Genomic DNA, 273,874 nt, shown 5'->3' on the forward strand with positions numbered 1-273,874 from the left:
GCAGTGTGTGTGTGTGTGTGTGTGTGTGTGTGTGTGTGTGTGTGTGTGTGTGTCGAGTGCACGTTGTCGACACCCTGGCATGTTTGTCTCCCTCCCTTTAGGCCAGTGCAGCCTGTGACGAAACAAGGAACCCAGGATCCTGTTTCAGGCTGGATGAGGCTATAAGAGACCAGAGAGCACACTTCACAGACAGAAAGAAAGACAGAGAGACAGACAGGAAGAAGACAGAACAAACAGACAGAAAACACTTGGGGGAAGTTAAAGCAGAGTTCAGAGAGCTGAGAGCTTCAGAAGATGGTCAGAAAGTTGAGACGGAGCGCTGACTGAACTCTGACTGTCAAAACAAGCTTTTCTTAGACAGGCATCACTCTCTGAAGCTGGACAGATCGGTCTCCTGGAAAGAGGGGGACAAGGAATTGGAAACACTTGGAAACTTTTAAACTCTTCACCTTGTTCCCTGAACTCTGCCCTTGAGGGGAGGGGGCACCCTCTGGGGCCATGCTCGCCGCCCGGAGCAGCGGAGGGGGCGTCGGCGGGGGACACCAGCCGCCGCACGTGCACCGCAAGCAGTCGGTGGCCTCTCTGAGCGGCACAAGAGCCAACCGCAACAGCTCCCAGGATGCCAAGCGCACTTCCTCTTCCGGGAAGCAAGGGGCGCAGCAGCGGCAGAAGGCCATACTGATCAGGGAGATGGAGACCACCTGGTACCTGAAAATGTTTGGACTGGGCAAAGAGGAGACGGTGGCACATAAGACTGGCATGCCCTACAGGTCAGTCAAGTCCTGTGTGTGTGTGTGTGTGTGTGTGTGTGTGTGTGTGTGTGTGTGTGTGTGTGTGTGTGTGTGTGTGTGTGTGTGTGTGTGTGTGTGTGTGTGTGAGTGAGTGAGTGAGTGAGTGAGTGAGTGAGAACCTAAACAACCACATGGCGATGTACTTGACACATGCACACACATGCACACACACCCACACACATACACTCTGTAGCTGTGAGGACACTCATTAACATTATCCATTCCCTAACCCTGAAACCAAGTCTTAACCCTCAAACAGCCCTTTGAAGTTTCTGAGGACCAGCCAAAATGTCCTCACAATGATGGTATTGAACTTCCTAACTATAGAAAAACGTGCACACACACACACACACACACACACACACACACACACACACACACACACACACACACACACACACACACACACACACACAAACCCAGAAGTATCAAGGTGATCAAGGGCTTTTTGCTTCTCGACACATCATTAACACTGTGATCAGTAAATGTGTGTGTGTGTGTGTGTGTTTGTGTGTGTGTGTGTGTCTGTCTGTGTGTGTGTGTTTGTGTGCGCAGCGTACAGTAAATACACATGGTCCCTGCATGTTTGCTGACAGATTACTCAAGTATTTTTGGGCTTGACCATAAGTGCTATCAGATGACAGGTGTGCCCCCCCTCACACACATACACACACACACACACACACACACACACACACACACACACACACACACACACACACACACACACACACACACACATAAACACTCCTGTCCTATCATTTGTTAGCATTGTGGGTCACAGAAGTCACACTGGTCACGATGACCTCCGGCCCGGAGTTGTGTCACCTGATCTGGACATAATGTTAATAGCCAGCATCTGTCTTGCCGCATTAGCTTGTGTTGACATCCTCTAACGCCATGGTGACAAAACATATGGAGAGCTGGAGGGCAGGGGTTTGAATCCTTGTCTTTATGATTGACAGGCAGGAAGCACCAATGGCGTTGCTTCTGAGGATGCGACAGGCATCGGCGTTTCCACTTTTGGAAGTTGGAAATATAAGTGCAGCAAGTGTCGTTTTCTCTCCCATCTCTCCCTCTCTTCTTCTTGTTTCTCACACATGGATATTTTTGGCATTGGGTTATCCCCCCCACCTCCCCTCTCCTCACCATGTATTCCCCCTCCTCGCTCTACTCTCCTTTCTTGTCACTAAATGCCTAATCCGTCTGTGTCTCATTCCAATCATCCAAGCCTACATTCATTGGTCTGCAGCCGTCTGGCCTTTCTCTTTCCCTCCTATCACCTCTCTTCCTCCTATCATCTCCTCTTCTTCCCTCTCTCTTTTTATTCTCCAGTCTCCCTGTTGGTTTTGGCTCGCTTCACTCTCCAATTTAGTCAAAACAAAGCAGAGCGGTGATAAGAGAAAGAAATGCTGAGCCCTTCCAAGTATTTATGCATCCATTTATGTCGTGGAGCAACTCAGCGCGGCGTGGCATAATTCAAAAGGATTTCCATAATCCAAATGTGTTTGTTCCCTAATCAGAGAAAATGAATTGGCAGAAGGTGACTGGATCATCACCGTGTGAACTGACAGCGAGATAAGCGACGAGATCATTTTGCTCCCAACTTCAAACTGTCTCCTGTAAACGGGCTCCATGAGAGTTTACCCTCCCTTCACCTCAACAAAGATTTTCTGGCAGCCGATGTCAGTTTATTGGCACAAGTCACAAGTAACACAATACATGCACATATTTGAATATCTATGTGTGTGTCACCTGAAGCAACTGTTGTTTGTGTAGTGTGGGATTAATCAGCAGGATCAAGATCCGTGTGTTCACATTAGAAGTGATTAGATGCTGAAATTTCAACGATGTAATCTTTCATTGATATGAATAGTAACTCATCAGAAGACAGACAGGGGATTCACATCAGTGGTTTACAGTGTGTTCATAGTTACCACATTTTCCGTTTCACTTGTTTGTGACGACCACGTCTATAACGACCATATCTGTCTCCAATGACTCACATTTACATGCAACTGTCCTGCAGAAGGACAACAAGGTTCTGTCGGGCTCCTTCCGTGTGGAGTTTGTATGTTCCCCCTGTGCTCCCACAGTCCAAAGACATGCAGGTTGAGGTTAGGTTATGTGGAGCCTCTAAATTGACAGTAGGTGTGAATGTGAGCACTAGGTGGGATTGGCCCCAGCTTCTCCATGACCCTAAAGGATCGGCAATATAGATAATGGATGGATGGATGTTCTGCTGCAGTGATGATCCCCTGATACAGGTTTTGTAAGCCTTGGCGTTAGAGAGGATCGACCACCAACCAGAAAATTAGTGGTTCAATCCCCAGCTGCTCCGTTTGGTGTGTCAAACAGTCCTTGGGCAAGATGCTGAAACCTTGACCTGTGTGCTGCAGGGAGAAAAGTGTCACATATATGCACTGTATGAATGTCACAACTGTACTGTAAATCGTTTTGAGTGGTGACCAAGACTAGGAAAGCGCAATATAAACATGCTCACCGTTAAATAACTGAATCTTTGTAGCAGCTTTTGCAGATATTTTTGATCCATTACAAAATCATGTATTATGGCTCATAGGTCAGACCACACCTTTCTTCAATCTCAGCGTTCACTCACCTGTTAAAACACTCGGAAAGATTTAGAGAGTGCATCTTGCACAGTAAAAGGACTGCAAACACTGTGTTTAGTTATTTCAGATGTGGTTTGGAGATGTTATTTAAACTTGGCATGGTGACATGTTGGTGGCTGCACACTTCACATGCTCTTTATTTACGGGCTCATAAAGATACGATGAAAGCTGCTCACGAGCTGACAGACAGACTGACAAGGGCAAGTGGAGCGACAATAAAAAAGACTACACCGTGTGAATCACTTAGCACGACCTTCACACATACTTCACATACACACACATGCATACACACACACACACACACACACACACACACACACACACACACACACACACACACACACACACACACACACTGAGCAGTTGTTCAATTAATTCCCTCTTGAGAATCAATGTCAATCGTTTTATCACTGTGACCTCATCAGTATAATGTGGATTCACATTTCTTGTTGAAAGAACGATAACGATTGACCCCACCCCCAGAAAAGATGTGAGCATGAGATGAACCCTTCCAAAACTCCCCTCGCCAACTCTTGCATCTCACACACACACACACACACACACACACACACACACACACACACACACACACACACACACACACACACACACACACACACACACACACACACACACACAGTCTGCCAGCTCTCCTCTCTGGATGCCAACCAGCAAGCGACGGCTGGACGTCCTCCCTCTCGTTTGAATCTAAACAACTGCTGCAATTTTTATCCAAATGAAAACCTGGATCCAGTGAATTTAGATATGGTTTCATATGGTGACGGCTGTTCCTCGACAGAGTCATTTAGCTTTTTGTTTTTTCCATTTTTTTTCAAGAAGCTGTCAATATCAACGGCTATTAACTAACACCTTCATGGTCGAGTGGTCCTCAAAACTACAACCAAGGTTCCCTCTTAAACTGTAGTTTTGTTTCCACTGATAACAAATCTTGCAGATTATTATCTTAACCACTTCATATAACACCCTGTTATTCATAGCCTTTTTCGTACACTAGTCGGCCAACAGCTCCAGTCTCTTGCAGTAAAAGTTGACTGGTTGAAGTGATAGTGGCAGCCATCGGTATTGCTGGCCCTTCTCTGTCTGAGGTGTTCTATTTCCTTATAACACCGCAGACAAAGGTGTGGCAACATGATACAGCTGCATGGAGAACAAAAACACATGTACTATTAGACCTTGATGGATGAAACATTGGGACCGTGCCCAGATTGGCAGTTTGCAGCCACCGTTTTGCTCTTGCACAGGAGCGTGCTAAAAGTATCCATCTCCCAATAGATAAAATATTAAGCACGATTTTACCCAGCACACGCTATGGTGTCCATGTATTTATACAGTCCGTGAAATATAACATCATCAGCCTCACTTTGCTCTCAGCATTAAGCTAGATTTTTAATGATAATAACAATGGGATTTAGTGGAGAATGTAGGGCAACACTCTGGTGTTAAACAGGAGCAGGACAGTCCCTGAGGGCTGGAGACTGATCACTGGGATAATTATTGCTGCCATAGAGACGGAGGGCATAGACAGAGCTTCCACATTGGAACAAACAACAGAGAAATAATGTTTTTACGCTGCACACAGAAAGTGGAAATGGAAAGACTTGAAAATGTAACCGTGAGCTCGAGTCATTTTAAAAAACACAAACAAGGTGTGCTGTGTTGCGCCATAAATGTCAGGCTGCTCTACCAGATCTGTTTCTATCGAGCTGTGCACACTGGATAATTATCAGACATATGCAATCATTGTACGGGGATTCACTCACTGGAGGGCGTGCATGTGTGGGTGGCGGGGGCAAAATGAAAGAGACAGAAAAAGAAGGCTAATTAGTCTCAGGGAACGTGAAGCTGACGGGGGAAAAGGGACAAAATAGGAAAAGTATACTGACATTTACAGGAAGAGAAAGTGAGACAAGTGATAAACAGACATAAATACAACAACAAGGGGGACTGGGAGAAAAGGGGATTCACGTGCATGTTAAGGGCAGAGGATGTCACACCTTCTGAAGCCCTATGAGACACATTGTGATTTGTGAATATGGGCTAAACAAATGAAATTTGATTGAATTTGATTGATTGCCATGCATACCACCACCCACAAATGGGCCGCGCCATTGATCAAGCATGTATAGGCTTTGCGTGTATGGTTGTGCATGTGTCTAGTATCTATAAATACACTGTAAACACACACTGGTGTTACATAAGCTCAGTTGACTTTCCTGCTGCCAGACAGGATCAGTTTTTCCACCCATCCTGTTGGACAATGGACACAGCTGCCCCTCTGCCAACCTCCCTGCCTGATTCTACTTGTTTGAGTGTGTGTGCATGTACACAATGTACACTGATAGAGAAAAACTGAGTGTAGCATATATGTATTTTCATTCTGGCGCAGGAAAGCGGTCAACCGTTCATGGTGTTTAAGGTGTCAGCTCTGGAAAATGACTTGACTGTTGGAAGACAATCATTTGTGTAATTGCTTTTGTCTAATGGCTATTGCATTTTAAAGAATCTAATCCAAGCAGATGTTACCTGAGAAAGAAACTTAATCCTGACAAACAAAGAGTTAGACTGAGACTATACTCTAAAGTGGAGGATGGATTGATGTATATTACAATGAAAAGCATCAGCAGCAGATTCACACTAGTTACAGACATAAGTGCGTTAATGATTCCCGTAATGTGTGTAAAATAGATTCCTACGATTGTGGGTCATTTGTATTTCATATTAATTTAGGCTCTGTTTTTGTGCCCATGTGTATGTTGGACCCAAGCAGCAATTGCCAAAATTATTGTGCATGTGTGTGTGTGTGGGTGTTCATAACTAAAATTTCCTGATATGGGAGAACGGCATTCCTCATCATTCCCGCAATCCAATAGAGTACCAGACGTCATTGAATTATGCTTAGTGTGTATGTGTGCGTGTGTGTGTATGCGTGTGTGTGTGTGTGTGTGTGTGTGTGTGTGTGTGTGTGTGTGTGTGTGTGTGTGTGTGTGTGTGTGTGAGTGCGTGCGTGCGTGCGTGCGTGCGTGCGTGCGTGCGTGCGTGCGTGTGTGTGTGTGTGTGTGTATGTGTGTGTGAGACAGTGTGTGTTTACTTTAGATGTGTGTCATGGCCCAAACTCCAGCGTACACTTTGTTTAGAGAGAGGCAGAGGAGAAAGAGAGTGGTAAGACAAGAAAGACAAAAGAGATGCGGTAGAATAAAAGGAAACATTGTTTAGGGGGTTGGGGATGAAAAAGTGAGAAAAGTCCATGTGAACGTATGCAGGGAATTATGTGTGTGCGTCTGTGCCGGATGAAAGAAAATGAAGAAAAAGGAAAAGTGGGAGATGTAAACGCTGGAAGAGCGACAAGAGAGGAAATAAGTGAAAGGGCTTTTGACAGAGGGAATACTGAGAGACAAAGGAGGGATGATGGGGAAAAGTCAGAGTGAGGATAAGAGAGGGCTGGAGAAATGGAAGGAGAGAGAGAAACAGACAGACAGACAGAGAGAGAGCGAGAGAGAGAGAGAGAGAGAGAGAGAGAGAGAGAGAGAGAGAGAGAGAGAGAGAGAGAGTGAGGGCGGGAAAAAATGTCCCAGATTCCCATGCCATTTAATAGGGAGCAAAACCAAACTGAGCTTATAATGTAGACTGGTGTAGACTGTGTGTGTGTGTGTTGTGTGAGACAGAGAGCAGACGAGAGAGAGAGAGAGACAAGTGAGTTATCTGTGTGTGTATGTCTCTCTCTCTATCTGTATGTGTGTGTGTGAATAGTGAACACATGGTGAAGTACATGTAAGGAAAAAGAAAAATCCTGTTTTTCCTGTGCGGACGTGCAGCCTGGACCTTACCTCGACTCTCTGATGCTGCATTTCTTTTTTCAAATGAAGCTTTCCCAAGTTGGATTTTCTTCCCTTTCTGTTTTTTCCTTTAAAAAATAAGAGGGTTATACTTTATTTGGAGCTTCATCGAGAGGAATACTTCCCTTTTCTGTTTCCTTTGAGCTTCGACACACATACACAGTCCTCTGCTCCATGTAGCACTGTGTGGGCGAGGGGCCTACCTGGATTAGTGTGAGTGTACATGTTTGTGGGACAGACTCACAGAAGAAGGGAGAGACTGAAAGAGAGAATAAAGTGAAGAGGGGAGCAGGAGGATGTATCTGTACAAAGCAACGTGCCCGGATATTCCTAACCCCAAGCAGAAGGGGTCCCGGAGTCAGGTCGGCGTCCAGGCTCAAGGCCCGGGCCAGGGGAGGTTCGTCAACCACACGCCCGCGGGGACGGGACCTCGACCCTACGCTCCTCTGATGTTGTGGACCGCAAACAAACCCAACAGCATGGCGGAGCTCAAACAGCTGGAGGAGTTTCTCAACTTCCACTCCCTGTCTCTGCAGGACAGTCAGTCAGGCATGGTCTACAGGTGCGTGTGCGTGTGCGTGTGCGTGTGTGTTTGTGTTTGTGTTTGTGTTTGTGTTTGTGTTTGTGTGCTTGTGAGGGGTTCCTGAATTTTATAAGGGCTTCTTAATGCTCCAAGGTGGTCATGGCAACCCTAGCAGCATGACTGCTGATGAGTGGGACGGTTCTTGTCACTTTGTCACTTTCGACTGCTGACTTGTGACTGACTGAGCTGTTTGGATTTTTCTGTTTAGATTCGGTTAGATTGATGATTCTTGTTGATACACTCATTATTCTTTATTATTTACTGACTTCTGAGCCAGAGAGGGTTTTTCTACATTTTATAGTTGAGAGATTTGTCGTTGGCCGTTAGTGTGATATGTAGTTTTTTGTGTTTATCAGTTTTGTGTTTTTTGACTTTACTGATTATGTTCAGGATTTCCTGGAGATCTGATGTGAGGAATACAGTTTCCAACTCAAGAACCATCACATCCATCGACTGCCTCAAACACTGTGTCTTTAAATTTGAAATCTCCAACTATTTTAAGGTCACTCTGTTATATTATGCAATGTCAGATGCATCAGAGCCACTATTGATGTCCATGTGAAAACCCACTCACTGATTGATCACCCTCCAGGGGCACATATTTATGTCACTGTAGTGATCTGATCGGATTCATTAACTCTTTATTTACAAAGTCAAAGAACAGAGGAATATTAGATTTTCTGCACACACACACACACACACAAGAGGCAGGGCTCTCTACCGAGGCCACTTGAGGATAGCGCCCCAGTGGAGCTTAATTTTACTCTGCCACACTGCTACACACACACACACACACACACACACACACACACACACACACACACACACACACACACACACACACACACACACACACACACACACACACTTTCAAACCCAGTCGTGTCTCCATGACATCAGAGTGCATAATATTGACATACATTGATTTCCTGGATACCTTAACTGTAGTTACAATTGTCTAACACTTACCCTTACCTAACCCTAACACTAACCCTAACCCTAACCTAAACCTAGACCTGAACCTAAACATAACCTTATCATAACCAAACACTAGCTACTGTTGACATAGCAGTCGCGCGAGCCGCACACATGGATACTGGAATGCTTGGAACTGTAAAACATCAACAGGACACTAAGAGCCTTTCTGAAGAACTCAATGGGGCTGTGGATAACTAGAGGCCAACTCAAAGCCCATTGAACAAGTTACCATCAAGTGCTGTATGTACCAAGGAGATGCTCTGTCCCCACTGCTGTTCTGCATAGGCCTGAAGCCCCTGAACAATAGACGTTGACTCACTGATCCACACCATCAGCATCTACAGCAACGACATCTGAATGTCATTCAGACTGGACAAGTGCAGTCGGATCAAAAAGAGTCAAGCTGATCAGAACTGAAGGGATTAACCTACCAGAAGGCAACATAACAGATGTCCAGGACAGTTACAAACACCTTGGAATCCCACTGGCAAATGGAAACCATGAGGAGGCCGCAAGGAAATCAGCCACAGCCAAATACCTACACAGAGAAAGGCAGTCAGCTGAATGGAAAGAACAAGGTCAGTGCCATCAATACATATGCCCTGCCAGTCATCAGATACCCAGCTGGTGTAATAACATGGCCAGAGGAGGAGAAGGTCCTCCCAGCACCCTGAGGCTGCACACTGAGCGAATAGGAGGGAGGCCGAGGACTAGTGAGCGTCAAAGCCACTTTCCAGGATGAGGCAGAGAAAACCCAGAACCACATCAGGAAGATGGCCCCCAGTGGTGAGCTGCTAAGTGAATACCTCAGACAGCAGCAACCCAATGATGATGATGATGATGAGGAGGAGGAGGACAGAAACCCATTACCATCATGTGTTTGTTGCTTGTCTTTGGGTTTGTAATCTGTGACTTAACATCATTGAGCCAGTGTGATTGGAACATTGTGGATCGCTGCTCTGCCCTCCGGCTACAGAGAAGCATGTAGCTGCTTCCCCTTCCTTGTGTTGTTGCTCCAGTGGAGAAGAAAGGAGGAGAGCAAACTCGAATGGAGCATTTCATTCTCTGCTGTTGGTTGTAGCTAGTTAGTATACCAGGAAAGATGCATTTTACGTGAACAACCACTTGCTTCACATTCACACAGTAACACACTCATTGGTTAATATCTCATAATTACGCTTATTTGCATATAAGCTAAAAAGGGGGGAAAAAACACACCAATCCAAACTTCACATGAGCTAAACATAAGCAAGTTCCTTTTCCAGTTTACCATATGCAACAGGATGCATCCAAATGAAGCTGGGCACTGTTGTGCAGAAATGTGGGTCCATGTCTGACTTATATTTGGCGAGGCTGCTGGCTTAGCGTTTCCATGAATTGTATTTTGGTCGTTCGAACATCAAGTCCATCCCCACCCAGGCCTTTCTCGTACTGTTGGCACAGAAGAAACAACAGCATAAGAGAGTCACTTCTCCATCACCTCCCTGTGTCCTCCAAAGAGACAGAGACAGAAAGAGAGAGCGAGCGAGAGAGAGAGAGAGAGAAAGGGGGAGTGTACGGAGGAGAGGAGTATGATGGCAGTCTGTGTCCCTGTAGGGTCAACCTGGCTGTGGGAGCTCATATGGCCATGTGCTTTGAGCATTTCGCTTTGGGACCTTGGCGTATATGTATATATAGGTCTAGGTGTGACTATGTGTGAGTGCTGTGTGCATGTGCCTTAAAGTGAAAGTCTTTGGTGATTGCCATGGTAACCTTATAAAACAGCTGGTTTCCCATGTCCTTTTCCAGGTCAGTTAGTGTCAGTGGTGGTAAAAGCAAGCATTTAAAAAGACAGACACACAGACACACACACACACACACACACACACACACACACACACACACACACACATTTTCTAATCTTAATAATCACCTTACAATGACAAGGTCCTGACCACCAGGCTGGAAACCACTGTCATGACATTATTACACCCTAAATCAATTTTAACTCTGGTGTATAGCATAAAGATACATCACAAACATTATTTACCGATGTCAAAAATATAAAATTATTTATAACTCTTTTAATGGACATTGACAAAAGTCTGACAAACTCTCCATGTGGGAAAACATGGGACATTAGGCGAAGGGGTTACAGGTCCAACTCATTCTTAAGATATTTTGCCACTACAATCTTGTTATATTCCATGTTTTGGATTGTATTACATGAATTGTCTGTTTTATTGTAACGCACTTTGTAATTTCATTTTGAAAGTTGCTATATAAAGTTATTTTTTAAGTCCTTGCATAGACAGAAACACAAACGTACACACAAAACTCATGTATAATTTCCACTTTTTGGAAACCAAAAAAACACAAAGACCACAGATGGGAAGAAAAGAATAACAAGAGGATAGTGGAGCCGCAGCTCCTCATGCCCTACAGATTATTATTCATGAGTATGTACTGTATGTGTGTGTGTGGGGCGTGGGTGTGTATTTTCACTTGTGACGGACTAGCTTTGTGTGTGTGTTTGTGAGACAGCTACCACTGCTTCTTATGTGTGCTTGCTCATCGTATCGTTAATGTGCATGTTGTAGGCCGGGGCGACAATTTACTGCTGTTCAATGCAGAACATATGAACTCAACGTTTCCTCTGCGGGCTAATGTGTCGATAATTATCTAGTCAGCTGCGGATATTGTCGCTTTGTGACAACGTAACTCAACCATGTTAGAAAAGCAGAGATCTTTGTTCCAGAAAGAGTTGATGGATCAAAAATAAAAATCCTCAGAAAGTGGTTTTGACATGCAGCCAGTAAACATGTTGTTCCTGAACGCGTCACCACTGAATGGTCACCCGGCACAGATTCATGCTGGTGTTTCCACCCCGGCTCTGTCGTTCTTCTCCTTTGCTTTCGTTTGCTTTCTCACTCCGGTCTTCTTGCATTGTATTAAAGAGGGTGCAGCTGTAACAGTTATGAAACGCTTCCGCCATCTGCCATTATTGAATAATTTCAATGTGAGAAAGTCTTTTTCCTGCTTCCTGTGGCAGAAGTCAACTCTGCTGAAAATTACTCAGAATAAGTTGCATAGTTTTATTTCAATGGTCTCACTTATATCAAGTTTTTTTGTATTTTGAAAATGCTGCATTATGCCTGTTAAGTAATGAGTTCATGAGTTACATAGCCTACTTTCTGAGATGCCAGTACTCTGGTGAAGTAATACTTGGTGCTTCAGGACAAAAAATATTTTCCTGTTAAAAAAATGAAAACCTGGTACATCCCCTTTTAACCTAAATGCCGGAGTAGTTACAGACGCAGATGCACTCGGCTGATGTTTGATCACTCTGAATTAAAGCGGACGCCAGTTCCATCAGCCAAGTGGGGAAATAGATTAATCGAAAGCCCATGATATTATTGGATACAGAGCAGGGGATGCTGGGTAAGGGAGCGAGAGTGAAGGGGCATGTGTGTGTGTGTGTGTGTGTGTGTGTGTGTGTGTGTGTGTGTGTGTGTGTGTGTGTGTGTGTGTGTGTGTGTGTGTGTGTGTGTGTGTGTGTGTGTGTGTCTGTGCGGACAGTCTGGATGTTTGTCAGTCCATCTGATTAAATGAGCTCTGGCTGCTGATAGACATCACGTGGTGTGAAGGTGACAGAGTTAGAGTTTCCCCACAGTTGCTCCTCTTCTCCTCTGTCACTCACTTTTTTTCTTCTCCCCTGTCGTTTTCACTCTCCTAGTCTTTACATCGTTCATTGATTTCATCCTTTAATTATTTTTTAAAATAGTGCAGGGTTTAAAACATTTGAAAATTAGATGCAAACAGTCAATAGTTCAAAAACTAAGGGAAATTGTATCATAAATCCACACCTTTACTTTACAGTTTCACAGTTTTTAATCAGTATTCAGGTAACTAATGAGGGAGGTTGATCTGCAGCTTTATATCAGCAACTACTTTTGCATATTTATGTTCTATTACAAGATATTTCAGCTGTATTCTGGCCCAAAGGTGAAATGTGTTTTTGTAGAAGGAAACATAACATATACCATCCGTTCCAACCATTATCTATACCGCTCATCCTGTGAGGGTCCCAATCCCAGCTGACAGGGCCAACATTCAGACCATTCAGACTTAAATTTAATTTAATTTAATTTAATTTAATTTAACTTTTCAAAGAGACAATGTACAGTTTAAAGATCAATGTTATCATATCATTTAATGCACTGTACCAGATTATAGCTTCAAGCTCATTTAAATCTAGGTCCGTTTCCAGGTCAGATCAGGACAATGACAGCAAATAGCACAATGACACAAAAATACTCTTTATATACATATAAAATACGTTTTAAGCTTTTTCTTAGAAAGTGCTGCAGCTCCTCGCATCGTCGGGTCGGTTGTTCCACTGATTTGTGGCCAATACAGAGAAGACGGATTGCTCAAATGCAGTTCGTGGAAATGGTCTGGTACAATCCAGCATGGAAGCTATTGAAGCTTGTGAACACATTTTGGCCGACGGATTGTGATTTTGAAATCCATCCATTTACATGTTTCTTGGAGACTGTCTCTTGGCCACACAAACACAACATTGCTGTGTCTGAACCCCTGATGAGAGAGAGCAGCCAGTCAAGCGTCTGTCCTACCTGGACCCGAGCCTCGTGTTCACTCACAGTGTTTAGCCTCTGGTATCTGCCTATGTAAGGAGAAGCTGTGCAGGCATGCAGGGTTATTTATCATGGTGGATGACAGACAGAAACAGCACGGGTGAGAAGTCGGTGGAGAGAGAGAGGAGATATAGAGAGGTGAAGAAAAGTCAAATACAAATAAAACAGGGATTTTTAATGGAAAGAAACAAATTCTAATAATGATAAATGTAAATAAGGCAAAAAGTTGTTCAATCTCAGTTACAGGACAGTTGTGTGTAAGCCAGTTTTCTCTGTGTGTGTATATGTGTGAGTGTGTGTCAGTCTGTGTTGTTAATCAGAGCCTAGTGAAGCTGTGCTTTGTAACCAATCGATACTCGAGAAACACTGTGCACTCAACCAGAGATTCAGAGAGCATGCACTAAACTCGCACACACACAGTCGGACATAGAGTCAAACACACACTCACACTGGCATCCAGATAAATGCGTCAATCGCTCATCCTTTATTCATCTTGGAAAGCAAGTGAATATTTAATATAGGAGCTGGTATCCTCGCTAAATACTTAATTGGTGCAGCGGTCACAGAAACGTATGTGTGAGTGTGTGTTTGTGTGTGTGTGTGTGTGTGTGTGTGTGTGTGTTAGGCTTGTGCAACTTGCTGTTTTTTCATGATGTCAGTGGGTGATTCATTACTCTGTGGTTTCTGTTGGCAAGTCAACAGTCTATTTTATTGCATACTTAATAAAATCTACTTTTCTCTAATTCATACTGAAAGGGCTGGCGTCACTATGACTAAACACTCAAAACTAGAAAGTAAAGCTGTGCTCACATACGACAGAATAAGTTCCTGCAGGTTTAAAGACCTTTCCATAATGAATGCTTCAAAGCCTGGAGGGCGTGTTAAACTGTGATGGGCTTTACACACAAGGTACCCACCAAGATGCTGTGACACCTTTGGCTGAGAACCAATCATGTGATAAATTACTTTGGACGAAGAGGAAGAGAGGACTTTGTACCTACAAGGGAAAAACAATGGGTTTAATGGTACAATGTGTTTGGTTAAGCTATGCAGTATTTAAGCCAGTGAAGGCATGTAACTACATACGTATTTAGCATTTAAGTATGTATATATTAGGTATTTGAGTATTTTCCTCTCAGGCCACTTTTTACTTTATTACATTTCAAAGTGAAAAACTGTTTTTGTTTTTACAATTATTCAACAGCTTTGGTTGCTTGTTATGTTGCATAAAGAGATTGAATAGAAAAGTCAAAGATTGTATTTTGATTATTGTTAAATTGTTGGCTCTAACTTTTCAAATGGGACAACTTCCTTATTTTTTTTTAATTAACAAATTTATTACTGGATAAAAGAGTCCTTGTAAAGGTGTCACTTTGTAGATTTTCTGTGTTTTTATAAACAACGCAAATTATTGATTAATCACGAAACTAATCAGGACACAAATCTATCCTGAAAATAATAATTACTTGTTTTTATAAACGTTAGAAAATGCTCCACATCAAGTTATACATGAATACACGAGCAACAATAATCAAATGATAATATGCACTTTTATAGTAAAACAGTCACAGGGGGCACTTTTTGTACTCAGTGCTTTTACTTCTGATACTTTTTTGAATACTTTTTCATCATTATACTTATATACTTCTACCAGAGTAACATTTTAACAGCCGGATTTTTACTTTTCTAATATAATAATTTACAGTATTTTACTGTAGTTAAATAAAGTATCTATTTATTTATTTAGTCTCTTTTTTCTTTTATCATTTCTATTTCAGACAGTGGGTGTATTCAAATCGAGGTTGTATGTTTTCACCCACCCAACACAAAAAACCCAACTTATTTTTAACTAAAAAGACAGCGTGTTAATGTCCATCTTGTTGAAGCAGCGCCCCCTCTGGTCGGAGGTGTCCACGTGTGAAACCCTCAGGTGAGGTGCACGTGCTCAGGTGTTGGTTGTCTTCACTGCAACAACAACAACAACAACAACAACATGGATGAAAAACCTTCTAAACTAAACACACACAGTTAACAGCGTAATTCAAACTAAACAACGGGCAGAGGAACACAGTTAGCTTGTTAGCTTGTTAGCTGCTACCAGCAGTGACTGTGACGCAGTTTGTCAGTCAGTGGTTAAAGATGTGGTGTGGACAGACCACAGAGGAGAAGATAATGGCCTCTGCAAACTGCGTGAGTACCACTGTCTCCATCTTTGTCTCTTTGACTGTGTATAATGTGAGTGTCTCTCTTTATCTACTGCTGGTTAAATGTCTGTCCGTGATTTATATGGAAACTGAAGCTGTTTTCATTGAGATTTTGTTGTGCATAATTTGTTTCTTCTATGAATGGCTGTGTAATAAGATGCAAATAGTAAATCTGTGAATTCATATATTAATATTAATACTTAGATCTGTTTTCCATTCTCTTCTAACATTTTAGTTTATAATTATAAGCTTTGCAATACATTAGTTGTTAATCTGTGGCCTAAACTGTCTATGTGTATGGATGGAAATGACAATTTAGTACCCTTGAATCTTGTGGAAGACATAATAGTTGCTGTCAGATATGCACTGAACTCCGGATAATCTCCTGAAGACCAAATGTCTGAAAGAGCGGCTCTGGACATTCTCCTCAGTTTTTCCGGCCAGCCCAGTCCGCTAGTAAAAACTCCAGATGTTGTCCGAATGAGCTTCTCTACATTCACCACAGGCGAGTGGATTGATGATGTGTTTAGCGCACAACAGACTCAAAACTGAAAAATGAAACATCAACTACTGATCCACCATTAAAAGTAATTTTTAAGTACCAGCTTCCTAAATGTAAACATTTTCAGTTTTCTTAGTATGAAGGTAAATTAATTGTGTTTTGGACTGTTGAGCTGCTGTCAGACATGCACTGAACAGATCCTCTGGACAGTCTCCGGAGGGGCTGTATATGTGTGAAGACAAATGAGAGCCTCTGGAGTTTCTGCGGACTTTCTCCGGCCTGTTCCCTGGTATAAATTCCGCAGAAAGTCCGGCATGTGAGAACACGGCAGGAGATTCACCAGGATCACTTTGAGTAAGTGGGTCTCTTGATGACTTTTCTAACACATGACAGACGTTAATATGTAAAAAAACAAGAGGGAAAAAAAGTCTCCATGTCAAGAGAGCTTTTGGTGATAAGAGCAATGGCCGGTGTTGTTGTGCTGTAAACACACACATACGTGATCTCTTAAGCAGAATTATATGTGATGTCTAAAAACACCATGTAACTAACTGTTAATACATTTCATGGCAAATTACGTATAAATCTGACTTTAACACCTGTTACAGAATGATTTGAGGTCAGTTCGATCATTTAGAGGTTTAGAGATTTACATCATCTACTAGGTAAGACTCAGAGAGGTCTGCTTAAAGTTAATTACTGCTTTATCAATCTTTCTGATTGGTCTGTGCGCGGCCTACTCTCTCTTAATTACACACTTATGCTTTACTTTAACTGGGGTGTTTCATTGACTTATTAATTCCCTTGAGTGCTATTCTAACCTCCTATCCAATATGTCTATTGCTTTAAACAAACCACTAGAAACGATTTAATTGTACACGCTGAACATCTTTGCCGTCAAAACTAATGAGGGACACTGGTTTTGTCCCTGATTAGTCAATGCTGTTTCTATACTGGTCTAAAAAAAAGTCCAAAACTGGTCCCCACATGTGACATAGGGCAGCACCCCGACACACATCACCACTTTATTAGTCAGCTAGTGTCTAATGTCTGAACAATCAGCTCGGTTCTACACACGTTGCAGGTCCGTCTTCCTGTCTTCTGCTGTGTGTGCGTGCGTAGCCCTCTGGCGTTTCACTTGCCTCAGCAGGAACTGGCTCTGTGAATCAATATTGAAGTGCTCATTTAGGTGGGTGCCAGACAGGCGTTTGCTGCTGTTGGGACGGGCCAAGCGGTCACTGTGGATCACCGGGCTCGCTTCCAGCTTTATTAAATCTGCTAGCATCCTGTCTTTTAGGGTGCTAGTATATGTTTATTTGCACCTCTGAGAAATGCAATTTCGCTCCAATGTGTATGTGTATTGATGGAAATGACAATTTAGTACCCTTGAATCTGGAGGAAGACATAATAGTTTCTTTCCGAAATGCACCGACCTAAGTGGTTGTTTAAGAGGCAGGGCTCTCTACCGAGGCCACTTGAGGATAGCGCCCCAGTGGAGCTTCATTTTACTCTGCTACACACACACACACACACACACACACACACACACACACACACACACACACACACACACACACACACACACACACACACACACACACACACACACACACACACACACACACACACACACACACACACACACACACACACACACACACACCCATATACTTTAAATTTACAAAGTGATGTTCAAGGTGCCTTTGACAAATCGCAGCTGAGGTACCTGCACTCATATTGTCTGTATGAACTGAACATATTCACGCAGCTCAATTAGAATTCCTCACAGGGATTCACTAATAGGTGTGTTTGCAGCGAGCATGAGACTGAACCATTTTCTGCTCCCTCACTGTCGGCCTTTCATGATCGGCCCTGCAGCGAAATACCTCAGTTGTAATGATGCTTTTGCACATGTGGGGTAACAGCGTGGGCGTGTGACGATCCCCCTACAGGGCAAATGGAGATGCATAAGAGTTGTGTGCTTCATGTGGGTGGGTTGGGTTTGTACAGTGATGAGATGATGCCAGGAGACATAGAGGGAGATTAAAAGAAGAGGGCAAGAAGTGTCCTGTGGTCTGTTTTACAGTGCTAGTTGCCGGTGTCACCACTAGGGGGAGCCGTGAACTTGCCGTTTCTTAGATAATGGAGAGGAAAGCATGGGGTTTTGTGTGTATGAGTGTGTGAGACAGGAGGAGCACTCTTTAACAGTAGATTAATAGTCACTTCCACTTTCTGTGCAAAATTATTGTGGCTCATGGGGGAGAGGGGGTTGTCCTCTAAACGGAGGGTTGGCGGTTTGATCCCAGTTGAAGTGTCCTTGAAGATACTGAATGATTCTCATAGAATCCTATAGATGCACTGTATGAATGTGTGTGTGAATGGCAAACAAATACGGTACTGTAAAGCGCTTTGAATGTCATCAAGATTAAAAAACACTAAATAAATACTATGTGCATCATTCTGAAACAGTTAAGTTACACACCTGCCTGAATTCAAGCTGTAGCATCATTGATGCAGATGTTTTATTTATTCGTGCACAGTTTAATATTTGTTTAAGCAGTACGGCACTATTTCCTCTTCACATTTACTGATAACAACACCCCCTGCACCCTCTGATGCAGCTAAAAGTCAGTGGTCCACGAGTCCCCCAGAGATTTCGTGTGTTTGCCAAGAAGAAGAGGAAATGTTGGATCAAAGAAAGATATATCTTTTAAGAGCTGCTGCAGTGCTCATGCAGCGTCACCTACCGTGGAGTGCAGAGAGACCTTTCAAACCACGTCTCATGAGGGGGCAACATGATACCCAACCAAGCACCTTCAGCACATTAACAGTTACTCCACCTCTCCTTTTCCTCCCCATCTCTCTTGCTGTCGCCTTCCCCATCTTCCACAAATCAATATTCTGTGTGCTACTTTTTATTTGGGGGCTGTTTTTAAACTTCTGCTGTCACTTTGCCCATGTGTATTCTTTTATTTTATTTCTTTCTTCCCCTCCCTCTCCCCGTCCTCTCGTCTGCACTGCCTCCGCTCTGTCATTAGTCGTTTCCCTCCATCTAGGTTTTTGTGCAGTCATGCCTCGAGCGGACACTCGGTTTTAGTGTTGCCATATATCTTCTCTATACAGCAGCGAGCCGATACACTGACTCAGGCAAAGTTTAGACTTTCTTGGATCAGCACTTTTTCTTGTCTTTTCTCTCTCTCTCTCTCTGTGTGTGTGTGTGTGTGTGTGTGTGTGTGTGTGTGTGTGTGTGTGTGTGTGTGTGTGTGTGTGTGTGTGTGTGTGTGTGTGTGTGTGTGTGTGTGTGTGTGTGTGTGTGTGTGTGTGTGTGTGTCTTAACAGATTATAATATAAAGGAGTGGAGCCTGAGTCATTGCCAGGTTGTGTGAGTGTGTGTGCATGCAATTGTGGATGTGTTGCTATGTCCAGTCTTTTCTTTTGTAAGAGAAGTTAATACACCGTGTTCTCCCTCAAGGCTGCATTTTGAGAGAGGAGTGTACAGAGTGGAATTTGAAAGATTGTCATTGTAACTAAGCACTGTGTACAGCACACACACACACTCACTCACTCACTCACTCACTCACTCACTCTGTTGACTTTACTGCAGTATTGGTCAATGTTAAAACACTGCAATGAGCGCAGGCAGACACTGTGCCAACAGATGCGCATACTCTTAAGAATTATAAACACACTATAAAAGTCATTGAATTGCACATGCCTAAACATAAATTAACAGTTAAGCATTTTAGTGGCTTCAGTGCAGCAATGCAGCAGAGATGCAGGTGCAGTGGCTGCAGTCTGCCATTGTAACGTATCATTTTAAGCTTACTAGTTGGCTCACACCACCATTTTTTTACTGTTACTTTTGTTTTGCATAAAGAAAAGTTTTCTAATGAAAAGTAGACCTTTAAAAACATGCTTTTTTAACCTGTAAAATATAATCCAGGAGACTGTGGGCAGCTCATTGAAAACACTGCAACCTGAGTTTAATCAAGGATTCAGAGAAAGCACACTAGACCTGACTTCATATTCCTAAAGGTGACTGGGTTTTTACACTATGATAAGCTGTATGTTTATCCAGACCTCTCAGGTATGGGTGCGGTTTTTGGATCTTCTCCACTGGTGCTGGTTGCCCTCATGCTAACGATCTATACTAGATTTGTCACACTGCACACATCTGTAATAATTGAAAAACAAGCAATTATCCTGCGTGTCAGGGAAAAAAACACTAAAAAGGTTCAGGTCGGGCCCGGTTAGTGGTCTCTCGCTACTCTCTACTGCATAATACTGTAGTTTGCTCTGTGTGGGATAAATTAAAACCGAGACAACTGTTCTGTCTCCTGCGGGCACCTCTGTGTCCCTTTCTGGTTCTGACACTCCGCTCATCTCTTTAAAGGGATAGTTCACTGAAAAATGAAAATTCACCCATTATCTACTCACCACTATGCCGATGGAGGGGTGGGTGAAGTGTTTGAGTCCACAAAACACTTCTGGAGTCTCTGAAGTAAACTTTGTTGCAGCGGAATCCGATTCAATTGAAGTCAATGTTGATGTAATAAAACAGCAGAAAAAACACAACATGCCTCCATACTGCTCGTGTGGTGTCATAGAAGTGTCCGCAAACCCCGACATTCATATTTGACTCGACAAGGTCAATAACATTGTGTTTTAATCCTAAATGTCTGCTGATATCTTCCTATGAGGTGCATTCACGGACCGTCAGACGTGCTAACGTCGGCTAGCTTAGCCACTTCCGGTGGACTTTTAGGCTTAAAACAAAGTGTGAATGACCTTGTTTCGAGTCGAATATGAATGTCTAAGGGTAAACTAACAAAGTTCACCCACCCCTCCATTAGCATTTTGGTAAGAAGATAATGAGTGAATTTTCTGTTTTAAGTGAACTATCTCTTTAAGCTTAGATGCTACATTGGATGCTTTAATTGATCAGTTGGGCTGTTCACTTTTTACCACGCATCTTGAATGAAGGCAGTGGCTGATATAGCGATTACTTAACATAATTAGGCTTTTTATTTTTATTGCACAATCCATGTCATCCCCTACTCTAAGGTCACTGTCCTGGTATTCCCTTGGTATGTGGGTCAGTTTAAATCTGGCAAATCTGGTCTTTTAGCTTATATAGTTCTAGTCACTGGAGAAGACTTCCAGAGGAATAGATGCGTTCCCACTCTTTTTGAAACCGCTTCAAAAAGTTTATTTGCCCTTTTCCTTGTCGCTTGTTATGACGGTTAATGGCTTTCTGTTTTTCTTTCATTCTTTGTCGAATTAGCTTACTTCCTGTAGAGTCTCCTCCTTTGTATTGCATGGACTGATTTAATCTCCCCTGCAGCAACACATCACATGCTGATGGAAACAATCTCACCTGTTGGTGTGAATCTCAGTTGATGACAGACAGATGACAAATGGCAGGAGATGTGGTGCAGAAATTCCCTGTCAGCGCACACGAGTGAAGGGGAATTTCGTCTGCCTGCTTCATTGCTCTCTCTCTCTCTCTCTCTCTCTCTCTCTCTCTCTCTCTCTCTCTCTCTCTCTCTCTCTCTCACAAACACACACAGATCAACACACACACATATATACACATGTGTATGTGATAAATGGCGTGAGGAGTACAGAACCTTCCTGTTGGCCAGCAGACATTAGTGATGGGGAATCCCTTGTGCGTAGATCATTGTGCTCTCTCACACACACACTATATGTACACATCTACAGTACAGGATAGATTTTGGTGTGTGTCTTTCACTTGTATCAATAAGATGGATTACGTCACAACTCAGGACGATGCTTCTCCCCAGTTCAAAAAGGTTGTTTGTTGTAGTATTGTCATGAAGATGGTTTGGGGAATGGGCTGGAGCGACTGAAGAGTGGGACAGGCAGCTGAGGCTACGTGCATCTGACCACTCGCGTACAGTGGGCATGCGCGTGCTGGTGTACACAGGGAGAATATGGTTGATAAATGCAGATTGCAGCTCGTCTCCTATGCATGTAAACAGTTGTATGATTTTAAAATGCAGAGTTAAACTGCACAACAGCTGATAGGAAACTCAACAAGGTCAGCAGTGTTCGTAATTGATTATCCATGTTGCGATCTACACTGGTAGCCGAGGCTAATGCTGGTTGTTTTCCTCTGGAAGGGGAAATGCAATATGAGCCTGAAGAATCAACGGAGGCTACGTGGTGACCGAAAAGACTCAATCAGCAACCATGTGAGTGTCTATGACATTGTGTCCAAACATCTCAGTTTCTGCCCGTCCAGACTAAAAGGCTGCTCTGAAGATTTAAAACGAAACGGGTCAGCAGCATTTCCAAACGTCTGTTTCAATGGCTCAGAAACTCTGGAGCACTATGCCAGGCGTATCTGTAGCAAAGCTGATGCATTTCAAATTAAAACATAGTAGCCTGAGTTGGAAAATGAGCCAGGGTTGTGAACAGTGGCTGGGCTGATGTTCTCGAGCTGGAGCTTGTACATCTGACAGTGAGCTGGGCAGCTGTGTCGATTTAAATACGGAAGTTTGGTGTTGAGTTGCATGATCTGATGCAAACATACACACAGACAGAGACAAACCAAGGACATACATGTGAGATGTGTTCATGTTGGAGAGGATGATGTAAAAGCAAAGCAACAGTATGAAAGTAATTTTTACAGATGCAGCCTGCAATCAACAGTTAATCAGAGCATGGCATTGAAGCAGGTGGAGACGCACTTGAGACGAGACACTGGTGTTTAGTTTAATCCTAACAAAATGAAGCTGGTAGATGAAGCACATTAAATCTCTCTCTCTCTCTCTCACTCTGTTTGTCTCTTGAGCACCTTGTGTCTCTCTATGCACTAAAACGCTGATGTAAGATTGCATGTACATCATTGCACATGCAAATGCTTCATGCCGGCACAAACGCATGCAGACACACCATCTGTCTAATTCTCTAAAGTTTTTTAAATCCAGACCTCAGAGTAATACTGAACATTGAGTAAGTAGCATGAGAAAGGATTTTCATAGAAAAAGAATTGTCCCCTTTTCTCTTTCACTCAAGCTTTGGTTTTATAGATCCAAGCACTTCTTTTTTGTTGAACTCTATCCTGCAATTTACTGTGAATGTAGCTGCCCAGCCAACCAAGACCAGTCTTTTTCCAGGGGGTTATAGAGTGCACCAGCTTTAATTTACTGACTGAAAGAGCAAGGTGACTCTGAGCAGCCCCGTCTCCACAGGAGTTATGTCCTATTAGATAATAGTATATAAAAGAAAATATGCCCAAATCCCACAGTGAATGTCAATTACTGGTTTTCATGGTTTTTTGTTGTTGTTGGTAACAAAGACTTAATCCGGTCAGTGCGGTCCTAATTATTTTCAACCTAATAGAGTCTGGATGGGGCTTTGTTCATTTGGTGCAGCTCTCTGAGCTGTGGCTCAGTTTGTCTTAAGGGGAATCTTTGTGAAATACAGATGATAATCCATGAAACATATCTGTGAAGATTCTCATTCATCCAGGTCACGTCTCTTCAGGAGTTGTACATGTGTACATAGTCAACTGGACTTTCTTATATTTCTTGGAGACGTTTCACCTCTGATCCAAGAGACTTCTTCAGTTCTGACTGACTAGTGGTTGTCTTTTCCTATATTGAGTCGTTATGTTAACTAAGGGGACTCTGTAGTTTGTGGTGGGGTTCAATGATCTGTGTGTTAACATAATGACACTCAAGATCCACAGAGGTAAAGTAACTGAAACCTGGAGCCCTTCAGGTTTTATCCAACAACAAATTAGTCTCTGGTGGAAATGGCCAGTTAGACTAGTTTCTTTTATTACACAAATTGAATATTTCAATTTGTGTATATTCTTTGTAGTTGATATATGTCCAGTTGACAATTCAGCTAATCTCTATTAACAATATGAATACAGATAAATCCAAAAAGCTGAAAGCTAATCCATTTCAATCAGTGTGTTCCACCTGTTTGGCTCTCCATGCGGACTGTTTACCTAAACCCAAACATGATTGGTCAAAGTAGAAAGCCATCATCTTGTCCTCCGGTCTAGATTCTGGTGATCAGCTTTAGAGTAGGTCCAATAATTAAGACTACGTGGCAACCTGTAGTGCTAATGCAGGAATCTTCTTGCTGATTAATTCTTAACTATATTTCAGAGGGAGATCTTTTTTTCTTTTAATCTTCTACATTTATCTGGCTACCTTTCAAATCTGAGTACAAAATCTACCCACCAGTGTACATGGTCAGTAAAATTAGTTCAGCTGTAACATTAAATTGATGTACACACAGTTGCCATATACAGATATTGTTTGACTAATTGAGCAGCTTACATGGGTTTCCAGAGCCTCACTTATACGATACATATAGAAATATAATGTACTGTAATTTTATGTCCTGAGGGAAAAGGTTATTAAGGATTTGGAGTCCATTGAAGGCCTCCACCTTTTCTCTTAAAACCACAGCTACAGTTTAATACAAAAAACGGTGCTCTGACCTTTGTATTGATTGTGTTAGTGTGTGCTGAAATGTTACAATCATAATGCAGCTCAGCTCAAATGAAAAAGAAAACATGAGAACTTGTTAAGTGCAGCAGAGTTTAGGGCTTTTATTGAATTGATTTTCCATTTGAGGGTTCAAATGTCTGTGTTTTTCTTGGTGATGCATTTTCTAAAATACACACACTGACACCTTTACACACATGCAGTACTGCACACCATACACAATGTCTTTGAACAAAGGAGTGTGAGACTGAAGGAAGGATACTGTAAGTAGCATGAACTTCACAAACACAGTATTAAGGTAAAATTAAAAGAAAGTTGTTTTTTGCTTTTTAATGCAGTGAAGGCTGCACTCCCGCTGCTGTATGTTGTTGTAAGTTTAGTTTTCTGGGTGTTGATAAAATCTTACCGTGTATTCCCCCTTAAAGCAAAGTGGGAAATGCTAGTAAAGACATCAAACAAAACTTATGAAGCTTTGTTTTGCTCCACATTGGTGTACCTTTCTATAAAACTCTCTGTTGGAGATGAATTGTAGTCATAGCTCAGCACATTTAAGTATCTTTAACATCCTATTTTATTACACTACTTACTGTATACACCATCTTCTCCAAGGTAACCAGTATACATGTACCCCTCAGTTTCTCCAGATGCTGCCTGGTTGCCATCTGGCATCTTTATTCTTGCCTGGTGTTATTTTATTGCTGCTTTTTCCCACACATAACGCCTCCATACTGTTTCCATAGCAATGCTATTACTGAGATGACGGTTTTCTCTCGATGTTACCACTCTTGACTATCAAGTGTCCATTTCTGGAGAGTCTCTAGCAGTCAGGAACGCTGCTCTCTGCAACAAATAGCTAATTGTGGTGCAGGTAGTGTAGGAGGATGTGCTTATTACACTGTGCAAGTTGAAGAACACCCTCATTATGTCATGCATTTGGTTACAATAGACAAAAGTTTGTGGAGAAGTTTTGCTCTCAGAGGTTTTCCTGTAAATGAAACTGTAAATGTAGAGATTCAGGCACGGTGAGTTTAGGATGTATTCATTGATATTATTTCAAAGGCTTAAGGTATTACACAACTAATACTGGTAGATTAAACATGCTTCTATGCTGAGATTTACTTCATAGAGCAAACTGTGAGAAAATGAAAGATTTTATTTCCTTTCTTTTCACTCTTTGAACACATTTGTATTTACATCAGTGACCCAGGATGAATTTTCTGTCATACATGTTATGTTGATGTGATTTGTTGTAGCTCTGTTCTCATCCACCGATAAAGCCCCCGAGGAATTGAACATGAACTGACGGGTTGCTAGGATATTTTGTAATAGTATCTATGATAGAATTTTATCATGGCTCTTGGCTTTAAAATGGAGAGCGGATGGATTATTTGCTTAGAAGGTTTTCAGCATTTTGTTCTGTACTTGCCCTAAATTCGGCACTGCCCACTTCAACCTTTTAATGTGTGCTTGGTGAAAAATTGTTGTAGTTGTGAAAAAAACTGTGTGGTACATGTGTGTATGTTTCTCGTGGTGCCATCGGTGTGTAGTTTCATGACATTACTGGAACAGCATGTTATTTTTAATTGGAAAGTTTCCATTGCATGGACATGCAGTTTCACTGCAGGACATTCAGTCATTCTAAACTGTGCCTACCTCCACTGCACTCCTGCTAATTAATTGTATTCTGGATCTGCGCCTGCTGAGGTGTTTAATTAAAATAAATTAATTATAGCCTGAAAGTTATTGATGTTTGGAGACAAACCAGTCGTAAGGCATCTGACTCCTCAAGTTACAACACGTACTATTACTTGATCTGTATCGTACCGCTGTTTGGTTTGTTACCATTTGACTTGAAGAGTCATGCCCTCAGCACACAGACAGGAGGTGACTGTTTCAGTTAGTGACAGATAGAAGCCCATAACTCTTTGACACTGCTTATCTCCACCAGCTGTGTCAAGTCTAAATAACCAGCTTGTAATCTAATGCTCCTCTGAGAACAATGACAGCCACTTAATGGATACTCTCAGGATTATGACCTAGTGGTGACCTGCCCGTGTGTGTGTGTGTGTGTGTGTGTGTGTGTGTGTGTGTGTGTGTGTGTGTGTGTGTGTGTGTGTGTGTGTGTGTGTGTGTGTGTGTGTGTGTGGCTGTGTGGCTGTGAGTGGGTGATAACAGAGAGGAAAGAGTGATGCTTAAGCCATTGAGCTGTGTGTTGAAATGCTCATATGTGTTTACGGCTGTTCGTCAAAGTGAACTTAAATGTTGTATCCCAAATAGAACTAAATACACTCAATACACAAATATCACATGTACTGCAGATCCTGCTCTGTTAGTATCTGTATCATTAGATACTTAATGAGAGGTTTATCTAAAGCCCCTTTTCCATTGGTCTAAACCCCCACTAACACCCACTAAGGAAATGGATACAATCACCATCAATCCAGGGTCAAATGACTCTGCAGTAGACTGTTTTTTATTGACTCTGGCTTCGATCAGCAGTGATGGAAACATTACACATGTTAATTTCTTCTTTTTTTGGCAGTCTAGCTGCTGACGCTGATCTTTTTCTGCAAGATGTTTTGCCGTTTATGGAACTTTCAGGGTATAAACGGCCATTAACGTTTGTCTATATACAGAAAACAGAAAGGCAAACCCCTCTACTGGCAAAGGGAAAGGAGTTATTCACCTTTTTTGGCAGGTTTAGCCATTTTTATATATTTAATAGTGTCCATACCCAATAATATGTAATGTACCCTTTGTTGTTTCGACATCATTATGCATTTGACACAAGTATCTAGAAGGCCTTTTTTAACTATAGATCAAAGTAGTTTTTTTTTACAAGAATTAAATTATTCTACTAATTAGCTTGACTAAAGATAAAATCTTAATTTGTAGTCATGAACTTTACTTATTAATCAGCTCTCAGTTGGGAGACGTGGTTTTATTTTCAGGGGTAATGTTGTTGTTGCTGTGAGTGGAGGTGGCAGCTGCAGAGGGTCTGGCATCTTTCCGCTGTGCCACCCCTCAGTGCTCAGCCGCCGGATGGAAACTCTGGCTTTCATGCTAAGCTGAGTGGGGGAATAAAAATTCTCCTGCTCAGTGTGAAGAGTAAATTTACCCATCTGACCCACCTTCACATTTGGAAAATAGAGTTTACACAGCTTTATGTGATGCAGGATGGAAAAGCCCTGATAATTTGCTTTTATTTTTCTTATGGTGGACAGGGAAGTCTTGTACAGGTCTCATATTGACCCATACCACAATAACACTAATAAAATGTAATTATAAAGCTAAGTGCCAATGTGTATTTATGGTACGGTCCATGATTGATATGACCTTAAAGCCAACACTCATTCCTGTAATATGTTTATGGCTGTAGTATCCTTGACCCATGATCTGCACCAGGGTGTAAATCACTGTAATGACTCAAATAATCCAGGGATACATCCCCAGGAGTAAAGTATGACTTTCAGTGTAGCATTGGTGATCATTTCCTGCTTATTACCCAATATGCTTTGCTAACAGTTAATATATGCAGAGGAAATAAAATCCTTCTCCATTTCTGGCGACACATATGAAATCTCACCAGGATTATGTGACACCACATTGTAACTGGAATACAGCAACATGCTGATGTATACATTTATATACATTTTTTGTCATTTCCACAATTGTATTAACTGAATAGCAGAATAATGAACTTATAATAATATCTGCACAAGAGATGGAGGCATATGAAATAACATATTGAACCTGTATGTCTGAAAGTGGTTCTCCTGAACTACTGAATGCCTGCTCTTGAAAATACATTGCATTATTATTGTATGAAATATAAAACATAAAAAGTAAAGTAGGCTAATTCTAAGCGTAAGCTGCATGTTGTCGTTGGCTTGATTCAGCCTTGAGCGCAATGCTGTTAGTGATGGGCGTGTAACAGATTCATGGTTCACTGTTTGTGCTGAGAGTGAGATCAGTGAGTTGACAGGGGTGAAATTGAATTGCTGCTGTTATGGATTTTAATGGACATTTAACTAATGAAGTATTCATGCTCCCTCTTTGTTTGTCCACCTGCCCTGTGGCCTCAGTCTTGGCTGGAAGCATAGAAAATAGATTACAGTGTGTATGTGATGTTGAATGACAGACTATTGTCCGTTTGTTCTGCTCAATGTTTACATATGAGATTTAGTCTGTAGACACATCTTAAGGCATTTGAATTACATGTGGGTGTTTTTAAAATGGTCATATTCAGTAATCACTATTCTAATCATTATGCATTCATTAATAATATATTTGAAAGGCACAGAAATTATGCTAAATTGACACCAACAGTCATGTGAAATTCTTCTGCTCGTTTTTCTTGCGGGCAAAATTAATTAATTAAATTTTAATTTGAAGGACTTGTTGCCTCAACCACTATTTAGAATTTTTGCTCCCTCTGTTTTGGGTTTTATTGTTTCTTAAATCCCATAAGCCATGCAGACATTTGAGCTTTTAATCATATCGTCTCTTTGAGATGGAAGTTTACGGTTGAGAAAAAAGTGTCAGTCATGTTTGAATTTTTTTTCCATAGTTGCACGTGAAGTGTCGTCCACTCTTCTTTCGCTTACCATGCAGTTCTGGTACAAGTATCAGCTCATCAAAAGTCAGATTTACTTTACAACAGTGTCATATCTCACGGATGACAACCCCCACCCCCATACAGCTGCCACAGATGGTTGAGTCCGGGGCAGTGGGGACAGCTCAGTCCTTTGGGCAGGAGATGAGGAGCTTGTAGTCACGAGGAGGCCTGACATCCCTGATGTTGTCCTGTCAACTTGCGTCACCTCGAGCAGAGCTGCAGACAAGGGCACAATACACAGTTTGTACAGTGCTGAGTTTTTAAGAGGACACTGGTTTGGTAACAGTTAATATGAACTTTTAAATGTCCTGTTTTATGATGTTGTAAAACTAAACTTATCTCTGAATGATTAAATTCATATTTAATAGATTTAAAGAAACGGCACCCGTAAACTGTACGAGGTAGTTAAGTCATATTAAATGTGTTTTGGAATATGGTTTAAAGACCCTTTATCAATCTGGTGGTGCACAAACTAGCAGGGGAAGCAATGTAAGATGAAATGCACTATGTCACTTCACTATTTTCTACACAAATCAGAAATATATGATAATGATGCAACTCAATGCCGGGATGCTTTTAAGAACTGCTTTTTTATGATGAGTATAGACATCAAACGAGTCTAATCAGATGTTAGTTCCTCATTCACTATAATTGGCTAAATCTATTTTTAAGCTCATACACATATATTCAACAATTGACTGCAATCGCAGATGATGTAAATAACCACTGTCCAACCAGCAAATGCATTTAGATCAGCGATGTATGAATGTACGATATTTGAATCTCGTCTTTTTGACCTTGTATGCAGGATTGCTCTTTATTTTGCATTTGCATGCTAAAATTGAACCCTTAGTCGTATATATGAATATTGCATTTCTCTGTTTAGTTATATATTCAAGGTAAGCATATCTCAAAATACTTATCCCAATGAGAGCGACCTAATGTTTTAAACTCCACCCAAACAACCACGTCTGCAGAGAATGTAGGCGAATGCAATCAAGACATCCTAGACGTCTGCAGCAAATGTAGAAATGTCAGCAGACTGCATATATGCAAACCTGTCCTGATATTAATGCACGTTTATTTTCTACATACACAAGAGATGCTTAGACGTATTAAAGTGGCAACAGAATCTTTGGCTGAACTGCCTTTAAAACACGTTCTGCTACCTTAGTTGAGAAAACAAACCACAACCACCCGCACTGACTGAGATTAAGATCATCGCTGATCTGGTGAAGCAGTACAGTGAGTACAAAATACATTTATGCTGTTGAACAAAGCTGGTTACCTGAATAGATTATTTTTAAATGACTGGTTTATGTTGAAATAATATCTCTATGTCTCTAATCATGTCTCTCATTGTATTGGTTTGACCTCAGATGGACATGATGAAACACAGATATTCAAATGGTTTGAACTTGTTTTCTTTGTTATTTTTTTTCCAATTTTAACTGCACAATCATGCACACACACACACACACACACACAGTATATATATATATATATAGTGTGGGGCATGTCATGGGGAATTCTATATGTAGGCTTTTGCTGACGTAGCTCATGAAGTAGAGCATGTGCACACACACACACACACACACACACACACACACACACACACACACACACACACACACACACACACACACACACACACACACACATACAGGTGCAAAAGTAGGACAGTCAGTGCCTTACGCTCAGAGTTACGAGTATGTCGTCACTTATTGCTTACGGGGCAGCTGCTGGGAAAACAAAAACAAAGCAGAGATAATACTCAGGAAAATAGTGAAAAGGCCAATATGTGCAACCTGATGAATAGATTGTAGAAATGGGGCGTGTGAAACCCACAAAATTTTCATTATGGGACACAGCTGCAAAAACCCTGAGAGGCTTACTGAGTGCTGCATTAGTTGAGTTTAATTCAGATGGAAGAGCAGAGTCCAAGATCCCAGGCCAGAGACGCACACACATGCACACACACGCACGCACACGCACGCACAGAATAATTATGAAACTTTGAATCAGACTGTTGATGTCGTTATCTCTTGATGCCAATGCCGTCGTACAGATATCAGGGAACAGAGCAGCAGTAAGTGACCTTGAAATGTTGACTGATGATCTATGACTTCATTTTCTTTTATTGCTAGATGTGCATGGCTCATTTCCATTTCCACCCTTTTAACATGTTTCTCGACATGCTGGTGAACTTCTTAACTTGAAGAATGTTGGTGTATCCTGCATAAGTTGGACACTTGTTTGCAGCTAAAACTTTATTGCCAGTCAGAAATGTTCATTGACCGCAAATACTCCAAAAGAGACTAGAAATATTCAGTTGCTTGACATATAACTTCATGTGAAAAGACACTGCGGTGACAGTGTTTTAGTTGCAGTAGAGCTAGAACACTGCACACACTGTACATTGCAGAATACAAGTGAGCAAGAAGACCCACAGTTCACAAGGCATTACAATATTTTCTCAGCAGCTCACCTGTGCATAACATCTCTGAGCTGCAGAGTAGCTGTAAAACTTCTAATAAAACATGAATGCTTGTATTGATTGCTGCTGAATTGTAGCCTCCTGTAATGGGCAACAAAGCAACATTCAATAGACTGTATATAAAGATGGACGACAGGTCTCTACTTCCTCCCTCTAACCAGAAGTGAAACCAAATGATATTTGTGTGGAGCCGTGGTATTGAGGTGCAGCCGATACACCCACTCAACCAATGGCAAGTCTGGGCTGTCATACTGCAGCCAGCCACCAGGGGGCGATTGAGATGCTTTGGCTTTTCTTTTGGGGATTTTGCTCACGTGGGATACAACTGTACAATACCTCCCTTACAAACTCACTTAAGGCTCATTTATCCTCAACGTTAAATCCATATATGGAAACGGACAGAGCCTTCTGCTTATGGATAAGGACTAAATGGAGGAAACAGAGCAGTGCTGGCAGAATTTGCAAGGGGGCAGTGTTGCCTACACTACAAGCAAAACAACCATAGGACACAAGGAAGAAATTTCAACTTTTTGACACACGCACACACACACACACACACACACACACACACACACACACACACACACACACACACACACACACACACACACTCTCACATAATTCTTTTACCTCTTTGTGTGTATACTGTGTGGACAGGATAGTAACACACCTTGCGACCACAGTGCTTTATCCCTCCGCACTTTTCCACTTCACTAGAGGAAAGAGTATTTAAGCCGGCTCCAGTTCCATATGTGGAATCGCATGGGAATGCCCCAAGGAGCAGGACGTGATCGATCTGGAATGAGTTGCTGAGAAACGTCTTTTCCATTAGGTGTGAGATTGATCCAAGGCTGCGTCCATCTTCTCAGGAAGGTGAAGCAGATGGGACAGGAGGGGTGGAGGTAATATGAAGAGCTCAATTTTAATGGGATTGGAAAAATAATCGCTTGCCATCTGACCCTCTCCTCTGTGCAGGAGTAGTGTACACAAACAACACACGATAGGTACACTACATAAAATCATATATATATAACAATAATCTTGTTATTTGACTTTTTTTATGTATTCTGATAAAAGATGCAGTGGTTTGAAGATTGGGGTCAGAGATGAGCCGATTAAAAGGCTGATTGCAGGATTCGCTTGTGTTGTTGAAATCGATGAAATACAGCAATTTAAAACATGGACTGTATCCAGATCGCAGTCAGATATAACCGGTTGCCTCAACAAGCTGCGGTGACCCTGGTTTCTATAAGTCACTTTAGAAAAAACAAAACTCTCTCCCTGGGAGATTCCACCGTCCAATGTGGACAAGGTCAGTGTAGCAGGAGAATCTCCATGGGTTAGTAAAAACAACAAGTTTGTTTATTCACATAAAAGTACATGTATATCCTTTTCTTTTAACCTGCAACAAATATTGATATTGTATTGATGGTACCCTTTTAAAGCTATAGACCTGGTTATATGGAGATCTGAAATATTCATAAACTCTGTTACTCTGGATATATATATATTGGGACAGTTGTTGTAAAATCTTAATTCTTTTTTGATACTGTACTCAGTATATATCAGTAACACTGTAAAACCATCAAAGTCAGACTACTGAAAGCTTTGAGTATCTGGTGGTCAATCTTGTTCTCTACTTTTAATTGTGAGATACTATCTGATCTAAATTTTAATATTGGCAGTTATATACTGTACTTTAACATATTTACACTTACATTTATTTTTGCTTCCTTTTCTGCCCTTTAGTGATGATGTGTGGTGAACCTTTTATTTATAAGTTATTTAAGTTCATCCTGAGGGGGACATGGATGTGCATACCAAATTTAATGGCAGTTCATGTAAACCACAAATTGTATATTCAAGCCCAAGGCTGCCACAGAAGCTAAAAGACTCTGATCAGTACCATGGTATAAATTGAAAATCTTATCATTACAACAAGATGGTTGTCATGTTGTAATGGCCATGCCAACATATCACTTTTAACAAGAACCCTTTCTTGCTATAATCATAACTTATCTAATTATAATGTGAAACATTATAAAATAAAGTATTTATTTATTTGTGTATAAAACACTAAATTCAGGCACTGTACATTTTTAGAGCTAAGTTTACCATACAGTACTTCCTATATTCATCTACACATACTCAGGTTAAAGCTGAGTCTTTGTTATCTGTGTTTCTTAATGCAGTATCTTTTGTTTTATTTATAAAAAAGTGCTTAAGCCCAGAGTCTGAAGAACAAATACTTCTGACCTTGAGTGACAAACATTACTACATAAATGTAGTAATGTTTGCATTTGTCTCTTTTTTGTTGAGTCCAGATCATGATATCTTTATTCTGTGCAAACGTGGAACACACACACACACACACACACACACACACACACACACACACACACACACACACACACACACACACACACACACACACACACATACACACACACACACACACACACACACACACACACACACACACACACACAGACACACAGACGGTTCAGGGACCCTGCAGCAAAAGGCTCTGTTTACCTCAGCTTGATACCCCTAATAGACTTACTGGAGAACAAACAACATAAACACCTTGCTTTGCAAACACACGCACGTGCACAGTCATTCTCATTCAGGCAGACACTTGGATGTGCTGTAATCAAACACACACACAGGAGCAATAATTCCCTCTCTTCAGCTGTTATACCTCAGCCTGATGTTTTTAGTCATTTTCTTTTCTCATGATTCCGATCAGTGCACACCTCCCCCATCCTGTTCATTCATCCTTGTCTCTTTGATTTGTACCCGCCTATTAGGGGCTGCATGTACAGTGTGTCTGAAGGGATTTTGTGGGGAAAAGGATGACTGTATGTTAGCAAACAGGTTTCTGACTGTAGCTTTTCCATGACTTGTGTATGGGCACATTCAGAAAATATCCTGGTCACAAAATATTTTCTTCCTGTGGGGAAAGCAAAGAGCTTGAAGGAAAGCTGCAAGGTGGCATAGTTAAAGCAGGGACATTTATTCTGCTATGACTGAGGGACACAGAGATAACCTAATATTTGTGACTTGTGTAGATAAACTACTGGTCCAGAAAATAGACAGAAACTATCACACTGTGGTTGTATGCCTTTGCCAACCAGTGCGGTTTCAATCCGGGATATATATTTTTTCCAGATTCATATGAGGTCAATGTGACCTTTAACTTTGACCACTGAAATCTTATCATTTCAAGTAACAACACATCAAAATTTGTCAAAATTCACTCAAGCTGATCTTAAGATATCATGTTTAAGAAAAACATAAAAAAAAATTGGGAAGCCACAGTGACCTTGACCTTTGGCTACCAAAATCAAATCAATTAATCTTTGATTCCAAATGAATGTTTGTGCCAAATGTGAAAGGATTCCCTAAAGGCGTTCTGAAGATACCACTTTCATAAGGCAAAAAATTATATTCATGAGGTCACAGTGACCTTGACCTTTGACCATTAAAATCTAATCAGTTCATCTGTGTGTCCATATGATTGTTTTAACCAAATGTGAAAAAATTCCCTCGAGACGTTCTTGAGATATTGCGTTCACAAGAATGGACGGATGTACAGACGGACGAACAGATAACCAGAAAACAAAATGCCTCCAGCCACTGGCTGCTGCCTTTGTGGAAGCATAAAAAAGTAGAAAAAGGGAATATGATCAATAGAATATTGTACATAGAGCAGACGAATTAAAGGGCAAAAGCCTTGCTGCTGGATGGAAATGTTGGTACAGGAAGAGATGAAGGGAATTTCAAAGATGGGTGACAGGTGAGAAAACAGAGTGCAGAGAGGGTGAGTGAGACAGGTAGAGTGGGAGCTAAAGAGACAGAAACAGAGTGGGAGTGAGAGAGCAAGAGCGAGAGAGAAAGAGAAAGAGAGAAAGAAGGCTGTGTTGCACCGCTTTCCTCTCAGTTCCCTGAAGCTGCGCTGTCGGTGAAGGAGCTGCCCTGCTGAGAAAAAACAGAAACAACAGGAAGAAGGATAAAAACAGTAGAGAATCCAAATATTGGATATAGAGCGAGGAAGACGGAGGGAGAGAGGGGAGAAAGAAGAAGAGGGGAGGAAACTGGGGCACAAGCATATTTGTGACTCGCGTTACGCGGAAAAGAAGTAGTGACAAGATGAGAAAGTGCTGATTGTGGACGACTGATGGTGCACCCTGCAGAGACCTGAGACTCCCCCCTTACTTCCTTCGTTACCTCCTGCCTTCTGTCTCCTTATCTGTTCTCTGACCCTGTCTCCTCCTCCTTCACCCTCCTCTCCCCTCTCTCTCTCTCTCTCTCTCCCGCTCTCTCTCTCACACACACACACACACTACTGCTCTCTCTCTCTCCTCTCACAGTCAGACCAGGGAGAGCGAAGCGCCTGGGTCGCATCTCCCCGTCGTCTCTCTGTTTCATTCCTCTGCACTCTCTCCATCCACCTCCTCTGATTGTCATAGAAGACTCTCCGAGCTCGTCACCAGAGGCAGGACACAGGAGCAGGGGTGTAGACCGGTGGGGGGAATAAATTCTTTGCGATCCCTCAAAAGAACTGAGGAGTCTTTGTTCTTCTCTGGCTTTTGATGGTTGACCGGTTGTGCTGCTTTTCTTCTACACGGAAAGACTTGAAATGGAAGAGGTGATGTGAGAGCAACAACACAGAGGAAAAGCCTTTGCCGTTAGATTTGTCTTCACACATCGAAGTGATGCACTGAAGTAAGGAACTGAAGACTTAATTCATCTCCCAGCAAGAACTTCTAAAGGAAGCAACGTTGAATCAATAGATTTCAAAAACCACTCACTCTGAGACTCCAGGCTGTTTCCGCTCTCCTTCGGTTCCCCGACTCTACTTTTCCAAAGCTCCTGCACCGTCGCCTTGAAGCTCAGCCATGCAGGTTTCTATCGCTTGCACAGACCACAACCTGAAACGGGGCAATGGGGACCACAGCAAGCAGAGCGCCACCAGCCCCAACGTGGTGAACCAAGCCCGGGCCAAGTTCCGCACCGTGGCCATCATCGCCCGCAGCTTCGGCTCCTTTACACCGCGCCACATCTCGCTCAAGGAGTCTACAGGGAAACACACGGGCATGAAATACAGGTGTGTGTGTGTGCATGCTGGGTTTAGGGACTAAAGGGAGAACATTCTTGAAAAACAAGCTGATGTTTGGATGTTTGATCTGTCTTGTATGTCTTTTCTTTCTTTCTTTCACTCTTTTAATCTTTCTTTTGCTCTTTTGCTCTTTTGCTCTTTTGCTCTTTTACTCTTGCTTTCCTTGTTCTTTCGTTCTTTCTTTTGCTCTTTTGCTCTTTTGCTCTTTTGCTCTTTCACTCTTTCGCTCTTTTGCTCTTTTGCTCTTTCACTCTTTTGCTCTTTGCTCTTTGCTCTGTCACTCTTTTGCTCTTTATTTCTTTTTTTCCGCTCTTTCTTTCTTTCACTATTTCGCTCTGTCTTTTGCTGTTTGTTTAGCTCTTTCTTTCTTTCTTTCTTTTGCTCCCCTTGTTCTGCAAACACTTTGTAGGATTAAAAGTTAGATAATAACAAATGCAAAATTCATTGATCGGTGATCAATCAATCCAAATTGAGTTTATCAAATCCAATTGGGATTGTATTATTAGGAGTTCTGTCTAATGTAGGTTCATTCCTTTATTGAATTATTTTACATACAGGTTTGATCTCATTATCTCAACACTGACCAACCTTTACTAAGATAATTTGTTACCCAGTGTTTAAAAAAATCTTGAATATGATAACGGCTTTAAATTTTGTTGACAACCAATCCCCTCACTGAGAGCCAGAACACTTCTCCTTGCTTTCTTTAAAATCCCCTCTAATGCCTGTTGTTGCTTGCATATTGTGTAATTTCATAAAGCCGTTCTTGCCAGCACCAGCTGAAGCACCTTCTGCCAAGCCGGCAATGTGTTTGCAACCCGCTATCACTACACATTTTACTTTTGATCCTCAGAATTATACAGAAGCTGCTCGTTCAAACAGGATGTGACAAAGCAAACCTGTCAGGATTTAAGGATAAATGCTGCGGTTACCTGCTGAGAGTTTACTGACGCTTTCGTGCTCATCTCTTCCGTCTCCTCTCTCTGTATTTTTTGCTCTTTCTCCTCAGTTTTCAGATTCTGTTCTTTTCAAATGCAATGAATGGAAAAGGACTCGTCTTTACTTCTGCTTCTCTCCCACACACCTAAACACTTTTTTATCCCCCTCTCTCTTCTCTCTGCCTCTCTGAGGTTTGGTGAGACAGCTCTGCAGTGTGGGCAGATTGTCTGAGTCGGATTTGACCTCAGCAGTGCTGCTGCTCAGCTGACTTGTGTGTTTGACTCTTTATAGCCTCGAGCTGTGAATCTTATGTAAAATACGGTGGCATTATGTTTTTTTTCCAGGCTGTGCAAATCCCTGTGAAATCCGGCTGAGGTCTGTGTTCAGTGTGTATGAAGACAAAGTTTTTCATGTGCATAGAACAGAGAGAGGTAGCGCTAACTATTCAGCAGGATCTTAATATTCTATTAAATAAAACCACTTCAAAAACTCTGCTCAGTGTAAAAGCAGACATGAAATCAGACCTCAATCTGGCAGCGGTTTTGCTGCTGCAGCTAAATTTTGGCTTGTTCTTGAACTCTTCCTTTTGGCATCAGCCGCTGTACTGCACATGAACATTTTGCACACCTCTTAGATTAAATGAGGGTACTCTTCATAGTCTGTGCATCGATAAAATAGGTTAATGATGCAAAATTGCAGGGATGATTTTCACAGATTTTAGATTTTTAAATTGGATGAAAAGCCTAGTCTCTAAAGCAACAATTTATACAAGTGGCTTTGTGTGAAACTGAAAGAGTTAACTCTGCTGCTGCATGTGCTGTGTGTGCTGTGCTATAAATGAAAATATGTGTTCTTGATGACTAACTGTTGGACAGTAAGAGAAGCTAAATATCAACACAGTGTAGATGTCTCCTACAAAGGATCTGCAATCTTTGGCATGGACTAATATTTCATTGCCCAATATTAGTAAAAAACTGTTAACCGCTCCTTAAGTTACATATTGTCTAGACTCTGCGGCGGTCTAGACAATATGTAACGTAAGTGGGCTGTGATGTGTATTGACCAGTAATGAGAGCTGTGAGCAGCTTGTGGCATGGTGCCACATTGGAAAAACTGATGGGCGCAAGTGCAGTTGCTATTTAAACAACATGGAAATTGGAAAAGATAATGTGAAGCTACTTACCTTTGTATTGAGCTAGAGCATCCATGAAGGTATAGTTTCCGAAACTTAAGTGTTGTGTTTGTGATAAAGGAACACACATCTGAAAGGACTAAATTAACTGGACATTGTTGGATTCATGTCTCTACTAGTGCAATGCCTGTCTGTGTTAATGCTCCTGAGCTACTTCAGAATTATTCCTTGTCATTAGTGAGTCCTCTTCAAACAGTTCTACAATATACCGTCATTGTTTATTGTTTATGTGCTGGACGTGCAGGGCTTTTAGAACCCTTGGTGTTCATCCTACCTGGTGTATCTGCAATGAAGATTTTAAAGACAACGTTTTTCATAAAATACAATTGAATTGCTACGTCTGTGTTCACGTGTGTGGCGTATACATTTCAATGATTGGCTGAACTGCCGTTTTTTCATGCATGTCTTGTATTGCATGTCGGATATTTCAGAGGTCTGTTTAACAACTGACAAAAAGTTCTAACCCAAGCTCAGACCCTAGATCACAACTTTTCAAAATAAAAGCTCTGTAATTCAGTTCTATTTAGCATTGCAGCAACAAAATGAATGTTGTGCACCTAATTTGACACTGCACTTCCCTATCAATGCACATGTCAAGGTCTCCACCTTCTATGTAAAGTGCCTTGAGATAAAGTATATTATAATTTGGCGCTATACAAATAAAATTTAATTTAATTGAAGACAATTGGTTCATGAGATGTGCGTTCCACATACACACAGACAGACTTTTGTGAAGTTAGTAGGTGGATACATTGATGAGCTTCTGCCAGTAGCGCTAAAATGTATTGATGTGTCAGCATTGATGGGAGGAAATGATCAGGACATTGGCATCATGACAGTTTGTGTAGATCAGCGCGTCACGATTATGACAGATGACAGACGTGTGTCTGTAACTGAGAAACCTCCTGACACCTCCTGACGGGGTGCGATGGTTCAGAGTTCTGATTGACTGACAGTGGTTCTGACAATACTATGATGCTAGTGACCCGTTGCTTTAAGCACACCTCAGACGATTGAGTGGAAGTTGTAGAAAGCAACATGAAAATTGTGAAGACGAAGGTGGAGAGTATTTCCCCTGGTTCTCATGTTAACACGTTTTAGTTTGTGAATTTGAAAAAGCTCTTGAGGAGGGGAAGTAACATGGCAGCAGCTTGATAAAAAAAGTCATGTCATGTCAAAGCTGAGTGTAATAACATTGCTGAGATGTATGTGTGGTAACTCAGGCTTGTGGGAATGTTTTGCTGCTACGAGCTTTGTCAGGCCAAAGACTCCTCAGCGTCACAGCAACAAATCAAGAGTGGAAATCTAACTCAGGGATACAAATCATTTAGACTAAACCAGTAAGAGAGAATAAAACATATTTCACTGTTAGGTCAATTATCATATTTACAGATGATGTGACAAGTTGTAGAGGTCTGAGTGAACAAGGTTTACTTCACCGTTAATGCCATTATATACTGCGGCATGCAGAGATGTACAGTCGCTTACAGTGATGCCATGAGGTTGCTATTGATTTGACAGTCTTTTTTTGTCAGCACAAATGTTCCCACACATTAGGCAGTGATAAGGAATAAGTATTCAGTGCAGGACAGTGTTGTGTAAATACAGACTGACGAGCATATAGAGAACAGCATGATTGATAGGTGGGTTAATCCTACAAGAAGCTGCAGACTTAAGTTGTGGTGATTAGTGTTAGTTGTGTTTGTAGATTATTGATTGTAATACATTTCATGAAATTGTTTATCTGTTTTCCATGGTTTTATTCTGTGGATCTATTTTGTGATTGATTGACTAATTAAATCCCTTTTTTGGAAAATGCATCAAAGAGGGTGAGCAGTATTGTATCTGTAAGAATGAAAACTTGTACACGCACGCACACACACACACATTCCCACCTATACACATGCATGTTCTCCTATGGAATGGCAGACCGACCATATGCCAGTGCAGTCTTTCTGTCAGTTTGTCATTAAAAGTTCAGTAGGCAGACACAGGCTGGTGAAAATTACTTCTGACAATAGACGAGGACGAGCTAGAGTTTCTGCTCACTGTTCCTCAGGAACAATGGGAGGAAGGACGGAGAGAAGAGAGATGGAAACGTAAAGACAGACAAATGACGAGAGATGATACGTGTGTGCGATGTGCGTGTCTGTGTGTGTGTGTGTGTGTGTGTGTGTGTTAATCCATCAGTGCTGCATTGTCTTCTGCTGACAGTAGTTCTTTGGGATGGACTGTGAGGGACAGGATTCACTTTCTCTATCCCCCATCTCCTCTCTCTCTCTCTCTCTCTCTCTCTCTCTCTCTCTCTCTCTCTCTCTCTCTCTCCCTCTCTCTCTCTTATCTCTCTCTCCCTCTCTCCCCCCTCTCTGTTTCTTTGTTTTCAGGAAGTGAACCCTGGGTTGTACACACCATCTGCTCTGGCACAGCAGTGTAGGTGAAAGCATGACAAGTGAAGACGTTTACTTCTCAATGTGTATCCGTCTGTGCGTTTCCTTTCAATTACTTGTGACTGCAGCTTCTGTCAGGTAACAAACGCATACACACACAGGTCACATTAGAGGTCTGGGTTTTTATGTAATAAGGACATCTCCTTAATTTAAGGGGGTATTTTTTTACCCTAAAGCACATCCACGGCTCAGACTGACCCAAACATTTCATTGCCAGCGACTGCTAAATGTAATTGGTGTGCACATGACAATAAACTCTTATTTAATCTTGAATCTAAGGGAATTTGGTTGTTACCGACGTTCAGCCCAGATTATCTGGTAGTGTGTGGGGTTACAGAGTCATTCTTAAACCTCCCGAACTGCTTACTGAATCATCAACTGAAAGTTAAAAGCTCTCATGAAGAATAGATAACCCGTGTGACCATGTCTCACTGACTTCTTTCTCATCCAGACTCTTTTAGCCTTCTGTTTATGTATATCAACATTAGATCAAGATTTTGCTCCACTCTCCATTTTGCTCCTATGTGCTTCCACATTAGATCTTAGAGCAATAATCTTAATAATATCCTGTATGTGATGCTCCATTATTTTCTAATCTTGTTGTGTGGGTGTGTTTAAGATTATAAAGAAAAACATCTGAGAAGGTTCTCATTATCTTTGTGATGCAACGTGATTTTTGGTTTTAAAAGTCCAGCTTGTATTTGCCTGTATTTATGGAAACAATCCTCATGCTGGTGCTTAATGGCTGATAGTTTGATTATGGTACTTAAGGCGCTCTAAGGTTATTCATCTGAAACTTTGATGCCCTGCTCTTCAAGTTAAAGCAAAATTATATAACTGAGTCAGCAGTTTTATACTTGGCTTATTAATTGATGGACTGGTGTAATATGTTGTTTACTGGTGCCCTGTGTCGACGTGAGTATACATTATTCAAACTTTAATACATTCTGACGGCAGCAGAGCACTAGGGTGGAGAGCTGGAGTTTATGCATGTGTAGATGCATCGCAGCTCATTTTAATACAGTTATAAAATATTGGATTATGGTGGATTTACGGACACATAGGTGGAGCAGAAACGAGTAAATACCCCGTAAATAACATTTGCATCAGTCAATCAATCAGTCACATGGGGAGGGGTTGGTTTAGATGGCTCTTCTGAAAGGATTCAAACCCCTCGCTGTGGTGCGACACTGCTGTGTGCAGTTGTATAGATTGAGCCACCAGGGTTTCTGCTTGCTCCCTGCATCCCCTTCCCTGCATCAGTGTGTATTGTGATAAGGAGCTTTGAATCGGCCCGAGTCCGTAGCTTGGCAGCACTTGGAATAAAGGAACAGCAGTGGTTTGTTGTTGTTTTTTTCAATGGGTTTAGATGTTTTTTAAGCGTGCCTTCTTTATTGAGTGAGAGTGAGAGTGTGAGAGAGAGAGAGAGAGAGAGGGAGAGAGACTAAAAGAGGAGATGATGAGCAGGAGGTCGGTATAATTGATAGAGGGAGGCATCAGGAGGTATGAGCTTGACTTAATATCGGAGCTATTAATAAGTCAGTGAGTGTGTGTTTGGGTATAACCCCCCACAGAAGTGTGTGTGAAGCATTAAAATGCTGTATAGTATGATGGGCTTCACTATCAGTCACCCTCACTGAGGCTCTGACTTCCATCTCTGGGACACAACACACAGCAGAATTGATGTTTCGTCCTTGTGAGCCTCTGTTCCTCCAGCTTCTGTATCTCAGTGGAATCTTTATTCAGCATTTCTTTCTTTCATCTGACTTTCTGTAAAACATTAAGGGTGTTCTGATGGTTTACTTTCCATATTCTAAGAAGAATCAGCGTCAGTACAGCTCTCGCTATTAGAAATGGAAACCTTTGTGAGTGTGAGGATGTTAACAGTGTTGGATACATTTTCCCTCTAAAACATTTGCAAGTTGTTTGAATATTTTAAATCCTTTGTTTATAAGCTTGCAGTCTCCTTCTTCCCCGTCTTTGTTGGTGTATTGCAGTGTTTCTTGGTGATGGCCATCACCTTTGAAAGGAATGTAGAAGGACTGTATTTACTGTATGTAGCACCTTTCTAGTCTTATCAACCCCTCAAAACACTTTACAGTACAAGTTGCATTCATCTTTTCACACACACATTCATACAGCACCTCTATACACAACAATTTTTTATAACAGCCATCAGGGATCTTGCCCAAATTAACGAGAGGGAGGAGTCAGATCTTTCTGTATCATCATGCTTTCTTTGATTTTAAGTGGAGACTAGTGGTAATAAAATATCCTATGCATAGGAAATCACAAGTTGTTGAAACTGTTTTATTAGAATTAAATATTAATATTACAAAGCTGGCTGAACTTAAATGAGTCATCGGCTGTTTATGGACCTTATGAAAGCTCTGCCACCTGATTGGATTATGTGTGCACTGATGTGACTTAGTGTGTGACAGAGGTTTGAAAGGGTTAAACCTGTAATAGCAGAGCCTGTTAGGATAGAGAGCTGGAGTTATTCCATGCAAACACCACGACTCATCTGAACCAATGTTGACAGAACATGCGGTGACAAATGTAAATGTGTGTTTTCATATCAATGTGAAAACACATAAATAGCACAAGTGCCCACATGATTAAATGCAGGCTTATCTTCACATTACTGATGCATGAGTACACATGCGGCAAATGTGCATTTTCACACATGTACTCACACAAATGCTCGTATTTCCCCTTCTTTTAATTATAGTTCTCACTATCTCACTACCTACTCTCATAGGCAGGAGAGTCAAAAGCTGTCATATTTAATACACTTCATAAAATGTGGTTAACATATCAGTAAAAATACTTAATTCCGTTAACGTTTCATCTACATGTATTATAATTCTGGACAGATATGAATGTAAACTGCGACCTGGTTGGTGGAGGTATAAACCTGTATGACGGCTAACTACAGAGAGAGAGAGAGACAGGCAGCAGATGTGGGAGGTGTTTAATGTCTTACAGCTGCAGTCAAGGCTGGGAACTATTGACTCTGAAACACATCAACCGATGAAAATACAATACAAGCCAAATACAGACTTTCTGACTCACTGTCGTTACCAACAGCTTTACAAATACCTTACTTTTTATGTCCAATTTTCTCTTTTTAATACTCAGAACAATCTTCCAATTTAAAACCTGTGACGTACTTCCTGGTGACATTTGAACATCCGTGGCTATAAAAGAAACAACAAAGGGTTTGTGAAGAAGCTGTCGCATGAGCCAACTCACACACGTTTAATTTGGCAGGAGAGGGTTGGTGTAAGCTCAGCTGCTGTCTACAACCTGCTGAGAGTTTACACTGCACAGTGGTGTGAAAGGCCAGATTAGGAACCACTGTAAAAAGTGTTGGTGCCATTTTAGAGAGGAGGTGCAAGTGTATCCAGTGTTTTAGAATGTGAAAGATCTAAATGTTAAATTGACTTTTATCATCAAGTGTTTTGGAATAATTTGAAAATACTGAAACCACAAGTCCTTATTTCATAGCGGGATGGTATTTCTCAACAAGACCACCGCACTACATATTCTAAACGGCCCTATTACCAACGCATCATCTCTGCTTGTTGCTATGGTAATCATGTCCTTGGTGGTTTTTCTTTTACAATATAGATACAGACACACAAAAAGTTACTTACTGATGTATTTAGTTACTTTTGGTAACAATAGTAAGTTTATGTTAGGTGCACATACAGAATTGCTTGGAAAATAAATACTTCTGATTCTGATTCTGAAAAGATCGTCGTGTGTTATAAGGTTAGTTCCTCGCGATTAGAGGAATGGAATCGTCATGGTTACAGTGTTAAACTTGGTTCATTGTGGATGAAACAAACATCATTGTCTGATTGTTTCACATTGGAAACCACTCCTAGTGATGGAGGGATGATTAAAGGAGCATAAGAAAGAACAAGGGAGAGAAAGAAGAGCGTATGTCGAATCTCAGAATGATTATACTGGTAAATCCCTACAGGGGCCTATTGTATTAAACTGTGGGGCAAATAACAAACAGCGATTGTCACTGATCATCTGTCAGTTTGTCAGTGAAATGTTGCTGTGCCCTTGGGTATCCTGAAAGACACTGATAGCATTATTAATTATGGTGGCAGGTCTGTAGCTCTGAGTTCAGACCTTTTCATCTTGAATGTGACAGCATGTGCATAACTGAATAAAATATCTGACTCAGTCTGTGGCAGCCGACTCTGAAATTACAGTCGGCTTGTTTGCTATATTTATGACAGTAAGACTGCAGATGTCTCAGTACCACTGTCTCTTGTTTGCTCCAATTGTTGTAGTGGTTCCTCTCATTTGATCCCAATAACACTGTTGAGTTTTCTCTGAAGACAGAGTTTAGGATAATGTGTGTTCATCTCCTCTTTTATTTTAATTATAGGAGGTGCCAAGATGACTTGTCAGATCTTTTTTTACCAGTGGATGGAGGCATTATGTTTTCAGGTTGTCTATTCTTGTGAACATACCTCAAGTATGCCTTTAGGGAATTTCTTAAAATTTCATACACACGTTTAATTTGGACATAAGAATAAACTAATCAGATTTGGGTGGTCAAAGGTCAAGGTCCCTGTGACCACACAAAACACATTTGTTGCCTTGTGAACACGTTATCTCAGGAAAACTCACAGGGAATCCTTTCAAATTTGGTACGCATGTTCATTTGGACTCCTAGATGAGATAATTAGATTTAGATTATGTTTTTGGTCTCTAGAAGATGATATATCAAGTCTACCTTAAAGAAAAAATAGATTTCATTGGTCATGGTTCAGTGGTTTCAATGGTTTATGAGTACTGAACATTTTTTATTTAGACTCAAACTGCACTGGTTGGTGGAGGCATACAACCACCGGGCGTCAGTCTTAGTTGTGGCTCAGTCTCTGTTTTGCTGTTCTGCTTTTCATTTGCTCTGTCTGTGATTTACCGTAACCATTTTATTAGTGCTGGTGTTTAGCTGCGTGTTGCTCCTTTTAAAGGTCCTTCCCCCTAATAAAAGAAAGGAACATTAGTTCCTCTCTGAGTTTTTCTCAAGTTGGTAATTAATCCCTCGTCAAAGAAACAGCACTGTTGTTGTGTGACACTGCAGCCCAGTGGAGCTGCTGTATGCTGATAATAAAGAGGCCCTGTCATTCTATACCTCACACTACTTTTAACTCTTACAGTTGTATTTTTTTCTACTCACATGTTTCAGATTCTTTGCTTTGAATGTATTAAAAAAGACATGCAGATTGGAGTTAGGTTAACTGGAGACTTTAAATTGTCCGTAGGTCTGAATGTGAGAGTGAATGTTTGTTTGTCTCTGTATGTTGGTCCTGTGATATGCTGGCGACCTGTCCAGGGTGGACTCCGCCTCTCGTCCCATGTCATCTGGGATTGGCTCCATTCCCCCCAGTGACCCTCAAAGGAAAAGTGGTAGTAGATGATGGATCATTTTCTTAATAACTAGAGGCACGTCATCTTTAAACCATCTTGATCCTGTTTTATCATGAGATGCATAAGAATATTTTAAGATATTAAATTCAGTGTCATATTAACATAGAAATGGAAATGTTTGAGATGTGGATGTCAGAATATTAGTATTTAGCCACATTACAGATGTAAGAAGAACTGTAGTGATGGTAAACATTCATAAGTTATAACATTAATAACTTACTATCAAAGATAAGATATCAACAGAAGGAACAAGAAGGGAGCACTCATGTTTCTACCGCTGCTGCTTGTAAACCTAATACAGCCGGGTGCTTTTTTTATGTTGCAGTCTTTTGTGTGTGTTTTAATGAAAGAATTTACACCTTCATTTCTACCAAAGAGAACTGGGCCTAGCGTCTGTAGCTGTCTTTCTTCACTGCCCCCTCTTTTTCCTTCTCTCTTTGAACTCCATGAATCATGAATGGTAAGGACTGTGAGATATCAAAGATCGTAACAACCTCTGAAGACGTGACTGCGTTGTAATTTTACTCGACACAACCAAGCTTTCATCTCTGGCATAGTAACACAAATATTAAAACGCAGTGTGATGTTACCGTCTACTACTACTGATGTGTTTCTCTTCTCTTCTGCTCCACATCATTATTTAACCGGGTTGACGCTTTGCTGACATGATAATAGTGGAATAACATTGAATTATAGTCAGAATGTGTTGTAGACAGGAAGGTAGCGTGACGTGAAGAGGATGAGAGAAGTTGTCAGGGATTATTAATTGGTTTGTATTTCTACTGAAATTGAGTAAATCCTCAGCTTCATCAACAGGATACATATTGCTGTCTGTGCATACGTCTGCCTGTGAATGTGTCTGTTCATGTGCAATGTGCAATTTGTGCATATGAAAAAGGGTGTAATCAGTCAGATCGTCCTGTCTTCAGCTTGTGAAAGTGCCAATTTGTAATATGATGGACCTGTTTTTGAAAATGATCAAAGTGCCCTGAGGGTGAGACACACACACACACAGACACACAGACACACACACTCACACTCACACACATTCACACACACATAATTACATATTCAGCTGAATAATGACTGAACAGGTATGGCTCTAGTATTTTAAATTTATCCCAGATTTACAGCACTGTCTGTAAAGGATTTGAATGGGGACATTTTTTCTATTATTTCATTAATCAACAGTTCTCTCTCCTTTATATAGTATGTGTAATAGTGGTGTGGGGGACGAGGGGCTCTGGATGACTGTATCCATATGAAGGACATGCAATTGACTGTCTCCATGGAGATGTGAACGAGAGCAAATGCTGCAATCAAGAGGCTCTGTTGTGTGGGTTTGTCTAATGTGTGTGTGTGTGTTTGACTCGGCGTTGGTGCCGTGAATTTTTTTATTTTTTTTGGTGCAAACTATGATTCTACAGTGTGGAAATAAAATAATGTTCAAGTATGGGGATGATTTAGAGTTTTATGTTTTACACTCCTACACAAATACACGTACGCTCATACACACACATCAGAAACCCACAGTTGCATGGTGTATAGCACAAAAGCTCACATAAACACACACCCTTTCCCGTTGAACATCCAGGGACATTTCTGCGTTTTACACTCCACAGCAGTCTGAAAAGTAGAACTGTTAGTCACGAAGATACTTGTGCACATGTTCATTTTTTTTCATGACATACTTCTCTTTCTGCATCTGTCCATCCCTCCATCATCACCATCAACGTCTCCCACTCTGCATGTTATAGCGTGCATCTATGTGTTTAACGTTGCCCTTTGAGAAAACATGCAATCTACATCTGCATACATCTGCATGAGCACACTGTAGTGAATAACCCCCTTCCTCTCTCTTGCTCTTCCTGCGTAATTAGCCCCATTGCATCATTTCCATTCTTCTTTCCCCTCCTGATGTCCATGGCTGTCAGCACGGGTTAATCTGTGCGAGTGTGTTCTAACGTGTGGAGTAGGTTTATGAGCATCATGCACCATTGCATTACTTTTGTTGGAGCCCTGGTATATTTTTTTCCCCCATGGATGAGATAGAGGAGGGTATTTAGGAAACAAAGCAAGATGTCAACAGAGATCAACATTTTAATGATGTGATTTTGCTTGTGAAAAAAAGACTTTTGGGCTCATTAGTTGTTTTCCAGCCAGCGCAGTACTCATCAGTTTATTAAGCTTATTCTGCACTTTTTAACTGAAGCATAATTCATCACATTTACTCCAAGAGACTCTAATAATGGTATTACATAAACACCTGGCGGACACAAACACGCATAGATCTGTACACGTTATCCTTATATTATGTACATTAATGCCCACATCTCTGATAGGACCATGTTCATGTTATTATACCCTCACAGCCTCTGGGAAGCAGCAGGTGCGGTCATAATGGAAAAAGTTGAAATAATGAACTTCAGCCGTTAGATAGTGAATAATTTTGGTGCAGTAAGCAATAAAAAAATGAATAAATTTGTGTTAAAGGAGCTGATGCATTTTGATATCCCCACATTATGATGATGATGTGCCACATAGTGATATTAATCCCTTTTATTTATGATGTTCAAGTAAAATGATGACAGCGGCTTATTACAGAGAGTGAAACTAAGACAAAGGTAATAAATAACTCCTTCTTCTAACAAGGTCAACACAAGTGTGAAAGTAAAAGCATTTTTTCTTGTGTGAGGCTGAACAATAAAGATCCCGCGCCCCTTCCACGGTCACTACTCGGTATTTACATTTCTCTACCAGACTCATAGAACCACCCATGCTCATTTTATTGGTATAAGAGAGCAATAAAGCTGTAGATAAACACTTCCAGCCTCTATAGAAGTAAATTTACTTTTGCAGCAGTGACACAGAAGCAGGAATATTAAAATATAGAAATAAGTGGCCAAATATAGGAGGAAGCTGTGTTGCCTCTTTTTTTCTTCTCCAAGACATGGAGAGGATTAGATGACAGCAGCTCTATGTGGAAACCTGTCTCCATTTCTAAAAATTTACAACTCAAACTTATAAATTGACCACAGAAGTTGAAATCTCAGCAGTTTAATGTAGATAATGTTTTGGGTTGATGACGAAGCTGATTGGTCCAGGCCAAGAGGCAACCCACCGTGATGTCACCCATTGGTTTGTGAGCTGCCGTTTTGAAGCCTCAAGTTTATTTTGGCCAGCGCCATCTTGGCCGTTTTCAGACACAAGTTTTCCTTTCACATATGAAGAATAAAGCAGTAGATTTGGGTTCAGGCACGTTCCCAATAGGAAAATGTCCAAAACATTTAGTCGAGGGGCGGCGCCTGGGTAGAGCATACAGGAGGCAGGAAATGACGTATAGATTGTTCTGCGGAAATCACGTGGGTGACGTAGACTCGCTGTGAAGGACACTGAGGACACTGCACGCCCACCTACACCTGTGAACTATACCCGTTTGAAAAGTACTAGCTGTCAATCACACGGCATCCACGCCCAAAGAACACCGTGCTTTATTGTGTTGGAACCATAATTCATAAACATCATGATGTTTCGAAAAAGACTTAAAACTATAGCGGTTGAGGCCATAAACTCTGTATAAAAATGTTTACTGACGTTTTAAATCAAGTGAGAAGTAAGCTCATTTTCCCATAGACTTCTATAGAAGTTTTCATTTTGCCACCAGTGAAGTTTCCCTCTGCTGGTCTTATCAGAGAATACAGGTTTCAAGGACTTCTGCATTTGTTTCACTCCCCGGACATTGAGTCTATATCCATTTTTATGTACAGACTATGGTCCAGAGATGTTGGGACATATTTAAAAAAAAATATAGAGCTAAAGAGTAAAACAAAGATGATAAGAACCAGATAGCATTATTATGTGATGAAAAAAACCTGAAAATATTTTTAAAAGAGAGAAAACATACAGCGACGAAAGAAAGATTCTGACAGCATGCACAGTATCATATAGATCCGGGCTGGTGCAGTGTGGTGCATGGCTGAGTGAGTGGTGATGCTGTGTTGTGAATAATGCAACATGAAGTGATCAAACAAGGTTTTTCTGTGTGGTCAGAGTCTGCATGAACTAGTTTACAGCCCACATGGTAGACTGGCAAAAGATACAGCACATGGAGATACCGACTGTTTCTCCAAGTGATGTTCAGACGCATTAATGCAGATTTGAGATACGTATTCAATAGTTGCTCAGAAAGGTGGATGTTTACTGCCTCAAGCAACTGTTTTGATTTCGTGCTACTGTATGCTGCCCCCTGAATTTGTAATGACCCACTATACCACTATTACACATGCAGAAAGCATGCTGACGTACTGTCCTGATTGCACGCCATTTTCCAATGAGCCCAGACTTATCTGTCAGTGCAGGGTCTGCATGTTCCTCGTGCATGCAATGGAAAAGCTTTGTTTGGATAGCTTAACCAGCAAATGTATTCTAAATCCACTTGTTGTACAACAAAAGGTCATGTTATCACAACTCATTTAAGATTTGCTTGGTTCTATTAACCTTTATTTAGGTTGGAATTGAATCAAAGTGGCAAAGTCACTTGTTGATCCCTGAAGGGATTTAGTTGTCACACAGCGAGGGCTGGATTTAGCCTGCTTTTATTGCAGCAACAGTCTAAATGTCAGACAGTCACTATCTTCTATGCACTCTGAAATAGTAATAAAACAATCTAACACGCGTAATACATTCAAAACATCTCCTATGTTTTCTCTGAGTTTAGGGTAAACACAATAAGGAAACATCCACCCATCCATTATCTATACTGCTCGTCCTCTTAGGGTCACAGGGGGAGCTGGAGCCAATCCCAGCTGACATGGGGCAAGAGGCTAGGTACATTCTGGACTGCAATTAACTGGTCTCTGGCCATTTGCAGGGCTGACATACTGTATATTTTCAGATATAAGCTCTGGAAAATCCCTGGAGAAACTGACTCAGACATTTGCATTTCCCACATATAGCTCCTTGGGATAACTTCAGGAGAACATCCAGATTTGGTGTGAAAGCAGCATCAGAGACCAAAAGCCATCAAATTCACACCTTAGGACAATTTAAATAATCCAATTAACCTAACCACCATTCTACATGTCTTTGGACTGTGTGAGGAAGCCAGAGTACCTGGAGAACAGGGAGAACATGAAAACTCCACAGAGAAAGACCTGGACCACACTAGGATTTGAACTGAGAACCTTCTTTCTATGAGCTAACCTTAACAATAAATATGAGAGAATCAATATCTGTTTTTTTCAAAAGAAAAACTTAAATAATATTTCCATTGTATGTATAAAGCAACCATGCACGGTGCACGAAAGTCTGCATCTGATTTTACCTTCATAAAAAAAACAGAGACTAGCTTTTTGTCTTTAACATCTCAGTAATCACCTCTGATTTGTGGAGCCTTAGCTTGCCCCTGACAGGAACATTTCCACAATCCCTTAATATGATTATTTAAAAAACTATCTTCAAAAGAAAGGTAGCTTGTTCTATTTTCCTTTATTTAGTATCATATAAAACAGTGCAGTGGTAACGACCATAAAACGGCAATAAGTAATATTAATAGTAACATGCTGGAGACAGAGCAGGCCTATTTTTTACTTTAAGTGTGTGTATTGTATATATATGTGTCGAACTGTTGCCTGTGTCTGCAGATTTACCTTCTGTATGTCTCTGTGTAAGTTTATCTCTAACTTTATCCGTGTGTGTGTGTGTGTGTGTGTGTGTGTGTGTGTGTGTGTGTGTGTGTGTGTGTGTGTGTGTGTGTGTGTGTGTGTGTGTGTGTGGTCAAATCTATGAAGCAGCAATTTAGTGCGAAAACCATTGTGTGTTTCTGTTCTGTTGTTCTTTAGAATTTATTGATTGTGTCACACACACACTCCAGCTCCCCAACATCACACTTCAACGACCTGAAAATGTTCTGGCTCCGACCTTTTCTCTCATGAGTAAATTTAATTCAGTCGCTTCACTCACTTGTGAATGTGTTTTTGTCACTTGTTTGCAGTGTTGGAGGAGGGTGTGTATACTTTGAGAAAGAGGTGTTTGTCCCACTAAATCTGTGAATGTTTGTGTTTATGTACGTCCATTCAAATAATAGTGCTTGTATTTCCGATTTGTACTAAATTCCTGATGCACACTGGAGGATTTTAAACTCTTGACTGAGAGACCACATACATAGTGAAGGATTTAAATTATTTTTAATATTATAATCCCAGCCCACTGGCCTGGTTAAGGTGTGTCTACACATCCTGTGCTGGACCCAGAGGATCCCAACAACTACTGGCTGATCTCCAACCTTCCTTTCCTCAGTAAAATCCTGGAAAGTGCAGACACCGCCAAAATCCACCAGCACATGTCCAACCATGAGCTCTATGAACCCCTTCAATCTGGATTCAGACCCCACCACAACACGGAGACTGCCCTCATCAAAATATCCAAGACATTCTCATTGCTGCTGACTCAGACCACATTAGTATCCTCATCCTCCTAGACCTCTCTGCTGCCTTCGACCCAGTCTCAATCTAACTGACCTCCACCACCCCTATACTCCACTCAGAAGGCTGCTGTCCTCAAACACAGGTTTATCTCCATCCCCAACACCAAACTGCGAACCTTTGGAGAAAAAGCCTCCTGTGTCGCTGCCCTCACTTCTGGAACTCTCTCCCGAAATCCTCAATGCTGCATCTCTGGACAGTTTAAAAAAACTCTTCAAACACAACCTGTTCATTAAGGCCTTTGGCCTCAGTTAACGCTCCACCCTGCCATTAGTGCTGTTTACGCCGTCCTGTTTTGTGCTAATTACTTTCTTTTCTTTTCTCTTTCTTTCCCCACTGTCGCATGTATAGCGTCCTTGGGTCTCTTAAAAGGCGCTTTATAAATTCAACCTATTATTATTATTAATCGTCAGAACACACACACTAGAGGATTTGGCCAGAACGTAACAGACTTGGAATCTCACATGACTTGAAAAGAAAAAACGGGAACACCGCCACGATAATCGCAAGGGGCGGATGTGGTCTAATATCGGTTTATCCTTTGGTGTGTGTGCACCTATGAATATAAGTGTTTACTCACTCGTGTGTGTATTTGATGTGTTCCGGTGTTTGTCCAACTTGTTCCAGTTTAGTCGATGTAAGGCCCCTAAGTGATATCATAGTTTACAAGACTGAATATATTTTCCTTTAACACTCTGGGAGTCTTTAATGAGATTATTATTTATTGAAAAAGGCACACTTTATTTATATTCCTTTTTGGGGGGGGGGGGGGTTTGGGAGTCACACAGCGAAATTTGATTATAAGAAAGCCATGCTTGCCCCAAGATGCAGCAATTTGTTTGCTCAGGTATAAAAAGAACCACTTATGCTGTAAGGCCACAATAGCTATTCTCTCCTCTTAGTTTATTGCAGGTTTGAGTGAGAGCAGACTTGCGTGACAACCTGCACCTGCTGTAAAATGAGTACCTCGGTCCTTTTCCCATGCAACCAACTGCTATTTGATTTAACGTGATTGTGCCAACAGCAGCAAAAGACCATGAAGCGTATGGTTTATTGAGCACGTTGTTCGCTGCCATTTGTTCCTGCAGCTAGAAGGAGATGGAAGTCGACAGTGTTTATTCAGCAGAACATCAGCAGATGAAATGAAGGTGAATGAACACCAGAGAATGTAAATTATGGCAGTAAGTGCAGTCAAGTCGACAATGCTCAGCCTCATGTTCAGTACAAATGAGTACAGTGCAATGAGAGAATGTAACTTCCAGCAGAGTGCAGCTGAATCAGGGGCTTTTAGGACAAAAAAACAACCATACAGCAGAAAAGACTGGAACAAAGTCATTTTAGGGTGGGGAGGTCATGCTTTTATGGTTTTAGGTCCTTAACATCAGAAGCGCAATAAGTGCCTCCGTTTACAAAGTGGTTACAAACTCACATTTGAGTGGCATTTTGACAGTTTCTATAGTTTTTTTATATTTCAATTTTTCTGTGATTTACTATCTTTGCAGGTGACACACCTTGTAACTTTTAAAATACGCCATAGAAATAAAGTTCATTATTATCATCATTACTGAACCTTCAATAGTCTTTAAACTCAACATTTCAATTCTGTGTTAACAAACTCAAATGGAAATACATGACATCAACATAGAAAAGATGTTTACTTGTATTTTACTAGCCTATCTTATCGTTAAAACGTAGTATGGTCATATGAAGCACTGAGACTCAGTATGAGTGAAGCAACAGCAAAGTCCCAGATTAGCTTGGATCCTTATTATGGCTAAAGCATTTTCACAGTCAATGTAAATACAGGGAATAGATAATCCTCGGATATTGTTAGCTTTGGAAAACTATAGTTTTAGATTCTTGCATCAAAAAGTTGTCACACACTCACAGATTATTTTACTTTGTTTACTTCATTCTCTTGTTCAAACATTGAAACACCCTCATCAGACTATTATTTCAGAAAAGTGGGAGGAAGTGGAGATGTGTCGTACACCTTTACACACAGTCTGGTACAAACTAAATGTTTGGTAGAAATATTCAAAAGCTAATTCTATTCACATTTGCACAATATACATTTCTTTATGCATTGTATATGTCCTCATTGCAAATATTGCCAGTCTTATCATTATTCCACCTCTGTATTTGTTTAATTCTTAAAGCAGCACAGTATCATTATCATACAGTAGTTTTCTTTCGTATTCTGTCTCTGGACAGTTACGGCATGTTTTCAATTATTGAATGTTAATCGCTCAATGCTATATTCCTCGCGGACTCTCTTCTATTCTTGTAATGACATCTGAGTCTGAATAATAATATATTGACCGTGACCCAGTAGATGAAAGAAATGCTTATGCGTAAATAATTAATCATAAGCTTTGTCTTATTGTCAGATAGTCACTGGATCAGCATTGTTTCCCTGCTATTGGCTGCAAGTATTAGGCCACTTGGTCTATGGGGGTTATGTCAGGCTACAATTGTTCTCAGGCCCAGAATATAATTGATATGGATCCACATAGAAAGTGGCGAACAGGCTACATCACTATAATGCATTTCTAACAGCTTTGTGATATTTCATGTATAATTTGCATTTAAATGTGACCACAGCTCTCAGTCTGATGACATTTGTGAACGTATTTACTTTAATTGAAAGAAACTGTAACTGTTATGTTTAATTTTTCATTTCTATTCATGCTCCCATGCTAATAAAACTTACTCATTGTACAGTAAGATACTTGAACTAATTATAACTACAGCAAATCAAAGCAAGCACACATTTTAAAATGTTTACTTTGCAAAGCATTTACAGTGTGTTACACATACGGTATTGTGGTGTTAAATTATGATAAAAAACTTTTGCAATTTGTATCCTCCACTTTGATTTAGTGTAAACCCAGTTTTCCTTCATCAAAATCAAACTGTGGGAACGTGAACATTAAAAGACCATAACAAGGGTTAACATTGGTGTGCCTGCATGGAGTTTATTTAGTCTCAAAATTCAAATTCCATGAGTATGGTTTTGCGCTGGTGAACTTTGAGACTCAATAAAAGCCAATTGCTTATTTATGGGTGAACGTGTGTGTGTGTGTGTGTGTGTGTGTGTGTGTGTGTGTGTGTGATTTCTTCACCTCAGCAGATGTCTTGTACCATCCCACAAAGCCGTTCTCTTGGCAGAAGTGCTCCATCCTTATTCTGTTATCAGTGAGCACGGACACGGACTCATTAATAATTTCACACTCGTGTTTCATATCTATTGATCTCCTTTATTGATTGAAGTCTCTGTTAATGACCCATCAGGATTAGTTGAAGGTGCTGCTGATGGACAGAAACATGAATAGCATCACAAGAGTCTTTCTCTCTCTGTAGCCTGTGTATTATAGCTTGAGACACTCTGCCTTGCTCGAAAGAATCTTGGTCATTGAAGGAAGTGAGATTGAAGTGGGACTCCTTCCATCTCTGGTCTTTCTGTGACAAGAACCACTTAGACTCTCGGTTGGCTGCTGTCTCCATTTGTCCACCTCCTTCTGCCCGTGGCCAGATCTGTGCAGCAGTAAGTCTCAGCACCAGGAAACAGACCTCGAGTTTCCCTCTACAACAACTGAGAAGCTGCTCAGGTGGCAGCAGTAGGTAGGCAGATATCAGACAGAAAAATCAGCTGAGATTTATTTCACAGCCATTTGTCTGGCACGCTTTCCCTTCTCTCTTGTCCTAATTTGTAAATATCAATAATGCACAATGCAGAGTGGCTGAACTCCAATCTGTTTGTATTTATCTAATATCCCTGCCAGGAGTTTTTGAAACTGAACACTTAAAGGAGAGGTAATACAGTCATATTCAAGTTCATAATTTTAAATTGGGTTATTACTTGAAAAGGTTTACATGCTCTAATTTTCAGAAAACGCATCACTTTCCTCACACTGTCCATCGCTGCAGCTCCTTTTCTCAGCCTTTCTGAAACACTTGATTTAAGGGATCTCACTAGCTGATAGGTGTGCATTATGCAAATGTGTGGCATCGTGATGTTACTGTATGTGGCATCATGAGTATCTCCATCCCCAACACCAAACTGCGAACCTTTGGAGAAAAAGCCTCCTGTGTCGCTGCCCTCACTTCTGGAACTCTCTCCCCACCGAAATCCTCAATGCTGCATCTCTGGACAGTTTAAAAAAACTGGAGAGGAGAGGAGCTCCCGTGGGCTTTTAACTTTGCAGACCTTTTTTTTTTTTACAAACACACACAAAAAAAAAACATATAACATGAGAGAAATATCTCTCCATTAATTAAATTTAATAAATCTTGTGGGAGTGCATGTGTTTGAGTGGGAGAATCTACAGAATCATATTTGAAAAGACCCTTGTGTTTCATCGTTTACATATTTTATCACAGTATGAGAGTTTGTTAGTATGTTAATTCCTCATTTGGTTGCAGAGAAGTGCTGGGAGGAAGACGCACTAATCCCTATTAACTAGAGATTTTTGCTGGGGCTGGTAATAGAAGATGTTGCGAGTGGCATCCTTAATTTTAATTCAGAGTGAATCTGCTGCGCCTGTACTTTTTAAAAGCCTATAACAACCTACTTTTGCTCAGCCAACAAATAACAGCTAAACACAGTCTAATTTGGCCCGACATGTGAAGTAATACCACATTATGTTTGTTATCATCCAGCAGGTTGTCTGACCAGCTGCTCGTGGAAGTGCAAGTGCAGATCAGCACATTTTTCCAGAGAGCTTTATCCCTTCTAAGAGATTCTCTGGAGTTATACACATGGAAAAATTACATTACAGAACCTTCCCCTGTAAAATGAGTCGAGGCGGAATGGGGATATAAATCCTCACTGCAAATTGCAAGCTCATGAAATCAATAGTGCTGGAGTCCACACAGATATGTGAGTAATGTGCAGTGTGCACACATCCATTTGTAGTGCAATTTATAAAGTAAAAACTCAGGGCATCCCTCTACAGACAAACACATTGTGTGTCTGTGTATTTGTTCCTGCTGAGATAGCGTCTCTTTATATAAAATCCCATTCCAGGTCTTTTTATATTTATGCCACATGTTCCAGGTAGTGATGGGTAAAAGCCAGAATCACTGTCATCGCAAGGATAATAAGCTCCTTACGAACGATACAAGCTGAAAACTCAAGTCTGATGCCTCCAGGCTTCAATTTGCCCTGAACATTGAACTGTGGAAATTTTATTTTCAACCATCTGCGCTGTCGACAACCATTATAGTTTTGAATTGTCTGTCCCATTCTTGTGAGCACGATATCTCAAGAACACCTTGAGGGAATTTCTTCAAATTTGGTACAAATGTTCACTTAGACTCGAGGATGAACTGGTTAGATTTTGGTGGCCAAAGTCAAGATCTCTGTGACCTCACAAAAACTTGTTTTGCTCATGAACACATTATCTTAAGAACTCCTTGAGAGAACCCTTTTGAATTTTGCAGAAATTTTAACTTGGATTTAAAGATGAACTGATTTGATCTGAAAGGGTCAAAGGTCAAGTCACAGTCGCCTTGCAAACATGTTTCTGGCCTCTTGAACACGAGATCTCAAGTCTAAGGAATTTCTTCACATTTTGACCAGTTGTCATTTGTAAATGAACTGATTAGATTTCAGGGGTCAACGTTTAAAGGTCACTGTGAGTGTGAGCTCATGAGTCTGGGGAAACTGCACTGGTTGACGAAGGCAGACGACTTCAGGGTCGCAGTTCTAGTTTTTTCAATTTTTTCCTTCTACTTGAATGTTGTAGACACACATACTCAGTGTGTTTTGGAATGATGTACAATCGTAATAAAATGTGTAGGTGAAATGTGTAATATTTTTTTATTAATACAGAGTGTTGTTGTTATAGTGATTTATCAATAGCGGCACATAAAGTGTAGATAGACATGAGGCTCACTGATATTTATCACCATTTTTCTAGTAATATTTTGCGTTCTTTTCTCTACATGCAACATGGTCAGTTAGTTGGTTTGCTTTCCTTCCTTTCCTTCCTTTCCTTCCTTTCTACCCTTTAATGGAGTGGGGCCAATTCAACAGCAGTATTGTTCATCTGCGTGCGTGTGTGCATGCGTGCGTGAGTCTCGGCGGTGTAGTCTTTGCTGAAACACAATCTCGGATCTTCTAAGAATCTTGTTTGTTTTCTTTTGCCTCCAGACTCTGAGTCATCGAGGTGCACAATCGTGGATGTAACTGCTCTTCTTCACTATAAAGAACTCCGTTTTTTCTCTGTTTGTTTTCTCTTGAATAGAGACCACCAGACAATGTTGTCTGTCTGAAACAGCATTTTGTTCGGAAAATTGATCCATGCGCTTCCAGCTGGTGTCTGATAATATTAGAAGTTAAGAAGAAAATTGATGAATCTTTCCTTCCACTATCCTCAAGTGTCTTTTCTAAACCTCCTAACTTTGATATCTGTTGTTGCGGGGGGGGGAAGCACTGTTTGCATTATCAAGAAAAGTTGTAGTTTACAACAAAACTGGCAGGAAAACAATTTCTTCCACCACTTCTCACTACTCCTATGTCAGCATTTATAGTTTGTCCTTAGTTTGCACTTGAAGTTGCTGCAGATTCCCACAACAACATCATCTTTTTGCAAAATGCTCCTGTGTTTGGCAGTTGTTTGAGAAGCCTTGGATTCTCATCAGCACCACTGGAGATTGATTTGTGTGTGTGTACAGTATGTGTGACAGGCAGGAGTGGCACTGTTTTCACATGATTGATACTCGGTTTCTACAATAGCTGCAGCAAAGAGGAAAAGGAAAAGTAGCAGGAGTGCCGGTGACAGAACAGCCTGATTGTCTGTCAAAAGAGATTCTGTGGTATTATGGAACTTGGTATGTGGAATTGCTTGTCCTTACTCAGATCATAGACCCCCGTCAGACGTGGTTTTAACATCCACCCTGAGTGATCAAGTGGTCAGCCTCAAGTACAGGTCTCAGAACACGTTAGGAGGTGGTCTGGGACGCATGTGGCCACATTCTCTTCACTGTGTCCTGTGCCACACATGAAGGACCACCTACTCAGCTGATGTCCTCTGACCCACTACAGTTTCACAGTGAACCAATCGTATTTTTCACACTTCTCAGTACCCATACGTTGATTCGTCCATGGCCTCCTCCTCAACATAAACACTGATCATCAAATAACGATTGATACATTTCTTAAATTGGTGAAATCTTTCTTCACAACCCAGATGCACGGGATTCATTCAGTCAGTCTCTGCCTCCTCTATGTCTCTCCCTCGCTTGCTTGTGCTGACACACACACACACACAGAGTGACATTGGACACACCTGCAAACTCAGACTGGGTAAAAACAACATCATTCCTTGCAAACAGTGATGACGTACGTGATTATTTCCATATGAAGTCCGATCACAGTGATCACAGGAGACAGATGTGAACAGATGAACACTGTCTATTTGTAATTGGATCTCTCAGGATGGATGTTTACGCCAGGTCCATAGTTCCACAGTTTTGGAAACCTTGTTTGACTCTGTAGCTGAACAGCAAGACCACTTGACAACTTATAGATCAGAGGGTTTCTGCAGAATGAGTCATTTCTAAAAAAGTGAGGATCTTGAGCCCACACAGCCACTCTTAAGTCACTGCAGGCGCACACAGGGTTCTGCCTGGTCGTGTCCTTCTCTCGCTGTTCACACAATTACTGGTGCCTGCTGATGTACACACACACACACACACACACACACACACACACACACACACACACACACACACACACACACACACACACACACACACACACACACACACACACACACACACACACACACACACACACACACACACACACACAGTAGTGCGTTTGAACTGTCACAAACATGTTGAAATCCATTCCGCCTCTCATCAGTGCATTCTCCTTCATGACTGAATGTACTACAGGAAACGAAATGTACGTTAGCCAACACATGCACAGCTTGTCTCTGTGAGCGTGAAAACTAGTTACGGTTCATTTAGATTTTCTCTATATCAATAGACATTTGCCTCAGGAGAAAAATCAAGAAGTACTTTATGTGTATGTTTTTAATAACAAGTGGGGACCATCAGGGCAGCATTGCTGTGCTAACTGAGCTGAAAGGATGGAAATGGCTTCATAATGATCCATTATGGCTCCCGCTGGTATGTTTATACTGTGGGGGTTGAGTTACAGCACACTGCAGGTGCTTTGTTATTTCCCTATATGGAGGGATGAATTCATTCCTCATGTCAGGTTAGGTTTTGTTCCATTATAGCCCTTGGCTGTCAATCCATTTTCCCCGAGAGAAATTCCATCAGTCTGAAAAGCTGAATCACACAGGCTCTCCTCTTGTAAAAACAACCCCATGCAGCAACCATACTTTTGGTTTATTGTTAGAGAAGCTCAGGCAGCCATAGTAATTATGACAAAGGTATGTGTTGGTCGTCGTAGTTTATAGCGTGACAAAATCCACACTATATGAGAAAGGTTGTCTGGGATGGATGGGTGAACAAAACGCAAGACCTGCACACAAAAGTGATCGCTCTCCTGCTACTTTAATCGACTCTAGCTGTGGCTCAGGAGGTAAAGCGGTCGTCCCTCTGCTCCTCCAGTCTGCATGCTGAACCCTTAATTGGACCTGACGGCTGTGCTGACAGTGTGTGAAAGAAAAACATATAGAGGTGCGGTTTGAATGAGTTACAGTACAAGTCACATTCACCAGTTCACACAATCGCTTGATATAAATTAATTAATTAACCACCAAAATACTTGGTGGAAGGATGCTGTATGGGTCAGGAAAGAATTTTTGTGTTAATCTGGATCAGGGGGCCAATTTAACTTTCTTTGACATTGTGAGATAGGGCGTTTTTTTGTGTGTGTTTATTTTAGTTTCCCAGGGAATAATTCATGGAACTTGATTGAAAAAATCAGGCATGTTTTAGGGACTAATATCTATTAGTCTGTGAAATTTTAGTGCAGCTTGATTGAATTAAAAGGGGCTGTGGGGCCTTGGTGGAAGTAGAATCAATAAAGTCTTCAGCTTTTTAAGAAACTGATCAAACACAATCACTAAAACAATATGTGGAGCAGAGGTTATAGCTTAAAAGCAAGGGAGCATTTTTACCCTCTACACTAAGTGTAGTATCACAATCAAATACACACAAATGAATCTACTCTTTTGCAACCGGAGATGTTACAGCTGGCTATTTAAAGGCTTCAGGTTTAAGATAGGTGATCTGCACGTATTTACACGGGGACAGTACATTTAAATGCAATGCATTCTATACCTGTGTGGGTGGGTAAAGCATTAGTGGGAGGGTAAGATGAAGGAGTTTGAGCACGAGCGTCACACTGTGTTCTCTGTCTTTCTATTTCTGTCACGATGTTTATTGTTTCAGGCTGATAGCAGGAGGTGTTGAGCTCTTCTATTTTCCTACACAAATGTTTTTATGATTGTTTTTAAATACGCCTGTGACTTAACACATGCACACTGAACACTACAGCCATTCACTAGCTGTACATTATGGATACAAAAACACACACACATACAAATCATACACATGCTCAGAGGCAGCACCACAAATCATCATCCTCACAATTACTGCTCTGGTCACAGTATATATAAATAACAGCTGTAACTGGGAAGGTCTCAAAATACTGATTGGCTGAAAGTGTGCTTCTTACTGGTACTATTGGTGGTGTTATCTCGCCTCGCTTGCTATGTGACAGCTTTTATATTACTCCCATGCAGGCTGCTGCATTACTCTGCCTGGATGTAGGCTGTGAGAGCTGCCCCCTCCCTCCTTCACACACACCCCCACACTCCTACTCAGCGCTCAGGCTTTGATAAGCATGAAATAGCCCCACTGCTGAGATTGCTTCCTAGTTCATAGAAACAGCTTTGCCCATAAGGATGCACAGGTATACAACCGCACACAGGGCACAGTGTGCAAGAAGCTGCAAATGCATGTACAGCTCAGCCTGTGCTCCTACTAAATACACAAATGTATTCATGTGTTTATGTATGCATGCATGCATAGGCACATTCACTCCCACACACATACACACACACGTTTGCTTCCTTTTCAAAAAGTACTTTTCAAGAATGCTGGTTGTTAGTATTATTTTGTTGTAAAGGTATAATTTCTTTGGCGTAATTGGTAAAAGATGACATGAGGGATGGTGCTCTGCAGCCTTCAGGATATTACAGCACACAAGATACATTTTCCATGTTGGCCGTGTAGGTTGGTCGTCATATTGTTGAGAAGATGATTGAAAAACTTGTCCCTATGCTGACTTTGACTCCAAGCTCACTGTCTTTTTCTGATAATCTTTGAAATGAGCAAGTTAATTGTTTCCTTTTTAGGGTTCATTGTTAAGGTTTCTCAATTCTCTGGCTCAATTACTGCAGGTCACTTTAACAGAAAACTGCATCCGGCATCACCCCAGGCCAAACCACCAGTCAGTTCCAAACAAGCAGGTTTAGAACAGACACTGCACTCGTAACATGAATAACGCAATCAAAGATCATTCAAGACAATAACATCAACCATTGCTCCCTTGTTTCTTCTCTTAAAGTGTCAGGAAGAGTGGAAATTTAATGAAATCTTTGTTTTATTTAGGGGAACATTATTCCATTCACAGTTCCCTATCAATTTATCACTGGTTTCACTCAGTGTTTGTCTGAGTGTTACAAATGTCCTTCCTACTGTGATATTTGCATTAAAGCTTCCACATCTTTGATAACTTGACAGTTGTGACATTTCCTTGGAGAGTTGTGTTTTCTGCTAACAGTAGAGAAGAAGAAGGCAAGAAGAGGATGTTAATAATATGTGTGAATAGTGTCTCATATCTCAGCAGATCTGTTTTGGTTTTTATCATCTATCTTTGCAACTCTCTCTCTCTCTCTCTCTCTCTCTCTCTCTCTTGCTGTAATTACTGCAGTTGAATATGGAGAGATAATTAGTCCCCACAATATGATAATCATCTACCATTGGCTCACTTCTCTCAACCGATGTCATTAGCATTGCAGTCTTTTTACCACCAGAGGATTATATGCAAATACATTTTTTAACAAGTTGCTTTTACAAATTATGAAAGTGTGTGTGAAATTATCTCTCTCAATTAACTCTGTAAAAACATCACTTCACAGTAAAGTAAAGTAACAAATCAAAAAGAAGTTAAATAATTCAATCAATTGTTACAAATAAAGGTGGATGTTTCTCTGTCTCTCCAGCCGACCGGCTCGGACACATTTCATGACACGTCAAGATTCTCCACTCAGAGTTGAAATAATAACCTTGTTTACAGGCCTCTTCTCACATTATAAGATAAAACATTCAGAATAAAGGAGGGACTGTTAGTGCTCGGGTCAGATAGTGTAGCCAATTACTTCTGATGTGGAGTCAATGTACTGCAGGAAATTATTGGACATCCAGTTCTTAATTCCAATAAAGCAGGATATAATAGATGCCACATCAGTGGTACCAGGCTTTATCAGTATATAGAAACAAAAGGGGGGACCAAGAATAAACCATAAGGACAAGAGAGAAGGACCTGTTAGATATGAAATGAACCAATCCAGAGCCACGTCACTGATGCTGACACTGTGTCAAAGGCTGAGCTCAGGTCAGGAAGAAATAAAATTGAGTTCAGGTGTCACACAGCATTATGTCATTGGTGACCTTTACCAGTTCAGACGCAGCTGTGAAGACAGCGAACGCCAGAATAACATTTGCCTAAAACCATATTATTATTCAAATGAGCTTTGTTGACATTTTTTTATCAAATCTTGGATAAAAATGTCAGTTTATGAATGTTTTTAAAATCACCATAAACAAAAGAATTGGCTTCTTTAAGTGTTGGGTTTTCGAAGCTGGGAGTGACCGATGATGCTGGACACCTGAGGCACATATTCCTTGATAATTAAATTTACTTACATTTTTTCTATTTTTACTTCCTCTGAGCCAGATCGTGACAAATTAAAGGTAGGACACCAAGAGCAGGAGACAGATTTGATTTTAATATAACGTTATAAGGAAATTCAACAGGGGGATGTATTAGTTGACAGGGTGACTAATGTCAGAGTTCCCAAATGAGAATCTCCAGAGTCCTGGTTTTGACAGAGAGGGAAAGAAAGAGAAGCAGGTTTTCAGCTGTGGAGGCCAGAGACTAAAGCTTGTTTTGTAATTAATGGATTTCCTGGACATGACTTAATTCTCGCCAACATGGACTATTACAGTGTGGATAGAGGGGTCAATGTCAAGGAGAGATGGAATTAGTTGAAAGACGATGGCGTGGGAAGGAAATAAGAGAAGGAGGGGATGTGAAGGAGAGAGATGCACCCATCGTTCATAGTTAAGTTTTAGAATGGTTCACAAAGCTGCATGTTTTCAATTCTTATAGCTCGAAGTCAAGTGTTGGGGGATTTAGTACACTGGAAAAACCCTTTCAAATAGCAGTAATACATATTTGATTTTTAAACTGAAAACAATAGACACAACAGTATTATATTTCACTTTCATTAGACACACATTAAGTTTACATGGAATGAAATGTGCTGTAATCAATCCGCCTTGCTTTACCTGTACACAGACATGTTACAAATGGAGACTGATATGAAGACAAAGACGTAAAGCAAGATGCACAAAGCAAAGGTTGATCAATTTCAAGCACAAGATGATTTCTGTGTCACAGGGTTGATTAATATGTGCAGGTAGAACTGAGCACCACAGTTTAGTTGGGATACTTGTCAAACAGCGAGTAGGAGAGAAATGAACAGAAACAAAAGAAACACTTAACAGAGGCAGAGACGACTGAAAGACAGTGACACACAGGAGAGATGTAAATGGTGGAAAAAGAGAGAAACAGTGAGGTAACCTCTAATGTTCCTGAAATGATGGTGCCACAGATAAACAGTGTGTGTTGCCAGAATTTGGGTGGCGACTGTAACCTACTTTATCTGGGGCTCAGGTGGCATCAGGCCTGCAGCCCTGCCTCCCCCATGCCCTGTCTCTGACACAAACAAACACACACACACACACACACACACACACACACACACACACACCTAGTTTTACACTTGTTGTAGTGTGTGTGAGAAAGTCTCTCGTGGCTCATGAGTATATTTTTTCATATCGTAAACAGCAATTCAATTTTCATTTTCAAATCCTCCAGGAGACTGAAACCAGTCCCATAGGAAGAGGTCCACAACATCATCAAGGCAACAACACACCCAGAGATACAGTATAGACTATCACCATCATCTACTCACAAGGGCAGCCAAGTTGTCACACATTACTTGTTTTATTAGCTCCTGTCTGAATAAGTGTCTAGGGCCTAATTGTTGTAGGAATCAAACAAAGGACAAACACACATGACCAAGGCCACTGTCTCACTTATAAAATATGTGCAGATCATTAAACTTATGCTGAAGTACAGCTGTAGTAATCAAAAGCTGAGTAGCTGCAATCTAGAAAGTAACATGGATTTTAAAACTATTTCTCAACAATTAATATTTAACCCTTTTACCATATTTTGAGCAGCGACTCCGTGCTTCTTGCCCAATTACACCCAACCATCTAGTAAAAACTAATGTCATTAAAAATGCACTCTCGAAGCATAACCCATATTTGTTCTAAGTACTGAGCAGCTGCCTCCTCTGCTGTTGTGGAGGAGGTATTGGGTGAATCAGTGACAGATCTGTGGTGATAACTGTTGATACGCAGGAGAGCGCGAGACTGGGCGAGTGTGTGTGTGTGTGTGTTCTGGCAGATGACGAGAGAGGATAATGCTGCCATAGTGGCGGGGGAATAAGAGAAAGTCATTACTGTCCGTCATCAGCCAATTGAAGACGTTTTTAAGTGGAGATGAAGAGCCTCATTGATGGTGATGGCTTGTTATGGTAGATCTGTTCGGAAAAGCCGATCCCGGGGTGGGGTTCATATTTCAATAAATATTTGATGGGCGAGGACTTAGTATTAGTGTGTGTGTGTGTTTGTGTTTAGCGGTGGGGGCTTGATTATTCACGTGTGGCTCTCAGCGTCTGCATATCTATGAGGAGCCCTTTGAATGAGGTAGAAGATCACTTTCTCATTCCATCTCCCAAGTGGGGAAATCTTATTTTCTTCTTCTCTGCATCATTCTCTCCATCTCTTCTATTATCCTGTTCACTGCCATCCATCATGCAATCTATCACAGTAGAGGCTTAAAGGGGACATAGCATGCAAATTCCACTTTGTTAGTGCTTCTACAGGTTAATGTGGGTATCTGGCATGTCTACCAACCCAAAAACTCTGGGGAAAAAACACTCGCGCGTTTTGTTATAGTTCCTCTAAGTCAGAAACGTCATGCTTGAGCGACTCGATTGCGCTTCCTGGGTATTGTGTCGTAACAAGGAACTGGAAGTCTCCCTACATGGTCTTGGCCCACCCCACCCACCCACCCCCGCTTGTTGTTGTACCCGTTGAATGTCGGGGTTCGGGGGTAAATGATGGTCTTCATAGCCCCCCCCCCCCCTCTCTCTTTCTCTCTCTGTCTGTCTGCTTGTGTGCTTGTAGTGGATGGGCAGAGGGGGACATTTAATTATGTGATTGGGAAAATTAAAACTCCAGGACAACAAGGGGAATACAAAGTATGGGATGCATATTTGATAATTTATATCATATAAAATATGTAATTTATATCGTTTAAAATCATGGGGGGAGAGGGGGGAGGGGGGAGCTGGCTCATTAGCATTTAAAGGAACAGGCACTCAAAACAGGTCACTCTGTGGAGGGCTGTTTTATACAGGGTAAAAAGGGTGCTGTTTTATATGATCCTTGTGGTATTTTGACCAAAGTATGTTACAGACATTTCATTAAGACCCCAAGGAACCATATCAACTTGTGGTAAAATGGGCATGCTATGTCCCCTTTAAAGAGGGGGATGCATTGTGTGGGCTCTGCAGTAGCCAGGCCGGCTGAGCTTATCTGAGAACAACTATTTGTTCCTTTATTACTTCAGTCAACATAGGAGAGGGTGAGCAAAATAAATTATACAGAGCTATAATTGCCCATCAGCTCTAACCCCATACTTAAGCTTTTGTCACAGAATTGCATACAGATGTGGGCCTCTTCAAGTTGCCCACTTGTAAAATAGCATATGTGGCCCAAATATCCCAAAACAAATGTGGGGCTTCTTCTGGCAAACATGCAGTGCTCTTGGCAAGGTGCATGCTGGATGGGTAACTAAAGTAGCCCATGGTGAATGTGGCCCAAATAGCACAAAACTAATTCAGGTCACCTTTGGCACCTTTGGTTGACAGGCCATATTGCTATAGCTTACTTGTGGCCCAGATCTAGATCCAGAACAGGAGCGGACCGCCCAAGTGCCATCATTCCACATGTTATCTGGGGAGGATGTGATATGATGTAGATGATAACACTACAGTATTTGGCAAAGTGCCAAAACCATAGCAATGAAAACTGATCATAAACATCTCTTCATCACCTCTTCACTTGCAGTAGAAGTGCTCTGTCCAAATGGGTGGTCAGTTGCCGTATCGCTCATCACAATATGCATTTTTTTTGCTCAGTATGGTGCCCTGTCTGTGTTTTACTCACACTACAGCGAGCTATTCACTTGAGTCCTGAAATGGAGTTCATCTGTAACATCATCATTCATGACCGTGGCTGGGAAACAGCGACTTCATCATTAATCTGCAGCGGGGGCATCCACTGCCTGACTCAGCACCTCGAGTCTCCAGGATCTGAACTCATAAGACCGCCCTGTTGTCACACGGGCCGTAACTTTTGGACATTTAAATATGTCTTCATCTTTTCCTGAGCAAGAGAATATACTTAACATAACTTTTATTAATAGCATCTCATTCCTGTTCAGGGACGTTGGGAGTAGTGGAGATATATAGAAATATACATTGGTATAAATCATTCATAAACATTCATAAACTGACCTCAACCTACACCTTTAATGTGTAAGAAACTGGAAGTTCATTTTCACACCTGACAGTCCTGAAGGTCTTTCCATTTGAATGGAGTAAAAGGCAGAATTGGTGCAAAGTCGTTGCCATTGTAATTTCATTATTCAAAATGAATTACCTTGTAGTTCAAACATCATATCGTTGGAGGTGAAGACTCCAATCAATCCTGCTTCTTTTCCTTCTTTAATTTGGTTTAATTCTGTCTCAACTTCCTGCAATTGGTCCGAAAGCCAGAACCATCCCAAAACAAATTGCAAACAAACCAAAGCATGGTTCAGTTTGATCCGGACCGAGACCACCTCTTTTGGTGGAACTGTTGTCTACGGAGAAACCTTTCACACCTGTTATTTTGGTTTGGACCAAATTGAAAACCTCAAAGGTCTGGACCAAATAAGGTAGGTGTGAATGCGCCCTAAATCTATGCACCTTGAAAAAAATCATGGTGGTGAAAATAATGCTGAAACCACATTCTTACATAATAATCTCATAGTTGCAGTGATTGCAGAGCAAAAGTAACTCATGTTACTTGTTGCCCAAGAGCACCTTGTCCTAAATATTTGGCGCCCTCTGTGTATATTTTATAGGTTACAGAGGATCTAATGCATCATCCAAAATGGCTTTTCTGAGTGTGGCATGATTTTTATGCCTAATTAATCATTCTGATATTGAAGGATGCAGAGGTCACATGTCAGCGGTGACTGACTTAAGTGGTTTTGACAGGGGAGTCCAAATGAAAGATTAATGACAGCTGTGATGATGTACTCTAATATCACTAAACAAGGCTGAGTCTGTGAATCTCATGCTTGTAATGACAAAAACGCACAAGAACATTAGTTGCATCTTCAAATTCTTTATATTATTATTGTGTTGGCAAAGGTTTAAAGCTAAATTAGTGCACCAGAACATGCACTGTGCCCTATGAGACTAAAGAACAAACCATCTTTAGTTTCAAGTTGCACTTTATATGTGCTGATGAGGTGTAGTTTTCAAGTTGTACTGACCTCAATTATGACACAAGTAAATCTATATTCCCCTGCTTTGATACAACGTGTACTCGGTGTGAAGCTCTGTGTTGTACTCACCTCTCTCTTCTTGAGTTGTAAAGATAGCAAGTTTAGAAATAAAAACGATGACGTAGATTTTTATTTGAGATCGGCTCTTGACAACACTCTCTAAATAAGGTTCCCGAGTAAGTATATAAGTGCTGAGTTAACAAATGAGAAACTTCTCCCCCAGGAAAACTGTACCACCTACCTCCTACAAGCTGATGAATTGGAGCAGAGGTTTTAGCTTTGCACCTGCTTGAAAATTGTGTGTGTGTGTGTGTGTGTGTGTGTGTGTGTGTGTGTGTGTGTGTGTGTGTGTGTGTGTGTGTGTGTGTGTGTGTGTGTGTGTGTGTGTGTGTGTGTGTGTGTGTGTGTGTGTGTTTAGTCATCCCTCACACGGACCCTGTCTCACGAAGCTGACATGACAGGACAATAACAGTTCCTCAGGTTTGATTGGACATGACAGGGACCTGCCAATCTATCTGCTGTGCTGAAACTGGAAGGACAACCTGTAATCTGAGTGTCAAGTCGAGTAAATGTATTTTTTCAGAAGACTCTAACAAACAATACATGTTGAACAAAGTGTTATACAGAGAAATGAATGGTGCAGCGTGTTAAAGGTGCACGAATCAATGTGTAAATCAACAATAAAGCTGCTGCGGTTGAACGAATTTGACATGACAAGCAATTTGTTCAAATGTATTAGAAATACCCCTCTCCCTCATCTGTGGTGTCTCCTCCGCTGCTTCACTAGGTGAGAAAGCTAACAGGTTAGCATGCAGATTTGTTGTCGATGAAGCATCACTAGCTTACGGTTGTTCGTTACTACGATGTAAATCCCAAAATACACTCTTTTCTACACTCTGCTTCTCGGATCCTTTGGTGTCATGATTGTCAGCTCGGGGCGGCTTTGCTCGCTAGGGTCCTCCATTTGCGAAGCAAAACAACGTAATATTACTGCCTTACTTTACTAATAGGTCATGAGGAAATGCAATTGTTCAAGTTGATAGTGAGCGCCCTCTGCTGAATCAACTACTTCAGACAGTCCGATGACCTTCTACACTGGATATTTTGAAGTTGAACAGGTCATTATGACATTACTAATGAATTTTGAATAAAAATTCACACTCTATTAAGCTCTTCAGCTTTTTTCAGCTCAGTCTTTTGGTCTTTAAACATGGCCTTTATATAAAGATTGATCCCCAATTCCTCCTGTTGTACAATAACTAAGCTAAAATATCTTGGATGCTAGTGTCACCATGTTTTACTTTTTGGGACATTTGTAGCCAGAGTCTGCAGTAGTGATCAGACGGTTTGCGTTCACTTTAGGACGGAGTCATGTTGGCTATCTTTATATACAGTCTATAGTATGTATTGTACAGCTCACCGTTTTACTGTTTTAGTTATTCTGACCACTCTCATGAGCATCGTTTTCAGGCTGTTTCAGCAGAAAACACACAATAACCAATTGCACGTGCTAAACAAAGTTAGCGATTGGCTGTCGAACACAGTGGAGCGTTTAGCAGCGAAGACAGATATTTTCCTGAGAACAGGACAATGACTATTGGATTCAAATTTGTCAAGTGGACACAAAAACTGCTCCATACGATAGATATCGTGTGTCTGCTGGATGTGTATACAGGCAACAATTTGGCAACACTGTGGCTACATTAACTTTATAAGGTGATATTAATCATTCGTAAGTGGGTCTTAAGCTAATCTGCGTAAAGGATCGATGATTTGAGCCGCTATAGACTTTATAGTCCGCATGTCCTTGATTTAGTGGGTTAATAAGGATGCAAAGACAGCATGTGGGTGTACAGTGTGGAAGGGAAGGCTGATTACTGTATGCATACAGAGAGACTGTGTAGTGTTAATGACACAGCTAATGAGGCCATTAGCAAGCAAATGAGATGTGTTTAATATCTATAGTGCACACCAACTAACACCCACATATGCTTCATCTCCATCCTGCAAAATACAAGATCTGATTCTATTTCCTTGGCATACAATCTTCACTATTTTATGCGACGTACTTGTTCACATTGGTTTATCACGTTGGTGTTTTCCATTTCGTTCAATCAGTGAGTTGATTTCTTTTTTCCTTTACATCCTGTTTCTCCCTGCATCACACTCTTAGTGACAAACCTGGTGTGTTTCTCCTCCCCGCTCACGGGAAAGTTCCATTACCATTTTGTTCCACTCCGAGGCTTCCTCTCACACACACACACACATACACACATACACACACACACACCTGCTTCAACATAATAGGACCTTGACTGTGTTGCAGCACCTGTCTATAGGTTCAGGAAAGTGAAATTCACTTTCCTTTCAAGGAGCAATCGGGCAGACAGAAGCGCTGTCAAGCTGTCATGTGATTACATCAGAAGTAAAGCCACATCCATCCTCTTAAGGCCTGCTTGTTAAAAACACTACACTGTCCTCTTGACCCCATGCTGCATTGGAAGTTTGAAGATTGATGTGCTTCAAAATCAGTCTTTTAATGGGATTAAGTCTGAGTCACACTTAATCCAGTGTTTAACAGAATCATCAATTCTGACCTTCTTTTTTGAGAGGTGGCTATTCAATTTTTTCATTGGATCCTTTACCTTATCTGGTTACGTATATGTGTGTAAGGTTAATGTGTGTGATCTGATTCCTCTTTTCTTTTTTTTTACAGGAATCTGGGAAAGTCAGGACTCAGAGTATCGTGTTTAGGACTGGGTGAGTAGACTCTGTACTCTCCTTCATGACCCACATTGCAATTGTCCATTACACAGATCACGCAAATAATACACATTGTTGATTGTTGCATTATGTCAATAATACACTCAATTAAAGAATCTAAAGTAGGAAAATGTACTGATAAGTTCAGCCTGTTGTGTGATTAAACCATTGGTTCTCAAACTGGGGGGTGGGAACTCTTGGGGAGGCACATGGTCACTTTATTGGAGGCGTTGATGAGCAGTGACAATACCTTGTTTTTACAAAAAAATCTGCTTAGATACTTTATCATTTTTAATGATTGATAGAAAATTATGATTGAGCGTTTAGGCGAGGGTTGGTGCCACAGGCAGAGACAGGAAGTAACATATTCATTCTGCTAGGGAGATCACATGTTTTTGTTTAGCGCACAACCTCACGGACGGCGGCCCCTTATCACCAAAAACTCTCTTCATATGTGTCTTTTACATGTTTGGCACCACTTTTTTATTCTGAGATATTCGTTTTCTTTTCCTGATGTTGGTATGGTTTCATTTGACTTTTTATATGTGATCTTTGTATGTTAGGATACTAAAAACCTTTTAATTAAAAGTGACTGAAATAGTGAATAAAGCGGAGCATGAATTTGAACTAAAATGGTGTCAGAGGCAGATTTGTGGTGCCATGCAGAACTTTTGTGTTTCAGGGTGTAATATCTGACTCTGAGGCCACCTCTGAGCGCTGCAGCCCCAGGTGGTTCATGGTACACTGAGAGGTTGGAGTCAGACTGGCTGAGCCGCACAGAGCAGAAAAGGTCAACATAATGCCAGCTGCCTGCCACATGTTGAGCCCAGGGCGGACATGGAGCTGGCAGGGGAGGAGAGGAAGAGAGAGGGCAAAGCTCAATGGTGTTTCACTGATTAAGTTCAAGGACCAGTGCCCCACACAGGAGGATAATTGTGTATGTGCATGCACGTGTGCATGTGAAGCATCTATTCTACATTAGAAAAGTCCATTGTTAAAAACCGACACAGTCACAGACTCATATGCCTGACTTACAGTGCAGCAGACTGAAAATGCATGAAATGCTAATTAAGTCGAGTTAAATTGTGAATGTGACATTTGTCTCTGTTTGTCGTCTGTTGTGTGAACCACAGCCTGGAGGAGATGTAACTGTCTCACTCTTTAAAGAGCCAATCTGCAACTGCATGATGATGCCCCAAGAGAAACACTGTTTCAACCAGAAAATTTGCTTAATTTACATAATGGTGTAATCAACCTCTTTTTCACGGAAATGCACTTTTTTTGTTTTTATGCTTTTCAGAATTCCCACAGTTTGTTTTAGACAAAGCAACATGCATAAACTAATCCGGAGATTTAGGCCAGTTTTCGAGCTGTAACTGTGTTAGTTTTACATCAAAGTACAAACTTTTGTAGCCGCTGTTTATAAAAGAAACTTTCTAGTGACACTACTGCATGTCTGCTCGCTGTATTACAGCTGCAATGTGAATGAGGTTGGCAGCCCAGGCTGCTTTTAAAACTTTCAAATTGGTAAACTTTACATTTTTTACTTGATATCCAAAGCAACTTTCAAGTGAGAGACAACACTAAAGCTTCAGTACAGTGCAAGACCTTGAAGTAAGTACCTGCATTTAGTAAGTGCAGAATGTGTACGCTTTATTTTGAAAAGGCACGTGCATGCCTATTGTAAGTGAGTGGCCACATTATGTGTTTTTAGGTGTGTTAGTATGGACGGGGATTAAAACTAATGCATAGCCAAAAAGCTTGTGTGGATAAAGATCAAAAATAATATGTAAACTAATAAGTAATATGGATGTGACCTTAGAGATGGGAGATGATAGAGTTGCTCTGAGAAGAGGAGACTTTTCAGAAGATTGTTGACAGACAAGCCAGAGAGGGACACCCCTGCTCTGATGGCATTTGATAACGTCTTTGAGAAACCGCAAACAAGGACAGTCTGGACTGTGATTACCTTTTTGTGCAGGGATGGAAATGTCAGAGACGTATAAGGAACACGGAGGGAGAAGGAGCATAACCCCAAATGATTGAGTTAAAGTAGATGCAGACCCAAAAGTCGTTCTGTAGACATAAGTGATTCAGGCGGCCATCGGCAGCTAGCGGAGGTCGATGAGCAGCAGAGTGACAGGTGCCCTGTCAGGCTGATTGAAAACGCAACGTGCCTAAACACTGTGGAGGGTTTCAGTGTGTGTGAAGTGAGACCTGCTGGAAGGGCACTGCAGTAGTTGAAGCAACTTGGCAAACTTGGTTGGCTCAAAACCAAGTTGAGTTCTTGATGAAAGTTACACAACATTAAAGTATCAAGTTGACCTTGACATGGATTGGCTGGCGAACAAAACACTTCACGGGGAAATTGATAAATCATTTGCTTTGGCACTGAAGATTCAGAGCAGCACAGCTGAAGTGAACTTGAGCAAAGCAGGAAAGTCACAAAAGAAGATAAATAATTTTTAAACTGAAGATCTAAGAACCTCAATTCAACTTTAAATAATTTCAGTTTTCTTCTGTTCTATAGTGGAGAGCCGCACCAAGGTGGATTCTATTATATTCAATATGCTTTCAGATCAGCTAACTTTTCCTTTTGAATGGTGTAAGTTTTTGCTCTTGATTTAAAATTTAAATAGAGTTTGGGCAGAAGATCTTTTTCTTTTCAGTCTATTAATGTTCTGCTATTTGATCATTTTCTAGTCAGCTGCATTTATTCCCCCACATTTAACTCACATACTCAAATGTGTGTAGCTGAGGAAGTTAATTCAAGATTCTGGAGAATGCTTTTACTGAAGCTGCTTCTATATGTTGGGTTCATTTGCTGTGTGCTAATGCAGCAGAGATACATAAGGATGAATTAACATTCAACACTTCAACACTCGCTGTCATTGTCCCAGGGACATAGAGCAGGATGGAGGGAGGGGTGATGAGACGAGAACTGGGAAAACAAGGAGGATTAAGGAAAGATGTGAATGATCCATGTACTGTAAATAGAAAGGGACGGAAAGGGAAGCCAATACGGGATTGCCTCAAACCTGTATTCTCATGAATGACCAGCAGAGGGCACTACTATTTCTGACTTGATTCAGATCCAGAGTTTCAATGCTCTAGTTTTATGTACATTTTGGTCCCATTTAGAGTCAAATAGACACTAAAACACAGTATCTATTTGAACAAAGATAACATGTGATTCACAGCTAGTACTGTCCAATGGGTGCACGTCGTAGGTGTATGGGAATGCAGTGTCCCCGTGCTCTCAGTCAGGCTCCACCCCCCAGCTCCTCCAAATATGGTTGCTTCTGGTTTCAAAAAAACAAGATGGTGCCGGACAAAATGCTCAACTTGAGGCTTCACAAACCAATTGGGGATGTCACGGTGGGATGACGACAACATTATCACGACATATTCAACATTCAAGAGATCTTGGTACCATACACGAATTAAGACTATAAGGTTAAAACAAAAATAATTTACAGTAAAAACTACACTAAAAATATATATATATATTTATATATTAAAAAATATATAAATATGTTCAAACAAGGAATTCAAGATAAACAGACAGTAAACAGTTTATTAAAATAAAGTATCAAATCCTCACAGCTGTGAATTTTACGTTTTCCTCTTCTCTGCTATTTTTTCCCTACCGATGTCTTCATCTAAACTCCTTATTAACACTTTTCACTCTGCTTCCCAGAGGATGGAAAAACAATAACTGCAATGAGAAATTTAGAAGGTAAAATAAATCCAATAGGGATGCATTTTGCTGATTATATATTTTTAGCATGTAAAAACAAATAACATTTTTTACTTTAATAAACATTATCCTTGTATTACTCCCTCTTTACCCTGGCAGCACTTCACAGTGGGAAATTCATTTCACTCTGAAACTGACTAGTTCAAAATGTTTATAGCACAGAGCCAAATTGTGAAAGTCAATTTGATATTCCACGGACGATAAAAAAAGTTAAACTCACATTCAAGCAGAACACAATTAAATTCCATGCATCTGAAAACCCCTCGCTGGTTAATTGAAACTGATTAAACAAAAACATCATGACAGAGAGGCTATGAGGGGGGATTCATTGATAAATGAGTTCATCATGGCCGCTCAGCACAGGCAGTGTGCTCCTGCTGATAATTCACTATCTCCTCATTCACCGCAAACAGCCGACGGAGCGACTGCAGGGAGATCTACAGTGGCGTCACTCTGCTGCCTCCAGCAATGCTCACTGGTGGACTGTTTGTGTGTGTGGCTGACAAAAGAGGAAATGAGGTTGATGCAGAAGTAAATGACCATCAACGCCGTCTGTGTGAAACTTAAACCTGGTTCCTGTCCTCTCTCATTCTCATGCCCTATGCACTTTCATCTGTATTTGGTCCTGAATGTACTGATGCGGCAAAGAGAGTGAATTCCTGAAATGCAATCCTGCCGTGTGGAGGAGACGGCAGCAGGAGGACAGACCTCTGCATGTTGTCAGCCTGGTGCTTCTGCAAGCGATAAAAAGAGCAGAATGTGATGTTGTATATCCTCCTTCCCTCTACTTCTACCGCACTCACTTGACTCTTATATGTTTTCCACTTCGTCTTGTACTTTAACCTCATCCTTTAAAATCGTATCTTATCTTATCGGCCACTGCATATACTCAGTACTGAGGGGATCAGACAACCTAAGCCTTCTCCACTTTCTCTTCGTTTCACACTCTCTATTCATTTTAACCTAAATAAAGCAAAATCCAACGTCTTTATAATTTTGATCTAAACTAGTGCAGTACCTGTTCTAAACCTGGCTGTTTAGAATGGGCTGTTTGCTTGTCCTGTGTTAATGCTGGTTGCAGTTTTCTTTCTGAAATTGTAAAAGCGGTAATTAGGCCGCAGCAAGTAAAGAACCCGGATGCTGCACCACCGCTGCTGCACAAAGAGCTGTTCACCTGTTTTTCAAAGTTTAGTGAAGGTTCACTCATTACACAGAACTACAAACTGTTGCTGTTCTCATGAACGCGCAGTTGGAGTGATTGACAAAATCACCTACGTTGATGAGTCTCAGCCTCTGCTGATACAGAGCGCTGAGTGCTTGTTTATTCAAAGTTAATTCATATTGAACATGTCCAAAACGCACCAAATTCAAAAGTGCACTGGGTTAATAACAATACACATGCCAAGTGTGAAGTCAATGAGATGAACAGCTCTCAAGATATGCGTCCCACATACAGACAGACATAGATTTCTGAAATTATTAGATAGATACATTAAATTTCTTCTATTACTGAAGTAGAAACTCTCATCACGAGCCAACTTCAATTGATTTTATTAAGCTGTGGTGATTGTGGTTGATCATTTTGGAGGAGAATTATGCAGCTTGTGGATGTGTTATAAACAACTGTAAAATCGAATCTGATGCAAAGATAAGAATCCTTTATCAATCCACTATGAAATTTGCAATGCTACAGCAGCAAAGTGGATAGTGAAAAAATACACTCAGTAAACGAAATAAGCAAGTAAGGGTATAATATAAACACAAACTAAAAGTAATATGTACTATTAAAACAGAACATTTACACTGTAACAGTGTTGCACATACGTGAAATTGAAATTCCATGGATGGAGAAAATATTATTACTTGTGTTGTAATACTAGTGACTGTAGTCCAACAGCAGCAGGAAGGAACGACCCGTGAGACCTCTGCTTCAGACACTTGAGGAATCAGTCTGTCACTGAAAGAGCTGTCCAGTGCTGGGATGGTGTCCTGCTGGTTCTCCATCAGAGATGGCCGCTTCGCTATTGTTCTCCTCCTACCACCGCCACAGGGTCAGCGGCTTATCCCAGGACCGAATTGGCCTTCCTTATGAGTCTGTCTCTTTCTGCCAGCAGTCGTGATGCTGCTTCTCCAGCAGACAACTCTAAACAAGACGGTTGATGCCACCACAATATTGAAGCCAATACTCTTCAGTTTATTTTGAAACTTTGTCAAAAAAGGTGTCGATTCAAGTCTGTTTATTTTGAACAACGTAGTTCAAAATGTTCAGTTGCAGTGTTTCTCATATTGTGTCAACCGGGTGGGAAAAAACAGACAGAGATTATGTTATTTTTGTGCTTTGTTGAATTCTGAGGTGTTTATGCTGTTTTATCTGCTCTATGTAAGCAGAGAACTGTAGCTGGAAAAGGGACTGAGGTGATTCAAGTAGAATTGTTGTGAAGAAATCAATAGAACTTGAAGAGGGAGTACAATAGACAAGGGATTGCAACACAACTGAAAATAGGCTCTGTGTGTGTGTACGTGTGCGTGTGTGAGAGAGAGAGTTTGTGTACCATATACGCTCTTTAAAAATAAAAGAAGCCATGCATTCTCTTCAAACAAACACACACACACACACACACACACACACACACACACACACACACACACACACACACACACACACACACACACACACACACACACACACACACACACACACACACACACGGAAAACAAACACACAGAGTGTGAGATAATGATTCATTATTAATAATTCGTTTTTTAAATTGGTCTCAGCACAACAAAACAACCACTTAATACTTTTATCTCAAAATGGACAAATATAGAACATTGCACAACAGCCCTGGTTAAATTTTCAGGCAGGAACCCCCCCCCCCCCCCCCCCAAAGGCATGTTATTAATTAATTATTGTTTATAGCTCATGAAAGAGACACTATATTAGAATTGTCCAGCTGTCAAATTCAAACTCCAAATATGTCACTGCTTTGCCTTTCCCTTCCCCTGTTGCATATTCTGACTCGCCATTAGGCATTATGAGACATATCCTGGTGGGCCCCTGAATCAGTGGGGCTGGTGGATCGTCAACAAATCCATAAAGCTTTTAGCAGCCCTGTCGATCCCTTACTGGCCATTGTGTACCTGTCATTCTCGAACTGCCTGAGAGCAAGCATGGACTAGGCTCACTGGTGAAAACAGTAGAAGTGATTGAGAGGTGGAGGAATGCAAGGGAGAGGAGGGGCATCTGTGGCTGAGCATGAGGAGTGGACGAATGTAGTGGAGAAGATGGCTGCTCGCAGTCATTGCTTCCTCATCCTCTCATGTTGGAATGAGAGCAGACACTATGCTAACTCGCTATTGAGTCTTGAGGAAGAAAGGGACAGTACAGGCTGGGGCGAGCTGGCTGCTAACTTCAGTCGATATTTATGCGATCCCGTCTATCATGTCAATCGATCATCACATTCAAGTTTAAATATTTGAACTCAGGCAAAAATTTGCATTGTGAAAGTCATTCAGTGCTGAGCCTGATTCTCAGTGGACTCAGTCCTGGCACCGACCTGAGCTAGAGAATCATCAAACCAGTCACTGGTCGGCGTCTGGTAGCGCTGAAAACGACCTTCATCCAGACACAGCTCCTGGAGGAGCCAGAGAAAGTCCCCGAGCTGTGTGCTCCTCCGGGTCGGGCTTCTGGACACACACACAACAGCGCTGACTTCTCCGGCGTTTTCACAACACGTACACCGCAGCACTTGTAGCTACTTCAGTCAGTACTTCTCCTCTTCTGTCTTCTGCTGGCTTCCATCAGTGGTTCCACAACATGTACAATGCAGCAACTGTAGTTCTCCTCTCTTCGGCAGGAAAACAGGGGAATATTCACTGGTTGTGTTTATTCACGTTACTTCTTCCTCACGCGTTTAGGGCGTTGTGAAAACTTGCATCGCGTTCGATATGAATGCAGCATCAGACATAATGTCAAAACTGCTATGTCTCCACATTCTGTTGATAATCTTGGTTAGTTTTTTAATCTTTTAAATTTATAATACTCACATATTGTTCCTTAATAGTTTAGTCTCAGGTCCTTCAATGGTTCAAAAATGTGTCTATTCAAAGATGAGGTTTCCATTTATAAGCCAGGTCGATCTATATTTGGTGTTTGTGTGTCTTGTCTAGATAAATCAATAGTTACAAGCTTAACCACCTCAGAGATGTACTGCACCATTTTATTGAAGCTGGAAATAAAAACAAAATATGACTCAGCCTTTCTCTCTGTGGGCAGACAAGCTGAAAACTGCTGAAAAACAGAGTTAGGAGGTCAGTTAAAGTGAGACACCAGAGATAAATGTTTCATCTAAATGTGTGCCATCTATCACACTGCCAGGTACAGGACTGGACTCAAAACTCAACATCCAAGTTAAAAGGACTTGCACAAAGCTGAAAGAAAAATATTCACCTCTTGCCAAACCAGAAACTGTATCTGATCTCTCTCACTCATTAATATCCCCATTTCCTTCAGTTTTATTCCATCAGACTGCCTTCTATGTAGAACCCGAGTTCACAACATCCGGTTGGTGATGCTTCCCGGTCAGCCCGCTCTAATTGGCTATTTGCGGGTCGCCCAATCACTGTTCCTCTCATACTCCACAATTCTCCCCTATTTCGAATCAGAAATGTCAAACTTGTTTGATATCAAACATAATACATGACTCTAATTCAGTCACACTATAATCTGTTCAGATCAGCCCTAAATCAGCCCTTAATCAGCAATAAACCTGGGATCGCCAATGATCCTTTATTGTGCAACAGGCATTATGAGTCACGCCGGGTTCACACAGGACGTGGAAGTGCAGCGCCACGGCGCACCGCGCCAAGGAAAGCCAGGCGCCTCCTTTCCGCCCCCCTGTTACTCAATTGTGCCGTTCACATAGGCTGCGATGCGCCGCGCAGCGCCAAGGGCGCCTCGCGCCCTGCACCGATGGTTTCGGCGTCGAGTCTATTTTTTTCGCTTGCCGCGAGCGTATAGCGCCAGGAAACACACTGAAAAATGATTTTAAATGATATAAATGACATATTTTATATGACATAAATTATCAAATATGCATCCCATACTTTGTATTCCCCTTCTGTTGTCCTGGAGTTTTAATTTTCCCAATTTTCCCAATCACATAATTAAATGTCCCCCTCTGCCCATCCACTACAAGCACACAAGCAGATAGACGGAGAGAGAAAGAGAGGGGGGGCTATGAAGACCATCATTTACCCCCGAACCCCGACATTCAACGGGTACAACAACAAGCGGAGAAAGTAGAATCGCGGGCTGACCAGCGCGGAGAAATGCGCGTCCCGTGTGAACAGCCAGGCGGCTGTGCGCTTGAGAATGGCGCAGCGCGCCGTGGCGCTGCACTTCCGCGTCCTGTGTGAACCCGGCGTTAGTCTGGATCTACCTGTTGACTCAAGCACCTTTCCCTTTAAGGTTATCAGATTAGATATTGTTGCATAGCAACATTAAGTACCACTTCTGGCACTTCCCACCAGCAGCTGAAAGGAAAAGAAAATAGGCAGTTTGTTGTTGACAGGTCGTTAATTTCCATCAAACAGAAAAGTCAGTTGAATGAAGAGAATAAGAGCAGAAACTGCAGGGTTTTCTTCCCATGCTGAGTCTCCCGCCCACACACAAAGCTCAGAGCTGCAACCGGACATCGTCAGCTGTGATTACATTTCCATCCCCCTGGAGACGGCTTGAAGGACGGATTAAACACACACACACACACACACACACACACACACACACACACACACACACACACACACACACACTCACTCACACGGATTCACACACCAGCACATGTACAGCAAACAACCCAGTAAATAACACACAACCTCATGCACACACTGTACAATAACCACTCTACTATAGGTGCAGTTAAAGCTTAGTGCCATTTTAGTGGTGTTAACAATGTCCAAAATAAATGTCAAACCCCCCCTCGGCTGAAAAGTTAGATTATGATTCTGCTGATGCTGCATGTTGAGAACTGCAGCTTTCTGCTCCTTATTAACTTAAGATAATAATATTATTATGCACTAACAGATCCAATTTATCTTCAGCCTTGTCATGTGTAAATTCACCTCAGTGGAGTTGATGCTATTACAGTGTATGGAATAATGAGCTCTGCTGTATCGTAACGTCCTGCCAGTTAAAATGAGCAGTGCTTGAGCGCTGTTTAACTGTCCCCCGTCTCTGAGGTGTACGTCGGTTTGCTTTAGGACAATTGAGGAGTGGAGGTGAAGAGAGTCACAGGTAGAAGTGTCATTTGCTGTGAAATTGTGGGCACTAAAGGGCATCGGAAGGGAGAAAGACAGAGAAGATTCAACAGAGCAGAGAGAGACTCATGGCCTGAAGGGAATTAATGAGAACTCTTAATCTGCTAGAGGGGTTGCGTTACTTCTCACAGACAGGAGGCTTAAATATTATGGGTTTTTCTACTTGATTGACCAAATCTTCTATTAGAAAGGTCGGTTTTAAATGAATTTCAAAATTACACATTTGTCTCTTTAAAGTTTGTACAGCATATGAACCCTCTAAACTAAAAAGCATGAAACCTCAGGAAAAGCAACAAGAGAGGATCACTGTGATTGGACATGTAATAGATGAAGAAGAATGGTAGCAAACCCAATTTTATCATAAGCAAATTTAAGGGATCCAATTAAATTTATTTTAAAATGATCAGTAAAGCGTGCATGATGTTACAATTAACTTAATTCTTACATTTTCCGCAGAATCTAAAAGTTTTACTGCCTACATTTACTGCATAGGAAAACAAATAAATAACATAATAAATATATAAATACACATAGTCAGACGCTTCTCACTTTCTGTTTGTTTCTCACTCACATGAAGGTTGAAAGAATTAATATTAAAGAATATAATATAGGTGTAATAATTTGCCAAATCCTCAGATGTTTGAGCCATGGTTAATTTCATCTTTTTTTTTTGGTAATATGTGTTCAGGGTCTGCAATGTCAGGGCTATTATCCATCTTAAGATAAATAAACTGACCAAAGATTTACAGCATGTATCACACGATTATGATCTAAACAAAAATAATTAGGTGAAAAAGGCAGTTGGAGGACAAATGGGTGTAATATTTACAAAATATACATCTTGTCCTAATGTCAAATAGAATAAGAGTTTCATGATATACATGGGTTATCATTATTATCACACTCTCGCTCTCTGTTTCTGAATCAGTACAACTCTAGAATATAGTCATTGATGGGAGCTTTTATGATGTGGAAATGCATTCACTGTTTCATAGCCACAGAACTTGCGACGCCTGAAAGTAAAGTGAAGGGGCCAAAAAGATTTTTGATAGCGAGGATAAAAAGACTTGTCGAGCAGAGTCCCAGGTTTTCTGCTGCCAGATTTCAAACACATGGCAACGCAAACTGCCTTGTAGCTTGTCAGACAGCCCTGACTTTCTTGCTGCTTTCTTTGCACACATAAGCCTTGCAGCATTTAAAGGTTTGCACCAAACATATTTCTGAGAAATATCCCCCTCCTCTCTCCCTCCCTCTCCCTCCCTCTCCCTCTGTCTGTCTCACTGTCTGGCAGGGTATTAGATAGCTAAAACTGTTTTGACATAATCTGAATGGGAAGCGTTTCCTGCCTCAACAAAGCCACATAAATAATTCAGTGAGTGAATGTGCAGAGGATTTAGCGTCTGCTCTGATCCAGGTGGTTCAGTCTTTTGTTTGTCATATTGGCTGTATTGTTTGGCAATGAGGATTATGACGTCAGATCGACAGACATACATGAGAACGTACGGACAGAGGACACGGGGTCCTCCGTGATGGTGACAAACAGTCCCCGGTGAAAAGAGAAAGTGTTAACAGCCACTCTCACAAGGTGATCCCTCGGAGCCGCAGCTCTGAACATGACAGATTCTTCTCCTGGGAACTTGACAGCCTCTTTCAACTAGTGTCACAGCCTGGGATTAAGCGTGTCTACCTGCAGGATGTCAAATACACACACACAGACAGAAAGGACTGATGGGATAGAAATGTTTCCTAACGCTGCAACGTCTCTGTCTCTCCTCCCTGCAGGTACGTGGGTGACATTCGGAGGACAGATAACAGACGAGGTATGAAACATTTTCTCATGTCTTAATTGTACATTTAACTATAATGGTCTCTTTGCTTATTGATTTTGTTGTAGTCTATGTATGGTAGTGATGAGTATCGTGTATATGTGTTGAACATAAACACGTGGACCTAATGTCATATAGTGCTTGATGTGGGGACAGTCCTTTAAACTCTCAGTTTATTACACTCTCAGTTTATTACACTCAGGGTGAACCATATAAAAACCCACAACAAGGATTGTGATGTCAGGATATGTGCAAAAACACATTGAATTCTGGTTGTGGACTGTTAGGAGACATCACCAAGCTTAAAATACAAATGTGTAAATTAAGTGCGATTGCGATGATGTGCTGCAAGATGTTCACACTGCTAACTACAGGACGCTCATTATATCATAATGGACAAGTGCCATACATACATATGTGTGTATAAATGTATAGATATATATATATATATATATCTATACATTATTCTACTTTACCACCATACTCATCATACTTTCATACTTTGTTTGGAATGTGGTTTTAAAAACCTTTTTAAGCATACTCTGTCATTTCTGTGCAACTGAATATGTAACAATTTCTAGCCTGAACTGATGGAATTATAGTAGCAGATTCACTTTATCTAAACACATTAATATAAGGACAAAATAAACTATATGATCATTCAATGAACATTAACCCTCTTGTACCTTCAACAGTCTGTCAGATTAGAGTGACACGTGAACCACAGCACCGCTGGGGAGACTATGGAACATCTGTCACACCATTTATTTCTAACTGAGTGGTTTCATAGTTAACCTTGATCACACCATTAACAGTAGTTGGCTGGATGACCAAGTACTAATGTTTATTCATTCCAAAATGCCTCTACACCGGCAACAGCCATTGACCTGACGCATTGTGTTTACAGGTTGTCTGTCCATACATCCGTCCGTTCCGTCCCTGTGAACATGATATCTCAAGAACTCCTTGAGGGAATTTCTTCAAATTTGGTAAAAACGTTCAGTTAGAGTAAAGGAGGAGCTGATAATAATCTGGTGGTCAAAGGTCAAAACACACAGTCAATGTGACCTCACAAAATATGTTTTTTGCCTTGTGAAAACGTTATCAGAAGAACACCTCAAAGGAATCCTTTCAATTTTGGAACAAATGTTCACTTTGACTCACAAATTAACTGATTAGATTTTGGTGGTCAATGGTCAAGGTCACCTCACAAAACATGTTTTGGGATTCTCATCTCAGGTCTGTCTTTAGGAAATGTCTTCAAATGACCAGTTGTCACTTGGACTTAAAGATGAACTGATTAGTGGTCAAAGGTCACAATGACATCACATTTTTGTGATTACAATATGTTCGGAACATCTGGAGGACTGAAACTGCACTGGTTGGCAACAGCATACAACCACAGGGCGTTAAATTCTAGATACAATTTGAAATGTCACAACCTTCATAAAGACTTCAGGTGTGATGATTCAGATCATATTGCATGACTCAAATTTATACAACATGGAATTCAAAAGGGCATGAGGGTCGACATGTGTACGTGTGTGTGCTTATGTCTCCTTTACACTCATGTCAATGAACAATAATGTGCTCTGATGTGGCTGCTGGGGTCTTGGTCTTGGTCATCACACACACACACACACACACACACACACACACACACTGAGTGTGACTCTAAGGGACAAGAGAACAGAGCCCCCCCCCCCCCCCCCCCCCCCCCCGTGACAAAGTAGGCTTATGTAAGAGCATTATTTTTCTTACCTAAGGGCTCAGTGCCATCAACTCGTATCACACACTCAGAGCCTGGCACCCTCCTTCTGTCCGTTATTCTGAGTGTCCCCAGTTCAATGTCACTGTTATCACTCCTGCACTTCACTCCACCAGGCTGCTCTGCTGTCGAGGGCCGACAGAGAGTCTGTCTCAAATATTCTTTTGATTCCTAAAATGTTCATGCTCTCTCTAGTTCAGTGTTTCTTAAACTATTTTGGTATATCCCACAACTTTGATCAGTCATTTCAAAGGTAAGAGGAGCCATTCAAAAAAAAAAAAAAGATGAATTGGATTTTTATGAAATAAAGGTTAGCATGATAGCATCAGCAAAATTTGTTTGTTTATCCGTATCTGTTAAACTCACTCCCTAAAATTACTCCACAGCAGCAACAGTACTGGCATCGCTGTTGGGTTAAAAAGTCCTCTGTTGTCCTGAATGCCTCTGGTTCAATGTCACTGTTATCAAATAAACTCTAAATATACTACAAGTCCTCAGTAGAGTTCAGTGTCCTCGTTAAGAAATGCACGACAACTCTGACACACAAACACAGATACTACATAACACCAGTGTGAGGGCTGCACATGCTACATCTAAAATGACACACACGTGACACACAAAACATTTCTGTTAGTGACTTTGTACTATTTCTAACAACACCTGGCAGAAATGATATACAACAATAATAAATAATAAACAAACATTTTACAATGCTGTTATTGAATGAGACATATTATGCTCATATTCAGTTTTAAAATTTTGATTTGTATTACAAAAAAAAAATGCCATGCTCTAATGCTCAGAAAATGTTTATGTTTTTTTACACAGAAAGTTCACAGAGTGATGGTGGGATGCATATAATCACAAACATTTCTGTCTTTCAAAACGGCCAAAAGTGGCTCCATACATCTGCAATCCAAATGCAGAGAGTGTCTGTGTTAACTTTGATAGTAGTGAGTGTGGTGGGGAGGAGGCAGCTCAGTCATGAAACCATCTTTTAAGGTCTTGACCTTCTATGTAAAGTGCCTTGTAATCCTGCGAACATCAGACAAACAGCAATGAACATAACCTCCGTGGTGTAGGTAACAAAGAAAGAAGCGTGGCCAACCAGGCAATTCTGCAACTTTACAGTGGCTCAGTGTTTTTCAGTGGGTAAAAGTAGAGTATAGGTGAAGAGGTGAGTAAATGTGTTTTACTGACAGATTGTCTCTGCAGTTTTTCCTCCCCTTTCATTCGAAGGCCATCGGTCAAATTCAGTTCGTCCAAAATGGCCGGCAGTCAGAGGTTGTCAGAAATCTGAGTCAGCAGCGATGCTTCATCAGCGACACAAGCTTCCTGACCTTGTGAATGTCACAGTGAGCTCCCTCGGACAGTGACTGACCTTTGGTATCTCATGAGACTCATCGTGACTGAGCAATCACCAAAGTCCAATCAGTCAGCCTATAAAATCGGACATTATTGCCCTCTCTGCTCCCTGTCTGTGACTCTCATCTCATCGTCGTCGCCACAACACCATCTCCTGCATCTTTCTCAGCCTCCCTACAAAACGGTGTATTACCCATCGTGTCCTTTTTTAGTTTTCACAACCTTTTATTTACCTCATTCATGATACAGCTCTATCCTCCATCTGTTCTCTTACCTCTTTGCTCCCTCTTTTTTTTTTTTTTACTTCCTCCAGCTCCCCCAGCAGTTTTGACAGAGATTCTTTACAACGTACACAGACCATATAGAGCAAGAACATCTCTGTCATCACTCTTTCCCAAATCCTTCTCTCCTCAACTGACCCATCCTTTTTTTGTAAGCTCTCCATTATCCATGCTCCAGCTTTTCATTCTGCTCTGTTTGCCTTAATGGTAGCCCCGGACTCTCAGACTGAATGAGCCCTTTTAGAAAGTTGCTCTCTCTGTCCCTGACTCTGAAAAACATCACTTCTGACCCACTTGTCCTCAGCTGTGGATTTCAGTCTTGCATTCTGCCTCTTTCAACCTTTTGCCAAAACATTTTTATCTTTTGGGGAATAATACAAGCTTTGATTGTGTCTTCGCTGTTATTCAGTCCAAAGGTTGCTCTCATGGCCTCCAGCTGGTTCTGAACGCAGCAGCTATGTTCCACACAGAGCAATAAGTCGTTAGTCACTGCGTTACAAAATATAGTCCTGTCGGTGTTTTGCTGATCTGGTGCACTCACCTGTATCACAAGGTCATAAATCAGTACTTTTGGGTGGCAAAGACTTTTTTAGATTATTTAAGAATTTTAAATGGACCTGTCATGCCGGGAGGCATTATGTTTTAGGGTTTTCCGTCCGTCCCATTCTCATGAGCACAATACCAGAAGAACACCTTGAGGCAATTTCTTGAATTTTGGTTCAAATGTTCACTCGGATACACAAATTTAATGATTCGATTTTAGTGGTGACAGGGCAAAGGTCCCGGTGACCTAACAAAACTCGCTCTTCGTCATGTGAGCGCAACATTTCTGGAACCCTGTTTTTGCCTTCTGAACGTGTTACCTTAAAGGGATAGTTCATCGAAAAATTCTCGTGTGGTGTCATCAAAGTGTCCACAAGCCCTGACAATCATATTCGCCTCGAAACGGCGTCATTTACACCATGTTTTTAGTCTAAAAGTCCACCGGAAGTGGCTAAGCTAGCGGACATTAGCATGTCCCACGGTCCGTGAATCCACCTCGTAGAAAGATATCAACAGACATTTTACAAAGTTTATCTCTGTAACTCCAGAAGTGTTGTGTGGACTCAAACACTTCACCCATCCCTCCATCTGCATAGTGGTGAGTAGATAGTGAATGAGTGAATTTTAATTTATCAGTAAACTATCCCTTTAAGAACGCCTCTAGAGAATATTTTCAAATGACACACATGTTCAATTAGACTGATAGATTAGGTGATTAGATTTTAGTGATTGAAGGTCATGGTAATTCTAGATCCTCAGTTCTTTTACTCGGTTTCTTTTTATTAACTACTATTTTGTAGTTTTTCTCTGCCTTTTTAATGAAATCATTCTAGATTGTTTTTAGTGTTGTATTTTAATTGTTTCCATCAAAGTACTTCCTTTAAACGAATTAACTAAATAATTGCTAGTTGCATCATGTCATGTTGCCCAGGTTGTGCTGGTTGCAGAGAAAAGGTTGAGACAGATTCTCACAGGAGAGATGATAAAATTCTTTCCCTGCTTTCTGCAATCACTGAAACTCAGAAACACACACACACACTTCCAGGCATACACACAAAGCCAAACATACAGATCCGATGCACAAATGTAAAAACAAACACACATGCAGCATGCGAACAAACCCATAACACACTCTGCAGGGAAATGATGGCAAATTCACTTAAAGCTCTCAAGTGATAAAACTCTACATGGGAGGAAATTGGATCCTAGTCAGATGATTTATGGTTTACATGTCTGCAGAAATATGGAAGAATCTCTGCACGTTGCACAAATGCCTCACAAACACACAGATGCACAAATGCACACACACACACACACCATTATAACGCACGAGCATTTATTAACCAAAGAGGAATGAGCTGATGCTACTGTACATCATGGAGTGGAATTGTTTTTTCACAGATAATTACACAGTGATCCCACTTGCTCACTGAGTTAATACATCAATGGAATTACAATAAAACTGCACCAGCTAATTTTGAACATTTTACATCAAGACGACATCTTGAGTGCTCTGCTGTTGCCTCATATTCAAACAGGACATACTGTGTTTACAGTATCTAATACATCCTGTTGGAACCCTTTTATATTGACAATATTATGTTATGAGTTTTCTAAAGGTAGGGTTGGTCATTTGTTTCTTAAACACCTTTTATTTTACTTGTTCAAATCATCTTCATGTCCCAACAGCCATCAATGTATAGTCAGAAAATCTGGAAAAAGAAGAAGAAGAAAAAAAAGCTTGGTCCAAATGAACTGATGAACTGAAGACCTCGCTACGTTTCCTTCCAGGGAAGGGCTCTCCCACCCATGACCTTACTATCGCCATCGACAACTCTGTGGTAGCCCTCTCCCAGACCCCAAGATCCTGGGTGTGACAGTCAACTCTCTCTTACTGCCAACATTACTGCAACAACCCGCTCGTGTAGATACATGCTGGACAACATCAGGAGAATACTTCCCCTTCTCACTCAGAAGGCGGCACAGGTTCTGGTCCAGGCTCTGGTCATCTCACGCCTAGACTACTGCAACTTCCTCCTGGCTGATCTGCCTGCTAGTGCCATCCAACCTCTGCAGCTCATCCAGAATGCAGCAGCTCGACTGGTCTTCAACCAACCTAAGTTCACTCACACTACACCAACCCTCCGCTCCCTTCACTGGTTACCAGTGGCTGCCCATATCCGCTTCAAGACACTAGTACCTGCGTACCGTGCTGCGAACGGATCGGGCCCAGTCTACATCCAGGACATGGTCAAACCTTACACCCCAGCCCGTCCACTCTGCTCTGCATCGGCCAATAGGTTTGCTGCTCCCTCACTGGAGTTAGCCACTCAACAAAATCACGACTGTTTGCTGTCTTGGCTCCTAAATGGTGGAACGAGCTCCCCAATGACATCAGAACAGCAGAAAATCTACACATCTCTCGCCGCAGGCTAAAGACACATCTCTTTCTCCTACACCTTGGTTATGAAGATGATGTTTAATAACTATCATCAACTCTGGTTTAGTTGCACTTCTATATTGCACTTACATGTAGCACTTTGTAGTTTGGCTTTTTTTGAAGCTCATTGTACTTACATGATTCCTACTGTTCTGAGTTTGTACCCTCATGGTTGAATTCACTTTGGAAGTCGCTTTGGGTAAAAGCGTCAGCTAAATGATATGTAATGTAATGTGTCTGCTTTGACCTGCAATATTTGCCTGCACTTGTGTAAGTGGGACTGTGCCTCACTCAGCCATGTTGTTGCTGCTTATTCCTGAAAATGAAATTAATACAAATTCTGCAAACTGACATTTCTGTGACCTGTTGCCAGGTAGCAGAACAGCTGATGACCATTGCATATGAGAGCGGAGTCAACCTGTTCGACACAGCTGAGGTCTACGCAGGCGGCAGGTGGGTGTCATGCAACCGGCTCAGTGTGTGTGTGCATTTCAGCTGATCTCATATCAACCAGGTGCAGACATGTAGCTCCACTCCACGTACACAGTGTAACTAACAACTAGCTGGTCTGGAGTGTCTGTTTATGTCTAGAATCACTAAAACACAGCAGTTGTAATGTAGTTGTAATAGACCCTTTAAATGCCCTATATAGATGTCTATTCATGACCAACCTGGTATGTCATATTTTTACTGCACTTATACAGGGCCCAATAAGTTTAATGACAATAAATTGCAGGGTGGATATTGTGCTGGAAAATTGTATGAATTCAAACTGCAGTTTAATAACGGCACCTCATTTATGTTGCCTTGCAGGGCTGAAGTCATTCTAGGAAACATTATCAAGAAGAAGTGCTGGAGGTAATGGTGACATTAATGTGTTGCTTCATCACTGTATGTAAGAGAGAGAGAGAGAGAGAGAGAGAGAGAGAGACGGAGAGGGACAGTGTGCGCAATGTGTTGCAAGAGGCAGTGGTGTGTGTGTGTGTGTGTGTGCGCGTGCGCGTGCGCGTGCGCGTGCGCGTGTGTGGTGGGTGGAGTCACTACCTGCAACAAGAAGTGATGTTTATTCATAACGTTAATTTAGAAAATGCACCTTTTTATGTAATCTCAAATGACTGTTTGTAATAATGTTTAACTGTTGTAATATTATGCCTGTCTCCTATATATTGGTGTATTATCACTACCCATCTGTCAGTATGAAGCCGTATGAATGAATGTGGGGACAGTCAGATGCCGCTCTCTACTTGTTCCATCATTATGCAGCTAAGTGTCATGTACTGAACTAGATTACCAGTAGGCGGTTTGATGCTGCTGGGGTAAAGACACACTGAACCTGACATCTCAGTCCCTGAGTGTCATCATGACTTTACACAGAGTGGGTTTATTAGAGGAGGAGAAAGGAACAGACAGTGCTGAGGGCTGCTGGTCCTTTTTTAGTTCAGATTCTGTTGGAAAAATGTACATGAGAGACAAAACATACAACTCTCAGCTCTGAATAAAATACAGGAAGGGAAGTATTGAATATCACACGTTCTCACACATTCGTCACTGTCGGAGACATTGTCAATAAATGATTAGCACATCTGAAACAGACACTTGATGGAAATAAGTTTATCCGTTAATGTGATGACAACAGAACATGTTTGCTTGACTTAACTTTGGTGATGCTGAAGAATGTGTGGAGAGATTGAGATGAATGAGCAGAGCACCAGATGTTAAATGACACAGTGCCACTCACTGCTCTGCATCTTTTCTCTGTCTTTCTGTGTCTTTCTCTGCATCTTCACAGACGATCCAGTTTGGTCATTACAACCAAACTCTACTGGGGAGGAAAGTAAGTGAGAAACTCTCTGAACTCAGTTTGTCAGACTTCTTATTTATTCAGGAAGTCTCACTGAGATCAAGAAGTCTTTTATCAGAGCACTCTCAGATCAAATTACACATGTACAACATCACATCAAGACGATTCAGTCATCGCACACACAAACGGAGAATTAAGAGGAGTGAGGAGTGTCGCTTACTTTGAAGTGGAATCAAACGCATTACTTCGCCACCCCTGCATTTCCAAGTGGTTTTACTGTTACCACCACAGACTGAGCATGAAGATGGGTTGACGAGCTCCACTTCTTCCCACTATACAGAAATATGATCCATATCCAATATATGCGCATTTGGAGCCAGAGTCAGCTCACTAGCAATTAGGTGATGGAGCCGCGGCAGCGAGGTCCAACCAATGCACATGCTTGAACAACCACGAGTCAGTCTCAGCTGTCAATCAGGATGTTTTACCACATTTTTTTTTCATCAAATAACTAGTTAATTCAAACTTATTGGAAAAAATAACAGCAACGATCAGTGTGATAAGAACTACCTAAAGTTGTGTCCATGCCTCATCTGTTAACATAGAAGAGTCAGGGTTTATGACCTTTACTGCAGCCAGTCACCAGGTGGCGATCAAGATGCTTTTGGCTTTTTTTTGGGGAGTCGTGTCGTCCACTTGTATATACAGACACTGTTGTGAATACCAGATTGCTCTCTGTGTTCAATGTTATGATGAAGGCAGAATAAAGGATTTTTTTCTTGTCTGAGTTGAAATGACAAAATGACGATCTTAAGCCCCTTTCAACTTCCAAAGATTTCACAGCTACTCTAGTTCAATGTCCGCCATTACAAGCTGCTGAAAGGGGAAAACTAAAGCACTATCCTTTTTCCGTTTTGTGCAATAGCAGACACACTGAAACTGGAGCTTTCATTTGCCCGGTATATTCTGTTCCTTCTAGGAAACAGAATTGCATAGTGAAAATGAGGCTAATAAAGACCCAGTCTGAATGCAGATGGTGTCGTTATTCGTTGTCCATCACATTGAGCGATCAGCATTTGCTTTATAATGAGGTTAAAGCAAACGTCTATGTCTACTACTTATGTCGTCCAGGCATATTTACAATAAAAGTCTAACATAGTATAAGTTTAGCTTTCAAACACTTATGTTTTTTGTCGCCATTTTCTCTGTTAACATCCTGAGGACCATTGTGTCATATAAAGTATCAACCAGCGCAACAACCAATTCCCCTGCCGAGTTTAGAGAGAGAGGTGATAAAGAAATCTGCTTTAAAGCACACGCACACACGCACACACACACACACACGCACACATGCACACACACGCACACACGTGCACACACACGCACACACACACACACACACACACAAAATTGGCTCCTCAGCCAAGACCATCCAACTGGGTCTGGTGATAAGGGCGAAGTAATTCTCTTTCTCATTTTCTGAGCGCTCATTCATTCCTGTGAGGGAGAGTCACTTCTTCATGTCTCTCCTCTGGAGTGTGAATACGAAATGATGCTGAACAGTTGAAACCGCACTGACCCATTTACATGAAACAGCCTGATATGCATGTCTATTCTGACACACATCAGGAAGCTGAAAGTGATTGAAAATGACTTTTTTGTTCCAACAATTGAATTGATTGTAGAGAAGTTCAGATAAAGTGAGTGAGTCATGTAAATGTGAATGAAAAGACTCAAAAGAAAGAGTGAAAAAGTGAAGTTGTGAAAACAAACACGGATTCCCAGTGTAACTTATCACTGGGTTGTGTGTTCTTTGTCCCATCAGAGCAGAAACGGAGAGAGGATTGTCAAGGAAACACATTATTGAAGGTGACACACACACACAAACACGCACGCACACACACACAAAATGAAGAAAAGGCAACTGTAGACATTTTGTTTTTCACTCTCACAGTTTTTCATTGTGTCAGTTCAATCCCTCTCTACTATGTCAACCTGTGCGTGTCTCTGTGTCTCAGGGCTGAAAGGCTCCCTACAAAGGATGCAGTTGGAGTATGTGGATGTAGTTTTTGCCAACCGCCCAGACAGCAATACTCCCATGGAGGGTGAGTCAGCCAATCAACATTTATCTTTATTCCCAGGAGCCCAATCAAAACAGTTGTCGTTAGTGTCAAGAAAAGGGCAGTGATGTTTCTTTGTGCTACTTTATTTTTTATCCTGAGGCACAATATCTGGCTTTCAGGTGCTAAGTGTTTACTTCAGGAAAAGTTTTTTGTACCAGTTTACATTGTTCATTCAGTTGTTGAGTGAACTTTGACTTGAGTTGAGATGAGAATTCGCAGACATTTTCTGCACTTTAGTTGCATATAAAAGGTGATGTGAATAAACAGCACGAAATAGTGAATGATTTGAATTTCAATGTGCCCGAGTGTGATGCGATTTAGCAAATTAATTGTGAGGAAGAACTGCTGCAACAGCTGACACCAAGATCATAGTTTCTCCTTCAGTATGTAATTTAACAAAGGTCCCTATTAGTTGTAAACAGTCCCAGCTGCGCACATCTGGTCTATTCATTGTCTTCGACCGGAGTTGAGTCTCCTGTTGCTTGATCCTATTCAAGTCGGCTACATCATATTGTTTTAAACACAAACATAACTGAGCAATGTATAAAGACAAATATGGTACATTAAGCAACACATAGAGGAGGAAGTTGCTCTTCATCTACTACTACTGCTTCAAAAGATGACGTCAACAACCCGTTCTCTGATTGGTTAGATGTGTACGTGTCCGGAGCAAAATCTTGGATAAATCTACCTAGGTCAGACAAAATAAAAGCCCCAATATCGCTCAGTGAAATCCCGTCGCTGACATGAAAGCATGCATTGACTGAATACAGGTTTGAAAAATATTTATAACGTGGATTAATCCCACAAGAAAACGCATCTAATTTGAAAAGGCCTTTAGACTCACTGGCTTTGGTTCCTAACATCCAAATGGTTCATGTGTTGCCATTACTGCCAATAATATACAACAAGAACATGTATTAAACATCCATCCTTTAACCCCTCCCCTTATCCTGAGCCAATCCCAGCTGACACTGGGCGAGAGACGGAGGACGACCTGGACAAGTCCCCAGTCCATCACAGGGCCGAATTGCATGAAACAGAATTTTCAAAAAGCCTTTTGGGATTGATTTGTTTTCTGTTGGCGGACTGAGAGAAGGGTTGTTGATAAACAAATTCACTGCCCAGAGGCAACTGTGTACTTGCAATAAATAAATCTACTGGATGTCTTGGCCTGAAACACAATGTGTGAGTTTAGTCAGTACAATGTGTCTTTTAAGCAGAGGATATTCCCGAGCTACAGCTGATGATGTTAGAGCTGTTTATTAAATCCCCTTAGAGCCCAGTGTTGCTGCTGCACACTTCTCGGTACAGTTAAAGGGAACCAGGCACTCATATAATTCATTATCAAGAAGTTTCTTATTGATGTACATATTATTAATGAAGTTCCAGTGCATTTTTAAGGTAATTACCTGTACTTACTCTCAGTACCTTATTACTTTGTGTTTACAACTAATCAATATGTGAATTAGACGCAGGTTTTTTATTGCTTTACTCTGTGTTGTTACTTTCCTTTAATTGGGCTTTATAGTACAGTATATTTAATTAAGCTTAATAAAGTCATCAAGATAAGATTAAGATGTTGTGACAGTTTGGTGCTGAGTTTATTTAATTTTATTTATATTTTTGGTAATATGTAGATCTAACATAGTGTAAGAAGGATCTCTGCTTTAATTACTGTGTAGTTGTATGTCATTTCCATAAAATCAAGTTTAAACAAATTTGTCATGACAAGCCAAACAAATTTATTCAAATATTCCCCACGTGTGCAGGCACAGAGTCCACAGATTTGTTGCCGTTGAAGAATCTAATTTTATATCTAAAGCACATTTTCACAAATCACAATTTGTCTCCTAGGGTTTAAAAGGTGTGACAGACTCTGTGCTTAACCCTTGACAAGAGTGAGGAAAACTACCAAATTAACCCTTTAACAGGGGAGACAACATGGAGACCTCAGAGAGAGTGGCATGTGAGAGATCCCTCTCCCAGGACGGACAGAAGTGTAATAGATAACGTGTGTATCACAGCACATCAACAAAAAAACAATATTTACAACATTCATGACAAAAGACAGTGTTTAACATAAATAAAGAGGTTTTAACAATGTTAAAAATATTTATACAAAGGAAAAGATTTGACAGAGATGAAGGGAGCAGCAATGACAGTTGAAGTGATAGAGATATTGCCAATAATAGTCGTATATTTGAGTAGGCATATTGTATATCTAAGCAATCTGTTTGTATTCATGATCCACCATCATGATAACACGATCCACGATGTGCCCGCGATCCTGGATCTGCAACGATAAAGCACTGACTCTGAATAGCCTTCCCATTAATAATACATCATTTATATAGCACCTTTGAAAACAGTTGTTACAAAGTGCTTTACAAAAAGGACAAATAAAAAGAATAAAACAAAACACAACTAGCAAATGAATACAATGTCATTTAAAATACAAATCAACAAATGATAATACACAAAATCTAAAAACAAACACAGCAAACGTTCGTTACTTTGTTGTCCACAGTAGAAAACGACACACACACGTTCCCCCAAGAGTGTTTACATTTCCAATATAAAAGTGGCATCCCTCGCAGGATATGATATCACACACTCACAAAGACCATGATTTTATATTTTCCCTCTCCCTCACATCTTTATAGGTTCCTGCCACCCTGCAATCTCAGTTTACGTTTTCCTGACTCTTCATTTCCTCTTCATTTCCTTCCTCTGTCAGATCTATTGCTCCGTCCTTCCTCACACTTGTTCGGCTCTCCCTCTTCTTCTCTTTTCTCTCTCTTGTGTTTTATTGGACACAAATCCAGACAAGTAGCATTTAAATTAGCCAAAGAGGCAGGGGGCTGGGTGGCAGGATGGGAGAAGGAGAACAGGAATAACAAGAGATGGGAGGCTCACTTGTCTTAATTCTGTGTTTTCCTCACGGCAGGATGGTATTAATTCAGACCTCTGTTGTTTACTTGTTGGAAAACTAAAACCTGCGTTCTTCTTTCTGGTCTTCTTAATTATATTTCTTGCGCTTATCCACTCCTTCTCATTTTCAGAACTATTTCTTCTACAAGTTTCCCACCACAGTGGATTGCAGTATCATTGGAGCGAGCGTGGGGCGAAGATGAATAACCTTAGCGACAGCCCTAATCTGCACTTTTGTTGGCCCTGGCTGCCGACAGCGCACACACTCTTTGCTAATTGCATCATTAAAAATGCAGCAGCTTGAATATGATCGGGGGGGCTTCAGGGTGTGAGCTTGTTAAATCGTCCCCACAGTCGTTTTGGGACGGGTGATGAGCAGTCACCAGGTGAAAGAGACTCCAGGAGGCATGTGGCCTCTGCTGAGATGTTGTTGTTTTCATTTCCTCACGAGACTGGAGTCTCTCAAGGGCGGTAATCATGTGAACTCAGTGTTCTACTGGTTACTTGTTATTTTTGACTCTTTTTAGCTCAACAAACCTGTTCATAAACACCTGCTGTCCCTTTTTCTGTCTATTTAATTGTTTCTCCGACCGTCTGGTTTTTGGGTTTGATCTCTTTGTCTCTCTCTCTTTTTGCCGTTGTCTTTTCATGTGGCTCAGTCACTGTGGATTCAGAATATTTTGCCTGTGTCTGGACAAGTTATGTTCTTGCTGTAACTTTTTTCTTTCTTTTCACTTTATGACATGTGTCCATATGTATTTTCTCATATATATATTTTGATCCCTTGTAGTTGATGTTAGTTAACGTCTCCTTTTTTTGATTCTGTCCCTTGTGGTATTTAGCTTTTTTTCTCTCAATCAGTTCAATTCTAATTTTTGGACAACATAAGTAAGTTCATTCAAATTTAAAATGGATACTGAACCTGTGAAATGTGGAATCTAACAGTACATTGGATTTACATGAATCCTAAATGCTGTAAAATAAGAGGGAAACATGCAGTAAAACCCACCAGGGCAGTGTTTAGCAAGTGGGTCTCAGACGGGGCTGTAAAAATTGTTCAGTTTAGCAAATTCATCAAAATAAATAAAATCAAAATAATTATATAATAAGATCTGTCTAATAAAGTTTTTTATTCAGGTATAATTTATGTGTGAATAGACGATAGGGCTGCACGATTATGGCCACAATGCACGTCATGGTTATTTTGATCAATATGGAGATTGTGATTATTTATGATGATTATTCATTTGATTTAAGGGCAAAATATTTTTACTGCAAACTCACATTTAAATGACAGAGCACTACACTTTAAGGTTGTGCTTTATTTCTGCTAATGTTCCAACCTGGGTGTGGACCTCGGAGGCTTTGCTGAATATCTCGGGGACCTCGAGCCTCCTCAGTTTGGGAAGCTCTTCTTCAGGGTTCACATACAACAGCTTTGCAGCTCGGCCTCTCTGGAGTCTCAGCAGCAGACTCTGATTTAAACTGATCTGTTCAATGAATTTTGAACGAGTGTAAAATCGATCCAGCCGGGACGGATGTGTCTTGTTTTATTTTGAGAGCAGAGCTGAACATAGAACTGGTGAGAGGTACATATACATTATGTTGATACAGGTTCTAGCACAGTATCCTAGAAATAAACAATCTGTCATTCAGTTGTTGAGTGTTAATCTGACTGATGTGACGTGGCTGTGTGTTTGTGTATCTCCAGAGATTGTTCGGGCCATGACGTATGTGATCAACCAAGGCATGGCAATGTACTGGGGGACGTCTCGGTGGACGGCCATGGAGATCATGGTAAGCAGCACATCAGATATCCATGTAATAAGAACAGAATGAAAATATTCAAGTGGATCAAGTAAGTCACTCAGACGACTTAATAATTCATCATTTTCCCTACGAGTAAAAAAGGCGGCTGTAGAACAGTTTAGGAGAAGAATGAGTTGAATGAACATTTATGACTGATTTGCCTTAGAGCTGTTTTAAACCGCTCCGAGGGAGTTAGAGGAGAGGATGAAATTATGCTTTCACCTTTGTCCATAGGTTGGTTTGTTGGTTTGTTTACCCAAAATCTACTTAGAGTTCCACAAAACTGTCCACGATACCTCATTTTCACAAACATAAGCAGGTATACTCAGGTTATTTAATCACTGGTAAATCCGCTAAAAAGGTGATTGACTCCTTTCTCATTTCCAGTGGAGGAACTGCTCTTTTCCCCCCGGTGCGCGTTGTTCGACGTCAGGAACACGTCCCAGACTGAGGCGCCCTCTCACCTCGCTGTCTTGAAATTCGCGTGTTCACCCAGGTGTCATGTTTACATCACTGCCAATAAAAGCCGATAAAAACTTGTCTACTGCAGAGTCAATTGACCTGAGAGTGAATGACGACTGAATCTATTCACATTTCAGACAAAAGCCAGATGTTAGTTGGTTTTTTGACCAGCGTAAAAGTAGCTCAACATTGAGAGAGGGTGTTTGACATTTTCACTAATTACCCAGGGAATAATTCCTGAATCGTGATGAAAAGGGGTTAGACGTATCTATTAGAGTGGGATGATTGAATTTAAGGGGACTGCTGGACCTTGGCAGAGGTATGCACTCCACTGATGCCATAGTTCTTTATTGTAATACAGTTTCTGGGGAAACTTTCATCCTGTTAAAACGGATTAGATTTCAGATCACTGACTAGAATGAGAGAGGACAGCTGCAGCAGGAAAACCTTCTATTTGTCCGAAAAACACTTTTGATCCAGAATAAAACTGTCAAGAAACCATTGATGTACTGATAAGGAAAAGCAGGTCTGGTTTCACATTAACCACTTCAATCTCAGACACGTTGCTCCTGCACAGTCGAGGCTGTGACAAAAAGAAACGAGTTGAAAGTTTGAGGAAGATGCAGAGTGGTTTCCTCTTCCTGTCGGAAACAATCTACCTCACGTTCCAGCTCCTGCTACATTAATGAATATAAATACAGGGTGTGTGAAGCCACAGCAGAGAGTTCTGAAAGGAACACACGCCTAAAGTGACAATCAAGGTCCTAACAGCCATTATCTCTCTCTGGTCTCTTTATCTCCGCAGCCTCTACTCAGAGCATGATGTCTTGATACGCGCTCTGTGATCACAGGCAAATAAGCAGCAGATATCGTTGTAGAACACAAGCACAGATGAAAGCTGTGTAATTTAGATGGCATCAATAATGAAGGGGGGTAAACACAGCTTTTCAGCGTACGTGACGAGGCAGCAGTGCAGAACTCACACACGTACATTTGCGCGCACACACACACACACACACACACACACACACACACACGATGTACATGAACACACAGGCTGGAGAGGAAAGTCACGAGTCGCAGTACAGAGGGGCAACTAGTAATTTGTAAGTGGAACAATTATGCAAGCATAGATGGATCCCCCCTGTCCTGACATGTGTTCCACAGCAGGGAACATTCAGATGTGCATTCTTCAAGGACAAATTCAGATAAGAACGTGTGTGAGGAAACTTAAATGCGACGCCTGGAGCGTTGTGACAGAGAATATTGATTTGATGATCTTCTATGAGCTGAGTTTTTGAATTTGTGCCACGCTCCAACAAACACCCGTCTACTCCCATCTCTTCCCTGACTTTATCTCATCTCTATCTCTCTCTCCTAACCATTTCTCTCACCTCCATCTTTTATTCTTTCTTTTCTTTTGCTCCTTTTCTGTCTTTTTTGCCTCTTTAAGTTTTAAAAGTTTATGTCAGCATGAGCTTTAACATCACCACCTCTTTCTCTTCTCCTCCCTCTTTTAACCTGTAGGAGGCGTATTCAGTAGCTAGACAGTTTAATCTGATCCCTCCGGTCTGCGAGCAGGCAGAGTATCATCTGTTCCAGAGAGAGAAAGTGGAAGTGCAACTGCCCGAACTTTACCACAAGATAGGCAAGTAGCAGCTCCTGGTCGTCAAATGTCACTTTTCTGTCCGTTCTCACATTCACAATTTGTTATGAATGAGTAAAGAAGCAAAGAATTAAACAGATAATAACCTCTGTCATCCTCTCACAGGAGTTGGGGCGATGACGTGGTCACCGCTGGCATGCGGCATCATCACTGGAAAATATGAAAATGGCATTCCTGAGTCCTCCAGGGCCTCCATGAAGGTAGGGAAGCTCCCTTACCTGCAGTGCTGCCAAAATAAAGCGTGAAACAGAGTGAAGGTGGAGATTTTTCACAGATTTTACTTAAATCTTAGTTAAATCCATTTCAGTTAGTTCAGAAATCATGAGATAAAGAAGATCTGGTGCTGAAATTGGAGCTTTAGGAGTCAGCCAGAAGTGTATTCATTCCTATGGCAACCTCCGCGATCGCAGATGTGACGCAAAAGACAGACTTTTCAAGGTCACACTGTCCATCCCGAATCCTTTCCACCCAGTACACCTGTACCCCTGATGGATATAGAAGAAGGAGCACTCAGCTCTTTGTCATCGTTTTCTCTTTCATTCCCTCGGGCTCCAGTCGTATCAGTGGCTGAAGGAGAAGATCGTGAGTGAGGATGGGAAGAAGCAGCAGGCCAAACTGAAGGAGCTGAACCACATCGCAGAAAAGCTGGGCTGCACGCTGCCTCAGCTGGCTGTGGGTAAGTCTTCTCTGCCTGTCTGCTCTTTTCTTCTGACTAATGCTGTGGACCAGGCTGCAAGGGCCCTTTTTATGGTATATTACAACATATATATTTATATAACCTATTTTTAATTGAATTATTTTAATGTTTTTATTATTATATTGCTTTTAACCAGATGTTTGTTTGTTTTATTGGTATATTCTAACCATCGTCTCTTGCAGTAAACATTAACCTTTTTATGTCTATGCAACACTTTGTAAACCTTTTTGTGCAATAAAATAAAAGATTTATTATTGTTACTATTATCATGTTATTGTTGTTGTTTTTGTAATTGTTGTTGTTATTTGTATTATTATATAAGACCTACAGGACAAATGTGCTTATTATTTGGTTTGAATCAGTCTCATCTTTCCAATGACACATGAACACACATCTTTTAAATCCTACTCCATTACTATGCACTGATAAAATGACTGAACAGCCTGGAAGGAAGAAATATGTTCATTCAAACTTCAAAAACCAGTGCTGCACTAGAAAATAATCGCTTTGAGTTTGTCCTTTAAGGGTTTGATAAATGATGTGCAGCCACAAAGAGAGAATAGAGGGCCAGATTAGGCAGCAGTGCGCCATCAAGTGGACACTGTGTGAACATCAACCTCTGTGTCTCTTCCAGCGTGGTGTCTAAGAAATGAAGGAGTGAGCTCAGTCCTACTGGGAACATCCAACCCTGAACAGCTCACAGAGAACCTCGGGGCCATACAGGTGGGAACATGCAGAGACACGTATCACACACTGCTGTTTTTAGTTTCCTCACTGCGTCCTCCACTATCCCCCATTCCTTCCAGGCATAGTCACCTCTGCTCTGTCTCTTTCCACCCAGGTCCTTCCTAAGATGACCTCTCATGTGGTGTCTGACATCGACCACATCCTGGGCAACCGGCCGTACAGCAAGAAGGACTACCGCTCCTAGACCAGGCAAGAGGTCAGCTGAACCTGCCTACTCCACCACACCACTACCATGGACCCACCGTTCAATGTTCAAAAAGTCCCTGGTTCTCTCCTTGGGCCCCTCTCAGCTCCAGGAACAGACAGCTTTGCTCAGCCCAGCGTTGCATCTCTGTTTGAGATTCGTCCGATTCGTCAGATCCGCTCCACCAGGTTCATCTCAGGTCCAGTCCAGCTTCGCCGGCCGAGACGCGCTCAACAAACTCAGCTTTCTGCAGCCTCAAACACAGCTTCATCCATTTGTGTAAATTAAAACCAACATGCTGCCCTGTTCTGCACAGGCCCGTTCAAATATTACTATGCACAGCTTAGTTTCGCCCACGCTCAAGTTCCGATCCCATTTAGAGCCCCTCCATCCAGAGGGCTCCTTTTTCAATTGAATTGAATTAACTGAGGTGATATTTCAACTGAAATCAGATGGCAAGGCAGCTCCAGCTCCTTGTTGTATTAGACAAACCCAACTCCACAGAAAAGAACTGCAGGTGTATTTCAGATTCAAGTGCCTTGTGTCAAGGACATCTCGATTGTAGTCGGTGAGTGAGTCGGCTCTGTGGCTTCCTCTCACTCCCAGTCTCCCTGCTCGGCCGAGGACCATCAGGTCTCCAGCCTCAGAGTCTCTCTAACGTCCAGACTTCCACCCACCAGTCAATTTCATTTGAGCACAAAGTTCATACTGAGCACATCATCTACTTCTGAGTATATTACTGTAACATAGCGAACATTAATGCAAGCGCCTTAGACGTATAAATTAGAGGAACCTCAGGAAAGAAGAGGCTTCAGTCGTGCCAGTGCTTTTATTAAATTGCTATGCAGCAAATACAATTACCACCGTGGGATAAAATGTTTTGGATGTTTTCCTATGAAATGTGAAGTTTGGCAATGGTGAAGAGTTTTATGAATGAGGCCTCAACAAACTAGCTCCCTGTTGGCTTGAATTATCTGCTTTCAACTTACCTACCAAATGTAATCAGTGTAGTACAGAGTAGTATCGAGTAGATATTATTGGCTGCATATCCTGAGCGTATTAACCAACAGGTGCATGTTCCCCCTTCTGTAATCTGCCTCTCTATACTTTCCCCTTTTCTACAAAGCACATTATTAACCAACGGAAAAGGAATTTGATCAAGCTCGTCTACTCTCCATGGGGCGAAGCAGAGGATTGTGGGATATTGAGTGTCAGTAGGAATGTGGACAGCGTTAAGGGGAGAGAGCGAAGCATGTCGCCCCCATGTGGTCTTTTTGAGGAACTGTTCCTCTGCTTTATTAGATCTTAAGAAGAGAGAAATAATGCTTTATTTTACTTCTCTCTGGGTTCGTTATGGACTCGTCCTCTTTCTTTCCTCTGAACCGAACCTGCATCGCTGATCACCTCAATGAACTTTGCACATATGGACTTCAGCGTATGATAGATCTAAATAATAAAGGACGACCACACACCCCCCCCCCTCCTGGTGATCGTTATAATAACTGCTTGTCAATGGCACAATGTGAAATATAGGCAAGGTGTTTGGGATGTGGCAAAGATTACAGTATTTATTCTAGAGTAGTTAACAAATCTGAAATTTATTTTGATTTATATAAAATGTTTAAGGCAGAACTTGTAACATAAGCGAAACCATGAGGAAGCCTCTGTTGCATATGAGGCCTTCACTGTAATTATGGCTGATATATAAATAAGATGTAAATAGAGTTATTTTGTTGCTCCTCTGCAGTGTCGCTGCAGTGTTTGAATCTTCACACCATCCTTATCCTCCAGCCGGATATTTTATATAGCTGTCTGTAAAGAATGAGGCTTTGTTTCTATAGTGAAGTCAGATTATAGAATCTGCAACAATAACAGCGTTATGTGAAAGAATGGGCTTCTGTTATGACAAAATAAGGAATGAGCTTCAGCTATTGTGTAGTGACTTAACCTTGACTCTTTCTCATCTGGAGAACAAGCCATCGCAGCGATCAGCAGAGACGTTGGCCGGCCTCCAGCTGCGTCGCTGTTCTGTCCTTGGTGAACAATTGTTGATTTGTAGCACAAACACCCTGCAGACTTTAATCAGGGGAAACTTCAGTAGACTCCAGCGTTTGTGTTTTCTGCCAAAAACGCTGTTACACACATTGGAACAAACATCAATAAGCAGCAATCGGCTCGTGGTTTATTTAAAGCAAAGTGTGGCCTTGACCGATGAACAGGCTTCCTCCCGACTATTTGCTTTGGCTCGGCGGTGAATACAAACGAGGGTGGTCTGACCAGCACTCAGTCAGCATTCATAGAATACAAAACAAGCCATGTACAAAAACAAACAAAAGTATTTTTTTTGCCTTAAATTACTTACATCAATTCCACTTCATTTCATCTTATCAAAATACGGACAATATTTGATCTAAACAGTCTGTGAATTTTTCTTTTTAAGTCAAAGTCAGTTCACGTGATTGATAAAATGTGTGATACCACATGTGGTAGTGGAACCGTTTTGTTCTTTTGTGCAAGTGACCATGTTGGATCGTAGCCTGTCGGTGTGTGTGGAGACGTGTTCACCGGACAGAGTGCCTTGACGTGAGTTCAGTACAGTAAAAACATTCAGGGACGTCTTTATTACGAGTTGTTACGTGGTGACTGGATGTTGTCCTACAAAAGAAACATGAGTGGAGCAATGTTCCTACAGATTATTGTGTTAGTGCCCAGTCTATAGTATGAATATATTAGTTGGACAAACCCTCAGTACACTGTGTGTCTGTAGACCCTTTGGTGAAATTGTTTACATTTTCCGATTCGGCAAGTAAATACTTCTTAGAAATGTCATCCTCATCTATGGAGTCCTTGATTACAGCTTCTGACAGTGTACGACACTGCCTTTGTTCTGTCTTGGCCTTTATTTAGGCTGCTACCCCAAAATGATCTGACTGGAACAACATCTTCTCCCTCAACCATTGACTTCAGGAAACAGCTTTTCTTCAGGAAAGTCTCAAACTATAACAAACTCCAGAGAGAAACTAGCAATACACATACCAACAAAGACAGGGTGTTATTTGGTCAATTAGGCACTCAGTGGAGCACATACCTACGCCAAGGCCCAACAGTCCCCTTTAATTAGGTTACACCAAATTGTACACACTCATAGATATCTTTTTGTAACACGTCCCTGCGTCACCGTGGGTTCCTCGTCATGAACACAAGGGGGAATCAGGTAGGTTTCTTATTGGTCTCTTTATTTCCAACGTTAATCACAGATACAAACATACACAACCAGACACGTCTCTTCGTTGCTGGTTCCTACGCCATCTCCTGCGCCCCAGCGCGCTACTGCTGATAAAGGGGAGAGAGTCATTAGTTGAACTGGAACACCTGTGTACCATCAGACTCTCTCCCTGGCACCGATCCCAGAACCCCACCTCCACTTCCTCCCTCCTGCAGCCGACGCTGACCACGCCCCACTACCACACTTTTATAATACTTACAGGGATAATATGGACAAACTGGACATTGTTCTGTCAGCGGCTGTGATCTTTGACCTTTTAACCATCTTCTCTATTTGTTATCAGCATCAGTTCCACAACCGGGGAAACAGACCAAAGGCCAAAATGGATGAATGAATCCAGATAACATAAAAATTAGATCTCCTGCAATGTGTCACGTGAGCTTTGTCTTAAGTTTCCCTAAAATCAATTCAGATTAGTGTGAAGTTTCTATGTTTCAGTTCCACAGACCAATCTTGTTACAACACGTCGGCTGAGTTTTAGGATGGAAAAGTGACATGCAAACCCTCAGTGTACTATTTCAGTGGTTTCTCTGTAAATATCATATATGAAAGTGTGATTATAAATAAATGCATTGCCAATGGAAATAACTGTGTCCCTGAGTTTAAACCTGATGGAGTTTAACGTCATAATTCTGTTAATCAAGTTTTTTTAAATTACTGAAAATGTGTAAAACCACAGTGGGAATTTATGTCGCACAACTTTTAAGAACCAATAATAATGAAAACAGATTAACCCGGAGAGTGGAGCAGTCAGTGAAACCCACACAGTCCTGAGAAGAGGTTTGGATTTATGTGTGTAGAGGCTTTATTATTGTTAATAATAATAAACAGGCTCTGTAACAGACTGAATGACACACATACACAAGTAAACCTGGTTGCTTTATTTGTTACAAAAAACAGAAGACAGACCTGGAGAAACACCCTCCAGATATTTGATCATGAATTTCATGAAGTTGAAATGTGATATTCCAGCCCCCCCACCTTTTAAACCCCATTCTCAAGATTGGTGAAAAAAATATTCTGTAAACCCACTTCCTCCTCTCCGACCCAATCCCCCCCACTATCCCTTCAGCTTCCTCTCTTCTTCTTCCTTTACTTGGAGCCGGTCGAGAGCAGAGCGATGAGTCCAGAGGAGGCACTGATGGACAGAATGTAGTTACTGGGGAAAAAGTGAGTTAAGGGAAAAACAGGAATCAAGACGTATTTTATCACATTCAAACTTTGAGAATATGTAGGCTGGGAAGGTGAAGGCTGAAGTCCAATCAAAATTAAAAAATATAAATCTTATTCTTTAATTCAATGTTATTATTTTGCTAAAACGTGTCACACAACTTTCAAGTAGTTGTGTGACACGTTTTAATTCTGGTCACCATGTGGATCTCAAACGTTAACTGAGGGACTTGATGACTGAAAGGATACACGGTGGGGTTGAAGTTCCTTAGCAAGAAGAAGGAGGCGACGATGACGAGCACCAGGAACAGAGTGTTGTTGTAGAAGATGGAGAAGGTGGTGGCCTCGTAGTCGGCGACCTCGTTCTTCTTCCACAGGATCCTGAGGAGAAGAGAAAAAAAAAAACATGTCACTCGTTTTCATTACATTTACTGTGATCGTCCAGATGTTTTGGAACATGGGCAGAGAAAAACCCTTTGTCTCAACACTGTTGAGACCATATAGTGCTTTCATGGGTTAAATGAGCTTTAACCAACGCACAGCTGTGTGACTGCTGTCTGAAGAGAGACAGCAGCCCCACATTTAAGCTTTAAGCTCATGTACTGTGCGTCTGTAACACTCAATACACCTGATCCAGTTAGTTTGTCACAACTAACTTTCAGGTATGTCTACAAAGCTGAGAGGCGTCACCTCTCATCTTTCTCCTTGCGGGACATCTTGCGGTTGTCGGCCTCAGACAACTTCCTGGTCACCTCCTTGGAAACAGCATCCTCGCGTTTCTGGGCGACTCTGCAGGACCAACAGAAAACAGCAAGAGCCAGTCAGAGAACTTTACTCATACTTTCTAAAACACATTGACGGATACGATTAGAGATGCAAAGTTATGTCTCAGTAATTACAAGGTACTTTGGTCACAGACACCAGTATTTCGTAATGGTCTGTCACACGAAACAGAATGAATAAATACTGTCCCTTGGCAACTTAACATCATCCTAAATACTTTTCAGAAAGATACGATAAATGCAGGAATACAAATTAAGATCTGCGTCCGTGGCAAAACAGCATAAATGCAATCATCCAAACGTTATTCTGGACAGAAGCAAGCGGCTGTAAAACACACAGAGGCTCTGACTCAACTCACTTGTGCTTGAGGACAAACTTGACGTTCTTGTAGGCAAAGGCCACCAGGTAGGTGCTGACCAGAGTCATGACGCCGTATAACACTGCAGACTGGACCAGATCCATGTGCCAGATCCTCCAGAAGAGCCCTGGAGAGATGCAGTCAATCACAGTTTTATGAGAAGATACTTTACCATGAAGTCCAGTCAGTGACTGTGTGAGTGTGTGTGCAACATGTCAGATTCAACTTTCTCCAAGAGATCAAAAGATAATAAACTAATATCTGCTTTTGTTTCGCTTTTCAAAATAGAATTAATAACAGAGATTCCGGTTTTTAACTTATCCTCAACTAGCCTTTAGCAGCTGTTAGCATACAGAGCCTTTCAGTGCACAGTTAAGTTCCATTATGCTCTGTTATGATTGGTAAATACTACACGATGTCATAATACACTGTAGTGAGTGGAATTATATCAGAAGCGGGTCAGTTTCCCCCTGTTTCCCTTGATCCAATGAATCAGTGCTAGCTAAGCTAGGTGGCTAACTGGGTACTCACAGATGGGGATGGCAGAGACGATGAGCGCGTTGCCGTAGAACAGCGCTGTGGACTTGGCGGAGAGGTTCCTGCTGAAGTCCTGGAGGAGCAGGTCCTCCTCCGACTGCTGCTTGTTGCTGCCTTTGGGCGCCATGTCTGCGAACTGACTGACCGGACTGACTGCTGCTCAGCTCGGGAAACAAGGAGACTGACACGTCGGTGTACGAGGAGAAGAGGGACGCGTCAGCATAAACCCGGAAATACGACGCAGGCCTTTCTTCTTCGTTCAGACGATGTAATAGACGTTTAGCGCCACTGCTGCCCTCTGCAGGAATATGGAGACACTGCACCTGCTAACGCTAAACTGATGCCTGCACTTTATTTTTTTATTTTTTTTTACAATTGTGTGTTTCCTTTGCTCAGTTTGTGAGTCTGTGATTTTGTTACGTCATAATGTTCATCCCTGATTTCTGCAATTTACATATCAAAATGTATCAAGCATGTGTAAAGGAACATACAAGAACCATGTATGTTTAGTTAATATTTTTGAAACTATTCATGTGTGGATTTCTGATTTCCGCAGGCACCGGCCCAGAGGCCAAAAGGGTCAGTGGACAAAAAGTCAAAGACAGATGACGACAAGGACACAAAATATGAACAAATAGACACCAAATGACCACAAAGACGACGCACAAAGAGTTGGAAAAACAATGAAACTAAGTACAAAACAAGTACAGAGACACGCAAAACTATCACAAAACCACCAAAAAGTACGACTCGATAGATAAGAGATGCATAATAGTAGGGGGAAAAAATCTGTCTCTGTCCCAGCATATCTTACAGAAAAAGAAAATCAAGATATGAAATAAATCAAGTGAGAATACAAAAGCTTTCTAACAGTTCTTAACATATAATATACAAGTTAATGTTGAACCACAACAAAATCCTATGAACTGGAAAAGTAAAAAGAAAATAAAGTTTACTGCAGACCTTTAAGAAGCGTATTACAATTTGCAGATGTCACTTTCAAATAGAGTTACGAAACACCAAATAAGTGGTTTCTCTTTTCTGCAGAATCCAATCTTCTTCATGAATCATGCTCACGGCCTCACCACATCCTGCCCTGAAGTCACATCACTGTATTTACATCAACATGTTGTCCTCCAGTCTGAACTACTCTGACTAAATAAATACTCCACTGGTTGTACACATGTCAGAGTGTCATCCACTGCCTCTTCCCTTCATCTTCACCTTCCTTTTTAGGAGACGATGTTTCATGAAACAAAAGTCTGAGGACCAGATACGGTCATGTGCAGAAATCTGATCATCTAATGAATGAGCACTTAAAGCTCTACTAGACCTACTGCGTCTAGTTGCAGGGTTCAACTACTCGGAGGGTTCACACTTTGACCACTAGAGGTCAACATCTACATGTCGGTGCATGTGTTCAGCCAGTGCACACTTCCTCTGGGACTGGCAGTGGATCTGCAGATCTGACCTCACCAGGATTACACACTATCAAGGAGGGTGAGGTCATGGCCTCATACAACTCGTAATCCGCATGGTGCAAGAGAAAGGAAAACATTAATTCGGTGTTTTAGTGATTTTTTTAAAAGAGTAATTTCAGTTTGTAGAGATGTAGGTGGATCAGTCAGTGGGGAAGGATTTGAGTTAGATCCTGTGAAAATGAGCTTCCAGCTCTGCTGCGTAGGTTTTGAGTGACGTCTTGGAGATGATACAAATAGACCAAGAAATAAAACCTCATGAACAGGTAAGTAAATATGATTTCTTTCTACCCTACAGGCCCGTGCCTCATCCTGCTGTAGTTTTGAGCACATGTTTTAAGATCCTGCATAAAATTCACAAGCACTTTTCATCCGACAAACATGCCACAGTGCATGAGAGTGTGGCCTCGCAGCTACAGATGCGCAGCCTGGTGGTCGAGGCTGGACCCCGGCTAAACTCCCCTCTCCTCCTCATCTCCTCAGTCAGGCCCGACTCAGGCCGGCCACTGGAGACCTGAAAACCCAGACAGATACTTGACCTGCTGCTGCTGCTGCCACAGTACTTAACTCCCCGCTGAGCTCTTCTCTTTCTCAGGCCACAGCCACACTAATACATTTAAGTTTCTCTCTCTCTCTCTCTCTCTCTGTGTGTTTGCAGGAGCGAGCAGCATGTGCGTGTTACTGAGTGACGGTATGGCTTTGAGTGCGCATGAGGGGGTGTGTGTGTGTGTGTTCGAAAGCAATGCAGAGCGGCAGGTTTGCGTGATGTCCCTGTTTTTAAATGGGGATAGAGCTTAGGGATTAACTGTGCACTTCAGGGGTGCAGGAAGGAGGCGAGGAGGAGGAGGAGGAGGAGGGAGGAGGTGATGCCAAAAGGCCTGCCAGTGCCAACACAATGCCACACAAGGCTGGTGATATATCTCACTCTCACTCTCTCTCTCCGGCCCTCATGTGTAATCCGTATGTTTTTGCCAGATTGCTTTGGTGACACCACAGACATAACCACAGGGGCAGAGACACACACTGACCAGCCTCAGGCAACAGGGCACACGCACAAACGCACACACACACTGGCACACACACACACACACACACACACACACACACACACACACACACACACACACACACACACACACACACGCACTGGACTGCTGATAGTGAGTTTGCCTGGCAGTGCTGGTATGTTTTAACTCTGTCTGACTTTACCCTGAGGAATATTTGTGACAGATCGCCTGTCATCGTGACAAATTCTTTGTGAGGTGTTGTTACTTACTTGCCCAAGTGTGTGTGTGTGTGTGTGTTTGTGTGTACTCTTTTTTTGTTTCCTCTTTAGGACCTCTTCTAGTTTAAACACTGATCTTGTCAGGACCAGGCTTTGGTCATTTCATGTCATTTCTGAGCTCCTGGTGAAGTGGTAAGATTTGTGATTAGGTTAAGGTCAGGGTTAGGTATGAATTGGTCATGGTTAAGGTCAGGGAAAAGGTTTTAGTTTGGCCGTCCACAATGAATGGAAGTCAATGAAAAGTCCTAATAAGGATAGCTGAGCAAACCTGTGTGTGTGTGTGTGTACTTGTAAGCATAGACCCTACAGAGTGAGGACATTAAGGCTGGTCCTCACTTTGAGGAATAAGACTTGTTTTTAGGGTTAGAACTAGGTCGAGGCTAAGGTTAGGGAATGCATTATGCCAATGAGTGTCCTCACTAAGATAGATGTACTAACGTGTGTGTGGTCACTTGTCTTGCTCATGGGGAGGAAAATAATGGAAGATGAACAAGAATCTGATGAGGAACGTGTGACCTTCATTAAAATCAGTATGTGTTCACATTCATTGGCTTTTAAATAGGTCACAGCTCCAAGTAATTTTCCACAGTGTTGGATAATATGGAAGTCCCCCGCCTCTGAAAAAGTAATTTACAAATGGTAGTATGACTGAGTAGCCATGTGGTCACACAACATCCTCTGTCCTCTGATGATTCAAAGAGGAAGAACATGTATTAAAGTTTTATCACTGACATGTGGTATATGTACTTAAGTTGGAGGGAGCACGGAGGGAGTTTATAGTTTTTTTTCCCTTTTCTGCAAAATCTTTGGTTTCTCAATCTGATCCACTACACAGTTTTTTTTTTTTTCTTTGCTAACTTCAACTGAAAAGGAGCTGATTTTGGAGACGTCATTATGTGTGTATTCCTCAGTGTCTTCTTAAATACTGTTTATCTAATAAAATATGTGACATTTTAGTCTTGCCAAGGCATTTTTATTGCAGTTAAAACAGATTTGATTCACTGCTCTTTCCAGATTAGTGTTAAACAGAAATAACAAAAAGCCATGCACTATCCAAGCACTTTTACAATCTCGAAGTCCACAGTTAAACTTCAATTGGTCATACCAGTAATTCAATTAGCTGGATTCACATTTGTATTGAAATGTAAGTCAATATATATATTTGATATATGTATATGTATATAAAGATGGACGACATGATGTCTTCCCAAAAGTGAAGCCAAAGAATCTAAATTGCCCCCTGGTGGCTGGCTGCAATATAAGTCATAAACCCTGTCTCTTCCATGTTAGTGGATTGGACATGGGCCAAACTAATAAGTCAAAGAAGGCCCACATGTTAAATACATTTTTCTCAAAGATGCTCTCGGCCATTTTAGGTTGTTCTTATCACAATGTCTAAGTGCTTATGTTTGCCTGTAAATTAGATTCTAACGAGTTATTTGACGCTATAAAGTCGGGATGACACTTCATGATTGACAGCTTAGACTGACTCGCAATTGCTTGGGCACATGTGTCAAGCGGGACACCGATACTGTACCCTCCGATCGCTAGTGTGCAAACTCTGGCTCCAAATACGCAAGGTGACAGCATTCGTAACCAGGATGTTTTGGCTTTATTTCTGAATAGTGGTAGAAAGTTGACGTTCTATTGTTTGCTAGTGTGTTACCCGAAAGCCCGCCAGCTACAATCATGGATGTATATCAGTGGCTAAATTTCATATATGCATATATATGTCCATAATACGTTTTGAAGTCTTTTTAAATGAGATGTTTGAGAAAGAAATGGTCCTTAATTTTTGAACAGCCAATGAGAGGCCCTTGGGTGAAGAAATGGCATAAAAGCGCATTGCTTACTATCACTGGCTTCTCTCACGGACACGTCTCAGGCCCCGGACTGTAATATGATGAATCAAACAGGACAACAATGTCCTTGTGTCAGGCTGAGGCATGAATGGAGACAGGAGAGGCTGTAAAATGAACGGATTAGAGGAGGAGAGGGGAGACTGACAGAAGCACCTGTGTGACAGCACTGCGGGCGCCGCGCAACTGTTTTAGGGTCTGGTGACATCCCCCTCTGTCATATCCAGCTTTCATTACAGAGGGGATTGTGTTCGACCTCCCACTCACGCACCCGGCCCCTCTGCCTGGGCCCATAATGTCTAACTGCCTCCAACAGACATTTGCTGGAATGGTTGCGTGCGCTTCTCCACTCCTATCTCCTTCGTGTCCTTTGATTTATGTTCCCCCTTCGGCTCAAAGGCACGGAGGAGAACGTGATATGGTAGAGGTGGAGGGTGGAGGTGAGGGGTGGGGATCGCTCAGAGAGATGAAGGGAAGAGAACCAGTGAAATGTTTGTCTTTTCAAAGGATGCCAGACATGTGTTTACACTTTCTGCCCACTTTCACCATAAATAGTTTCCTCACCCTCAGGGGTGTGTGCTTGCAAGTGAACCTTCATGCAAGCATATGACTGTGTGTGTGTGTGTGTGTGTGTGTGTGTGTGTGTGTGTGTGTGTGTGTGTGTGTGTGTGTGTGTGTGTGTGTGTGTGTGTGTGTGTGTGTGTGTGTGTGTGTGTGTGTGTGTGTGTGTGTGTGAGAGATCGGTAGACCCTAGAGACCAAAACTAACTTTGATCTATTTTCTTCATTCCCTTCACTCATCATTGGTGGCTAGATTTATAGGTGCTAAAGCAGTAAAACGTGTGCAAGCCACCACCTAGTGCTACCTATCAAAGCCTATTTCCTAGACAGTGAAACCCCACTGGAAATTAGAAGCAGATTGATTTAGACTTATCTAGAAAGAGAAACGGGGATTAATCTTCTTTTTTTTTAAAATCTTTTGCAGTGATGATTGGCTGATGTGCAAGCCATACTGTGGGTGTGGAGGTGTAGCTGCGGTCAGATAGACATTATTTATCGGGTCGGCCAGACCCTGGCTCGCAGATTCATAACTATCCTGATTGCGATGACACGCTCAGCTTCCCCTGGCAGAGTTATGGTGACCCCTCAGGCAGAGCTCAGTCCCAAAACAAATGCTCACGTGGTTCCGTTCCTTCACTCCAAGAAAGGTTTCACTGTGTACTCTCACAGCAGCAAACAGATAAGATTGTATTACTGTGTTTTAATGTGTGGTTACAGACAAAATGTGCCCCACGGCCGGGTCACCTACTGCAGAGTGAATTACGCCTGAATTTAAATCCTTCAACACATCTAATAATTACGCCGCGCAGGGAGATTGTGTGTCTGTGTGCGTCTTTCGGGTGTTTAGTCAATGTGCAGAGACATGAAGGCTAACCTGCTGCCAACTTGGCTCGTCTCAGAAGCAGAGAGAGAGCAGAAGATGTTGACATTTTGGCAGTGGGGGGAAGCTGCTGTTCCTTCTGCATCTCAAAGGTCACTGCGGTGGGATCAGGAGCGCAGCGTGTATGCGTTCCTATGTGTGTGTCTACGTGTCTTCATGCCTGCCAAAAGCAGTGTGTTCAATGAGTGGGTCTTTCTCATCAATTCTGTGTGAAAAGAGCAGAGGAGAGCTATAAACAAAGATGCTGGGAGTGTAGGGCACAGCACAAACAGAATAGTAGGAATCCCCCCCCCCCCCCCCCCCCCCCCCACCTCTCGCCCTCACAAACACTCATTCGTACATTTGTACACACACATTCTTACTTTGAGGATGTTTAGAGGAACTCTGTAGGTTCAGTAAACATTAGACATTTTCGATTAAATAGCCCGAAAAGAAAACAGTTTGGAAAATTCTCTCTTATTGACTGATTTATATTTACCAGAAAAATATCAGTTCTATGTGTGTGTGTTGTACAGAGGTAGCTGACATGTTAAGCCTAGCTTATCACAATGTGGGGAAAAACATTTTTTTGTTGAACTTTCACATTAATAGCAGCAGCCTAAGGTTGTAAAAACAAAAAAATTTGCTGAAAGATGCTAAAATGCATAAAAGATCTGAGATCAACTGCAGATTGATGATGATGATACTAATAATAATAATAACAATAATGATAACAACCCGATCACTGACCACCTCCTTCAGAGGACACAGTCTCTAGGAGGCGGTCTTCTTGGGCCACGTAGACCATGAAAGCTAAACTAAAATGAGGTGGTCTGGCTTACAGAGGATTTCCGTGATCAGCTTGTCCTGCCGTTACTGCAGTTGCTTAGCAACAAAGCTGCAGCTGAACATGACAAGAACATTTGAATGCCTCTTGGTTTTTTAGGATGTGTACCATTAGCTGTTTGGTTGACTTGAAGCGTGATACTCAAGCAACCGGAAGTCTCTGCCCTTCCTGGCACCATTATCTCTTAGAAAAACCCTACGTCACTGCAGCACAACGGGATAGGTTGAGCTGGGAAGGATCCGCCAATTGAAGCCTTCATTTCTCGGGGATAAAAGGACGCATTTGTCAGCCGCATTTGAAGGCGCCTTTGAAATATGACGCAATCGGTCTTGAAATGCAGCCTCCAAAGGATGCAGCCCCTGAATTGAAACTCAGCTACTATAAAGGGTCAAACAGTCGCTCCATTAGTGCAGTTTTAAACTTGTCACAAGGTTCTATTCTAAGTACTTTTTTATTAGTGATGAGATGCTTCACACTGTCTCCAGCTGACTAATTGGTCACTGTGGACAATGGCCAGAGAAACTGTCTTTGCACTTGAAACTTGAATTGGAGACATTTGCCGGCCTTGACCAACAAACACAGTTGTGAGGGCAACTGGTGGTGAGATGTATCCGATGACGGGAAGGGTTACAGACCTCATAAGTGCAAACACGCTGTTAGGATGTGCTGGGAATGCTCCGTTTGGAAAGAAGTGTATTTCATCTGTCACCCCTAAGAAATTCTTTCATATGTGCCAGAGGAGGTTGACGAGAGGGTCTGGCTGTCGATCTGCTGCTGTGGAAGCAGCTGTGAGGAGCCGTGGCCAAAATATGTCGGAGGGGCTGACATGGAGGCGACCTCGCTCTGGTCAAACGAGCGCTCCTCGGCCCGGTGGTTACAGCGCCCTCGTAAACAGATCAAGTACTGAGCCTCATATTCACAATAAACGATGCAGATTCCTTCCTGATCATTTAAGCATTGCCGGCTAACTTTTCACAGTGTCAGTGATACCACATGAATAGTGAGAGCTTGGTTAATTGTGTCAGCATGTTTTATACATTTGTAAGAGACTAAGATACCCTGAGAGAGTCGGGTGTGAAGAGCCAAGAGTTTAGCCGGTCTTTATGCACTTGATATGAGAGCCCAGTTTGTGTTCTTGGCGCCAAGTCAGGCTCTTTCAAGCTGGGTGTCAGATGTGCTGTGTATGATGTTCCTGGACGAGACGTCAAGATGCCAGAAAGGTCTGGAGCGTGTCCAGTTTAGTGACATTACAGTTGCATCTTTGATGTTCACAGATGATAATGTCCCTTTGGTCTCACTGGACGCTCCTCTGGAAGAGCCCTGAAAAAAGGGAGCAGTTAGTTTGGGCCCATTTAGGTGGAGAGAGGGGAGGTCTACCAAAATGGCGTGATGGTGCTGAATGCGACTGTGGCACACATCCAAAGAATAAACATTTTGGTGAACTATGTGTTAACGGAGGAGTGGATGCTGTGGGATTGTTTGGTTGGGTGTGTGTGTGTGTGCTGCACAGCTGTGCGGCCGCATACATCCTGCACATGTGTATACACCAACACATGCTCCTCAGAACATCCCCAGTGTGTTTGTGTGATGTGTTTGGATGTGTATAACAAACCATATGGGGAGCAGGAGTGATCAAATGGTGCATTTGGGGGACATGTGTGAGATAACAGGAGTTTTCTCTTGGATACACTTTATGGATACGCTGCGTGTCGGACCTACTCCATATAAATCCCAGGATCAAAGCTGAAGAGCTGCTGCAGACCGTTTGTCTGTTCTGCTGGATATCACAGAATGTAGATTTTGTCAAAGGTGCTCTCCTGCCACAGAAACCTTTTGTCATTTTGGAATTTGATTTGTTTGTCTGATAGTTGGCAGGATTACTCAAAAATTAATGGACGGATTACCAGGAAACATAGAGGAAGGTTGCAGTATGGGTCAGGTGTAGAGCACATTCGATTTTGGTCCCGATCCGGATCAGGGGGCGGATCCAGGGTTTTTTCTTTATTCTCTTTTGACATTTTCTTTGATTTCTCAGAGTATAGTTCATGGATCATGATGAAAGCAACCTGACAGGTTTAGGGCAATAAAAATCTGCATCTCGTGAATTTAAATGTGGTTTCATAAGCGGACTGTTGGGGGTATAGGCGGAGGTATGTGTTCTCCGAGTGTCATTCTGGTGTAATCACTGGCGTATATGTGTTTGTGTGTTAGGAGGGTTTATAAAAAGCTACTCAGCTGAATTCTGTGAGATTTAGTGGAGGTGTAGAGCATGACCCAAAGAAGAACACATTACATTTTGGGTATTAATACTATAACACAGGCCTTGACGGAGGTCTGCACTCTCTGCGCTCTCTATCTGTCTGTTATTTAGCAACTTTTCCCCAAAACTACTGGTCAGATTACAACGAAACCTGGTGGAAGGATGTGATATGTGTCAGGTAAGAACGCATTACATTTTGGTGCGGAGCAGAATCAGGGGATGGAGCCAGGATTTATTTTCACTTTATTTAACATAGTGAGATAGGGCGTTAGCCTTGGAGGAGCTCCGAGCACTCTTCTAGTTCTTTGTTAGCTTATCTCTACAAGTGACCTTTTTCATTTGAGTCTAAACTCCTTTAAATGCAACATTTACTCTATCCCTGGCATTATACATCCTGTTCCTCTCTTTTAAAACCTCTGGCCACACTTATTCTATACAGCACACAGTTTATGTTTGGCAGCGATGCAGAAAGTATAGTGTGACATTTATATAGTGCAAGAGAGGGAAGGGTGTGGGGGCCTGTGTCTTATTTTGGCAATGAATGTGCAAAACCACATCATTTCAGCAACAACAGATCATAAATGTGCATGTCAGACTTCATGAGCAGTGTTGAGTCACGGTGATGAAGGTAGAAAGATGACAAATCATACGTGTCACCCTCAAAGCAGCGTATACACAATTTCATGGTGTGGTCAACCATGTACAGTTTCTTCACAACAGAGTCTCTCTCACTGTTGCTTTGTTCCGTGACCGATTAAACAACTTGAGTTTTAGAGACTTTTTAAGATAGGCTTACTTCTAATTGTCTCCGAATGAAACAGTTTTTTCCAATAAATCCTTTATGCGAAACAGCGACGGATTTAGAGCAGAGTTCACATCACTGGCCAAAATAAATAGTTCAATTAAAGCTGACATGATACTGTACGAGGTTTTTTGAGAACCTTTTTCAGTTGAAACGTGAATATACACAAATAGAAACATGCTTAAAATACTTTTAGGGGGCAGCTAAAGAAGGATTTTGTAAGAGATTTTTCGAGGTCGAAATTTATAGAATAAATTTAAGTCTAAAAATGTGATGATTATCCTTCTTTTTTTTTTTTCAAGCCATCATTATTTAGTAACATCTTAAACTGGTTATGAGTCACAGTCGGTGGTGCAGCTGTGCTGTTGTAAAAGATTATGTCACCGGATAGAATCATTTCCATTTTGAAATAATCACTAAATGGTTTCAAGCGTTTTGTTTGATTCATGAAAATAAACCATTCAAAACATAATGGATGAATGCCCAAAACAATTTTTTTTCTTTTTTCCCCTTTGTTGAGATGATCCTCAATGTTGCTCAGTTGTGCATCTGACTGTTTGTCCGTCAGTCTGTCTGTACCTCTGTCAATACACTGAGCGATATGGCCAGAAATGAAAACTAACATGATAAATGTGTCATTATTATTTCTTTAAAGTGGTAACACTGGATTTTGCTCCTCAGTAGAGGTCAAACTCTTTTGACAAATCTGAGGGAGATCACTAAACCTCCTAATGTGTTAAACCTCCTCACTGTGCTTACACAATGCATGAACAATATACATTATAATGAACCTTTGTTTTATTGCTATTTAGGAATATTATACAGCGATAATTATTGATATTGTTATATTGCCCAGCTTTACTCTATCCTGGTCCTGTTACAAGCAACCAGAAGGCACTGTTTGCAAGTGTTTGTGACTTTTGCGTGTCAAACACCACCTTTAGTGTGTGGCATTGTGTGCCGAGGGAATGGATGGCATGGTAATGAAAAGCCTATTTGCATGATATTCTGCGTGTATGCATGTAAGACTGTGAATATGGAAGTAGCCTACTTTGTTTGCTGGTGTTGCTGGTGTACATGCCACTTTGATCATATGTTCAAGGTGCATGTGCAAATTACAGTTAATGTCCAACTCCCTGTGAGAGGTTGACATATTTGCACGGGAGAGTGTTCAATTTGTGTGTGCGTGTCTGTGTGGCCAAGGTCTTCTGTGAGGAGTGCTGAGCGTGTTTGCATGTGAGTGTGTAGGAGGAGGGGAATAAACGTGTTAGTCAATCGGATGCTAAATGAGGAGTGGACCAGGCGGGCAGGACGTGTGTGAGTGCTAGTGTGTGTGTGTGTGTTTGTTTACGTGTGTGAATCGCCGTCCTAATGAAATGTGAAAGCCCTCCAAGTCACCTCTGCCCTCCCCCCGCAGTAGTGACTCCTGCCTGCCCCTCTGTCCCTCTGTCTCTCCATTGCGCACACACACACACACACACACACACACACACACACACACACACACACACACACACACACACACACACAGGTCTCTATTATTCCCACTTCCACACACACACACACACTGACATGCATGCACAGCTCGTGTTAACATGGAAGCGTTAGCGTGGAAAGAGGTGGGTCACGGCTCCTCTATGTCTTTTCTGTCCTGCAAGGCAAGGCTCTCCCTGCCTGCTGATACAGCTGGCAGTCCGGGAGCCTCCAGACACACACACACACACTTACAGTATACATGCATGCATGCAGACAGAGGCACGCTAGGCACTTGGTCATAAAGCCGCTGGCGTGAAGGATAGACGGGTCTGACACCAGGAAAGCAGACAGCCCTGCTGACATGCACTGGGGAGCATTAGCAGGATAACAATGGCGTGTTTCATCATGACTGCGTGTGTGTATGTGTGAGGATGGGTTCAGGCAATATTGTATGATAACAGCATGCTCCAGAATGAGCATGTGTGAAAGTGTATTAAAAACACCCAAAGCACCATGTTGTTGTTTTTGAAAGAAAATGTGATTTTTAACATTTTTGACAGGTGAGCATTACTAAACCCCTCCCCAGACAGCAATCGTCCAATCATGGCTTGGCAACCGTAACTAGACACGACAGACCTGCCTAGTTTTAGATAATTCCACATGCTGAAGCAGAATGCATGGGGCTGCATTCTTGGCATATTCAGTTTTTCCTTTTTTTAAAACCCTGACCCAAACCACAATACAAGAGCAAAAGTGTAAGAAAAGGCTGAAGCTGTGTGGTTATTTGTCCTTGTGTCGGCCACAAACGTGAGCATGTCTGAGAAACTAGATGAACACAGTAGTTTCTTTGAAGGCCAATAAAACGGTTTCTTCAACATTATTTTGTCGCGTTACAGGTTACGTTACAGAACGCCATGTTCACACGTGGCACGTTCACTGTTTAATATTTCTACACTGTGTGGAAACAGAGGATCCTGAATGCTGCTACTGCGACGGTGAATAACAACGCTAGTGGTTCTCCATCCAAAGTCATGACCGGAGATAGAGTTATCTCTAATCAAACACAGGCGTTAGTTATTGTTTGAGAATACAAACAATACAGGAAACATCTAACATCTTGCTTAAGTGCTCAAGTATGTAAGATAAGTGTCGTACAAAGATTTGTCACAGTCATAGACTGTATATAAATAGGTTACAGTGAAATAACAGTAGACAAGAAATGTCCGCACACCAGTTGAGACTCCCACAAACTTCTTATCTCCCCTCTAGGTTGGAGGCCATTCTTCAGACGCAGTTTGTGGGAGCCTCAACTGGTGTATGGACATCTCTTGTCTTCTGGTTTTTGTCACTTCTTTCGTGCACCTAGTGGCTATCAAGTGTGGATGTGTGTGCTTTTTTTTGCTTTTTTTTGTACTTTCAGAGTAAAAAAAAAACAACCCTCACGTTTTTCGAGTGTGGTCTTTCAGTTTCAGATTTTGTGAACTGAAGAGCTGAAGCTAGAGCACAAGACGCTTTTCCAAGACACAGCATATCTGTAAGCGCACAGTTTGAGCAAATGTAAGCACAAGCAGGTGCTGTGCACTTTTATTTGGATATTTGTTTGCATGGATGGATTTCCGGTGTTTCAGCTTCAGCTCTTCTCCTCAGGGGGGGAGGAGCTGTTTGAGTGCAAGCACAGAGTTTTGAGTTCAAGTTTTCCAAAAGTGGAACGAGAAATCCATAAGTCCTAGTCTCAAACCGAAATAAACATAAAATAATAGTCTCATCTTACAACTTTCCTCATCTCATCTCTACTCGTAATACTGGCACCAACTAGCTCCATTTAACACAAGAACAATGCTGTGTCTCTGTTTCCATGTGGATTATCAGCTGCTGGTGATGCTGACATTTTGCCTGGGACATGCTGCCTTTATTAACATCTATTTGAAAATGAAACTTATTACTTTTGTTAATTGTTTGCAAACTGGATACACTACTGTGCATGCATGGGGAGGCTGACAGGCTGAGCATCAGGGGGACTGGGGCTCAGAGGGAGTTTTGAATACTTGCTTATGAACCACAATAAGAAAACCACAGTGTATATAAATCAGAGTGTATATAAAGACTGTATAATATATTGTATACAATATTAGTGTATTCTATATAAGATAAGATAATCCTTTATGTCCCACAATTTGCAGTGTTACAGCACCAAGAAGACGATCAAAAATAGATCAGTAAAGTAATAATAAGTGAACATGCTTATAAATACTTATACTTTGTAATACTTATAAATGTAAGGCAATATAAAAATGTAGAAATCTATATATATAGTCAAAGTAGAGCAAATTAGTACTTTCAAAAAAGGCTTCAACAGTAGAACAGTTATTTTTAATGGAAACATTCATGTAGGAGTGTTATGGTTCCTAGTTATTTATTAATGTGAATACGTTTTTACCAGTTATAAAAGACATTTATAGATGAATGATGTAGGTAATAGTAGTAGGAGATGATGGTCAAAGTGATTAAGTGTACGAAGAAAACAGGGCAATAAAAACAGAGTAATCCGTCCTTCATACTTGTTGTGAAATCCTCATAAATCGATCAGGATGTCTTTCCTGGCACCCTCCTGAGTCCTCCTCCAGGACCTTCCTGGAAATTCTGTGGATGACAGTCGCGGTGGTGGTGAACTCAGAGGGGGTGAGGGCCGACTCATCAAATGTAGCGAGCGTACGTGTGCCTTTTGCTCCAGAGGACGGGTTAGGGAGGGTGGGGTGAGATAAACCCTCTAGTTCAAGCTCAAAAAACACATGGTGGCTTTATCTCCAACACGTAGGCAGCACAGACACTGCTGTGTGCTCACACACACACACACACACACACACACACACACACATCCAGCACATTTGCAGCTGTGTTCCAGATGGGTCAGCAGTCCTCGAGTGAATCATACAATCTCTATGACTTAACCGTTTCACAGAGCCGGTAGCAAGCAGCACATTTTCCATATTACCACCTCCTCCCTACTGCTGCATTTGACTCCCCTCTCTCTGCTCAACTGTTTTACTTTCTCTGTCCGCCTCCATATGTAGCCATCTCTGGTTTCTGTTATAGTGTCCTATGAGGTCTACTCCACCTCCCTTTGTCTATGATTGGGTCTGTCTTTACAGCGCATGTGTGCTCCCTTGCAGAGGAATAGTTCACATTTTTGTTTCCTCGTGGATGGATATATGTGAAGATGGATTGTGGGTGGACAGCTTTCCAAAAACAAAAAACTCTACCAACACCTAAAAAAACACATAATTTAACATGTTATATCTTGTTTGTTTAAAGTCTAAGCAATGTTCCTATCCCAAACAATGTGGCACATTGTACATATTAATATCATGAACCTATTCATGAGTCATTTTTTCCCCTTTCTCTGTCTAAATTACTTTAGACTACTAATAATGTGTATCTATACGGTGTATCTGTCGTGAAAATCGCTAAGTACAGGAATTTTTTTAAGTGTCCAAAACCTGCAAACTCATTTCTGATAAGTTACATGTGGGAATGTTTTTTGTGCAGGTGCAATGACTCCTTGGTGTCTACACAGGAACCAGCCAAACTCGCAATGAAAATGCAAACACGCTGTACTTGGCTAATAACACATAGCTTCAAATATTATAACAAATTGTTCCTCTTAATCTTGAATTTTTGTTGTTTTGGTTGAACTATGCTAATCCAACCATGTCCTTGCTCCAGCTTAATTTTTCTATAGATATGAAAGCGGCATCTTCTCTTCTAAGGCCCTGTCCACAGTATTTAGGACATACTGCAAAACAACCTTGTCCCCTGCATTTGAAAAAAACTAAATCCTGTGTGTCCGTAAGTAAAGTGGAGTGTTTGGGAAGCAAAGACGTCACAGTTTACTTTGCGCCAGAAACAACAACACGCTCACGCAATAAACTCACCGAGCACGCTCACAGTATTCTTCTCTGGTATTTGGCGGATCGTTGATGTAGACTTTATCGCCGCCTACTGGCCTGGCATGCTTGTTTAAGCGTTTGTTATAGTTTTTGTGCTCTAGTCTGGACAAAGACTTTTGTAAAACAAAAGTCGTGTGGATGGAGATATTTTTCTGAAAACAGAGATGAGTGTGGTCGTCTGGGCAAGAAAGTAAATAAGCAAATTTCCCCCGAATGTGAATCTTTAATTAAAGTGTTTTTAGGGTTTGACACAGAGGAAGAGAGTGAGAGGGAGGTGTTGTACAGTGGCACTGTGTATTATTCTAACTGTAAGAAACAATCCAACTGGTCCAGATTAGTTTTGTGATTAATTTTTTGGGAAGTCTGAACAGCCTCATGCCCACATGTTTAGACTACAGAATGCAGAGCTGTGTGTGTGTGTGTGTGTGTCTGTGTGTGTGTGTGTGTTGACTCTTCCTTACCTGACTCACCCTTAATTTCTTTTCGACTGTCTTTTCCTTCTGTCCCTCTCATCCAGCAGTTGTATGTCAGCACCAGACCAGTAGGTGGAGCTAAAGTCTTCATATTTTCTCTATTGAATTAGTTTAGTGATATCATTAATTAAATGAGCGTGATTGCTGGTGGCTCCCTGTAGAGAGACACTCTCTTGTTTTTCTTCGGTTTTAAATGGAGGTCACAGATCAGAACCCCCTCTACAGAGCGGGTGAGGATTCAGACTATTATTGCTCAAGGACACTTCAGCAGGGAGTGTGTTTATCTATAGAAGGTCGTGAACTGTGGATGGAGGACAACTTGTTGTTCATTACACCGTCCTGCTGCTTATACACTTCCTGGACTCTTAAAAAGCTGATTTGTCCCCTGCTTTTTTTTACTCCTCCCTCTCTCACACCACTCTGCACTTTTGCCAGGAAATGAGGTGATTGACTTCATTTCAAACCCTGTCGCAACACAAAGGCAACCGCTGTGCACACGCTTCCTGTGGAGAACGTACAGGGGATAAAGTTCAGCATCGGTGTGAGTCAGTTGTGCGACAACCCACACAAACACAAACAACACAGAGACGGACTGTGTCCCGAGCTTCCACAGACCCTTTAAAAAACAAAACGCACATGTTCACACGATAATAATACTTTCACCTGTAGGTCATTCTGTTAATGTGTATATCAAAGCTTGTGTGTGCGTGTGTGTGTACTCTATGGTGCATGAACGGAGATGGAGGGGAAGCAATAAATGAAATCTCCGTCCTGGCAACAAGCTGTTTTCCTGTCAACATTGCTGTATCTGTGCAAGAGTGAGTGTGCGGGTGCAATCATTTGTGCCAAACTGTTTTTCCAGTCAGGAAACGGCGGAGTGTCATTCTTTCTATCATCCTCCACCGCAGTCTCTCAGTCAGTGATACAGCAGAAATCTTAAGACCATAGCCAACGGCCCTCCAGCTCTCTTTCTCATTGTTTTTCTCCTGTTTCTCTCCACATCCCTCTGATGTCTTTGTGTACTTGTCATTTGGAGTGATGGATGGTCAGCGAGGGAGGAGGAAAGGGAAACATAATATGACAGGATAAGTAGAAGAAATGACTATCGCAGATCAGCAGGAGTAGAGACGGTAACACACACAGAGAGAAGTTGAAACAGAAAAATGTGGACAAATAATAAAATGTTTGAGTTAAATCTTTTGATTTTGTGAGAATGTGATGCTGTGTACACAGGTCAACGAAGCAAGAAATGACATGTTACTGCAATACAATACTCCAGTGATCAAACTGATACTTTAATATCCTGGTTTCAAAATCAAAGTAAAGTTTTAAACCCCTGGACATGACCCTGCAGTTGTATGAAAGTTCCAAATAGAACAAACAATATACTGAATATTTGTATTTGTCTATCATGGTGGGACAATCTGCCCTATACACTATAAATTACATGAATCTTTAGTGAGTTTGGCACAAGAGAAAATCCTGTGAAGAGTCCAAGTGTGACGTGATGCTGGTACTTGATGAGAAGTCAGAGGGTCACATATTTAAATGTACATGTTTATCTGCTGGAGACCATGAATATGCGCTGTAAATTTGATGTTAGAGTATTGATCAAGACAGATGTGAGGTCAGTGGGTCAGCAAAATCATTAAGAATCCCTCTGTGGGGACCACATATGTATTTCATGGCAATCTGGCTGCTGGTCTTTGCGATATCCTGCTCTGGAGCAAAGTTTTGGGCAGATGAAGGCATGGACAGACGGACCAAACGATTGATACTGAAGCCCTCTGGTCCACCACTGACAATATATACTCTTTACTTCTTAGGATATGATCCCTGACAGTAGTGAGAGAGAAACACGAGGACATAGATACCACTCAACTTTACAATGAGCGCTGTACACCCCCACATCCCATCCACTCCCATCCACAGTCCCAACATCCCAAATTGATAAAAGATAACTGGAAAAAAACAAGCAGAGAGACGGAAAAGGAAGAGAGGGAGATAAAAAGAAAAAAAGGAAAGATATATAATTAGTTACTGAAGTGTATTAGGTTTGGCTCAGGGAGTGTCCTAAAGTGAAGAGTAGGCTGTTTTGTTTTGCTTTTAATTCCCCGTCCAGTAACCGTTGGCTGTTTGGAAGTTTTATTCATCAACAACAATCACCCTGATCATGTGTGTTTTCCTCTTTCCAAACTGGATTAGATACAATATGAATATAATTTACTTCATGTGATAAATATGGATGTGTCCACACAGTGATTGCATTATCATGTAGTATAATTACACAACTGAACAGATGTACAACATCCTGTCCAATGGCAACATTCATACCACTTTTAGAGATGCAAGCAAAGCAAACATTTGCCACTTCCTGAACAGAAAGATCCTCCACGTCCTCTTTTCTCTCCGTTTCCTACGACCTCAAGTTTCTGTGGCTAAAACCTGCACGCCAGGGTTGCCAGGTCACCATGGGAACGACAGCAACACTCGGTCGAGGTGATACCCCGGTCAAGTGGCATAATTGTGTCAGTGTCAATGTCCACTTATTTGTTTATTAGCAATGATGTTTTACACTCTCAGTTACTCGCTCAGTCACCTTACGAAACCACATCTAAATTCACTTAATCCACATTTTTATCAGGATCTGCACCAAATCTCAAACAATCAAAGACATCAGTCCCCTAAACGTGTGATTTTTATTTTTATCAAGATCCTTGAATTGTAAGAAATCAATAAATATGTTGAAAAACACCCTATACTGTATCTCACAATTTTGAAGAGTCATTCTTGACTCATTCCCCACCCAACAATATTTCATGGAAATTGGTTGTGTAGTTCTTTCGTAATCCTGCCAACAAACAAACAAACGCAGACAAGCATAACCTCCTCCTTGAGCTAATAATCAAATTCTCAGCAGCAGACATCATCTCAGGTTTATATTGTTTCTATAACCTGAGCAGGATAATGTGGGAGACAGACGCTTGGAAAATATGATAAAATGAAATCAGGAGAGACTAGGCAGATTTTTTTAAAGTTATGTTGAGAGGAGAAGGTATAAAAAAATCGTATAGTATATGATTAATTAATTTTAAAAACAAAAAAAACATTCCTAACAACAGTAACAATGACAGTGTTTTATTAAAGTAGTCTATAGATAACTTTAAATATAATAACCAAGCTCGGGACCGATGCAAGCATGGAGAATGAAAACCAAAAATTCTCTCCGCCCTCATACTCTCCCAGCCAACACACACACACAGGTCACATGTGCACATTGAGCCATGTAAACACTGCCAGTAAAGCTACAGTAGGACATTCAGCCGTCTGCTCCTAAACTGATTAGAATAAGAGAGGGAGGGATTCCTGAGGCCTGCGTGAACGAAACTGAGTCTGACGGAGAAAGGAAAATAGCAGATCCCAGCACTCTGACTGCAGGAGGGTGACATGACGGGTCAAAGAGAAACTAGGGTCATCAGCTGAAGGGAAAAGGAAAGTCATACACTTAAAGGAAACATTAACTTTTATACAAGGATAAAAACATAAAAAAACAGGACTTTGGATTTTAAATAAAAAGAGCTACACATAGAGACAATGACCAGTTAAAAAACTTATTGGCAGCAGGGTTATACACAACACTGAGGGTAGAGGGGTCCTTCTCTACGTTGTGAGGTTGGAGATTTAGAGGGAGGTATCTGTGGCATTCGACCCCTCCAGACCTGCTGGGCTAGTTTCTGGGTCATTAAAATTCCTCCTCTCCTCTCCTCATCTCTCCTCTCCGGAGCCACAGTTTCTGCCCCATAGACGTGTTGGCTCATGTCCACCTGCTCGGCCTCCCCTCGTGTCCTCCGCCGTCGCCCTCTTTCTTTCTCCCCCCCTGTTATCTTCCGGCTGCAGAGCACACAGTTCCCTCTGTGAATGAGGAAGAGAAATTTCTCTAGAACTTTTCTTCTCTCTCTGCGTTGCCCTTGTGTTTCCCTTCTGTGTCAACCCCCTTTCCAACTTTTCCGGATCCAGATATGATTAAATCCTCTGTGACGGCACAGATCTAGACAGTCATTACTCATCTTTGTCCGCATTCACTCCCTTGCAACTTTGTGTGTGTGTGTGTGTTTTCTCCTTCTTCAACTCACCTTCCTCTGCCTGGCGTCTGCTCGCTCTCTCCAGTGAGGCGTGTAAGGCGGTATTCTCTGGAGTGTCACTTCTGCTCAAATCTGAGATGATGAAGCGAACAAAGTAGATGTCAAACCTGCCCAGACTCCTTAGCACTTGTTTTAAGTAGCCCCTGCCAACAACAACAACCACAACAAAAACAGCCCTGACCCGAGCAAAAATATGTGCGAGCAACCTGAGCTCCTGAGCATTTTAACAAGTGTCACCAACACAACAGAGCAAACAACAACAAATACAACTCAAAACAGCTACGGGTCAACAAGAAAAGCCGTGACTGTACATGTTGAAATGAATTTGGCAAATATCTTGGCTTCACTCGACTGCAGATTTTCTGTCCACCTAACACAACTACTTAGCTATTCATTCACGTCAATACAGTAGCTAGGTCTGTACAACCAACAATGGCTTGAGAAGCATGAATCATCAGGACTGCAAGCAGAAATACATCATTGGCTATGAAGCCTTAGCTACCTCTGCTCCTCTGCTCATTAAACTTGGGATGAACATGATACTCGTCCTATACATTTTCAGTTCTAACTACATGTTAAATGTTTAAAGTATTAGCAAGAGAAACCCATAAGCTGTGTCCCAATTCAGGGACCACCTCCTTGGAGCCCGGATAGCGTGCAGATGTGGGCCACCTGAGGCAATGATGCAGCACTTCTGGCCCACTTGCAAAATAGCAAATGTGACCCAAATATCCTAAAACAAATGTGGGCCTCTTTTTGGGAAACATGCGGTGCTCTGGGCAATGTGTAATGATCTGGAGGTGAACCTTCAGTGGCCCATGTGGTGAATGGGGAATATGGCCCAAATAGCAAAAAACTCATTCGGGCGACCTTTGGCCCCTTTAGTTGACATGAGGTATTGCTCTGGCTTTCATTCCATGCGTTATGTGGGCCAGATGACTGTGGCAGTGGGACAATGTGGGCCAAATCTGGGTCAAAACTAATTTGCTATGCGGGAAGGCCAATCCGAAAAATTGACTGACTGGTTTACGGACGATTTCCATGAGTCGTGTTACCAGCTCGTCCTTGAATGCCTGGGCTTCCGGACACCTGGATGACACACGAGCTGTACGGAGGCCTGTTGTGTTTTCTTTCTGTTGTTTTATTATGTTTGAAAAATTGATCACCAGTACTTCAATTGTATTGGATTTGGCTGCAACATTGTTTACCCCTGAAAGTGTTTTGTGGACTCAAACACTTCAACCACCCCTCCATCGGTATAGTAGTGAGTAGATAATGAGTGAATTTTCATTTTCCGGGGGAACTATTCCTTTAACATAAAGATGGGCGGCACATTTCCACTTTCTCCCACTATCCAGAAATGATCCACTAACATGGAGATGGCCGGATTAATGACCTATACCGGTGTCAGCCACCAGGTGAGGATAGAGACGCTTTGGCTTCACCTTTTGAGCAGCCGTCATGTCGTCCATCTTTATTTACAGTATATGGATAAAATAAACAGATAGTCCGGTGGTCATTGCTAAAAAATTGTTTAAAATGTCCTTTCAAGAAGAAATATGTAAATAATAAGTCAATTTAATCCGAGTTTATATTCTAACACAGCATTTTGTTAGGATTTTAATAATATAATTAGACACTATAGCCCCGAAAAGGATCGATTTTACGCGCACCATGTTTGTACCTTAACAGAAAGAATTAATGTGTTTGTGTCTGTGAAGATGGCAATGAAACTGAACTCTAAACAAATGCAGTATGTTAGACAGGGGTGGGGGCAGGGGCAGTTTGAGCTGAATATGTGGGAGAATGTGTGGCCTTCACATAGTGACTTTTAGTAGCCGTTGCTGGCTGGTTTTAATCTTGAAGTTGGTTAGTGTGTGTGTGTGCGTGCGTCACATCGCAGTTCAGTCTCGCACCTGTCTGATAATGCCTGTTGTGGAGACTGTACATCTGTGGCATACAATACACTGTACTTTAACTTGTTCTCATACCTAACTTACTATATTACAGCCTAAACTCCATTAGCTTTATTCAAACATCACACATACATGAATGCACTGTTTTCATAAGAAACTGTGACCTACCCTTAGAAAGAATTCAAGCAGCTGCCACTAGGTTCTGAAGGACAGATAGGAAAGGCGTTGTTTTGTCTAGAAAATGCGCATGCTTACGCATACAGAACATACAGCCGATAACGCAGGAATAAGGTTTCTCACTCCAATGAACAGCAACACCATATCTGCAAAAATACTGAAGACCCACAAGGCTTCAGCTGAAGGCCTGTCTGTAAAACATGAAACCAAACACTGTCAGAATGTGAAGATTTTCCCAGCTACTGTCACAGGAGGGGCGAACCTGGGAGCGGCTCCTCATCATTCGCAGACTCCAGGGCCAAGAGGATGGGACCACGCCTGCGCACCAGCAAGGGAGAGCCAAGGTCTGAACCATGGTGACTCCCCCTCGTTATTGACCAATGAAGTTATACCTACTATTATAAGTACTGTACCCGTCGTCCGTTCGGGGCGACTCTTGACTACCCCGTGCTACTAGAAAGCCGAGGCTGTGTATTGAGTGCCCATAGCTATGTGCACATAGCTATGCTGTACCTTTTCATTGCTTCTGAATAAATACTTGTTGAACCAAACCGAGACGAACCCTTAAAACTAATTCAGATTGGAGAAAAGACAGACGATTCATGCAATAGATTGCATCCGTGCAACCTAATCTAGGATTAGGGTGTAAACCTGGAGGAAGGGGCTGCCTGCACTGACGAGTGAGGAGCTTAACTAGCCAGACACACCGTTGCTTGAATCGGGCACAAATTAAAAGACGCCAAGGCCATAACATGTTACGAATAAGACTGACAGAGATAAAAAAGACTGACAAAGAACAAAGACTTGACAGACGCAGAAGAACAAAGACTTGACTAAGACCTAGCACCTCTGAGTTCCATATGAGCAAAGAGAAACACGCAGATAATGTAAATGACGATGGAGATAGCAGGACTTCACCCCTGTGGGTGAGGCCATCAATGTTTTTTCCACCTGAGACAAATCCCTACTGCTTTCCAGGATTTCTGTTACAAGTGTGATTTCTAGTAATCAGACAGTGAATTCTTATAATTCTAATAATTGTGTTTCTGTTGCTTTAACTCCATAGATAATTCCAAGCAAAATTGGTACTGTTTAAATATCCTTAACTGAATAGAGATCGAATTTGGAGTGAAGAAGCAATTTCCACACAGAAATTCTTTATTTATTTAATTTTCTTTATTTTTAGAATTGGAAGTTAAAGACTACTTAAGAATTTTACTTGAGATTTTCACCCTTAGATATAATATGTGCTGACATTTTGCAAGTAAATTTTGTATCTGATGTTGTGATAATTTTATGATCAAAATGGAGGAATGTAATGGAAACATTTTACCATTATACCACACTAAATATTATCTCTGCTTATGCATACTATTTCTGCTTGTGTAACTGCCAAAATGACATCAGAGCCACAAATCTGAGACTGTGCTCGTCTCCCCCAACAAGACCTTGAAGAGGCCTTCAGCATGTGTCTGTGTCTTATCTCCTGGGATTTTAATATTCACTCAGTTCACACACACACACACACAGTTCAACTCTTCACACACACACACATCTCTTCATTGCATCTACATAAAAAGCATACGCCTGCAACTGTTTCTTTGTCATTACAAATGCAGTGTGCTACCCAAGGGAATGAATGTGATAAAATGGCCAATGAATGTGAACGAACAGATGAATCTGCACAGAAAAAGTTTTCTTTGTATCCTACAGTGCCTCAGTGTGGACCACGATCTCGACTGTGCCCCTCTTCAGAGACCTGAAGTGGCTTCAGCCCCAGCCGTTCACCTCTGCCCCGGAATTCCTCCACGAACAGAACAGCAGACACCTGCTACAGGTGTGGAAAGAGGGGACATTGGGCGAGGGAGTGTCCGGAGGAACGAGGTGCAGCTGCTCAGGCAGATTTGAGGAGTGGGGCCAGGAGAGAGCTGTGGAAACTCTGATTCATTCGACGCCTGAGATACATGGTATCGCACCCACACCACACATACATGAAAGTGACACACCAAATGTCACTGAGACACACACATTGATATTAGAAGCAATCACATGCTTGGAAATGAAAAATTACTTTTCTGCATTGTACATCACATGTTCATATGGTTCCTGATATCACAAATAAAAAACAATGGAAAAGAGATGAATTGAGAAATTACCAGTAACTAAGTAATTACAAGAGCAAAATTACTATTGATTATATTAGATAGGGGGTATTACATTATTTTGAGGATGTTTATATTGCTAAGTTTCCTATTTGCTCCTTACGATAGCGTTTTGGAGATTGATTGTTGACTTAAGGTAACTAATACTTAATAAAAAAAATATTCTTTACATGGGTAAATGAACAATTTAAAGATTTGGATAATGGAACTGATCTGAGTAATCCTAATATGAACGTCATGAGGAACTATGGTGACACAGCACTAAGTCTGATACAAGTGTGAATGAAAGAGTGTGGGTTTCCAACTGGGGGGTGTTTTAGTATAAGGCAGCTAAAGCAGCTGAGACTGAAGCTAGAGGAGAGAGAAAAAGTAAGTCAGGCCAGAAAAGTAAAATCTTACATTTCAGGCAGATAGGAAGGTATGTGGTTAGAATAATTGCATCAAAGGGAGAGAAAACACACACTGGCAGGGACAGATAACACCTCACAAATGTCTCAGTGTCTCAAAATGCAGGTTCCCGACCTTGACTCTTCCCCGCCGAGAAGACGACAACCAGAACAACACCAAGCCCCACCAGAAGCAGATGTTCCACAGGCAGGAGCCCAGGCTCCACAACAACCTTTTCCAGCTAATAACATTCCAGACCCGCAACTCCTCTCTTCTCTCGCACCAGACAAGCGGGCAATATGGACGGGGACAGGAGCCAGCCCAAATCGCGATGGTTGAAGTGACCTGATGTTGCCAGCCTGTTAAAACGTACAGGCATCAAGTGGGACTCGGGAAGAACTTAATAAAAACACATGCCGTTGATGCGAAGAAGATAATTAAACATGAAGAAAAGAAGAAGAAAAGAGACTGATCTGCATAAAGCCTCACTGACAATGTTCAGAGTTACATCGTGGACGCAAAAGAAGAGGATTTCAAGGAAGAAGGGGAGACGGCAAATGGAATGATGATTGGGACATTTGTTTTCACTGCGGAGAGAAGGGATATTGGGCAGAAATTGTCCGAAGAAACAGCAACAAGCTTACAAGGCTGATTGAACCGAGGCGGGGATGGAGGAGAGGGAGGAACCAGCAACTTTGAACAGAGAACGAGACCGTGAGGAACACCTCACACATCAAGAGGGTGAATGCACCACACCAACACAAACACTTATCATAGAAGTAAAAGATTTTTTTTAAAAGAAAGACAAACTACTGATAGGAACATATGGTAAATATCAATGAGATGTATATGCTAATATGCCAACGCACTCACTCACAGTGCTAGGGAAAGAGATTGAATTCCTTATAGTTTTATGAGCAACACATTCAGTCATCAAGAGTGATATGCTTGACACACATAAGTGTAATGCTGATTCATTGTTATATGTGTATGAGTGGAAGCTCTGTTCATCTGTTGTCACATCAATCAACACTGATCTAGTGGATAAGGCACATTCAGTCACACTAACAACAGACACCAGTATATGCATCCAGAAGATTTACACTGCACTGCACACAAACACGACGGGAAAGATGCAGATTTAAAAAAAAGATAGTTTAGAGAAAGTTGTGAAGAAAGTTGTGTGAAAGAGAATTTAACACTAAGTTGTATTTTCTGGAATGAACATAGATGTGCTGTTTCTGTAATTTTACCCAAACCAGAAAATAAGTCAACCTCTCAGTTCCTTCACAGATATTCAGAGGATGCTTTCCTTTTTTGACGTTCCTGGTTCACACTCACATGTCTTGCTGTCAAAACACATGATGAATGGCAAGACTTGGGACCGTGGATAAATAAATGTGTCAATGCTGACATTGGGGAAATGATATCGGATCCTGTGGTTCAGTATATTCCATTTTTGAAAGTGTTGGTCACACTTTTAGGGCTGTTTAACTGGCACCAGACACACATACAGATGCCCAATATGCACATGCATATTTACATTATCTTAACATCTAATACTCTTAATTTGAAAGGTGTTGTTAAGCTCTACTTATTATGTTTTTTATTTTATCATGAAAGTAAAGTGTGGCAGAATAAGTTTTATTTAGTTTTGTTCTGTTTCAGCTGTCGACTGTGAAACGTTTGGTTGAATCTCGTCTCTCACACGTTTGTCCTTTTTTACGTGATACCTGTTTTCACCACTGGGCTGTTTGACGTCAAAGCTTCTGAATTATCGTGTATAGAAGCAGTCGGACGACTTTTGGAAAATATTTTGAACACAAATACTCTTTCTCAAACGCTGTCAAATCTGCTGCTTATTGCAATTCAGCTTGTTGATCAGTTAATATTTCACGGAATGCCAAAGATCTGTGTCGCTCTTCTGCCACTTTTTGAATCTTTTATTTTGTAATGTCCACTGATTTGGCCGACTCCTCCTCAAAAAAACCTTAAAGTAATATGTTGACCACAAAAGGAGGGTCTATCTGTATGTCTTGTCTTGATTATTTCCAAATATAAGCTTGTATACTCTACTTTAAACTCAGCTACGCACCTCAGCATACACACCATGTATATGTATCAACGGCTACAAGTTGGATGATGATGATGATGGTGGTGATGATGATGATGATGATGATGATGAGTTTGCATTGGATGAGATGGAGGTTGGGGAGTTCGTGGATGATCCCCAGTAAGTTGTTCACACCATGAAATGGTGTGAAAGGAGGAATTTGTTAGGATTTTAATAATATAATTAGACACTATAGCCCCTAAAAGGATCGATTTTACGCGCACCATGTTTGTACCTTAACAGAAAGAATTAATGTGTGTGTGTCTGTGAAGATGGCAATGAAACTGATTGCAAATAAAGCAGTTTGGGCTGAATATGTGGGAGAATGTGTGGCCTTCACATAATGACTTTTAGTAGCCGTTGCTGGCTGGTTTTAATCTTGAAGTTGGTTAGTGTGTGTGTGCGTGCGTCACATCGCAGTTCAGTCTCGCACCTGTCTGATAATGCCTGTTGTGGAGACTGTACATCTGTGGCATACAATACACTGTACTTTAACTTGTTCTCATACCTAACTTACTATATTACAGCCTAAACTCCATTAGCTTTATTCAAACATCACACATACATGAATGCACTGTTTTCATAAGAAACTGTGACCTACCCTTAGAAAGAATTCAAGCAGCTGCCACTAGGTTCTGAAGGACAGATAGGAAAGGCGTTGTTTTGTCTAGAAAATGCGCATGCTTACGCATACAGAACATACAGCCGATAACGCAGGAATAAGGTTTCTCACTCCAATGAACAGCAACACCATATCTGCAAAAATACTGAAGACCCACAAGGCTTCAGCTGAAGGCCTGTCTGTAAAACATGAAACCAAACACTGTCAGAATGTGAAGATTTTCCCAGCTACTGTCACAGGAGGGGCGAACCTGGGAGCGGCTCCTCATCATTCGCAGACTCCAGGGCCAAGAGGATGGGACCACGCCTGCGCACCAGCAAGGGAGAGCCAAGGTCTGAACCATGGTGACTCCCCCTCGTTATTGACCAATGAAGTTATACCTACTATTAAAAGTACTGTACCCGTCGTCCGTTCGGGGCGACTCTTGACTACCCCGTGCTACTAGAAAGCTGAGGCTGTGTATTGAGTGCCCATAGCTATGTGCACATAGCTATGGGCACATAGCTATGCTGTACCTTTTCATTGCTTCTGAATAAATACTTGTTGAACCAAACCGAGACCGGCTCTTCTCATATCTCGGGATAAAAGAACACGACATGTACCCCTGAAAGTGTTTTGTGGACTCAAACACTTCAACCACCCCTCCATCGGTATAGTAGTGAGTAGATAATGAGTGAATTTTCATTTTTCGGGGAACTATTCCTTTAACATAAAGATGGGTGGCACATTTCCACTTTCTCCCACTATCCAGAAATGATCCACTAACATGGAGATGGCCGGATTTATGACCTATACCGGTGTCAGCCACCAGGTGAGGATAGAGACGCTTTGGCTTCACTTTTTTAGCAGCCGTCATGTCGTTCATCTTTATTTACAGTATATGGATAAAATAAACAGATAGTCCGGTGGTTATGCTAAAAAATTGTTTAAAATGTCCTTTCAAGAAGAAATATGTAAATAATAAGTCAATTTAATCCGAGTTTATATTCTAACACAGCGTTTCTAGAGTGGAGGTGGTGAGTGTGAAGTAATCATATTTTATAGAGATCATATTGCAACTCGCCAGGTTGAAATATACTGCAGTTTCCCTTTAAACCCTAAAAGCCGAGACAGAAAGGAAGGGAATTTAATTTGCCCCATGTGTGACTAAAGAAACTGGCACCATGTGTTTGTTTGTTTGTTTGTTTGTTACATAATCTGTGGTGCCAAGCATTACCCTGAAACACGTTTAAGCAATCCAAAGCCGTGTTATTTTCTCTAAAGGGGAAGTTTAAGGATCAATTTAAATAGTTGTGCAATGTCTTCTGTGGCTCTGAGGGAGCTTTACCAAATCTCTGTCCTTATAGCTGCTTTCAGACATGCACTGAACTCTGCAGTTCCTCCGTATTTTCCCCGGAGGAGGTGTATGTGTGAAGTCAAATGTCCCAGTGAAACGCTCTGCAGTGTCTACGGTCTTTCTCCGCCTGGCCTCCTATTATAATGTCCATAGAAATTCAGGAGAAGTCAATGTGTGAACACAGCAGGGGATCCCCTGCTGTATTCACCGCAAGCAAGTGGGGGGGTTGATTACGCTTCTAACATGCGACAGACGCAAAAAATAAGAAAACAAATATCTCCCAGCGAAAAAACTTCGACACACACGTAGAAGACACAGACAAAGATGTTAAGTTTGTTTTTGGTGATAAGAGCTGACGACGGTGTCTGTGTGTTGTCAAGAAAACCATGTGATCTACGCAGTGGAGTTAATACGTCACTTCCTGCCTCTGCCTGCTGCACCCGGCAGCTAAACCTCTCGGCTTAATAATGCGGAGGATTTGATGCTGTTGAGAACTGCGTTGTGCAGAGAACCTCCCCCCTGAGTTGTGCATGTGTGAAAGGCAAACTCTGTAGCCAATTCTCCGGAATTTACCCGCAGGTCATGTCTGCAAACGACTTATGAGTTCACCAGGGTTATCTAGTCTTGAAGAAAAATGGACGACCAAAAATCTGTGAAACAAACCATGGAGGGTCCATGGAGGTTGAACCATCCACTCATTTAGAGGGTTTTATGAAAAGCATTGCAATTTGCATTATGGGAAATGTAGTCTTTGGAGTTGTTGTGTTTGGAACTTGACCCATGCTAAGGGATGAAAGTCAGGATGTGATGATCTCTGCGGCTGCTGTCAGGTGATCCAAGGTTATGAAGAGCAAAACTAAATAATTAAAACTGGTAAAGTAACAATATGTGTACAGTGTGATTCACTGTTCACTTGTGTCTTATGTTTGACTCATCAGTGGCAAATATGACTTGTGTGGCACTCTACTTCTAACAACAGCATCAACCACTTAAACTGTGCACTGCTCTGAAGAAACGTAGATGACTGGCAGGCTTTAGAGAAATAACTCAAGACCTGCTGACCTACAGCACTGCACAGCACATGAGAACACACACACACACACATTCGCACTCTGTCTGGGGCTAATCTCCTATACTGCCTCCCCCCAAGACCCAGAGCTTGCCTTTGATCAACATACATTGTCAAGGCACACTGGGTGACCTGTGGGTGGGGGGGGAGAGAGAGAGAGAGAGAGAGAGAGAGAGAGAGAGAGAGAGAGAGAGAGAGAGAGAGAGAGAGAGAGAGAGAGAGAGAGGCAGACCTCTGGTGGGGTAGGGAGGGCCTAACCTCAAGTGCCGCATATTGTTGCACTACTTCCTGCCCTCTAAGCCGTGACCCGGGAACCACGGCCAAATAGTCTTTTGTTTAGCTGACCCTCAACCTCTCCTCTGACCCTCCCCGTCTCCCTTCCCTCTTTCTTTCTTCTCAACCTTTTTTCCCCCCTCTCCTTGAACCTCGAACATACACTAATGCCAAACTCTTGGAATTGATCATCAAAAGAGACCACCAAAGCACACACACACAAACACACACATTCCTGTTATGTTGCCATAGCAGCATATAACCTTGATAGGCTAACATGCTTTGAACCTGTGTGTGAGTAGGTCATTCTCACCTTTAGATTGGATATGACACTGAAACGGTTCCCTCTAAAGGTTAATGTATGGTGAGACGCCTAAAAAGTCTTAGAAAAAGGTATCATGCTTTATACACTGACTTGTTGGTGCAGAAAAAGATGAATAAACTCGAAAGGTACTCAGTAGAGCGCATACCTCCGCAAAAGGCTCCGCAGTTCCCTTTATTTGGAGCCACACCAAATTGCACACACTCATAAGCTGCTTTCCGACGTGCTCTGGAGTGCAGACATTTTCCCCGAAATGTTCTGGAGGGGCTGAATATGAAATGCAAATGTCCAAGTCAGTTGCTCCAGACATTTCACGAAGCTTTCCCTGCCGGCCTCCTGGTAAAATGTTCGGAATATGTCAGGAAAATTCACTGCGAGTGAGTGGGCGTGCTGATGAAGTTTTACACAATTAACTGAAAAAAGAAGAATTGCAGGAGGAAAAAGGGGCGATGCCTGTTTCGAAGTGCTGTAAACAAAAAGCACTTCCTCAGCAGAATTTGTACATCATGTCCTGCATGCTCTGCAGGCCTCACCCCTCACCTAAATGTTTAAGACATTTTCCTGTTGTCGTGCATCTGACCAGGATGATCTCCTGCTGAGTTCTTTTGGGACATTTTCCAGATTTCATGTCTGAAAACTGCTCTAGATATCTGTCCTCTAAATATGGCTGATTCTTTTCATTAAGATCCATGAATTACTCCCTGAGAAAATTCTGAAAATGCCCAATCCCAAAGGATCCCTTTCTTGGCCCATGTCCCATACTTCCAAGTTTAGTAGAAGTCTTACTGATGTTTCTTACAAACAAACCAAAAGACGTGTGTTACAACTACACTGGTGACAAGGCCGTAGGCTCTTAGTCTGGTTTAACTTGACGTAGTTACAGCTCTGCTAGAGTAACATAAATTAACATACCTACAAATGTAGGCTACATCAATGCAGCTCACACACACGTGACACTCTTTGCTGTACTGTATAAATGTTAATACCAAATGTACTGAAAAAATCAATACCTGTAAAAAGCTGCAATGATCTCACCACCCTCCACTCCCTTCCAGTATTAGACCCACGTCCCGACAGCAAATGAAGCACTAGTACACATGATAGTGCACGTGACTCAGCTGTAAAAGTGCACAAGGCCACATAACTCATTGTGTAATGTAGTTAATATGTGCATGCATTCAGACACACTTAAACATGGGTGGACAACACATGCAGGAACATATGCGTACAAAGTATGCACACACACACACACACACAAAAAATAGTTGGCATATTAGGATTGCACTCAGTCCGCACAAAGCAGCGTGCTTGTCATATCTCTGCTAATTACTTCAGGTTAAGTCCTGTTGTCAATGATGGTGAGAGTGCATGAGAGACAAATTTACAGGTCGCCTGACTGGTTAGATCACAGAGGGAATGATGTCTCTGTGTACGGTTTGTATTTCAGAGCTGCAGGATAACAAGAGTGTGCCTGTCTGTGTGTAAGAAAAGTTGAGACGGTGTGCGGAGAGATCCCGAGCTGTGCTGAAGGAAGGTTCAATAGATGTGAGGAATTCCTGGTGCCATTTATATTCCAGCAGGGACGGCAGCTTTGTAATGTAATTCCCGCCAGCACTTTGTGCCATTAACATCCCATTGAACTGTTTGAGTTACCTGGTTACATCATCTCTGCACCCTTTTTTTTTCTGTTAGTCTCCCAAAAGTAGATTTCGGTGCATGCAAAATCCCACACATCTCAAACAGACGCTCTCGTTTAGTTTTCCTATGTGTAGCTGGAACCCAGAACACAAAGAGAACTATTTTAGTCGGAGATTACCTCGAATAACTCTGGGTGTGTTCGCGTATTAAAGCTGCCCTGCAAAAACAAGCCAAATTTAAAAATAATCTGTGAGAGGGAAAGACATTTAATGCACATCAGCTCTGTCTGGCTGCAGCTGGTGATGCTACCTGTGTCTTTTAAAAGCCTGCTTGCCTTTTAAACTCATTCATTCAGACTGCTTGACAGTTTTTTGATTATTCAGATGCAGATTTGTTTCATGCTGCATGCAACACAAAGCAGCTGTTGGGATTTTCTTTGTACCGATGACCTAAAAACACATGGTTTAGATGGGAAACATCCAGGGTGAGCCAAGCATATGCGTCATATATTTTAATGTTCTGCTTAGGCCTGTGTTTTTATCTCCCTGCTACAATGGCTTTTTCATACTTCTTCTATTCTTGTGGGTACCACACGCAATGTTTTATGCGTTGTCTTCTGCCTTTGGCTGGATTAAAACATTGGGATAATAAAAACCATATAAATACCCCTTATTTAGCATTATTCACATCACTGACATGTTCCCAGTGTTCATGTGGCTATTTCGTACAGCCCATTAACTCCTTGCTTTGCATGATACATCATGTGGTCCGAGAAAGCAGTTATCGGTTTGTTAACAGTCGCATATAAAAGCATGTCTCGGAGGTGGTATAAGACACACAGAACCAGTTTGGATTTGAACGAGCGCTACAAGCTATGTTGCTGACTCACAAACTGAGGCACCTGCTATGGGCGTTGGAGGTAACACATATCCGGACCTTTAGTCATACAAAACAAACAGTGCCAGGTCACTCGCATGCTCTCCGTCACATCACTGAAGCCTGATCAGTGGTGGAAGAGTTCATCAGATACTTGAGTTACTGATGCAAATGAACAGATACTTTACGAGTCATTTCCCTGAGAAAAAAAGTAAAGAATGAACTTGTTGCACTCATTATGCAGAAGAGTATAATAAGTATCATGTAGTTATATAGATGTGTTACTTTCAACCTTTAAGCCGTACACAACACACTCCAAATAGTTGTGTAAAATCCAATTTACCCATTATGATTCATATGAGAAAAAATGACTGGCCTATAATGATGGTAATTATGAACAGGGACTTTCTTCCACTGCCAGTCCGACGCTAATCACTTCAATAAAAGTATTTTTTGTTTCCATGCAGTGGAACAGTTTTATGTGTAAAACAGGCGTGTCAGGGCTGAGGACCTGTCACCAGCATCAACTGCTCTGCCTCCAGTAATTGTGCTGTGTGCAGGCATGTGAACTGATAAGATTCAGAAGGGCGGGGGGGCTGAAACACAGCACCTTTACCCAGCCACTTACAAAGACCTGCCTAATGCCCTTTCATGTGCCGTCGCTTCATAGAATTAGTCCACTGTCTGTTTTATTCTGAGAGTGAGAGAGAGCGGACGACCGTCGCGGGTTTCCAAACACACCTGGTCTCATGTTGCCGCCCTGAAAAGCATCCGCCCTGCTGCTCCGACCTTTGATCTACTTTTCAAATATAAAACACATCACGGCAGGTGAGTTTATGGCTGCCGTCCACACTAATCCCAGGTGTTTGAGCACGTCAAACAGAGACGATTGGAAACGCTGTTGACCCGGTTTTAATTTGATAACTTTAGGGGAGCGTTTTAGACACAGTTTTCAGACATGTTAGTATGAATGGGATTTAAAAAGCTGGAAAAGGACGCTTTCAAACTAAAACGGAAAACGGTTGTAGCCTCAGCAACAGTTCTGCCTCATTGTTGCTCCTACTTTTCACCATTGTCGTTTCTAGTTTGTAGTATTTTCTGTAACAAAGCAGCACACTTCAGAGTAGACAGTCTGCTTCCTGTTAGCACCAGCATGCACATGACCAGAGCGTGTAAATGGTCATGTGGTATTTCTTTTCAGGTGTGTTAGTAGGACAGAGGTTATTACTGATGCAGAGCTCCAATGCTCGTGTTTAAAACGCTGTTTAAAACCTAAGTCTGAGAATGACCTTGTTTTTGTGAGAGTTTCTGAGTCCTGACATATAAATACTCTAATAATACCCTCAGTACAGGTGAACTCTATGGTATGCTATTTTTAATCTCACGACTGCAGCATTTATGCCATATTCCTTTAGGTTACTATCAATCATAAGAGCAGCTCCTTCCCAGCTGTATTAAAGGATCATCGCAGAACCTGTCGTTTCATGCGCGGAGCTCCTTCGCTGACTTTTGCGAGACAATAAGTGAGCTGGGATTGGCAGGCAGGTATCTCTTTTATTGGGGCGTCCTCCGAGACAAGTCGCAACTCGAACAATGAGACTTCGTTATGGTTGTCAGCTGAGGAGGAATGCTCGAGATCGGTCGGTATGCAACCAGGCTCTCATATGGTACGTCAGCTCCCCAGTGTCTTCAGCTGCAAGCCTGTAATTTCCCAATTACTAACCCCTAACTGGAGCTGCTCTGACGAAATTGGTGTTTGTCTGGAGCACGGTGGTACACATTTATGTTAATCTCTAACCTCTTGAACCACAGCTTGTGGCCCGCATCTGGAAAAGTGAACCATTCACGAACAGCGCAGCCATCCATTGGTGGTTTGTGGTGTGAAGGGATTTGCATGTAAATAGCTGCGGTGCATTAGCACAAATGCCCTTTTGACCCTTTGTCATTTCAGTTCAGGGGTTAATGGTGGCAGATGTTACAAAACACACACATGCTTAAACACAGCTGAGAGGGTTATTAATAGATAATCAATCTCATGAATTACATATTCAATTTAGTGTTTTCTCTTTCCTAGGGGGGAAATGAGGGTTACTTTAATGTCCTGTTATTTCAAGAGTAGGGAAAAGAACAAGGCCGAATGTTTCATCTATCTATTATCTCTCATCCTCACAGAGACAACTCTACATTAAAACTAAATTAGTTAAATGCTTGGCTGAGTATTTACATGTGGTTCCTTAAATTAACTTCTTACAGAATCCTGTTTCTAGTTCCTGTTGAAACGGAACAGCAGGTTTTAACTGTCATAACGTGCTTGTTGTTCAAGCCACACAGCTGAAGCCACATAGATAGTGCTATGTGGAAACTGATATAATGATAAAAGCAAGCTTCTTGCATAAAAACTATTGAACTCTTCAGGGACAGTTTGGGCTCAGCTGCAAACAACGAAACTTGCACCGGAAGACACTGGCAGCACAACAGGTTCTCAAGAACTACTTGTGGTTAAACAGGGAGGCGAGGGAAGCTGACTCAGTAAACATTACACTCCCTGATGGAAATGTGATCAGTTGCACGGGACAGAGTCTGGCTTCTTGAATACATTATTAAGAAACTAGTGAATGTTGGATTAGTGTATGAAAAATGACTCACCTCCCTCTATATCTGCTTTTGCTGGAATTATACTCGTGTCTCAGCAGGTTTCATGTTTAGTCTCCTGTGAAATTACACGGCGGTGTGTGATAAAACAACCAAATGTTCTCAGTGCAGTTTCAGCTCTTCGGGAACTGTCAATTTAAGAGCGATAATCATCTTCAAACAAGACATTGTTAAGAAAATATTTAGAGTGTCTAAATTCTTGTATGGACCGATGATCTTGTTCATAAGACACGTTAACTACAACAGTTCTTGACACATTTTCAGTGGTGGAATGTATTTGCTCAAACAAATGACCTACATTCAATCAGCCGTCAAATGTGATGCATTGTTACTGATAAGAAGCCTCAACTGCACATAATTTAGTTTAACAAGACCAACTGCAACATTCACATGCTGATCGACACTTTCTTATGAGAACTACCTCACAAACGGTTTAGAATTTGTAACTAATTACTTTATTACAGCTGTTAAATTAGTCATTTAGCCATTGTTAATTATTTATAGGTCATTCTAAGGCAGACTTTGGGTTGTCATGTTGAAAGAGATACTACTTTATAGTTTACATGTAGTGGTGTCTACTCACTACCAATGAGCCAGTTTTAACAGTACTTTTACTATGATCCAGTCCAGATTACTGGTGCGTTCTTCATTCGTGAAAGACAAACTCAGAAAAAAAGGTCTGGACCCAATTCTCTGAACGTTTTCAGTTCATGCAAACAGCTTTACTTTACTTGTGTTTAGTCTGTTTGCATATATAGGTTTTCTGATTGCAAGTGTCCGTTACAGGAAGTCGGGAAAATATTTAGAAGATTGGGTCCGGACATTTTAAAGGGATATTTCGCTGAAAAAGGAAAATTCACTCGTTTTATCTACTCACCACTATGCCGATGTAGGGGTGGGTGTGAAGTGTTAAATGGTTTAAATGACTCCGTTTTGAGTCTAATTTGAATGTCGGCGCTTGTGGACACAGGAGCAGTTGGTTTTTATGTTTGAAGAAGTTGTCGACAGTTACTTCAATTGTATGGGATTTGACTGCTACTCTGTTTACCCCTGAAACTCCTGAGGTGTTTTGTGGACTCAAACACTTCACCCACCCCTCCATCGGCATAGTGCTGAGTAGGTAATGAGTGAACTATCCCTTTATCCCTTAGGTACACAATGCAATAGGGGCCCAACAAAACAAAAACAAAAAAACCTGGGGGCTCTTACCAGATGAGTCCGCCCATGTCGAAAAAAATCTTTGATTATGCTAATGCGCATTATTGAGCTAAAACCATGGATCTGAGTGTTTTACATGTTACAATAGTGCACGGATGTATTTTAGTTAAATACAAATTCCATGTCTAATTTCATTTGGCAGTTAGGGAAGTGTGTTGTACTAGTCTCCACTTTTTATTACATCCGGGGCCCTGGATAGAGGGCCCCCTCGGGTCTCCACACCCCCATGCAGCTTCTTCCGCTCACCAGCAGACGCCTCCCTCCCTCTCCCCCCTCCCTCCCTCCCTCCCTCTCCCCCCTCCCTCCCTCCCTCCCTCTCCCCGCCTGCTTGCAGCGGAGCCCCGCCTGTGAGCAGGTTACGGGGCGGGGCCTGGCTGCGCGGAGCCGGGAGGCAGCAGCGTCTCTCTCCACAGCTGTGCTCCGCTCTTTGTCGGTCCGTGTCCTCAGCTCCTGCGCCTCTTTCCTCTCCGCCAGACGGACACAAAGAGAGGGACGGGACGGCATGAAGTCGAACAAGACACGAGCATGAGAGCGGCGGGGGCAGCGGCGGGACACGAGCAGCGCTAACCCGGATTACGGTGGCGTCCAGACACGGATACTTACCTACCAGGCCTTTTTTATATCCCCCAGACTGGACACGGAGCTCCGCCGATGTGCGCACTGGATTTTACCCACCAAAGAGTGTCGAGACCAGGGGGAGACGGGCCGACTTTATCGCGCAGGTAGGGTTTTCTTTTTGTCGTGTGTGTGTATCAGAAATGCAGCCAGGGTATCCGTCGTATTCGTAAATCCGGTCGTGTGGTAACAATTGACCCTGCCTGCCCACTGCAGTGCTTCTCTGACGGGTGTTTTTTATTTTTAAAAAGCTTGTGGAAAAGCTCCGTGTGCGTCGAACAAGTGCTTCCCCGGGACGGAAGCGCTGCTGTGGGGGAGGCGGTGAAAGAAAGCTCCGGTCGGGGTGCCCCTCGTTTATCTTTTGTCGCTGCTCCGCCGCAATGCCTTGTGTGTGTGTGTGTGTGTGTCTCTGTGTGTGTGTGTGTGTGTGTGTGTGTGTGGACTGTAGCCTACGTGCAAACTTGCTCGGGCAGCGGTGTGTGAGCGGCACGTAGACGGCAGTGGCCTCGTATCGGACCCGTGATCAAAATATCTAGTCCCGAGAGAGAGAGGGGTTTTGTTACAGCGGTGATTTTATCGCTGCTGCTCCTGAGACGCAGCTGTAATTGCGGGCATGACGTTGTAGACACCCGGGTAAGGAAAAAAAAAAAAAGCTGGAGGACGGTGTCCTGCTATGATCCGCGTCCCCCCCCCCCCCCTCCTCCTCCTCATATGATTAATCTGAGGCTGGTGACTCCGGGCTCGAGTTCCCCACAGAGGGGTTAGGTAATATTTTTTTCCGCTTCACTTGCCGCCTGGTCCACAGGAGAGTCAGCGGAACAGACTGTTGCTGTAACACCCCTGTAGGAGCTTCTCATGTCGGATCACCGTGCTATATCTGCAGGGTCATTCTGGGATCACACCAGCGGTAGTATATTTATTACAGAGGGTAACACGGGTTTCGTTTCAGTTTTCACGGAGCGATGGTTGTTTCCAGGAAAGGAAAGACAGTTATTTTAATAGCTCGTATTAATCATCGCTGTTTACAACAGGATGACTCCACTTTGGAAACTGAAGGATCGGAGGTGTTGACTTCTATGACTCCCTCTTTCTCTTCTCTTTATCTTACAGGACTGTCGGGGTGTAGGAGACGATCATGGATACAACTTTGCACATTCTCCAGAAAGCCGCAGACGCGGGCGTACCGACCGGCATCTCTCTGGATGTGAGTCTAAACATGGACGAAGGGGAAGGCTTCACGGAGCGGCAGATCGTGGGGCTCCCGGACAAAATACCGCTGGTGAAACCTTATTTCAAGAAGAAGCAGAGGAAATTGGACTCCAAATGTCTCCACCGAGCCCTGGAGGACCCCATCCTTACCACGCTACTACGCACGGACACGCTGGTGTCCGGGGATGGGGTGTTTGTTCCCCGGAACCAGCCGGGTCGGACGCCGGGCAACCTGTGCGCGGCGGCCGTGGTGAAGCAGGGCCGCATGGGGCAGGTGTGTCTCAAGACCCCGGGAGCTGCGGACGGTGCCGCGGCCGGGGCTGTGGTAGCGGGGCTGATGGCCCGGGACGGGGATGTGGAAATAGCCGATACTACTGCGGAGCTGGAGGAGACGGAGCGACGAGGGGAGCGACCCAAGATCACCGACCCGACCCCCGACAGCCGCTGCTTTCAGCTGAAGCCTGCCCCCAGGGCAGCCGGGAACACAGTGACAATAACGCCGCCCGTCAGGGATATACCTCCCCTGGCTGCACCCCAGGCCCCTCGCCAGGAGGGGCCCATCAAAAGCAATGACCTCTTAACCTCTGGGGCTAAAAACCTTCCAGTCAAAGACTGTGCTGGAGTTCAGGACCCCCTTCCCCTCCTCCTACAGCCCAACAAAGGAGTACTATTTCAGGATAAAAGTGAAGAGGCCTCCCTGGACCTGGTTTTCGAGCTGCTCACTCAGCTCCAGTATCACACACACCAGTCAGACTCAGTGGACATCTGTGTGGATTTCCTACAAGGACAGTGTGTTTATGGCAACGACTGCGCCCACCACCACACTGTGCTGCCCTTCCACTGGCAGATCCACAGGAACAGTAGTCAGACGTGGCAGAGCATAGCGGATGACTCCCAGGAACAGCTGGAGAGACTCTACTGCAACCCTGACAATGAGCAAGTCAGGCTCAAGTTTCAGTAAGTATCCCACTGTAGCATTTACTGTAACCTGCTGGCTTTTACATATTACACTGCGTATATACCGTGTCCTCTACACACAGGATCCAACTGTGAGGAGAAGCAACACCAGAGCTCTTCTCTAATTTTATTTTGGATCTATGTCTGTGGGTCGGGGGTCAATTCGCTTTCAGTTCAATCAGTTCAGAACAGGAAGTGAAACTACAATTCATGCACTTGTGGAGGGGCATCAGCATTTCTGTTCATTGTGGGCAACAACACTGACATGATACTGAGAATAACTTCTCAAAAAAATATACACTTATAACATTAAAGAATTTAGACAAAATCCTCATCCTGGATCGATAGAGTTGAAACAGACAGTACACTGCAGCCCCACCAGTACATTTCCCGGTTGTAAGCGCTGCTGAAAAGGCTACTGTGCAGTAAATTGATAGGCACTTGTGACATGGCAACAATGGTGCAGTAAGCTGATAGGCTGCTTGTGAATGATGAGCCACTTCTGGTTCGGTGTGATGGAAACAGTAGACCTCAGCCCGAGCTCCCACTTCAGTTTCACCACCGGTATCAAACTGAAAGCTCTGACTCCACAGCTGCTCTCTGCATGTGTGGCTAATGGACTGTGGCCAAGCGACTATGTCCGTATGAGAGTTTCTTTCTCGACCCTTTGCACAGCAAATGTGGTTTATGTATGCATGTTTGTATGTGTTAGTCACTCTATCTCCTGTGTTTGTGTGTCTGGCCTTCACGTCTTCCAGTTAATGTGTACCCTCCATGTATCACTTTATTTGAACTTTGCTATCGTGCCCTTGCGGAGGCATGGCACTCCATCTCCCGGCCCTGATATCGGTTATCTATTTCCTGTATTCCCCTGCTCCCAACGCGAGCCCGTTGATTGGCCAGGGCTGTGTCCTAACCAGACTTTACAGCACTCATGGCAGAGAGCTGTGAACTTCCATGACCCTCGGTTGCCTTGTGCGGTCACTGACACAGACGCACTTGGCAGCTTCTCTCCTTCCCTCGGTCATAGACTTGCACACCACTGTGTACACTCACACAAACACACACGCACACTCGGCTTGGCATGCAGACGCTCACACGAAGCGGCTGCACAGAGAAGCTCAGTGGCTTGCTCTGCTCACACGCACGTCTTTTAGCAGACAGAGATAAACCTCTCTTTCACTCTCCCACACACTCACATAGATACACACACACATGCAAGCACTTGGCAAGCCCTAGTAGGGTGACATAAAGGAGCATGCACTGCTTCCTGTGAAAGTGTACTGTATGCAGGCGTGTTCACACACAATGAGAAATCGTTCGAGGACCCTGTTGACCTGTGTTTATTGTAAACACAGGTCAACCGCATTGTTTATTCAGTTTATATCCTCATTAGTATATCCACACATATGTCTCTCTCGTTTGAGGTTTGTTACTGAATTTCTTGTGCTAGCCACCAAACTAATGGTTACTTCCATAGATGATTATTTTCTCAACTAACCAATTTATTGTTTGGTCTCAAAAAAATCCCACTAAACATTCAAAATTAATTTTACCTACAGTCACAATTTCGAAAAGCCAAATGTGACATCTTCAAATTACTTGTGTTGCCTAACCAACAGACCAAGAATCAAAGTAATTATTTATTCACATTTGTTATATATCATATAAAGAAAGGCAGGAAATCCTCACAACTGAAAAGCTAGAAATGGGGAACATTTGCGTTTTCCTGTTTGAAATATCAGCGGCAAGTGAGTTTTCTTCTAATCAAATAATCAACTCGCCTTTTGGCTCTAGTAACATTTGCACTTGAAAGCAGACATTATTAAGTAGTAACTGCCTTATTTGTCCTAAAATCAGCAAGCACTGAATTAGCCTAATCACTGTTTGATTAAGGCGTAGATGTCTTGAGGGCAACTCAATTTTATTAAAACACCACATTAAGTTTCTTATGCACAATCCTGTTACAACCGCTCAATCTGTTAACACAATCAGAAAATTCAAGCACTTTTTTGTCACACTATTGTCGTCCATGTTACATAGCCAGTGACACAGCATCATGCCATTAAATCCTCCAACCCCGGACACATCCACACCCTCGATCACATCATCAGACCCTTTGTGAGCTGCCACAGCCTTTGAACGGCCATGTGTTGTCTTTGTTTACATCTGTGTGGACTGCACACACACACACAAACAGACACACACACACAGAGACAGGTTTGTGTGTGTGTGTGTACAAAGACTTGTATGCCTCTGTGTGCTTGACTTGTTGACTCATGTTTCAAACTGAAACTCTATGCAAAGTGCATATTGCCCCACAAACAGGATATGCACCTGGTGGTGTCAACCCAAATTCTTCAGAGGCCTTTTGAGGGTGTTCCACTCTCATACAGTCAGGCAGGACCATCTGGCTCACCATCTGAAACCAGATATGCAAAAAAGACTGTTATTAAGTTTGTAATGAACACAAATTTCCACAGCATTAATATTTGTATTACTCAGAGATATTTGCTCTAGTTCTCTGTTATTGTGAATTTTCTCAGAGATAATCTTTTGCATAATCACTGAATTCACACACATTTCCACTTAATTATACTATTCTGGACACTGTACAACCAATTAACATATAACCAGTTACTGTCTAATACTTTCTCATCACAGCCATTATTAATCATAAACCTTTCTTTTAGTTTTTGAGTTCTGCCATGCAGCTCAGGGATAAAACTCAAAAATGTGCCTAAAATATGTTGGAAGCTTTTCTAACCCTGATCCTAAAAACAGGTTTGTCTGTTTGAGAATGGTTGAGTGAAAACGTAAAACATTTAACGTGACGTGGAACATTCTCATACCTGAAACACATGACCTCTCCGACAGGTTTGCAGGTTTCGTATACACCGGCTAATTCCTGTTTTTCATATTATTACATTTTTGAAGTGGTTACTTGGGTTTTGCCCTCCTCTCAACCCAGGTGAGAGGTCAGGAGGGTGGTCGACCTGCCGTTGGTGGGTGTGAAAAGGATTTAATTGGTTTTTCGGGGGCATGTTGACACTGGGTAAACTCGGGAGTGGTTTGTGAGAGGAACAGTCAGGAAACTTGTGTAGTGTTCACCCTGTTCTGGTTATTCGGTACTTGGTTAAGTAATTTACTTGAGAAGCCTTGTGTTGCACAGAGTGTGTGTGCATGTGATCTTTCATACTTCCATCAGAAATGTGATCCAGGCTATCTTTTCATTCACGCAAGCACACACACACACACACACAGACGTAGGCATCACCATGGCTACCATGGCCAAATGATAACATTGTTAGTGATCTAAAGAGCATCAGATGACTTAACAAGCTCTTCTGTCGGTATGGTAACACAGGCCTGTTATGCCTTCTGCCCTGTATGTGTGTGTGGCAGAAAAGGAGTGGACAGAAAAGAAAGTGTGTGTGTTCTGAGCTGTTCCCATGTGTGTATGATCCATAGCGCAGGTTAATCCCATCCATATGATAAGCAGGAATGGAAGACTGGCTAATCCGCTTTAGTCATGAACTCAGCACTGAGGAGGAATGTCACAGTCATCGCTTCTAAAAGTTATACTGTAATAATCCTCTGCCGTTCAGTTTTTTGTTAACAGACAGTTATTTACAGGAACACACAACTTCTCCACCAAATCTCTCGTAATTAGACCAATTTCCTGGAATATCTGTGCAAGAGGGAACCTTAAGTCTTCGACAAAGGCTCGCTGATTTTTATGTTACCACAACGAAGCACACATTTTTTCATGTGTGTATGTGGGAGAGAGAGAGGGATGGAGCTACAGAGGGAGAGAGAGAGAGAGAGAGAGAAAGAAAGAGGGAGGCGTTTTTGTCGGCCAGGTGATAAAAGCCTTGCTTGTCATTAATTGACATAAAAAGTCACCGAGCACCGAGGGCAGAGCGACCTGACACCAATGTGTGTGTGTTTATATCGTGGGGGATTCCATGTTACCTCATTGCGTTCAGGATGTCAAGGATGGTTGTGTCTATAAGGGCTTGTTACTGATTGTGTGTGTGAAAAGCAGCAATGTCAGATAATCAGTCTAAATGTGTTCGCTGTTTGCATGTGTGACTATAATGTGTCAGACAGACCATGCCATGAATCAGTGGGGCGAGGTCTGGGTCGCTCTGCCTTTTATTACTCAGAGTCTGCCTTTATCTTTTTATTTCCCCGTCTCTCTCAATCTCTTCCTCATTTTTATCTTATCTTGCGTGGATCTTTTCGTCCTCTATACGTTTCCTCCCCGGCCTCTCTTCTCCTCCCCCTCTCTCTGTCTTTGTGTCATTATTTCATCCCTCCTTTGTCCCTCAAGGCCCCAAAGAGGTGTAAGAGAAGTGGAAATGTGTGCGAGATATGCCTCTGCACTCAGACCGTTCACTCTTTCTCCCGTTTCCTCTATCAGATCTTGTCTTAAGTGTTATTTTTAATGTCAAACTCTTTATCTCCTCATCTTACTGCTTCACATTTGGAATCCACGGTGGCGTTTCAATTTTCAGAGAGAAGGTTAAAGAGGACACGCTAAACTATGAGCCTCATGATGTGGTGTAGAGGAGGACAGAGAGATATGCTCTTTGCAAAACAATCCGGGACATGCAGGAGACAGCAGTGGACATTATTTACTGTTCTCTCAGCTGTGTGTGTGTTTGTGAGTGTTTATGTGGTTGACGTCATGTTATTCAAAGCTATTAGAGCTGAAAAACAAAATCAAATGTAGCACACTCAAAGACATGCCTGGAAATTACATATATTCAACACAAGGAAATAAAACGAACCCATGACATAAAGGTAGTGTGTGTGTGGAAGCCTTCGTCAGCAGATTTGGTTGTCTGACTTACCTAGGCGTGACTGGACGAAGGTTGCGTGTGTGTACATGAAATCGGTTGAAAGAATGCATGCGTGTACGTGTACGAAAGTGAGCGAGCGCTCATGTGTTGTTTTTTTTCTCTCTAGTCTATGACGTTGACAATAGCATGACTGATGCTGGTATGCGGGTTCTAATGTGTGCAGCCGTGAGAAAGTTCCAAGGTGTGTGTGTGTGTGTGTGTGTGTGTGTGTGTGTGTGTGTGTGTGTGTGTGTGTGTGTGTGTGTGTGTGTGTGTGTGTGTGTGTGTGTGTGTGTGTGTGTGTGTGTGTGTGTATTTTTTAACCTTTATTTATTCAGGAAAAGGTTTCACTGAACTCCTTTTTTTCCCAGCAACACCCTGCTCTCACATTGTGTAGTGATTCACACCTGGGAGCTACCTGACACAAGAGCAGCAGCAGGCTCGGTGCATGGTTCAGCGCCAAGTTATTTTTGCTCAAGGGCCTCTTACTTTTGCCTTCAGCATACTAACACTCCCTCCTAAGTCAGCAGCAGCCTTCTCCATCCAAATGTCAAATTCAAATACACTTCTCAAGATCTCTTGATTTCAATTCGCATTTTTTCAGTTGAGTTTCTCGTGTGTGTGTGTTTTTGTGTGAGCAGACCGACATTTTAAGCATGGCCTCGCGAGTGTAGACCATGCCGGAGTGGGCGTGCCTTGTGTCCCTTTCCAACTTTTGATTGGCCTCCGGGTCGAATGCACCGAATCTCAGTGCACTTAATTTAACCGGCGGAATTTTATTTTTAGAACGGCACAAACCAGGCTGTGTGTGGGAGAGAGAGAGAGAGAGAGAAAGGAAAGGACTCTGTGAAAGACTTTGGAGAAAAAAAAGTAAGCCTGACTCCCCTGGAGACCTGTCCTCATCTGAGTGTGTGAAAGAGACAGAGATATATTGGTAATGAGTGAGACGGCCTGTAAATGTGACATATTTCACTTAAATTCCTTGTAATAAAACCTAAATATATACAGATTTGTGTCAGTGGGTGCACCGTAGGTCACTTGAATTCACAGCCATCTGCGAGAGCTGTTGTGATCGTGACGTACCACTCCTGGGAGAAACTGTTCTGTACTCAGAAAAGGGGGGGCATGCAGGTGCATCTACTGCACTTTCTTGTTCCGACAGAAGGAGAAAAAAACAGAACAAAGATGTGTGGAGAGCCAGAAAAGAAGCAGTGAAACAGGGAACAGAGCAGAGAGGTGATAGAACAAAGTGAGACGGAAATTGAGAAAACAAAGTGTCCAGATGTGAATTAAAAGATGTTCTGTTCTCGCACTTAATATGTCACAGACAATATGTGTGTCTGTGGCACCCATTTCTATGTACTGCCTCTACCTTTTTTTAATTTAGTTTATACTCTCACGTGAAACCGAAACCCCCTTTTTTTAGTTACTTGAGAGCAGTTCTGGAGGACATCTGCTTTATAGATCTTTCTCGTAATTGCGTGTTCGGCTGGTCGCTGACTTGCTCAAATACCGTTTTGTATCGGCACGTGCTCAGTGAATGAACTCCTGTTTCACTTCCTCTTACAGAGATGCAGTCACATCGTGACTTAGCAGCAGCACAAGCCGTAAATATATGAGTACATCATTTTAGCATTCGTATCCGTGTGCATGGAAGTTTGTTTGGGAAAATGACTCAGCACCTCATTATCACTGAAACCATGTGTGTCCAGTAAATGCACTTAAAGTGGATGAAACTGAATACTTGTATACCGTGTACCCATTATAATATGTGGTTTCACTTCTGTGTCTTCAAGTTCACACACTCCCTCCTTTCTCAGCATCTCTGTGTTATAGAAACTGTAATTGCTTCAGTGCTTTATTTAGCACAGACCTGACACACACACACACACACATTACCAGAACTCAACCATTGCTTGACACGCACACACATTTCCGGACATGCACTCTCACCAATGTCTCACCTTTGACATTACATCCAATTAGTTCCCCGGCAAAAATCGATGAGCCCATTAACACTTTTTCAGGCTCTGTGTGTGTTTGTGTGCGTTTTACCAGTGTGCGTGTTTTGTGTGTATCTGTAGCATGCAGTGTATGTTTCTGTCTGCCGTCCATGGCGTAGCGTGCCATTGCATTGTGTGGTATGTCTGACCCAGAAAGCCTTTGCCAGAGGTCCTATAGAGGAGTGTAAAGTAGAGAGACTGATGCACATATACAAGCACATACATGCATACACACATACACACACACAGTGGGGTTTTGACCCCCGCTTGTCGAGACAAACTGGGGTTAAGGGAGGTTGTATGTGTGCACAAAATAGTATTATGTGTTTGTACTATATAGCAGATTGTGTGTGTTCACTGGAAATTGTGAATATACGGTTCAACCTTTGACCAGAAAGCTTAGCATGACCCCCCACCATGTTTTTACAGTCATCCGCTGACGTGCCCTTGAGCAAGACACATAAGCTGTGTCTCAATTTTGAGTGAATTTCACCATTAGTAAGAGTGATTAAGATGATTAATGTGTAAATCTTTAAGATGACATTCTATCATTCTATCATTTTATCATGTTTGTCTTATTTGCTTTCATCCATGCATGTTTCCATGTGGCATGTAAGTCATGTAGCCGATTGTTGTCATCCTGTGTGATTCACACTGAGCAAGCAATTAGAGGTTTGGTCATCTTGCTTCCGGGCACTCGGTTTAAATTAAGGTTCCATCAGCAGCCGCATGACCGGCCTTGCATGCCCGCTGCTGGAAATATAAACTGTGACCATTTAACGACAAGGTCAACGTGCCACCGCCCTGTGTTAGCTGACTGTATAAATGTTTACTATTCCTCCTCACTTCTTTTTTTAACAATGGCTCTGACTTTTCCCTTGCAGGGGTCGAGTGTTTTCTCTCGACTTCGGGGCGATGCGAGTGTGTGATCTGGAGTTTGACCGGGTCAGACGACTGACCACTCCCCCCAGCCCTTCGCCCACGCCCACAACAATCCCAAATCCTACCCCCAGCTGTCACACAGTGTGGAAGTACTACTGCAGAGACAACTTTGGCTGGAGGGAATACTCAGAGGTGAGCTGCTCTGTCTGTGTGTGTGTGCGTGCGTGCGCTACGAACATGAGACCAGACGCATTAATGTTGCCCACACCAATCACTTGTCTCGCCACTGTGATGGGATCAATTCAGACACATGCACACTGACACAAACACACTGACTTTCCTGAATACCCCCTGTGACACAGCTGTTCATAGCCAACTGCAATTCCACTAAATCAGAAGATTGCTTTTCTCTTTGTGTGTGTGTGTGTGTGTGTGTGTGTGTGTGTGTGTGTGTGTGTGTGTGTGTGTGTGTGTGTGTGTGTGTGTGTGTGTGTGTGTGTGTGTGTGTGTGTGTGTGTGTGTGTGTGTGTGTGTGTGTGTGTTATCTGTTATCAATTTGTTAGTCTGTACATTGCACCACAGTTCACTGATATGTCTCTTCTTTTATTAAATATAAATGGAGAATAGATTGACTATATAAAAACAATAAACAAGTCTAAACTCCTTTTCATCTCTTTTTCCTCTTTGTCTTCTTTTATTCTTTTCTTTCCTTTATTTTTTCTCCTCTTCAGCCGGTGGTGAAGCTCATAGAGGAGGCGAGCTCGAGGGGTCTTAAGGAGGTGCGGTTCAATACGCTCCAGAACCAGTACATCCTCAACATCAGGGAGGGCTTCCAGCAGAATGCCATCTTCGGGTTCAGACGCCAGATCAAGAGGCGGCCGATGTTCATGTCCTCTGTAATGCTTACACCCCACCTACAGTAAGTAAACACTTTCAACATACATATTTATATATATATATATATATATATATATATATGTGTGTATTTAATGCATCATGGCATATCATTGGGCCCATCGCTCCATGGGAATACAAGACGCCCCTAATTTACAAAAACTATCTTCTGATATCAAATGTAAAAAACGTGGGGAAAAAGAATAAGAGAAGACACTACATTTATAGTAATTTTCAAATGAATTTACAAATGAATTAATGAACTATTACATATCTATAGATTTACTCGATAAAGAGTATTTTTTGTCCTCTCCCAGATAACTGGCTAATTTATAAATTCCAGACGGAAACAATCTTTGCACATCATCCATATTACAAAATAATTTTCTTTTATTATCTTACAAAACAGAGCATTAAGGCATCTCACAATATATACTTGAAATACCTTTGCCCTTTGCTGTGAGCACCCACAGAGACTAAAGCTCTTTTTCCCCCAGTCAGAAAACCCACTAACACCCGCTTACATCTGGCTTTTTTCTGCAATGGAAATGGATACAATCAGATCAAATGACTCTAGACAGAGATTTTTGCGACTCTGATCGGCAGTGTTATAAAAATGGCACGTGAATGAACAAGCTAATTTCCTCTTCTTCTTTATTTCGGGATGCTGACTGTTGACCTTTCCCGTCATTGTGTTGTGACACACATTGAACTTCCGGGCACTGGTGCATAAATAGCCATGAACATTTGTGTGATTATTTATCTATTTATATTTACATCTTGGGAACAACACAGAACAGTGTTTTTTTTTATTTTCTTCATATCGTGCAAAATGCAGCAGTGGCTTCCGGTGCGTAGCTGACGTCGAACATAACTGGGGGGAGACAGCAAAGTTAAACTCCTCTACTGCCTATAAAGGTTATCTCCAGGCAGTATATTAACTGCTATGAAGAATAACCAAGCACACTGATAAGCACGAGGGTTTAGAACTGCTGCTAGTTAATAGTTCTGCAAAGCTGCAGGAAGGATCAGTTCAGAGGTAGATGTCCCTCATGCCTCTCTTTGTCTCTTACTGCTGCTTTTATTTCTCTCTCTTATATACCACCCTGTTAGAGAACATCTTGTATTTTGGATATGAACCCTACGTTGACAATTAAAACAAGGTCCTCGAAGTGTCTGGCATCACACACACACACACGCACACGCACACGCACACACATGCACATACGCACAAACAAACGCACACATTTGGCTCTCCCCGTGGCTCTCCGTGTTCTGTGAGTGTCCAGAGTTCCTGTTTGGAGACAGGCAGGCACACGGAGGTCGGTACACAATGCTAATGTCACAGTCAGGGCTGAATACTCAAAAGACTCTGAACACCACATTCACCTTTAATCCAATTGCAAGACCGGGGCACATTGGCAGTCTGAGCTGAAGCCAAAGCCCACATTAACAGCTAAGATTTTTGGCAAATCAGGTGGAGTCTCCGGGACACGGGAGAATGACGTAGGCCTGAACCAGACAAACGAGGAGATAATGAGGCAAAGGAGAACAGACAGCACAGAGGACAAGAGACCGAACAGACATCAGTAATTTAAACCAGTGTTACTTCTTCTATTTCTTAAACAGTGAACAAACTAAATCTCTGTATTATATGAGATATTTTAATTCTCTAAAAGCTGATTTCAGAAATTCTCAGCTGCCATTTTCTTTACAGCAGTGAAGCGACCTGCCTCGCTGCACCCGCCTCAGATTTATTCCTCAAACTAGTGATACCAGATGCAAACAACTAGAGTGGTCTTATTCCATTTGCAGATTATTTTTTCTTCACTCCCTGTGCAGAGCAGGCAGCTCTGGCATTTTCCTACCAGCATCCCACACAGAGTGAACGACAGTACGAGCTGTTCCTGCAGGGCCCGACTGTCGAGAAGAGACAAAATAGAGAGAGGGAAATTAGCTGTAGGAACAGGGAGAAAGAGAATGCGAGTTAGAGAGGGAGATAGAGGGGGCATGGTGACAGGAAGTGAGAGAGGTCTAAATGGGTTCCAGACCGGGGTTTTTTTGCAGAGTAGAGCTAGTGAGTGTGAAAAGCGACTGTGGGAAGCTGGAATTTGGATGAAGGGATTTTATCCTGGGACTTTTTTTTTTTATCTGTTTGTTGTGTGTGTGCTGCAGTTAATCACTCGGTGGAGACAAAAAATGTGATCACAGAGGAAAAAAAGGCCTGTCCCGGCTCCACAAACCATTCAAGTCGGAGGGTTGATTAATTTTTTTTACTTCTAGGGGAATGTTCTCAGCTTAGGCTGCATCCATACTACTGCGTTTTAGTTGAAAACAGCATTTTAAAACTAAAACAAGTTTTGTTTCCCATTAAATATCTGGCTTATCTAGGTGCCATGTTCTACCAACCAAAGCAGTTTTCACACTTCTCATCATGACATAAGAGATCTCAGCACTATTTGCAGCACTATGTCCCACAATGCTCGCTCGTGCTGCGTGCTGGAGCTACACCATGCTCACACTAGGGTCCAAAACGTTTTTACCATCTGCACAGACAGTCAGACCTGGTTTCAGCTGCAGTTCTATCATGCAATGCAGTTCTTAGTCTTTCTTATCTTTCAGTCTTTCCTACGCGCACCTGTCTTATTGGAATCTGTTAAATGTGAGAGGGACCTTCATGCACATGCTTGTGTAGATTTATCCTATGAAATACAATAAAGATTTTAACAGGAGATGCAACAGGCGCACAGCAATGCCCCCTGAGCCATAGCACACAAAATAGGTCCATGTGTTTTTATTGACCAGTATTTGCAAACATTTTCAGTCAGTGTGTGTCAAACTAAAGCCCATTATAGAGGCGGTGGGGATCGACTTAACCATCCAGACATTGTATTATACTTCCTTTATCGTTCCCTTTAAGGAGAGTGTGCACCGCAACAGTGTTGTGTCATGTCGTTGAGGACGGACTGCACCAGTCTCCCTGCGCCAATCTCCCCTAAATACTTTTTAAAATTTCATAGGATAAACCTACTTTAAGGGAAGGATAAAAGATTTAATAAGTCCACAAGTTATTAAGTCGTTCCCATGCGTTATTATTTTGTGGCCACGCATTGTTTTCCCCCCAAATGTCACCGGAGGGACTCCATAATTATACAATATCTGTTGCCATTTAAGTTTTTCTAAAAATAAACGTAAATTTAATTAAAACCAGCCTTCGTACCATATTATCACCTGTAGCGGTGGGTAATGGGCAAAAGAGCCAAGCATACATTCAGAATTAGATGTTGTCAGAGCCGATCCGCGCATCTCTAGTGTGTGTGTGTGTCTGTGTGTGTGTCTGTGTGTGTGTGTACAAGGAACAATCTGTGCTGGGCTTAGAGGTTGAGGTCATCAGCTTGATTGGCACCCTCCCTCGCTCCCTCATCTTCTGTCATTTATCTCTCTCTCTCTTTCCTGGTGATGTTATTTTCGGTCATCTCCATCTTTCCCTCCCTCCCTTATTACCTCACCTTTTCACTCGTTTTTCCCCCTAACCCCCCAAAACCCCATCAGTCTCTTGTTATCTGTCCCTTTTTCATTTCACACTCGTTTTCTGCAGCAGCCTGTCTGTGATCTTTTTCAAAGCGCATGGGGGAATAGAGACATTGATTGCGGCAAAAGATTGAGACTGGATGGACAAGACCAGAGAGAGAGAAAAGAGATGAGGAAAGCTGTCACGCTGACTCAGAGTCACACTCTGATCACACACACACATGCACACACTCTCTTGTGGCTGATGGGGCTAACAGCATTTACACTTACAGAGTGATAACTTGACAGCCAAACCACTGTGACTGACTCAAATGCCAGACACAATAGTTTTTTTGTCACTTCAACGACAGCTCCACACTTGGCATTTCATTCTTCCCCCCACTGTCTTCGTCTCATCCCTCACTCTGCCTCCCCATTGTCTTGTTTGGTTACTGCTTTCATTTGCACGCTACCCTGCTGTTTTGTTTGCTCGGCGACGGCTGCTGGCTGCTCGGCTTCGCTCTGCAGCGCAGTCACGCCGCTGTCGACAGTTGGTGGGACACGGTTTTTGAAAGCGCAGACTTTGTAGCAGCAGAACATCAGTTTTGTTTTACGTCAGGATGCAGCCTTGATTGGAAACACGTGGGGATGAAGGCTGAGGAAGTCAGGGAGATGGGTCGCACGCTGTGATGTGCGGCGTGTTGCTGATGCTTCCATTGCTCTAAATGAACGAGCCTGGATTGCTGCTTTCACTGACCCTCAGCAGGGATGGGCCCTGGTGAAGGAGACTGCACCAACTGGACTGATGTGAACTGAAACACTTTTTTATACCGTTCAGCAACTAAAAGAGAGAACTGTTGACTTTCATTTCTCAGCTCTTTTACTCTTATGACAGGGGTTCATGTGTTGAAATGTTAGTTCTTATATTACCCACATGATTCAGATCTTATTGTTGCCTGAGTTGTGGTGTCTGCTGAGGCAGCAGTTCCCTTATGTGCAGAGTTTCTTTTCCACTGTGTGTACCCGGTTTTCTTCTATTATTTGAGTATCTTATGGGGATTTGAGTTTATCATCAATTGTTGATTTTAAGATAAATTTCCTCTAATAGAAATCAATGCTCCCTTTTAACCCCCTACACGCTGTATTGTATCAGTGTTAGTCAACAGATGACCTGCTGTGGTAGACATACTTACATCATCCAATAATTTTAATGATTAATTGTCTGTGTACTCAGCAATCGAGCACTGCCTGTATTACTGCAAAGTACTAAATGACACAGTTGTTTTCACGAACCTGTCTGAATTTACAGTTGTATCACATGTGCTGCAGCACCCAAAAAAAGTGTTCACACAAAGAATGAGCTGCAATCTCCACTTATTCTCATTATTTATAAGTGTGTTAGTTTTAGATTAATCGTCGACTTCACAGCAAATGTTTTCCCTTGATAAAAGGCTTGAACACTTAATTATCAAAACTGTTGATGATTAATTTCCCCTCTAATCAAAAATCTAATCTTGTGTTTCTTCTATTCTTTATAGGACACTGGGTGGTCTCTCTGCACCTCCCCTCCCCTGTTCATCCTCCTCCTCTTTGTCCTCCTCTTCCATGGATCTGTCCCTATCGCACCCCCTCTCGCCGACCACCACCAACCCGCCAAGCCTTTTCCCAGAAACGTGGTTGCCTATGATGATGAACCAGGACTTCCTGCAGGTGCCGGTATCGCGTGAGGACCGCAGCTACCGCACAGTGTACAGCCTTTTCCACAAGACCGTGTCGGAGACCAAGTTCAGGATCATCAAGATCCAGCGTGTACAGAACCCCTTCCTCTGGGAGAAGTATAAGAGGTGAGCTGACAAGCAAAACTTTTTTAAAGAACTTCCTGTGTTCTGTTAATCTTAATCTATTTAAACTATACATAAACTATTTCCAGTAATCAATCATCATGTTTGAGCTTCTTAATTTCTCTTGAATGTATTTTTTCCTGTAAGGGCTTTGTGGTGCAGTTGTGGCATCGCAGTTTGACGCATTTGTGGTTGTTTTGTTGACTGTAACTCTGCAGATTTGCTGAAATGATCAGTCATAAGCATGGTATGATTTTAAGCAGAAATCTTTTTGATAGCAATTCATTTTTTTTACCAGTTAAGAGATTTGACCTCACTTGGAGACACTTCTCTTTGGTTCCACCTCTGTCCTTGTTTCACATACTTTGCTGTTGTGGCCCAAAATGTATTGTTCTTATCCAGATTTCAGTTGTTGGAACTATTGGAATATGATAGACGCAGCTGCATATGTTCTTGCACAAAGAAACGAGAATAGAAACCTTTCCTAACAACAAACACAGGGTGAACGAGACACTGTGAGAGCAGGAAGAAAAGCGAAAATAGGGCAAGTGGGACCAGCTGTGTGGCACTTCGTGAGAACGGGTCCAACGTGGTGTCTGAACGCGGCGGATGGGGAGATGCTTGCCTATGATGGTGTTCGCTAACCGCTGCGGTTGAGCAGAGCAGGTCCTATCAGCTGTGACATTTAAACTCTCCCACACTGACTGGTGCAGCACAGTTTCACAATGAGTGACAGGGTGCGTGTGTGTGTTTGCCTGAAAGTGATGCCCTCTGTCAGTGTCAGTCAAGTTCTCCTTCACATGCTCGGGCGATGACGGCAAAACCGTGTGTGTGTGTGTGTGTGTGTGTGTGTGTGTGTGTGTGTGTGTGTGTGTGTGTGTGTGTGTGTGTGTGTGTGTGTGTGTGTGTGTGTGTGTGTGTGTGTGTGTGTGTGTGTGTGTGTGTGTGTGTGTGTGTGTGTGTGTGGCTGCTCGTTGATGTCAAAGGAAGTTGATCAGCTTGGAAAATTGGATAGAAGAATATGTGTGTGTGGTGTGTGTGTGTGCTTGCCTTGGATGCATGCAGTGTTGGTCCTGCTTCAAGCCACAGGGTCAAAGGAGGTCATGCCTGGGTCACAGCCTGTCTGGCTCGAAAGCGCTTTCGCCTCAACATGCCTGATTGATCCGCTCACATCAAAAAGCTGTGTGTGCGTGCGTGTGTTGGTCAAACAATGGATTAGTCCCTATGTTCTCTCCCTGTTTTAGAGAAAACAAGCTGTTGATCACAACTTTAAAATAGAAAGCTGAACTGCACTCAACTGAACTTTGTGCATCAGCCTGTTTTTATACAGATTATATATATATATTTTGTCTTTTTCTTGTTTATTACTTTTTTATCAATACTAAAAATAATAATACCCCAAACACTGAGAATCTGTTTGTTTCAACCATCTGTTCTGCTCTCACAGGAAGAAGGAGTACATGTCGCGGCGCATGTCAGAGATGGACCGGCTGCTGAGCGAGCGCCACCTCTTCCACGGCACCTCGGCCGACGTGGTGGACGGCATCTGCAAGCACAACTTCGACCCGCGAGTCTGCGGCAAGCACGCCACCATGTTCGGCCAGGGCTCCTACTTCGCCCGCAAGGCTGTCTACTCCCACAACTTCTCCAAGCGCTCGCCCAAAGGAGTCCACTGCATGTTCCTGGCCAAAGTCCTCACTGGCAGGTGTGTGTGGGTGCCGTCATTATAGATGTAATGTTGTTGTTAGATTGTGACAATTTGATTTAAGGTGATGGGCTGTTTCAATTTGGTCGCCTTTTAATTGGGTCATATCCACTTTACTCTTTTTCACCGAGCAGTCAGATATGTTTGTTTGCAGAAGCACCATTTTCTTAATACTAGAGACACCATCCTCTGTTTTGAGGTGTGTACTGGAAGAAACATAGTTTACTAAATGCTAAATTAAGGCCTTATGTATCCAGCTTGTATTTGAGTTCCACGTTTTTGTTTTTCTAAACATGCAGTTCGATGTGTTTGACAAGTATCTTCCCTCCAGCTCCACCTCTTCCGAAACAAAATCTGTTTTTTTTGTCGCTACCCCTCCCCTCCCACTCACTGTCAGTGTTTTCAAATTAAATACTCAGAACACGTTATAGCCTTTATTTGGTTTATTGAAATCCCGAGATTATTTTCCATCAACCAGCATTAAGTCATGCTATGCGTGACGCTCGTCCAAATTCCTTCAGCTGCGAGTCAAATCAAGGGCGATACATGCAAAACGGCAGATTTGGCTGAGGCCATTGTGCATCATCAAAGTTGTTATGCTGCAGTAGACAGTGTGTGTTGCGCCCAAAAAGAAACACACACCCCACTCACAGCGCCCCCTCCACTCCCAACCTGGGTTCAATTTGTTCCACGGCCCAGGCAGAGACATTGCTTCCAGACCTCGTTCAACTATAGAAGTTATCTGTACAATGTGATTAACTCCCCTGTCTGAAACTGTATCTGGCACACAGACTCTCAGTCATACCCTGTGTCTCTGTCTGGAGCTGAAAATATTCTTATTCTAACATGTTTTATTTATGACTCCAAAGCAAGTTGTATGAAGATTGATGGATTATGGGTCTTTAGGGCTTGACATGAATATTTAAGGGAGGCAAAACAAACTGGTTAAAATGCACTGACTTATTTCATATACTTATAGTACATTCATTCCATGCACTTACAGCATATGCTTATATTATTTACGGTGCGCTCAAACACACAGAGGAGCGGCTGCCTTGTAATCATTAAATTTAGACGAGTTTTCTTTTAGATTGTAAATTATTCTTCTGTAACTGCAGACGTGCAGAAGTGAATGGAAATCTGTCTGCAGGCATTTTTCCTCAGGAAAAGTAGGAAATGCAAAGACTATTGTTTGTCGGTTTATAGTCCGGACCACATAACTAACCTCATCTCCGTCTTCTTTGTCTGCACAGGTTTACTGTAGGAAATCCCTCCATGCGACGGCCGCCACCCATCAACCCTCGCGACTCCTCCAGTGACCTTTATGACTCCTGTGTGGACAACTGGGTGGACCCGCAGATTTACGTAATCTTCAACGACGACCAGAGTTACCCTTACTTTATCATTCACTACGAGGAGGTACCCAGCACCGTCTCCGTCTAACCCCCCGGATCAGACCTGGATCTGTCTGTATTTGCAAATATTTGCTCATAGCTTGCTTTCATCTGTGTCACAGAGGTAGAGTTTGCCACTCAAGATGAAAATTTGGTCTATTGTTGCTTTAGCCAACTCCATTTGGATCTTGTTTTTTCCCCATCTGCTGCAGATCAAAACAAAATCTATGAAATATTTGCAAATATGTTAAGATCCTGGTCTGTAGCCAACTGTATCCAAAACTAGACTGGACTGCAGTAAGGAACAACCAGACAAAACTGGAACTGTAGCAAAGGACGGCACCTGTTTCCTCCTGCTCGCAGACGTGGATGACAACTGACAGCAGCTGCAACACGCTCGACTGGACTCAGATACCACACTTTGTTATCTAGTTGGAACAGGAGCCTTGTGATGATCATCTGAGAGGATTTGAGCTACCTTTTTTTTTTTCTGGAAAAATAACAAATCTAGTCCCCCTTATCATTTTGACTTAGTCGTACGGCTGTATATGAACTCCACATCAGGACAGACGCTGTTGTAGACGGTTAGCATCTCGTCAGTACTGTGAATGATCGATGGCCCGTTTTTTTTTATTATTCTGAGGAAGCAGAAACCGACCAGTCAGAGCCTTCCGTAGATAAACCAAGGCAACACCGACCCCCTGTCATTCTCTTGCAAAAAAAAAAAAAAATCGTAGTGTTTACCCAGCCTCCGGCCCGTATGTTTTTTTTTTCAAGTGTATGTGCTGCGTGTTTGAATCTTTTAATTTAGTGGACATGAATCTTGTGGCCTCTTCAACCAGACAACGGACGTGAGTTTCAGTGGGACTTCTCCCCAATGGACATCCACACATTAAAAATCTCCAGGAAGAGGTTTCACAACAAGCAAGTGCTGTTCGCAGGTTGGCTTTTTTTTTTCTTCGCCACTTTGACTCCTCGCAGGGGACTGAAGAGTGTATAGTTTCCCCACTGAGACTCGACGACGACTATGCTGCAGCTGCGGCGGCACTTAAGCTTTCTGTCAGCGAACCCCCTGAAACTCATCTCTCTTGGACTGCTCTCTCGCTCAGAGACAGTAGACATGTTTTACTGAGACAAACTGTACAGACGTTCTCTGTTTATATTTGAACTGTGTGCCTTTTGTTCATAAAAATGTTTATTTATGTTAGTTTAATGTAACATTGATTAAATAAACAAACTAAAAGAGAAAAACGATTACCTGCTGAAGTTGGTGCTTTATTCAAATCATGTAAATTCACATTTATTAGACACAGTAAGTGCTTTTTTTTGCCCGCCTGATATTCCTGTAATCATTCGGTAAATCTGAGAGGGATCAGTGGAGGAGGTTGAATTTGCTCACTGCAAAATGACAATAATACAGACTTCATGCATTAGACACTCATTATAAAATGCATATAAGATTAGCTACTGCAACTCCTTAATCCAAACTAAACACAGAAACGTTTTTTTGTGTTTTTCGGGTTGTGCGTTCCTCTGTCCCAGTCATGTAAACATGATATCTCAAGAACACTGAGGGAATTTTTAATATCTTGTTACAAATGTCCTGTTTGAGTCAAGTATGAATGAATTGGGTTTTGGTGCTCAAAGGTCGAGGTGACTGAGATGTTACAGAACACATTGGTTGCCTTGTGAACACGATATATCTCAAGAACACCTTGAGGGCTTTGCTTTGAATGTGGTACAAATTTTCTTTTGGACTCAAAGCTGAACTGATTCAATTTTAATGGTTGAAGGTCAAAAGTTATGTAGACTGAAACTGCACTGGTTGGAGGAGGCATACTGGCACATTTCTGTATTGCCCAGAGTTGCATGAGAAAATCGATATCACACTCATATATGTATAGTAGAAATTAAGCTAGTGGCAGGAGATGGTTTAACTTAGCTTAGCTTAGCATTAGTAAATGAAAACAGAGGAAAACAGCCAGCCTATCCCAAGCAAACTAAATCCCCTTAACACCTCTTGTTATATCTAAAAGTGTATATATAGTGAGTTAGATTAACATAATGTGTTTTTCCTGGGTTGATAGCATCGGCAGACAGCCACACCAGGAAGTAGTCCCATCCCCCAAAAAAGATGTTTCCTTGTAACAATGAATTGTTGTTTTTACTCTTTAGTGAGTATTATAAAACTATATATACTCTCTCTATCTGCCACCCCCACCAAACCCCCGCCAGTGTATTATCTGAGCGCCATGTCTAATGCGGTCCAGAGGGAGGCCGGGGCAGAGGTATGGCCGTCTAACCCAGAGACACGGCTCACATGGGGCAAACAGCAGATCTCAACCACCACCTCCACCCTCCCCCTCCTCCTCCCCATTCACTTCTCATTTCTCAGACAAACTTCTCCCTCCTGCCGTATCTTTCACTTCATCTGTTGTCTGTCTGTGCCTAATCCTTTTTTATCTCGCTCTCCTTTCTCCTCTCCCTCGCGTGTTTTAATGTGCAGGTTTTATTTGTTACCAGGGCCAAAGGTACCACAGAGAGCAACGCGCTCATGTCCTCAGTATTTTTTTATGTTTCCTTTTTTTCTTCTTCTTGGTGACTTTCGAAGTTTGGAAAATACACTGTTTCATTTTTTCAGTCAAAAGTTCGATAATAAGATAGCTCCCTCATATCTGTTCGTATCTAGATATAACGCTACAGCCAGAAAACAGTTAACTTAGCTCAGCACAGACTGGAAACATGGACTAACAGCTATAGCTGACTTTGACCTTTAGAGCTCACTCATCATGTTCTCCTTTCTTTAACCTGCACAAAAACAAAAGTATGAAAATGAGTGGGTTTCACTCGAGCGTTATGATCCACACTGTTTCTTTGCCAGGTGCAGTTACTTCCTGGAGTCTCACCCTTTTCTCACTGAGACTTAACTACACACACTTACACATTGGGGAACTAACCATTTAAACAGAGGAGGTGGTTGTTTTCTAAGCTGATTCAAAGATTGGTTGACTCTTTGTTTAAAATCCACTTCCTTCAGACCAGTAAAGTAAAAAATTATTAATAATTTAATTTTTTATTTATTTCCTAGCAACAGTGCTCATGAATTAATAGACAACACTATAAATGTATAAATACCCATGATTAAACACTATAGCTGATAAAAGCAACCAAATAATCCACCATTGAAATACATTATAAAATCCAAACAATACTATGCAACAATAATAATAGACATTCACCATTTAGCCTTTAGAATTTAATGTTATGTTTATTATTTGGACAAAAACAAATAATGATAATAATAATGAACCACCTTTGTGGTTATGGTTCAATTAAAAAAATATTTTAAAAAGTGATTTAAAAAAAAAATTCTAAATAAAAAAACAAAACAAAAAATACAGCATTAAATTGATTGAAAGTTAGTAATGCATTTATCTATATGTGTGACTCCTCATCCATCAAATGTTTCAGTGCTGCCCCTTACCCCCATTCCACCCTACGAGTCCCCCCCCTCCTGTCTGCCTCTGACTCCCTCAGGCCCACTCTGTGCTCGGGCCTCGGGTCAATATGTCGTGTAGGCCTGCTCGCTTTTTGGCAGAGGGGAAGGGGACGAGAGAGACTGGGAGGGGAAGAGGAGGAGGAGGAGTTATTTTGCTCTCTTCGTGCCTCCTCCCTGAGCTGCGTGCCTGTCTGCTCTTCTCGTGTGCATGCAAGATCGCGCAGGTTGCCCTCAGTTTGCCCCCATCTCTCTCTCTCTCTCTCTCTCCCTCTCTCTCTCTCTCTCTCTCTCTCTCTCTCTCTCGCTCTCTCCCTCCCTCCTTCCCTATCTCCCAGCCTCTCTCACCCCTCCCTCCCTCTCTGTCCTAGCCTCACCCTCTTAATCTCTCATACAGCCTATCATTGTCTCTTTCCACTTTTTTCCCCCTCCTCCTTTCCTATCCCATCTCCTTCTCCAACCTGCCCCCTCTCATCAGCTCTTATAACAGCCTAAAATCCTTGTGCCCTCTCATCTTAACGCTTCCCCCCTCTTCTCTCTCTCTCTCTCTCTCTCTCTCTCTCTCTCTCTCTCTCTCTCTCTCTCTCTCTATTTTTCTCTCTCTAGGCCCCTGTCTCTCTGTGAGTCATGCAGCGGGCACTGGTCGGGTTTATTTGCCTGACTGCCCTCCAGGAATTGCTGCTGGCTCTCAGAAAGCACATCTTTGTAGACCTGCTGCTGGCCGAGGTTACGACAGGAGAGGCAGAAAGAGAAAAAGAGGGAGAGAAGAAGATGCGAGAGATGAGGGGGGGGGGGATAAGAAAAACAAAGAGGAAAAATGAGGTTGAAGAGAGAAGGACTGTGAGTGTGTGGTTGAGAGAGAGAAAGATAAAGTATTTCCTTCATAAGAGCAATGTCAGATCTTTATTATTATTCAGAAGGGTCACGATCACAGTTTGATGTGTGACGCAGCTCCACTACAAACATATGTGTGTTTTAAAATCTTTAAAACTGCAGCTTCCACATCTGAAGCACGACTGAATAGAGACCAGGCTTCTCTCCAACAACGTCAAAATAATTCTGGATGGATTCATAATTCATGTGGGTCTCATTGTACATTAGATTCAAATGCACACACACACACACACGCAATTTTCAATTTGAGTCAAGCTTATTAAACTCTCCTATCTAAATTATTCAGAGTGTAGAAAAGGGTGTTTTCATTGAAAAGAAACATGACAGTTAAACACTCTGATTTGTAACAAACACACACACAGTTCTGTAATGGCTGTACTAGACTTGTGGTGATGTCTTAGCTCCTCTAACAGATGATGCTGTTTGAAAAGCAGCAGAACATCACCTCAGTTCATCTGCAGCACAACCGGGAACCGAGCGCGCACACACACATTCTCTTCACATGAGAAACACTTACAGAGAAAGTCAAACAGATGTAACCTCTGCGTCCAACTATTCACACACATGATTTTCACTTCTAAAATACAGGAAATGAATCAATCAGCGCTCACAAAAAGGAAGAACGCCCGCTTTAAAATAGCACTATGAGTCTGTGAGACAGAAAATGGTGCAGACATTTGCGCTGCAAAGTTTTTTCTTCATTTTCCCCAATATATTCTTTTACAGGCTACTTATTTAAAGATTATATTATAATATAATCTTTCCTGTCGTTTTCAGCTTTATTTTTCGATGTAAAATGTCACTGTGAGTCTTATTTGCAGAGAAATAGGAAGAATTTAGAAATTAATTGAAAAAAGCAGAGGAGGACTCGCACACAGAAGGAAATAAAAAGATTCAGACGGTAGTGTGAATTGCAATTGTCCATACTTCACATGTTGTATGCCTACCAGAAATTCATTCAACACATTTTGTGTATTACTACAGAATACATGGTATTTAGATTTGATCATATTTCTTTTGTGGTGATTATATTCTAAAATCAGAGATTCAGTTGCTTCTAAGAGCCGCTCCTTCGTTTCTCTGTTCTCTGCAGCCCAAACTCTGCACAGGTTTCAAACTGTAGCCCCGTACTTCCGGCTTAAGCTTTTTCATATTGCTCTAATATCTCTAACACTCACACGCATACCAGCATGCATGCAGACACATGCACTCTGGAGCTTGCATGCATGTGTTTATTTTTTACACCCACTCACTCACACACACGCATGTATCTGCAAATATCTAAGCTTTGGTCTGTATTAAAACCAAATATCTCGTTCCACCTCTCACACACATGTGCGAATAAGCAGGCCGACATGCATGCACAAGTGTACTCACGCAGACTCACACACACACACACTCTTCCTGCATTAAGCCTGGTTCCATATTGCTCCAGCAATGCCCAGCTGCAACCAATGAACATTCCAGTTACTGGTTTTTTTCCTCCCTTGCTCTCTATCATTTCAAATTTCAGCTCTAAGCCTTTAAGAAAGTCGGCCGCCAAATATGGTCAGGCTTGTGTCATGAACTTTGCGCGACCTTCTAAAACGTCACAGAGATCGTGACCTTTAAGACCCCTGCCTCAGGCTGGGCTTAAGGCTTCGTTTTGCATGACCACAGAGATAAGACAGGCGTGTGTGTGCATGCTGTAGCGGGTAGATCCTAGAAAAAGTTTTATGACCTGTGTCTCACCAAATGTTTCTGACCCTTTAGTGGCTCATTTTACTGCTTCTTCATCCTTGGATCATGGCTTTGTAATTATCTCCAGCATTCTTTTTCTTACTGTTATTTTATCACTTCCTCTTTTAAAGATTTAGGAAACGGAACATCTCCGTTGTAATTTCCTCCAGCCAGCACGTTTTATATCTTAACAGGTGGTAGTGCCGCCTGACAGCTAACAAGCCAGACAGACACAAAATGTTCACCTGTCGTCTCTCTGGTGGTTAAGTTCACTACAATGGAGTTTATTCTTGTCAATTACTCAAGACTTTGAAAAATCTTGTTTACTATCATGTATCAAATAGCAGGCAACCCCAGTGTCTGTGCCAAGACGCGACATGCGAGATAGAGACTATTATGATAGCATAACTTCTCTGAGCCGCCTGAGTTTAATTGATATTTCCTGCTGGTGCAATCTCATCATAACGAAGCATGAAAGTGCCGAACACGTGCAGGTGTTAAGAAAAAATAAAGAATAACCCATATACCCACTATTCTTCTGAACCGGTACAAATAAGGTTCTCAGTCTCTGTTTGTGCGTCCAGCATCTCTGTGGCTCGGCGCCACCAGTCCTTAATGCCATCTCCTGTTTATCTGATTATGGTTCAGGGGACTTGAGACTGGCAGGGAGGGGGACAGGAGACGGACGTGAGGAAGAGGAGGAGGCAGGGAGGGATAGAGAGACAAAAGTTGTTTTCAGACATGAACTCTGGAAAATATCTTTGAAAATTGGTTGTGGGCATTTTCCGTATGAAAATTTTCCGTATGAAGAACGCAGCAGGAGGTTGTCTGGGTCAGACACGTTCACAGCAACAGAAGAATGTGTGGAATATTCAGGCGAGGGGTGGCGCCTGGAGCATGCAGGAGAACGCACATGTTTACAGCACGACAAGACCACAGTCAGCCCTCATCCCCAAAAGCTCTCTTTTTCATTTCTGCGTCTGTTGCGTGTTTCAATCGTCATCAACACCAGAGTGCAGCTCGGGGTGCACTTTTCTGTCCAAGCCCGACCCAAATCCAACAGACATCCCTGTTTTTGTGTCCATCTCCACCCCCCCAAACTTTGTTTTATCTGAACCCAGCCAACACTGTGGATTTTCCAGTTGTAAACTTCCTGAAATATTATTGGTTTCCAGGTTTAAAGGCCTGGTTACGTCCCCCAGTGACAGTAAAAGTCAGGGTTTCGTAGACTCTGCAGTACAGTGTCCACACATTGTGAGGATTACGAGGGGGAAAAAACATAATAACCAGAGAATCTAATCACCAATCCCTGGCTCCAAATTTTATTTCAAATCCCTGTGCTCTTGAAATGTGAATGATTTTTTTGTCATTTTGCTTGTTCATAAATCTATTAGCCGTCTGGAAGGTGAACAAAACCTTCATTGGTTCGATAGACATGTACTGTTGGTGTGGTTCAGGCTCTGGGATGGCCAGTGAGCACACAACACACTATTGTACTCGGCCATGTTGTTCCATTACAGGACTGAACAGTTGCGTCACATGAAATTGACATGTTGCTACATTTCTAGTGCTTTGTTTTGTTCCATTAATAAGAAGCAAGTTCAAGGAAGTAATTACCACAGACATGCGTTGGAGGGGAAAGTCTCCATGATGAATGTGTGTCAAGGAGGAATGTTTATGGAACATGACGCAAGAAACAACCAATCAAATGTCGGTGCAGATCCGGACCTGGGGGCGGATCCAGGATTTTCTTTTCAGCTTCTTTAACATTTTCATTGATTCCTCAGAGAGTAACTCATGGATCTTGATATTTATTAGTGTGTGCAAATTGGTGCGGATCCAAATAAAATCCAGATTTAGTGAATTTAAATGTGGTTTCATGAATGGACTGTTGGACATTGGTGGAGATCTAAGATAAGATGTAGCTCTGTTGAGGAAATTCACAATTTACACAGCAGCACAAGGAAGTAGCAGCAAAAGAGGAAATGTAGTAAGAATAATAATATAAATAAAAGTAGAACTAATAATATACATACAAGGCTGTATTTTGAAATGTGCGATAGGATCAAGGTTGTTCCATTGTCCATGCGGCGGTTCTTTCTTGTAGATTTTAGTGTTTGACGGTGTGGGTGCTGTGGTGCTGTGCAGTCTGAGGACACAAAGGTACTGAATGCAGTCTACTGAGCACCCTTCTTGTTATACTGAATGAATGGTAGTAGGATTTCACTTCTCACACAACAGAAACATTAAAGTGCCCATTTCAAGCTAAATCTCCCACTTTAAATGTAATGTTGATAAAAACACATACGACAGAGGTGGAATATGTGACCGTTGTAGTTTGCATCAGTCCTCAAAGCAAATGTATGCAAAGTTGTATGTGAAACCATCTTAGGATATGAGTTATGAGAAGTTGTTATTGAGTGAGTGTTTCTTTGAAGATAAATAATGACTCTACTGAGTATCATATGTACCATGATCATATTGAAGAAATCTCTAAAAGCGTAGGAACTGGTTTTGTCACTCTCTCTCTCTCTCTCCCTGCAGCCGTGTTCTCTGATTCAAACGCGTGAGAATCAGGTAGTTTCTTCTCGCTCCAATCCAACCATGTATAATGCGGCCTTTCGAGGAAGAAGGACTGGAAAGACGGCTTATTTATCCATCAACGTATTCACACAAGGCTGCTAGTAAAATTCTAAGGATGTTCGCTCATGTGTGTGTGCAACCATGTATGTTCATGTGCATCTGCCTACCCGTGTGCCTGTTGGAAGTTCAAAAGGTTAATTGTGCCATATGGAGTGTGCATGCGTGCAGGCGCATTTACGCCAGTATGCATGCAAAGCGAACTCGTCTGTGCCGGGTTCAAAAGGTTAGCCGTGCCACAGTGCCGCAGATCCTGCCTTAATAATTGAGGCTTAACAAGCACATGTTAAAACATCATGATCCCCCCTCGCAGTCAGTCATGGCTCAGACATGAGAGCGGCAAAAGAGCAGCTTGTTTGCACAAACTCAATTATTCACCACTTCATGTGCCCAATGTGAACCCAGTCTCATTTTCCACTCACCTGGAAAGTGGTCCCGACTGGGAATTTTAGTTATTTGTTCTTTTAGTTATTTGTTCTTAATTGTTCGTCATTTATTCAAACTAGAATAGTAGAGCCCATACCTGCACCAAGGCTCAGTCAAACTGCACCAAATTTCAACCACTCTAAATAACAGTCCTGTCATGAGTTATTATCTGAGAAATCAGTGAAAAATGTCAAAAAACACCCAATCTTCCAGTGGTGAATAAAGTGAATAAAAATCCCTGCATCCAAACCCTGATGTGGATCCACACCAGATTTAAAGACTTCTCTCCTGACCCGTAAAGCATCCTTCCACTCTAAGTTTCGTGGTAATCCATTTAGGCGTTTTTGTGTGATTCTGCTAAATAACAGACAAACAAGGCCCAGCAGTTCCCTTATGAAACCACATTGACATCCGGATTTTGATTTGCACACTCATAAATATAAATCCCCTCTCTGAGAAAACAAGAAAAAAGTGGGAAAATAAATTCCTTGATCCACACCAAAATTGAATCGGTTCTTCCCTGACCCGTACCACATCCTTCCACCAAGTTTTGTGGCCATCCCTCTGGTAGTTATTATGTAATCTTGTTTACAAACAAACAAACTAGTAAGTCACTCAGAGTGCACGTCTCTACCAAGGTCCAAAAGTCCCCTTATGAAACAACATTTAAATTCACTAGATCCAGATTTCTATTTGGATCTGCACCAAAAAGCACCCACTCATAAATATCAGTCCCCTAAACATGTCAGATTTTTTATCATCAAGATCCATGAATCGTTCAAATTCGTGAATATCTTGCAATGTTAAAGAAAGTGAAAAAAAGAAAATCCGCTCCCTGATGCAGATCCGTGCCAAAATCAAATGAATTCTTCGTTGTGTTGTGTCGCTCCACTCTGCAAAATGTCATGAAAATCCGGCTATAGTATAGTGGGATCAACCTTCCATCCTTCTCCTCTCAGAGAATGTGTGACATTTCTTTCAGCCACACTGAAGAACCTGGAGTCTTATATCACTCTCATGCCACGACTAAGGAAGTAGTCCTATCTTACTTAACACTCATTCCTGCTGTGATGTCTGTCGGCTGAACACTGAGTCATAAACCAGTAGGACGAGTCTGAGATTAAAAGGGATTCAAAAAATATATACTTGGTAAAGTCATTTCATTCTCTCTCTGTCTCTCTCTCTCTAGTTCTGGTTTTAGGGCACAACCATATTAGGCATCAGCTTCCGCTCTGCATGTTGAATAACACGATGAGTAGACATCATGTTTGTCTTTGTTCTCTGGATTGCGTCTTATGAAAGTTACGTAGAACCAGTCTAGACTGACTTCTATAGGCATTTTCACACTACACCTGATCAAAGACAAACCAGGCCTTATTATTACATCAAAGAATAGATCTATGTTGTGATTTTATCAGGAATGAGATCTAGTTCGGGAAATATTATATGTATTATATATATAGGGCTAATTCACTACTAAGGACACAGGTTTTTGCTGATGTAATCTGGGGTGTGTAGAACCAGAAACCCTGTCAATACACTTTATCTGTATATCTTAAATATAAAAAACACATTTAATTTATCTAAAAATACAATCTGATTACTTGTAATTTCTCATTTCCCATGCTTTAATGCCTGAAAGACACTGAGTGGAATCAGATGACACTGGTAATCAGGTTATGTTGAGTTGAATCTCATCACAACTGGGATTAAAAAATGTTTTTAAGTGACTTTCCCAAACCTGACTTTTAAATGATCATTATGTGTGTGTGTGTGTGTTTTCTTGTTACCTCTTTAGGACCTTTTTCCAGCCTAAACACTGACCTTGTCAGGACCAGTAAACCTCACGGGGACCAAAGCTCGTTTCTAATGAGGCCAAACTTCATTTCTGAGCTTCTCGTTAAGCTTATGCTTGGGTTTTCCACAATGATTGGAAGTCAATGCAAAGTCCTAACAAGGATAGCTGGTTTGGTCTGTGTGCCTGCAGTGCAAACAGACACACACAATGCAAATGTGCAGCACAGCCAGAACCACCTCAGTGTGCAGTGTGAGGCCTCGTGCGCTGTGCTAAAGCTCATTCCCATGGTAACACTATCTAAAAGTTCAGCAGCCATGTGGTAGCTGTCCTACATGTTCCATTGACATGTCCATTCATATGGTGATTTATATGAATGTGCTCATCCTATCCATTCAAATTGTGATGTGTGGAGCGCTGGCTGAGAACACAATGTGTGGCGTGTGTCTGTGTGTGTGTGAGAGAGAGAGAGAGAGAGAGAGATCTTTCTGGGTGTTCGGTATGAGCCTACATCTGGGGATTTAGAGTCCAGGAGGAGTAGAGGGAGGGTGGGGGAGGCAGGAAGGGTGAGGGCCAGCAGGGGCTCATTCCCAGTGTATACAGGTGGAATTAATGGGAAGCAACAGGAAAAGACTGAATGTGTGTGCACCTCCCTGAGGCCTCAAGGATTATAGCTCATACACACACACACACACCCACACACCCACACACACCCACACACCCACACACACACACACACACACACAGGCTTTTCACAAAGGCTCGCTCAGTCTCACCATAACTCAGTCTTCTACAGTATTTTGTTTGCTCAGACACTTGGTTTTTACGTCTCTCACACCCAGAACATTATAAATCTCCTCCACCCGCTATTTACTCAGACGTGTGTACACCTCTAACAATTAGACCATAGGGTGACTAAACTTCCAGCACTTGCCAAATGACAACTGGCTGTGAATCAGCTCACCCATCCTTATTATCACGTTGTGTACGGCAGGGTTTCCTAATGGCCGCTCCCGGCGTGATGAATGAACTTGTATGTCTTGTTCCTCCATCCAAGTCTGCAGCTGAGGCTGAATGAGTTACAGCTCATTCTCGTCCCCCGAACGGAACAGAAGCTCCTCTGCTCCACGGTGTCCAAAGTGGTAATTTTATTTATCGAGCACATTTCATCGCACATATACTCTGTGTGCTCTCATTAGAAATGCAGCAATAAGTGACAGGACGACGTGTCTTTAGAAGATAGCTTCTTGTGCTTTTGATATTTCTTCTTGCATCACTTTTTGGTGGTGGCGGTGGGAGTGGAGGTACTGATTACTGTTAATAAACAGATACGATTTAATTAGCAATTCAATGCCCTACATCCCAATTTGAACAAGCATACATTATTATTAGTGAAGATTGTGTCATGTATAAAAGTGGTTATTATTCGCGTGTGGTTAATTACACATCACACAACATCCCTGTGTTGGCGGATGAAATGGCTAATTATATTCTATTTGTTGAAATGACTGTGAGGAGTGTCTGATTATCTACTGCTGGTGCACCAATGAAAAAACATTTCTCGGCTGTAGCTCTGTTGCTGGGCGATGGCTGTAATGGTGGGACAAGCTGTGTGTCACCTAAGTTTATTTTTCTCTGCCTGCTGTGTGTAAAGAGTCTCTGAGCTCCTCACTGTCCCCTGTTAACTTCCTTGGACTTTCCCCAACCGTCAGTTTTACTGGTTAGTTCTCGCCTCTTGCGTTTCAGTTTTTGCTCCCTGTGTTGCTGGTTTGTTTCTTTCAGCGTTTCTGTAGTTACCTGCCTTGCCGTATGTTCCGCTGTAGGATCTGCTAGGAACAGAGAATGTGATGACAAAATCCCCTTTACGCCAATTGTCTGTGAGTTGCATAATCTCCTGGAACCAGGAAACTGATTCAGGAGGGAAATGTTGCCAAATGTGCACATGTACACCTGATGACCCACAGGCCCAAACATATGCTTCACTCATGATTTGAAAAATCAATGGGTTGGAATTACTGCCAGAGGGCTGGGAACCATTTAATGCGAATCTATTGAGTAACATCAGACCTTCTGATTCATTCATCTAATATCCAGAAGTTGGGCAATAAATATAAAATTCAGTAGTGTGTCATGATGTGGTTGAATAGTTTCTTTAGATCTGACATCTTCCAGTTTGACCTCAAGGGCGTTTTTAGCAATGTCCAAACCGAGGTTCATGTCTTTTTTACATCATTTGATGGGGTTGTTTTGGTTTCACATTGCAATTTAGGGAGCAGACTTTTGTATGACATACATCCTGTCGTTATCACCTAGATGGGCTGAGTCAACCTATACTTGACATTGATTGGTTTGTAGACAATGTGTGTCTGACATCGGTGTGTTGTCAATTTGCCTGAATGTGATTACTGTAACTATATATATATATAATGTAATTCTACCAATGTTTCCCCATCACCCAGGCCTGCAGCCTATGAAGGTAAAATGGGAAACAGCTCTCCGTGGCAAAAACCAGAGACTGATTGCGGCTATGGAGCAGAAACTAATATGCAATAAAGAACATATGGAAAGAAAGAAAGAATGAAAGAATGAAAGAAAGGGAAGAAAATCACCATTTCCTGTCATATCGGAAGTATTTTGGAGGAAGAGTGGGCACCATTGTGGGAGGAGGACTGGGGGGTGGAGGTGCAGGACTTGAGAGTGTGAGGCCTGCGTACGTGCAGCGTGGTGTGTGAGCCTTGGTGGAGGTGGGGACGAAAGAACAGGATGCACAGCCCTTGAGGAATGTCTATAGCCTTGTGGCACGTCTGTGAAACTCATCCCTCCCTCTCTCCCCTTCTCCCTCTGTCCTCGCTCCCTCTTTCTTTCCCTCTATCTCCCCCGCTGCTTCCCGCCCTCTATGGGACAGGAGTCGACCAGGCAGCGAGAGGGAGAGCTGTACACTGAGATAGTGAGGGAGATTAAAGGAGAAAGAGAGGATGTGAATGAAAAAGACTGGTGCGGCGGGAAAGGGCCTTTGGGATCTGGGATAAATAAAAGGTCAGATATAGAAAGGAGTGAAAGATATAAAGAGATTGAGACAAGTGTAGTGAATGGAACAGAGTATACACAATGTAATCACGCCTGACTGAAAGCCGGTGATTCCGCTGCTTGGCGCTATACGTCACACCTTGCCACCATAGCATGAGCCACATACCGAGGGATCTCAGGGGAGTCCTGGGAATGACTTCAAGAATTACAGCGTTAACCTTTGTGTTACACGCCGTGACCTCTCCTCTTCCTGGAGAATCCCTAAAGGTGGACAAATCCTAAAGGTTCTCTTTAACAGAAACCATATATCTGTGTGTTACTCCTATATCCTCACTGCTGCTGCTATCAGGCTGGATTCTTTATTTTTTGACTTGTAGCCTCAGGCATGTTCCCTTTCCATTCATTTCATACACATTCTTCTCCCATGTAAAAACTGCACTATTTCACTCTCACACCCCCTCAAAAAAACAGCTGCTCTCCATTCGTCCTGATTATGACACCATAAGAGAACAGACCATGTAACAGAACTGCACTTTATTTACTGTGCTGCATGCTGCTCAGCTCTCACTGGCTAACTAGCCACAGCAGGCCTGCATTCCAGCCCTCTGCAGTCAGTCCTGCATGCTCTGTACCCTGCTTTGCAATTTGGAGCTAAATGCTGCTTTCAGACATGCACTGACCTCCGGAGACCCTTCTGACATTCTCTGGAGGGGCTGTATGTGTGAACACTAATGTCCGAGTGAGTCTGGCCAGTCCCCTTATAGTAAAAAGTCTGCATGACTTGATGTGAGAAGTTACAGCAGGAGATCCTGACTGCAGGATTCACCGCGAGCGAGTGGGAGGGGGGGTTGATGACGTTTCTAACATGCGACAAAATAATAAAAGAATGAAAAAGTGGTGCCATACACGTACACCGACGAGAAGTCAGGAGAGCTTTGGGTCATAAGAGCCGACACCGGAGTCGATGTGCTGTAAACAAAAACACGTGGTCTCTGCAGCAGAATGCGTCGTGTCCTGCTTCCGCCTGCTGCATCACCCTTCACCTGAATCCTTCGGAGATTTCTGTGTTGTTGTGAATGTGTCTGAGCGGAGAATCTTCTGCTGCGTTGTGCATGTGTGAAAGGCAAATTTCAGAGCAAGTCACCCATCTTTCATGTACGTATCCACAGGGGTAATGAGGCTGCATTTGTCTGTTTGATTAAATTAATCACTGACTTACTGACCTGAATTTTCTAATGATGCTTGGCAAAATCACAGGTTATATGTTTAGTTTGTGGTCTGACTGACTGCACTGAAGATGTCTCCTTTAGATGTCTGGCTTTAGATAGGGAAATAGACAATACAATAAATTGGGAAAATATTCTGTGGATTCATCAATAATCAAGTAATAATTACTTGTGACCCTTACGCCAACCATGTGACCTAATAATAAGATGCAAATGCATCTGAACTGCATTAGTCGATATTTTTGTAAAAATGTGAAAGGGAAAAGATTATGATGAATATTCTTACAAAACAAATGAATGTATACACACTTAGTTTTTTTTGCAATACAGTATTTTCAGCAACAAAGCAGGATTTAAAACCACTACAACATATCCGGAAATAATCATTTTCAATCAAACTCATGTGTCAACCATCTATCAAACCTCTGCACTCAAAGAAATATGAGAATAAAAAAAGTTGCTAGTGACCATTTAGGAATTCTGTTAGTTGTAAAATATGTCTGACATTAAAAGTTAGTCAGAAACCGGACAGTAGGAACCATGTGACCTGTTGGAGCACTAAGGAGGAAGTTAACTTTTTTATGTAACAGACTCACACAGCCTCAAACAAAGGGCCGTTACTGTAAATGTAGACAAAGGAGGCCAAGCTTTGGCCGCGTGGATCTGTCATCGGTCTGTGGGATGTTTATTAAATGTTTGTTGTTATTTCTTTTCTCTCATAACCTTGGCAACAAGCCTCGGAGCTGTCATGGTCCCCAATCATCTGATATATGTTTGGCAGTCACAATGTCCCGCCTGATTGAATAGCACACATGTGCACACACCCACCCACACCCACACACACACACACACACACACACACACACACACACACACACACGCACACACGCACACACACACACACACACACACACACACACATGCTGCAGTTTGACAAGGTGCTGAAGGTGGGGGCTCAGGGCCACCGTATCTGGTTCTCTGGTAAATATCGTACACACGCCCTAAACAAGGGGGATATGGAGGGAGAGAAATGCCAGACGTCCAGGAACAGATCCTTGTATTTACGGGGGGCAGGTTTACCTGCTCCGTTCTGCACTGTTTCTATTCACAACGCTCTTTGCTTTTCTGTTGTGGAGGATGGTGGGTGTTTCAGGTCATTTTCACTGACTCAGTCTTAAGCTGTTTGTACTCACAAGTCAAGTGATGTTGACTGCCAAACACAGCTGCTGAGATGAGGTTTGTGGGGTAAAGTGGAAACCAGCATGATCGGCACAATCTATAATTTCCTCAGTGTAAGGCTGTTGTAACGAGATAAGATCGTTGTAGTCACATGTATGCATCAGCACGTTTCTTCCAGTGTAGCTTCTGCTGAAAACTGTACTTATTAAACATTACTATTATAGAAGATGGGATCAGGTTGTTTTATAATACAATAGATGGCCCATTTATTCCTTCATAAAATGATTCCTTTGTTCTGTCTTTTCAAATTCTTGCATCTGCTCTGACATCTGGAGCAACACTTCGCTCAGTATACATGCCCAGAAAAACAAACACCAGGTTATGACTGTAGTGTAGCGAGAGATAACACCGCCTGGCTCCGCTCCATTGTCTTTTCTTTTCTCTTCTGTCCTTTTCTTGCCCCTGGACCAGATGTCCCCGGCCCAAAGCAGCATATCCCCAACAGTTAATATGTCAACCGTTCTGTAGCTGGCCCTGACCTCTTGGGGCTGTGGATCTTAAAGCAACATTTTAAGCATTATCACCTTAAACCTGCACTTTTTTTGTCATTTTCTTGCCTTCATGGCAGCTAGATCCTGACCTCTTGGCCATGTCGATCTTAAGAGTCCAACATTTTAAGCATTATCACTTTGTTTCCAAGAATTGGATAAGAGGATTGATACCACTATCACAACTGTATGGTAAACACAAGGCTACAGCCAGCATCCAGTTAGCCTTGAAAAGTCTTGAAATGAGGAAGCAGCTAGCTTGGATTTATCAGAAAAGTTGTGGTAACTAACAAGCCAAGAAATAATCTGAAACATAAAACAGAAACTTGCAGTATTTTTGTATGGAATTTTATTATAACTGAGCTTGAGGTGCAGGAAGGTGGATTTTCTTAACTAGCCTGGGGTTTTATTCACATGTTGGCCTGACAAAGTAGATATAAGAGCTGACCTCAAACCTCAACCTTTACAGGTTCTGACACGTACTGAAGTGTGGACATTTTCTGGAATTGTGGGAACAAAATCTCAGAATCTGGACATTTTCTGGAATTCATATCTGAAAAGCGGCCTATGTTGCATATTGTTTGGCAGTTCCAGCAAATCTCTGAGAATAGTAGCCCACAGATGACACAACATTTCCTTCTCTCCTCTCTCTAGACATATCAGCACAATCTGCCTACATTTGCTGCTTGACAGTTAAGAGCAGGTGGGAGAGCCGTGGGTGTTGTTCGCTCAAGTGGTGAGATGAAAAGCTCCGGCTGATGTCGGCGTCCGTCCTCCCTCTGTTCCTGCTCTTGCGTTGGTGTGAACCTGCTCTCGGCACCAAGGGCAAACAAAAAAGGGAAACGGCAGCAGGTTGTCAAGGCAACACAGGAGCCACCCACGTAGGAGTACACACACACACACACACACACACACACACACACACACACACACACACACACACACACACACACACAGGTGATGTGTGTAGTTTGCATTGTGCGCACATGCTCAGACTTGTGTGGTGAATACGTCGCCATAGTTCTGTTTGCAGCGTGAGTGTTTGTAGGCTGGAGCTGAGGGACCTTTTCACGACTTCAGCTGATGAGTGGGAATCTAAAGGTGGCAGCGTGTAACAAGCTTTATTTACACTACGCTGTATCCTTAGTCACAGCTAATGCCCTACTTTGACTCAGACTTTGGAAGTGACGTATCCATTGCAGCGTGCTCAACGTTACACCAGAAAATCACACCCTCAAACAAGATTTCTATTGAGGTCATATCAATGTGTCTGCTCCCTATTAGCTCTCCGAGATTGTGCTGGGGGACTTTTGAACGTGTGATTGCGTGGACTTCTCCTGTGAACAGTGCTTTCTATTCTAAATAACAACACATTTATCATCATGTCGCTCCTCCCCTTAGCCTCTGAGGAATGTGGCTTTGACAATCTGTCATCTCTCCGTCTTTCTTTCTCACGTGTCATTGATGTGTCATTCTCCCCTACAGCCCTGAGATAGTTTTAATGGCTGGGCGTGCCCGCGCTTCACATGCAAATGTGGGAAAAAGTAACAACCGGGCAAAATCAAGAGAAGGATTCAAAACAAATGCCTAATTAGTAGCTGGGGATTCAAATGAAGCCAACAACACCACAGCCGATAGAGCAAACAATTTTGTGAGGGGGAGTCGGGAGAGGGAGCGATATAAATGTCAGGTTTTAAAGATGTGTTAATGTACACTTTCTGCTACAGAAAATGCATTCAGAACTGACTTCAGGCGTTTTGTGTGTGTGTGAAAGCCAGCGCTTGCATCCATGTGAGTGTGTGTGTGTGTGTGTGTGTGTGCAGTGTCAGCTCTTTCTCATGTGTTGCTGTATGTGTTAATAAGTATGATATGCAGAGAGCACTACTGAGGGGGGCAATGGCTGTGGGACAGCTCCAATGCAATCACCTTGCCTAGCCATGCAAATGATCAGTCTGGCTCTGTCGAGTTCAGCTCTCACTGGTAGATTTAATGATCAAAGGATTATAATATGATCCTGGATCGTAGCCTGGGATGAATTGAAGATTAATTTGCCAGATGTTAGGTCTGGAGAATAGATTAATCAGGTAAAGAGACACAAACACAGAGGATCTGAAGGATGTAGAGTAACTGAACTGTATTTGGTCATAAAGAAAGAAACACACCCCCTCCGATATTTGTTCTACTGTATTAAGACGGAAACGCTACGCCTGAAGGTTGGCAGCCCCACCAGGGTAAACAACAGACAAAACAATATGGGCAATTAAAATGGATAAATTTGTACATAGGCACGCACCCACATCACTATAGTGTACGCCCTCCAAGATCCCAATCCTAATAACGCCCCCACCCCACCGATCTCTGCCAAGTCTAATTTGTTCACTCTGCTTGTGTTTCTGTTCAGAGGGATCTTGATTAAGACACACGCCCCTGCGAAGGGCCGGACCAACTCCTTATCTCACAGCAAGGAAGTAAGGAAGGAACCATCAACACTGACACAAAGGGTGGGCCACTTGCGACGTGAGACGACCTTGTTTTGGTTTACGCAGTTTTACCATTAGCTTTGAGGTGTAGAATTTAACTTATTTGAATCGTCATGGGACACAAAAGAAGTAAATAAAATCTATTTATGTATAAGCGTGCAGACCTACATGTGTTTAGTATATATACACGTAGGTATATTGTATGTACCTGAATATGTTGAAAAATAAACCCTATCAAATGATTTGACATTCATCTAAAATATTTGTACAAACAACTAACATTTCTATCTGTACACATGAAGTGCACATGTTTTCGGATTATTATTAAAGTGATAAAGTTATGAATTACATGCAAAAGCTCATTTAGAAACTTTCAATTTATGTTCTTATCATTCTGCACGATTGGTTAAGATCATACATGATCTGCATATTGGCTTGTCCATTAAAAATTAAGTTAAAACAAGGAGTTTGTTTGGCTTAGCTTAACTTAACTTAGCGTTAAGACTGGGAGATGCCACTTTAACCGTCCTCCAGCTGTGGCTTCATGTCTAACTAACAGATATGAGAGTGGCATCAATCTTCCTATGAAACTCTCAACAAGTACAGTATGTGTGTGAATGAAATAGGAGTTGCAGTTAGACAATAAATATAGAGCAAAAAGGTGGAAATCTAAGGAGAGTGTGGCAAATGTTTATGAATGATTAAAAAAGAAAAATATAAAAATAGGAAGCGAGAATAGAGATTTCAAAAACGCTTGTAGGCCGAGGGGTTTTCTGGTGTTGCACTCGTCTTCCTTTCAGCAGGGGTGGTCCTCCGGCGAGATAACTCCAGCCAGACAGGCATGGGTGATAGAGATCAGATTGAGATGACAGACTGGAGTGCTGCCCAGACACACACACACACACACACACACACACACACACACACACACACACACACACACACACACACACACACACACACACACACACACACACACACACACACACACACACACACACACACACACACACACACACACAAAGCAATGAGAAGGAAATTAAAAAGGCATTCTGTAGAAAGAAAAGAAAAATCTGTATTCTTTGTTGTTTGTCATTCTTTCATAGAAGGGAAAGAAGAAGTGAGTGAAAACAGAAGGCCGTAAGTTCTTTGTTCTGACAAACAAACACACCATGTTCCCAGAACTGTCTGCTGAACCTGTAACATGAGGTCTATTCACTGCACTGACACATGCTTTTTTTTGCATATATCCACAGTATCTTTTTTAAGTATCAGAGTATATAGCCTTAATCTTAACAAACAATAAAGATCAGTGTATGGCTCATTTCACTAGAGAAAACAGATAGACACACGGATGTAAAGGTTGTATTAGGCTTATAGGCCTAGCTTGAGAGTACTTTGTTTTCCTTAGTTTACTCAAAAAGAGTCAAATGTCTTATTTCGGTGTGCCCCAGGGTTCGGTCCTTTGCCTTTTTCTTTATGTCTGAATATGTTGAGGTCAGTTTATAAAACCTGCAAACATTACATCTGTCTTCACTTCTTCGCAGATGACACACATTATATATATACAAAATGACTGACCTCCTTACACTTTACTTTATGTTCCCACAGATCCCTGAGTTCTGCTCCCTCTCTCTAAACTATTCCCTTTTCAAGTAGTAAAGTCTGCAATGACTCCCTGTTTAGTCCAAAGTACCTCAAACTCTGTAAAGCCATTTTCAGACATGAACTCCAGAAAATGTCTTGACATCGGGGTACAGACTTTGCCTTTTACATATTAAGAAAGCAGCACAATTTTCACAACACTGGAAACATCTCCGTAGCGTTCAGGGGAAAGGTGGCACCGCATGCAGGAGGGAGGACATAACCGCTGTGGTGATCACATGTTTCTGTTTACAGCATAGCAACGCCAGCATCGGCCCGTATCAAAAAAAGCCTCATAACTCGTTGTCTATCCAAGTTGACATCTGTACTCAGTGTCTTTTATGTGTGTGGCACCTCTTTTTCATTCTGAGATATTTGTATAATTAACAATTTCAGTTCTTTGTCCGTTGCGTGTTAGAAACATTATTAAAACGTGCACATGCCCATGGTACATTCTCCGGATAATCTCCTGCTGTGTTCTTACATAGGCTCATTCAGACATTATCCAGAGTTTTTATTAAGATTTTTCCAAGAGTCTCTGATTCAGACATTTGCATTCTCACATAGTCCCTCCACATAATTTCATTATCCAGTTCAGTACATGTCTGAAAGCAGAGTCTTCCTGTGGCTATGAAAACATGCACAACACCTTACATTTTCAACAGAATGCTAACTTTTTTTAGTATTAAGTAGGTAAATGTAGTTAAACTAACGTTTTTTAGATTGCATATTTTTATATGAAATAAACAATGTAAGACAAGCATAGTGAACAAACAAGGTCAAAAACAAATACAACATACAAGCTGAAATTTTTATAACGACACTATTTCCTGCTCTGTAAATGTTCACCCATGCAAACAAATGGGCCCTTGCATGAGCCATGTAGGACTCTAATTCATCTCCAAGTCTGTGTATATGCAGTGTTTTCTGTGAAAGAGGCTCCAGATGTTCAGATTTGACAACAGGGGCGTTGATGACAGATCTCAGTTTCAGTTAGTTCACTTCATGTTGCATTTTCATTGGAGCAAAGCAACTGTCACACCAGATTTACTGGAGATACATCCAGAAACCACATTTAACACTGTAGCAGCCTCTTCTAGCACATGTGAACCATGTGTATGTGAGTCTGAGGCCTGACGGGTCCCCGTCTTCTGATTATTCACCAAAGTGGCCTAATGTCGTATCGTTGCTCCACAGATGTTATTCACGTCGGAACTTTGCGATACCTCGGGGATTCACATAGTGACAAACTCGCTGACGGGCTCAGCTCCGGTTGGAATTTACGAGCAGGAGATAAGTGTGTAGATACCTGGTAGTTTTTCCACTTAACTCTGCCTTTTTATGAGGATCTTGAGAAGTGTGTGTGTGCGTGTGTGTGTGTGTGTGTGTGTGTGTGGGTGCGTGCGTGCGTGCGTGCGTGCGTGCGTGCGTGCGTGCGTGCGTGTGTGCTGTTAACTCTCGGTATGGGGACCTGTTTACCATATAGGGGAATAAAAGGAAGTCCCCATAAAGCAATTATCGTCACTTTCTCAGGTGAAAGGTCCGGTAAGGTTAGACAAGTAGTAGTTGAGTTTAAAATAAATCTCCAGGAAATGAAAGTAAGTCAATGTATTGTGTGTATGTATGTGTGTGTGTGTGTGTGAGAGAGAGAGAGAGTGCGTCATTCCCAGAGGTCATTGTCTCTGGGTCCAGACGGCTGCGACTCAGGTTCTCAGTGTGGCTTCACTAATCTGCCGTAATTATGTCTCACAGTCAGCTCACTCACAGTCACACACATATATCGACTCCCTGTCTGCCTGACTCTCTCTCTCTTTCTCTCTCTCTCTCTCTCTCCTCTCCCCCTTCCCTCTCTCTCGTGGAGTCGTGGTTGCCTCAGGATGGCAGGCAATGCATGCGTGTGTGTGTGTGTGTATGACAAGGTGTAACCCATGCAGTGACGCCACTGCTCTGCCGACACACAGCTCAAACGACTCCCCTCACGGCTGCAGGAGGAAAAAAAGACATAAACGCATTCGTGACTCGCCATATAGTGAAAGAGTTTTCCAATCCGCGAGTCATCCACTGCACGCATCCCACTCATCTCCCCGGTCCTGCCACTGTGACGCATATCTTCCTTGCTTTTCATCAGCCGTCACGCCTCTTGGTGTGTGGTGACGCAGATCCTGTGTGGGGAATCTAAATCCAGACTACCTGGCTGGGTTCATGGAGTTCGGGATAAAGGGAATCCCTCACTAAAAACAATTCACAGATTTGATTCTACCAACCGAAACTAATTTAATGATCAGTTGAGCTCTTAAAGGTTAAAAGGAGTTCCCCACAGTGGGGGGGTCTTATTACCTCTGCTACTGAGGTTATGCTTTCAACTGCATTTGTTTGTTAGTCTGTTAGATTACCTTGAACCTTGGTGGAAGGATGCGATGGGGGTCAGGGAGGAACCCATTCAATTTTGATGGATCTGGATCATGGTTTGGATCCAGGAATTTTGTCACTTTCTTGCACATTGGGTGTTGGGCCTTTTTCGATATTTTCATTAATTTCTCAAAGATTCACAGACCTTCACGACAAAAAACTGGCATGTTAAGATGAATGCTCTTTATGAGCTTGTGCAATTTGATGCAGACCCAAGTAAACATCCAGATCTAGTGAATTTAAATGGGGTTTCATGAGGGGACTGTTGGGCCTTTGCAGAGGTATGTGTTGTACTGAGTGAAATCCTAGTTTTCATTGGTCTTAAATAGAAAATAACACAAGACTCAGCAAATTCAACAGTGTGATCTGGAAATGCAGCTAAAGCTAAAGCAGCTTATTCTATTCAATCTACATACAAATGACCCCACTTTACACTTTCAAACTGTGAGTAGTCCAAAGTCCAAATACAACAATGACACAATTGTTGTAATTGTGGTACAACAATCCTTCCCTTCCTGTAGTTGCATTTGGGTGCTGGCAATAGAGACTGGAACGATCCTTTTAAAATCCCATGAGAAGAATACTCAATATGCAGTATTTTACTTTAAAGCTTTTTCTTTCACTACGTTGCCCCCCCCCCCATCTCCCTACACATTATAATATTTTGCATCATCCAATACCTTTTGCACAATAGTAAGAAATTACCATAATATAAAGAAATTACCATTGATTCCTTTGATGAAAAAGAGCTGAACCTGCAGTTTACATCCTCGCTGTCTTTGTGCAAAAACCTCCCTAAACCACTCCCTCTGCCTGACCATAAGCATAACATGTGAAAGACATAAAGTGTTCATCTTTGGTTTTGCAACCGATACAAACACTTTTCACAGTACAATCTAAAAGTAGAAAATGCAGTAACACTACCGCAAGGACAAAAACTGTAATCATCATAGAGTATGCGAGTACACATTTGTATGGCAATTTCCCCACAGTTGTAAGGCAACAGTAAACCACAGCTACGACACAAACACACACTGATGACACGCTCGAAGATACGACTGTCAGCACACAGGGAAATGAGACAGTTGGCTATCATAGCTCAATCTTGTTGTACAGTATTAAAAAGACCTTAATTAACTAGATAATCCATCACATGAAATATCAACTATATTTTGGTTATCTATACTTATTAAGAACAGTATATTATTTAACACTAGTACAAGAGCTTGTTCTAAACCTGCCTGTTTGTTATGTTCTGTCCTTGGTCTGTGTTGATGCTCCGGAGTTACTCCATAATTATTCCTTGTCATTAGTGAGTCCTCTTCAAACTGTTCTACAATATACTGTCACTTTTGGTTGTTTGTGTGCTGGACGCTGTGTGCAGAGCTTTTTTATAAGCAGTCTATGGTGCAGAGTGAGGTTAGAAAACTTTGTGTTCTATTTTTATGAATATTGAACGTATTTCGTGTCCAAATCGGCACTGCACTTCCTCAGGTAATTTACAGTACACAGGTGTGGAGCCGATAAGATGAACGGTTCGTGAGACATGAGTTCCACATACAGTCAGACAGGGATTAGTCATTAACATTATCTAACTGTGGGAGAATAAAGTTGTTCCATGTATTTATATAATCACCTCAGAGACACGCAGAGAAAGACATTAAAGGAAGAATCTCTCAGAAACATTTAAAACGTCATTCTTTTTTCTTGGAAGTTGGGGAAATACAGTTGTTTGCAAATCTTTTAAAAGAAAGTCGTTATTGTGTTAATGTGTGATGCTCACATCTATAAAAATATAGAGAAATATAAGCACGTATATAGAAAAATGTCTGCATGTATATGGAAAAATATAAGCCTGAAATAGCAAACATAAAAGAAGAGTGATATGATTTTAAATGACAGAATAGGAGCGTGCAGATAAGAAAATATGACATAAAGTGAGCCTGTGTTTAGGAATACATCCAAAAAGTAATTAACTTAATTATATCTAACATTTTATCAGTCCCTGACTGCACCTTCCCAAACAACACGTCTCTTTATGACTCCACTGAAGTGTTATAATTCCTAACTGTGGCTGGCACTCATCGACACTGCAGTGATGTATGCTGGGGTGAACTCTGTTTCACCCTGCGACTGCCTTCATTTACTCACAATCAGATTGGCCTTTCAGGACAAACCTGTTCCTTTCCAAAGCAACTCTGTGGTGGAGTGTTTGGCCTGAGACACGCACACACACACACACACACACGCACGCACGCACGCACGCACGCACGCACGCACGCACGCACGCACGCACACACAGAGCTCATTAACTGTTAATATAACTGACTTTATATTCACAAAAACCCATAAGATACTGCATGCTCATAGGTTGAAACACCCAGATCTGTACACACACACACACACACACACACACACACACACACACACACACACACACACACACACACACACACACACACACACACACACACACACACAGACCCTCACATACGCACATACAAAGCCCTGCAAAGCTTTTCTCACTAAATGCGTGCCTGGCTGCTTGCTTAAACACACTCACACACACTCACACACACTCACACACATGCGCGCGGGTGCAGCACAGCACTCGTATTTAAACTGATGTGAGTGCTGTCACGACATCCGACTAGTCCTATTTGTTCCACAGAAGCCTTGGCGTGAGAGAGCAGGGTCACCCCACTGGCTCTCATGCAAATCCATTCAGTACACACACAGACGCACACACACACACACACACACACACATACGCACGCACTTAATAGTCCTGCAGATAAGCAAAAAGACAGGGAGAGAGACAGGCAGGCAAGCAGAGAGCAGAGATTCAAGCAGAGAGAGAGAGAGACAGACAGATAGACAGACACAGAATGAAGGAGAAAAGACAGATAGGCAGACAGACAGACTAAAGGACAGACAGACAGACTGACTCACAAACCAACCTGAAGACACCAAGGCTCAGAAAATGGAACTGTCAGTTACACAGCTGTGCAGATTCATGTCTAAAATTAAAATGGTTGAGTTACACCACATGATTCAAATGTTATCCTGAGCCACTGCACTCACTGGTGGCCCCTCATGGTAGCAAGATGTATTACACCTGTTTGACGCATAAACATAGCAACCACGTCACTTTTTAGTAAACAGGCATTCGCTCATTAGCTGATGCGAGTAGAGGTTGCGTAAGGTCAGGGTACAACTGAAACAAACTACCTCGCACAACAAAGTGTCACCAAAAATGTCTGACGGACAGCCACATCCGAAATGCGATTATCGTTCGGATATACATACAAAAGAATTACCTCTTATCACATTCAACATTCAAAATCTTACACTTGTTTGCATATATGAAAATCTCATATCATCTCATAGCGTATGATTTACATAGCGTAATATTTTTGGGATTGTCAGTTTTTAGACCCCTCTCCCCAAATCTGCCTCAGGAAAGATGTGGGCGAAAATGGATTTCAGACACTGCTGAACAATCCTACAACCACTTTGGTCAAACCATACTGACAAAGTCCAGTTTTCTCTAACTAGATTAACAGCAGAAGTTTAAGTGTAAACCTCACAACGGTTGAGGCATTTTACAGACATGAATATGACAATAAATGCAAAGTGTTTTCATATAGATTCCATGCTTATTGCTCTTATTATTATTCTTTATTCAGATATAAATGGGTACAGTTGACCATGTTTTTCTGCGTCAGTTCATTTGTCTTTTTAGTTTCAAAATGGAGCTTTTCTCCACTCTGAGGACTGATGCCCTTATTTAGGAATATTTAGACATTTACACAAGCCATTGACGAGTTAGAATGTGTGGGAACGATCTTTCAGCAAATGTCTCATGAATCACACGTGGGATTTTTTTTACTAAAAAGGGAAACACAAAAAACATTTCCAACAGAGGCCCACTGGGTAGCTGGCAAAACAGAAAGCAGGGCACTCCACTCTATGACGCAACATAACAGGTGGACAAGTCTTACATTCACATGGAGTGGACAGGGGCTTGTACAGTAGAGCGTTGCGTGCACAAGAGGACCATTTGGTGCTATCCAAAGAAATACCAAGAAAAACAGCTCTTATCTAAAGCGGAGGGAGGGTGATGGGCTGTTGGAGTTGACTGACAGAGCGAGTGTAGAGGAGGCTTATGTCATAAAAGTTGTGTATCGTAATGCACAAAGAAGAAAGACCTTTTAATTTCACAGTCTGTGTGTTCTGAGCACCAGTCTGTCCCATCAGCGTTGTCAATCTGCTCTTTCATTTGTCATTTGTCACAGTTTCGAACTGGTCCTTTTTGTCCAACCTGCATATTTGGCCATTGGATTTGTCCCCGCATGCACAGCCTACACCAAATATGTCAAGCGTGACAATATTAGTCATTTCATTCCAAAAAGAGAATAGTGGGTCATACTCAACCCTCCTCCATCCTCTTAAATTTGTGCATGCACACACGCACACACACACACACACACTTTCGCCTGTCGCCCATCCCCCTCCTTCTCATTCCTCCCTCTCTTTCTCACTCTCTTACACACACACACGCACGCAAGCACACACTCAGCATGCTTCATTATACACTTGCCCACACAGCATAGCGTGCCGGAAACAGACTCAATAGATGCCAAGCTCCCGGTCCCTGCAGGCTCAGTGCCCCTAAAACACTGGATGCACCTTCCCCAAATTAGGTTAATTTGCCACAGAGACTGCCCAAAAATACAGTCTAGTGGTTCCACAAACAATTATGACAAAGCCATTACAGTGTGTTTTGTTTCTTTAGCAAATTAAAGCTCTCATTAATCATTAACCAGATGAGATTCAATTAAAACCAGCTAAAGTGAAATGGATATGAATGCTACATTAAAATGATGTTATGATCACACTAATGGAGCCAAATCCTTTACATGCAACCCGACTATTCGCAAAGGAGGTTATGCTTTAACTGTTTGATTTAGGCTCCTTAAAAGAAAACTCAGATAAACTTTACATGTGACATAATGATTTACAACTGTGACCCAAATACACCGCTTTGCATACGATTCCGCCTTAAATGTACAAAATGTTCGCAGCTCCTTCTTTTGTCCTTGCCACGGGGGTGTTTGAGGATATGACCGATTTCAGGGAGGGAGTGAGGCAGTAAGAGGGGGGGGAGACACAGAGAGAAGGGTTGTCTTCCCCCTCTCTCTGGCTCAGCAGGGTGCAAGGTTTGATTACTGTCTCTGCCTGAGTGCAACAATTTCTTTCTCCCCCCTTTTTGTCACGTTCACCAATTTCTTTCTTTCCTCTGTGGAGGCAGATAGACTAACACGGAAGGTAGGCTAGACTTGAGTGGGCGGGTGCAATTTGCATCAAAGCGACTGAGTCTGCACGATTCATTGACGGTTCCACAAATAGCACGGCATGCGTCCCAAATGAAATCATACCAAAGATCCCTCTGTCCCTTGCTTCTCTCGCACACTCTGTTACATTCAGACACAGGTTTGCTTTGAGTCAGCCGCAGAAAAAACGAGAGCAATGATATCACGTAGAAAGAGACAAAAGTGTCTGTCGAGAAACATTTGTTAACAATCTATTACCACAAAACGATTGGTCCTGTAAAAGCCCCTGCGGGAATGTCTGGCCGTTATTTCACATTACTTCTGAGGCAATGAATTAAATGCACACTAACCCAAACAGAGCATGGAGTGTGACCTGTGCATGCATGCAGGCAAAGCTTAGCAAATGTGACTTCAAGGCATTGTCAGTCTGCATTTTGTGTGCAACATCCTGTTCCTGCTTTATCTTAACAAATAATATATATATTTTTTTTTTAATGATAAACTTGTATTAAATGTATTCTCACCAGCTTTTTTGCGTGTTTCTCTGCAGGCACCGTTATTTTGTGTACTTGTTAACCTAGAGTTGCATCATATGTAATATAATGTAATAAAAAATAAAAATGTATAAAGACATACAAAACTCCCCCACCTCAGATAAATGTAATGGAATAGCTGTGGCCTGTTCGTGTCTGTCCTGGATCTTCTCGCCATGTGACATGTTAGGTGCCAAAGCACAAAATTGAAGTGACTTGCATTACCAACTAAAGTTACTACCCCCCTGGAGGCTGAGGGCAGCTGAGGTGGTTGTGGTGAAGAATAACTGTTGCTCAAGAGGAGAAAAAGAGAAGCTGCAATACCAGTGGCTGAGAGGTGAGATGTTTTTCATCTGCATTTTTGCTGTTTTTGTGTAAGAAAAATATTTTTTTGTCTTTGTTAGTTGTGTATGTCATATATAGATCCTTCACTTAGGTAAAAGTAGTAATATAACACTATTAAACTACTTAATGACATGTCAAGGTGCTGCATTGAAAATGTAAAAAAGTAAAAGGTACTCATTATACAGGTAAACACTCCTTGTCAGTGCTGTATTATAATATTGGATTATATTATTTATACAATGCAGTAATACAGTAAGATACTACATAGTATACTTAATGTATACCAATTTTCAATCTACAGTGTAAGAAGTTTTTGCTACTATTTCTACCTGAACTATAATAGTGTAGGGCCAGGTGAAGGTTTACCTGGAACTAACTAACCAGAAGAAGTACATCGAAGCTGCACATGAAAACAGTACATGACTGACACATTTCACTACTGACAAATAATCACCCCCATATTCAAACTATATACCATGCTTTTATTTAGAAAGAAAGGCAACATCCGGAGCTCGCCCTGGCAGTTCCGCTCTGCGTGGCCACACGCCAGTGTTACGTCGTAGCCATAGCAACAGTCAGAGTGAGGCTCACAGCGGGAGAAACACGAGTTTAAGGTATTTTGTGATTATTTGGACCTTCAGTCGGATCGATACTGTTGATAATGGGTACGTACAGATTGACTCTGCCCTCAAGTTAATACAAGTCCAAACAGGAAGTAGCTTTTGTGACTGTTAGCTTTAGATGCTAAGCTAGCTGAGAGAGGGCACACTGATTTGTTTACATGTCGACTGAGCTTCTTTTGTTTAGCTTTTCACAAAGCTCCTGTCCCTCAATTCATAAACAACGACTTTAACAAATGTAGAGTTTACACCAGGTAGTGTTTACTGAGGTAAATAACCAGCACGAGAAAACAGAAGTTAGTGTACAGATTAGTAATTTGTTATTCTGGGTAATGCATTTATGCTTTTAACTTCTCTTTCCTAATGTGCCTGTATAGGCCTACATGTTGTTGTTATTTTTTTGAAGGATTATATTTATATGAATAAACATTAAATCTGCATGTTTGGACTTTATGTTTTCAAACATGTGCTTTAGTTGTGCCAGTGATGCTGCAACATTTGATGCTGCTGCTTTCAGCCATTATGCTCATGAACCTAAATTTAAAATCAACCTTTTTAATCTGGCTTTTATGCAGTGTTTTATGATTTTATTATTTTAATTGCCTGTATCTTATTTATTTTGATACATAATTTATATCTTATAGTATAATTTATTTTTGGTAGTACGGTAGTTCGTATTGGCTGATTTTACTGCATGCTTACTGCAGCTTTTATTATCTTCTATTGTTCTCTTTTCTAATGTTGATTGCTCTGGTAAGAAATTGTCCCTTAATCCAAGTGTTTAACTAATTTCTAATTAATTTTTAATATCCCATGTTTCAATCAATCACCTGTAAAGCAGTTTGATTTGTTTGAAAGGTACAAAATCTAAGTGATTGATCCATACTAATTAAAGAAAAGGAAAGACACTTAGTTGTTAGACATGACACCAACAATATATAATGCCGCTGAACTGCTTTACTAAAATAAAAGTATTAGATATTCCTCCAGGATGAGGAGGGTTAGGGACATTTCTGTGTCTTTGGTTCTCCGCTCCCTAGTGGCTAAATGCTTTTCCCCCTGCAGCGCCCGTATTTTTGCTCATGCCAAACTGTGGGCCCTCATGAGTTTACATGTTCGTGCATGTTCTCCTCTCACGACTCAGGCATGCGTCCATGCAGAATAGATGAGTTTATGAACAGCTTGCCTCTCTCACATTAGACTGATTAATAGTTCAATCAGGGCTAAAACGGACAAAATGTCACGAGGGAACAGTTGTCATGCAAAATCAGCCCTTTATATCTGCATCCATCTAAAGGGATAGGCCTGCTTAATGCTGTCACGGGCAGTTACTAATTTATCTGCGTTGTGTGAGCCAACGAAGGATCTCTGTTGTGTTTTAAGTGCAGGGCCTGGAGACAGTAGGGGGGCAATCAGGCTATTAGCGTGCGTGAGCATGAAGCCTGCTCTTTGATTGGGCAGGGTTTGTGTGTCTGCACTGGTGTGTGTGAGAAAGGCAGAGAGAATACACAAGCTTGTTGACATGCTAGTGCTTAAGTGTTTAGACAGTGCTTCAAGTTAACCCTGCATGTTTTTGCATGAACTCTCGGGCTGTGTGTCTGTGTGCATTGTGCTTGTGGCCAAATTCTCGTGTGTTTGTGCTGTGCATTCTCCTGCATGTGTGTCCTCTCACTCTACTTCCCTCAGATTGTCTGCGAGGGCATTTAATGTCTGGCATGCAGCCGTGCATCAGGGACCATCTGATAGGGGTGACCTCTGGCCCTAAGTTAGCCAGAGGTATTCAATCTGAGGTCAAGTGTTGAGTTGGCGTGATGCTTTCCCAGCAGTAATGATGAGCTGATAGATAAATGCTGTGCACACACAGATAGACAAACAGAGGCTGGGATGGGCTGCCATTAATGTTCCCCTTGCATGACCTGCTGCACCCATGGTCACATAACTGACTGTACCTCTGTCGCCACTGTTACACAACAGCTGAAACCTAGAACACATTGCTCAAGTAAACTATCACTTCCATCATTACTTAACAACAACACACACAAAAGAGGTTATTAGAACATTGTTTTGTGCAAAGTTCCCTCACTTGAAGGTAGAATCATTCCTTGTTAAACCATCTGTTACCCTGTGGTGGAGGACAAGCTAATGTATGGCTGCGAAGTCAAAATACCCTCAGCTGTGAAATGCCATAATCTACAGTCTATAAGCTTAATGCCATAAGCTTGACTGATTAATCTATTGAATAGAGTGTACAGCAAATGGATTTAATATGGTGGACATCACGCTAAGGGATTCACCCTCAGAGGCTAAGTCATCAGTTTAAAAGTTCCACCAGTTTCCCTCAAAAGAGTAGTCAAAATTCCTGGGTATAATATCAGGTAGAAATACTCTGATGGCTTTATTTGAGTGATTATTGGTAAATTTATTGTTTTTACCCACATATTTTTCCTGAAAGCTGCTACTGTCGGTCACTGTGTGATACACAGACATCCCCTCTTAACAGTTCAGTTCATCTTCACAAAAAAACGAAATACGCATTGACAATGTATTCAGCATTTTGCGCTACCTCCGCCAATGCTTTCATCCCTGTCCATTTGTTTGTTGGCCAGTTTGTTTGTAAACAAGATGACACAAAAAACTACTGGATGGATTTCAATGAAACTTGGTGGAAGGATGTGTTATGGGTCAGGGGAGAACCAATCAAATTTTGAATCGGGCAGATCTGTCTTTTTTACATTTTCACTGATCTCCCTGGGAACCATTCATTGATCTTGATTAAAAAAAAAAATCGGCCACATGTAGAGATAGATAGTTAGATATTTATGGATGTGTGCAATTTGGTGCAGCTTGAATTTAAGGGGATCGTTGGGCCTTGGCTTTACTGAGTGCCATTCTAGTTCTATATAAGTTTGCAGTAGATACAAAAAAAATGTGTCAGAAAAATCAAATGCTTGTTTAGCAAAATTAACCTGCAACAATTCTAATGATCAATTGTTATTTTTATAAATTAAAAAATGTCAAACATCCACTGGCTCCAGATGTTGTAAATCATTTGTAACTCTTCTCTTTTTAATAGCATTTTAAATGGATTAATTTGTGCTGTTGTTCAAAACAAACAATTTCACAATATCTCCCAGGATGTTAATTTTTTTCAACTCTTTAAGACTTTGTGTAGGTGAAACAATTAGCTAGAGAAACTAAAACAACAAATTAATCAGTATGAAAATAATTGTTTGCTGCCTCAAATGAAAACCCATAACACACTGTATATTTCCAGTGTAGCCAATTCTGCTGGTCCTCTGCTTGTTTCCAGGAGACAAGGAGAGGATGATGGAGGAGGAGAAGGAGGGGAATTTCACAATGGTTCATCACTGTCCTCCAATGTATCCACTGCCTGAAGAAATAAAGAAGGTAAGCAGTGATTTGAAAATAAATATAAATGCACCTAAAAACACTTGGCAGGTACCTCGCTGGTTTCGCACACACACACACACACACACACACACACACGTTTTTGGCCCATGCTGCACACGCTACCTTTCAAACAACATGTCAGACCATACTGACACAACATATGTTGCTAAGAGACATGATGGGTTTTTTTTTACAACCCAGGAATACAAATGTGTTGAAAAGACATTTGTTACGTCCCGATGAGTGTGTCAACACTGCACTCTTTCCATATGCTGCATTAATCCATATGACTTGAATAAGAAACAGGACAAAGTCTCCTCTTTTAATCTTCCATCTGTTTTTCAGATGATGCACAGAGGAAGTAACATGGGAATGATTGCATGTTGCTTCATGTCCTGGTCCATGTCAGGTGGCAGTAACATATTCCCCATATGATGCTCCATATGGTTTGAATATAAATTAGCAGGGAAAATATCTTTCGCTTTTCACCTTTTAAACAGGAGGCACATAGATTATCTACTAAACCAGTTAATCTCTGTGTTAAATTATATCACCATTTCCTAAGACCATTAAACTGTGCGTTTTGAAAATGAGTTTTACATCTTTACCGCCCTGCAGTATGCTTCCGCCAACCAGTGCAGTTTCAGTCCAAATTAACTTTTTTTCCAGACGCACGTGAGGTCATCATGACCCTTTGACCTCTGCCCACTGAAATCTTATCAGTTCATCTTTGAGTCAAAAAGTGACAGCTGGTCCAAATTTGAAGAAACTCCCTAAAGGCAGACTTGAGGTATCATGTTCGTGAGGCCACTGTGACCTTGACCTTTGACCTCCAAATCTATCCAGTTAATTCATAAGTCTTAGCGGAAATTTATGCCATATTTGAAAGGATTCTCTTGAGGCATTGTTAAGATAAAAAATTCATGAGGCAGAAGGTGGTCTTGTGAGGTCACTGTGACTTTGAACTTTGCCCTTGGACCACCAAAATCTAATAAGTCTTCTGTCAGTTCAAGTGAATGTTAAGATATCGTTTTCACAATAATGGGATGGACGAGCGTATGGCCGACCCAAATACATAATGCCTCTGGCTACTGGCTGTCGCCGGCGTGGAGGCATAAATATACTGAGCACATACAAAGCAAAGTAAGTGGTTCACATCAGTAGTTTTACTTCCGATTTTTAACTGTCATAAAACCAGTTGAAAGAGCATTTCCCCACATTAAAAATGAATTTTCTAGCAGCTGGCTGGTTACGAGAGGGACTTCTGTGACTGCTTTGTGTGCAGCTCTCCAAAAAGGATGCCAGAATAACACAATAAATTTCTATCTTTTACAATCTATCCTTCGCTTGCTCAAGTAGTAGTGCATCTGTTTTTTGCATCTCTGAACATTGATACTATCAAACACAAATCTTCCCAAAGTGGAATCAGCAGCTACCTTTCTTTTAGGTTTTTAGCTTTGTATGTTTCTGCTGCGCAGTTGTGACGTAAATAATTCAGAACTTTGCAAAATCATTAGGATCATAGCATGACTATAATATGAAATATGAATACAGCTTGTTTACAACTTGTCTTGTTCCTCCCACTTCAAGTGCATAGTAGTAAGATTACTGAATGGATCACTGAGGTCTCTCTCTCGCTCTGTGTTTGGTCCACTCTTACTGTCTGTCTCTGTTCCTCTGTCTGTTACTCTCTAGTTATCTCTGGAATTTGTCATTGAGGCCAGTAGATGGCTGTAAACAATACACCCAGTTGCATTATCTCACACACACACACACACACACACACACACACACACACACACACACACACACACACACACACACACACACACACACACACACACACACAGTCCATTCTCGCATTAGTACATTTGTCCATCTATCCTTCTGCACGGCCGACAGACTCAAATGGGAATCCATTTTATTGATTGATTCCTTGTGTGTGTGTGTGTGTGTGTGTGTGTGTGTGTGTGTGTGTGTGTGTGTGTGTGTGTGTGTGTGTGTGTGTTTCTGCGTGTGCTTCAGTCCTACTCTATGATTTAACACAAGCTGAATGTTATAACCAGACACAGAGCAAAGGACAGAGAGAAAGAGAGACAATAACTAAGAATGAAAGAGGGAGGGAGAGACTGACATTCTGATCATAGCCCATCTGGTTCAGTCTCAGGATATACCTCTCTCCCTTCCTCTTTTCCTCCCCCCTGTCATCCACTCAGATTCAAAAAAGGTCTGTAAAATAGAGGATGTTCTGGGCTTAGCCCCCTGCTGAGTACACCCAAGCACCATTTATAAGAGGAGGCTTAGGTGGCTGGGGGTGAGCGGAGAACAAAAAACAACAGAGGCGGTGCATTGCGAGCGCAAAGCTCCGGGCAGCACCATGAGCAGCAGTCGGTGTGGGAGGCATCGAGGAGGTGGTGTACTAACAGGCCCATTTAAGTGCTGTTAATCCTGGTGTGCTGGGAGAGGGCTGGCACAGAGGTTTAATGGTGGGCTGCTGAGAAGGAGAGCACACACACACACACACACACACACACACACACACACACACACACACACACACACACACACACACACACACACACGAAAACACCTATTCATTCATTGCAAGATAGTAGTTGGATTAAATCTCAATGTTAAAAATGTTATATAGGGTGTGAAACATCCAAATACCATCATGTCTTTCCTTTTCATATGGCTTTTCTCACAGATCTCAAAAACATAAACCATAATTGAAAATGTTGAATTCTATTATTTGTTACCATTCTTTAAAGGTGGCATGGTGCAGCAAGGGTTCTTGCACTGATGCCTCACAACAAAAAGGTTTCCAGTTCAGCCGGAGTCTTTCTGTGTTGAGTTTGCATGTTTGCATGGGTTTTCCCCGCATAGTCTGGCTTCCTCCCACAGTCCAAAGACATGCAGGTTGGGTTATTGGAGACTCTGAATTGACAGTAGGTGTGTAGGTGAGAATAAATGGTCGTTTGACTTTGCATGTTGGCCCTGTGATGGACTGGCGACCTGTCCAGGATGTATGCTGCCTCTCGCCCCCCACCCAGCTCCCTCCGCAGTGCAACCGCTCTTTTCTGTCCAGTGCCTGCTGGGACATCACTAAACACAGTTTTCTTTGAACTGTGACATCCACATTATTAACTATTCAAAAATATGCATTTACTTCACCTTTGTACCAACAGTCTTCCTACAGACTTTATTAGTAAATTGAGGTTAATGGGATGGTGGGAACCAGTTTCACTCTTTTCTTCCATATTTCTGTGGAGCAAAACCAATGCCCTAATCCTCATGCTGACATTTTTTCACAGTATTTAGACTGTATTTCAAATATGCTGAGAATGCATGCTGCTTCATACTTTCACCTAGTGTCATGTGAATGCAGTCAAACTTCCCCTCAGTCTCTCAATTTGTCTTTCTCAAGGGCACATGAGCACTTATTATTCAGGGAGGCAAGAGCATTACTCCCCACTTTCACTGATGGTCGCCGGATTGAGAATCAACTCAAACGTGCTTCTCTGAGCAGGTGGCCAGACTAAAAATAGTGCTGAATTAAAAAGAACGCAAGGGGCTGCGTTGGCGTGTTGCTAAAGGTAACGGTGGGAAGATGAAATGTGATCCAGGAAGTCCGGTTTGATTAAAGCATCCATTAAATTGAAAGTTTATCAGTAAAACAAGTTGTTGTTGTGGATGTTTTTATCTTTTGGCTGCTCTCATGAGCGGTTGCCACAGTGGCTATATATCTGATTCATCTTAGGTTTTTACATCAGATGCCCTTCCTGATGCAACCTGAGTTTGCGGGAGCCAGGGATCCATCTGCCAAAAGCAGGATGTTGGTAGCACTGTCGCCTCACAGCAAGTAGGTTAGCGGGTTGAATCCCCGTTTGGCTGGGGTCTTTCTGTGTGGAGTTTGCATTTCTCCCCTTGTTTGTGGAGGTTTTCTCCAGGAACTCTGGCTTCTTCCCAATGTCCAAAGACATGTAGATTGGGGTTAGGTAAATTTGACTCTAAATTGATCATAGGTGTGAATGTGAGTATGACTGGTTGTTTGTCTCTGTATGCTGGCCCTGTGATACGCTGGTGACTTGGACAAGGTGTACCCCGCCTCTCACGCAATGTCAGTCGGGATTGGTTCCAGTCCCTCCCCCCCCGCAAGTCTCAAAGGATAAGCAGTATAGATGATGGATGAATGGATAGATGTAGTTACTGTATCATGTCAGCAATCATATAATCCCCTCCTTTGACAGTAAAAGTAGAATATACTGTCATGTTATAAAGTAATCTGTGGATGTTGTCCTTGCATTCATTTGATTGGTCCACACAGTGTTATTTGCCCCCTGCTTCCGGACCCCTGCTGTTTTTTAATCCAGTGACGCAGTCGTACTGTCAGTCTGAATGTAGCATAAGCTTTTAGCTGTTTTCAGGACAGACACTGAACTCAGCACATTTTCTTGAAATTTTCAAGTCAGTAGCTCCTGACGTTTTCCGGGAGGTAGAGGTGTTATACAAGACTCAGATGAAGATCACCTTCGAAAGACCCACGCTGTAAACAAAAACATGTGATTTCCGAAGTGGAATTTATAATTCATGTCCTGCCTCTTGCATGCTCTACCCAGACGTCACCCCTCGCCTGAATGTCCCGGACATTTCTCTGTTGTTGTGAACACGTCTGACCCGATCATCTCCTGCTGTGTTCTTCATATTGAACAGTGAGGAGTTCATGTCTGAAAACTGTTTTTGTGGATGTTGTGCTTGTGCTCATTTGATTGGTCCACACAGTGCACTGCTGGACAACCCTGCATTTAATTTGCCCTCTGCTTCTGGACCCCTGCTGTGCTAATGCAGGGACACAGTGCTACGTCAGTCTGCATGCAGCCTTTGTCTACTGCCCCCTCAAAACTCAAAACAAAGCTGTTTCACTCCCTCTTACTCAGCAGGATTTTTTCTTTGACTTGTCAAAGTGACACTTTAACTTAGAAGATGGGTTCCCTCTCTCCCCAGCACGGTGTTCCAGTCCAAATGTGACTAAAGGACTGGTTGTTTTAAGTGCAGCACCACGAAGAGTGCACCGCAGCCTTTTTATGCAACTGCCGAGCACCTCTTGTTCTCCACGAGGTGCTGATGCTACCTATTCCCTCTTCAAGTGTCACAGTCTGAGACAAACTCAAACACACAGTGTAACAGGACAAGACGTTCACCTCCAGGAGAGAGAGAGGGGAGCGCAGGCAGAGAGAGAGTGAGCGATGGAGAGAAGATGCGAGAAAAAGCGAGCCAAGAAAAAGACAGGAGGGACAATACTCCCTGTTAACTTCTCTAATGTTGTGGTATGTGAGGAGCTCTGAAACACAATGTAACAGGACAAGACGGTCGCTTCAGAGATAATTAGAGAGTGAGTGGAGAGCAGAGGGAGACAGGGGGAGAATTGGATGCATCCCACTGTGTGTGAGAGAGAGATAAGTGAAAGATTTTCTGTTTCATTTTCTTCAGAGAGAGAATCAATGATGAGAAGAAGAGGAGAAAAACCAATAATGAGGAGATTTTCTTACACACACACACACACACACACACACACACACACACACACACACACACACACACACACACACACACACACACACACACACACACACACACACACACTACCTGACTCTAGTTTCATTTATAATGGATGAGGTACTCAGTTCTTTTAGCCGGTGCATTCACATTATAGTGTGTTCCAGCCTGAGGCTCCCATCCCTACTCCAGAGTCTCAGCAACATGCTGCTTTTTCCTCGTTCTCCTCTCCTTCTCTTCCTCTCTCATTCCCTCTCTCTCTTTCTAGATACTATATGACCTCTCTGTGGAAAGCTGAGCGGAGATGCTGGGTTATGTCACAGTAGGGCCTGTAATTCTGGATAACCGCTGACTGTAAAAGTGTGAAAAGTAGGTAGAAGTTCATGTATTGTGTGTGGGCGTGTTTATGTGGGTGTTTGTGTGTATGTACGTCTGTGCTCTTGTATTATTATATAGTTAAGGTAACACAATGGCTACATAGTCTGCGTCGCAGGAGCCGTGAATCAGCAGCAGCAGCCTCAGTGGACAACACTGAGTGTAATGACATTTAAATACATTTAAACGCCTGCTGGGGAGCGTCACGTTTTCGTCAGTTACATTTTTAGCTTTTCCCGACTGCAGGCAGACTGTCGTCACATGTGCGAGCTGCTGATGTGATCAGAGTCCATACTGTGACCACACTGCCCTCTGTTTGTTGACAGGACATGTACAAAAGAGACTCGGCCTCAATCATCTTCATTACATGTGTTTCTCAAAGCTGAAGAAAAACCAGACAAAACAACCACTACCTCTTTAACTTACCACTTCACTTCTGGTTGACTAAAGCTCAACAGCTCTTGAAGTTCATTTTTCTACTTTATTTTCTAAACCTTTCTCTGTACATTAGATGTTACATTAGTCAGACATTATGTTTACTGTCATTCTGAGGGAGTTTTTTCTCTCCACAGTCGCCAAAGTGCTGCTCATTGTGGGAACTGTTGGGTTTCTCTATAATGTTTAAGGTCTTGACCTTCTATGTAAAGTGCCTTGAGATAATGTATATTATGATTTGGCGCTATACAAATAAAATTGAATTGAATTGAATTCTGATTTACTTTTTTAAAAGGATGTACTAAATACATGTGTAGATTAAATGCGATGTAATAAATGTAGTGGGAATACAATAAGGACATAGGGCTATGTCTAAATAGAGCACAACCTTTATTATTGTGATTAGTAATACGTGCTTAAATAGTATTTCACGTCTAATTAGCTGTCGTGAAAAGGGTCTATAAGTAGACTATATGTAGCATCTCTCATAATGTGTTTGTAACAGGCTTATACACTACTAGCACACTCTTGGTTGTGGAATATCAATTGCCACTTTTGTGCCAGTTTGGCGACATGAATCGTAAACTTTAAACAGAGCTGCGTGATTGAACTACTTTCGGCACAACAGCGTGTATAGTGGGTCTAAAGTATTCAGGTGTTTGAAACCATCTCTCTCAAACACTTAATTTGGCACCACATCTTTTGTGGTAGGCTAATTGATAACAGTGTTTGTTATGCCTCGCCTTCTGTTGGTTTCCTTGTCAGTTGGCTTTTCTGTCTTTTTTTTATAGAATGAGGATGTTTTTGTGCTGGTACCTTAGCTGGTTTAGGCCTGAAGTTTTTCTTATTCCTGCTGTGGTTCACTTCCAGGTCGTTAAGGTGGTGCAGCTGTCCATAACAACAACCGATTTCCGATATACTTTTCAGATTTCTGTCTTTTGAGCAACCTCCGTATTTTCAAAACCAAACCACCTCCATGCAAAAGAAGTTGATCTCCATCTAGTAATTACACCTAATGACATACTGCGAGCCCGGTAGTGCCTGTCGTCTCTGTTTGTTCAATCATTTTAAGACATGTAGTTGTAGGGAGCTACAGTATGTTAGCTTTACTTGTGGTGCAGTGACCATGGCTGTAGCCCAGTTCAGGAGTCTCCATGGTCCACGGAGACTGCAAAGGCCGAACCAAAATGAGAAGATCTGGTCTCAAGAGGCTTTCCGTGATCTGCAGCAACAGCTTCTCTCGCCCTTTTTGCTGTCGCTAGCAACAGAGTTGCAGTTGGAGATGACGAAAGAGTTCTAATGCCCATTGGTTTTTGAACATGTGTACTGTTAGCTGTTCGGATGAGTACAAGCATGATACTCAAGCATTGGATGTCTTGTCACTTGACACAGCAATTAGCTATTTGAAAAAAAATTTTTTTGTCATGGAATCACAATGAATCCTTGGATAGGTTTGACCCACTGGAGACTTTGTTTCTCTGGGATGAAAGGACGCTTTTGTCTGTCACATTTGAAGAAGCCTTCGAAAGGAGACAGCCCAGTCGCACTGCTGTGATGCAATCAGTCTTCAAATGCAGTCTTCTGAGGATGCAGGCCCTGAAATGAGACACACCTCATCATCAAACAAAGTATAAACAAAAAACGGTGTAAACAAAGTCTAAAAAGTATTAAACTGTATATTGACTCTTAAAGAGTATTTTCGGAGACAAACTTTATCACACACCACTACCTTTGTATAATCTGCAGTCTAATATTAACATCAGTACAGTGTGTTCTTTTGGACACCTCACCAGAGGCTCAGCTGTTTAAGTAACCAGACAAATCTGACATCTCGTTGACGACTGCAGTGCCTAATTCTAGAAACAATCTTCAACTCTGTTAAGCGTAAACGCGTAAATCGAAATCCTGACTCGTCTCCGTCGTGTCTTTTCGTGTGTCTGACTGATGACCGTGGGCTCTCGACTGCTCCCTGTCTCCCTCTGCCTCCCTCCATCCATCCATTATTAATGTGAGCATGGCAAAATCTTCTAGAAGAAGTGGAGAGGAGAGACAAGCCACATGTCCCAGGTAGCTACACCGTGCTACTCATTTCTCCTCCTTTCTTTTTCTGTCTTACTTTCTTTCCCTCTCATTCTTTCAGTCCCCCCCCCCCCACTTGAATAATGGATAGTTTCAAACCAGACACACCCTTCCCTTCTTCTCAGACCTCGGGAGGTCGCTGGATAGTGGCAGCACATGTGTTGGCTGTTCACTGTAATCAGTGTATCTCAGACTTGCTCCCATCCTGTTCCTCCTCCCTTTGCATTCCTTCTCCTCCTTGGTTGTTTCTCCTGTTACTCTCATACCTTTCCTGCCCCTTTGCCAATCTGTTTTCTTAATCCTGGGCGAAGAGAGAGAGAGATTAAACGAGGGTAGGAGAGGGGGGAGGTTTCATCAGGTGAATGCTGATCTGCAGTAATTACTGAGAGACAGTGGGGGGATTATTGTGCAATAATGTCACGGGTGTTGTCTGGGCCCTGGTAATACAAAGTGACAATATTGCATGATAATCCAGGGGTCATTACTAGGTCACTGTTGCTTTTATGAGACGTTTTCCATGCCAGCCACTGTGGAAGCTGTTTTTGAATGATACAGATTAATCAGGTGGGCAGACAGTCTATCCCTGAACCCAAGACCATTAACTCAAAAACATGATTTATTAATGTTTCTCCTTGCATACTGGTGGTTTGTGACGAAAATACCCAACTGACTTTTATAACACACCATTAAATAAGATCTATTTCTTTTTATACAATCAACTTTTTGCACTGATTATTTAACAGTCATATAGAAAGAAATTAACTTCCAACAGAGGTCAGGCCAGAGGCCTCAGTAAACCATTAGCCATCATATCCACAAACATATGTGTTTTTAGCAAGAGGTACAAATCTCACTTTACGACAACTAAGAAATCTCTGTTGCATAACTCTTCTTCTTTACATCAGAGACTGAAAACAATTATATTTTTTATGAATTCCATGTGAAATATTACCTCTCAACATGTACAATATTCCTGCTCATCATCATGTGCAATGTCACTCTTTCATTTTCATGTGCTATATGTGCTATATAACTTTAGATTTTTTGTGTGCAATATATTTAGTTTCATTATTATCATGTACAGTATTATTAATATCATGTGCAATACTACATTCATAATCATGTGCAAATACTTCCTTCTCATTTGACATTTCCAATAATATTTCTATTCTTATTTTAGTCCAGTTTTTTATTTATTATTTTATACTTTTATATTTTTGTAACTTATCTTGCCTGCCTGAGAGGGTGGAATCTAAGCGTCCGACTCATCTCACGGCTGATTGGCTGGCGGGGGCTGCATCCAAACATGGCCACTGACTTGTTATTTTTATTGGTACATAAGTCGAATTTACCTCTAAATGCACATTTGGTGGAGAAGCTAACTCATGGGGAAGATTGTGTTTATGTGAATATACATATAGCTCGACAGCCATTTATAGTGATTGCTATGACAAACGCAAAAATATTAGTAAAGTAGTCTAATATATCATGAATTTAGAAAATATAATTTCATTTAGATTTTTCATACAGAAAATTGAACAGATGAGTGTTTCGTGGACCAACGTGTGTAACCCAGAAATGTAACCACTCACAGACCCATTATACCTCATCAACAGTGAACGGGGTTGTGATTTTCTTGCAGACATTATATTAACTTTAACTTTCTGCCTCGCTGAGCTTCAGTGATGTAAAGCTTTAGGTTTTAGTGCATTCAAACTGAATTAGATCGACGCCTGTTTTATTCATTCATAAGTGTCTGATTCATCACAGAGTTAAGCACCGCAGGCGACGGCACTTGTTTTCTCTTGCTCAAGAAGGTTAAATGAGGTTGCAGTTTTCTTCGCTCCACTGACTTTCATCTAGTCAGACAGAATGCTATCTACTTCCACCTGGTTTACACTGCAGATGAAGAATTTCAGAAAACGCCATGCTATTATTCACAAACTGGATCGCAAGTGAAAAATCAACATTCAGAGATAGACAGGCGGGCAAGCGGACACACACACAAAGACACACACACGTAGAAGCACGCATAGTTCAGCCGGTGTTGCCTCCTCTGGCCTCTCTTGGCTTAGTGTGCCGTGCCATGTTGTGCCGAGTCGCGTGTTGTGATGCGTGGTCTAGTGGAGCTAACGGAAGCACATGTGTTGTCTGCTAACTCTGATTAATGTAACAGACTATACTCCCCCTTCTCTCTCTGGCTCGTTTTTTTTTTTTCACTGGCTGCCCTGCTGTCCTGCCTTCACCCCGTATGTCTGCACTCTGTGTTTCAAACCTGGACCCTGAGAAACTGTAATATAATGTGATATAATATAATATCAACCACTACATTACAACTGGTATGGTTTTAATTTGTGGCTGATTTTGACTTCAAGTCTCATAAATGGCAAATAATTTAAACTATAAAATTAGGTTTAAATCACGTTAATGATGGTTCAGTATTAACTTTTTTCAAAACAGGCTCCTGATAAACATCGGTCAGTGAGAGCATTAAAACCAATGTTGTGGCTGACTGACATACTGGAGTCTGGAAAGTGAACAATCTAGGTTAAAAACATCAACTGTAGCTCTGATTTCTGGAACTGTGGAGTTAATCCTTGTACATACAGTTTATTATCTGTCAGCACAACTGCTGGGACATTAAATCACGAGGCTGAGGGGCATATTGTGCAGCAGGATGTACTATAGCCTGTGTCAAACTCGTGATTAACTTCATGGGGTTGCAGCAATAAAACTTAAATCTAGCGAAGACTGTGTGTAATTGGTTGATAGGATTTACCTGCAGCTCTGGCCAGTCAAGAATGTAAACAGGGAGTCCCTGCTTCAACAAAGACTGTAACACTACTACTACTACTACTACTACTACTACTACTACTACTATCTCTATTACCAGCACCACTACTACTACATCTACCCCTTTTGCTTTTATTACTACTACTGCTACTACTTTCTCTATTTGATTGTATTGTGTATATTTTCAGTATGATTTTCTTTTTTTCAGTGCTATGAATGTTTGAAAAACCATCCTGACTTTGCTTGTGTTTTGTCTGTTTGCATGTGTTTTCTAAAGCTGCAGTGTGCAGAGCTCTCAGGACCACTGTAAATTACAAGCTAGTGCACCATCAAAATTATTTTCAAGCTGTTAAGATAAAAATAGTTTAATAGTGTTGCTTTAAATAGGCTAAGTTCGATTTTGCCAGGAGCTAATGCGACCAACTCCATGTTGTCTATTCTGGACTTTGTGCAACTGATACTGTGGCGTCTTATTCTTTGTCTTGTGCTTGATGAGATTTGGGGAATGATTAATCACGGAGCTGCTGTAAATGTATTAATCACCCACTTCTGGAGGCTTAGCTAACCTTGATGAAAATATGTCAAGACATCTAGACTGATTTGTCAGCATAACCAAACCCCCCCCCCCACACACACACACACACCCACACACACACACACACACACACACACACACACACACACACACACACACACACACACACACACACACACACAACAAAATGAATAGTGCAGCCAGTCCTCTCCCTGCTCTCTGCTCTCTGCTCTTCAGGCTATGTTGTTTGTGTCTGCTGTGCTGTGCCATGCCACACCACACCGTGCTGTGACGTGCCATGCCATGCCTCGCCATGTGCATGGATGTGATGTGATGCGTGACCAAGTGCCGGTCGAGGCAGCCATAGGTGATTTATTTCCCTGCCACTGCCCTTTCCCTGCTACCACGCAAAGGAGCAAGTGAGGTGGGCGGCCAGGCAGACGGGGAAAGGGAAGGCAAGGAAAGAGATTTGCAAACGGGAGGACAGCCAGTGAAGCGACAGACATGCAACCCTGGATAATACCTCCTGCAAGCTCTCATTTTTTTATCATAGTGCCTATTTTATTTTTACTGTCCCTCTGGCGCATCACTCCATCCAACACTTGGTTGTCTGCTCTGTCGACTTTGTCCTGACTTTTGAGAGACTATTGCTGATCGTTCCTGCGTCTGCTGTCTGCATGTACAAATCTGTGCCTGTGAGCGAATGTGGATTCCTTAGTGTTACAGACACACACACACAGCCCAGACACTGACCATCTCACACACTTTGATTCATCCACCAAAGCACAGTATGTCCCTGATCTGTCTTCACCCCATCTTCTTTCTCCTCTCTGCTACTTGCACGCCTCGGCCCCCCTTTTAGACTTCCCTTCATCCCTTGTGACTGCTACGTCCCCGCCCTTCTCCCTGCTCCACACTCACACACACTCAAAAGATAATCTTTCACGCACACCATACCATGGTCAAGGAGGTTATACATGCACACGAATATTCACACACGCCCGAATTCTACACTCATGGTATTATGTGTGCGGGTTCATAAACTCATACACGCCTGTCATGTGATGTGTGCTGCGCCATGGGGTCCAGATGAGTGGAATCTCAGTGTTGGCTCTCGCTACACTGAGCACCACAGGGGGTCTTTATCGTCACAAAAATCAACAAAGCCACAGTCACGAAGCGCTGTCTCGATCGCACACACAATCAAGAGCACACGCATACATATATGATGTACACACATGCGCCCAGACATATTCATGCACGCAAAAGCAAAAGGAAAAAAACAGATCCAAAAAAACTAAAGCTCTAAAATGCGCACGCTACGTGACAAAAGCTCCCAAAAAACATTCTCCATTTGACACGCAAACAGAAGAGCACAGCTGGACAGTGTTTTTAGGACACACACACACACACACACACACACACACACACACACACACACACACACACACACACAAACACACACACACTCATGCTCTACAAGCTCTCATGCACTATCACAGTCCAAAAAAGAAAAATAATTTAGGTAAATTAGTGGAAAAAAAAACATGGATAAGTCCCTTAACTACTTAATCCCTTCTTAAATGCTTGCGTGATCTCTCGTGTCTGTGATTTCACAGACAGACGGAGAGAGAGAGGAGTGGGAGCTCAGAGGACAAAAAGAAGAAAGCATTTGTTAGATTGGAAGAATGAGAGAGAGAGAGAGAGTTCAGAAGGATCCAGGTATGATGGACGAGGCTGCTCTCCTGCCTTTGTTTTTCCTCCCTAAATCCGCCGCCCATCATCATATCACTTGATTAAACCTAATCCTAATGCCTCTAATCCTCCAGGCACCCACAAAAAAGCCTAAATGCCTTGTACCCCTCCATAACATCTCTAAACAGATTTCAATGTGCGCTTAGCTGTGCTTCCATGACTGTAATTGTTTGTGTGTATTGTAGTTTTTCGAGCCTCCCGTCTCCCAAAATTACACAAAGGCGTTCAGGTTTTTCATGTACTGGGGATTAGCGGAAATAAATAGTTTAGTGTGTGTGTTTGTGAAGATCTGTGCTGGCCTCCAGCTCCTCTGTACTCTGCCTGCTGTGTACAGTCTGCACACCATCTCTGCCTCATTAAAGGCTTTGACCTTCTGCTGATCTGATAAATAAGATTAAGGGACAAATGATTTTTTGGTCCGATTTTGGCCAGGCTGCTGTGTCTGATAAGTACGGGAAAAAACTGCAGTTCACAAGGCAAAGAGAGATTTTTGTCAAACAGTCCACAAAGAAACCCTGTAAATGTAGACCTCCCTAATTGGGTTTAGGACAAAAGGAGAGGACCTTTCTTTGTGTGACTTTAAGTGCCCGTCTTTCTAAAGTAGTGCGTCTATAGCGTCTGTAAAATATGCTACGGTACAAACATGTTGTGCGCCATGTGATTTTTGGATGTGAAACCAATTCATCACTGTGTTATGTATGCTGTATAGACAGGGGTACATACGTTGTGTGCGCAGTGTCTCGTGTGTGCTGCATGCCTGTTGGGTCAGTTTTTGGTCACGGAATGTGTTTTGGTGTGCGCATGGACATGGGGGGGGTATACTGTGCGTGTGTGTGTAACATGAAGGGTCCGTGTTCGTGACAGTGACCCACTTCTGGTGTTTTGATGAGCCAGATGGGTCACGGCAGCTGTAGCCGAGGAGGCGGAGGTGGACGAGTGAGAGGAGCAGGAAGATGAGGAGAAGAGGGAGGGAAAGGGCAGTTGTTTTTTCGGCAGAGGAAGGAGGAAGGAGGAAGGAGAGGGGGAGGGAGCAAACACGAGGAAAAGGGATTCGCAGAGGAAGTGGGAGATTATGGAAAGATCAATGGGGCAAAGAGAGGTGGAGTGATTGTGAAAGTAGAGGATTCGTCAAACTGGGGGGAAATTAGATTATTTTATTTTTTTGTGCCTTGTCTGTGTAGCGGTCCACCTCCACCCTCGGTGCATGAGACAATGAAGACACACACGCAGACAGTAAGGGAGCTAAAAAGGCACCACATAAATTAATGATGCCTCTCATCCTGGCAAGACACCAACCAGCCAGAAAATGTCCTCACCCTGCACCCACTCCACCCCTCCTAAATGTTTCACATCAGGCGAGAGGTAATAGCCCAATGTTTAATTGATGGAGCATGGAGGCATTGTGGTGATAACATGGAGTGTGGAGGGGCTCCAAGTCACAAAACACAGACACACACACGCTCACACACAGAGCGGCCTCGGTACCTGCTAGGTGTAGACACATGCTGGAGCTTCAGTTACAGTAGGAGGTGGAGGACTCGCTGTCAGTGCTCTGTGGTTATTGACTGTAGATGCGGACACACACACACACACACACACACACACACACACACACACACACACACACACACACACACACACACACACACACAGCCACATCGCTGACATACCCCAAGGCATTAGACATGTTTTGCATATTTACATTTAGCATGTTGACGTTATAATAAGCTCTTTGTAATAGATATTTATTAGCTGGATATATAATTGAATCACCATTACCGGATGAATTGAAGCAGTGTGAGTGTAAGAGTCGTATGTGCCTTCAAATTAATGTTTTAAACTGCTTTTGGCAGCGGTTCAGCATACTAATGGAGTCAATAAAGAGACTGACTGAAAAAGAGATAGGAGACACACAAGGGGAGCCATAGAAGTGGTGCGTGCACTAGAGGACAAAGAGGTTTGGTGTGCAGGAGAGGAGCATCAATTGGACGCTGGCATGCAACATTTAAAGGACAACACGACTCTTTTCCTCCGCTCCCTAATTCCTTCTCTCTTTTCCTGGGCACATCCTCGTTTCATTCAAACCACCTCCTCTTTTCTCTCCTTCTCCTCGCAGGTATTTTCTGCAAGCGTGTGTGTGTGTGTGCGTGTGTGCGTGTGTGTGTGTGTGTGTGTGTGTGTGTGTGTGTGTGTGTGTGTGTGTGTGTGTGTGTGTGTGTGTGTGTGTGTGTGTGTGTGTGTGTGTGTGCGAGTGAATGTGTTAGCATGTGGAGGGGGCTAGTTTTGTGGTTTGAGTGCTAAGTGAACGTGTCAGTGCCCAGGGCAAGGGGTCTCCCCACGGGGCCAAATTCAGTCACGGGAGCACACAACTGACTGGTGGTGCAGACATTCTGCCCTCAGGGTGTGTGTATATGTGTGTGAGTGTGTCGTGAAGAGTGAATGACTGTGTGGGTTTTGTCTGTCAGAAGATGCTTATGCAAGTAAATTTTCCTTTGAATGTGTCTGTCTATGTCTTTTGTTTGTAATCATGCACGTTTGTGCTTGTTTCTGAGTGGGATTTTAATATGCGTGTATGTTTGTCAGTCTGTCTGTCCTTGGGTGTGTGTGTGTGCTTCTGTCTGTGTTTTGTATCTAACCGCTGCTTTTGAGTGTGTTTGTGCTGTGGATTGTGTGAGCGGGAGAAAAGTTCCCTGTGTTTGTGTCGTATGGACAAATTGTAGTTTGAATCCATTGTTGTGAGGACATGTTGACATTGTGAGGACATTCAAAGAGCTGTTTGATGGTCAAGACTTGGCTCAGGTTAGAATATTGTTTAGTTCATCAGAGTGTCGTCACAATCAAGACATTCGAGTGTGTGAGAGAGTGAGGGTTCTCTATGTGTGTGATGTAGACAGACATCAAGGGGTCAATACACACTGTTAAAGTGACCAGAGGGCTGAATCGTGCCTCAGCTATGGTTTGACACACACACGCACACACACACTTCGCACACACATGCACTTTGACACACACATAGAGGAAAGGACGGATATACACTTTTTGGGACAAAATAAAACCCCCCACTTACAAACAAAGTCTGTCTTTCTCACACACACGCATACTTACACACACACACACATGCACACACACACACTCTATAGTTTTTTTTTAAAGTATCTATCCCTGCAGGACTTACATGGACATCTGCACAGTAAACATCGAAACCCCCTGAGCCCCAGTCCTAAATATTACACACTTTTGCACGCACTTACAATCTCTGTCTCTCTTTCTCTCTCTGTCTCTCTCATCTCACGCTTATGAACAATTCAGATATATAATATCCCATTCTGTGGCAAACAGTGTGATGCATTGTTACTTTTGGAGCCTTGTCTCCGCCAACACTAATACTTGTCCTCCTGTTCTGTCCTCGCTGCCCCATTTTTTTTCCTGTTTGTCTCATCAGGACAAATGTCCGACACAAAGGAATACAATACCTTACTGTATAGTGAGAAAAACTATCACCACGCCTTTGCTTTGTTGTCCATAGATACAGGCTTTTGTTCTTTTTTTTCTAGATGACTTTATTTATTGATGGTTATGGGGACATCAGGAGGGTTTCAACAAAGAAAGAAACAAATTACCAACCCTACCTTGAAGTGCAGCATCACAGAACCACTAGCAAAGCCTCCATTCACTCTTGCATTTAATTTTCCTGCACTGGATCCAAGTGTGTACAGCGTTCTCTTCTTCTCAGTGAGTGCAGCGCTCTGTCTCCCTGTCTTTCTGTCACGGCTGTGGGAATACAGACTCCTGCTGTCCTGAAGACACAAGACAGACATGATCTGCACCTTGACCTGACACAGAGAGACAAGATGCGAACACAGAGTAAGAAGGCACTGTGATAGGTGGGAACCGAGAGAGACAGAGAGAGACAGAGAGAGACAGAGAGAGAGAGAGAGAGAGAGAGCCGTTATCTTCTTGAAAGCGTTACCTGTCAATCATTTGTCTCATCAAAAGCACTTTCAAGTAATGCTGTGTGTTTAGTCTGTCTGTCTCATTTACCACCCGTCATTTCTCTCTGACTTCTCGCAGAGGGGAAAAAAAGAGGATGTGATCATTCAATAAAATCCATTTGAGCATCTTTCAGGAAAATTACTTTGTAGGCAATAGCTGCCATTCTCTTGATCTATCTGTCTTTTCATGTTGAGGCTCTCGTCAGTATTTTATTCAAATCTGTTTGTTTGTAGATTGTCAGAAAGAAGAGACAAAGACAAACTTTCAAACAATATTTGACATTGATCGTATAGTATAGATTTATGTTTTCAGCTCCTGTTTTTAATCTCTGAATGTATTCCAAATATCAGAAAATAGTCTATATTTAGATTTGTATTTTCATTTGCTATAGTCAGAGAGCTTATTTGTCCTCTCGCACTTTTATTTAGGCCAAGGCTGACTACCTTAGGTCAAGGCTGGCTACTCAAGGTGACCGGGCTTTCTTTGTCAGGGCCCCGAGGCTCTGGAACTCCCTGCCTGACGAGATTAGGCTCGCCAATGCACTACTTATCTTAAAATCACGCCTCAAAACACATCTTTATAGGAAAGCATTTTTAATATTTGTAACTGTGGCAATAATGTGTTGTTTTAATTCCTTTAATTCCTTTTTATCTTACATTGTGGGAACTGTTTGTAAATGTTAAGGTCTCGACCTTAATATGTTATAATTTGGAGCTTAAAATTGAAATGAATTGAATACCTTTTATTTTTATTCATTCTTTTTTTTGCCATGGATTTTGTAAAGAGTTTATAACATTGTTTAGATACGCATTATAAAGTTATTATTATTTAAAGAAAAGCTAATGAATTTATATGGTACACTGTTTAATCTCCTTAACCTGCTTGTTTCTTTTTCCTCTACTTTCAGCTGTTGTCTTCTTTTATCCTCCCAAAAGAATGAGTCCAATCAAAAACTCCATATAATCCACCATTACCATCAGTATATAGCACAGTGGGCCTTGGGGAAATACCATACAGGGCCACCAAAACAAAAGTATTAGGCCCCAACCTGGTTTAACCTCTGTCATGAGAGATCTTATCACAAGTGGACAACGTTAAGTTTGTCTCTTCAGATTTGACATTAGAACACGTCCTGAGTGTGTCTCCTTTAACCACTTTGTGATCCTATCTCACTTCTCAACCTATATGCAAGTAAACACATAATTTCTGTTCTCTAAGACCAAAACAATGTTGTTTTACTCAGTCTGAGTTTACAGATGCGTTCGATGACAATATCATTCTGTGTGTTTCTGTGTGTTGGCGTGAGCAGGAGAGAGCTGGAGTCAGGAGGCACTGAATGAAAAAATAAAATAGATATCATTATGTGATGATCAGTGTTGATATTGTGGCGGTGGTTGCAACCTAATCAATGTATGGTCACTGAGAAGGGCAAAAATATTTGGTTCATTGGGAAACTAGCAGGTCAGAGGACGTCAGCAAAGTAGATGGTCCTTCGTATGAGGCCTAGGACACATTTGCAATTTCAATTCACTCCAAACTTCATTGTTTGAGATATTCTGGTCACACAAACGAGTGGACAAAGGCGATCATATGATACCTGTGCGATGATGCCAGTAATTATATGAACTGCACGGTTAGTTTTTGTCTTCTCAAGCAAGAAAGCTTTGTTTGAAAGTATATTTCACCTTGTTTACATCATGCAGCAGTCTATTTGTCTGTTTGGAGCTGTTTTGAAGCAGGATCTGTCAGCATGCCACACAAATATCATCTGACACATATTATCACGAAGATGAAAAGCTTGGGGGATGTGATCTCATCCCCTCATGAGCCTTAAAGAAGTGAGAACAGCTCAGAGAGAATGCATTGACATGCACAGAAAAAAAAGAGATAATTTGGGAAGATGTTTTTTTCCCTAACAGAAAGCAGTAAAAGCAATATCTGGAGGATTAGAGGTTCCGTGTTCTTCTGCTGTGAACTGCTGACAGATAAAAAGAAAATGCCTCTGACATCAGCGACTGAAACAGATTTTGATGGATAAAGTGGGCCTGTAGTTATCAGTCTAAATATTTTTGTAGACAGCTCACAGTTTTCTCTCCTCGTACAATAAATCATTCATCCAGGACATGTTTATTGTCCTCCGTGACATTGACGTGAAAATGTAATTTGGACTTAAAGGTGTTACTCAAGGACGAGATGATAAAAAGCTTAAAAGCTGATGTATTGCATATTTGAGAATCTGAGATTTTCTGTGTTTAAACCAGAATGGAGGATGGAGTAGGTCAGGTGGGGGGGATTTAAAGTTCCTTAAAGAAAGAGATGTGGCTGTATATGTGCTGAAATGCTAAGTTGTACATCTGTAGCTGCTTCTTAACTAATATATTAGAACTAATTGTATGCATTTTCCCCTCAGATGGATCGCAGTGAGACAGTGTGTCGTTACTGTGGTGTAAGTTACCTCATTTACCACGAGTTCCATCAGCTCAACACCCGACTGGCTCAGTTGGAGACAGAGCTCCAGGAGCTGAGAGAGGCCGCCCAGAGAGAGAAGGCCCAGCGCGAGGCACTGGAGCTGAGCAGGCTGGAGTGGGAGACGGCACTTAACCTGGAGGTGCAAAGAAAAGCAGAGGAGAGAGAAACCAGCATGAAAGAAGAGCTGGAAGAGAAGCGCAGAGACACAGAGAGGCTTCTGAGAGAGGACAATGACAGGAGGGGGAGAGAGATGGAGGAGGACTATGAGAAAATCAGTGAAGAAAAAGAGAAAAAACTTAGAGGCGAGCTGGGAGACTTGGAGGTGGAGAGACTGAGGAGGCAGAGAGAAGAGCTGGAGAGAAGGAATGAGGAGAGAGAGAAAGTTCTGAGTGACGCACTTCATAAGGCCAATACAAATTTAGACGAGCTGAGAAAATACCTTCAACAAGTGGAAGAGAGGTGAGGTCTGCATTTGTTTATCTGTGCTTCCTGTCCCTGGTGTGAAATGATCTCTAATGCCAGCCTTCATGTGGGCAATTATCCCATGAGTCATGCTGTTCACACAAAAACACACAAGCTCACCCAACACACAAATCAGACTATCATGTGTGTACCATATGTGCATCGATACAATAACCGTCCTGTGGTTGAATGCCTTCGCCGACCAGTGCAGTTTTAGTTTACGTACTTTTTTCTCTCCAAATGAGGTCACCGTGACCTTTGACGCTCAACCCCTGAAATCAAATCTGTTAATCTTTGAGTCCAATTGACAACTGGTCAAAATTTGATGAACTTCCCTAGAAGCAGACTTGAGATGTCATGAAGCCAAAAACATGTTATGTGAAGCCGCTGTGATCTTGACGTTGGACCTTTTACCACCCAAATGGCCAGTATTTTTCTGTCCGAACCTGCCTGAGCCCAAGAGCAAACTGACCCAGCACGATCCAGTTGTAGTAAAAAAACGGAATATAATTCAGCCACAATGCTGTGTTTCACATTGTGTCCAGAAAGAATTCATGAGGGGGCAGACTCTGGAGTAGTATCTGTAGTATCAGAATGTGTGGAGTAGAAAAGTCACGGTGCCATAAGATTGCAATTAGAAATATATTTCAGTCAGGAACACTTTGCCACGATTTAACCATTTATTACACAAATGGGAATTCAGTTATGCTTGGTGCGGATGGCTCCATTCTTCGGATGTTCCCTGGATTAGTCAAGCAGCATGCTAAGATAAAACAGGGAACATGTGCAAAATCCCCCAGTGGGTGTAGCAGGCAAGATACATTGTTCAAGATGAATGCCATTTACCACAACCATGTTTGGACTCAGTGTTAAAAGGTGGAGGCTGGGGTGGTGGAGGGCAAGTTGCCGGCAGCAGGGCGTGGGTGGCAGTTTAGCTGAGCAGGGATCAGTGAGGAGGAGGTCGTATTTAAAGGGACCGCTTTGTTGATAGAGTGGGCTGTGGTTGGTGAGTGACTGACGAGCACTCATAAACCTGTAACTGACACATAAATCAGTAGCTGACAGCCTATGACAGCTGAGCACATAGCTCCGTGTCCTGCATGAACTAACACCATGCTTCATTTGTTGTAGGATTTTTATCCTGAAATATAATGGGTCATTTTAACTCTTTAGTTATATAAGGCACATTTTTTTATTACCTTTTGCCTAATGGTGTCATTGCTCTTTAAGCAACTAAAGTGTTTTACCCTTCGCAAATCATCATGTTGTGTAACCAGAACAGTCTTTAGGACTGTCCTGTCTACTCCGGCTTATGCACAACAGTAAACTCATCAAAACACTGACGCAAAGCCCACACACCCACAGCACCTGCAGCTGGTCATCACTGTGACCATAAACCATAACCAACCAATACCATAAATTAAAGAGGATATGTTATTTGATTCTGACACTGTGAATCAAAAAGCTGGCAGTCACATATGTTTAGTATCATCCTTATGTCTGGTACATCAAAGAAAAACTGTGTTTGTCTCAAAACATACTTTACCAGATCAAAATACTGCAGTGACATATGAAGAGTGACAGAAAACAACAGTCTCCTCCGTTAACGATATTAACAGCCTAGAATGCAACAGAACCATGAGACATGTTTTATCTTTAATAATGGATTATGCTTGGCATTACTCTCTTCATTACCATGCCATCTTTTTTTTTTGCTTGTCCTTTCTCCACCCACACATGTACTGTACTTCACCTCAGGTGAATGCAACAGGCTCAAGCATGTTCTCTGGGGGCTGTTGGTAGCTATTCTGGGGAGATCAGTGTACAGAGTAAGTGTTATATCATAGGTATCAGTTCAGGTCAGGTTACTAACGTCAGAGCAACCTAATATAGCAATAGCACATTTATTTATTCACATGTCTGTGTGCTTGTGTGTAGTTACTCACTTTAAGGGACATATGGTGCACAAACACACACACATTCATACAGGTGGTGAGGATTCCTGTGTCACTAACATCAGCTTTAAAGTGTTTGTAATCAAGTAGCAGGTGTCTGTATTCAAACAGCCATTAAAGGCCAAGTTAAGTTTCTGGGAAATATGTAGGAAATGCTCGCTTTCCATGACTCATGAGAATACTATGAATAATCTGAAACATCTAAAGACTCCCCTGTTGAAATGCAAAACAATGGCACCATTCTGAAACCAAGGATATGAAACCATACACACGCACACCTGCACACACACACAACTGTAGCTTCACTCACAATTTCCTACTGTACACCGCAAACACCGCCAATAAAAATGTTCCTGAATATTCCTACCGCTAGTGTTGTGAAAATGTTATTTGTTGGGTAATTGAAGTGAAGTGTGCAGCCTTTGTAGCCTTTCTCAACTCAGTTTCAGTCCTTCCTCCTGTGCTGGTTATTTGTTATAGAGCTGCAGTTTAATAAAGCAGCAGGGCTACACTCAGAAGCACAATAAACAACTTTGCTGAGAAGTGACGCTTGGTGAGCTGAGAAGGGAAAATAGGGGGTGGGTTTGTAGACAGGAGGAGATCAGTGTCCTAAATCACTCCGCATTCAATTAGTAGTATACTATATGTACAATTGAAATGTGTCCTACAAAAATTCCCTAAAAGGACCAAAAAAGTATGGCAACTGTTTCCAAAAAACTCCCTTGTTTCACTCACCAAGCACTACTCCCTACATAATAGACACTCAATGTTTTCTCAATAGTGAGCTGAGATTTCAGATTTTATAAATCACCATCACTGACATAATAATGTGTTCATTTTAGGATTGTTACTAGAAAGTGCTGTTGCTCTATTGTTTACATTTTGAGGGAACCATATAAGTGATAAATCTGGATCAAATAACAGTCAAATAAAAGGTAAATAAACGCTTTAATATGATACTATGCAATTTTCTGTATAATACTATACAGTAAAGAGGTTATGATGCCTTCGCCTACATGACACAAAATGATATCTCCCAATTGTCCAAAATCTTTTTTAGTGTCGCATAGGAAGTAGTGAATGAGTGAATTAGGAGGGCAAGGAAACAGAATGAGGAAAACGTAGATGCTAAAATAAAGAACTGGAAGGAAAAATATTGGTATCTGTGTATATGTATATAAAAAGAAAGTGCTGTAAAAATAATGTTATTGCTAGGATTAGACATCCAGTATGGTTTGGTGCATAATGCATAGTTTGCCTTATTATATGTAGTGTTTATATGTGCATGTGTGTGCAGGTCACAGCCAGAATGTTCATGTGGACAGCTCAGGTGGTCTGTGTGTTGTCTGGTGTGTATGGTAGACTGGACGAACAAATCCACTACTGGTCTAATGTAAGCTGATTATCTCTCACAAACTGCCTCTTCACCGAGCCGAAAGCACGCGCAAACAAAAACATGCTGTGCACAGGTGCGCTCTGGAGCCTTGGGGGCCACCCGTGGGTCAGGAGGTCAAAGTTCAGGCAGAGATAATGATGCCGTGCACAGTGATGTGAGAGACCAGCGTGGAATCTCTCGACTGCCCTACTTTTGTCTTTTCTTTTACCTTTTCTTGTCCATTCTTTTCTTTTTAGCCATCTTTTGTCTCATCTTTGTTCATTTGCAGTCAAATATGCAACATTTCTTTGTTTCATCCGAATGAAATATCACTCAGTAATTCAGTCATTTACATTCTCCTCCACTTTGCAAACTAATTTGCTGTTCGTTTTTCTTTCACTCTTTTTGTCTCCGTCATTTCCTAAACACTTCTACCAGCGGTGTGCCAGCACATAACATCGCTCATGCAGGTGGTAGATATTAAAAGGCAAAAGATAGCATGCGAGTGGGAGTTAATGAGGATGTTCTGAATGGCTGGCTACACAGCAGGAGTGTGACTCTTTAGTGTGATACGTTTGTGATTGACAGCACTCCTCTCCTGCTCTGAGATATTCAATACAGCTTTTTTGTCTGGGATTATGTGATTTACCATGAAAGAAAAATAGATTTTCTAGCCAACTGGCTGATTAAACAAGGGTTCTAATCTTTCTTGTATTTTTTTTAACTTGAGACACTTTTTTTATGGACATAATTCAAATTAGATCCTTGCACTGATCCACCTCTGCACACACAACCACACACACACACACACACACAGGTTTTCTTCTTCCAATTACATGCCGTCGCTTTCTTCCAATATCTGACTTCTGCTGTCTGATCATGTGTAATTCTGACATGATGAGAGAAGTGATATGTGTGTGTGTGTGTGTGTGTGGTATAGAGAGCCCGACCAGTGGCTCGGTAACAACACACAAATCAAACCTGAGTAAAATGTCACCTGTCAGACAGTGTGTGTGTTCATGACACAGGTGTGTGAGTGTCTGTGTGTGTGCGTATTTGCAGATGTATGACAGATGAAAGTGAGGCGTGAAGAGGGGAGTAATGTGCAGAGTGCAATTATAGCTGATTTTGAAATGTCACCTGCGAGACAAGTTTGAACACAGATGAGCAGCAGGATCTGAAGGAAAAGAGCAAAGGAGTGAAGAGCTGGAGAGGCAAATGCTAGGTTACCATCACGTGGGAGTTTTTATTTACCACTCTATGATTTGTCAAAATTCAGCTCATCAACGTGCTAATATTGACTTTGAATCTTAAAATATTGTACTTGGTGCCAAAGTTTCTCAAAAGAAAATCGACAACCACACACCATGCTAAATCCATCAGTCAATATAAGTGCACTCAACTGTTAACTCAACACATAGCTATTAAATATAAATGTTAAGACTGTTACTGCTATTACCCCCATGTGTGCATAACTGCATACAGCTCATCAACAGATTACTCTTCATGCGGGATGTGAATTACGCTCATTAAAAGTAACATTGACAGTTTTCCGTCTTAAGTTGAATGATGGCGGCAATGTTTGCAAGTAACCAGGGTAATTTCTTTCTGTTGCAGCTTCCATCCCACTTGATGTGAATGTGGCAAAACAGATTGATGTGGCACAGACCTATGACATTCATTTGAGAATAAATAAGAAAGTATAAACATGTGTACAATTTGGAGCAGATACTGATGTTTAAAAAAAACAATAAACACAACATTAGGAGGCAGCAGTAAGTGACAGGGTTTAAGGTCTGATTTAAAGAATTGGGGCAAACATCCGATACTCAGGTCATTTGTTTCACTGGTTTTAGTAACTGAATGTAGCTTCACTGCTCAAATTTGCAACAAGCAAATGACTTGTAGAGGATCCAAGAGATTTTGTTGTTTCATATTGTACAAGCAGGTTAGTCATATAATGTATATTACTCTCTAACCCTCTCATTGGCAGTATATTGGTAGAACCAGATTACTAAGCAAAACTCCCAGTCTCCACAGAGTGCACATCAAAAGATTTATTCTGTCCTCCATCTCATCTCAGACGCCTACAGAACAAATATTATTTCACTTCATCAATGCTGAACTGCAGATGCTGCTTTTTCACTGATGATGTGCTAATCGTGCCATGCTGGACCACACCTTCTATTTCTAAGTTTCAGTTAAATGTAATTAGCATTTCACATTATATGCTATTCCCCTTTTTTTGAAGTTGTGGTAACAGGGCTGGTGAAAACTGTTTCGGCCTTCTCAGCCCCCAAAATTATTACAGAAAAAACTACATCTCATCAAATTTGATGAAGGGATTTAAAAGGATTCACATTTTGTTGAGCGGATCCGATATTGGATCGATCAATTGAAAGTTTGCTATTAGACTCAAACCCTACAATTGGCATAGGCTCATTACTTGACCCTCCCAAATACACCAATTTCATACGCTTTTTCATCCTGTCTCTCTGTGTAGGTTTGATTAGTCGAGTAGCGTCCAATCCATGTTAACGCATTTCAGACAGTGGGTGAGGAAGCCCCATTAGATGCTCGGTGGTTATCGCCACCAGTTTGTGTTTAACTTGGGAAGAGAAGATAAACATATTGGTGGTAAAGACCCAAGAGGTTGATAAAGGGTGAACAATAATTACAACGGGGTATAAACTATCCTTATAAGAGAAATCGATAAACGGGTATGGACAGACAGCTCGTCTAACTGGAGACAGGTCGAAACATATCATGAAGAACTGTCTGGGAACTTAATACGCTCCACTTGCTTCCTCTTGGCTGGCTGCTTTCAGTCATGACCCAAACAGTGTGTCTAGGTATGAGTCTGTTTGTGACTATCTGACGCTGTGTGCGTGTGTATTTGCATTTGTGCCTGCACACACTCGTTTGCACACCTGCAATTGATAAAACAATCATTCTTGTGCACAGTAACGAAAATTGGACTTGACATTTATGAAGAATGAATCATAAAAATGTGAGAGCACACACACACACACGCACCTGGGGGCTGGATTGTAACAGCGATAAGACGTCCTGCAGGTAGGAGAGCGGGAATCAAGGAGAGACAAATGATAGATGACAAATAAAAAAGGCATCCATTTGGAACTAGGAAGTACTTCACAGCAAATTAGTTGTGTATATGTGGTTCTATTTCAACGTCTGGTTTCCAACCACAGAAACAATACACAAATCTCCCCCTCTCCTTCTGTGTGTGTGAGTGTGTGTTAGGTAATATGTCAAGTCGACTATGTACAGAGTGAAACAGCCTTCATCGCCAGCATGTGAGGTATTAGCCCAGATCCAACTTCAAGTTCGCGTTCGCGTTACCACATCAAACAAGCAGAATGACACACACTGCTGTGTGCGTGTGTGCGTGTGCGTGTGCGTGTGTGTGTGTGTGTGTGTATGTGAGGCATAAACGCACACGCGCACACACAATATGACAAAGTTTATTTGGTAATCAACAGCAACATGTCTGTGCAGTAGCGTAGCAACCCGCACATACAAATGAAACAGAGACACGTTAATCTTCTTAAACAGAATTAAAATTGACAAGCTGGAGGACAAATTAATTTTCATATCCTCAGAGTTAATTCGGTTAGTCATAATATGATATCTGCTTATGGTTGTGTGTGTGTACGTGCACGTGTGAGTGAGTGTGTGTGTGTGTGTGTGTGTGTGTGTGTGTGTGTATGTGTGTGTGCTGTTTTGATGATCGCAATCATTGTTATGGCATCCCTGACATGGTTACCAGATAACTTGAAAACAAAATATACAAAAACAGGTGTCACAGTTACACCACAGAAACACGCACACACACAACATTTTCATTTAAGTAATTGATGAAGCACTGACTGATCTAATATTAGCGCTTTAAGTTTTCCTGAGAACATTTAAGCAGCCTTTTAACTTGAGAAACAAGCTGTAGATTCACTGCTTATGACTGTGCGTGCTTAATGCATCGCGTGTTAGTTGCAGGGGTATTTTGTTCTCTGTGTGTGTGTGTGTGTGCTCCTTTTTGTTTAAAGAAAAATGACTCTCAGCTTTGAATGTCCTGCCAGGGTGTTGATCAAAACACTCTTTTAACTCACACACATGCCCGCACACAGTGAGTGAGCAGATGACACTTTGATATGGGGAAGCTTTTATCTCACTTCTAATGATGACAGCAAATGCCAGAACATACACACACAAACACATGCACACGCACAGACACACACACACATGTGCAACCACATTTACAATGACATGCACTTATAAGCTATCAGTTAATAGCTCTGTATCAAATTTAGCCTGACCGATGTCAAAAAGCCTGCAGCAGTAAAACATTGACATTGGTGTCCAATTGACTGTTGAGAAATGGTCTCTGGTGGCCGAACATGGATTACAAGTTATATGCTGTCAAGGGCTGAAAATAAGTCCACAAGGGGAGCCGCAGTTCAGGTGTTCTACTGTTGACCCTCAGCCCAAATTAAAAAAGATATGAAGGAGCACAGAATTAGTAAGCTCCTTGACAGATGCACACATGGATAAAATGATTGACTTGGTACATCATGGACACTGTGGTTAGCAGATCAGTGTTGTTGACATGTGCGCATGACTGTGAGTGTGTGCATAACGTGTCCTGAGAGTGTGTGTGTGTGTGAGACATGTCCTGATGAGGCGGTTGATTTGGGCTGCTGGTAGGGGGTACTCTAATCTGGCACGCACTCACTGGCACTGCGCTACCTATTATTCCACTGACAGCCACTGCCCTGGGAACAGAAGCTCAGGCCCATGTGCACAAAGCACACACATATTTGTATACAAAATACACACACACCCATACACACACATCAAATTCACACACACACACCCACACAAACACCCACACCCCTCTCGAGGCAGTGTTCTTTCTGATCTCGCTTTGGGACTGGTGGGGACAGATGGGTGAACAGTGGGAGTCTGGGCTGCCATCACTCGAACAGCGAAGGCACGCAGGGACAAGTACACAAATTTCACATGCGCACAAGATCACAGGCGCTGCCAGAGTTGGTCAGAAAGTGGCAAACATACAAATAGACAGGCTAAAATGCTCACGGAAAAGTCCCTCTCTCTCGCTCTGTCACACTCTCTCTCACACACACACAGACAGGGATAGGAACACACACATCAGCTAAGCCACAGTAACACGCAAAGTTATTTACTTGTAAATACACTCAGACTCACACATGGTCTCACATGCACACACACACACACACGCACAGGATTACTAGAAACACGCATACTTGCTCAATCCATTCTCACCCCACACTGCTCTCAACCTCCCTACTGTACATTAAGTTCCTACTGACACCATATATCACACATATGGAGAGAAAACATACATTTCTTTTATTTGACCTTAATTCAGTCAGGATGTTTTTTGTGAAACAAAACAACTTCTTTTTCCAGTAAATATGTCACATGAAAGAACACGGAAACAAATTCACAGAAGTAAGAAAAGGAAGGGACGGCAGACAAAATAAAGCATAAAAAGAATTCCTCAGTATAGAAAATAAAATGTAACATTAAAACATTTTTATTAATTAATTGCAGTCCCTCCCACACTCATACAAAGAAAGATGGAAAAAAACTCACCACCTTCACATGAAGGAGCTGCCACTCAGGCATCATTATCTTGGAAAAATCTCTGATTCACTTTCAAACTGGCTGTTTTACAGTGTGTTGTTTTTAACCTGGCCGCTTTAATTCCATTTCCTCGAGCATGAGAAGCATCTCAACTGCAAAATCCCTCCACACTGTAGCCTGCTGGTACTGTGGCAAACTGCATGTGATTATAAGATTATTTAGTTAACATTTGAACATACTTTATATTTGAATTATTTATGTCAATCTGTTATGTCACCATAATATTGTGAAATAGCCTATAACTAATAATCGTATTATTATTTCTTGACACCTTATAAATCCAACTTTTTCTTAAATTTGATTTGTAATCAAATTGAATAGTACCAAGTTTCCATTTAGCTTCAAAAGTGAGTTTATCATTTTAATGTGTTAGTATGACATGGTGAAATATATTGTGATATTCATTTTTATTGCCTGTTTGTTTTGTACATTAGTGCATCTCTCTGGTTACCAACACCAGGGAGGGTATGTTTTCACCATTGCCTGTTTTTTTGTAATGGGTCGGTGTGTCTACAACAACTGAATGGGATATACCACTTTTTTTTTTTTTTGTTAATGGATCTTGATGAAGAACATTTGATATATTTAGAGAGCTGATATCTATGACTGTAATGACAGCTTGATTGAATTTACCGATGGGCCTTGGCGGTGGTATGGGCTCTTCTGAGGGCCATTCTAGTTTTTACTGCGTATTTATTTTTGCTAACTCATCCAGCTGCTGTCCCCAAATAAAGGGAAGAGGTTTGTTTGTCAATTAGCTGTCATGAGACTGTCGGCAGATCAACACCAACCACACACCCACTTCACAATCACCACACCCAACACACCTGAAATGAACAGTGCAATCCGAAGCCTGGGAAACCATAAGGGAAGGGCATCTTACTAATTTACTGCTCATAAACATGACCTAAAAAACTTTGTGTGAAATGTACTGGACAGGATGTACTTAAACTCATTATTAATAACAGGGGATGGGACTTTTATTAGGATGTTGGTGTATAGTGGAGGAAGATATTACCAGGTATTTTATTTGCTTACAGGGACTGTATGAGGCAATAAGCAGAAAATCCGAAAGGCAGGATCCTCGCATCTCAATGAAATAACACTTCTCGATCAAACTTTGTCTGTCATGATTATTACGTGTCTGCTTTGAGTCTCTGTTTGTCTGGTCTGCTCTGTGCACTTACTGCTCATTATGTTTATCTCTGTCTCGCTGTCAGTGCTCATTTGTGGTGTTTAAGAGAATGAACACGATGTGTCCGGGTCACACAGTCTCAGTTTTCATATGAAATCTGTCTGTCATGGTTTGACTGGCTCTGAAATCAGTCAATCAAATAAGGCGGAAAGCTGAAGGGCAGTGCAGAGGAAAGGACAATCTCGGAGCCCAGTCAGTGCGACAAATTAGCCTCTGGGGACTACGATCGATATTTTCGGGCTTCCATCGTAGACTGTGGATATCCGGGCCCGGACTCCGTCTTCCGTTCGCCATACACTGTTAACAGTCCGAGTCCAACGTCGCTCCACACAAAACACAAACATTGATGCGTTTTGGAGATTTGAATGCGGAAGCAGCTGTAAAGCAGATAGCTGATGCACTTTGGTCAATGTGTTCCACCTCTTTTACTCTCCACACAGAATGTTTACCTGTGGGCAAACAAAGCCTGCTCAAATGTGATTAGTCAAACTACAAACAGAAACCAGAAAGGCTTCCAGGCCCAAAACAGAACAGTTTGGTTTCTCTACAATTGCAATTGAATTGAATCGAATTACAAATACAGGTTTCTGTGCAAGTACAGGTCAGAGCCTGGTATTATCCCTCCACCTCCGAGACTTATTTATTTATTTATTTTTTCCTATGCAACCTGTCAATCCTTTGCAGCTCAATCCAATTAAATCGTTGCCATCATGCTTTGCTGTCTCTGCTCACGCCACAAATAATCATTTAATATGTATTGAATCATGTGAAACCAGAAAGATGAGCCGACGAGGGAAAACCGTCTCTTTATATCAGTTACCCCTGAGCAACATTTAATTTTTCATTGCTTTCCATTTCATCACGATCAACCTCTCCTGTCATTAAAGTTGCATCATCAGTAAGCTCATTTCACCCCATGGGAGTACAGTGGCATTAGGCTCTCTAATTAATGGATATGGCATGTGACTTTTCAACTTCACTTTGTCTTTGTCTTCTTCCTGGACAGGCTGGCGGTGGCAGCTTCCAGGAAGAAAGAGGCCGAGCAGTTACTCAAAAAAGAGACACGGCAAGGAGAAATCCTCAGGTAAGGAAATAACCAGGCAGAGAAGTGGAAGAAGAGAGTGTTGGTTGGGATAACATGATTTAGATTTAGTCGAGCCACTGCAGGATGGAGATGAAACAGAAAAACAAAAGATAAAAAAAACAAAGTATTGGTCTGCATCACCATCTTCTCCTTAACCAGATGCATGCCAGGAAGGCCAGGGCAGAGGGGGAATAACTGTGCCAGATGATAGAGAGGGAAGACGATGAAAGAGAGAATGGAAAAAACGGAGGAGAGAAAGTCAATTGAGCTGACCTGCTGGTTATTTCCTAGAAGTGAAGAGAGATTGAAAAAGCCGTGAGCAGTTGATGACAGTGGAGGAGCAGCGGAGGTGAAGAGAGTGGGAGGGAGCAGTTGAGAAGTCAGGGGGGAAAAAAAGCTTTTCAATCAGACTGCTGACATTGAAAGCTGCTAAATGAGTAAATCTTTGGCTGAGTGAACGCATGCGGTCTCCTTCTCTCCGTTTTTCAATATCTTCGCCTTATCACCGGTGACAGATCTGCCCTATATCTGTTCCTCCATTTGGCTCTGTCAGCCTTATGATTTATGTCATCTGACATTATAAAACTGGCTCTCGTGACAAGCGGTGCCCATGCTCTGCTCCACTCTGCACGCACACACACGTGTACTCACACTCTCTCAGGCACCCAGAGTCTCCCCTCTCATCCCGTCTCGTCTGAGACTCCGTTCATTTTTGATCACCTTAAGCCACAAACCCCGAATAAGAAAAACAACAACCACTCAACCCCGCTGAGCTCTCAAAAAGAGTCACATCACTTTGGACGCAGCCATGCTCACTAGGTTTGTCAGTGAGCATACAGGCATGTGTGTGGGTGTGTGGGTGTGTTTTTGTGCAGGTGTGCGTGTCTATGTGTGTGTGTGTGTTAGTACCTGGGATGTATCCAAATATGTCATGTGTCCGTGTGCACCTACCTCTGTGTGTGTATGTGTGTGTGTGTGTGTAAGAAAATGGGAAGCTCAGTGTGCTCTCACCCAGATGTTCCTTCAAAAGTGTTCTTGGAATAACAGAATGTTCTGTTCCAGCACTCTAGTTTTCCACGTCCATGCTTTGCATGACTTTGTGACTTGATTCATCGTGTGTGTGTGTGTGTGTGTGTGTGTGTGTGTGTGTGTGTGTGTGTGTGTGCATGTGCACGTGATGAGCTAGTGATCTTCCATGTTGCTTAAAGTGCTTTTCATCTGAACATATTTCTTTGTGAGTGAGAGAGATGGAGGAGAAAGAGGGGACGGGAGAGTGCTGTGAAACATGGCTGTGGCCTTTTTTAAGGACAGTGTAGTTAAATCAGTCCTCAGTTTCCCTCTGTCTCAGACATTCAGTTTTTTTATGCCCCACCCTCTTTATCTGCTCTGTTCATCTCTGTTAATTATGTAATTCTAATTCTACCTGTCATTCATTCACTAGATCTGTGGAGATCAGGACAAAAGAAACTGAATGAGCACCAAACAATTTCAGTCTGCAAGTCAACATTTGACAAGCACAGATTTGTAAGAGCAGAGTTTTTGTGTGCGATTAACGACAGAATTGTGGGTGTAACAGATGTTGTGAGCCTGCAAGAATTGTGAAACTACATTTGATTGAGCACTTAATAGATCTTCTCTAATCCATAATTATTAAAGGTGCTCGCTCTCGCTTTTGGCTGAGAGTGTCTTCTGCTTTGTGTGATTCTACCAGTGTTACCCTGTTACACCCCTCTGCCAGATTTCAGAATAAAAGCTTGGCATTTTAAATCGCCTCATGGGGAAAGAAAGCAAAATCTGGTGTTAGCATTTACTTAAAGGTCAAAATGTGTTGATACCAAATTATTTTTATTTGTTGGCAAATCAGGAAGCTTTAAGGCAGCGAGGCAGAGTCAGTTTCTTAGTTAAATGAATTTAAAGTCGTCTCAAAAAAGACTTCTACTGGGTTTTACAGCCTTTTTAATCAAATCTGTCCATGTTTAAAATTTTTATTTTTAAGAATTATTTAAGAAGCATTTTTTTCTGTGAAATTAAAGTGGTTAATGAGATGTTATGAAATACTGTTCATACTCTATATGTTCCAGCGACCTCACAGTTTACATTGTATTTGTAAGAACACCTCTTCGCCCACAGACTAACTAATGTAACACTAACAGTAAATATGCCAGAACGTCTCTCAAGTGTGACATTTACTTGAAAAAATATATGCAGCTCTTTTCTCTGTGTTCCTGCAATTCATGTAACATTAACCTGCTACCATAACATGACCCAGCTGGATCCTGTGGACATTGAACTGAAGACATGAACCCAACATCCAGATGGGTGCGAGTTCGGTTGAAGCTTACTAGTCTGAAATAGTTGCAGTTTCAAGGTCTCAGAAGCTGCAAAACAGGGACAAACCGAGAGCGAACTCGGCAACAATCCCACACAGGGTCAGGACTGCACATGCAAAACTGATCCTTTACATTACATTCTATTACATTTCATTTAGCTGACGCTTTTATCCAAAGCGACTTACAATAAGTGCATTCAACCATGAGGGTACAAACCCAGAACAACAAGAATAGAGAAAGTACAATTTCTTCAAAAAAGCAAAACTACAAAGTGCTATAAGTAAGTGCCATTTTAAGTGCTACTAAATTGTTAGTTTTAAAAATGTTATTCAAGGTATAGTCTGAAGAGGTGTGTTCCTGCTCTGGAATCTGTGTCTACATGCTCTTCAACTTGCATGTTATTTATAAACTTCCACAAAAATGTTGGAACTTTAAATGTCATGGAATTCATTGTAAGGTCAGTTACTGTTGGGATGAAATACTACACAAAATCTGAAATAATGGCCGTGTCACATTGAGTTTGGGCAAAGCTCGTTTCAATGAAAGACCAGCTGCATTTGACAAAGATCTTGATCTTTCTAAGGAATGTGTAACCTAACTTTCAGAAATACTCTGCTTCAAAACACCACAGTTATGTTATTCCCACCAGGCAGCAGCACCCACAATCCTCTGATAAAATCCACTGGTGCAATTTGGAGCCATTGTCAAAGTGTTGGTGATGAGGGAGAGTGGTGCAAAGAATTTGGTCGCCATACCTGTAAAAGCTAATGCAGCTTTACTCGCAAACTTTAACAGCACTTTTTAAACCTGCTACTCATCTACTAAGGTGTGTGTCCATACAGTGTTAGTTTCTGAGGGCAAGCGTTCATGTTTCTTCACTCCCAGTTGGCAGTCACTAAGAGAAAAATGACTGCACCCTGCACCAGAGCGCTTCACCTTTTTTGAGAGTCCACTCTGAGCTGCTGACTTTTCTGACAAGTGCTAGTTTTGTCACTGTAGCTCCTTGTCAGACAGCCAATCAGATTGGGTGGGACTTGGTAAGCAAGAAAATAGAGAAGTTTGTTCTGGTCATACCTTTCTATCCCGAGTTTTGTGATACGCCAAACAAAATGTAACACAACAAAGACAGAGAAGAAAACCAAGCGCTGTACCTCTGCCAATCATTCATTGAAGTTTGTTAGTGTCTGTTAGTTAGCAGCATTAGACAACAACTACAGGATGGATTATTACTTTCTTTAACATTGTGGGATATGGTGGTTTTCAATATTTTCAAAGAACAATTCATGGATCTTGTTGAAAACAATCAGGCATGTTTAGGGGTCTGATATTTACGAGTGTGTGTATTTTGGTGTGACTTTTGGGCCTTGGCTTTAAGCTCTACTGAAGGTCATTCTAGTTTTTTGAAGTGTTATACAGATACACACCCTTGTATGATAGCTGTCATAAGATGTTCAAATATTTTAGACATCAAGAACAATATATCTTCATCTTATCAACATTCGATGCTGTCATTTTAATTGTTCAGCTGTTATGCCTTTAAACTGTATTCTAAAGCTGTTATTTTGTGTTTGTTTGTTTGTGTGTCAGAGGTGTGTGCGTGCAGCAGGTGAAGGCCTTGCGAGCGACTCTCATCGTGCTCCTCTCCTCTGCCAGCGAGCTCACTGATATACGGGGTTTCCTCAGCCAACTGACAGGGGCCTGGCAGGCCTTTAAATCTCAGATACTGCAGCACAGCACACAGGTGCTCTCAGGTAACACGAACATAGACATTAGTGCTCACACACACACTAAATTAAGCTTCACACTTGAAGGAAAAAGAGAGAAACAAATATTTAGATGTACGTAGCCAAGTTATAGGACAAAACTATAAATATAGAGCTGGAACAGACGTGACAAAGAAACTTGAACAAATACTCACAGCTGAATTAAATATAAGTTCAAGTGTGGTGTGGACTTTTTTTAGTTTTGAGGTCAGCGCCCATAATAGATGACTGAAATGTGTGCGTTCGTGTGTGTGTGTGTTTACAATCACTACACACATACCTGTTAACAGTTAAAAAGACGGGAAAGAATGTGTGTGAGTTCATGCGTATGTGTGTGTAAGTGCTGTAAACCAATGAAACTCGTACTATAAATTTTAAAGGGGCTGCAAGCCAGAGGGAAAAAACTGCAGGCTGTGTGTGTGTGTGTGTGTGTGTGTGTGTGTGTGTGTGTGTGTGTGTGTGTGTGTGTGTGTGTGTGTGTGTGTGTGTGTTTGAGATTATAGTTGACAGTAAATGCCTCAAGGAGAGCTAACCTCCTACTCACCTCATGGGTGGGTCTTTTTTCCTTTTTCTCTGCACGTTCCAAACAGCTACCGTGTGTATGTGTGTTTGTGTGTGTGTGTGTGTGTTTGTCTCTGTCCCTAACTTGAGACATAAAAAGGGAGATAGAGAGACTGAGGGAGAATCGAAGAAAGAAAAGTAGTCTTCTGCTGTTTCTGATTCCGTGTGACCATGTGTTTGTTCAGTGACGTGAGCGCCTATGGCAGCTGCTGTATGAACCAACAGATGTAATAAAACACATACCAAGGAATGCACACACACACACACACACACACACACACACACACACACACACACACACACACACACACACACACACACACACACACATGCGTATATAGGATATATGTTCACAGAGACCTAAAGCTTCTCTCCAAACCAATCCACACTTCATGTCCAGAAACTTCACTTTGGGCCAATATCAGACTTTATCTTGGATTCTGTTCCACACATTGTTGTGTCTTGTGTTGTGTTGAAAAAGCAACAGTTTGTAGAACAGGGAAACAAAGTGCAGATTTGGTGATAGTCCTGATGATGTAACCAACATTTAAATGTTGCCTGGGTAAATTGTTGGTTTTGTATTGTAATTCATAGTCTTTCCCCTTTGCATTTGTTGTTGTGGTTGTTATTTGTCACATTTTGCTCGGATATCTCTTTGTGGTGATTTTGTGTCACTTTGCACTTGTTTTGTGGCTCTTTTTATTTGTGTGATTGACTTCTCAACAAGAAATCTTAACAGTAAAGATCCCAGTAGGCCCAGTGTAACTCAACTTACATCTGACGGACAACAATTCTTGCTATTTAAACACAATCCTTCTGTCATTTGTTTAATTTAAGTCAAACAATGGCTATAGGTAATGTCATGATAAGTAATTTCTAACTCTAAGTTACACTTGAGTTAACATTTATTTATTTAGCTAAACTCTCTTTCATGGCACTGTGCAACAGTATACAAAGGGCGTGGAGAGGACAAATTGGATACACAACAGGACACAAAGCAAGATCACTAGAGGACAAGGAGACAAGTACAGTACACAATTTAGGACACATACTCAAATTTATTGAGTTTACTTCTGAATTCATCAATGAGTTTCAACAGCTAGTTAAATGGAATTTCAGTTCTGAATAGTTCCAATTTAATAACATTCAGTGTTTAGTAACTGTGTTCGTATTGGGCTTTTTTTTAGGTATATAAAGTTTATATAAAGTATAAAAATGGGCCATGAGCCTCACCGTGTTCAGAGATGCAGGCCTCTACAGAGCATACACCTTAGCCAGTCACCTGCATATCACTCCAAACTGACGTGGGCGTTAGCTGGCAATTAAAGTATGCCACCCGTCTATCAACGCTCTGTGGTTAGTGTCAAAAGGCAGAAGAAAGGAGAGGGGGAAGAAAAAGAAGACAGAACCATAAGGAGGTGGCCTAATGTGAACATATGAATGTGGTTTATGGGTAGGTGGAGACGAGAGAAACAACCTCAAGGGGTGTGGAATTTTACAGTGAACCAGACAAAGATGAGCTTTTGAAGAGCAGCGGGAGATGAAAACATAATTATTCGCAGATCAGTTTTGTGCAGTTGTCAGCAGATGACTTGTACAACTTGATGTGAAGGTGACGGACGGAGACTTTTGAGTGTGGGAGGTTTCATTCAGCATTTTGGAAAAGAGGGCAGAGGGTTGACAGTGAAATTAAGGGAAAAGGCTGTGACTAAGAATGTATGAATCACCGTACATGTGTGTGTGTGCGTGTGTGACCGATCCCTGAACCGCAGCCATCTGCCAACACCCTGGGCCATCCTTAACATTATATGGTATCTATTTCCCTGGAAGCCAACTTTTTATATGTGTGTGTTGATTGTGACAAGCAGCAAAAACATCAAATATGTTCTCAGACATGTTAGAAAAGATTTTCCTTCCTATCATCTCAGTCCAGCAATGTTCCCCCATCTGTCTGTCTCAGTCTCTTTGACTTTCTGTCTGTGTAGCCCTGTACTTTGATTACGTTGTGACTGTTATTACGCAGAGAGGAAACAGAATAAAAAAATTATTAAGTTACATGATGCATATCAGTATTACTGCGGTATTGCTAAAATGGGACCCCATGCACAACTTACATAAATACAAAATTCATGCTGGAACAGCTTAAACTGTAATGTATTATAATGTTCACTGTGCAGACACACTATGCATAAAGAATATAGACCGTATATAAAGATGCATCTCCACTTCCTCCCACTATCCAGAAATGAAGCCAAATTATGCTGGATATGAATGCTGCCATCTTGTGTCATTTAGAGCCATTTAGAGTGTGTGCTTGCAATCTGGGGAATGGAGCCACGGTATCAAGGTACCACTAATACTCACGCTCGACTAAGCATGAGTCACAACAGTTTGATAAAAACCCTGTTAAATCATTTCAGAAAAATGTATTTGACATGTATTTAGATTTTTTGTTTGGCCCATTTACCATACGCTAATATGAAGGGGGCTGGGTTTATGACCTATACTGCAGCCAGCCACCAGGGGGTTATCCAGACGCTTTGGCTTCACTTTTAGGGAGCTGTTATGTCGTTGATCTTTACGTAACATGTATGATACAAAAGCAGAACACATGTAGTTTTTTAACACTCATAGCTTTTGTTTACATTATAGACAATCTATTAGCAAGTTACACAAACAACATAATAAAATAACATTTTCCCCATTTCCAAAGTCGCCACACTACATTTAAGTTTTCCGTAGCACTTTCATAAAAAACAAAAAAGGAGCACACAATTCAGACGTATTCCTCTCAGGAGACTGAAATCTCCCTGGAGGACTGTCACTGCCTTAATAAAGGAAACTTTAACATGTGTCTCAAACTTCTAGCTTAACTTCTGATCAACACACATGACATGACATGATATGCTGTGACGTCTTGAACCAGTCAGGTGAATTGCTCCTACCTGCATGATTGATGACAACTTTTGTCTTTTGTTGCACACATAGCACCACACTGTAAGTTTCTGAGTATAAATCCTGAGAAGTAAGAAATAAACTTTAGGTTGAAACAGCTGCAGTCCTCCAGCTCTGTGGAATCTAACACTTCCAGCCAGGACTTTTTTCCATGAAGCTGCTGTGGTTTAGCTTTTATTGCTCATAATATACCGGGCAGACAAACAAAAAAATGGTTTTGGTACACAAGCAGTTGAGAATGTGATATTATAGTAACATGGACTTGTACGAATTCCAGGCTGCAGCTGTGTGTGTGTGTGTGTGTGTGTGTGTGTGTGTGTGTGTGTGTGTGTGTGTGTGTGTGTGTGTGTGTGTGTGTGTGTGTGTGTGTGTGTGTGAGATAGGTAACTAGGTAGCCAAAACTATATGTTCATATGTTGTCATATGTTTCTGGTATGCAGTTTAGTGTTACATACAGTTAAATTCCCATACTCCATTGCCTCATTCTATGGAAATGTGGGCATAACTGCAGGCGCAGGGTGTGTCTTGGTGTGCTTGTGTTTCTGTGGGACAGTGTGTGTGTGTGTGTGTGTGTGTGTGTGTGTGTGTGTGTGTGTGTGTGTGTGTGTGTGTGTGTGTGTGTGTGTGTGTGTGTGTGTGTGTGTGTCGGGCCAATTTTTGTAAATAGGAAAATACTGTACATAGAAATGAACTAATTCATAGTCTGTTACTGGTGAACATTGAACATAACATCACGATGCCCTGCAGTCGTCCAGTAGCCCCACAGTAGTCTGAAAGCCAATCAGAACAGACTGTTTTTTTTCGGGGGGGGGGGGGGCCTTAAAGAGACAGAAGCTAAAACTAAGCATTTCAGACTGAGGCTGACAAGCGGGGCTGTAGCAGGGGTCAGTTTGAGGAACATGACTCTTTTTTTGTGAATATTTGAGTTTGTAAACCTTTTCAATTAATAATCCAAATGATAATTTTGGACCTGAGTATGAGCATATGTCTCCTTCAGTGACAGTCAAGGCTTAGCAGCTGTGTATGGTAATTCATTTTTTGACAAATAAATACGTACTGTAACTACAGCAAAGAACCCTCCCAGGACCAATACTGTTAAACAGTGACAGTGACAGTGTTGGTGACCAGCCAACGGTGAATTGCTGTAATATTCACAGCCACCTTATTACACTGTGTGCGTCTGTGTGTAAGCAGTGAGACAGATAATAGAAGCACTGCGGAGAAAGTCAGATGGGCTGGTTCACTTTCATTGCAAAGCCCTTTCTGCTCCATCAAGTACTTATTAAAGTATTTCTGTTTGTGAGTGTTTCTGTGTGTGTTTTTGTGCTGTAGTGAGTGTGTATTAAGTGGTTCTTTGCACATGTGTTCTTTTGTGTTCTGTGTTTATGTGTGTGTTTGTGTGTATGCACAGTGTGTGTTGCTTTACCCTGGAAGACCCTGTCATGTCACAGTGACCAGAAAGCAATTATTGGTGTATTGGACAGGACCTCCTACCTCTTCCTGCTGAGAGAGACAGGGAGAATGAGATGGAGAGGGTAAGAAAGAAAAGGGGGATACAGTTGCGGAAGGATGGGAAGAGGAAAAGCTAAATGGATCAAGAAAAACAGAGGACAGAGAAAGTTAAGAGAAGAATCAAAGAGACAAAAAACAATGTAATAGAGTCAGGAAAACAGTCTCAGAGGAAGAGAATGTCAGGCTGACATTGCTGGATCGGTCTGAGAGCTCTTCAGTGCCACAGCCACAGTGTCCTGCCGCAGCGCTCTGAAGGACCCTCATAGACAGCTCACTCAATATGCAGTACACACACACACACACACACACACACACACACACACACACACACACACACACACACACACACACACACACACACACACACACACACACAACGCTAATGACAATACTGCTGTGACTCATTTCAGAATAGATCTTAGCATCTAAGCTTAGCATTGATCTTAGGTTGTGAAAAACATGATGGAACAACAAAAATTTACAAACATTTATTTGGACACAAGGGTGAACTGATTCGATTTTGGTGGTCAACGTCTCGGCCACTGTGACCTCTCAAAACTCTTTATTGCCTCATGAATACGTTATCTTAAGAACGCCTGAAGAGAGTCCTTCCAAATTTGGTTCAAATGTTCACTTGTATCTCTTTTACACCAAAATTAGTATGTATATATAAAATATGCATCATGTTCGACATCAGGAACATGCCGGGAGAGGGAGTGAACCCCAACTGCATCCACTCCCATTGCAGGCAAAAGCCAGATGTTAGAGTGATTAGATACCAGTGGTCAAAGGTCAAAGGTCACAGTGACGTCATATGACTCTGGGTTAAAAAATGTATGTAGACTGAAACTGCAGTGGTTGGCGGGGGGGGGGGCATACAACCACAAGGCGGTATTTCTAGTTTAATACAGTCGTCTATTCCAAGCACTCATGCATCACTTGACCAAAATCATTTAATTGCACAACGTCTGTGCAGATTCTTTGTAGACACTGATGGCATCTGCTGACCTGCTGCTGTTGTTCCACAGCTGGTAGATTAATAAAACCTAATAAGGAAATAGAACAGAATCAGCATCCATCGGTATTCAGGCCTTAAACTTGTGTATGCTATCCTCCTACATGATAGGTCAACTCAGGTCATTCCTTTCAGAACACAAGAACCAATTCAATCTTTAAGTGCTGATATTTATATTGGGAACATGTCTTGTGCTGCTACACTCAGTGATGTTGATAATGAATGCTATGATGATTTTGAAGACATTCTTATGCCCTTCTCTATGGTGCTCAAGACATCCTTGTGCTTCGTGCTTTAAGCTTATCAGTGAGCTGACTCCTGATGAAGCTGATGAAATTAACGGGGACGTTGGCGATGATACTGGTGGAAATAAATGGATGTTGATAGTCATCATGTTGAGGTGGAGTCTCCAGAAAGAAAAAAACGATGGTGTCTGGAGTTGTTCACTATTCAGACTTGAAACTTAAGTGCTTTTCTCTTGCGTGATATCCACTCCTGCCTGGAGCTGCAGTAAGTCCAGCGTCTCAGTCTGACAAGTTGTTGGCCCGACATGTGGCCTAAATGTTGCAGCGAATCGTTTCTCCCTTTCAGTTTTTTAATAAACGTACTGTACTTTCGCAGGATCACAGCAGGTTCAAATTCAAGCAAGTCAAAATTAAAATAGATGACAAGATCCTCACTCAGATTAAGTGTCTTCTGATTTCAAATGTTTAACGTATTCATGTGCTCTGCTCTGTTGCGTTATCTTTTAAGGAATAATTTATTAGGTGCATATTTGTGTCCTACTTATGATATAATACTTTCTTATTATAGCTGTCATGGGGAAACTGGACCGACAGTGAGGGGAGGAAACAGTAGCGCTGCAGCAGCTACTTTGTATCAGACACTCTACAAAAGACTGCCAGACTGTGGTGTCCTGTTTCATGGGATCCCCTGAGCACAGACTCCCTCGTCCTCCTTTCTTCACCACACACTCCCCTCCTCCTGCTCTCCCTTTCACTTTCAACTACTTCCTTGTGCCTCAATTTTCTCCTTCTGTGTTCTTTTTCCAGCCCTACTGCTTTTACGTTTTTGGGTACTCTCATGTTTCCGTCTGGAACTCCTCTCATTCTTTTGTGTTCCTCCTCCTCGTCCATCTGTCCTTTTCTTTCTCTTCACCCATCTTGTCATTCTTGTAGATAGTTTCATTTGGTGTAGGGTTTCCTCCTTTGCACAAGTGTGAGCTAACAATATCATCCGTCTCTTTACTCTCCTCTGTCTCCCTCTTTCTGTCATACATTACAGCCTCTGGTAACAAGCCTGGCTTCGTGCCAGCATTATAAACACTGCATCGTCATCCTGTCAAGTCAACTAAAATGTGTATGTGTGTGTATGTATGTGTGTGTGTGTGTGTGTGTGTGTGTGTGTGTGTGTGTGTGTGTTAAGTGCTGAAAGAGGAGCTGAAACATTCCAGTGAGGAGTTACAGAAAACGACAGAAGCAAGAGAGAAGCTAACTCAGCAGCTGATGTAAGTCTCAACAATATATGGTAAAACACACACACACACACACACACACACACATACACACACACACACATACATTAAAACATGTGCTCAGATGAGGACACAGGTGGATTTTGGTATTTGGACTATGCCGGGTGAAGACCAGGTCACCATAGGCTCTATGTATGATTTACCTCAACCAATCGAAAGCTGCTATACAACCCCCTTAGCACTGCCCAAACCAGGAAATGCTCATGTTCCGCATACCGGGCCTGCTAAGCTGCACCAACAGAGGATTTGACTCGTATACACTCACACAAAGGTCTAGTCAAGGAGTTAGGACTTGAGAAAAATATGCCCCTGTGGCCTTTGAAAATATTTTGGTGATCACTTCAAACATGCTGCAGCTCCATTGACATTTTCCCCCTTTTCCGTCCTCTCTAATAACTAAAACTGCAGATAAAAATATACTCAAACTAAGGTAAATACAGAACCACACCAACAATGCATACTTCGCAAATACAAGAGATTCAGTTAATCACATAAATACAGTTTTTTTTTCTCAAATGTCAGTTTCAGCAGCAGCTGTGGAATAATCATGCGTATTTGAGTAAGAACACATTTTTAGTTTCACCAGTATAGCTGCAATCAGTCAGCCCACCACATCCTGTAAAAGTAAAATATGTAACCTAAGCCTTTGGGGGTCTTTCAATTAAAACTTTAACATATGATCTAGTTTGATCATATGTAATAAAACGTAATAATTGTGATTCAGTATGAGTGATCAATATAAACGGTTTAAGAAAAAAACAGCGGACTGGCTAACAGGCTAACAGGCTAACAGTGTGTTTTTCCTTTGTCATATGTCGTTTATTGACGGAAGTCATAGCGAAGATGTACAAACCCACAGGAAAAGCGAAAACAAAGTGATTAAAAGGCAAAATGACGGCAAAATGAAACTTCCTGTTACATTGAATAAAGTTGTGGATTTCTGTGGGTTTGAGCGTTGTTGGAAATCAACAAAATATATAGCATTGTAATTTTTAAACATTTAAATGAAAATTTGTTACATCAACATATCTTTAAGCAAATTACAGCACAGCAGGGGAGCATTTACATGTTTTAGTTTGGAAACTGAGCCTGCTTCTTATAGACAGAAGTACTTATTCCACACATGCAGTATGTTGTGTTTTCTGCTCACTACCAAGTATTTTCACAAACACACGATTGCTTCACTGTAGGGCAGGTTTTGTTGCCATTTAAATTACAAGGAGATAAGGATTACATATTTGGCCAAGACATCTTGACACAGGTTTGAACTGTAGAGTGGCAACCTTTTCAAATATTTAGACATGTCCCACATTAGTTATAGTAAGCAATACAGAACACTGTTAATCTTGTTTTAGTAACGTCATTCATAGTATTTGAAAAAACAACCACTTCAAAGTTATACACTTTGACTCATACGCACAGAAACACACATGCAGACACACAGAGACACAAACATTCCCCCACACACTAAGGGAGTAAATGTTAAATGTTGCTTTCTATCTGATAATCAAAGCATTAAAGGACTACTTGACCTGACAGACTACAGATGAAGCACTCATTTATTCACTAATGTTTCCTCCTTCTCGCTCTAACCTCCTCATCACTCTCTCCTTCTCGCTCCCACATTTTTTGGCCATAAACTTTGTTTTTGACCTTTAGAAATTACAGCTTTTGCTCGGGTTTTCCTTTTCTCTCATTTTCCTAATCAGTTTCAAAGTGCTGTCAGCTTCACTTACTGGAGAGACTGTCTCAGGCGGTACTGTATGTGTGCTGGATTCGGAGTGTGTGTGTACTTTTTGTGTGTGCGTGTGTGTCACTGGTTAGCTCCACACAAGTGTTTTTTGTAAGATATACACTCGGATAAATGTAAAGAAAATTTTGAATAAAATTATTTTTTAAACCTAGTGTTTGTTTCAGAGTATTAAGTATTTAAAACAGTTTATTTCTACTTGATTCCACATGTTGGTACCTTCATACAAATCAGAGTTTTGGTACAACTATATTGTGTGTTGCAAAGTATCATCATCCTGTGTCGCTGACAAAAACACAAATAGACATTTAAAATATTATATCAAACTAATAAAACCCCTGGTTTTGGTATAAGATCATTTAAGTAATAGTTAATGCACCATAAACATCATGGAGTATAATACATAATACATTGTTCAAGAAAATCATCAAACAAGTTAGTTTGCTCTTCAAATCTCATCAAACCAGTTCTAGGAAAAGATCAGTGCTCAGTTAAAACTTTCAGGGGGAAAAAAACGTATTAACCCCCCCCACCCTCTTACACAGATTGCACATACCAATGTGTGCATGTATCAAACACAAATTAGACTTCATGTGTGTGTTTATATGTGTATGTGAGTGGAGAGTGCACGTCCATCCAGCACAGGGATCAGGGCTGAGACGAGGATGTTTGCAGTCGCACGCGACCCACCCAGACATGTGGACATATGGACGTATGGAATCAGCCTTAAGGCCATGTTGCATGATGAGGTGTGTGTGGACGAGCAGGCGGCACATGTGCTCAAGTCTGAGACTGTATTGCATGAGAAGGCGTGTCTGCGTGTGTGTATGTTGGAGTTGGTGGGGGTTGGGGGGGAGGGTGTCTGTGTGTCCAATGTCTACACAGCACTGTGTTCAATTTGAATATTTATGAGTGAACTATGTCAAATGTAGAGAAATATTTTTCTTCTATTGACGGTTTCATATTTTCCAAAAGAGAATAATTGCTAAAAACAGTAATCTTATTTTAGAATTTTACATTGATGTAGCCCAAGTGTAAGAGTAATCTGTAGAAATTTCGATTTTCAATTGTGCAACACAACAACCTCTCAAAGTGTTATGACCAGTCATAAAGTTAATATTAATCTGTTTGGAGATATTGATTCAAAAAAATGCAGCGGTTGTGGAAATACTTAGATCCTTAGTGTGTTACTTTTAAAAGTGTGTTACTTTCAAAAACTTCTTTAACACTTTTATATATTATATTATCACATCATTCATACAGACCAGTAAATATGTAAGTACAGTTGAATATATTAGTTTTCATTTATTTATATTTTGTATTGCATGCTACTTATTATTACCTTACTGATGTCAATTTTTGACTGCCCTCTTGCTGCTGTAGTGTTGCAAAGTTCCACACTGTGGGACGAATAAAGGATTATCTTATCTAATCTTTTTTTAGCTTATCTTAAGTAGCATGTCACTGTAATTAGCCGTCATTGAGTACTGACATGGTTTAATCTGTATCCCTGTATGGCATCACATACATTTTTAATGTATGACAATCTTTCAACAATAAATTATGTTTTGTGAAAACAAATTTTGTGAGTAAAATAATGTATAAAAATATAAAGTAGTATAAAATAGAAATACCAAATTTGTACTTTAATAGATGTACCTGCAACAATCAGCCACTTGTAAATTGTAGTAATCTCAGCTGTTAAACAATAACTTCTCTCCCTGTCCCTTGTGTGGCAGACGTCTGAGGACCAGATGGGAAATCTGAGTTGATCGGCTAACCTTCCTTTCACTGTCCACCTGATGCTGATTGGTCGCCTGTTCAGACAGGCTCTGTGTGTGTGTGTGTGTGTCTGTGTGTGTGTGATCTGTCTTCTCTTCAGTATCACTTTGCATCATATGAGCTCCAGAGCCTCCAAAACCCACGATTCTCTCTTTACGAGATCCAAGGACAGACAGTACCAGTTTGTTTATGAACAAGAGCTGTTGCCGTGACAACGGCCCAACCTTTGACCCGCTCCTCCATCAAGTATCAGTGTTTCCGCACCTGTTGCGTTTTTTTTGGCGCCAGCCCGTTGCCTTGGAAATGCGCACATACACATGTTTCAGGGGTGGTCTAAGGACAGCTTGTTTTACGCACACACACACACAGAGACTGAATATTGTTTTATGTTACACTACAATCTTTAGTGCACTCCCAACATTACAATTTGAAACCAAAACTAATCGGATCAAATTTTTACACTGTAACAAAGACATAAAGCTTGGTTCCGATCTTGGTTCGGACTTTCAGATGTGAAAACACCCTCAGATGTTTGCGTGATGTGACGATCACCCTTGGTTACCTGGCTTACAGCTCAAGTTTCTGACTTCTGAAAGAGCCAGCAGGACCGATGGGCAGTCACAGAATGCACTTTGCCCCAGGGCACTTTGGCAGCATGAATCACACAGTGAGAGCCCCCCCCCCCCCCTCCCCCCCTGTATGACACGTATGTAAAAAGTGGGGGGAAGCTTACTGCTGTGCTGTGATTGGCGGTAGATGCTGAGCTCATCCTTTCATCAGAGGATGAACACATGGATCATCCAGCACAGATGCAGGCCAGGTTGAAAGGATGGATTAGAGGGAAGAGAGAGAGAGAGAGAGAGAGAGAGAGAGAGAGAGAGAGAGAGAGAGAGAGAGAGAGAGAGAGAGAAATAAAAGACAGGATTGATGCATTGAGCAAGGGAGGAGGGATGAAAGAGTGGATGATGGAATGAGTGAAGGTCAAGAGAGAGAGAGCAAAGGATGGGGCTGTGATTGATGTGATACAGCTTGTTTTCATAAGGCTGAGGCACACTGACTGCTCTGCGTGTGTGTGTCTGTGTGTGAGTTTGTGCACGTGCACCTATCATGTGTGTGCCAGTGTGACTGTTGGAAGTAAAATAACTATTGATCTCAGGGTGAACCTCATTTCACATAAGATTTTGCTCTGACACATGCATGCGCGCGCGCACACACACACATCTCTTTTTTTCTCCTCCCTGACCTCAGTCCTCTGTTTATCTCATATTAGATAAGATCAGTCACTGCCTTTTGGGAAAGAGGAAGTCTTATTTTTTCTTCTTTCTCTGATTCCAAAGAAATCTACTCTCTCTCTCTCTCTCTCTCTCTCTCTCTCTCTCTCTCTCTCTCTCCGTTATCATGACGGCATGAGCACGAATACTGAGAGAGCAATGAGGCGATGAGCGACAGGTGTACAGGTGGGCAAAGAGGTCAGGTGAGGCAGGTGGCAGGAACACTGAGGTAACAACAGGGCAAGTGGGGTTGGCAGGATCTGCAAATACAGGAGAAGTTAATGAAAGGCAAACAGAACAAGAGGCAGGTGAGACAGAACCTGGGCAAAGGTGGCGAACGTGACATGGTGTGGGTCGTCGTGCTGCATATCTACTGGATGACCGTGACTCATTACAGGAGATATATTAGATGGAGATATTCATGTCTTGCTGAAGCCCTTCAAGAGCCCTTGTGCTATCACAGTAACCTGCTTCTAACATGCCCACTAATAACGTATAATAATAGATGAATCCTAATGTCACCTTGTTTCCACCAGGACACGAGTTTTCACTAGTTTCTACAAGTACAAGTACAGTACTGCAGCCACAAAAATACCCCAACCACTCCTCCACTCCCGTGGTGCACTTGACCAACAACCCTCTGTCCCTCTCTCTTACATTTTTCTATTTGTCGTCTCCCTTGTCACCTCTGAAACAAAGTCAGGAACAGCAGACCAGAGGATCAGGAATAGTGGAAACAGCAGCCGGGAGTCAGCCATCATGTTATCTCTGACCTTGAAGACAGGAAAGGAGAGTGAGAAAGAGGAACATGCAGAGTGGACTGTAAAGTATGCTCTGCGTAAATAGGCCGGATGTAGGAGAATGCAGGGGCCTGCTCTAAATCACCAGTAGCTGCAACAGCATGAGAGGAAAAGAGGGATAAAGAGAACAAACGAGCAGAGAGGGAGAGATGCAGACAGAGAGAGAGAGAGGGGGGAAGTGGAGATGTATGATGAGAGGTACAAAGAGAGGCAGGCGCAGCTGTCTGGGTGTGTGTGTGTGTATGTGTGTGTGTTTGCGCATGGTTGGTATCAGACAAATACTTGCAAACGCTGTCACATGGGGCAAACAGTGTTTGAATAAATGTTGTGCTATTACTAACACTAAAAAGGAACAGAAGTCAAGAATCTGTTATGATTCAGATATAATGAAGTATTTATGCAACTGGCTGTTTAAATGAATCCTCTTTAGTAAAATGGAAGAATAATTCCACACAGTTCTGTTGTAGATCTGTTGTAGATTGGCAGTGAAAACAGGCTGTCTGTCTGTGAGCCCAGACGTGTGAGCCCTCTCACTCTGTATCCTCATTGCGTGTGGCTGCAAGGTCACAGGGCTAGACAGCCAGCTACACACACGCACAAACACACACACACACACACACACACACACACACACACACGCACACACACACACAAAGACATTAACTGATCATGCCGCCAGAGAGGGGATTAGGCTGAGAAGTCGACAGGGTTAGGAGGGTTCGGGGACAGTCTGTGTGTGTGTGTGTGTGTGTGTGTGTCTGTGTGTGTGTCTGTGTGTGCTTCGCTGCGTGTACACAGGGCTTTGGAGCACCACATACTGTCATGGCACGCAGAATCAGAATTAAAACTGATTTGGAATTTACTTTTCAAGAGCGAGGCAGCAGCCGCACATGGTCTTCCATGGTGATCTCAAAAACACAGCAAAACACATGCACATAGGATATCATTTAAATTTAACAACTCAGTATATCTGAATTAAAAGGTTTTTCAGTTGAATATTAACATGTTATAGATAATTAATTGTTAAGCTTGGCCTCCTTTACGCTGACATTAAAGCGTAGGAGTACACAGAATACTAGTTGAATTTGGTCTCTTGTTCAAATACTTTTCAATGACACTTGGGGGTGTAAAACCATTCTCTGAGTAAATATTTAAAATGTGAAATGCGCAGATGCAATTCATGTGAATTAGGTTTTATAGCTACAGTATGTTATTTTCAGTGACAGTGTGTCAGGCTACCTTGTCTCATGAATTCACTGACTCAACAAATTGTGAAAATGTAACAGTGCCATCTATTCTGTGTCTCCAGGCAGCAGAGGAGGCAGAGTGAGGAACAGCTGTCCCAACAGCAAGACTCTGAGAAGGAGCACAGAGGAAGAATACTCAGGTGAACTAACCTCTTCTGTCGTTTGAGTTTTATCTCTTCCTTTTCTCTAACATTTCCCCCAGATGTGCTCAGGCTTAATCCCCACTATAATGTATAGTTTTAAAATGCATCACTGCTGCTACGTTTACGCCTGTCATCCGAACTACTCCATTGTTCTGGAGTACCTACAACCGAGACATTTGGAAATGCTGTTTTAGTTTGAAAGCTCAGAGGCTGTAGTTCTGACGGGCCAAGTACAGAAGAGAAACAAGTCACCCACATTTGCTTCCTGATTGTCAGTCATGACTCGAACAACCAGCGGTGAAGGCAAAATGTTATCAACACGGACAGTTCCACCTCATTGTCGGCCCATTGTTCGTATTTTCTGTAACTAAGCAACCAAATGCACGGTAGACAATCTGCTTCCTGTTTATACCACCACACACATGCCCAGGATACATGAGTGGTCACGTGATATATGTCTTCAGGTTTTTTTTTGTATAGACAGGGATTATTACTGATAAAAATGTATTTGTATGGATGTAGCCTCTTTCTCCTCCAGTCATCCTCTTCCTCTGCTTCATCTCTCTCCTCCATCTCCTTCCTCCCAGAGAGAGGTGGGGATATTAGTGTCAGTTGAAATCTGTTCGTAGATCAGCTGAGGAGATCTTAGGCTCTATAAAGTGCCAGTGACACAGCAGAGAGTCTCGTGTGAGGCTGGCGCAACAGATGGAAGCACTTCTTAGTTGGCACGGAGTCTTGTTTCTCACACACACACACACTTATCTGTGCAAAGACTCACATACACACTGCAGATATGCAGAGGCGCGGTGGCACTTCAATTTGAGTGCATCACATTAATAGGCAGGCAGACACATGTGCGCCTCCACCCAACCCACATGCGTACACCCACAGACAGACACACACAGGGGGCCTCTCATCTTTCCATGCAGGCGTAAGATGTATGTAGGGTGTGTATTTTTTCACATGGTATCTGCTGGTATTCTTTGTCTAAGCCCCTGGCAGCCTGGTGTGTTCAATTACACTGTCGATTTATTTCCCTGCCCACACAGCAGTCTCTGATCTCACCCTCTGGCTCCTATACAGCTCAACATGTGATAGCACTCCACTGGGGGGGTGGAGGCTATTTCAGCAGGGATGAGATTTAAGGAGGCGGTTGGGGGGGGCAGCCTCCCTCATAGCTGACAAAAACTGTAATGGGAGACAACAATTCTTCAAATTGTCTAAGTATTGAGAGCATGCGTGCTCGATGATAATGTTTATGTGGTTGAAAAGCTTTGGTTGCTGCTGAGAACTCAGATGATATCGGAAATTGCTGCTTTTAAGTCGAATGGATTGTGAATTTGTTCACTTTCACCCTCTTAGAATGGTTTCAGTGAATCTCTCTGTCTATCTTCATATAGTGTGTCGACCTAAAACAAAAGTACCAACTACTAGAATATCAACCACAAAGACACTGATACTGTATTGGTTCCAGCTAATTTCCTCTTCATCTAATTTTCATTGCTAACGTATGGAGGAGAGATGAGATAAGAATTTGTTTCTTCTCTCTCAGTTCATCTCTTTCTTTTACTTTATACAAACATATCTCTATCACTTTCCTGTCTCTTGATTTTACACAGGGACAAACCAAAATATATACAAAACAACTGTACAACTACAACATGTACTGTATTAGCCTACATGCTTTCACATTCACCAAGTGTTACATTTTTTTTTATCCTTGTGTTAATATACAAGGTATTTTATTTGTGTGTTTGTTCAAAAAATCCGTACACATTCTTGAAGATTCCTTCACAATAGTAACTATATGTGTTACTGCATCTGTTCGACAGGTTAAAAGATGAGTTGGAGGCGAAACACGAGAGGTGGTTATCATGCCAACAAAGGTGCGACACCATACAGGAGCAGCTGTCATCGTGGCAACAGAGACAGGAAGAAACAAAACGGAAGTATTGCGCAGCAGAAGAAGAAGTGGCACGACTGAGGGAAGCCCTGGAGAAGGACCAGCAGGAAACGAGAGAGCTGAGGAAAGAAAGGTAAAGATATTGACATCTGTTCTGCTCTGTAACATCCTCTCTAAGTGTAGTTCTGCCTTTTTCTCTCATGTCAAATCTAGTCAACATGTAGAAAAGCTTTTTCAAAACCACTCATCCCCAAAAAAACAATAAACTACTCATACCCTGACAAGTGGTTTAACCCCAGAATTTGTATGATAATAGACTAGTAGACAAACCAATGCTTCCTGAAGGAATTGAAACAGCCACTTATTTGTAAAACAGTTAAAGATGAGACGGATAAACTATGAGTCAGCAGTGACTCAGTCACTAATGGAAGACACAGTTGAGTTTGGTGTACTGGACATCAACCAAGAGCGACTCATAGAGAAACAAAGGAGAATGAGTAAATTTGAATGAAATATATTTATTGTGAACAAGAGGACTAGACTTTGGTGCTTGGACGACAATGGGAAGTAAAACACCATGGAAACAGTCCTATGTCATGTCATGAAGGCTTCTGATTGGACGATTGAAGGGAGATGGCACAGACTCCAGAGTTGAGGTGGTGCAGGGGTGAAGGTGGGTCCGTCAGTGAACTACTAGCTGAATGACGGCTTACAGGTGATTGGCTCATGGTGAGTGTGTCAGGCTGTGATTGGATGAAAAGAGAGAATGAGCAAGTGGAGCCTAGAGAAAGAGGAACAGTGCATTTGACTGAACTTTCACTTCATTTCTCATATCCATCAAAACCCATCTCAAACTGGGAATATACTGCAAGGTTTTAACTAAAATGTTAAATTTACTGCTTGGGGTTGATGTACTGAACGGTTAAAGCTCATTGGGAACCAGTATGAGTGCAGTTCTGGCAGTGCTTTGCTTTTCTCAACAGTGAAACGACAAGCTCAGCTGCCTAAATCCCTGGTTGGGAAACAGACTGTTTTGTTCTAATTCTAAATATTTACAACCCCTTTGTGTCTAAGAGGACATGGGGTGAGTACAGGCAGGAATCCTGTGTATGTGTGCTTGTCAGTGCGAAGCCAAAGGCGTACATCCTTTCCATGAGTGCAGAGGGAGTGTAGATCTAATAGAGAGTTGGGAACTGTGCCCAGCTTGCATTTAGGGTTGTTTATCCGTGTCAATACTTTATCTCGTTTTCTTTTTTCATCCCACTGACTCAATGTCCTTGATTGGACCTCAGGGTCGACAGTGCTGTTATACACACACCTTATTTGCGTTTAAAGCCACATTCAGCTTTAAATACAAAAAAATGTGGATGTTGTAACATCTGAAAAAGACAATTCTGAATTAGTCAAAAAATGAAGCATGAGAAATTCTTTAGAACATGTCAGAAGTGCCTGTTATTTATTAGCCTCAGACTGTTCTTTCCTGTTTCTCTGTAGTCGGTCAAACCCCTAACTTCCAAATATGAAAGATTGAAACACAAAAAAGTCGTATTTCCTTCTTCAACTTTGGCTTCTCCAAGTAATAAATTGCACTGCAAAAAATGTACTGGCGGGCCAAATACATTCCAGATTTATATATTTGTGTATGAAGTATATATCATATAACTTTATGGCACACCACTGCAGCCTATGACCTCCATTGTGGAGTTGGACTCTCATAAGAACCACTCCACCCCACATCTTGTGTAGGAAATAGTTTTTTCTCTTTTCTCAACCCTGGGGGGGGGGGGGGGGTTGTGAATCCCATGTGTGTTTTTCATCATCAAAAAGACCTGTATCGCTTCGTACAGTCCAAGTCACGATTCTGTCTCCTTTCTGTCACATTGGAGGAACAGCAGGGAGTGTAGCATGACATCACCGTCTTATGATGGATAGTGTTTGCTGGTCATTGGAGAAAACGTCTGTTGATTTTAACCCTTTTCTTGTAGCCAATCTCAGCAGACATCTGGCGAGAAGCAGGGTATACCCTGGACAGGTTGCCAGTGAATCGCAGGGCCAACATATAAACAACCATTCGCACTCCTCTTCCGACCTGCTGTCAATATTTACCCTTTTTACACCAAAATGAGTGGGTATTTGCAAGTTGTTTGAACGCTGGTAAACCTGCTAAAAAAGTGGATTGACTCCATTCCCATGGCTAGTAAAGTTTGCCTTTTTTTTCCATTGGTGCGTCACTCTGGACGTCACAAGCGCCCCCGAAACAGAGAAGCCCTCGCACTTCATTGTCTTGCCAGTGTTGCGTGATACAAAGACAAAAAAATCACTGTTGCATGTAGTTCCCAAGATGTAAAAAAACAATAAGTACACAAACCTTCATGGATATTTGTGCAGCAGCGCCCGGGTGTCACTGCGGATTGAAGCTGGAGCCGAAACCTGTGTCTACTGCAGAATCATATGACCGGGAGTGAATGCCAATTCCCATTGCAGACAAAAGCCAGATGTTAGTGGGTGTTAGTGGATTTTTCACCAGAGGAAAGGGGGCATTAAAGTCTCCATTTACCCTAACTCCAATCTGTATATCTCTGGGCTGTGGGAGGAAGCTGGAGTACCTTGAGAAAACCCACACAGACACGGGGAGAACATGCAAACTCTACACAGAAAGACCCAGCTCGCTGTTAGGTATTAGTACCACTGTACCACTGTGCCGCCCCCAGGCTGAAATAGTTCCATTATTCCATTTGATCTCATTATTTGAATGAATATCGGTGGTATTGTGGGACACAAAGAAACACCCAGGCCAGCTGTTACCGTGCAGCTTCTATGAGGCGTCCTCAGCTGAACTGAGATCAGTTGTTGGACATCTAATGGTCAGTGTATGTGTGTGCGTGTGTGTGAGTGTGTGTCTAAGTGTCCTTTCCTCTGATATTCAGAGAGGCTCAAAGAAAAAGATGGATTACTGACTCGACTGTACTCACTTTGTGTCCTGATTATAAAGAATTCTCACATACACACATATAGTCACACATACTCGCACATAATGGCTTTTTTTATTCAGCAAGCATTAAGTTTAGAGATTTGACCGCTTCCACTGATCTTCAGTGACCCATGAAAGGATTGTCCCCCCGTTCGTACACTTTTCTTTCCTACACACTCACACAGATTTACTTCTACAGCGTGTGCCCTCTCACTACTGTTCCCCGTGCTTTTCCTCTCTCTCATCTGATTCTATCTTTGTCCCCTCCTGACCTCTGTTGTGCCATTCGTCACAGATCCCCCATACACACTCTCTGCCCACTGTAGCGCCCTGCCACTGATCATCACCCTGTGCAAACCCCTCTGCTGCAACAACTCGCTAAAAACAAGCATTGTCTTTCTGCCCTCAAGGACTTGTTTGTGTAATACCACTGTAACTGTGGTGAATTGTTTTGCACAGTAAAAAACACATTTCATGCGGAGGATATATCACTTGTGTAATAAGCTCACTGCAGGGTTAATATGGGTTAACATGGCTTTAAAGCTGTTTTTCTCTAATAGGAGGTTCTGGGAAGATAAAGTATAGCTTTATTCCTGCTCCGTGTTCATTTAATAATTAATCTACTATCTGCTTTTTGCTTAAGTCAGGTGTTTAGCCAGCCAGATAGTTGTAAGTTGCTGGCAAAGCAGTCACAATAGCTTATTCAGCATGTGCTAGGTTAATGAGGTAATTCAACACTTGATAATTCTGCTTTATGTTCTGCTATAAAGCAAGTGTATTAAGTTTATATAATTAAAGAATAAGAGTTAAAACTATATTCCTTTGAATTAAAAATTACCACATCAAATTAAAAAGTTTAAACAAAGAATGAACTGATGTAAAGACTTTTTAGCTGAATTAAATCAAATTATGAGTTAAATCTGTCTTTCTGGATGGATGTTTTTTTTTTTTAAATGAGGGACAGTTGTATAATACCAACCTCAGAGGTGGCAAAAGTACACATGTTCTTTATTCAAGTAAGGACTATACTACAGATACTATTCAAGTAAAGCCTGTACGGCTCTGAAATGACCTCAGTTGTAAAGTCATACTCACGTAAAGTACAGATGCCTGAAAAATTGACTTAAGTATCAGAAACAAAGTATTTATACTTCATTACTTCCCCTCTCTGACCAACTTTGATTAAAATCGCTTACTGCTGTGAAAAAGGTCACTTGGTTACAATAACAAGGATCATTTCCCCCATATAGCTCGACTGAGACACGCAGTTATTAAAATTGATGATTTTGATGAAAACCAGTTAAGAAGTGAAAAGACAATCTTTGTGTCCAGCAGGCGATAGTTTCCCCAGGTCTGTGTGGGAGTGAGGTTTGGTGGGGTTGTGGGACAGAGGAAAAAAGGAACACATGAGGGAATAGATGGAGGGAGAGGGAGAGGAAAAGGAATAAATGATGGTCAAAAAGAGGGATAAACTTGAAGAGATCCAGGCCGGGAAGCTATAGGAGGGGATTTAGAGAGATGAGGGGAGGCACGGATCAAGGGATTGTTGCAGGGCGGAGGGACGGAGACTGTTACTGTGGTTGCAGTGGTTACTTCACACACTGTCTGGCTCTCGTACGCACACAGCCCGGGTCACAGGGGCCGCACATGATCCACACACACACACACACACACACACACACACACACACACACACACACACACACACACACACACACACACACACACACACACACACATAGTGGCGAACTTGATTCAGTATAACTGACACAAAGTTAAAAACAGAGAGACAGAGCGGGAGAGGAAAAGAGGGGGAAAAAAGAGTGAAAGTGGCAGAAAGTGGAGAGAGTAAAAGATTTAAAAGTCAAGAGAGGTCAGGAGTATCTGTGCGGCTCCTCATCCATCTGTTAAATGTGAGAGGACTTGTTTCAAGTGGTTTCAAGCAGCGGAGGAATGTTATTTCGTGACAGAAGTTATGATCTCAAAAACTCTCCCTTCTGTCTGTCCGTATACAGAGAAGAGGTTTAAGGCCTGAGGCTTTACGCTATTAAAAACTAATAAAAGAAAAGGAAAGATCAACCATTCATCTATAGGTCACTTCCCTCAGCTGTGTTTACAGCTCTCTTTTTTCCCCCTCTCCTCTGTTTCTATAATTTCAAGATTTTTCTCTACTTTCCAGAGTGGAAAGTATTATATCATACTCGTCTGGGTCTTTACTTTTATTGTGGCTCTCAGTTGTTTTTATTCACTTGTCATAAATTGCCTTTGCTGTAAATTCACATGTCAAAAGAGAGTTCCTGCCTTGAAAACATGGGCGAGTGTGAGGAGATTACTGGCTTTAAAATCCTGATCATCTCTCCAGGTGGAGAAACGTGGACGTCAGCGCAGATTCCTGCCATTGATTCTTATCATAAACTGTATATAAAGATGAACGATATGACAGCTCTCCAAAAGTGAAGTCACCTGGGGGCTGACTGCAGTGTGACTCATAAACCTTGCCTCCTCCATGTTAGTGGATGGGACATGGACCAAATGAAAAAATCGAAATATACATTGGATACATTTTTCTCAAAGATTGTTTCTGTCATTTAAGGTCGTTGTTATCACATCGATGTAGGTGTCCTTTTCTCCAGTAACTTTGGTTTTAATCAGTTATTTGATGCTACAAAAACAGAATAAAACATCATGATTGACAGCTGAAACTGACTCACAATTGGTCGAGCACATGTATCGGCAGGATTTAGATACCGCAGCTCCATTTGTCCAGACTGGCTCCAAATCAGAAGATGGCAGCGTTTGTATTCAGGGTATTATGGCTTCATTTCTGGATAGTGGGAGGAAGTGGAGATGTATACAGTCTGTGATTCATACACAATAAAATATAATTGAAGTTGCCCTTGAGCTTGGCTGTAAAACATCGGACATCGTTTGGATATAGAGTCAGCCTCCTCTGTCTGCGTGAGCACACAAAGATTGTATCAGCATAAAGTGGAAAAATGGAATGTGCCTTTTGATGAGGTAGCAGCCTCTCACGCTGCACACACACACAGACACACAACATACACTGTGCACATACACACTTGCCTGTCCTTAAAAGCAGCCTGGCGTGTGAGCGAATGAGAGAGTGCTCCCAGATTTTCCCATCGTTCCTCCCTGTAATCCCCTCAGACCTCCTTCTGAGGGCTGAATTTGCACGCTCATGCTCCCCAGGGTCACACACACACACACACACACACACATGCCCACACACGCATACACACACACGTGCACACAGACTCAAAGTTGACGTTAAAACTTCTGGTACACTACCTTCGCAGGGGTCTACTTTTTTTGATAATCAGAGAAGCGGAATTATATCTGACAGTGGGACACAAACACTTAAGCACTTAAACACACTCACACAGACAGACACACACAAACGCTGTATGCATCAGCAGTTTGTTACATATTAAAAAGGCTTCGGCTTCATAAAAATAATCCTCACTTCCTGGGTTTTTCACCAGCTAAGACTTAACTGCAAAACCACTGCTTAAGAGCAGTTTAGACTCAAAAAACAAAAAATGTCCCTATCTCAGTCATGTGGTGGACAAACACATCTATGAGACATGTTTTCATTCTGGTGGGCAGCTTCATAATGCGTGTTTGACAGTGTCAGCCCTTTTTTGAAGCTTATATCTACTCACCAAATCCGATTCTTTAACAGGGCTGGAACACATTTAAATGAGCTTTAGGAGTCAGATCTTGGCATCAAACCTGCAACTCTTGGGGAGCATTCATGCATGGCTGTCTGTCTACATCTATTTTTGTGCTTCCCCCTCTATGTGTGTGTGTGTGTGTGTGTGTGTGTGTGTGTGTGTGTGTGTGTGTGTGTGTGTGTGTGTGTGTGTGTGTGTGTGTGTGTGTGTGTGTGTGTGTGTGTGTGTGTGTGTGTGTGTGTGTGTGGTGAGTAGGCTGATGTGATTAGCCAGAGCCAGTGGAGTGAATAATATTGTGTCTGCCCCGACTAGGAAGAGATGGAATGTAGCTGCTGCTCTTTATTATACTGCAGATCATCTGCTCCACGATCAGATACACACAGAGTCAGAGTCGTAAACGCACACACGGCTCACACAGACGCTTACGCTTTACACAATTAAATGTCTGTATATTTGTGTATGTTTTTTGTTTTGTATACTGTATACCACTTTGGTGTATAAGAAGGGAATGTTGATATAGAAATGTTAAAAATGCTATTAAATGCTTACAGCGTTTGTGAGCCTGTTCTGCCTTCTTCAATCTCGGAGCCCATCAGCTATCACCCAAAACATTTTAAAGCTGATAACTGATGGATTTTTGTCAATGTGTTCCACCTCTTTTGCTCTGTTTACAGGCAACCAAAGTCTGTTTAAACGTGGTTGAAATGGAAACCAGAAGACTCCAGATCCACAAATCTTGTCCCTCGCCTTCAGATTCTGCATATTAACAGAATGTGCTTATAGAGATTATGCTCTAAACTCTAACTGTATAAACACTGGTAATAAATGATACGTTCCCCTTCTTGTCTCCAACTGGACATAGTTTTATTTCATCCTTCACATCTTATTAGTCCGACCAGCTGCTGAAATGAAATTTTATATTTTGACATAGATCAACAAACCAATGAAATATTCCGCTTTTAGCTATCTCGATGCCAACTACTCTTTCTTTCTTTCTTTCTTTCTTTCTTTCTTTCTTTCTCCCTTCTTCTTTACGCTCTTCCTTTCTCACTGTCTCAGATGTTTCCTATTCCTTCCTCACCCGCCTCTCTGCTTCCCCAGGGACTGCTGGGAGTTTTCTTGTTAAATATTCGTTATGCAACCTGACATCCTGACACGATCATCAAAAAAGAAGCATGTGTAAATATTATCAGAGCTTTTTAGCTCGTGACAGATATCGATGTGACGTGATGTTGGCGCACTCACTTATCTATTCAACCGCAGGAAGTGCTGCACTGTTGAAATGGTTAAAGGCGGTCTCACGTGTCTCGTCTGACGCTAAAATTTCATATCTGTCTGTGTCGCTGCTGCATTTTTGTGCGTCTGTTTCTCTGATTTTGTATTTGACGTCAGGATATAGTGATGTTTTTTTTTTTAATGAATTTCCTCTCTCTGTCTGTGCCTGGGTCCCTTCATTTACTCCAGAAGCCAACAGTGACTGAGCGTCTGTCTCATATGGACCAATCTTAAGGCAATTACAGCAGAGTGCTAATGATTCTAGAGACAGATGGAGGAGTGTTTGCCTCTGCTGTAAAGGAAAGGAGTGACTGATTCAGCCAGGGGACAGCTGCTTTTTAAACATGGTTTCAGATGCTGCTGTTGACCCGATGCCACGTTTATCTTCCCACTACACAGTGGAAGTTTGATGTTGTCAGATATATTCAGATAAAGAGATAAACATTGAAGTTTGGGGCATAGCACATCATTTTCATTACAAAACAGATCCGAGTGAATGAATGCTTCAGTGTTTGCGCCCCAAGTATTCACAAAGGTTCCCTTGTGTTTACAGAGACATATTGATAGACTCCCATGGCAGAACCCTGGAAAAGATGGAGGACGACTGCAGGCAGCAACTGGCTTCAAAGGTAATTCGTTTTACCAGTATTAACGTTTACATTATTACAACTAATTATAATACAACTGTGGTAATAACAACAATAACAAACTCTGAAAGTATGCCCCCAGGCTGATAAATACTTTTCAGTTTACACTATTGACAGGATGCTTGATCTATTCCAACTCTTTATTTACCAAGATTATCAAGATTATGTAAAAACTACTAAACGGATGCACGAAACTGCGACATGCGCCAAGATGAACATTTAACATAACGAAATAGGGCATTTTTTGACCTAATTATACATGGTTATTGATGAAAAAACCTTGTCGGGGACTGATATCTATGAATGTGTGCAATTTGGTGCGGCTTGATTGATTTCAAGGGGAATGTAGGGCCTTGGTGAAGGTAGGCCCTCTTCTCAGTTCTAGTTTAAAATACTGGAATCTGTGATTATTGTGAGCTGAAAGTAATCATACAAGTATAATAAAATAAATATTGGCCCAGACTCTAAGTCAGTTGAGGATTTGGATCAGCTACAAAAATACATGACCAGCAATCTTAATAATTAAACCAAAATCTTATCAGCATCATCTACTGGCTTTGTGTAACTGGATATCTGCTATACAGTCTGTAGATGTCATGCTTTAATTATGCATGATGAACTCAAACAAATCAAAACGCCACTCACAAGCTCAGTGACTGTGGGGTATCGGTTTACGACGTTTAGTTCCAGTGTGCTGATGTAAACAGACGTGTAGGACAGAATCCAAACCATTGTCACAGTTCAGAGGAGTTTAACTGGGAGGATCCCGACACACACAATGTGGATAAGATTATGAGGCTCCAAAACCACCAGTCTGTTTAACACCAGATAAACTAAATACACACACACACACGCACACACACACACAATCACACACACACACACACACACACACACACACACACACACACACACACACACACACACACACACACACACACACAGTCAGAACCAAGCTGTCTTTTATTAGTCAAACTGTGTGTCTCTGACTGTCAGGCGATAAGAGTCACTTAGATTTAGTTGAACATTACAACCGAAAAATAAATAAAATTCAATCACTTTTGTTCCTGTCTCTTTTCTACCTTTTTTTTATGAATTAATTTGAGTATAAGAAAAGGAGGTGCTTTATTTCTAGTGATTTTATTGATAGGTACATCAGCATAATTGAAAGGTATATATATGTTCAAGAAACAATCAGTGAGGACTTATACTAAAAGTCATTAAATCTACACAATCTTCAGACTCAATATATATTTAAATATCAAAATGATCTGGCGGACGTTTTTGAATCATTTGCCGACCACTGCTGTAGTTTATCTGAGGACGTACAAGAAGACATGTTTAACTCGGTCCACATGCTAAAGACACACTGCCCTGCCCCCACTGACTGCTACACTACAGTATCGAACGTATTGCTTTTCCAAATCACACCAAAATCGGCACTGTACTTTCTCCGCCAAATTTACAATACTCATGCCGTGTGAAGCCGATAGGATGAACGGTTCGTGTTCCACATACAGACACACAGACGTTTGTGGAATTAGTAGATACATTATGGTGCCAACTCAAGAAACAAGACTACTCTGTCTGCAAGTATTTTCAGTTGATGTACCCTCAATAATTCACTAGCGTTTTTTACATTATGCAAACCACAGTGTAAGGAATCTGTGATACTAGTAGGCACAAGCTATCACGACAGTATATGACTCTCTAAAGCCGAGAGAGTAAAACCTGTCATCTTCAGTCCTGTTTGAGCATTGCGTTTTTCTGTGACATGCACTTGATCTTAACCACTGACCCAGTTCTGCAAAAACACATTTAACTTTAACCCTATTTACATGATTTACCTCACAAACCCACCATGTCATCAAGCATTTTTGTCAACCTACTCTATTCTAGTATATTCCGGACCAAAACAAGTACCAAACATGCTGTAATATACTCACAGTACATGCTGTATGACAGATGAACACACACAATAAAGAAAGTACTACAGACTGATTTATGCACTGGGACGTTTTCCAGACACACGTCCATACAGGTTATTGTTCATTCTGGGCTTCCTGACTCATACACATAGAAAGGAAGTGGTCACTCTCGTGTGCTTTTCAAATATAAACGGCAGCTGTGTTCATACACACACACACACACACACACGCCATCCAAGCTCCTCACACGTACATTCACCCTGCAAAGAGGAAGTTGTGTTTTCTCATTTGAGCCAGCGCACGCAAGCACGCAATCTTAGTCTCTCGTACAGTCCCTCAAACGCTAAACACACACCCACACACACACACACAGGCAGAAATACACCCATTTTCACACGCCACTCTGTTTTTTTCTCTGACACCCACACCCATTATTTCTCTTTCTTCACACTTGCACGCATAAATGCACACACACATTCACATGCACAGAGATAAACACATACACACAGCCACAATGATCCCAGCCCATGGCACTAACTCTCAGTTTGTCGGATCTGTTGTGTTGGTGGAAGGAAAACTGGGTGGCCCTGGCCAAGTCTGAATAAAAATATGTCACACGCAGCTTCGGCCTCACTCTTGTAAGAGACAACGCTGGTGATGTATTTACCCAACAATTCAATTTTTGACCGTGACCGTTTGAGTGTGATGACAAGGCCAGTCGCACGGCTGGCATTGTCCTACTCTGATAAAGCGTCACATAAACAGCTCATATATCATAAAGAGGGTTAAGGCTTTTCTATTTGGAGCTCGCAGCAACAATGACATGTAATGCAACATGGAACAATAACACATTTGTCAAGTGTCTTGTTGAGGTTAGAGTTAGAATGTGGGTAGGACAGCCTTTCTTCTGAGATAAGATTTGTTTACAGAGGCACTGATGTGTTTTAAGAGTGTTGGAGAGCAATGCTAAATCTTTTTATTTTTTAAACTACGGAACAGGATTTCATTGTTGACATTTTCCGGTCGCGTGAGTGTTTTGTATCTAGAGGTTTGAAACACCGCTGCTGTCTCCTTCTGTCTTTCTCAGCACTTCATGTTCCACAAAACTTTGTGAGCTTCCTCCTTCCTGTTTATATCATGAAGAAATCAACACTTCACAGTCTCTTTTCGGATTCAGAATTAGAGACAGACCTTAGATTGTGCGCCTGCTTTGAGTTTACATACCATATAAACACAAATGTTTCTGATGATGGAAAGTAAAATTTGTATTGCTTCATTCTCAAAGACAAAGTGTTTGAATAGCAGGACCATACGTGTGTGGTTACATTGTCAGTATTGTGTGTGAGAATGAACACACACACTCAGCCTCATGTGTTAATGTATCTCTTTTCCTCATCTTTTGATTCTGTAGCTGGCCGCTACCCTGGGAGAGCAGAGGACCCAGAGTGCATTGCAGCTGAGGGAGCAGATGGAGGAGTTTCGCAGGGAGGTGGAGCTGGAGATGACCATCGACAGGGAGAAGAACCGACTGCTGCTTCTACATTACCAACGAGACAGCACGCAGCTTCAGCAGAAGGTCCATACCTCTTAGTGTCGTAATGCACTTGACTTGTTTGTTTCTCTTCTTTTATTTTGTGGCCTGTCACACTTCCCAGTTCTCTACAGCCATTCTAGAAATGCACTGAACTCCAGACATTTCCCTGAAATTATCTCGAGGGGCTGAATGTGAGAACGCAATGTACGAATAAGTAGCCTTTCACATTTTCCAGTCTTTTTCCTGACAGCCTCCTCGTAAAACATCCAGAAATAGCTCGGTTAGCCCATTTTAAAAATCAGCTGGAAAATGTCCAGAAAATTCGCATTGAGCTAATGGGTTTGTTGGTGATGTTTCCAAAACATAACGGACACAGAAGTGGAAGAATACAAATATCTCGAATATGAAAAAGAGGTTTCACACTCGTAGAAGACGCAGACAAAGATGTTTTTTAAGACCATTTGGCGATAAGGACTGATGCCGTTGTCTATGTGCTGCATGTGATTTCCTGCCGGCTCTATCCACAACCCCTCACCTGAATGTCCCGGAAATGTTCCATTTGTTTTTGTCTGACCAGCATAATGTCCTGCTGCCTTTTTCGAGAACATTTTCCGGAGTTCATGTCTGAACACAGCTTATGTCTTATCCTTTCCGTGAAGTTCTGGAGTTTAGTTTCTGTGTGTAATACCTGTCTGATAAGTCTGTATTTCTGCTTCTGTGTATTTGTGTGATTAATTCCTTTAAAAACCCTGCACATCGTTGAAACCACACACTGAAAAAACACACACCCCTGCAGACAGTGTGGATGACGCTGTGGTTTGTCTCTGTTTGTACTGAGGTGATAAAGAAGGAAGATAGACACAGAGAAGTTGACTTAAAATCCAGACGGTGGGGATGAGACAACAGAAAATAATGACGCATTCGGGGAAACGGTTTCCTGCTGGTATCCACACCCTGAAACATATATCCACCCACAGTATAATCGCTAACGACATGAGTAACAGCCAAAACACAGTAGGGACGGTTGACACATTTTTGAGATTGAGAATTCCAATTCAGTCTCAGAGTCTGGCACTGCATGACTACCACTGGCTTTCTGTATGAAATGTCAACGAGGTAACAGAAAACATGTTGCATAAAGAATATGACGCAGAAACCCTTGAGGTCTGGTAAAGTTTTGCAAAAGTCACTGTAAAAATAAAAAAGTCAAAAAGCATAATTCCTGCTGGTATTTAGATATTGCGACTTTAGGAATTAATACATTTATGAAAGTCTCAAAACATTTAACAGCTTTGGCAAAACACATAAATAGTTACGTAATTAAATCAAACGTGTAAATATCCAGAGATTTTTTCTTTTCTTCTTCTTCTCCAGTTGAAGCAGAGAGAGCAGGAGCTGGGAGGACTAAAAGAGGAGCTGCTGAAGGAGAGGAGGAGCAGGGAGGAGGAGAGGAGGACACAAGTTGAACAGAGGAGGAGGAGAGAGGAGGAGACACATCAGCAGCTACAGCTCTCCCAACAGCAGGAGGCACTACAGCTGAGCAAACTTAAGCTGACAAATGAGAGGAATGCTGAACTACTAGAAGAGGTGTGTGTGCGTCTAGTTTGTCCTCACCAGAATAAGAAGAGAACTTTGTCACTGTGAAAGTTGGAACAGGGATAGATTTGCATTTGCTCTACATATTCTACTGGTGTGTTTCCGTGCCAGCGCCATTCAAGCAGAGCTGGATCAAATTTAGTAGGTGTGTGTTTGTGTGAGTGTGGTCGCTGCAGAAGTAGGCGAGTGAGAGAGTTTGAGATGGAGAGAAAGAGGGAGAGACACAAGAGACAGACAGAGTTCATATTTGGTTTGGCAGCAGAGTGCAGGTGCAGTGGTGGATTTCTGTGGCTGCACCATCCAAATGGAGATGAATTAAAGTGTTAAACAAAAACGTGAAAAGAAGGAGGCAGTACACAGAGAAGCGGGATGGGGTGTATATTTGTAGAGCCTGGAGGAAGGAAGCAATGGAAGGGTGGCTCAGTGTGTGCGTGCGTGCGTGTGTGCTTGTGTGTGTGTGGGAGTCAATGAAATAGAGTATGGATGCCCATTTTGTGAGCAAGGCGAAAATTGGAACAGGAAGGCCAGCATCACCGTAATGAGCATGAGTGACTTTGCCAATGAATGTGAATAAATGAATGTGTATTACTTAATGAGGTATTATATGTTATATATTATACTAATTATATACGCGTTTTATATATGCGGTTATTGCAGAAAGTTAAAATAGAATCGTTTTATTTGATGAATGATATATTTTGAGTGAAATAAGCTGTCAACGCCATGGCTGAGTATTTCCACCCGAACATTGTGAAAAAAATGGATTCAGGCCACAAGAGTTTGTGATGTCACAAGCCTAAGAAACCAATCCTGTCAACTTATGGGTGGCGCAGAGTAGCTGGAAAAGGCTCCTCAACTGCAGGTGGCGCTGTGAGGGTGGGAAGACGAGGAACAAGAGCGACATTAGCATATTCATAGATCCAAGTCATGAAATGAGTTACAAAGGTGTAGTTACATTTCAGACATTTTGAGAGCATGTGTTTAAATATGTAATTTTGAGGCACAAAGGATATTTTAAAGGGTTTAATAAGCTACTTGAGTGGGACATTAACTGTAAAATGTTTGTTGCTTTCACACCAGGTTTTAAGCCTAAAAGTCCACTGGAAGTGGCTAAACTAGTGGACGTAGTGTGTCCGAGGGTCCGTGAATGCGCCTCGTAGGAAGATATCAGCGGACAGTTAGGATTAATTTAAAATATTCGTTTTAAATCTGAAATCTTAAAAAGAAGGTGGATGTTTTGTCAATACACAAGTCAACTCGACCGAGATGAGAGATGGGAATGATTAAGAGGCTAGAAAAGGTCACTGAGACAGATCAGTGCCTACCATCTTCTTCACATCACTCAATCACCTCCTCCTCCTCCTCCTCCTCCCTCTTTCTTATCCAGCCCAGTGATGTATCACTGCAGTGAGACAGGCTTCCCTTTTTGTCCACGCTCTGTCTCTTTAACAGCCTCAGAGCGCATGTCCAGGGAGGTTCGACCAGTTCAAGGTGCCCTGGTGCCAATTTCACAGCTGACATACTCTTTTATGTCATTCATGGACCTTCAACATGGCACCTTCCTCCCCCACCACCCTTTGCCGTCTTTTCTTTCTCAACTCATTTAAAGAGGCCATTTTCTTTACTGCGCTGCCTCTGTAGGTTGAGAGCAGATCAATCAGTATAATCCCTTTAGATTATCTTTCTTTCTTTGTATTTCTCTTTCTTTCTTGTTCTTCATTGCTGTCTCTTACAATCTCTCTTCTTATCTAATTCATTATCTTCTTTATAAAAGTTGTATTGATCTGTGTGTGTGTGTGTGTGTGTGTGTGTGTGTGTGTGTGTGTGTGTGTGTGTGTGTGTGTGTGTGTGTGTGTGTGTGTGTGTGTGTTGGCTAGAGATAATCAGGTTTTGATCATGACCTTGTGATATCCCTCTGTTGCCAGGATACCGTTGCAGCATTAAAGCCTTTTCAGTCAGGTTTCAAGAACACAAAGCAACAATTAAAACAAGTCAAAAATAGAAATAGCATTTTGTACTTGAAATAAATGTAAACAATATTTTTATATTTTTAAAGAAACTACCGTACAAAGTACCCCACACCCCAGAGTTTAAATGACACTTTTGCATTTTCTTTTTATTCTTGTCCTTAAACTTTGTATCTCATAGGACGTCTCCACAAACAAATACTGAACCTGACAACCTTGCATGGTCTCAGTTTATAAAAATCTAATTCTGTCAAAATTGGTCAATTGGATCGCGTCTTCAAGAAGGAAAATGGTCTTACAGCTTCTCTACAAGTGATAATAGCATCTCTGTAAAAATGGTACTTATACAACTACATTATGTTGTTATACATATTGTGTTTGAATTATACATCATTATCGTTTCTCTACAGTAGCTCCTAACATTACCTTCAAAAGGTTGAGTATATAATCTTATATTAGGTTTTCTAAAGCCGAAACTCTTTGTGGAGATTAACTTAGAAATTAGTGAAAACACACACACAGTGAATGCAATGAATGGTAGAGCCCCATTCATTCTGAATGACTCTCTACTCCCTCAGTGCTTTTTTGTTTTTCTCTCTCTGCCACACCCAAACTCTTTCTCTCTGTCTCTCATCCTTTATGTTCTGTCCCTGTCTCTCCCTCCCTCTCTCCTTATCTCTGTTACTCTCTCCCCCTCTCTCCCTCCGCCTCTCCCTGTCTCGTCTTGACTCCCTCCCCCTTCCTTCCGCCCTCTCTGGCTTTGTAGCAGATGAAGCGGGACAAGACGAAAAGGTCACTGTGTCTGGCGGAAAAGACGCCTGACCTTTAACCTCCTGCTAAGCTCTAAGGTCGCACAATGCACACAAAACACACACAAGGTCATATATTAATGCTAGTGTGTATGTGTGTGTGTGTGTGTGTACAGGAGATGTATTCACTGCATTTTGCTGTGCTGCGTCCCTTTAAATTCAAGTCTGTAATCATCTCTACATACATGTACTGTATGTTGATTAGGGTTTTTTGCACATGTGCATATAGTTTGTATGTGTGTGTGTTGCCAGTGGACTGTGGTTTGCAGTGTTAGATTAAAAGTAGAGTCTGTGTAGGTCTGCGTGTGACTTCCATCTAATAGCCCTGTAATCCTGCTCTCACTAGGAGCCCCTAATGATGACTGTCTCTCTAGACTGGCAGGCACGACAACGCACGCATGCACACACACATGCACAGAGACTCACATAGGATCTAACACATGCCTGCATAAAAACCGGGAGGAAGGAGACTCCCTCTCCAAGTCTTTCCTACACAGTCAAACACATGGGCAACACACACACACACACACACACACACACACACACACACACACACACACACACACACACACACACACACACACACACACGCTCACAATAATTGTATATATGGCACAAGGCGTGACACACTCCACATGGAATGGCTATAGTGGCATATAGGCCCCTATTAAAACATACACATGTTTTGACAATTACAGACGCACATAAGGAAAACCATACACAAATCGTAACTGCAAAACGCGAGCGCACACACATGTGCTGTATGTCGTCCATTACTGGGGATTTCCCTTAAACCTCAAACATACACACACCCACAAGTCAAGTGGTCCTCCAACACATAATGTGCATGCAGTGTTTTAGAACCTGGCAGTAGTGAGATCAATGTACACACACCACCTTCAAAAACACTCAACATAACTCACATTGAGGAAACATGGTTGTGGGTCCTCCCTGAACCTATAATCATTCTACATGCCAGTGAACAGGGATTCATGTCAGATCAGGAGCAAATTACTGATACTAGGGTGTCTTCTTTTATTGTACCGCACTTTGTTTCTAAATGTGCTGCCTGTGGGAGGAACACACAGTACTCGTGGAAAACCCACACAGAAACGGGGAGAACATGCAAACTCTGCACAGAAAGACTCCGGTCGAAGTGGGATTCAAACCAGGAACCTTCTTGCTGTGAAACGATCACTGTATTGGATCACAAGCTTAATAATTTCTCTTCAAACTGGAGAAAATGGGCAGAAAATCATTTCCAACTGATTTGATTTCATTGCAGTTGATCACTCAAAAATTTTCTTTATCTTACAAATGACACGTTACATTGATTAAGAATAAAACCCAACCATTATCAATTTAACTTTCTCTACAGCTGACTTGGTCTGGAATGTCCAGTAGTTCATCGTGGATCATGTTTAGGTGGATATTGCTGTAAAGGTTTCTGCCAATACTGAGTTTACTGACTTTTTAATTTCATCATTATTCTTTAATTTTAATTTGTGACCTCAGCCTCTGTTGTTAAATAGTGTCGTTATAATTAAATGCATTTTTCTGATCTGACTCTCTTCTCTTAAAATGTGATAGAATTAGAATGCAGTGAAGCCTTTAGCCAAGCTGAACACGCACGTATGTGCCAATTGTGAGAGCCAGTGATTTGTGCAGTGTAATTTTCATTTGGTGTCCATGGAGACTGCCAACGGGAATCTGTCTGTATCTTCTATAAAGCGTCTGTTGAATTCCAAACATTTTGGGATGCATACAACATATGCGTGTTATCAAACAGCACATGGTTGTAATAATATCAACCATGCAAAAGGCATGTGTTTGTAATTAAATGAGCCAGTAAGCATTATTTATGGCCGTGCGCCATATTGGTAGGACATGGATGAAAAGTCACAAGAAAGCTAAGAAGGGCCTTAGTGAGAGGAGTTATTTATTTTGAATTCTTTAATTAGACTTGATTTTGTGAAATAGGTTTTATTTCTCAGCAGGCTTGAAGATAAACTAACTGTTCTCCCACGGCCAATTTTGATCAAAACAGTTTTATGTCAAACTGCAGATGTACCTTATGTGGAGCTCCCAGTTTGAATTGATGGCTTCATGTACTCATGCTTGATTTAGACAGGGGTTGCTGGTGTGTGTGTGTTTGTTTCTTCAGTGTTTCTATCTAATTCAACCCCAACTTTCTGTCATCCTCTTCTTGTGGATGCTTGTGTGTGTTCGTGCACTTGTACAGATATGTTTGTGAGCCCAGACCTTACGGAGTGAGGACATGTTGGCTGATCCTCAATTTCTGACCCATTTTCAATGGACTGTTTGAAGGTTAAGACCTGATTTTTAGGGTTAGAATTCGGTTTTGGTTTGGGCAAGGAACCAGGGAATGCAGTATGCCAATGAGTGCCCTCGAAAAAATTGAAGTACAAGGTTTGTTTGAAACAAAAGAGAAGTTTATTGTATTTCTTCTCTGTCTCCTTTAACTCCCTCCAGGTGGCGTTACTCCAGGAGACAGTGAGGAGGGAGTGTCAGGAGAGGGAGGAGCTGACCGCTGCTCTGTCTGCAGCTCAGGTGGAGCTCCTTGGTCTGCGCTCCCCTTCGTCTCATCAGGCCTCCACCAGGTCTCCTCCAAACCCCACAGAGAGACACGCACCCCCGGGGAACAAGCATTTCCACCTCCAGAGTCAAGGCCGGGCTCCTCTTACCCGCTCCTCGACCTCCCCAAACACACTCCGACCCTCCCCTGCCCGCACAGACAAAGGCAGGGGCAGCACAGATGGAGGAGGAGCAGGGAAGAGTGTGGAGTCCTGGAATGGTGGTGGGTTGTCGGGTGAAGAGAAACAGCAAGAGGGGACCTTACCCAGACTGAAAGCAAGCAGCACAGTGAGAGAAGGCAAGAGGAAGGTCCCTTCAGTGATGTGGAGGAAGGAGAGACAGTAACAAGCAAAACAAAATCATCAGGATAAACATTATTTTCGTGTTGTTTCAAAATAGTATTTATTGTATTATTTATCTTTTATATATAATAAAGCCTTTTAGACAAATATCCCTCAAGATGCCGTCCTCTGAAAGTACATATACATACAGTATGTGCACACTGACACACGCTTGATACACCAGGCACAACTGCTGAGTCCTGTTCGTACAACCAGCAAACTCCCAGGACGCAGACCATCCGACAGACATGCACTTGTTTTCTCACAACCCGCCTCACGCAGTCTCAGTGGCACGCACAGGATTTCACAGACAAACACCCGAGCACGCACAAAGTATCTACGCACACAGACATGTACACACAGTCTGTCACAAGGGCAGCGCTGAAGGAGCATGACAGCATGTCCCTTGCCACCCATGGACACACACAAAAGGCAGGCAAACACAAAAGAAACTGTAAGGCAGCAAGTGCACCCCCCCAGACACACACACACACACACACACACACACACACACACACACACACACACACACACACACACACACACACATACACACACAATTACCCAGCCCTCTCCCCTCAGGCATTGTGTGTTATTGACATCATTCACTCCGTGCAAGGTCTTTCCATCCCTCCCTCTTCCTCTCCCTGAACATTTGGGATGAATTGTCATGATGGGAGAAGAGTGTGTGAGAGTGTGTGAGAGTGTGTGTGAGAGTGTGTGAGTGTGTGTGTGTGTGTGTGTGTGTGTGTGACATGTTACTGATTTCCCCACTTACTGGCACACATGGAAAGCTTTTGGTTTAACTTCCCTGCATCCTCTCTTCTAATCTGCCTGCGAGACAATGCCCTTCGTTCATGCTGTAAAAACTTGGATGTAATGATTTTATTCAGCCAAAGTTTCCTGTTTGCCAAAACACACACATATCTGCTGCAAACCTGTGTGGAGAGGACATGCCCTAACGCAGAACAATGAACATTCTGTGCCATCGAAACCTCATTTTCTACCTCCTCTGTTTTTGCCAGATGGGGAAATGGGAAATTTCCTATCACACATAAACTGATCCATGTTTTCGTCTTAACTTGCATTGCTGATAAAGAAATGAATTGAGCTTTTTTTAAACGTCATTGAATAACGTTCGTTGACATTTTTGAAAACAATTTTCTAATAAATCTTAATTACACCAGAAGAACCTTTCAGATGCTGTGGGCTGTTGTTATTTCATTGAGATTTTGAGTGAATCTTCAACTTCAGTTTAAAGCTTCAATACAGAGTGAATAACAAACCGCACATATTCCCCTGATGTTATTTACAGTATGAGGTAACGTTAACATCTATTTTGCAGCTGACGTCTTATTGCCTTCCTGTGTTTGAGTGTGTGCTGGTGTTTGACCTTGTGTCTGTTTATTCATTGCACGACACTTTGCCCTGTGTGTGTGTGTGTGTGTGTGTCGCCGGTGAGTGATTGTTTCTGGGCTAAAAACATCACTGCTTGCTTTTTTGTCATCATGTACTGCCAGTGAAGGACATCGATTGTGTGGTCAACATCACAATGTAGAGTGTGTGCCCATTTGTCAAAGGGGAAGACATCACTTGTAAGGATGTGCCCTGTAGTGACTGCTAGTCCCGGTCTAGGGACTAATAATTATTTAACAAGAAAACTTGATAGTCGGGCTGGGGAATAGAAAAAATATCAATAACTATCACAATATAATAATTTCAATCAATAGCAATATGACAAAAGTCCTATATATATCATATATTGTTGATACATTGTATAAGTACAGTGAGGAGGTATAACATAATTGATCTACCTCAAAGT

The 273,874-nt window shown here is 41.9% G+C and overlaps 4 protein-coding genes and 1 long non-coding RNA gene across 9 annotated transcripts; 3 read left to right on the forward strand and 2 right to left on the reverse strand.

The window, feature by feature from the left end:
* The first annotated feature begins 498 nt into the window (after window positions 1-498).
* On the forward strand, window positions 499-107,040 carry kcnab1a (potassium voltage-gated channel, shaker-related subfamily, beta member 1 a). 2 transcript variants are annotated; one of them, XM_034603540.1, is made up of 14 exons: window positions 499-770; window positions 73,123-73,166; window positions 85,030-85,067; window positions 91,844-91,923; window positions 92,284-92,328; window positions 93,260-93,304; window positions 95,097-95,140; window positions 95,290-95,376; window positions 100,040-100,125; window positions 102,127-102,247; window positions 102,371-102,465; window positions 102,821-102,941; window positions 103,597-103,685; window positions 103,804-107,040. In XM_034603540.1, exons 1-14 carry the CDS (start codon window positions 499-501, stop codon window positions 103,891-103,893), a joined length of 1,257 nt encoding a protein of 418 aa, XP_034459431.1. In that variant the 3' UTR covers window positions 103,894-107,040. The 2 variants fall into 2 exon arrangements, with proteins under 2 accessions (XP_034459431.1, XP_034459432.1); XM_034603541.1 differs by lacking the exon at window positions 499-770 and adding an exon at window positions 35,929-36,902.
* Window positions 29,242-36,692, reverse strand: LOC117772427. Its single transcript, XR_004615774.1, has 3 exons — window positions 36,607-36,692; window positions 30,991-31,037; window positions 29,242-29,511 (listed from the first exon to the last, which is right to left on the reverse strand). It is a non-coding gene; the product is annotated as an uncharacterized LOC117772427 (long non-coding RNA).
* A 999-nt stretch (window positions 107,041-108,039) lies between the features above and the next one.
* On the reverse strand, window positions 108,040-110,237 carry ssr3 (signal sequence receptor, gamma). Its single transcript, XM_034603542.1, has 5 exons — window positions 110,022-110,237; window positions 109,491-109,617; window positions 109,040-109,138; window positions 108,599-108,730; window positions 108,040-108,338 (listed from the first exon to the last, which is right to left on the reverse strand). Exons 1-5 carry the CDS (start codon window positions 110,152-110,154, stop codon window positions 108,272-108,274), a joined length of 558 nt encoding a protein of 185 aa, XP_034459433.1. The 5' UTR covers window positions 110,155-110,237; the 3' UTR covers window positions 108,040-108,271.
* A 36,897-nt stretch (window positions 110,238-147,134) lies between these two features.
* tiparp (TCDD-inducible poly(ADP-ribose) polymerase) lies at window positions 147,135-167,887 on the forward strand. Its single transcript, XM_034604118.1, has 7 exons — window positions 147,135-147,498; window positions 148,502-149,557; window positions 157,292-157,481; window positions 158,021-158,208; window positions 163,232-163,537; window positions 164,982-165,239; window positions 166,493-167,887. Exons 2-7 carry the CDS (start codon window positions 148,527-148,529, stop codon window positions 166,680-166,682), a joined length of 2,163 nt encoding a protein of 720 aa, XP_034460009.1. The 5' UTR covers window positions 147,135-147,498; window positions 148,502-148,526; the 3' UTR covers window positions 166,683-167,887.
* Window positions 167,888-196,904: 29,017 nt separating this feature from the next.
* On the forward strand, window positions 196,905-272,552 carry lekr1 (leucine, glutamate and lysine rich 1). Of its 4 annotated transcripts, none has more exons than XM_034604949.1 (12): window positions 196,905-196,995; window positions 200,261-200,358; window positions 220,293-220,810; window positions 232,051-232,128; window positions 236,046-236,209; window positions 243,690-243,771; window positions 250,711-250,788; window positions 252,624-252,827; window positions 261,189-261,264; window positions 264,622-264,786; window positions 266,119-266,331; window positions 271,610-272,552. In XM_034604949.1, the coding sequence occupies exons 1-12, from the start codon at window positions 196,992-196,994 to the stop codon at window positions 272,054-272,056; spliced, it is 2,127 nt and encodes a 708-aa protein (XP_034460840.1). In that variant the 5' UTR covers window positions 196,905-196,991; the 3' UTR covers window positions 272,057-272,552. The 4 variants fall into 4 exon arrangements, with proteins under 4 accessions (XP_034460840.1, XP_034460841.1, XP_034460842.1 ...); XM_034604950.1 differs by having other exon boundaries at window positions 266,119-266,271; XM_034604951.1 differs by lacking the exon at window positions 266,119-266,331.
* The last annotated feature ends 1,322 nt before the right edge of the window (window positions 272,553-273,874 follow it).

The sequence above is a fragment of the Hippoglossus hippoglossus genome, chromosome 13 (assembly GCF_009819705.1).
Source record: "Hippoglossus hippoglossus isolate fHipHip1 chromosome 13, fHipHip1.pri, whole genome shotgun sequence".
Lineage (NCBI taxonomy): Eukaryota > Metazoa > Chordata > Actinopteri > Pleuronectiformes > Pleuronectidae > Hippoglossus > Hippoglossus hippoglossus.

Coding starts and splice junctions, on each gene's coding strand:
- kcnab1a (XM_034603540.1), top strand. CDS start 499: ATGCTCGCCGCCCGGAGCAGCGGAGGGGGCGTCGGCGGGGGACACCAG. Junction 85,068..91,843: donor GAGGACAGATAACAGACGAG/GTATGAAACATT, acceptor ACCTGTTGCCAG/GTAGCAGAACAGCTGATGAC. Junction 91,924..92,283: donor GAGGTCTACGCAGGCGGCAG/GTGGGTGTCATG, acceptor GTTGCCTTGCAG/GGCTGAAGTCATTCTAGGAA.
- ssr3 (XM_034603542.1), bottom strand. CDS start 110,154: ATGGCGCCCAAAGGCAGCAACAAGCAGCAGTCGGAGGAGGACCTGCTC. Junction 109,139..109,490: donor AAGTTTGTCCTCAAGCACAA/GTGAGTTGAGTC, acceptor TTGGTCCTGCAG/AGTCGCCCAGAAACGCGAGG. Junction 108,339..108,598: donor AGGAACTTCAACCCCACCGT/GTATCCTTTCAG, acceptor CTTTTTCCCCAG/TAACTACATTCTGTCCATCA.
- tiparp (XM_034604118.1), top strand. CDS start 148,527: ATGGATACAACTTTGCACATTCTCCAGAAAGCCGCAGACGCGGGCGTA. Junction 149,558..157,291: donor CAAGTCAGGCTCAAGTTTCA/GTAAGTATCCCA, acceptor TTTCCCTTGCAG/GGGTCGAGTGTTTTCTCTCG. Junction 163,538..164,981: donor CTCTGGGAGAAGTATAAGAG/GTGAGCTGACAA, acceptor CTGCTCTCACAG/GAAGAAGGAGTACATGTCGC.
- lekr1 (XM_034604949.1), top strand. Junction 236,210..243,689: donor CAGCACACAGGTGCTCTCAG/GTAACACGAACA, acceptor GTGTGTGTTAAG/TGCTGAAAGAGGAGCTGAAA. Junction 264,787..266,118: donor GCACGCAGCTTCAGCAGAAG/GTCCATACCTCT, acceptor CTTCTTCTCCAG/TTGAAGCAGAGAGAGCAGGA.